The sequence below is a fragment of the Sylvia atricapilla genome, chromosome 1 (assembly GCF_009819655.1).
Source record: "Sylvia atricapilla isolate bSylAtr1 chromosome 1, bSylAtr1.pri, whole genome shotgun sequence".
Taxonomy (NCBI): Eukaryota; Metazoa; Chordata; class Aves; order Passeriformes; family Sylviidae; genus Sylvia; species Sylvia atricapilla.
The window spans coordinates 58,017,350-58,292,371 of NC_089140.1; the positions used below are offsets into that span (position 1 = coordinate 58,017,350).

At 39.3% G+C, this 275,022-nt stretch overlaps 3 protein-coding genes across 3 annotated transcripts; all 3 read left to right on the forward strand.

The window, feature by feature from the left end:
- Positions 1–32,015: 32,015 nt before the first annotated feature.
- On the forward strand, positions 32,016–144,605 carry COL15A1 (collagen type XV alpha 1 chain). Its single transcript, XM_066323519.1, has 42 exons — positions 32,016–32,158; positions 32,267–32,349; positions 65,413–65,960; positions 68,816–68,890; positions 69,303–69,395; positions 71,723–71,849; positions 73,122–73,240; positions 76,052–76,180; positions 79,266–79,328; positions 82,984–83,061; positions 84,700–84,768; positions 86,528–86,653; positions 90,392–90,454; positions 92,455–92,490; positions 93,588–93,740; positions 97,576–97,644; positions 99,998–100,042; positions 102,401–102,436; positions 105,041–105,103; positions 106,115–106,150; positions 106,244–106,327; positions 112,281–112,346; positions 114,275–114,310; positions 116,831–116,893; positions 118,904–118,981; positions 119,098–119,133; positions 123,040–123,093; positions 123,174–123,233; positions 125,033–125,101; positions 125,461–125,502; positions 127,870–127,915; positions 128,426–128,515; positions 131,405–131,454; positions 133,224–133,334; positions 134,702–134,846; positions 138,298–138,362; positions 139,374–139,502; positions 139,672–139,731; positions 140,850–140,909; positions 141,817–142,002; positions 142,998–143,113; positions 143,453–144,605. The coding sequence occupies exons 1-42, from the start codon at positions 32,148–32,150 to the stop codon at positions 143,667–143,669; spliced, it is 3,885 nt and encodes a 1,294-aa protein (XP_066179616.1). The 5' UTR covers positions 32,016–32,147; the 3' UTR covers positions 143,670–144,605.
- Positions 144,606–162,018: 17,413 nt separating this feature from the next.
- Positions 162,019–195,070, forward strand: TGFBR1 (transforming growth factor beta receptor 1). The gene is made up of 9 exons (XM_066323414.1): positions 162,019–162,209; positions 169,350–169,601; positions 169,995–170,237; positions 175,831–176,061; positions 180,971–181,138; positions 181,636–181,792; positions 188,514–188,638; positions 189,270–189,400; positions 190,752–195,070. Exons 1-9 carry the CDS (start codon positions 162,131–162,133, stop codon positions 190,875–190,877), a joined length of 1,512 nt encoding a protein of 503 aa, XP_066179511.1. The 5' UTR covers positions 162,019–162,130; the 3' UTR covers positions 190,878–195,070.
- A 25,312-nt stretch (positions 195,071–220,382) lies between these two features.
- On the forward strand, positions 220,383–267,613 carry RECK (reversion inducing cysteine rich protein with kazal motifs). Its single transcript, XM_066323531.1, is given in 24 exon segments — positions 220,383–220,523; positions 222,732–222,790; positions 226,734–226,808; positions 228,815–228,851; positions 235,796–235,881; positions 237,511–237,558; positions 246,553–246,586; positions 247,408–247,605; positions 247,978–248,245; positions 249,577–249,756; positions 250,737–250,906; positions 250,909–250,948; positions 251,723–251,859; positions 252,347–252,379; positions 252,382–252,486; positions 254,405–254,593; positions 258,006–258,128; positions 258,597–258,768; positions 260,535–260,590; positions 260,593–260,726; positions 262,026–262,239; positions 263,509–263,582; positions 265,236–265,391; positions 266,374–267,613. Coding segments are annotated over 24 exon segments (2,886 nt in total). The 5' UTR covers positions 220,383–220,444; the 3' UTR covers positions 266,593–267,613.
- The last annotated feature ends 7,409 nt before the right edge of the window (positions 267,614–275,022 follow it).

Consider the following 275,022-nt stretch of genomic DNA (forward strand, 5'->3'; position numbering starts at 1 on the left):
TCTGCCTCCCAAAAAAAGCAAACCAAATCAAAAACAAAATAAAAAAAACAAAGCAACCAACCAACTGAACAAAACTACACACATACCAAAAAAATGTACTGAAGTACTGACAGTGATTTCTATATCATGGTGAGCATGATCCATCCCTCTCAGGATGTCCTGTTAATACTGAGGGCCAAAGAATGTAGGAACATAAATATTGGAATGACAAACGAGTCTTACTCTAGACAAGCATTCTCATTAGTTCCATACAAGAAGTTTGTTAAAATTATTTTTCCTAAAATGCTAAACATCTTTATGTAGGCACTCCTAGACCTGTTTAAGTCTGGTTTGTATTTGACAGTGTAATGAACTTGCAACTGAGACAGCCGCAAACCACTCTTTTAAAATATTTTAGTTTGAGTGACTGCAGGCACTGCTTATGCTACATTCAAACTATGTGTTGGTGCAGGAAGCCTGGACCAGACATCGTCTACAGAGGAAGCTGCATTTCTGGCACAGCCATGTAATGCCACAACCAGCCTCCATCTCATAATTTTAGCCTTTGACACCTGTCAACCATGCCTTATGAAATGTGCTTTAAGCTGGAGTGGAGGTAGTCACTGCCCAATAGCTGTGTGGGACTCATTATTGAGATTGATAAAGGGAAGAACTAAGGGTGGAGGTAGGTGGGGCAATTGCAACAGTTTGGGAAGGAACAACCATGGGAAAATAGCTGGATAAGGAGAAAAAAGGGACTGGTCATGTGTAAACAGATGTCTGGTCTGTCTGTTTTCCTGGTCGTGCCTTTCTCCTGATTAGTGGAGTCAATCTGTGTGGATGAGAGTGTCTGGAGGTTTAGGTGATAGGAAATGGGCTGGAGACTGTTAAGCCTGAGCTGGATGCTGGAGAGACCAGAGGGTGTGAGTTGGCTCCTGGAGTGAGCAGAAGATGGGGCTGGGGATTGGTTGCTGGCAGGGCCTCAGGACTGGACCAGCTGTCGGAGAGAATTATTTGCATGTGTATGTCCCTATGCGAGAGGCAGCTGAAAGACCGGAGGATGAAGGGAACAGCAGCTGGACAGGCTGCATATTAGGGTGGTCTTTCATCCTAATCAGTCACAGGAAAGTGCCCTTTGGGAGTGCTTTGTGTTCTGTCTGTGTTGGTCTGTGTGGCCAGCCAGGTGTACTCCGAGATCATGTATGTTTGTGTGCCTCTGGGAATACCTGCTCAGCCTCACCATAGGCAGGACCCAGGCAAATGGCTTTTTTGCCTCTCTTGGGCTACTTGATTTGGCAACCCCTGGAGGACATTGTATTAAACCCTCAAAACGGTCATACTGCGAAGTGTTTTTTTCTCAGTCACTTTTGAAGGAATAGATAGGAGTCTGGGATTCAGGACTCCAGTTAGTATTTTCAAGGGAAAAAAATGGTAATATAAAAATTGCTTAATGTAAAATGTTTTCATTTTAGAATTTCATAAAATCAGGGCTTGGTTAAACTATTTTTAACATAAGCAGAATTAGTGATTCCTGACTGTGTTTTACTCCACCTGAATTTCCCCAAAGTTGACATTTCTCTAAAATATCCTAACATACACATTTTTAAAATTTCTTGGCACATTTTCAGCTAGTGCTAATGGAGATACAATTGTGATAAAATAGCACAGGTTTTTGGAGTCAAGGTAGTAACAGAGATAGGAGCAGAGATAGCTACATCTGCAACACAGCCCAGAGACTGAAACCCCCTGATTTTTGATAGAGCTCCTGGTACAGTGAGAGCAGAAGTCCCTAATGAAGCTCTTAGAACAATTAATGCCTATTGGTTCACTTAAGGCTTTGACCATCTATAATGTTTTTCCATCAAAGCAAAGGGAAAGTTTGTAATTAAAAGGATAACTTGAATGCTAAAGAACTTGGCAGTGCTGCTTTCTCATCCATATTCACATTATCAGAAGCCATGTGCTCATGTTGTGAGCAAAAATAATTGATCTGAGAACCTAATGCCTTAGATTATTGAAAAAAAATCTGAGAAAGCACATTTATATACATTTGTTACTAAGTGTAAACCTTGTCCTTGTCATTTGGTTTATTTCTACTGTTCCATCTCTCTAATTTTCTTATGTAATAATTTGGTTTATTTTGACTTAATAAATTACTCATTACCACTATCATCTCCACTATCAGAAATGATAAAACAAAAGTAGAAATTATTGTTTGTACTTAAATAATTTCACTATTGCATTTACTTTTACATAAAGTTACTATTTTCTTGTAGTTCTTTCTGTGTTTAGCTTGATTTGTCACCATTTTGGGTTTTCACTGTCACATTAAAGGAATGAGCAATTCAAGGGCAGACTAACAAAGGGACAATAAATCCCTGAGAAAATGTTACTGAGGAGAGGAAGTTCATCTAACACAGCTGCCAAGAATGAGGCAAATGAACATCTGCATTGGATTATACTTCTTCAGGAAAGCTAAAATGAGTCTGTGCTAAAAGAACCTTCTGTTAATCTTACTTGTTTTTTCCATTTCTCCTTTGTTTACGCTTTCTTGGAGCCAAGGAAACACAAGTTTCTTTATCAGTGCAAACAAGTCCTTGTAAAATCCCTTTTTAATATGTGGTAACATTATAGCCAGTTACAAAAATGAAACAATGCAAAAGTTCAGGTGTTTTTTGACAAGTCACCTCCACAAACAAACTTTTCTTGAAAGATCCCCATGCCTTGCAGCAGCTGCTGCTCTGGCCAGGAATCAATTGACTCAGTGCCCTCTCTCCTGCTGTTTGTAACACTTCTAAAGAGAAGAAAGAGAATTCCTTAGCAACAGAGCAGAAGCTCTGTGACCAAAACAGTCTTGATCAGTGTAAGGGCTTTATAAACCTGCACAGGCTCTCTTTCAATTTCATATTGGTTGCACCTTACTAAATGCATTCAGTTTTAGATTAAAAATTTAGGTTTTCCTGCTATTTGCATGTTCACCTGTGTGCCAAAAATCCAACCAAGGTTTTTTCCTTACTGATTTATTGCCAGCTATCAAAATTGTCTCAAATTAAAGTCTTAACTACTTTTGTAAGTTCCCACTTCTAGTCTGGGCATTTCCCGCACTGCCTTTGCAGGTGTAGCTGGTTAATACATACTGCTCCATTTTTTTGGGCAATACTCAAGAAAACATAGAAGCTGGGCATGGAGGACAGAAGACTGAAAGTCTGGAAAACTAGCAGTTTGTGGTTGTTAAGTAAGTCTTCTGCTTTTGTTGTTTGTCTTGTTTTGTTCTCTTCCAAGAAGCAGAATTACAAATAACTGCCATGCTTCATTTTTGGAAAATCCAAAATCTAAGAGCTGCTTCTCCCTGTATCTCTTACAACTATTATTTAGAAAATTATCTTCAGCTCCTTTAAAAAACAAGTGTCTTCCTTGTTTTGTTTGATTGATTGTTACATATATCAGCATTTAAACTGCTGTTTATTTTTAAAAAGGTTGAGACTACCTTCAGTCTTGGAAGAGAAAAAGAAATATATCTTTCTCTATTGCTGCACAGTGCAGCTATCTCATGTGTGATCCTGACTGATGCAAATGTAATGTGTGCAAAAATACCTTTTTCCTTCTTTGACTTTCTCTTTGCAAAGCATACAATCAGAAGGCTTTTCCTTTCCTTTTGTTGGTGTTTTTGTGTAACCAGCACACCAAAAAAGTGGGTTTTATGTAGTCATTGAGGAACACCAGGGGTTTATGGCTGCTCCAGCTGGGCAAAGCAGTAGAAGAAAACTCTGAAACCTAAGGAGAAGGCCTACACATACCCTTTGGGGATGATAAAAATGGAAGTGTTGTCAGCTATTTTGGCTCGACAACAACATGAGCAGGTTAGCTTATCCTTACAGGCCAGGAATTAATGTTTGATGTCTTGAGGAGTGACTGACATCGTTAATATATTAACAGCCAATTTATACAAGAGTAGGAGGTGTCACAGTGTGGCACAAGGACGACACTGTCAGGTGTGTCTCAGGGGTATCTCAGGCCTGTTTGAGGTGTTCTGTTAATTTAGTCCTATCACATAAACACAAGCAGAAACTTGAAGCATGTTAATTTAAAACTTAAAAAAGAAACCACTGAAAGGGATTGATAATGACTTTTCCCCCCATTTGAGAGCTGACTAGACTTCTAGAAGGGCTTGAGGGATTTACTCTGTGTGTGATGCAGAGAAGTGCAGGTTTGTGCACTCAGCATTCACAGTATTGGCTCATGTCCTTAAATTATTTATATTTGTTCAGCTTTGTTTAATTAACTACTACTATTTCCTACCAGGCTGTCCTCCCTAGGTTCTGTTATACAGAAAGCTTAAATAATTCCAAGTCTGATAAAAAAAGTGGTTGAAAGGAATGAAGTGGGATAGAAACTGGGCTTACAGCTTATGAAAACATGGAGAAACAGGCAGGGACTGGGAGCTGAAAGAAAAACATGCTTATAATTAGGTGATACAGTGATGGAGTGGGAAAGGCGGGTGAGGCTCAGGACTGTGGGAGATTGGTACATGCTTGTCTTCACTCTCAGCTGGTTTCTGAAGCAATGAGGTGCGAACACAGGCGATTCAGAATAGAGTTACTGTTCATGTAATTGGTGTTCAGGCATTACAAGACTCTCTCTTAGCTGGGGATAAAATACAGGATGTGTTAGCATATCCTAATTCGTGTGTTAAGCAAGGAAGAAAATAATGATAAAGTACTTTGTAGATAACAGCCATCATAAGAAGAACCAAAAAGCCAGAGAATATTTGCACAGCATTATTTAATATGCTATTGCTAAGCAATTTTTTAGAGTTTATTATTTAGGAAGCAAACAATGCATCTGGCAAAAAGAATTTGTATCATCAAAATGCAAACTAATCTTTTAAAATTGTTTGTTTTTAACCCATGAACAAAGTGAATCTCATTGCATGTCAGCAGCAAAGGGAGAAAAAAGAAAATTATCTTCTAAGCTGATTCAACAACAGCAACCACCGCAATTAGCAGAAGTAGGAGTCTTGATGCACAGGCAAAACAATTTAGATCTGCATGGTTAATGTCAGCCAAAATTAGAAGAGTAGAGTTGTCAAAGATAGAAATTTCCTATCCCCATAGTTGTTCTCATGGCTTTTGTGGAAATGAGGGTCTCCATCCCACTAGGCTGGTGCTCCTACTGCTATGAATGCTGCAGAACTGCACTTGGTGTCCCTTCTGAACACAGGTAGGCCCATCAGTGCACCAATACTGCTCAGAGAGCTGCTGCAGCACAGCAGACCAGGCAGAAGGTGTTCCGGGAAGCAGCATGTGCAGGATCTGAGTTGGTCAGAGGATATATGATGCAAATCTCTAGGAAATCAGGAAACATACTCTGCATCTCTCTGAAGACATTAAGGTAAATAGCTGTATTCTTATTTATCCCAAAATGTATGAGGGACTACATTCTTTACCTGGCTCAAGCACAGAACTGCTTTGTCACTGGTAATTTCTTCTTCTTCATCTGTGATTAAACCTTTGGACAATGAAATTTCATTTCAAGAGGTGTGGGAATACACAAGTCTGAGAGTAAGACAGACTTAATTAGCATAACTAGTCTGGTGACTAGAATGCCGTGGCAAGGGCAAACAGAACTTTGAGCTTATGAGAAGATGGGATTAAAACCTGTTTAAGGGAAAAGATTCAATCAACCCCCTACCATAAAGATGTTGTATAATGCATGAGTTGCTTGTATTATGTTCTAACCTAATTATTGTATTAGAAATTATTAACCTCACTGAAATGGTATATAAGACTTGGAAAACCTGAGTAAAATCGAATTCTGATCATGAATCAGTCTTCCCGTCTCTCCATCAATCGCCGATAATTGGTGCCCTGTGTGAGAAGAAGAACTGTCTATCTGACAGCAATCAGCAATGCCCCTGGAACTGATCGTGACGGTGAAAGAACTGTGTTTGGACCCACAATCCCTGTACCTTGCAACGTGACAGGTGAGCCAGGGGAACTAAAAATATGGGACAGGGAATGTCCACTGAGAGAGACATCTATGAAACCATGCTACGCCTCCTAAGCAAGCATGGATCCCCCATCCCTAAGAGAGACCTTAAGTCACTTCTACGATGAGTGTCACGCATATTTCCTGATACCACCGCTTCCTCTATTTTTACTCTCTGCTACTGGGACAAGGTTGGAGTAAAACTCTACGACCTGGCTACGCTGCCTGGCCATGAGCCAGAGCTTCGCCTGCTCCCTGCTTGGAGGGCGGTCATGGACATGATTAAAAAAGAGGGAGGAGGCGAGGTGACCTGTGAGGCAACCGCAGAGACGGTCCCTGCAGCCGTGGTTAACCCTGATCGGCCCAGGTCCCACGCTCCCGCTCCTGCCCTCACCCCCTCCTCGACAAAAGCCAGGGATAGAGCACAGACGCCACCTGTAGCCTTGCCGCTATCCCACCAGTGACTGCAGAGCCGCCAAATGTTAATTGATTATGTGGATAGTGACTCTAGTAGCAACGGAGAGCCTTTCGACCCCGGCCCCGAAAAAGATCTAGACCTATTCCCTCCAAATATGCATAGCAATTGGTTACGGATAAAAAAAAAAGCCCTTAAGGACAGAGACTTTGAAACTGCGGCAGAAATCTTTGTAGCCCCCGTGCAACTTGGCCTGAGGGAGGGGAATCCACGATGGGAGCCCTTAGGCCACTCAGAAATTAAGGAACTGCACTGTACAGCGACAGAATACGTTTTGGGATCTCCTTACTTCAGTAATTTACTAAGAGCAACCTTCACTACCCGTCTGATGACTCCTCATGACGTTAAGTTCTTGGCAAACCTTTTGCTCACCCCAACGCAATATGCAATATTCATGGCAGAGTGGAAAAAAAGACTGGAAAACTTAATTTTAACATATGCAGGACATGCAACCCAAGCCCTGGCTGCCTTAACTGTTGACCAATTGGTTGGCAAGTGAGAAAAATGGGCCAGGAGACCTGCTCCCTTAGAAAGGCCTTTATTGAATTTTCAGCTCTTTAAGGGGAGTCTCGAGGGGTCGCCTGCGCCGCCGCTGCTCCCTAGCTCTCGGGTCGCCGCTGAGGAGGAGGTCCGAAACGAATCTGCTGCCCACGCTGCAGAGTCGGGATTCCTGCCTCACGGGAGTACCCAGGAAGTCCCTTGGCTCGCGTCGTCTAGAGGTGTTACTTTTGTCCTTCGCTCTTTAGGTCATGGCGAGGAGGTAAAGACTGCGCTAGGCATCATGGTAGTCTTCTGATTGGTAGTCTTCTGATTTCCATATTAGGCGGGGGCAACAGTGTGACGAGCAGGCAGGGGAGCATTAGGCGTGGTCAGCAGTTTGACGAGCAGGCAGGGGAGCATTAGGCGTGGTCAGCAGTTTGACGAGCAGGCAGGGGAGCAGCGGAGGCCTAGCCCGACGGAAAGACAGGAAGGATTCGGGAAAAGGGGTATGTAACTTGGAATACAAGACTGAGGGACTTACAAACTGGGAAAAACAGGGTGTTGGGAAAAATGGGGGGGACAAACATTCTTAACAGCTGTTACAATTCCTTCAAATAACAGGTTTAGCATGGCTTTAACATATTAACTTATGCGTAACAACAACCCAACAGGAGTTTTCTGGATTTTGTTTATCTCAGTCCCCCCTCTATTTCTTTGATCGGGCCTTCGCCCGCATCAATTTGTTGTTTCTGGTTCTTGGGAGTATATTTTCCTCAATTTTTGATATTGGTTGTATATTCTTTTTGCTTCATTTAGTTCTTCAGTTTGGTGTTCTACTCTCATTATATTGGTGGGTCTCTGGGAGTTTATCTCAGGAAGTTGAAGACTTGCTTGGACTGTGGCAGTTACTGCTCGAATTAAGCAGGGAAGTATACAAGGGAGGAGTAAAAGGCTAGCCAGGGCACTGATTGCAATGAACACTATCTTTTCCACCAGGCTCCTTTTAGTGACCAGAAATTGTCCCACCAGTCTGTGGAAATCAGGGGTTTCCACTCTTGGGTGCCTACATAAGCCACTTTCCTAATTTCTTTTGAGATGTTCCTGATCACTTCACTTTTATCGTCAATTTCTAGGCAGCATTCTGACGAATTAAATTTTCCACAAATGCCACCTTCATTGGCTAGTAGATAATCAACAGCTAATCGAATTTGATAAACCACTGCTCTGGTTTGAGCCAATTGATCGCTTATATGGTCCAGTGCCAGGGCTGTTTTGTTTGAGATGACTTCTAGTACGGCTTGTAGCCGAATGATCCTATTGAGCATATAGATGGGAGTTCTATATCCCCAAGATCCGTCTTGTGCCCAGGTCGCTGGCCCATAAGTTTTTATAATTTGTTCTGGGGTCCAAATTGTTCCCTTCCAATTTTGGTTGCTGCCTAGATCTATGATAGTTCTTCTTCTTCGAATGGTCTTTTTCAGATTATCATATAAAGGCACACCAAGGTGGTTCCCTGATTCCCGGGGGAGCAGAAAGAAAGCCGGTTTTATTACTCCAATGGTACAGCTCCCAGCCCAATCTCCTGGCAGGTGGGTGTAAGCGGTATCCCCACAAATCCAAAACAGATGTTCAGGGGCTTTCCATGAGTCGTCCCCGAGGTCAAAGGGGCACTCCCAATACTTAGATATCCCTCTTACTCCCCAAAAGGGGTTTATGCCCTTTTCTGCACACTCATACAAGTTATACCCTTCGTGGTGGATACACCCTGTTTGTTTCTTTCCCATAGACCAGTATCTATTTGGGTCCTGGGGAACCCACTTTTGTTGTAAGTCCTTTATAATTAGGTACCTTTTACAGGCCATTTTTCCAACAAAGGTTTGATACCGTTTCCCTGTTCTCTGTATGCACTCCTCCCCAATTACTTTAGATTTTAATTCCCATTGCTCCTTTCTTCTCTCCTGACGGTTAGGAGGCTCCTGTTTCATTAATTTCCATCTTAAAATGTCTAATGGTGCTAAGCTTGTCCCCTCCCAGGGCCACACGTCTGACATCTGCGTACTTCCACATATCCAGCAATTTGTTATATTCAGTTCTTGACTGATCTTTTCTATCAAGTCAATATATAAGTTTTTATTAAGGGGTTCATCTATTTCATTCTTTTTCATCACCAATGTTCTTTCCTTTATCAAATCCGCAACTCCCTCTGGGTTATCCAAGTTTTCAAAACAGAACCATTCTCTGATAGGACATTCTCCAGTCAGACGTTGCCTAAAATTGGCAGTGCTCCTGGCAATCCAATACCTCTTCCCATCCTCTTGACAAGAGGAGACCTGGGATTTGTCATAACAGGTGGGTTTCACATGGGTATGGACCTGTACGAGAGATTGTAGGTTCTCCCCATCGTAGACTGGCTGATAGCATTTGGAACATGCTCCTTCAGCGACCTTGCTGATTATCAGGACTGTCACCAGTCCTCCCAAGAGTCCGGTATGAACCATCTCGGTCTCACCCGGTCTTGCCTCTTGGGGTAGGGGAGTTATTTGGTGGTATTAATCCGGTCCCCCAATGTGTCTTCACCTTTTCTCCTAACTTTTGGATCGTCTTTCAGGGTTATGTCCTATGAGAGATATTTTCTCCTTATACTAATTTTCACAAGAATGGTTCAATCATATAACCTTAGAAACCTTTTTAACAACACAACACTAGAAACTCCTCAACAACGATGGGAACTTTTCACGACAAAGTGTAGTCTGGTGAGATCTCAGTCTGCTTTTGGCTGTTTTCTAAGAGTCACTTTGATCGTGTCGGGATGTGGGATCACAGTCCATTGAGAAGGAGGATTAGGGTGCACACTGGATGGATCGCTTGCAGGTGCTACAGGTCCTTTTATCCTCGATACATGAGTCCAGCCTTTTTCCTGGGTCAGCACGGCAGTGTGGGTGGTGAGCAGGACCTGAAAGGGACCTTCAAACTTAGGGGTCAATGGGGTGGTATTCCAGGACTTAATCAGTACCCAGTCCCCTGACTTTATTTGATGTATGTCTGTGTCCAAGGGAGAGGTTTGAGGAAGATACCCTTTTTGTTTAAGATTTGTCAATGTTTTGCCAATTGTTCTTATGTATTCTTTGGTCGCTGCCTCCCCTTCTAAATAATTACCGGTGCTATATGGTGTTAGCAAGAAGGGGAGTCCAAATATCATCTCATATGGTGATGCCCCTATATCTGATCGTGGTCGGGTCCGAATTCGTAATAGAGCCAGGGGCAGACACCTTAGCCAATTAAGTCCAGTTTCAGCGATCAATTTGGTTAATACATTTTTCAGGGTTTTATTCATCCTCTCAACTCTCCCTGAACTCTGGGGGTGCCAGGGTGTGTGTAGCCGCCACTTAATTCCCAGGGCCTTGACAACATCTTGTAGCACTTGGGCTACAAAATGAGGTCCCCGATCTGAATCAATGTTATTTACTAAGCCATACCTGGGAATAATTTGCTCCAGCAATATCTTTACTACTGTTTGAGCCGTCTCGGTTTTTGTTGGGAAAGCCTCTACCCAGTGGGTCAGGTGGTCAACAATTACTAGCACATGTTTGTACCCTTGAACCGAAGGCATCTCAGTAAAATCTACTTGAATGTTTTGGAAGGGTCTCAGGGCTAGTGGTCTTCCCCCTGGTGTAGGTTTCCTCATTACTTTTTGGTTGACTTTTTGGCATAGTAAACAGCCTTCTGTTATTGATTTTGCCAAACTATATATTCCCAGACAGACATGTTCTTTCAAAAAGTGGTCGGCTAATCCTTGGGTACCCCAGTGGGTCAAATGGTGTATTTCTTCTAACATTTGTCGTGCAAGGGCCTTATTCAAAAATTTCCTTCCATCTGGGGTTAACCATTCCCCTTGTTTTCCCTGCTGCAACCCTAGCTTCTTTATTTCTTTTAATTCATCTTTGGTGTATATAGGTTTCGCTCCTTCTTGGGCTGGTACCTCATGTATAGCAAAGACTCTTATTGGATCTTTGGTGTTTTGGGCAGCTGCTTTGGCAGCCTGGTCTGCCAAGTGGTTACCTCTCTTTTCAACATTGTCCCCCTTTTGATGTCCTTTTATATGTACCACCGCAATTTCTTGAGGTTTCATAAGTGATTCCAATACTAATTTGATCAGTTCTTTATGCACCAAATCTTTTCCTTTAGAATTTAGATATCCCCTCTCCTCCCAGATCTTTCCGAAGGTATGGACTATCCCAAATGCATACTTAGAGTCGGTATAGATGGTTCCTTGGTCCGACTCTAACAGATCTAATCCTCTTTTAAGAGCATAGATCTCACAGCATTGGGCTGACCAATTTGGGGGTAACCTCCCTTTTTCCGTTACCTCTAAGTTGCTCACCCCGGTCTTTTCAATCACAGCATAGCCTGAGACTCTTTTCCCTTCCACCACCCGGGATGACCCATCAATAAACAATACTCTCCCATATGGCAAGGGTATATCTTCGAGGTCTTCCCTCATTTTTGTTTGCAAATCTATAATTTCCAAACAATTGTGTTCCAAATCAGGCATAGGTTCCCCTGAGAGAAACTGTGCAGGATTTAAGCTTTTTGAGGTGGTTAACTCTAGGTCACTGGTTTCTGTCAGAATTACTTCATATTTCAAGATTCTGGAATCTGTTAACCATTGTTGGGCCTTTTGACTTAATACTGTCCTTAGATCATGGGGTGTATGTGCAACGATTTTTCCTTGCAATGTTAGCTTTTGGGCTTCCTCCACCAGGACTGCTGTGGCTGCTACAGCTTGGAGACAAGCTGGCCATCCCCTTGCGACTGGGTCTAGAAGCTTGGAAAGATATGCAACAGGTTTCCTATGCCCTCCCCACTCCTGGGTTAATACACCATAAGCAATTCCCTCTTCGGTATTGATAAATAAGTCAAATTTCTTCTTAAGGTTTGGGAGGCTTAAAACTGGGGCTGTAGATAATTTGGTCTTTAAAGTCTCCAATTGTTCCTCATCTGTAGCAGTCCATTTCACAGGTTCAGGTTGGACTAGTTTCTCATACAAAAATTTAACACTTTGTGAATACCTTTCTATCCACAATTTGCAGTAGCCAAATAGCCCTAATAATTTCCTTATATCTCTTTTTGTCGCTGGTGCTGGGATTGAGAGAATACCTGAAATTCTTTCTGGGCTCAATTTCTTGCACCCTTCCCCAATGAGGTGTCCAAGATAGGTGACTTGTGATTCTACAAATTGCAGTTTATTTTTTGACACCTTGAGGCCTTTTTCTCCTAGGAAATTTAGGAGGTCAATACTGGCTTTTCTCACTTCATCCTGCTCTTCTCCTGATATTAGGAGGTCATCTACATACTGCAGGATTTGCACCTCGCCTCTATGAATGAATTGTTTTAATAATTCTTCTAAAGCTTGTCCAAAAATGTTTGGACTCTCTGTAAACCCTTGGGGAAGGCGCGTCCATCTTAATTGCTGTTTCCTCTTTGTTTCGGGACATTCCCACTCAAAAGCAAACCAGTCCCGGCTCTGTTCAGCCAAAGGACAGGCCCAGAAAGCATCTTTCAGGTCTATTACAGTAAACCAGGAATGTTCCCTAGGGATCCTGCTTAGAAGAGTGTAGGGATTTTGTACCACAGGGTATCTAGTAATTGTTCTCTTATTTATTTCCCTGAGGTCTTGCACTAGCCTAAATTTATTCTCGGTTTTCTTTATTGCCAAAATGGGAGTGTTATGCGGGGACATACAAGGCTCTAATATTCCCTCTGATAGTAGATGTTTTATGATTGGTGCTAACCCTTTCTTACCCTCGATGGAAAGAGGATATTGCCTGACTCTTATAGGGGGTGTCTTTTCTTGCATTTTTATCTCTATAGGCGGGATATCTAAATATCCATATTTCCCTTCTTCAGCCCACACCCCCGGCCTTATCTCGTTAAGGTCCTGTATTGTCAATGTCATTATTTGTACTACCATCCTTCCTTCCTTTGGGAGGATTCCTACTCCCAGTTGGACCTGTAGATCCCTTCCCAATAGGTTGCTATCTATTTTGGGTAGATAGATAAGATCCACTATACATCTCTTTGAATTTCCTTTTATTTCTACCTTTGGTATAATGGAAGCTTTGAAGGGTCTTCCCTCTGCTCCTAAAATTTCACATGTTTGTTCCCCAATTGTTATTCCTAGGGGGAGTTTGCTGATGCACGACCGGTCTGCACCGGTGTCAACTAAAAATTCAAATTCCTCATGATGGGGACCCACTTCAAAATTTACTATGGGCCCTTCTTGATGTTTCATTGGGTCCCCTACTGGATAGAGCCCATGACACCCCTAATCCTCATTGTTTTCCCCCTTCAGTAACCTCTCCAATGCTTCCTGCTCTTTCACGATGGCTTCATCAAATGATATCTTTTTGCAATGTTTCTTTAAGTGGCCTGCTTCCCCACAATAATAACACGTTCGGGTCTCTCTTGGCATTTGAGGAGTACTCCAAGGTGGTAGACTTCTCCTTCTTCCCTTTCCCGGTAAAGGGTTAGTATTCTTCCCATCTGGGGAGTTGGTATTATTTTTGAGGTCTTTCACACTTTCTCTGGCCACTGCCACCATAATTTTGGTTTTGGCCTTTGTTTTCTCTTCTTCTCTTCTGAGATATACTCTCAGGGCTTCCCTTAATAGCTCATTCATTTCCCTCTCTTGCCAATCCTCTATCTTTTCAATCTTTCTTCTAATATCTGGCCAGGCTTTGGTGACAAACTGCATTTTTAATAGCATCTGGCCCTCATGACTATCTGGATCCACACTAGAATATTGTTGGAAATTTTCTCTGAGCCGGTTTAACCAGGCTGCAGGGGTTTCGTCTTTCTCTTGGGCTCTATCAAACGCTAATTTAGTGTTTGTACTCCTGGGCACAGCTTCCTTTATGCCCCTTACCACCAGACTTCTATAGTCTTCCATATTTCTCCTCCCCTCTGCCCTATTCGGATCCCACCCTGGATCTACTATGGGCAGTTTTTGGTCACCGGGAGGACCCATTCGATTTTCTCTTTCCCAAACTCTCATCCCTGCAGTCCTGATCAACCGCACTTCCTCAGGGTTGAACAAGATATTCAATATAGAGTGTAATTCTCCCCAGGTGTAGATGTTAGGACCCAGGAACTGATCCAGTTGGTCAGCAACCTTAACCGGGTTTTCTATCAGGTTTCCTAGCTCCTTCTTAAAACTTCTTACTTCTGTGGCCGTTAAGGGGGCATTCACAAAACCTATTCCTCCAGCTACCCCACCCATCGGGACCTCTCTTAAGGGAAAAAGCCTCGCTTTTGATCTTGTATTATAGTGGGGTCTCTCTGGGGCTTCTACCATCTGGGATGACTCAGGAAGTGGTGAATCCAACTCCCAATTGGGTGGAGGGGCAGGAACTATAGATGGTGAGGGGGAAGAAACTAGGCCATCATTAGTGGGCCTTGGAGAGTAAAAGGGGTTACCCTTCGAGATATCCGTGTTAGTTTGGGGTGTAGTCGTCGAGGATGGTGTAGGACAGGCTGGAAACGGATTTATGGGTAGAGTTGAGGAGTTAGTAGGAATGGGTCTAGGGACCTCGGGATAAACTGGGGGAGGAGGTAGGTGATCTAAGGGATCCCACTTACGGTGGGTTTCTTTTGGGGTTTCTTTTTCTTGCTCTTTGTTCTGCTCTTTTCCCTGGAGCTTACAAATTTTTGCTGTTTCTGTTTTGGCTGATGGTTTAAGCCAGCATGCGGCATATGGCAGCTGTTCTGCGTTCCCTTGGGCTCTGAGGTGTTGGTTTAGTTGCGAACACATCCACCGGTCACTAGTACCGCACCATGGCCATCTTTCAGGGAGAGCTAAAGTTGGCCAAACCTCTATACAATAATGGATCATTCTAACTTGATCCAATTCTTTTGTTCTTCCGTCTACATCCCATTTTTCTAACATTTGTCCTAGTGGACTTTCTGATGGGATATTCTTTATCTCGGTCTTTCCTTTCTCACCTGGTCTAGGTTTGCTTAAACACGAACCCATCTTGGGTCAGGAAACTGACTACCACCCCAAAAACTGCTCAAAAATTAGTTTCCTCTTTAAAAATTGGTTTTCTCAAAAATTGGGTCTACTCTTTCACTCTCACTCTCGCTGGGTCTTAACTAAAAAGGCATAAGGTGCTCTTACCCAAACAGAAACTTTAAGACAGAGCAACACAAATTTATAAACCTTCGACCCTTATCTTAAATTAAATCTCCTTAATGTGCCCCTACTCGAACTCAAATTTAACAGACGGGCTACTCAAAATTTAAAGCCACACGCGCTCCGGTACCCCGAAAGTAGCTTAGGCCCCGAAGGTAGTCTGGGCCTCAGCCACTACCCCAGCCAGCCCTCACTACTTCAGCCAGTACCCTCACTCACAAGCCCCGTAAGTAGCCCGGGCAACCCGCCCTCAGGGTTCCGGCCACTACTACAGCCAGCTCTCACCCACTCCCTGCATGCCACAAGCCCCCGAAAGTAGCCTGGGCAGCCCGCCCTCAGGGCTCCAGCCACTACCACAGCCAGCACTTGGACATACAGTGCACAGCTCACTCTCTCCCCCCCTATCCACAGATCTCCTGTGCTCTGAGACCTTTCCTGACTCTCACTCCCTGCACCCTGACAGCTACTCCGGACTATAGCCTCAGCCAATGCAGCCCTTCTATTCCAGCACCCCGACAGCTACTCCAGCCAGTGCAGCACCCCGAAAGCAGCCTTACAAGCCCCGAAAGTATCCTGGGCAACCCGCCCTTAGGGTTCCAGCCAATACTTCAGCCAGCTTTGCTACCCCAGCCAGTACCTGGACACCCCGGACTGTAGCCTCAGCCAGTGCCCTCTTACTCTCCCCACACCCCGGTCCGGTACCCCGAAAGTAGCTTAGGCCCCGAAGGTAGTCTGGGCCTCAGCCACTACCCCAGCCAGCCCTCACTACTTCAGCCAGTACCCTCCAGCCAGTGTGGTACGTGCTTCACACAGCTCAAGCCTCTCCGCACGTTTTGATTGGCTTGAGCAGCCTACCCCCGTTGGTGTTTAGAATGGGGAGGCCTATACTCTCATCCACCCTAAGACGTGCCACTCACTCCCTAGCTTTCCTCCGCACGTCCGGAGGGGGGCCCACTACGCCCCTGGAGGCGCCTCACTCGCTCAGTGGTCACTTGCTCACTCGCTCGGGGTGGTCTGGGCTGCCAGCCCCCCCCCCTCATTCACTCCACACTCGTCCGCCTCCACTCCCGCCACCGGTTGCTCACCGATGCTCCCTAGTGGCGTCCCTCGATGCTAGCGGGCGCTGCCTTCTGGGTCCGGATGGCCAGCGGTCCCGGAGGTCCGAGGTCGGGTGGCGCCTTCCCGTCCCGGAGTCCTCTTCTGGGCGTGGCTTCTCCCGGACGAGCCCCCAGCTGAGAAAAATGGGCCAGGAGACCTGCTCCCTTAGAAAGGCCTTTATTGAATTTTCAGCTCTTTAAGGGGAGTCTCGAGGGGTCGCCTGCGCCGCCGCTGCTCCCTAGCTCTCGGGTCGCCGCTGAGGAGGAGGTCCGAAACGAATCTGCTGCCCACGCTGCAGAGTCGGGATTCCTGCCTCACGGGAGTACCCAGGAAGTCCCTTGGCTCGCGTCGTCTAGAGGTGTTACTTTTGTCCTTCGCTCTTTAGGTCATGGCGAGGAGGTAAAGACTGCGCTAGGCATCATGGTAGTCTTCTGATTGGTAGTCTTCTGATTTCCATATTAGGCGGGGGCAACAGTGTGACGAGCAGGCAGGGGAGCATTAGGCGTGGTCAGCAGTTTGACGAGCAGGCAGGGGAGCATTAGGCGTGGTCAGCAGTTTGACGAGCAGGCAGGGGAGCAGCGGAGGCCTAGCCCGACGGAAAGACAGGAAGGATTCGGGAAAAGGGGTATGTAACTTGGAATACAAGACTGAGGGACTTACAAACTGGGAAAAACAGGGTGTTGGGAAAAATGGGGGGACAAACATTCTTAACAGCTGTTACAATTCCTTCAAATAACAGGTTTAGCATGGCTTTAACATATTAACTTATGCGTAACAACAACCCAACAGGAGTTTTCTGGATTTTGTTTATCTCAGCAAGGGGGTGCATACCGATCCTAATGGCCAGGCTGTCTTACCAAGGGAAGCCCTGGAAGGAATCACTGAGGCAGCCAGGCATGCATTTCTGAAAGTGCCTGATGCCAAAACCCCACAACAATCCTTCATAAATATTAAGCAAGCTCAACAAGAACCCTATATGCAGTTTGTGGACAGACTGAAACAAACGCTGGAAAGACAAATTGATAATGATCAAGCCAGGGAAGTTGTACTACTAAAACTTTCTGTTGAAAATGCTAATGAGAATTGCAAACGTCTTTTAAAAACTTTGCCTCCAGAACCAGAGCCCATGTTGCTACAAATGAATAGGGCTTGCAATCACCTGGGGACATTGCAGCAGACAACAGCAGTTACTTACCAAGCCGTGGAGCAAGATATAGCTGATGCCTTTGCCGCTTTAAAAATATTGCCTGGAAAGCAGTCGGTTTATTTCAGCTGCGGGGAGCCCGGGCACATTAAAAAAGACTGCCGAAAGGCGCAAAAAGCAAAAACACCGAATGTGTGCCCTCGCTGCCAGAAGGGCCCTCACTTTGCTAATTCCTGTCACTCTAAATTTCACAAAAATGGGCAGTCTTTGCAGGGAAACTCATCTCGCAACGCAGGATGGCGACACGTGAAGACACAAGTTCCACAGCCTCCCCAGGCACAGCTGCCAGAACCAACCTTCAGCTTCCAGCCAGCCCAGCCCCCGCCACACGGACCATCGCAGAACTACGGGCAGCCACTCCAGGAAGCGCCGGGTTGGACATATCAACCAGAAACACAGTGACGTTAACCAACAGCTCTGTATTTTGTCTCCCCACGGGAATTGGTGGTTCTTTGCCGCAGGCCTACCATGCTTTGCTCTTAAGTAGATCTTCTACCTCAGTAACAGGTCTATTTGTTTTGCCAGGAGTCATTGACTCTGATGCAGTTGGGGAAATAAAAATTATGGCTTGGACTCCACAGCCCTCCTGCGTGATCCCTGCAGGCAGCAAAATTGCTCAGCTTGTACTTCTCCTGACAGCCCCGTTGTCCGCACCCCCGATAGTTACACAGGAGGGGGGCGGGTTTGGTTCCACAGGGGTGCCACAGATTTTCTGGACACAACATATCACTTCTCAACGTCCCACATGCCAATGCAAAGTGTCTCTGAAAGGCAAGGAGTTAATTTTAACCGGACTTATTGATACCGGTGCAGTCATTAGTCTTATCTCTCAAAGTCAATGGCCTAATGATTGGCTGATTCCCCAAGTCCCTTCAGGGGTGGGTGAGAACAGTCAAAGCTATCAGAGCCAATACTTGGTGCAAATTACAGGACCTGAGAGGAGAGTAGCTACTGTCAGACCCTTTGTGGTTTCAGCTCCCCTGATCTTGTGGGGGAGAGATGTTTTATCACAATGGGGAATTTTTATGCAATCAAATTTTGCATAAGAGTCATTGGTGCGCGCAACACCCCCAAACTAACCTGGAAAACCTCCAATCCCGTTTGGGTGGATCAATGGCCTGTGTCATTAGAAAAACTGCGCGTATTAAAGAAACTTGTACAAGAACAACTAAAAAGGGACATATAATCCCACCAAATAGTCCCTAGAATTCACTCATGATCATAATTAAAAAGCAGTCCAGGGGTGGAGGCTGTTGCATGACTTGAGGAAAATAAATGAGGCAGTTGACTGAATGGGGCCTCTACAACCGGGGCTCCCTTCTCCTTCTATAATCCCTAGAAATTGGCATCTAATAGTGATTGATTTAAAGGATTGCTTTTTTAATATATCGCTGCATCCAGATGATGCACCCAAATTTAGCTTTTCTGTGCCAAGCATTAATATGGAGGCACCGCTTGATCGATATCATTGGTTAGTACTGCCTCAAGAACTGAGAGACAGCCCAACCATATGCCAATGGTATGTGGCAAAAATTTTGAGTCCAGTACGGGAAAAAAATGCCTGATATTTTGTTCTATCATTATATAGATGATATCTTCATCTCTGCAGAAACTGTGGTTCCTGTGGAGGAAGCAATGCGAGCGGTCTGCCAGGCTGTTACATCAGCGGGCCTGACCATTGCTTCTGAAAAGGCTCAAAAGACATCCCCCTGGAAATATTTGGGCTGGCAAATAAGCATGCATTCTATTTCAGCACAACCCTTGCAAATTTCAACTGAAATCAAAACTTTACATGATGCACAGAAACTGCTGGGAACGATAAATTGAGTTTGTCCCCTGCTTGGGATTTCAAATGCAGATTTAGAGCCATTGTTTGCCCTCTTGGGAGGAGAGCCCGACCTTTTATCACCTAGGCATTTAAACAAAGAAGCACAGATTGCGCTTCAGAAAGTGGCTGATGCTATCTCTCAAAGACAATCAGCCCATTGGGTTCCTGAATTACCATTGTGGTTAATCGTTCTGAACCCCAGCAAGCAACCCCATGTTTTAATATTTCAATGGGACTCAGAAAAAGCAGACCCTTTACTAGTCACTGAATGGATCTTTTTGCCTAATAATACGCCCAGACTATTTCCATGCAGGATGAACTTATGGCCAAGTTAATTATCAAGGCTCGTCAAAAGCTGATCTCCTTGGCTGGAAAAGATTTTGACTATATCTTTCTGCCTCCCACTATGGTTTATTTGAATTGGTTGCTACAGATGTCTGAAAAATTGCAAATTGCTTTAGCAAATTACCCATGACAGATATCTACCCATCCACCTAAACACAAATTGTTAAGTTCTTGCTTTAACTTACTCCCTAAGCCAAAAAGAAGTGAGACTCCTTTGCAAGCTATGACAATATTCACAGATGGTTCTGGGAAAACCCATAAATCAGTGATTGCATGGAAAGATTCTGAAACTGGAACCTGGCAATCTGATATTGCTGTTGTTGAAGGGTCTCCACAAATAGTGCAATTAGCCGCTGTGGTCAGAGTGTTTCAGAAGTTCAGTACACCCTTTAGTCTGGTTACTGACTCTGCATATGTTTCAGCTACTGTTCAAAGAGCAGAAAATTCTGTTTTGAAAAATGTTAAACATGACACTCTTTTTTTCCTGGTTGAAACTGCTGGTTACTCTGTTAGACAAGAGGACGGCTCCTTACTTTTTTATGCATATTGGGTCACATTCCAACCTCCCAGGTTATCTCACTGAAGGTAACACCCAAGCAGACTTGCTAGCATTATCAGTGCAGCATGTTTTACCAAAAAAATAGAGCAAGTAACACTGAGTCATGTTTTCTTTCATCAAAATACTGGAGCCTTAATAAGACTTTTTGATTTAACTGCAGCTCAGGCCTCTAGTATCATCGCCACATGTCCCGACTGTCAGTGTTGCACCTTTCCTAATGTAAATACAGGAGTCAACCCAAGAGGTTTACAAAGCTTACAGATTTGGCAAACAGATGTAACACACTTTCCTGAATTCGGCCACTTGAAATTTGTGCATGCTTCCATTGACACATATTCAGGTGCTCTGTTTGCCTCAGCTCACACAAGAAAGACAGCGGAAGATGTCATTCGTCACTTTTCTGCTGCCTTTGCCTCACTAGGAATCCCTCAACAGATTAAGACAGACAATGGACCTATATACATTTCCCGTAGAGTTGCAGATTTTTTTCTCCTTATGGGGTATCACCCACAAAAGAAGCATACCACACTCACCCACAAGACAGTCCATTATAGAGTGTGCCCATGGCACCCTCAAACACCTTCTGGTACAACAAAAGGGGGGAGCTGGAGACACCCCTGCTGAAAGGCTATGCAAAGCCCTATACGCTTTTAATTTCCTAAACTGTTCAATGACAAACTTGAATCCTCCCATGACTAGGCATTTTGCATCATCGACATCACTTTCCTGCAAGGAAAAACCACCAGTACTAATCTGTGACCCAGAATCTGGTAAAATCCTGGGCCCTTACCCCTTAATCACTTGGGGAAGGGGTTTTGCTTGTATCTCCTCAGAAAGAGGACATCGCTGGATTCCTGCAAAGAATGTGAAGCCTTTCCGAGAACCTCTACCGGTAGCCAACACCACCAAGTCCACAGGAGAGGAGAAAGAGGAGGAACCCCACCCGGACTGCAGCTGATGTTCTTTTGTCCTGTCTAGGAAACTGTGAACTTTGAGTTTTGTGTCAGTATAAAGGGTGTGAAAACTAGAGATATTACAGAGTCCTTTTGGTGTAATTCAGGCAAACAGCCATTGAAATTTTAATTATACAAGGGCACAAGAAAAGGATAGTCCTCACCTCCCTACTCTCAGGAGGCAAGTATTGAGGAAATGCAAAAATAGCCATATTTGCAAACTGGAATCCAGACAAAACAATTAAGTGAGTGCCTTATATTTGACTCATCTTTTGAAAAGGAAATACACTAAAAGGAATCTTTTTCTCTCTACAACATAGATCAAAACAAACAAGCAAAAACCTATGGGATTGAATCAGATGCTATGCTTATTTATGAAGCTTTCTGATCACTCAGAATCTATCCATAAAAGCATTCAGCTGCTGAAGGATAGTGTGTTTAAACTAAAGGTAGAATCTGGATCCTGGCTAGATAGCTTGTTTAGTGGCTGGGGTTTGACACCTCGGCTAAAAGATTTTCTTAGAATAGGAATGCATGTTATGATTTTAATAGTAATTACGTTAGTTATGATACCTTGTTCGCTTCAATGTGTGCAGAGACTGATTGATAAGGCTGTTAAAGGAGTGTTTTTGGTTAATGTTATAAATGCCTATTATAAAGTTGGCTTTTCGCAAGATGTGTGCTATACAATTAATAACTTTGTGGTAAGAATATAAGTTTTTATTTCTGCTGTTAGTAAAGAAAATTAAGCATAGTGGTAGTAGTTGATATAGTACTTGCTTAAACTGTCTTTGGCTGGGATAACATCCTGTGAACACGTAAAGAAGACTCTGCTATTGATACACCAGCTATCAGCATCTACCATCTGAAGAAAGCATGGACCAAGACCCAATCTGGAGGTGATAATGAAGACACAGCCAAGAAACACGCATGCTCTAAAAAGGCGGACCCAAGGAGGGGCCATGCAAAACAGTCCCTGGAATACGGAAACTAGTTTATGGAAAAGTATGAAGATTCAACAGATTGATACAACAGCAAGGGTATTTAAAGAAAGCCTGTGAAATAGCAATTTGTGGACTTGGCTAAATGCCAAGTCACCCGGCCGGCCGTACTTTGCTTTTTTTCTTTATCTCTTAATTGTCTTATCTTTTATTAAAACCTATTTCTTAAAATCTACCAAAAAGTGAATCTCATTTTTCACAGTTAATACAGAAGGGGGAGATGTGGGAATACACAAGTCTGAGAGTAAGACAGACTTAATTAGCATAACTAGTCTGGTGACTAGAATGCCATGGCAAGGGCAAACAGAACTTTGAGCTTATGAGAAGATGAGATTAAAACCTGTTTAAGGGAAAAGATTCAATCAACCCCCTACGATAAAGATGTTGTATAATGCATAAGTTGCTTGTATGATCTTCTAACCTAATTATTGTACTAGAAATTATTAACCTCACTGAAATGGTATATAAGACTTGGAAAACCTGAGTAAAATCGAATTCTGATCATGAATCAGTCTTCCCGTCTCTCCATCAATCACCCATAAAGAGGTAGTAGGTGAAAATAATCTTTTCATTTTAAATTTGGTGGTGATAGCTTAGAGTCTGTTTTGACAAAGATCCTTAGGAGAGATGCACATATACCATTATATGAAGCACTGCACATAGATATAGCCAGGCTTCTCTGCTCCCTGGTCTCTTCCTGCTACCCTTCAGAACCCTGTTGTTACCAGTGCATGGCTGATAGTTGTTTAGTGAGGACTACATCTTGTCATAAACCTTGTCTGTGTGAATACTTCTGGCAATGTTGAACAATCCTTAATTCTGCGTCTGAAGTCATCTATTTGTTTAACTTGTGGAAGAGATTATCTTTTTACTTTTGAGTAGTTTTATGTGAACCATTGTTGGGTATGTTTGTGTGCTAAACATCTCCTTCTGTAACAGAAACAATGAAAAAAAGTTAGACTTACATTATGACAATCATGTTGTTGCTCAAAGCTAATTTTGCCCATATCATATTTTTTAAGATTCATAAATAGCTGCATTTTAAATTGTGGTAAAAGAGTCAAGCACATGTGTGGGTAATGTGTTTATTTCTGTCTCGTAAGTGTGGGTGGTAGCTATCCTGTAACAGTCACACACGGCATAAACACACTTTCTGTCCTACTGAAGTGACATGTGTTTCCTTTTGTGGTACTTAAATGACTAGCTTTTTTCTCCCCTGCTCCCTTAATTAGCAATCTAACTACCTGTGGGCAAATTTCAGTTTTAACCTCTGCTGCCTTCCCTTGATCATTCATTCCAGAGGTCTTACACAGAAAGTGATCAGAAGAAAAATCTCAATTGGTAATGGCAGGATCGGCAATATGGAAGGCAGAATTTACTGTATTTTGACAAAAAATACAGTAGAGAGAACAGTTCACAAAATTGCATGAAAATAATCTGCCACTTGAAATGCATTTTCCAAAAATACATGGATTAAGCAGAAACAGGCATACTTGGATAAAAGAATTAATTTATCTCTAAAATTTGATGCCAGATTAGTCATATACTGTCCTTAAAGTTCTTTGACAGATGAATGTCTCAAATAACGCTATTCTTGTAGGAAAACAATTTCATTCTCTAAACTGAAAAGTAAAACTTAAGACATAAAAATTGACATTTCCATTTAAATTATGCTTTGCTTTGAACATTTTTAATGTCCCTTATGGACTTTCTAAACATTTTTTAAAAATCATTTGCCAACAAGATTATTTAAAGAGTATTTGAAAATGTTTTGATATATCTGCTTTTGAGTATAATTAGTTCTCCTAATCCTTACAAATGTCTTCAAATTTTAAGGTAGTTAGATACCTTAATTTTCTCCAGGTAATATAATGGCAGCTAAACTATTGGATAAAGGAGATTGAAGAGGGAAGAGAAATTATTTTCAAAGATCTTTGTGGCAATACTATGCAGTGTTGGCAAATAAAGCTACCCTCCTGTAACATGGAGCATTGTCACTTTGAAAGTGAAATTTTGTGTTCATCAGAAATATGTTTTCTAGACACAAATATGATTAGATCATCCTGCCAGCAAATGTAGCTCTCATATTGTGAGCACCATACACAGTGGCATTGACTCGCGTTTTTCCTCTGATCGCTGGTGAGAACGGCACCTGTTAAACTTAATGAAATCTGGAACTCCTATTCTGACACCTCTATTATTCAGACATTTCATCTCAATATGGGGTGGATTTTTTTTCTGAATAGATCTTAGTTTCAATTTATAACTGAGTTACACTTAGTATCTTATTTTTGTCTTTTATGTCCTGAATTTTACTTACAATTTCTAAAATGTCCTAAATTCAAAGCAAACGTATATTAGGTTGGAGGAAGAAGAAGCAATCAGCACAAATACAGTATTCCCTCCAGTAAAGGACTCCAGATGTTGAGAACTTGCTCTAAGACCTTGTCTCTGTGATGAACACCAGAGTGAAACCACCAAGACTAGGACCCAGAGAAACAGTGAAAGGATGAGCATAACATCAGAAAAGGGTTAGAAGCTAAGAAAATTGTTTGTGTTCAATTTTTAATGGAATTGTTCCAATTGCTGCATCTTTTCCTGTATGTTAGTAATCTAGCTTCTTTATATTTCATTATTTTTCTGCAATAATTAATGGTGATCCTTCAATTAGACTCTTAAAGATTCCATTATATAAACAATCCCAAAAGCACACATGGTTGAGGGGGGAAGGTGTTGTGGTTTGAAAACAAACCAAGTGAGAGGCTCTAAGTCAGAAAATACAATTTAATGAGAAGAAAAGGAAAAATAAAATAAAATAAAATAAAAATAAAATAAAATTTTAAAAATTAAAAAAATTAAAAAAATTAAAAAAATTTAAAAAAAAAATAAATAAAATAAAATAAAATAAAATAAAATAATAAAATAAATGCAACAATACAAAAAGAAAAACCACTGACAGAGTCAGAACACAACCTGATCAGGGTGATGGAAGCAGTCCAGACAAAGTGGTCTTCCTGAAGCAGTGACCTCATAGAAAGGTCTGGTAGCTCCGGTCCTCTGGGAATCCAGTGGGTGAGGGCTGCCTCCCAAATCCCAGCTTATATCCAGGTGAGAATGCTTGGCTCCTCCCCGTGGGCGGAGCATCTCACAATGGGATGATGAGTCATCCAGGAGGTCCTTGATGGCCCATTAAAGAGAGATAACTCCCGGAGGGAGTTATCTATGAGTCATGCACAAGGCATTGATGAGCCATTAACTGAAGATGGTGATAGAATATATCCTAAACTACAACCCAGGACAGAAGGGATCTGGGAAGGAATTGGTTCCTTCAGTCCCTTCACTGTGATTGCAACAAGATTGTAGCCCTGCAGATGCACATAGATCTCATCATGTTTATTCCCTGTGCTATGGACATGCACTTCAGAGAGGTATTCTAGAATCCTTGTAAACCTAAGGGCCTGGATTTTCCCAGTGATGTTGCTTTGCTTACAGGCAAATTCTGGAGGTGCCCTTATTTAAGTCTTGTTTTCTGCTTTTGTGACAACATCACCCCATGCCTTTTGCTAATCAGTCCTATCCACCCCACTCTCACAGGACTGCTGCTAATGGTCCCTCCATTGTCATTCCTAGTTTGAATCCTTGAGAGTGCACTTGATCCCACTGTCCATGTCACTGGCCTAGGTGTTGAACAGCTCCAGTCCCAACATCGATCCCTGAGGAATGCTACTTGTCACTGGTCTCCACCTGGACACTGAACCGCTGACCACAGCTCTTTGAGTGTGGCCATCTAGCCAGTTCCTCATCCACTGACCCATCAAATCCATGTGTCTCCAGTTTAGAGACTTGGACGTATGCAGGACAGGGTCAGATGCTCTGCAGAAGTGCAAGGTGATGACATCATTTGCTCTTCACTTATCCTGTCCATGTTATTGTGATGATTTGCAAAGCAGAAATTTGAGAAAATAATCTAAAGTGAGTAAAGATTTGTCATTTGCATCACCTTGTGGTTTGCTTAAAAAGTAGGATTTTGCTTTCTTTAAAACCCTACTTCATCTAAACCCATGGGAAAAGAGGTTTCTCCCACTATAGAAGAGCAGGCTTTTTACAGCTTTATCTCAAGGCAGTGTAAAAGGTAATCACTAAGGTCACTCACTGAGTCAAGCTCAGTAAGTATTTTTACAAGAAAAATATTTGAGTCAAGTTAGCTTGCACAGAAGCAGAGGGGGATTCTGGTGAAGGTTTTACTTTCTTCACCCTGTGACAGGGTGTGTGCACATGTATCTGGAGGAGAAAATGTTTCTTCAGCTCAGCTGCACATGGAGACAGACAGAAAAAGTGCTGCATATAATTCTTTCTGAGTTTATTCATATGAAAGGAATGTGTGACATTTAGTCTGAATGGAGCCTTTCATTGCAATGCATGTACTTAACATGGTTAAGACTTATTTTTTTAAATATGCTTTAAAACTATGTACCCTTCAGCTCATGATAAATTAATTTAGTATACTAATAGGATCAGTGTTGCCATTTATATGAGTTTAGATTACAAGCAGAACATCTATTCATGCTTGGTTTTACAGTTGTCCCACATGGTCTATTGAATAATTTCAATTGCTTGTATGGTTTCTAAACACTGACTTAGTGTCTCATGCCAATACCATAAACTTCACCAGAAACAATTCCGCCATTTCTGGAAAGGATAGTTTTTGTGAGTCTGTCAAATAATTGGTTAATAGTTTCAATTTTTTTATTTTAGGACACAAACTCAGAAATTGATAGGGGCATACTGACATTTGCAAGAGCCACCAGAAGTACTGAAATATCCTTTTTCATGGCATAAACTGCTTAGAGTGTTGAACAAGTCATACTTTGCCTGTAGGTTTCATGGATGCTTGCTTTAACAGAGATATCACAGAGTTTTCTCTCTTCTTGTCATGCTGCCTGGCAAAAAAACTGAGTCAGAGTTTATAGAGGAGAAATATACATGCCTAAACATTTATTATTAATGTATTTGCTACCTAGTGTCAGGTAACATACCAACACATCCCTTTCCTTCTGCTCCCTTACTGGCTTCCAGTCTTGTTAGCTTTGTCCTCACCTCTTCATAACTTGTTATCCCAGGCTTTTCACTCAGTATTACTTTCCTTTATTTCCCTGTATTATTTATCCACTTTCTTACCCACCTGTGTGCCCAACAGGCCTTGTCTCTTCCCTTTCAAAAATGATGTCCCAATGTAAGTATTGATGGGAGATTCCTTCCTTTCTAGGATTTCCACTGCAAGCTTCAGGTCCCTGATTCTTCTTTGCCTCCTTTGCTAATAAGCCTCAGGTATGTGAAAGATTTTAAATTTTTTTTCCAGTGCTTTTTATAATACTATGAGGGAGGGATAGAGTAGGCAGAAAATCAAATTAATTGAAATTGAGTACTAAAAAGCCAGAAAATGACAGAATTCTTTTGCTGTGTGACCTTTATTTGTACTCCTCTGTAGGGTTTACTACAGCCCTGTCTCCAGGTACATAAGTGCACCCTGTTATTCCTTTGTAAGTATATTTTAAAATACACATTTATAGATTTGTTTTCCTAAGGTGTTCTGTTTAAAGGAGAAAATGCAGAAAAACAGATACTGAATCTGTTGTGCTTCTGAAAGTGTATTACCAAACCACTGTGAAATTAGCTGTTTAGCAGCAATCATATTCAAAGCCAAAATGTAATTTAGAGTTTTCTGGATAAATTGATACACCCTGAAGTAATCCATCACCTAAATGAGTACTCAGAATGTTTTGCTTTTCACGAAGCCAAGACACAAGAAATGAGTCTGTGAGTGAACAACTGGTTAAAAGAGAAGCAAAATGTCAGGAATGTACATGCAGCCGTTGTAGTAGAGATTTGTCACCACTAAAATTCTACAGATGATGTACTGCTGCCATATCATAGAACCAGAGAGTGGTTTGGGCTGGAAGAGGCCCTAAAGACCATCTCGTTCCACCCCCCTGCCATGTGCAGGGACAACTCTCAGACCTTCATCCAACCTGGCCTTGAACACTTCCAGGGATGGGGCATCCACAGCTTCTCTGAACAACCTGTTCTCACTATTCTCACTATTCTCAATGTAGCCTCACTACCCTCACCTTTTTTACAGAAAGAAAAGACTTTCTTTCTAATATCTAAAGGTACTCTCTGTCAGTGTGAAACCATTCCTCCCCGTTCTGTCACTAAATGCAATTGTAGTGCCTCTCCATTTTTCTTATGGGATTAAGTGAGGGCAGGCAGTTATGTGAGTGCTGTGCAGTGAACTTTGCTGATGAGGGTTTTTTTAATAAGGATGGGACAGATTGTAAAGAATTCCAAATGGATCTTCTAAGAGGGAATAACTGGAGAATTAAATGGTAGACTACATTAATTTCTACCATTTGTTATAAATTTATTCAGATGGAGGAGAAATCCTAATTACACATAAAAATAGCCCTTAGGCATGAATTATTGAGCTTACAAGAGTTCTATGAAGACGTCATCTTGGCTGCAGTCAAGAAAGCACATCAATTGTCTTCCTCGCCAGGGAAAGGACAGAGTACATTACTATGTCACTCAAGAAATCTTGAGATTACCTGCATCATGCGCAGTTACGATTCTCCTGAATCCACCAGAGATCCAAAATTATGTTCTAGAACACAGAAACTTTGATAAAGACTCAAAAGATAACTAGAGGTGTGGGATGGCTGCAGTACAAGACACAACCAAGTAAGTTCACTTAGTACAGAAAGAAAAGTGGAAAGGATATAAAAAAGATGCTTCTTAAGTCATGAAGGGCACGGAGAAAAAAGAGTAGGCACTGATTTAGTGAACCCTATTCAGTACAAGAACTCAGCAACATCAAAGAACATCAGCAGGATCTAAGCTAAAAGCAAAGAAGCAGAGAATTCTTTTTGAAATGCATAACTAAATCACGGACCTCCTTGTCAGAGGATATGGTAAATGCCAGATATTTTTACATGCTCAGGAGAGGTATAGGCAAAAGATAAATTTATTCTTTTCTAGTGTGATTCTTAACTCACTCACTCAGGCCACTTGTCCAGACTGCTTCTCTAACACTAACTTTGCACAAGAATATTTCTATGAGCTTTATACCCTACAATTATAGAGGATAGAAATGTGCAGCTAATAAATTTGTGTTGCAGTCAGCAGGAAAGAAAAAAACCTGCTTGTGATGAGAAATATAACGACAGCCAGCCAGACCAACTGAGTCAATGGATAAAAGTCAACAGCAGGATTGTGGCCTGCCATTTGGAGTCTCAAGGAGTGTGATCAGTTGACAGAGCCAGAGGAAGTAAACAAAACTTCTGCCTGGAAAATGCAGATTTTTAACAAAAAGAAAAACTCCAGTTTAGTTGAAGGCAGCTGGACACAGTACTGAGGGAAAGCACATATGTCCTAATTCAAAGGAATCCTGCTGTGTTTGAAGACGAGACAAACATCAAGGTTAAAGCTCCGTGGATGTGTAGGAATGTCACTGCCCTTGTGGGGAGTAAGAGATTCACAGATAGATGGATACAGCAGACATAAAGAGCCTGTACTTCAGTAATTCTTGGGTCTACAAATGATCACTAGAAACTCAAGAAATCCCAACGACCTACAGGAGGGGGGGTAATAAACTGTGTTTAAGGATTCATCCACAGCCATCCATTCAAAACTAATGAACTGCAGAGGTCAAGGACATGCTCTGTCTTGTTTTCCTTCATCCAGTATTGGATAAAAAATGTTGAGCATTGGCCAGATATCCATGTTAAAACACCCAGCAGAAACAAAAGGCACTGTCAGCAACATTTCATGTAGATCATCTGCATTACTTCCTTCATTTCCATGGGTTTTCTAAAATTGGAGGAAAAATCCATCCAATAATTCAGTCTTTGCTCTGTATACTGTAAAAAATTCATTACAAGTTTTATAAATCTGGAGGCTGCTTCTACATTTGTCTCTTAAATATGTTTATCCACTATAAGATACCAAAGCAGACATATGTTTTGATCATATATACTCAATAAAAACTTCATTGCAACAATAAGGATATGCAGGTATCCACTGATATTTTGTACATAAAGAGACAGAAAGTTTCTTCTTTCCTAGCAAAGGAAGGAGCTGAGTTTAAAAATAGTTCAACAGGACTAATAGTGCCTCTTGGTAGCTATTGCTAAATATTTAACCTGAAAAAATATTTGAAAAGTGAGCCAGGCTGTATATAAATACATTTTCTATGAATGCTTGAAAACTCAGTATTTTCTCTTAGGGTAGCATATATATAATGTGCAAGACAAAGTCATAAAGTGTGATTTATGTAACAAACACTGTTCCTGTAAGCAGTGCGGCTGGTAGTGACAATGGAGAAATTTCAGGGAGAGAGAAAGCAAATAGTTTACGGCCTCAGGTAGAAAACGTGAATGATGAAACCTTTTTTCAGCCATGATATAGTACTATGGGATTGAAAAAGGGAAGTTCTTGATCCTCTGAAGAAGATAAAACTGTGAGTGTTTATAATAAGATAATTTGATCTCTTTGTTCCTTGTCATTATGGAGAAGGTAGATAGCAAATAATACTGGTCTGGGGCTTAGTTAAACATTTACCTGGAGAGACCTGACCTGTTATGGTTTCTAACCAAAAAGGGGAGTCTGGGGTAGAATCAAGATTCTAGATTTTAAAACTCTTAACCTCTGTATTTCCTAATTTAATAAAATGTAAATAAATAAACTAGCAATCAAAAAACCCCAAAAACAGCAACAACAAAAAGCAACTAAAATAACCTAGTAGCAAACCTCCCCCCAAAATAGCCAACTAAACATCATCACCACCAGCCCCAAACCCAAGCATTTTATTCAGAGTAAAATGAATTTTTCCCTAATTTTGTTTATTGATTGGGATTGTTCTTTCATTACTGTAAAAAACTTTACTCCTGTCTGTCTTCCACTTCCCATCCTAGCTAAATCCGTTTTTAGTTTTGACTCTTCTAAGGTGATCTTCAGGACTTTTCAGCCTAGATCTACCAAAAGCCCGCTAGTCTCTTTCCATATGCAGTGGTTTCCAAGCTCTCTCCTGCCCCAGTCAAAAAGTGACAATTGAGCCCTTTGTTAAACATCTCATGACTTAAAAATTGTCTGATTAATTTCAAGCATATGCTTGCAGAATTCTTTCCTTGGGCAAGTACTAGCTTTGAAGACCTACCGGTGGAAAAAAGTGCTTTTCACTGAGTTAGGAGGGAGGGGTGAAATAACACTTTTAATGGAAACTATTAGAAATGCTCAGCTACAGGATCTCCATAGCAGACACGTATGTACAGCTGCTGAGGTAGAGACACATTCTCAAACTACGTGCAGGGTGTAAATCTCTGTAAATATGAGTATTAAACTTAGAGAGCTTGTCAGAGAAAAAGGCGTACCTCAAAATGTCTCTATAGATGACAGAGAAACTGTAAGACAGTGCAGGTGTGGATCTCAGGCATTTGTTGCCATTTGACTGCTGTTCTGTCCTGTTCATATCTTCAAACTTGTTTCTGATAAAGTTTGGTTAAAATGGCAGGAGGAATGTCCATTCCGTATAAAAATTTGTACCACTGCCTGTGTAAGGCTGGATGGAAGAATTCTGGAGATCATGTTTTATTGGAGGTTGTGGGCAGTGGGAGCGGCGGGAGAGGCGGGAGAGGAAGCTGGAGGAGCTGTGCTGCTGCCTGTCAGGGTACACAGCAGTTAAAGACAGGGCTGGATAACGACAGTGCTGGGATGGTGTGCAGCAGTAACGGTTTCCATCCATAAATACAGTAGGAAGTTTTCTGCAGTCGTCTGACAAGAAAGTCTACACGGAGTCAGATTTCAGAGCTGGAGCAGTGAATTGCAGTGAGTCACACAGAGAGCCTGAGTGCTGCCTTTGTTCCACTTGTGTATGAACGTTGGAGGAGAAACAGCAGGCTCCAGTTTTTATTAACTTCTTATTTTCATGAGCATAAAACTCATATGCACTGCACTTTTTCCTCACTTAAGTTCTTTCAACTGACTTTCAGAAAATGCTCTCATGGTAAGAATTCCTGCTTCTAAATTTTGCTTTTTTTCCCCCCATGTGTTTCTGTGTTACACTCTTTGGTCTGATTCTTTCCCCATTCTTTATTTTGGCAACCTCCTCCAGGCACACCTGGTGGACCTGGGAATTGTCGCTACTGCTCTTTGGCTTGTCAATCCATGCTGGTGCAGCAGCTCAGATCATAGAAGGTAAGGCTTCTCCAAATCAAGTTTATAAATTGAGAGTAAGTGAGAATTTTAAGATTTTCTTCCCTAATATGGAAAGAGAATCTACAATTTCAGATCTTCATTTTCTCTTCTTTTTATTGTTCATCATTTCATATAGGAAAGCTGCTGTGAGTTAGGAGCTTAAATTCCCATTCATTCTGAATGAGGGTAAATAAATGCATTGGTTCTCCAGCTCTAAGGCAGCCCATCATGACTGCTTTCTCAATATATCTTCAGAGTGCAATAATTAACAGAAAGTACTTTAAAGAAATTCAGAATACTGAATGTTTTTACATTTACAACAGATATATGTGTCACTGTGGGCATTTTAGGAATGTGCCAGGCATTGTGTGAGTGCAAAGACAGAGATGTAATCCTTGTTCCAGTGCATAAAGATTTCTCCTGGTAGGAGTCTGAACAAATTGAGATTTTCTAATCTCTTGAATGAAATGTTTAGTTTTACCAGTCCAGTCTTCATGGACTTTCCGTGAAAAGTCTTTTTGTAATTTCAGATCATACGTTCTTGTAGCAGAGCCAAATTCCTCAGCATGTCTGGAAGGCGGAGCCTTACATTTAACTAGTGAGAGAGAACACTGATTTAAAAGTTTGCATGTAATTTTGAGAACAGTGAAAAAGCTTCACATATTATTTTGCCATTAGGAATGACGATATCTACACCAAAAAGCTTTTGTAACTTTCTTGCAAAAATAGTTGGATTTTGGTATGTAAACAACCTCTAGATAAATGTGTGATATGAGCAGTAGAAAATATTGATGGGAAGTAGATACCACACATGAAGACTTTAATGTTACTCAGATTGGTTTTTGCCTTTTTAATTGGCACTGTCATAGATCACTGACACTTTGGCATCTAAAAGCCCCAGGTAGTTATTTCAGCAGGAGAAAAAGCCACAGGTTAGTTATCACCAAAAAAATGCTATAGGTACAGGTGAGAAATATGTAATGCTGTATATTAGATGTAATCAATTAAGGAAACAAGATTAAAACAGCTTTTAGAATTAAGAAATACATGTCTGAATGGTGACTGGTATATAATACGTTGTCTATCCACTGGAGGCAGATCTGCATCAGGTGAAAATGTTTTTCTTGAGGTGATGAATGAGAGCACATGAGAGAGATCTGAACAGGAGAGCACCAAATTTTGGCTCACATGAGTTTATAAACAGAAGATTATTAGAACTGCAAGTAAAGTGACAAAAACTTCAAATACTTATTTGACACACAACTTCTTTTTTGGTGGATCTATGCTTGCTTCTATTACCTGGAGATCTAGGGTTTTTTTAATATCCTACCTGTGAAAGTCAGATCATCTGTCAGAAATAGGTAAAATAGTCCCTATTGTTTCTGGACAGTTTCTTCCAGTGCAGAATTTTACTGCTGCTGGAAAGACTCCTAACCTTACCATGAATGAAGATCAAATGAAATTATGGAAGTGTCCTAAGATCACTGGAGATTGCCCTGGGAATATGTTCTTTCCTTCATGATCGTCTTGGCCAAATATTCCCTACTAATTTGTCTGTTAATACACAAGTTCCTGTTCCCAAATATTTACTAAATTTTTTCACATCTGATTTTAAAGTGTTTGACATTGGGGATAGTGAACATTGGGTCTCATGCTTTCCATTACACCACGTATTTTCCTGATGCTTGGTTTAAATTATTTCATCTTCTGAAATCAGGTGTTGAACACCAGAGACAAGAATAATATTCTTTTCCTTCTGGTGCTGCAAATACATGACTAATAAAAATTCTACTTGCAACTGAAGAGAAGAGTTCCATACTTGAAATCTTTCAATAGTCTAACTATTAATGAAATAACCTCATTTTCTTTTCTCACAGTTTCTTTTAGCAGCAGAGTGCACAGTAATAAACTGTGTATTTAAGATGAAAATGTTTGGAGACAGAGTGATGAATTTGCCCTCTGGTATTCAGGGCTTTTGCTGCTAAACATATGCTTTATCCAGTGTCCTTTTTGTCACTGTCTCCTTCTAGGTTACTGCTTTCCAGGATTCTCCAGCCCCTTGAATAATAATGAACTGCTTTTCTGAGCCTAGCTCTACTCTGTCTACCCATAGCACAGATTCGTAGCTCTAAATTCTTTTGAATGAAAGAGAAACTGTGAATGAGTAAATGTGGTTTTAGAGGAACAGTGCAGGTGCATTCTGCTGTACCATTTTGCTGGCTACATGCAAAAGGGAAAAATACCTTGAGATGTTCTTGAGTTGATTAAATAATCGCAAGAAAATTGTTCAGGGATTGGACTACTCACTGAGGGATGGGGAAGGGCTGGCTTATTTTTTACAAATCTGAAAACAAAGCAGTGACCCTCAGAGTTTGCCATCTTTGCCTTTACCATCTTTGTCTTTTGTTTTCCCCAAAGGAGCACTGTACTGTGTGGCAGGGTTGAGAGTGCTGAATGAAACAAAAATGTCAGCAGACCTCTAGCAGAGGGCTTGAGCTCTTTCATGACTTTGTAAGAGATACTAGAAAAACTAGTCAGAAAATATAAATTGGTTTCCTATCAGGAAACATGTTTTGACCAAGTCTTGTTTTTCTTGAGGAAATTGTCCAGTTATGATTATTTCCTACACAGAAAAAGGGGATATAAAAAAGATTGATGGGAAGTTGTAGGGGAAAAATTCAGATTACAGTCTTTGAAATTGTTTGAGAATTTCTGGGCTCTGCTTTAACATTTTAGCAGACTTGTGAAATATTGGGTCTTTTCTTTTGGTAGAAGAGTTGCTTTCATCTCCAAGTCCTAGAATGTCTGGCTACTGCTTTCATGGTAGAGTAAAACAGAAAATAAAAACAATGAAAGTATATAAAAATATATTTAAAGTAATGAACTAGTTGTAAAACAAACAGGAATTCTGAAATCTCGGCAGTTTCTGTGAGTTAGAGTGATGCATTTTACTATCTCTGTTGAAAGGTTTTAGTCCATTTAACTGCAGCTAGCATTGCACATGTACAAATAGGCAAGGACTGAAATGTTTTCTTTCTCTTCACCCAAATGTAGTGTCACTTGAACCATGGAGAGCTTTTGCAGTTTTTCTCCTGTGTTCACAAAAATTATGCAAATGCAATACCCTATTCTTCTTGGTTTTGTGCGGGAGGACTGAATATATGTTGGTGTCTTAATGAATTACTTCACCACTTCTCTCTTGTTCTATTGACAATTAAGCATGTATCTATCTGCTCATAAAAGCGTGGTCTGCCTTATCTTATCTGGCACTGCCTTGCAGTGCATGTACTTGGCCCTTAATTATAATTGGCCTGATAATGTATCTTGGCTTACACTGATTACCCTGGCTGCTTTTAACATGTTTTGCTTCTTCAACAACAAATTAAGTTAGTGAACAGAAGGCACTCAGAGCACAGCCCTGAACAGGCTGGCACCCAAACTTTAGACAGAACTAAAGTTAGAAAATCTCAGTGCTAACCCCACTGAAGTTTGAATCCTCTGTATGACTTGCTCTAGCTTCTTGCAGAAGTGACATTTATTCTTTTAGGCTGTCTAGGTAGTTATCAGTGTTCCTCAGTTCTTTACAGTCAAATCAGTGGCTGCATTAAAAAAAATATAGGAAAAAGATGTTTAAATGTGTGTGGTTCTGCAGTTTATGTTACGTTTATGAGCTCTAAAAGAAGCTTCACAAATTTTTCATTGGCATCTGGGTTTTATTATTAGCCAAGCTGAACAGCTCTTTCTTGGCCTAAGTAACATGCTTAGCAATAGTTTACATAAAGTAAATATTTGTCTCTTTCATTGGCCCTCTGTACACAGAAAGGCTGTCATTAGGCTGTTGACATAAACTTTGCACTCCTGACCTGCTGAGTTTAATGGAGGAATCCTGAATTATTGACTTTCATTGGCTGATGATCAACTGGTGTGATTCTTACAAGCAGCAAACCAGAACTTCTTTTCACAGTGAGCTGACATAACGAGTGTAAACAAGCCTGTCTGTACATCTCAGATCTTGCTTCTACCAAGTTATTGCTGTATGTGCTCTGAGTGTCAAACATGCGATCACGCACGTGTGGTAGGGATGGCTCAGGCCATTCTTTCCAAAGACAGGATACAATTACTGCAATAATAAAGCACAGTCCTCCTTAAAGAGAACTCAGATGGCATTGCAATCCTCTTGTACCAGACTGAGCATTTGGACATCATCAAACTGCAATTGAGTTTAAACTGAATTAGCCACTGTTATCCTTCAAGCACGTCTTCAAGCTGTTTCCAGCTGTTGTGCATATTTTTTATGTGGAGCCAAGCCTGATTTCATAGTTGATAAAAGGCTTTTCCATGCAAAACATAGTAATTAACATTAGAAAATCAGTTGGTTTCAGTTTGGGTCATCTCTTTCAGTAGCTGAAAAGATTGATAATACCAGTAGAACAAACCTGACTTAGAAAATTTGTTCCATTCTGTTACTTTCCTCAATGGATTGTTTTTCTGTGTAACACTCTCTACATCTTAATCCTGTTGGACAATAAACTACATGCTTCCTGAGTGACTCTACCAGACAACAGAAGATGGTTTTTAGGTTGTTTTGTTGTTGTTGTTTTTAGGGGGTTTTGTTTTGTTTTGTTTTTTTTAAGGCCTCAGAAGAGGAAACCAACTAGAGTGGATATGGTGTTATAATAACTGTCTTCATTTCCTCATTGGAGGCGTCCTTGGCCTCATTGGAAGTCTGGAGTAAGCAGTTGTTTCCATGATCTTGAATAGAACTCAAAATCACATTTGTGCTTGCATTTGCCACTTGCATTTGGATTTGAAGGATCATTTCAATAAATGAGCCTCAGGAGGAAAGATTTGACTGCATTGCTTATGTTTGGTATATTCAAAGGACACATTTCTTATTCTAACATGTCCCAAAGAACATATTTCTTTATTCTAACATGTTAATTATGAGATCAAATGCTTGGTTTAGGGTCTGCCTGTCCCTTTGCCTGTGACTTCTTCTCTTTTCCTTTGCTGTGTTAGCCATGGATCAGTTTGGTTTTTCTTGTAGTCGTATCTCACATTTGACCAAACTCATGTAGTAGCTTTGCCAATTTATGCAAGTGTGCCTTGGCTAGACAGTAAATTTTACAGTTTAGTAAAATCTGATTGTTTTATTTAGACTGTCATTAATGGTAACTATTTAAGAGAGTATGCTTCTTTGTCATCATTAAGTCTTCAAACAATCTTTTCCCATTTGGCCAACCCACATGATTACTGCAGGTTCATAAAACAACAAAATCAACCAGCAATTTAGACTGTGGTAAATTCTCATCATGAAACCTTCCCAACTCTAGTAGCTCCTACTCCCAAACCTAAAATCTCACAGATGTTGCAGAGAGTCAGATGCAGATAGAATTCTCCCTAAGAATGAGTAAAATGAGCAAACCTCTGTTTTAATGTATTTGCATATGAGCAGCATGAAATGACAGATGTATTATTCATTATACTTTCTGGTCAGAAAGCCTTGGGAAAATTTTTCCCAAGGCTTGGGAAAGCTTGGGCAGAGTTGAATGTGTCCTGAAAAAGAATTGCAGTATTTAAAATAATTTCTGGATGTCTTACAGCCCAGTCTGAGAAGAACTGGGATCTGGATCAAGTTTTCCTGAAGGGTTCTGAGAAGAACCAGGATTTTCTGGAGGCACTCAAATGTGTTTTATTCCAAACATTCAATCGCCGGAAGCCTAAATCTGGTAATAGTGATTCAGCAATGAGATTTGAATATCAGCTGCCCCATCACTCCTGGTCTCTTGCTTCATCTTTAGTACAGAAGAGAAAATATTGACACGTAATGGCTTCAGCCAGTTCATTTTATATTTGGGAACCTCTTGTGTCATGACTCTGGGTCTACCTCCTCTGCTGCCACTGGATCCACTTCTTGCTGTGAAGAGTTACTGCAGTAACTTGTAACTGCTCAGGTAGGATTAAACTTCCAGTCCTATTTGTGACTATCTTCCTCTGTACTGTTAAATCAGAGTTCCATACAGAGTCATGATGTCTGTCTCTGTTTCTTTGGAAAGCTGAATATAACCTTTGATTTTCTCTGTACTTTTTCAATGGTTGGTGACTAAGACAGCGTTATAGCATCTGTCATTACTCATTGCATTTTATAATCACTGCCCTTCTTACAAGTGATAACTCAAAGAGGACAGAACCCATCTAGAAATAATTTAAATTTTTTGCTGCCTGCTAAAGAGTAAGTTGATGACTCTTGAGAGAAAAGAATAGTACTCCAAGACATGCCTCAAAATTTCCAATAAGCTGAGGATATTTTGAATAGCCTGTAATTGGGGTTTGCTGAAGAACAGTTTCAGAACTTAAACCTGTGTGACATCAAAGCGTGGATTCATCTCTGGTGATGTTTCATATAAGCGAACTCAAATTTGAAAAAATGAAACATATGAGAGTTGGAAAAATTCTCATGGCAAAAGTATAGAGACACTGTCTGAGAGTATGGGTAGGAGCTCAGAAAAGTCAAAACCTATTTGGAATTACATTTAGCAAGGGAAGAGAAGAGCAACAAGAAAGGCATTTACAGGTATACCAGCAGCAAAAAGATTATTAGAGGAAATGTCGATGGGTGGCAAAATGAAATGGGGAAAATCTGATGACAGGGCATGGAAAGAGCCCAGGTACTCAATGCCTTCTTTGCCTCACTTTTTACTGGTAAGATTTTCCTCTAGGAAACTGAGCCCCTGAACCCACTGGAAAAGTGTGAAGGCATGAACAGTTGTCAATTGAGACAAACTGAGAGAAGGGACATTGAAATCAGATGAATATCTGCAAGTTCACAAGACCTCCATGAGACACATCCATGAGGGCTCATCAAACTGGCTGATATCATTGAGACAGAATTTTGGAAAACAATCTTTGAAAGATTGTGGTGATCAGAAGATCCTATGGATGGAAAAAAATCCAATGTCACTCCTATATTCAAGAAGAGCAAGGAGCAGGACCTGGAGGTCCGCAGGCTGAGCAGCTGACCTCAGTTCCTGGGAAAGTGTGGGAGCACATAATTGTGGAAGTGATTCTAGTAAGAAAGAGGTGATTAGGAGTAGTCAGCACATAAGTGAGAAAGAGAAAATCTTCCTGGGAGTCATGTAGCCTTCAGCAATGAAATACCCAGCTCAGTGTGTGAGGAAAATACAGCTGATATTTGTGGTCTGTTTTTGGCACTGTCTCCTGTAATATCCATATAGATAAACTTTGGAAGTAAGGACAAGATGAGTGGACAGTGATGTGTGTTGACAACACTCTGACCTACATGTGCTTGAAGGGATGTGACCAGTGGTACTGAATGCCGTTACTGGGTGCCAGCTATCGCTCCATTAGTGTACTACCCTGTGGTGCACACTGAGACCAACACTCAACATCTTCATGCACAACATGGATGATATAGTAGACTGAACCCTGAACATCTCAGGTAGAATCTAGTCCCATGACTAAGAGCAAACTCTCCAAAAATTTTACAACTTGAGCTGTGAGCCATGCTCATGGGAAAAACAGGCAACTAGAATGAGCAGATCTGTTTGAGGTTGGAGAAGAATTGTGTTGCTTTTCTAAATTTATCATTTTCTCTTCTTTGATGGTACCAAGGAAACTGAACTGGGTGACAGTATGCATCAAGCCCTTTTTTCCCCACCATTATGCATATACACTCTATCATAGTATGTTTGATGTCTTAATTTGATAACTAACAGCTGTCAAGAATACACTGCAGGTGCAACATTTCTTGAAATAAATTAATTTAGAGTTGTTGCTGCTTGTCCCTGTGTTTCTTTCTTTCCCACAGAAAACTTCTGGCTCAGCACTGTCATGTTGCATGAGAAGGTAAATCTTCAGCTGTAAAAGAGTTGTGGATAATTGAAACAAATGTGCTGGTAGCTTGAGTAATCAGTAGGCATTCATGTGTACATTGTGGTCTACAAAGCAAACTGAGGGGAAAATTATGCAAGACCTAAGGCTTTTCTAGGAATCTTCTCATATTTGGAATTCCTAACACCAAAATATCCATTGATCAGGAGTCCTTCTTGCCAGTGCATTGGCTGCCTCATGGCAGGAGGTGTGAGGGAGCATTGTCTCCACCATCTCCCTTTGGTTAGCTACAGACTTACTTAATACACTGCATCACTTCTGTGAATGTGACGGTTTATTTACTCTCAGAGGGCCAAAGTCTTAGCTTTTCTTAGTCTTCAACTTTCCAAAGGCTGTTCCAGTTCCCTCTGTTTCAACACTCTGCCAAACCAGCACAGCTCTTGACTTGGTAAGGGGGAACCACTCATCTGTAATGAATGCTCTACAGTAGTGCTGCCACTTTGTGGTGCTTGTGGGTGTGGGTATACGTGACTCGAACCCTTTCATGCTTTTCACAGTAAAAAACAAGCAAACATTTCATCCTGTTCAGGCTGGCCATGAATGTGGCTTAGCACACATGGCTTGAATTTTTTTAGCTTCTGTCTTTAGTTTCTTTCACATGCAATTACAAGAAAGGTATAAAACATGTTAAAGTTCTGAAAGTTTTCTCAGCTGAAAAAATCCTGCTCTTTATCAAAATAAGCTTTTAGTTGTAGTGAAATGGTATTAATGTAAAAACACATATCTGAAAGAGTTTTAGTTTTTAGTGTTCTATAAAGTATGCCATCTTAGTGCATAGCTCCATTTGTTTTTACCAAACAATACTTGTCTGAACTCAGAGTACTGCGTAAGGTGGCCTTATATCATAATCTAAGCTTTGACTCTACATGTGTATACTTTGTGGGGTTTTTTGCAGGTTTTCACAGGAGAATGTTGGGAGTGTAAGGGTTTTTTCTGATGCTCTTATAGTGAAACTTATATTTATCATGAGATGCGAATCTGACAAATGAGTACCACATGGCAACTTCCTGGTGCTGAGATATGATGAGTTGGGGAATGGGGGTGGTGTTCAAATATTCATAAAATTTCAAGGATGCTTTCTCAGTGGAAAAATAAACAAACCACTGGTGCCTTGAAGTATTGTAGCTCCTTTTTTACACTTCTCTTACAGAATTTCAAAGGACAGAATGTACTGTGGCATTTGCGAAATGCTTTGCTCACATGAGCTTTGACTTGTTCAACAAAGAAGTTTTCATTCAGAAAAGAAGTGGAGATAAAACTGCTGCTCCAACTGGGAGTATATGCAGACAGCCCCGAGTATTTACAGCATGTGTGTCAAATGAATAATTGTTTACAAGCCCTCTGATATACTGAAGCTACTTATATTTTAAGTGTCCTATTCCAAGACATTGTTTCCAGACACACTGTAGAATTTCCATAAAGAGCATTCAAAAGAAGCTACAGTCTCATTTAGCCCCTAATCAGTCAGCAGAACAAAACTTCAGAGTAAATACATTATATGGTAAATATGCCTAGAACAACTATGGGGAAAGCAAGACTATCTACATGAATACCTTGTCTTGTCCTGTGTTTTGTGTGTAATTACAATACCATGGCCATACATTGAAGTATTTTGGAAATATTAACTATACCAGTGTGATATATTTCTCTGATATGAACAAAAGGTTTTCTTGTGTCTGAATACTTAGCTCTGTTGTGCTTTCTTCATGAATTGCACTAAATCAGTGCAACACAAACAATGAAGACTGAAATCATGAAGGAAAATTCATGTGGAACTGTCTGTTAGAATGACACCATCATCAAACTTGTTGACAAGTAGTGTTTATTTCCTTACTGAGGAAGCTGTGACAACTGTGTGCCTCCACCTTCTTTTGGCCTTTCCATTTTTGATTCACAGTATGTAGAAGGAGCAAACTTTGTATTGTGAAACCAGAAGAGGCAGGGAGACAGCACTTGTCTCCACATCCTGTTGCAATCTGCACAAGGATTGGAGAGGAACTTGGTCATAATGCCTGTATTTGTCCTGAAATGCAAGTGGAACAGTTTGACAGGCTATAGATGGTTCTCTACCTCTGTAATGGTCATGAAACAAAGGGCTCTCAACCACCAGTTTACCTAAAATACTTCTCATAAGTTGTAGAGAAAGCCTTAAGATTGATGGTCACATTCCAATTACCTCGATTTTCCAAACTGAACTTGTCTTGCTGCAGTTTAGAAACTTAAAGGCATTCTTCACCTGAAGCTGAAACTTTTGTTAAGCAGCTAGAATAGCCTGCAGTGTACAGCATTTATTTTTGACATCCTTTCTCTCTCTCTCTGTCTTTACTGGTATGTCACCATTTTATCAGCAATTCCTGTTCAATATTCTATTATTGTTGACTTGTAGATCCTAGGTATCTCTCTTAACAACTTCAGCCACCTTGTACCTCAGAAAGTTTCCACTCCTGGGTAAGGTGATGACATGGTCCTCATCATTGCTATTTGAATGGTGGTAGAGACAATAGAGACAGACTATTTTTATAGAATGCAACAGAGGAAAACGATAAGAAGCAGTCAAAAGATGCAACAAAGGAAATTTTGATTGAGCAAGTGAGGGAAAAAATCTTCACCATGACAGCAGTTAAGCTCTGGAAGAAGTTGGTGAGAGGGTTTGTGGAATCTCCATTCTAACAAGTATTCTCAACTTGAATAGATAGAGCTCTTGGCAGCCTTATTCCTCAGGATAGCCCTGTACTGAGCAGCAGATTGGATTAGATGGCTTTTGCAGAACTCTTGTAAAAGATTTTTTTTTGGTGATTTTCAAAAAAGAATCTTAAAATTGGGCATTGTGTAATTATTTTGTTTCTGAGCCTCATTCTCAGTGATGTGATCACATAAAACTGGTGTGATCAAAGACAAGGAAAGTGAATACAGTTAATACTAACTATTTAGTAGGATTGTGCTTGGCTGTCTTAATCCCTTACTGCTTGTGAGACCTTAGAATAATCAGGGAGCCAATAGGCTGTTAATTTTAACACCCGCTATCCATATCCACTTTATGTGCTTGTCCAAAATTAGGTCCAAGCATATTCCCTTTTCATTTTCTATTTTTCGCTTTTTCCCTTTTTTCTCTTTTTTCCTCTTTTCTTATTTTCCCTCTTCTCTTTTCCCTTTCACCTTTCTCCATTTTTGTTTCTCCATTTCCCCCTTTCTCCTCCCTTTCAATTTCCACTTCTGTTTCTCATTTTGTTTTGTTTTGAAGTTCTGTTTTGGGAAAATAATCTTGGAGGAGAATACAGGAATATGTTACTGTGACCTATGATGTCTCATCTTTCCTCATGGTCTTGCTGATCAGAAGGCTCTTTAAGAAATGCTCTTGTCCTCCCTTTCCAAGAGAGTGGAGATGAAAGGTTTTTAAAATTTAAGTGCCTTCTTGCTCTCTGACCTTTCAGGGCCTCATGACCAGGCAGGCTACACTGACCACAAACCCTGTGGTCCTTCCCTTTCTGCAGCTGTTTGTTCCAGTCTCAGGAGGACACTGTGACTATAGTCACAAACTTCTGCTGTTTGGGACAGAGGCAGACTGTACCTCTGCATTAATAAAACAAACCTGTTACTGTTGTGAGTGTGATGGCATTTGCTTCTGAATTATTGTCCTCCTGCTAATGAACAAGATAAACTCTCAGTAAAAAAAGGGGGAAGTCTCTGATTTCAAGAAGTACTTCTCAAATCAAAAAAGACCTGAGCATGGACACATGTCTAAAGACAGAAAATGAAAAGCTGTCATATTAACGATATGACTAGCAAGATCATTATAGTACATAGGACCAATTGCATTTTTTTATGTTCTGTTTATGTACATTTTCATTTTTGCAATACAGAAGAGTATGGAGGAGAATTTCCCCTCTGTCTAACTCCAAGACATAATTTGTTACTTGGAGTTAGCTATTTTAAACAACTATCCTATTCTATCTGATAGGCTTGCCTCAAATAAAAAATAAAAATTAAAAAAAGAAAATTAGGCCCAGAAGACTGTCCTAAATGGGCCAGAGTCCTAAAATATCAGTGAGTCTGTGAGCTGTGATTTACTGTTCTGATTCTCTTATTCCTGCTGTATGCATGTCTCACATATTAATTTAGTGTAATCACTGTACATTATGAAAAGTGTCCACCTGCAATATTAATGTCTATTTTAAACTTAAAACCAATGAGTCCTTGCTAAAACTGGGGCTTTATTCAGCTCCTAAAAGCTAATCTCAGCCCTCTAGGATCAAGGCTTGAATAAAAAAAAGACAGTATGCTGCAAGATCAAGAAAACAAACATGTTACTTCCCTTAGAGGCCAAAAATTCATGAAACACAATAAAACCTAGCACAATTGTATAATCCTTATCCATACTGCTTTCTCCTAATTTTAACTCAGGAACAAATACATATATTCTTCCCTAACTGGAAATAATTCTGCTGGAAGACTTGGGCCTGGATTAGTTGTGATATATATCACTATTAAAGTCTTATGTGTATTTCTCATTATATAAAGTTTTACAGACATGTGACCTTACAAAGAACTAGTTGACAGAATTCTGTCTTTGAAGACTACAAATTACTACACTCAAAAAGTTCTTTGTTTCTTATTAATCCAATTACACATTGCATGCTTCTCTAGATACAAGAAAGTTTTGACACTCTATTACATGAATATTTTTTTTTCATTCATAGTTTTTCTTCATTTTGAAGCCATATCATGAATATATATGCTCTAAATATATTCATTGGGAAGATGTTACTGTAGTTTTCATTTTCTCAATAGCAGCTGTAGACTATCAGGGAGCACCAAAGGCAGGCTGCTCTGCAATGGTCAGGGAGCAAGAAGCCAAACATCTGAGCAAGTGACCTCACCAGCAAGGATGCAGTTCCACAGAAAGAAGGCAAAATGATCTGAGTATGTTTGTTGATGGCAGCCATGTTCAGCCAAGTGTCTGTATCATTGCGCAAGTCCACAGAGATGAGGAAGCCAGAAAGCCAAGCCAGGAATACAAGTTTTTTGGGTAAGGGTCTGGGTCTGAGCCAGCAGGACCATTGCAGAGAAGCAATGGTGCCAGCAGCAATTCTTGTCAGATAAAAATGCCAGAATGGTCAAATCAAAGCCGTAACAGGTCGTCCTATGAGATATCCCTGAAACATTTTGAACTTTGTACTTCGTAAACTTTGTATCAGCTGGGGTATGGAGGAAGGTTTGAGAGGGTCTGTGGTGCAGGGCAGAGCCCCAAGTATAACACAGGCATAGTATGTTTTGGAGATTGAAAAGCTTAGAGGTTCCTCTATGCAAAATACCCTCTTTTTCACAGCTGGAAGATACTCTGTCACTGGTGATGATGATGATACGAAATCTTTCTGGGCACTGGGATTCCCTGCTCCATCATACTTTTACAGGTCTATTTTTTCTGTAAATAGAAAAATATGCTTGCACACTGAGAAAAAATATGCCTATTGGCCAAAGCAGAGAACCAGATATTTTCTGAATTTGCAATGCCATTTTAAGTATTAAAATTAATTATGAATGTGTAATTAATATAATAACTTCCAACAAGAAAACCTAGAGAGACCTATCTTCAGCTCATAATGATTTTCGTGTACCATAGCTTACCCTTAGATGTGTGATATTTTGTCCAGAGAAAACCATGTTTCCCTCTTATTAACAATAATTTGGTTTTAGTTTTGCTGGCTCATGTCTGTTATTTTAATATGGCAAAAAATAGGAATGTAAGAGATGCAATGGCATGTGCTCCTTGAGAACCTCCTTTCTTGGCAGACAAGAAAAGAAAAGATGGTTTGAAGTTTTCTTTACTCTGTCTGACAAAATTCAGTGGCCTTGTAACTGCAAAACCTGATGTATTTCAGAGATCAGTTTTGTCTGTGTTCATGGTGTCTTTTTTTCGTGCCAAGGGTGCTGACCAAATCTGTTGTAACTGCCATTTATTAAACTGTACATTCGGAATAGCATATTCCTCTCACTGTTCAGAGAGGAATTGCTATTTATAACTCTTCCAGCCTGCTCTTTCTCTGCATTAAAGCATTTTATGCTACAGCCAACTATTCAAACATATAGTTCCGTGTATGTAGAACATGAACACTTTGAAGTCTGGATCATTTCAGAAGAAATTGTCCTTTGATTTCTGAATTCAGTATTGTTACTGGCTTCTTTTTCCCCTGATTATTTTGAATTTCAGCCAAGTGAAGGCAGTTTTACAGTAGTTGAATGTGGCTCTTCTCCAGAAAAGTTGATTTCAATGTATTGTGTAGAGAAAGTAATTTTATTTTCTTAACCATTTCTGTAATGCCTCTGACCCCTGGCCATAAACCAGCACATTTGTGTGGGGAGGTGCTCCATGTACCCAGAGTAAAGATACACAAGTCTGACACAGAGGGCAGCCATTCATCTACAGAGATTAATGAGGGAACAGTGCCTTTGGATGTCTGTCAACTTCTAATAATTTTTGGTTGCAGCAGATGGTCTCCTGTTAGCACTAAAGAAAATGAACATTAAGTTGAATTAACTAGATGCTAAAATTCATGCAAGAGTATGACTGTTTTTAAAGGGATTTTTTTTAAAAACAAGGACTTTCTTTAAAAAACGTGGAAGGAGTACAGCTCTTGTTCCTCCAGGAACGAGCTGACCAGTAAAAAGATGCAAGGATTTTGCAAGATTTGAAGGAATAATTTTCCCAGTGGGCAGTCTATTCCATAATTACTCATTCTCTTTCGGACACTGATTTGGGCACCAACCACCACTGAAGACTGAAGCAAACAGATGTCTTGTGAGGTAGTAAGAGGGTGCCCTCTTTTTTGCTGACAGAGTATGGCTCACAGTGTGCAGAAAAACCTCTGGCACCTGCTAAGGCTGTGGTAGGGATTTTATTTACCTCTTTTACTCCCACTGTAGACCAAATTTGGTCCTCCTGGATATATTCTTGCATGTGAAACTATGCCAAGGCCAAAGGAAATGTGCTGTGATTAAACATAATAAGATATTTTAGCATGTACCTTTGCCTTCCTTAAAAAGGTTTATGCTTTCCCCACTTGAAAGTTTCACTACAGAAAAACTGCAGAAATGAGCCTGAGCTGCAGAATCTGCTTTTTATAGATTTAGCTCTAGATAAAGTCAAGATTTGCTTTTCTTAGGAATTTCTGACACTCTTGAAATGACAATAGCAATAATAATTAGTGTTTCTTTTTAATGTAAAGTGAAGCTTTGACATTTTCTCAACAATTTTCCCCCACCTACTCTGTAAGATATGAAATATTACTAACCCTTGGAAACGTGTTCTAGCATCTTCCAGTTAATTTGTGGTTCCAGAGAGTCCAGGTCCTAACACTCTCAGTCACAAAATGGGGATTTCTGTATTATGGAACTGTTCTAATGCCTTGAACTATAGATATCCATGTGAATTGAAAAAATCAGTTACAATTTTAAATTTGGTATCTGATTTTACATAGTATGCCAGACTCGTCAAAAGCAGCATGATTGTATTTTGGCAGAAGTTCATTGGCACTAACATATTTTCTAAGAATGTTTAATCAGTAGGCTTTTTAAAAAACTCACTTAATTATGAAAATCCTCCTCAGATCAATTAGGAAAAAGAAATCAGAGCTATGGACCTGAATAACAGGAGTAATCTATGTGGTATTTACTGTTGGAGATGAAAATTCAGGCAAGCTAGATGATTAAATGAATACAAAAACAATAGGAAACGGGAGCCAGAAGAATTGAAATCTTTCCTGTTCTCTCCAAGCTTGGATCCTAAACCAGCACATGGTGTGATAAAGCCAAAGCAGCATCATGAAGACCCAGCACTGCCTTGAAAACAGAAACTGCACAAAGAAAAGAGTAAGGGCAGATGGGATTTACTGAATGCTGCCATTTTTATTCCAACTTTGTCAATTAGTACCTGGAATATAACCAAACTGTTTCAATATATGACTAATGAGTGGTTCAGTCATTCTGTGTTTGAGCCAGCAATGCTCAGTAGACACTGGAATGGTGTCAACAAAATTTGTGTCAAGACTTTTTGGAAGATGGCTTCATTGCACAGAAATTAGTGATTTTCTAGCACAGTTCTGAGTGTTTTATAAAAAATGTTATTAATTCCATAGATGATTCTGGATTTCCTGCTGTATCAAACACATGCTAATTTTTGAGCACAGACAACACTTTTTTAAATGACTGGGAACCTTATGAAAACTGTTAGGATCAGAATGACTTTCATAAATGATCTAAATCAGAGAAAGCATTTTTAACCATCTAAATGGAGAGACTGTGAATTTGTTGCAAAATTTTTTTTGCAGAAGTTCTGATAAAAGTTTGAGCCTTGAGGAAGAAAGGATAAAAAATTGTCTTAAATGAAAATTTTATAAATATCCGAGAGGAGTTTTATTTGACTGGTCTTGAATTTTCCTATCTCTACAATCTACAATGAAAAACTTTGTGTTTTTTTACTAATAAGCATAAAGATAACCAAAAGTCTGTAAGATGTCATTATCTTTCTCCCTTAGCTGACTTATATGGGAAATGTGAAATAACTGGAAGAAATAATAGTTGATTTGGCTTTCTACATTATGTAAGAAATTGTACAATTTTAATTGTGTTCAAATTAGATAAATGTGCCATGTACTGCAAATTACAAATCTTTTTTTCTTTAGCACTATAATGGCCATAGGGCTTGATTCAGAAAGCCTGAATATTGTTACTGCTGTCTTTGTTAAAAGCAGGTAATCAAAGGGAAAACATTCCTACGATGACTAAAAAGTAGACAAAAAATACACAGACCAAAAGCGTGCCACCGTCAGTGTCCCAGTTATTTCATCAAGTCTACAGTCAACCAGAATAAAAAAATAGAAAACTGAGCATGACAAAGACATAGACCTTCTTGAGTGTGTCCTGGAGAGGGCGATGAAGGTGATCAGAGGGATGGAGGACTTCTGTGAGGACTGACTCAGAGAACTGAGGCTGTTCAGCCTGGAAAAGAGAGAAGCTTTTATGGTACCTTCCAGTACCTTAAGGGGGCTTATAAGAGACTTTGAGAGTGTTTTTTTACAAATGAACTTTGTTTAAGGACATGAGGGAATGGCTTTAAGCTACAAGAGGATAGGTTTAGATTACATATCAGGAAGAAACTCTTCTCTGTGGGGGTGGTGAGGCCCTGGCATAGGTTGCCCATAGATGCTGTGGATGCCCCATCCGTGGCAGTGTTCAAGGCCAGGTTGGATAGAGCTTTGAGCAGCCTGGTCTAGTGGAAGGAGTACCTGTCCATGGCAGGAAGTTTGGAACTAGATGATCTTTAAGGTTCCCTCCAGACCAAATCATTCTATGGCTTTATTATTGTATTATGATATTCCGCCTCTGAGCTCTATAAAATTAAATTTTTAAGAAATCATACCATAATCAGACATTGAGACATCTCACAGAGCCCCAGTCTCTCCCTTGCAATATGTCAAGCTTCACAGTAAATCCTAGTAGCTCAGGGGTGGGTGCTGACATGCAGTCTGGTTTACCTCAAGAAGGTAAATTCTTGCCAAGTAGTCTTGCTAGACTCACTGCTGGCTTTTAAAAATGACAATATATGCTTAAAATGCAAAAGTAGTCAGAGTATTGTAATGTCAAGACTTGCTTGGAAAAATACTTTGCAATATTTTCAGTAAGATTCTGCAGGACTTCTGGGAGTTGCTAGTATAAGGACTTGTATTTATTTCTGTTAACTTTGCCTCATTTGTATAATTTTCTTCATCCACATTCTCCATGTGCTTTCTTTAATCCTGTTTCAAGGATTCAGACATTTATAGTTCTTTTAAAAAGTATTTACTTGGTCATCTGCTCATTTTTATTTTACTTGTTACAGGTGATAGATGGGTATCTATGTCAAGGATTTTGAGATCATATTTTTCGCAGATTATTTCTTGTATACCAGCAAAAATGCCATATCACTTAATAAATCTAACATTGACAAGTTGCTTGATAGACATGTTCCTCTTAACAAGATAACAGAAAAATTTTACTCCACAGTCCTTCTAAAATAATAATATTTGTGAAAGGAAAGCTAACATAAATGCTATTAAAGTCTGTCATGATGTGCTTCTGCAGAATGTTCTGGACTATATCACTTAGAGTGCTGTTAGTATATACAGCCATATCAAGCATGTTAATTATAAAAAGCCCTCCCTCTTTTAAAAAGCTTCATGGAAAATATTTTCCATTATATGATCCATTCCACAGTGTGATGAATAATGAAGTGGAAGCCTGATTTCCTACTGGTTGCAGTCAGATTAAAGAATTACACAACGATAAATCAGTTCTGCAAGAAGCACAGTACCAACTAGATCCTCTATTGCCCAGTATCACGGAGCTGGACAACCTGTCTAAGAAACAGCTGTTTTAATAATTCTTCACACTAAAGTACTTTTGTTATCCATTTTAAGCAAAAAAATCCTTTTGTCATTAGTTTTACTTTTGAAGGAGTTACTACTGCCTATCAGCAGGATGTCTGTTAACTTTTCATAGTAATGATATTGAATAGAATTCTTTTGCTGTAGCTATGAGAAGCTTCAGTGAGATGTGAATTTAGCATAAATTTAGCCAGAAAATACAAAACTGTGTTTTCAGGAACAGTGAGGATATCACCAGATAACAGAGGAAAACCTTATCTTTTTAAGAGCACCAAGATGCTCAGTCTTTTAAATACAACATTAGTTTTGATTGTCAGAGATTTGTTTTGGAAATTTCACATTACTTTTCTAGTAATGAGATGATCATGAATAAGAAGACAGCGCAGCCACAGCTAAGGAGAGTATTTGAGTATGTCCCTGCTTTTAGAAACATCAGTACTCACATCTGTGGGGTGATGTCCCAAAAGGCACATCCCTAAGTGCCATTCTGAACCAGCCCTCCTGCAGCCTACTGATACCTTGAGCAGAGGCTTGAAAATGTCCAGTATCTTCTGAAACTGATAGAAGCAGATCTTGGGAAGCTACTCTTCTACACTTTCCAGGATTGTGTTCATATAAAGTATTAGGAGGGAAAATACCTAGCAAGCAGAGCCATACGAATGTCTAGCTGTTCGCAGCCTTGGCATTTGCTATGCATGGGTTTTCACAGCACTCCAGGAGATTGGGACATCTTCCAAGTTTCCTTTTTACTGCAATCCCTATTCACCTGATTTCCTAGCATTTGCTGCTTATAGCTCCCTCTCACCACCACGTGCTTCTCTATAAACCTTTTTGCAAGGTTTCTTCAAAAAACCTTTTTGCAAAGGTTCCTTCAAAAGAAATGTGTCTACCACTCTTCTGCTCCACCAAGATTTTCTAAAGTCTTGGTACTTCCTTAGCAAATCAGTAGAGCAGGTTCAAGTGCATGCATGAAAGTTTGTGCAATATGGTCTCAGCACTCTCATAGTGGAATTGTTGCCTCCAAGTCTTCTTTAAAATCCCAGTAATATTCACAGTGACTTATCAGTGAGTAATGACAGCTACAAAAGATTATTTTCTACCTGTAAAACAAAATAATGGAAATAGAGGTTGGAAGGAAAGAAACTCTGAAGATCATTGATTCCAACTTTCCATTCAAATTATGATCAAACCAATGGATGAGGGTAGCACTTTCTCCAAAAGCGTTTATGAAGACAAGGAAAAGTCATAACAGGAAGGACAATGGTGAAAATATCTATACTTTTATAGCTATATATATTATGTTGCCATTCAAATATAGCACTACTTCCTAAGTAGATTGTTACTAGCAGATCTGCCATTAACTGTGTTTCTAAGTAGATATTACTTCTTGTAATTAATAGCAGTTACTATTAATCACCGAAAATTGCCAAGTAAGATGGATATAATACTTGGCAGTATTGCTGGTTCTTCTTTTGAGCATTGTTTCTCCTGCTAATCAGAATGTGTGTCTTTCTGTTTGTTCCCTTCATTTTGGCACAAAACCTCTAGTGGGACACAATTCTAGATATCTACTAAGTGGTTTTCAAAACCTGTCTTTATTTTCTGGCCTACCAGAGTTCACTAGGTTACTTCAGGTCACTGCAAATGTTCAGATTCCAAATATGAGAGTGTAGCCAAATACATTAATATCTGTGTGACTTTGGCAATGTGGTCATGTAACAGAATCCCAAAATTTCAGCTGTAGAAAGAGACATCCTGTCAGATCCGAGATAAACCTCTTGCCCTGTTGAGTCTGAAGTGCTGTAGTTACATTCTGTAAGCCAAAATAATTTTGTGATTAAGCCAAAATAATTTTGTGATTCTTTCCCTTACTTTAAAATAACAGAAAAGCCCCTACATATGACCTCACAGGCTATATCAGCTAGTTCCTTTGTGTTACTCCAAAACAATCAATGCAGCTGCCAGACAGACCACTGGGAACAGACCTGGCTCACCAAGAAATTAATCCATGTGGAAAAGTTCTTGGGGATGGATACTGTCAATCTCTGTATTGCAAATTTCAATGTTCTCTTTATACCCTCTGCATTCAGTTGCTGTGATCATGTCAAATTGTAATTTATATTTCTCTGTAACATATTTATCATTTAAACAAGAGGGTGATGATTAAATTTTAAAGTGATGAAATAACTGATGCACACAAGTTTAGGTTTGCCATCAACCATATGTTTCCACATTTGCAACCTGAATTTGGGTGTTGAGAGTAGCTGCTGTATTATATAAAATTGTTATTCCTGTACTAAAAGCAACAGAATTACCATCATTCACCCCATGTGAAAATTCCTTACACTTCTTTGGTTTTTCTGACTGTATGTCCAGAGCTCCTGCGAATCAAAAAATCTATTTAACAGCAATGTTTTCTCCTCAGTTTTCATAACTGTTTCAGGTTTAACTTACTACATCATGATTCTGCTGTTCCTTGAGTCGTTTTTATTATTGCTATATTTAGTGCATAGAGTAGCATGTACAGAGAAGGTCAAAGCTCTCTGAATGTCCTAATGAAGCCCTAGTGTTCAGCTTCCAGGGGATGAACCTGGACATAGTGAGCTTTATGTCAGCAGGATTTGTGACTTATGGATGCCAGAGGAACAGGTTGTCTTTATGATAGTCATGATAATTGCTGCATGCCCAGAAAAGTCTACATTGGTGTTACTATTCATTGACCAGATTACCTTGTAAAAAAAAAACCGTAAATGAAACCATATAAGATTAATATTCTTTCCAAAGACTGATAAAAGAGGGCAAATAGTTTAATGCTCTTCACCTTAAATTTTCTTGATAAGTCTGCAAGTGTAAGTAGGGAATGGGAGAGAGAAAGGAGAGGCTTGCAAGGTTACTGTGACATTTTTGTTGACAAGAATGTTGACACACTCAGAAGAGACTGAAGACTTTGGTGCTTGTTGGTTTGTACAAGCTCATTACTGCTCACAGATCTGGCAGCATGTGCAGAATATGCCAGGGAACAAGATTAAGCTGTGGTACATTCTCAGGGAAAAGGGCTACAGCACTGCCTATAACATTTGTCATAAAGCCTGCAGTTAGAAAAATGCCTCCTGGAGCTGCAGCTCAGCACAATGGATGCCATGTCTTTGTCCAGTGTTTTTGGCAAGAAGCTGCTAAACAAAGAACAAAGATGAGGTGGTATTTGACTGTATATGGAATGTTGGAGGAGGAAGGTGATTCCAGATGACGGTGAAAGTAAAAGGAGGTGAGAGCAGACAGCTGAATGATTGGAGACCTCAGTCCTCAGAACATGGAAAACACAGCCTTAAGGCTGCATGGTACTATAATTTCCACTACCTGGAGACTTCTGTTGGAGTCTGGAGAGTTCTGTTGAATTAAAGGGCAAGCTTTAATTCAGATTTAATTAAAATTTTGTGCAACATAGTTGTCTTATGACTAACACACAGCTGTGCTGATCATGAGTGAAGCTGGTGAAACCAGTGTCTTAAAATACAAATGGGGCTGCAGACAGTGACAATAAAGAGCAAAGCATATAGTCAAAGCCAAAAAATGCCAATGACCTTGTGGATTGTTGCTGATTTATGTGAGTTTCTTTTATTGACTTTCTGAATCTTCAGTTCAAATGAGCATTAAGAAAAACACAATAAATTCTAAGGACATCACTCTTTCTGATTCTTGTCACAACACAAATGGCCTTGAGAAAGTAACCTTTGAAATTTAAGCAAAAAGAACAATATTTTCTGACAACCAACTTTCTAAAAGCAGAAGGCCAATATGCCAACACATTTTAAATGGATTTATAAATATTGGATGCAGATGTATATCAGCTGTATTCTCCAAGTTAGGGACTTGTAGACTTCTCTGGGAAAGACTTTCAACTGTATATCAGATATCAGGACCTGAGAATTACTGCTGTATGCTGCTTTTATCTTTTTCTCTATTTTCTTGTCTCGTCTCAAATAACATTTGAGTGAACTAAAAACCGAATATTGACCAAAAATAAGACTTCATCTATTCTCTACATACTCTAGAGGAAATGAAATTATTTTGGGCCATGCACATGTAAAACATAATATATTCTGTGTGTGATTTTAAAAAAAGTTCATTTTTTCCCCTATGGTCATACAGCTTCAAATCCTGAATAAAATATAAGAGATGTTTCAGTTATTCTAGTCAGAAGCTATTGATTAATTCACATAGTATACAAGCAGTGGAGAACTGCTTATGAGGGCAATAAGCTGCACAGACATCGGAATTAGTTCAATAATTCTGCACAATAGTAGAACTCTTAAAATTAATGTCACCAAGCTGGAAAATATATTATCTTCTACTTCACTTTGGTCAGTGTTCTTATGGTTAATTATGTTCTACCTGGCAATCTGGTCTCTGATTTAGCCACCAGGCAGTGATCAATGATGTCACAGCTAGATCACTCAAGCTTTGGTAAATGTATGTGTACATAGAAGAACTTATTTACATGCTAAAACCTAATTCAAACAGTGAGCTGCATTGCAGAAATGTCTGATCCATGGGGTTGTTCCAATATTGCCACACTGCTCCTGCCATATTTCCTTGTAAATAGCACAAGAGAAATGCAGCTTTGAATCAGGATGAAATGGTATTTCATCTCTCTCAAGTTTCTCAAACCTCTGGCTGAGACTGCGTTTTGGGTCATGTGATAGTAAGTAGACAAGGATGGAGTGAAAAGGGGACATACATGCCTGAAAATGCAGCTACACTATGAGGAAAGGCTTCTGGTCATCATCTGCATAGAATAATACATTTCAAAGCATGGTCACTTTCTGCATGATGCCTTTTTGGAAAAAAATCACCAGTTTATTGGTGCTCCATGGTAGTATATCAGTGAAAATAAACAAATATGATAAATCTTGTTTGTAGAACTGTTAAAGTTTTTGAACTATCTGACAGAGAGAGCAGTGAGTATGTCTATATCTGAGGATTTTTTCTGAACTTCTAGCATTTCTGGTTGTGAAGGAAGTTCCAAAAACACGGATTTGAAGCCAGGTGTAAGTAAAGCCACTCCACAGCAATCTCCATCTGTATGAATGGAGTGAAATACCTATATCCAGCACCTCATTTTACTTCGTCTTCTGAAGAAAACTTCTATATTCTTCTTAATGAACATGGCAATTCCTCTAAAAGATACTTAGCAAAATATTTCTTTATGAAGTCAGGTAGCTGAAACCAGATTTGTTTAGTTTACTCTTGCACAGGACCACGTGTGGGAAATCTAATTTCCCACCCTAGTGGGAAATCTGTGGTTTATAAGTAGTAAGAGTAGTTTCTCCACTGAGCTGAAAAAAAGAGAACCTGTTATATTGGCATTTAAGAGGATATCTGTAGGCAGAGATTACAGTGCTCCTTTGAGTCTCACTCGGTTTCACTAGGAAATAATGCATATATTATTGCAGCACGTGTCTGTGCAATGATTTCTGAGTCTGCTTTGAGTCCGAATTTCTGCGCACCAAATATCACAAGGACACAGAGGCCTGATGGCATTAAATACTTACAAACCTCAGGGATCAGGAGCAGAGAAAGGGTGGGAAACATACTTGTGTCTCCACTTTGAGAGGAACTGTTTGGAGAAACAACATATTTGCATAAGATGTCTTAAAAGCTGGAAAAGTTTCAGCGAGTGCTTACCCCGCTCCTGGCTACAGAATCCAATCATAACACAAAATTCTAGGAATTTACATCAAGTAATGATTTTTAAACCAGAAGGTCTTTCACTTAGGACTTTAGCCAGGATTTCAACCTAGAGCTTTTTTACTAGAGATAACATTTTTATGACATCTTCTTTAAAATCAATCAACTTTTTTCAAAATTCAGTGAATTCACTGGGGAAATGCAAAAAAAACCAGGAGCATAATAAAAGCATATGTGATTTATACTAAGATATAAAAGTACTGTAGCAGAGCTCTTGGGAAATTAAATTCTTGGGAAAAAGGAAGATGGAAAAAGAAGTACTATGTTGGCTGGATTTTATTTCTGCATTTTTACTGGTGCATTCATGCTGTAAAAGCATTTAGCTGTCAGAAATGTTAATGTTCAACAAAATACATACTTTTAGTATTTACTGTTTCCATATCCCTACCTCACAATCTTTTTTCAAGTTTTCTGAATCCTGGCCATTTATAAATCAAATCTATTAGCTACTAAATCCAATAGTGTAAAGAACACATGAGAGTACACTTAGAAAGATAAAAAGTAATGATAAATATCAGGTGCATAAATTTAGGAACATTTATGAAAGCAATGCTCCTGGAAGACAATAGAAGTCCTCTTAAGGACTTGAAAATGAGACATTTGTAACAAAGTATTGACTTCTACTGCTTAACAGAAAAGGATGAATAGCTTAGTCACCTGAGAGAGGCACACTCTCTGCCAGGTTTCAAAGTGCTGTGGAAGAGTCAAGGATGCATAAAAAATCCTCTCATTTTTGTTACATTACTGGGTTTATAACCCTTAATTAAAAAAATAAGTTTAAAAAAATAACAAAACCTTAAAACAACAAAGACCAAAACAAGAAGTCCAGAACATAACCTAAGTTATTGCATTTTTTTTTTCTTTTCTCATCTAGTCTGAACTGGAATGAAGTGATTTTCTACTCTCAGCTTAGCTGTGTGAGGAAGGTCTTAAAATGCTTTGCCTAAAGCTCTGATGATGTGTTAGAAATGTATAAATGTATCAGCCTCCATCACGCAGAGACCATGACAGACTGTAGAAGCTACAAAAATATCAATCAGCACTTTGTTTCTTTCATCTTCCACTCAAAAACTGCCTGCAGGCATCCTTTCCAGCCGTATTGGAGGTAATGCTTGTCCTTGGGTGTTCTTGGGCAGGATCTCCTTGCAAGATCAAACTGCACAGCATACAAAGTTGGCCTGAAGGCTCACTGAACAGACAGACTTCTACTGCTGTGATGAAACAGATGTTCTGAAAGTGGTGTGAGCAGGGAGCATGACATCTGTCTTCTTACACAGGCACTGACTATGCACAATGATGGTCAGGAGCAGGACTTCCTGACAGGAGAGTTTTCTGGGTCACTCACAGTGTCAGAGGAAAACAGGAAGGCGTGATACTCATGGGAAACAGGGAGAAGATAGTGTTCAGGTCATTCAGGTGTGAGGAGCAAAAAAGCCTTTCTGGCCGAAGGTTTCTAATTTTCATTGAGCAAATTTTTACTCACAAATCCTGCCTGTCCATATCCTTCTTATACCCCTATTCTATGACAGAATCTTGTAGTGGAGACAGGATCTGGCAAAGACAGCAGGAGCAACTGCAGGAGCTGCTGATTGAGTGTTCTCTATCCTTGCTTCCCATTCAACCTCTTTATATGGGATGAGAATTTATATTCAGGTCAGCGTGCCAGACTATGTCAGTGCCTGTTTTTCCACATTTGGGCAGAGACTTTTGCTGGCATGTACAACTGTTAAATCTATGAGCCTCTGCTGCCTCTGCCAGTATTTTAAAAGTGAACTGTCTTCATCATCTTAGAAATGAGCATTTTTGGGGGGAATTTTTTTCAATGACAGTGTTGATAATTTTCTCCCTTAAAATTCAGGATAAAAAAAGAGGCAGGGAAAGAGAAAACAAGAAGAGCAATATATTTCTTGGCACCCTCCCTGCCAAGAAAGTATACAGAAGACAATGTACTTTGCCTGATTTTCAAGGTCATTGTGAAGGGTAGGGTGATAATTCGCATCTGCTTTGTTATAGACATAATGGAAATTAAAACATCCTAGCTTAGATGTTGTAAAAGAGCTTGCACAGCAGGCACTGACACTGGTGATTCAAAAGCAGTGTTCTCTTCTCAGCCAAAGCTCCCATCTGGTTTATGAAGTGCTGTGTTGCTTTCTAGTGGTGAAACGCAAAAGCTCCTGCTCTCCTGCAGTCATTAAAGGCTATTTGTCTCTCTAGCTGGCAATCAGACTGCACATATCAGTTACATATGTGCACCACACACAGATTTTATTCCATAAAGTCAGTGTCCAACCTGGCCATAGGTGCCTGCAGTTGAACAGCTGCAATATTCGATGCAGACTCTGTAATTCTTACACAGGTTAGCTTTGCAGACTTACCTTTAGGAGTCTGGACATCCCAGCGAGTCTGGAAATCTTTTATCCATGAAGGGCATATGCGTGATTTCCCTTTGCTTTTTCCACTAATGCATATGGAATATATATAGAATATATGCAATTGTAAAGAAAAATGTCTTGAAATTGATGGGCTTGGTACATCCCTAAAAGATTAGCATGAGAAAAAGGATCCCTTTCACAAAGTAATTAAATGGCTCTAAAGGCCTCATAAGCAGAGTGTGAACCTGGTACAGTAGGAGTAGAGAAATTCCAGAGATGTGTCATGGGGCTGCAACCTCAGAAAGAGAAACAGGACTCTGAGTTTCCAGATAGTTTCAGTCTCGACCTGATTACAGCTCAGTTAGCTTTGCCTCACTACTGGAGTTGAATTGCTAAGTATTTCCTACTTTTTCCTCCCATTTTGTGAGAAAAGAAGGACAATGAATATTTAGTGTCTATGCTGTATTTTGTATTATCTACTGCTGTGGCTCAAAGAAACCAGGGTGTTTGAAACATAGATTGGCTCAAAGAAACCAGGGTGTTTGAAACATAGATTTTTGTCATTGTAGTAGAATGGTTCATTGGGTACATATTAAAAAGCTTTGGGTTTATGCACAAAAAAAAAAGGTGCCCAAAAATATATGGAAGATCTTTTAGTGAACAACTGACAAAACAAAAAGAAAATAATCCAGTATTGGGTAGGAAAAAAAAAAAAAACCACCACACACACGCACACACAAAAAACCCGCAGAAAAACAGATTGTATGGAAGATGGCATTTTGCATTTCGATGCTGGTTAGTTTGAAAGCATTTTAATGAAAACTAGTTTCTCGAACAAGATAAAACGGGGGGTGGGGGGAACTCTCAAACAGTATTTTGTGCAAAATAGATGGCTGTAGATTTGACTATATTTAATCACTTTCGCCCAGTAGAGGGCAGGATGACAATGACGTAAATTCAGGAGCTGGCAGAAAGAGTTGAAAAGTGGTTTTCTCAAGGAAATGCTGGCCCTGCTCTGGCGCGTCAGTGTGTATCCCAACTCCTGCTGGCTGCAGCCTGACTTCCAGGCGTGCAACACCACTGGAAAGCGCTTCTGAGGTTTCCTGAGGCATCTGAAAAGAAATGCTGCCTTTAATACCAACAGATTTCACGTTTTCCAACAGTGAATTATGGCAGCTAAAAACCTGCTCAGGCAGAGCCAATGCTGTTTTTCCTGGTAGCACCAATGATGCTGGCCTCTTCCATTTCATGCAGCACATCTGGGACTGTCTTACAATATTCCTCTTCTTTTTCTCTCTGCAGTACTTGATTAAATTTTATTTGGTAGATGTGGAAATCCTTCTCTTCTTAGTGGTATTGCTGTAAATATTTCTTGTTAAATCAAGATAAAACTGCTTTGGCAGCAGGGTAGAAATAATTTTCTTACTGCACCTCATAACTGCACTCAGTACAAAAGAATGTTCTATTACAGTTACAGCATCTCTTTGAATGCAGAGTAGAGACAGCAGAGGCACTGCACCATTGAGACAGAGATGGTTTATTTATGCTGCTGGAAAGGGAGCTTACAACCTGGAGTTATGATTATTTGGACTGGAAGAGGACAGAGCAACAAGGTCAGCTTGGCTTAAGTTTGAGACAGAGAAGTGCCTGATCTTGGCTGCTCTGAGCCATCTTTGGTTATGAAAGCCTTCACAGAACATTGCTTTTATGTCATTTCCTTAAACGAGCATGAGAAGGAGCTGCCAGCAAGGCTCATGTAGCAGTGGACAGCAGCAAAATGAGATGTTCTTGCACAGGATGAGAGTCAACGACCATGGAGTGAATGGACTTTTACAGGCATGGGCCAGGAGCAGCTCCAGTAAAAGTGTCTGAAGAGGAACAGGGGGAAACACTAGGTAAAGTTAAGCTAAAAATAAAGCGAAAATAATAATTTCTTTCAAACACCAGCACCCATCCCACTCCCATCTGTGGGGAGCCATCCAAGACCTCCCTTGAGTGAGTTAAAACCAGCTGTCATAGTCTCAGTGCTTGACTTCTTATATTTAGCAAATAGCAACCACTTGAGCATGTTATTCTGACCCTTATGTACCCATCATGGTTCATTAGCAGAATTGGGCTAAATGTGACAGCTGATTTACCTGAATCATTGTTAGCAGGCATTTCTACCTAAAGACATGATAGGAAACATAAATGATAGGAAAAATAAATCCTTAAAATATCAGCTGAATGAATATTACTGCTAATGTGTACATGGTTAGGGCCAAATAAGACAAACATTTGTGACTTCAGTCTTTGCATTGATGTAGTTGAGATAGTCCAGCTCAAGCATCTTCTCGCAGCATGGAAGACAACAGCAGTGTGTTTATCTTGCAGTAATGGCACTTGGGTTGGTCTCACCATGCCAGTACCAATCATGTTCTTGTGTTCAAAGGACTTGTCAATATTTCTTTTCTTTTTTTTCTTTTTTTTTTTTTTCAGATTTGGAACACTAGAAATGTGTGTTTTAAAATGAGGCTGAAATGGGTAATTTTGTCTGTGTCAGGGGTGCAGGCCTTGCCTTTGAACTCTGCTTCTGTTATATTTTCTAGTGGTGAAACCATGGATGAAAGTAGACTGACAAAGAGTGTCCCTATCTGTAACCCTGTAGTCTTTGTTGCAGTAGTTTCCCATAGACTGTGTGATAGTATGCTTCATACCACTTTTGAAGTTAGGTTGTGTTGAAGTGTGGTGTATCAGCTATAAACAAGGACTGTGGGCATTCCAAGTTTTATATGAGCTCTTGTAGACAGCAGGAAATACAAATACTCTACTCCCAGTGAATAATCTCATGTTTTAAATTACTATTTGTAAGAAAATTCTGGATTCTAGTGGAATTCCCAAAGTAGTTTTTAATATAGCATCCTGATAACATCTTCTCTGGAGAAGAGAAAGTTTTCAGGACACTTTATAGCAAGTTCCAGTACCTAAAAGGGCTTAAAAGAGGGCTGGGGAGGGACTTTTTACAAGGGCACATAGTGGTCAGACACTTAAACTGAGGGGTAGGTTTAGACTAGATGTTAGGAAGATGTTCCTTACTTACAAGGGTGGTAAGGCACAGGCTGCCCAGAGGAGCTGTAGGTGCCCCATCCCTGGCAGTGCTCAAGGCCAGGTTGGATGGGGCCCTGAACAGCCTGGGCCAGTGAAAGGTGTCCCTGCCCATGGCAGGGAGGCTGGAACTGCTTGACTTTTAAGGTCCCTTCCAACCTAAAGAATTCTATGACTCTATTATGCAGCTTGATCATCCTAGGGTTTTAGATCTGGCCTAGCACTGGGACTACCCTGCTCCAGGAGAGAAACCATGAGGAGGAGGCAACCAGGATGAGGTGACACGTGCACAGTCCAGAGACACTGTGTACAGTCCAGAGTGCTGCGGGTGTTAGGAACTGCATTTGAAAGGACGTTTCTAACTAAAACGTCACAGTGCAATAAGTTAAATCATATGAATGTGGACCTTTCTCTGCCTCCATTCCCTTTTATAACATACAAATACTGTGTTTGAGCCTTAACATCTAAAACAAATGTATTAGGCCTCCAAGCAGGTAGGTTTTTTCTTTCTTCTGTGCTTTCTTTTCATCTTTCTTTTCTTTCCTCTTCCTTTCTTTTCATCCTTTGTTAGCAGTGAAAAAACATTTTGGATCCCACAAATTTGAAATTCCACCCTGTCTAAGTAACTACATCAAAAAACTGGAATAAAAGAAAAAACCACCAATCTAACCCCTACTATTGTTATCTGCAGTCTTGAAACACTCCATGTATCAACTTACAGGATGACTTTTATAAAACACTGGTGCTTCTCAAATGGTCTCTGAAGCTACTCAGTGGGAATAGCCAGCTATCAGCGAATTCTGTAGCAATTCCAACTATAACATACAGTAACAATAGTAATAAATGCAAAGTACAGCACAGCTCATAGCTCTAAACTATAAAAATACTGTCCCAATTTGTGGGGTTATGCTTGTTGAGATAAAATAAAGTCAATATAAAAGCTGCTTCTGTACTACAACTTCCAGTGCCCCAGGTCTAGGAAACATGGATATAAATGGGATGAATTCTGGATGCTCCCCAATATCCAGTGCCTTAGTACTGTTTGAAACAAAATCATTCTGATGCAACATAGTTCTCTGCTGGCTTACAGGTACTTAAAATAGAATAGCATTTACCTATTTATGTAAGGGAATAAGAAAATATTTTTATTGTAACATAACTGCATTAAGGAGACATTATTTTGTCAGAGACAATTGAAAACATATGGTTGTAGGTCTATATTCTGCTTTTAACTGTGTCTAGGTCCTCATAAATCCATTAAGAGCTGGGCATGAGCTGTAAGTACAGAATTTGGCTAGACGCTTCTTGTTTCATTTTCTGCAGCGGATGCAAGCTTCTGCCCTAGCCTCCCTAAAATTCATACTCTTCCTGAGCCTTCTGACTTATTTTACTCACATGCAAATCCTGACTCTTTGCTGTTTTATGCTGCCATTTTTTGTGAACATTTTTTGTTTGTTTCAGGGGCTAAAAGAGCTTGTATTTAGGGCTATGTGTGTTACTGTTGGGTAAGTGACTGGGAAACTACAACTAGACTGCAGCTCCACACATTGTGTGGGGAGAATGAACGGGGTCTTTTCCAGTCACGAAATTTCCCCTTGAGAATGGGAAATATGAAACTACTGCTGTATTTGGTAATCTCACTCCAAGGATGCATCCTACTATCCTGATGGCTGAACATCTTAGAAATTGTCCATTTCCTTTCTTGGTCACTTTACCATGACTGTTTGGATGTAGCTTTGGTATTTATGTACAGTTCCTATGTTATCCTTCAAGATCACGATTTTCCTTACCTTCTTACCCTTGTGTAATGGCTTATGTATTTTGTTTGTAGTGCAGGGTCCTTTATGTGTTTGTATGTGTGAATGGAAAACATGACCCAATATTAGATTTACAATCAAGATATTGTTAGCTGTGTTTGGCCAGAAAAGAAGTATTTAAAGCTATTGAGAAGGGAGAAAAAAAAATCTCTGGCAAACCATTTAAAAATATCAAAGGGATTTGGTTTCTGGATGAGAAGCTAGTTTTTCTAAATAAAACATCTATACTTTCAAAAATATTTCAGGGCAATTGTTTCTGTATGAAGCATGTCAGCCTTTCTTTTCAGTTAATGACTTCCCCCTGGCAGTGTTCAAAAGGTGTGTGGATGTGTCAGCTGGGGACATGGTTTAGTGGTGAACATGGTGGAGCCGGCTGCATTAACATTTGGGCTCCATGATCTTGGAGGTCTTTTCCAGCTTTTATGATTCTATGATGATAGAGTACAGAGAAGAAGATAGATTAGGATTTATTTCTACTAGTAGTACAACATCTTTGGCACAGGAAGAACACTTTACAACTTCTTTGCAAAGCCGCTAGTACAATGGAAGACACTTTGCCATGTATATTCCAGGTTGGTACTGCATATGAGCAATGAATAACAGAAGCACATTGCAGCTAAATATACTCTCTAGCACTTCATCAAAACCAGCTTGTCAGTTTACAGAGCAAAGAGTAAGATTCTTTTATTTTGCCTGATTTTAATCAGGTGTTTTAAGCAAAGTTTTTCAGTTCATTTTGGTTGTGGCATTCAGATGGGCTATCATATCTTTTCCATTACTACTCCATTTGGATTTTTTTAAGCCTACATAGCCATTATAGTCACAGGTAACTGAACAAGTTTAAAAATTGAAAGAGGATTTCTGTATAGCATCAGATCTGAATGTGTCATTATGATTAAAAATGTTATCCTTTCTTGCTTGCTTTTACTTCTTAGAAGAAGAAAATTGGTAGTTGTCTTTCTGGTTTGCTGTTAGAGTGTGCCTCCCCAAGGTTCTAGTTAAAATTGGGTGCAGATACTTAGATGTTGTCATTGTTCCTTCATTACCTGGTAGGAGTTGTCTCTCTGGGCATGTTTGGCAGAGATACATAATTCTGCACGTTTGCCAAAATGTAAGTATTCTCCTTTCAAAACTGTGTTTTGATTGCTGAACAGTATTTGTTATGTATGCAGCGCAATTAAGGAGATAAATGTGAAAATAGGGCATAAATAAAATCTAACCTCTGTTGTAGACACAGGTAACTGGAAGGGCTAAAGCAAGCCCACTGTAAATTTCACCCTGTTTTGCAAAACTGTGCCATGCTGTTTGTTGAGAACTATTGCTGTCTTTGTGAGAAAAAAGGATCTCAATATATTTAAGGTGTTGCTCATTTTTCCACTGAATCCACTATGCAAGCACATTCAGAAGTTTTTTCCAGTTTATGGACAGCTGAAGTTGCACATGTTGCAGGAAATACTTGTTGCCATTCAATTGAACCAAATTGAACATGTGCCTTCCTTTAGCATGTGAGTAACTTCCATGAGTCAAAGGACAAAAAATTACATGTGTACATAGCTAGATGTGTTTAAGCACCACCTGGACTGTGGTCTGAAGTATAAGTATGTTCCTGGTCTTATAACACTGCATTTCAGTTTTTCAGGCCTTTCTTAAATCATGTAAATCCAATGGGCTGTGTACCTCAAGGATAAGTAACATCCTTTTTCTCATGCACAGAACGAGGCTCAAAAGGACACCTTGACCTCACAGAGTTAATAGGAGTCCCTCTTCCTCCTTCAATCTACTTTGTCACGGGCTACGGAGGGTTCCCAGCTTACAGCTTTGGTCCAGATTCCAACATCGGCCGGCTGACCAGTGTTATAATACCATCACCTTTCTTCCGGGATTTCGCTGTGGTGGTAACCGTAAAGCCCAACAGTGATCGTGGGGGAGTGCTCTTTGCAATAACAGATGCCTTCCAGAAAACCATCTACCTGGGGCTGAGGATTTCACCAGTCGATGACAGCACCCAGAGAATAATCATGTACTACACAGAGTCTGGATCCCATGTCTCCCGAGAGGCTGCTTCCTTTAAAGTGCCAGTGATGACTAACAGGTGGAATAAATTCACAGTGACTGTTGAGGGAAGTGATATTGCTTTGTTCATGGACTGTGAAGAATATCAGAGGCTTCAGTTTCAAAGGTCTGCTCGAACCTTGGTATTTGAATCTGGCTCTGGGATATTTGTGGGTAATGCAGGAGCCACAGGACTGGAAAAGTTCACAGTAAGTGCTCTCTGATAAATTCACATGCCTCAGTGTTTAATGCACGTACTCTCTACACAAGAAACCCTGCTTACAGAGGTTATATCCCAAGTGAGGGTCAAATCATATGGCTTATTTTCCATACCTAGATAGGGTTTGGACAGTGAAGTTATATAATCTCTGGTTTAATATACAAATGTTCTGGGAGCCTCAGAATTTTATTAATTGTCCAGATATTAAGCCAAATCTTCAGTTTGAATATTAGAAATTTCGAAGTAAATATGTCACATAAATTTTTATGGCCCTTCTAAGAAAGGAAGATTTCAGAGAATTCATTTTCCTAATTTCTGAGAATACCTTATTATTTAGCCAATGTTTAAAATGCTTATTAGTTAGGTATTCACATTCAACATCGGAAGGAGAATGATGTCATCAAAGGTAAAGATAGTTGGAAGATAAGCGTGTATTTTTACAATTTATATGTTATTTGAATCTTATCAGGTGCTTTAGGAAATAGAATGCACCAAAACCACTACTAAGAAGCCTTCTTAGCTTGAGTGCAAGCATCCTTCCTGCTGCATCCTGACTGAAATTCTCAGCCACTGAGAGCACCCAGCATCTGTGAGATCAACTTGTTGTCAAATGGAAAGGAAAATGTCACACTTTATCTGTCTTATTTTTGTATTTCCTGTACTTCAGAACTTGTATTGTGTTTTGTGAGATTAATATCTCTTCTAAATTAGTCAAGCAGCAGCACAAAACAGCAGATTCTTTTCTGTAGAGAATAAAGATGTTCTTTCCAAAGTGCAGGCATACTGGCAGGTTGTGGGTTCCACCTGTTAAGCAGCAAGTTTAATGTACTTTTATAATTTGTCTGACTAGTCTAAGTACCTAGAATCATAGAACTATATGGATTAGCAAGAAATGAAGGGTGAAAAGTGATATGTAGGAAAACTGCGTGTTGATGGTACCTTTCTCAGGCAAATAGGACTGGAGTATTGTGAATACCTGATCACTAAGAAGGATTGACAAACACTCAAGAAAAGGAAAATGCTTTGGTGTCCCATCTGGAGAACACATGCGATAATCACTTGCTGAGATTATCACCAACAAATCTGTAAATATGATGACAGAAATGCATGATGGGTGACACTGTAATGCATTTTCACTGAAACAGGCTGTTCTGTCTGCTACATTGAGTACATACATTTCAGCCAATACTTTGAGTGCTTCATTAGCACTGTTTGTGACTTGTACTCTAGGTTCCTGTGCCTTTACTTCTTCATGCATCATATGTCACAATTGCTTTTGAGTAGAAAAACTAAATGCTTGAACCTCACTCAAACTCTGTTTCTATGCCAAGAACTGTTTACATTAATTGCCCAAAACAGAAACAAATCATAGCAGATTGTGCAAATGAATAGACGTCAGATGCTGGTTTGCTCTGGCTAATGGGAGTTCATGTGTATAAGGCTCTGATTGTCAGACACAAAAGGACATAACTATCATCCGATTTATTGAAACCAAAGGAAAATCTGGCCGTGATGCTTGCAAACAACAACCAAGTATAGCTGAATTAGTGATGATGCCAGATGCTGCAAATTAGTTTTTACAGGGAAGGCAGCAGCAGCCATAAGACCCAGAGAGGGAGTTAAATATTGCATACCTACCATCCCTATTATGCAGATTGGTCCATGACTTTCCTATCTGGAGAAATTGAGGAATTGGCAGGCAGTAACACTTGGGAAACATTAGAGCTCTCCATTTTGCTTTCTTTACTGTTGGGGCCACAGATTAAAACGAGAGAAGTAAAATGTATATTCCAAATGTGATTCACTTGTACTGTGAAAAAAAGATCACTTCCAGGAGACTGCTTAATTGGTTGTACCTCCTTTCATGTATGATTTTTCAGTGAACTATTCAGTCAGTCTGACAGCATTCAATATCTGAGTTGCCCATTCAGTTTTGAGAGAAACAGGATGCTGAGATTACTGAGCTGTTGCCTCAGAAGGCTGGCAAACTCAGGAGGCAAAAGTGTTTTATCATCTTGAAAGGTAGATAAATTAGAGGATTTTTAAAGATAGAATCACAAATTTGATTCCTTTCTAAAATATTCTAGGTGATGTGTTACGTGTGAGCAGGTTCTTGACTTGAATACCTATCTTTGTGTCCTATCGTGCATCACATCTAACTGTGAGATCTTGTAACAAGGAAACATCCCCCACATTTCTTAAACACTTTGAGTATTTGCAGAAACAATTGTTAAATGTTTTAAATGAAATTGTTACAGCTCCTTCAGCATGTCAGACTGAGAAGTAGAGTTTGTGACTCTGTAAAAAGAAATTGAATTTTCTGATTGTTTTCAGAAAATCCGTCTCCTTTATTTCCTCTCTGGAAAGTTTTAAATTGGTTTCTTCCTGACTCACTTCATCACTTATTGGTATTCCCATCCCATCCTTAGTCTCCATTTTTAGGGTTTTCACATGCCAGGGTTTTCTGGAGCTGCAATGCACTTCTTAACTAAAAAAAGCAGTGTTTTACAGAGTGTGTGGCATAATCCAGGACTAGATCCTTCAGCTGGGGCACTAACAATGCAGTGTGGTGACCATAGTGTTATTGCGACATGACAGTCACTATATTCTGCCAGCTTCCTTTTGCTCTACATTTTGCAAAAGGAAAATTTGTGAACATATTTATATCTTTAAATTTGGATTATTATAATGAAATTTTATACTTCAGAATATTTTCCAAGTAAATCAGAACACAGTTTGAGGTATTTTGGTGCTTTGTTTATTTCCCACCCCTCCAGCCTCACTCCCTTCACACATGCTGCTTAAAATATTACTTCCTTGAAATGTTTTTGATGTTCCATGCAGGGCTCGATTCAACAACTGACAATCAAACCTGACCCAAGGGCTACTGAAGATCATTGTGAAGATGATGACCCTTATGTAAGTATTCTTACACAGTATTCCTCAATGCCTCGGAGATTTCAAAGTAAATTTCCATTTGACAACTTCCATAACATTAGATGTAGTTTTTTTTCTTAGAAATATTGTATCATACTTCAAAATGTAGGAGGCAGATCTTTTTTTCCTGTACAACCCCTAAACCTTTTTTTTTTCCAAAAGTATAATTTTATTTTGTCTAAAACACCTTTCAGGAAATGAACTATGGCTTTTATTTTTCTGAAGGTTCATTTTCATGGAAAGCTGTAAGTACTGAAATAAGTTAACATCATAATGATACTGAGGCTTTGCCAGCCAAAAGAAGGGGCATTTTCCTGCATTTAAAGGCCAATTCCTTGGAGGTCATGCTTTTTTTCCCTGACTTTTATGAACTTAATAACTGGATTTTGCGCAGGCTTCAGGGGACAGCAGTGGCAATGGCAGCATTCAAGATTATGACACTTCTGAGGCACAAGAAGCTCTTGCACCTTCTCGTCTTCCCATGAGGGTAAATTTATTTGATGTATTTACTTTAAAATTCTGATTTAATATTACTCTTCTAAAGGGCGGGGTCTGGATTTGATTGGTAGCTTTCATATTTGGCAATTTCCAAGGGCTCCCAGGAGAATAACCCATCCATGAGAATGATGGCACAGTGCCAAATAAAAAATCTGGAATATTTGACAACAATCAGCAACCAGATATTGGGAAGAGATTACAAGAATACAAGATTGGGAAACTATATATGACACTTCCTGGGAACACTCTTTTACTCTGCATCAGTTTTTATCTCAGGAAATTCTTGAGTCAAGAGTGTATGTGGTTAGTGGAACTTAGCTGAGTTATTCATCCTTTAATTTCTTGTTTTGTTGTTTGGGATTTTATTAACACATGAGAATTTTACCACCCTCTGATTCCTGCTGCAGAATTCCTTGTCTAATTTAATGACTTGTTTAGTGAACGACTTGGACCTTTTTCTTGCCCTTCTGAACATGCAAACTGTGGCTCTCATCTAGTGGTTCATGGGCTGGATGACAGAGTAAACCAGCTGTTTCTTACTATATTTAGAGATTTCTAACACATCGTGTCCTCCTCACTTTTTGTACCAGTCTTAATTATTCCAGTCCACTCCTCAAAATTAAGCTTTCCATGCTGCTTGTGTCAAACATTCTTTTTTTTAAATACAAGTTCTCATTGGTTCCTTTAGAGAAAATCAGTAGGTTTCTGAGAAATAACTTCACAGAAATCATTCTCACATTTGTCTGATATTGTACATAATTCAGCTATTTCACTGTTGAATCTTACAGAACCCATGGGCAGATACTTTTTTGGTTGTGATGTCCTGTCATTCAATTACTGTGTTTCTTACCCTTTTCATACCAAGACTTCAGTTGTAGTCATATCCACTGCTGAGTTTCCCAAGAATATTTTTCTTCAGGAATTTTAACTCTTCCAGGGTCAACATGAATGGAAGAAAACCTTCTCTTTTTCTATTGTAGCCTTTAAAGTCTCTGATAGTTCATTTTATAACTTTATTAAGTATTGACACACTCTCTTGCTCCTGTTTTGAATAAATTTTTATTAATTTTTTTGCCTTTTACATATGAGCTCATTAAACTCATTTTGGCCTGCCTTGTGCTTTGCACAGAATCACAAACTAGTTGAATTTGAAAGGGACTTTTGAAAATTGTCCTGTCCTATTCCCTTTTCAAAGCAGAGCCGAATACAGCTGGTTGTTCAGTGAGCAGGTTGTTCAGTGCCAGTTGGTTTTGGATTTCCTCAAGAATGGAGACTCCACAGCTTCTCAGTATCAATGCAGGTTTTTTCTGACATAGAGCCTGAATTTCTTGTATGTTAATGTGTGTCTATTGTCTCTTTTCCCTTCACTGGCTACAGCCAGTGAGAAGGATCTGGTTCTGTGTCTTTTTTACTCCTTCTTACCAGGATATTCTACACATTGATAAGACTGTTCTGAGCCTTCTTGAGGCAGTCCTTGCTCTCTCATCTTTCTCTAAGTGATCAAAAGACAGGCAGCTGGCCCCAGCTGGTACTGCTGCATGGGGTAATTCCTCACTGGATGCAGTATTTGCACTTCACTTTTCCTGAATTTCTGCAGCCAGGTGGGGTCTTTCCAAATAGCAGAAAAATCACCTAGGGCTTGATGACTTCCCTGCATTTTACAGCAGACCACAAAATTTAGTCCATGAAATCTTACTGTGCCTTGACTTTTTCTCATTTGGATAAAACTGTAGCTAATTCAGGAAAGATGTCTAGCTTCTCTATCCAGAAAAATGTCAATTCTTTTAGCTGTTGTTTTTAGCTTCTGTTTAATAATCTTCATAATTACTGAATGGTTCAAAATTACACACAGTAATAGTATAATTTTTTGCTTATATTCCTCCTTCTGGAAGATGTGATTTAATCCCAGCTGGCCACTAAGCACCACACAGCCACTCCCTCATTGTCCCACAAGTGAGATGGGCAGAGAATTGGAAGTCAGAAAACTCATGGGTTGAGATAAAGATACTTTAATAGGTAAAGCAATGCTGAGCTGGAATGAAACAAGCCAAAGGTGTTTCTTGGAAATGCAGTCTCTGACAAGTGTACGATGCTTGTGGTTTCCTCCCTCTCTCTGGGTCTGTCAAGTGTACATCCCTTGCTTTGGAGAAATGGAGTCCAAAGGTACTACACTGGTTTTTCTCAGAATTCTGGTTTGCTTCATAGATATGGTAGTTCTGATTGCTGTGCTTTGAGGAAGGTAATCGAGTGGTTCTTCCCTTAAAACGTGTGATAAGCCTTTACCCTAAACCATTCTTTGGGATTTTTTTTTTTTAGCATGAAGATACGTTGGCTGAGCCAGTGGAAGCCCCCCCAACCATATTGTCTTATTTGGAAGAGAATGATTTCTCTGGAAATCCCAGACCAGAAGAAACCTCAGAAGCAGCTAAATTTAAAGAACAAGGCACTGCCTCGGGTTTTGGGGTTTTTTGGGGGGGATGGGGTAATTTACATTCTCTGGTTTTTAGTCTGTCATTTCCCTGTGTGTGGAAATATTTTGGGTGCAGCCAGGGAAGGAAAATCCTATAGTTTTGGACATCCTGTGTGCTAGAAAAGAATTGGCACGTCAAACATTTGGTCTTTGAAAGCACAGTCTGTTAAACTACAATTCATTGATAGCAGCAAGGGCAAGTGGTAGCAACTAGAGCCACTAGTCAACACAACTCTCACTTCTCCCTCTGTATAGGGTCTTCTCTCAGACTCATTGTTGTTAAACATGCCAAGAATAGATTTACCCTTCTATAGTGTGGAAGTTTCAGTTACAGAATTGTAGTCCATATTTTAATTTTTTTTTAACAAATACTTGGATAAAACTAAGAAACTGACCTGAGGAGCTGCTGCTGTGACAATCTACAACACTCCAGTGAAAGTGCAAGTGTTAGACAAAAGGAATGAAAGGAGAAAAATCCTCTTCATTCTGCTCAGGTCGCTGAGAAGCCTGGCACCCCTCGAGTCATACACCTCTGCAAACACTCCTGCTGGCTCTAAAGCCACATTGCTCCTTTAAAAGGGATTTAAGATGTTATTTATTTGATGACCTGGTACAGTAAAGCTGTATCTGCATCATGCCTTTCATGTAAAACTGAATCCTACCACAGAATAAACAACAATTTACTACTTATTGCCTCCAAAGGATATGAATGTACCTAGTACACCAGTGGGGTATTTTGGGTGCAAGTGTAAGCAGCAAAGCAAAGACAGAAAGGCATAATGCAGTGAGGAATCCAGTTCCCCACTGCTAGGACAACTTCAGGGCACTCCTAGAAAACAAAGAAAAGCTAGATATATTAATAAGGCCAAAGACAATGTTGCTCCACATTTTGACTCCGCACATACTTCAGATAGTATCTGTTGTAATTAATTCGTTTTTTTCTTGTGTTACATGGATGACAAATAGGCAATCATTAGACTAGATCTCGAGGAAAACATGATATAGCAATATAGTCCTTGACCTTAAAATAGACATGTTTTGTAATTTTACTCTCCCCTTTCTCTTTTTTTCTTTTCTTTTAAAATTTTCAGAGTTGTAAAATGATTAATATTAATCTTTGGAATGTATTTTAGTCATAATCTGGGTAATTTCTTTTTTGATCCAACTTGCAGCATCTGTCTCTGATAAATACCTCTGCCCAAGTTTTGTTTTGCTCTCTTATTAATAAGTGATAATCTTATTTAGATGTAGCTGTCACAGAAACTGGACAAGGCAACAGTGAGTCTAATGCAGTCACACAGAAAATATTAAGAGAAGAAGATGGCTCTGCTGCTGGTGTTTTGCCAGGAGAAAGCAGAGAGGAGGTCTGTATAACGAGTTTATCACTTGCTTAATCTTTTAGTCCCAAGAACAGGAAAATGTGGACTTTGAAACACATTGCATTTGTAAGGTAGCATAAACCTTAATTCTGTATGATTCTACAAATTAGAATTGCATAGGTCACCCAACTAGAATCCTGCAAGCTACTGGAATACTTGCCCTAATTGTTGGTATATTTCAAAATAGTCATCTGCCAGTACATTTTTTCATTGATTAACATTCCTACTGAAACAGCCACCACAGATTTTTCTAAGCAAAAATAAATAATGATCTTTCCTTCCTATTGCCTTGAAAATCCTACACCAAAAGCTCATTCTTCTTACTGCTTGAGACTACAGTCAGTCATGACAGCTTCTTTTTGCCAGAAAACACACTGTGTCACCAATGACAGAAATTTAGAATAAAATCTCCACATTGTGTGTGTTTAGTTCAGGTGTTTAAGGTCGCTCCTTGTAGGGTCTTCTTGCATCTTGTGTTTACTGTGGTAAAATATAGCAAGTGGTGAAACATTAAGTTAAGGATCATCCATGAGAGCTGACATACAAGAAGTTCTAATATTTGTTGGAAAAATCCAAATATAATTCCTCTAACATTTTCATGTATTCACATCTTTTTAAAGCAGCAATTCTAATATTATTTTATATAAATAAATAGATAAACTAAATATCAGATAAACTCTTACCATCTTTTTTTTTTTTGTGCCATATTTCTTGAATAAAAATTCAGTCTTTATTTAGGAAGGGTAACACATTAAGCTTAAATCTATTTTGACAAGTGGTTTTCCTACTCATTTATCTTGACAAATTTTCCTTACTTTATTTCAATTTCTACGTGTTTTTCACTACTCAGATACCCAAGATGATTATATATTATAATAATGATCAATCATTTAGAAATTAATAATTTTAAAGAGTTGTTACTGCCACTTCTCCTTCAGGTTTTGCTTAAACCTGGTGTTACTCCTGCCTAGGTACAGAATCTGGAAATTTTTCTTGTTTAGTTTCATGCTATTAATCACTGCCCAAATGCTCCAGGCTACCCAGAACCCTCTGCAAGCCCTTTCCTTCAGGAAAGTCTGCAGCACCTCCCTATTTGGAATCATTAGCAAACTTGCTCCCCGTGAATTCAACTCCTGCACCCAGATCAGTGAGAGATCTACTGAACAGAACTGGCCCCAGGATTGATCCCTGAGGAGCACTGCTGCTGACCAGTCACCAGTCAGATGTGACCTATTCACTGCAACCCTTGAGCTCTGCCCCTTCAGGCACATCTTCACCCAGTATACCACAAACCCACTCATCCCACAGCTGGAAAATTTGTCCCAAAGGATGCTGGAATGAGCAGTATCAAAAACCTTAAAAAACCCTGGGAAGTTACATCCACCTCCGTCTCTTCATCCTTCATGTGGGTGACTTCACCACAGAAAGATACCAAATTAGTTAAACAGGACTTTCTCTTTGTGAACCCAAGCTGAGCACTCCTGATAAGCGCAGTGTTCTTTAAATGCTTTTCAATTGTACTCAGTATGATCATCTCCTTAACTTTCCCAGAGCTGAGGTTAGGCTAACAAATCTGTAGCTATGCATCTTCCACCCTTTTTGTAGACTGAAATAACACTGATTATCTTCCAGTCAACTTGAACCTACCCAGACTCTCAAGATCTTGGGCAGATGATTGAAAGGGGTCCTGCCCTATCATCTGCTACCTCCTTCAATACTCTATCCTGTTACCACATCCAGGCTATGATCTCTACCCACAGTTTAACTAAATAGATTATCTTCTAATGATTTTACAGATGGGAAAAAATCCTGCAATGAGTCCAGATTTAAACAAACAAACAAACAAACAAAAAACCAAAAAACCAAAAAAAAAAAAAAAAAAACAAAAAAAACAAAAAAAAAACAAAAAAACACCTTGCTGGTCTTTGGTCTTTGGGACCTCTTTTTTTTTTTTTTTTTTTTTTTTTTCAAAATCCAGAAAGGTCTTTCAAAAAACCAGCTTACATTTCTTTGCTGAAAGCTGTCATCCTCTTAACTTTAAAATGCTTTGAGAGTTATTGTATTTCATCCCTCCTAGTTTCATTAGCTGATAATGGAACTCAAATTATTTCATTGGTGCTTTAAAATTGTGAGTAAATTCTAGTGTTTATTTCAAAATTCAATACTGACTTGCCTGTTTTGTTCTGTATATTGTTTTTTAATTTAAATATGTATTAATGTCCAAGCTTCATTCCTGGAAGGTTTTATTTTGTTCCTGGAATATTTAAATTATTCCTTTTGTTATTATTACTTTCTCTTGGCCAAATGCTAATGTTTAGGAATATTATAGCCTTGCTGTTTTCCATTTTTATTTTTTGTTATCATTTAATCTTCTGTCACTTTTTACCAATGTGTAACCCTCCTTTGTTAGAGTCATGGATCTTGGGGAACTTGGATAAAACACTCCTAAATGTATCTATCTTAACTCTCACAATTTTTTCCCTGACAGACTGAATATGTGAAAATTATATTTTTCAAATCTACACTATTGACTTAGACTGTGCAGATTTACGTGGATATGAAATAAAATCATGGTCATTTGCATCTAAGTAACCAGCTCTGAAAGCAACTTATCTGTAGCTGCATGAATGATCTTTAATTTGATGAATGGATTATACTGTTTGTGTGGTGCCTGTCAGCTTCTGACTGCATTGAACAAAGCAAGGGTTGTAGGAGAAAGAGAGACGAGGGGGGAAGTGAGAAAAATGCGAAAAGTAATACAACCTACTTTTCCTATTTCACATTTTAATTACTCAGGGCCAGAAAGGTCAGGAAGTAGAGGATGGGTCCACAGAGTCTCTAGGAGGCTCAGGAATAGAAGATATGGAAAATAAAGATCAAGGACCTCCTGGATCTCCAGGGAAACTTGGGCAACTTGGTCAGCCTGTAAGTATTTTCTCTGTTGAAAGAAAAAATGTATTTTAGAAAGGGTAATCCATCACACATACATGGAGACCTGGAACTGCACAACCTTGCCCCCTGTCACCAGTTACACTTCTACGAGGTGGGTTTTAGCCCAGCAGCTCAGGAGGACCCTGCCTGCACTGCACAAGTGTCAGAGGCAGGGGCCTGGTGAGTGACAACCATCAGAAAGCAAAGGCAAGCAGCTGCTGTGACAACATACAAATGCTCTCAGAGCAGCAATTCCACCAGCTCCTTGGGCAGTGCTGCAGCACCCTCCCAGCTGTCAAGTTTGAATATGGACAAAGGCGCAGAACTCACAGGCCTCTTCCAATGACTTCTCTTCAGTGACTTCACTTCAAATCTTTGTGAACCATCAGCAGAAGATGAATGAGATTAAAGAAAGATGCAAAATATCCCACTGTGACACAGTGTTTGATATAGTTCTGGTTTGTCGTTTTGTTACTGCACAGCACATACCAATTTAATTAATTGCCTTTCTCTTCTGTTACTTCTATGTTACAGTGTTTTATTTATCTTTCTAAAAAACATGTTCTATTTTAGGGCATTCCTGGTGAAAATGGATTACCTGTAAGTACTCTTTTATACATGTTTTGGTTAACTGAATTGAGAAAAACACAACATTTTTATGAGGCTCTGCTACATTGAGGCCTAAGCAGCAGTGCTTTCTTCATCTCCTTGCATTAGAAAACAGTTCTGGTGCTGTAGTTGACATCCTCAGGTTGTCAAGACAGCAAAATCCAGGTTTCTAAGAGAAATTTATGATTTCCCAGTTATAAAGAAAGAAAGAGGCATGGCATGGTGTAAGCAGCTGTACCAAGAATTCAGCTGTGCAGAGGCTGGCTTTTTTGCAGATGGGAATTTCAAAAAGGGGTCATACTCAGACCCCTTCTAGAGGGGTGCTTCATTGACTCTCCCTAGACACATTCTTCCATGTTGCCTGCTCCTAACCTCAGCTGCAATTAACTTTGTAGTTAATTGAGAGTACTTTGGAGTTAATTAAGATGTACCTCTCACCCCTTTACTCTTGTGCAGTAATTCAACTACATCTTCTGCCTTATCATTCCTGCTTTGCTTTCTCCGAGTTCCTCTACTTTACCCTTTTCTGCCACATTTGCTGTCCTCTTCCTGAGATGTTCCTTCCCAGCTTCTCCAGGTAACTCCCACTCCGGGGTCAGTCCACCACAAGCAGCTGATAACCTGCACATGCGTCCTCTAGGTGAGGTATTGCCCAGCAAAGCACACAATGACAAACCCTTCACTGTCATATTCCCTACACATCTCAGCTGCTGTTCTGTATCTGTCCTCAACTGATGTTCTGCTGCCTGGCTTCCTTGTTTCCTTTCTCATTTGTTTCCTGCTGCCACCTTGTGCATCTTTCCCCTCTCCAGGACCTTACCACCTGTCACCATTCCCATGCCCTCTCCTCTTTTTCCATACTAATATGTGCCACTGCTGGGAGCTTCCTGAGTCTTCCTGCTCCCTGCAACTGAACCTCAAATGAAACCGGTATGTTTCAAGATATTAAAAAAATAATTCAGTGGTCATTCACAGGGTGCATTATTGAGCTCCTTTCTGAATGCTGCCTTCAGACACTGGTACCTTCAAAGAAATGTAGCTAGATTTGCAAATATTTAGCCAAAACTCAGGTTATGTGTCATTAAGGTGTTTTTTGGACTAGAAGTTTATATTGTATGTATTAATAAAAGCCTGTGCACCTTCATGCAGCGTATCTTCAAAGAAAATTCTATGAAATCAATATGTCTTAGAGAAAATTCTTCAAATGTAGTTCAAATGCTTCAAAACCAATTGTCTTGTCCTTGTGAAAACAATCCTATTTTCTATCATGAGCATCTTGTGACAATGTCTTGTACTTTTTGTAGTTACTCTTTGGTCCATGTACATCTGGTTTCCAATCTTACATACACCCATGCAATTCACTATTGTTTTTATGGAGTTTCACTCAGCAATGAAATTAGTATATCATTAGAATATATAGCTTTTATATATATATATATAGCATATATAGCATATATATATAGCATATCATAAGCAATTATATGTTCTATATTTATGTTGGTCATGTATTTGCTACTTTTCTATGAACCTGCTACCAGTAACTCTACAGGAAAAATCACCATAGGGAAAAAACCCATCGTCCAGTCTTAGAGACATATTTTTCTCCCTAATGACTTTATATAGCCCATCTTTAAATTTAGGGCAGTCCTAAAACTTGTCCAGTAGAGTCCATAACCTCAGCTGTCCAGATTCCCAAAATGCCAGTAGAAAAATACAATTTATTTGCCTTCTGAATATTTTCTTGAGTGTCCTAACTGAATTTATAAGCAGCCCCATTTTATAATAGCACTGACTTTAAAGCTGGTGAGACTACTTTCTAGCCCATGAACAAGCCTCTATAGGAAGAGCATATGCATATCGTATGTAGGTAATATGAAGATGTCAAGAAGGATAATTTGGGATTCATTTGACTGGTGAAGTTTAGAATGGAAAACGGGGTGAAATGCTATCTAGTATTCCACATTCCCTGTCCGAGGTATGTCCTCAGGAAGGATCCTAGTTGGTAGAAACTGAATAGATTCAAATTGGTTAGGACAAATAATGTTTTACTAGATGGTGGGAGCAGGCTTAAGTTAATGGTATGATTTTGTGCACTCAGAGCAGCAGCTGGCAATAGTGTATTACAAATACCACAGCTTTAAAAATCCTTACCATCAGTGCTGTGGCTGTTGGCACTCTGCCAAATCCAGATGCAGCCTGCAGGTGTTTCCATCTGTATCCCCCAAACCTTCTCTGCCATTCTATCCCCCAAAGCCTTGTCTGCCACTTTGCTGTAGGAAGAGTGGATGTGGTGAGAGGCCCGTTTTGGGCACTGCCAGGGACATTCTATGGCAAGTCCCATACTTCCTCCCACTGTACAAACCAAGAGTTAGAACCTAGCATCCCTACATCCAGCCTCTGCTGCTAAGTGTACAGCCTGTTCAACCTACGTGAAAGAGAATGTCTAATCGAAACACTTATTTCTTTTTAGGGTAAAAATGGACTTCAGGAGTTGCCAGGACTGAAAGGAAAAGCTGGCCCAAAAGGTGAAAAGGTATGTGTCCTCTTAATATCCAACAATCAATCAGATAATATTTATTCTTGGACATGTATGAATTTGGTACACTCTGAGAGAGACATAAAAATGTGCAATCACAGGAAGAATTTAAATATCCTACTGTTCATCCATGAATGGCTGGATGCCACCATACTAGAATCATAAGCATTCTTCAAGGCTGTGAATAACCTTCAGCAGTAGAAAAAGTAGGGTTTTCACAGAAGAGCTAAGGAAGAGGTATTGAACACTTAATAAAGAAAAGTCAATTGTATGTAACTGCTCTGGGCAACTTACTCTACTAGCTAAGTGATTTAACAGAGGCAGTATAATCATATTACCTTTAGGAAATGAACATAATTGAAATAAGAGCCAATCCATCTGAAGTAACAGCTTGTATCTCTTCTGAGATGAAGTGAGATGTAATGGATTAATCTATTATTAAAGTACATGTTGTACACAAAATTGACATACAGATAGTAGCTCCAAGTGTCAAATTAATAATCCCTTTCATCTGTTTAACAAAACAATACAGACTTCATAAATTCACAAACATGACCCATATAAATCTCATCTATTCAGATTCATTTGAAATGATCCAGAATCATTTCAAAGGTAAAATTAGTCTCCAGTACAGGAATCAGGTCACGAGATTGTATGTCAACCCCCCATCTCTATGTCCACCTGTAATGAAAGATATGTTGAGCAGAGGGTTCTCATAAAGTGTAGAGAAGTGAAAGCATGTGGGGCAGTCAGGGAGCATCTCAGGTACATTACAATGGGGACACTCTTGCTCTCCTCTGGGACCTGTCTCAGGTATATGTTCACAGACCCAGGCAGCATGGGAGATAAACAGGAGGATTTACAAGTCCATGCACAGTCACAGGGCTTCACCTCTCAGAGGTTACAGACATGGTGGGATTGCTCACAACTGGACTGCTACAGCGTATGAATACAGGCCCTTCAGGAAAGACAGGCTGGGAAGGCAGATTATCAGAAAAATGCTTTATCAGTTGTCAACAGATATTACAGGCATGTAAATGTCCTTTGACAATTAGCTTTTTAGGTTTCTTGCAAATCTGCTTTGGTTCTTCTTGCGACCAGAGTTATTTCTAGGGTACTTGGTACATATGTAAATAATTTATGTGTAGGAAACCATAAAATCAGTCTGGATTCTTTTAATGAAAACAAGGTAAATGGAAAATATGTCAAGATTATGCCCGTTGCCATTTCTTCTATTTATAAGCAAAGTGCAAATCAGCAAAAGCATTTTATTTTGCAGCTGCTACAGCTGCCGCTCCTGTTAGGTGACCATTCCAATCTTCAGCAACAAGTGCTACACCTACATACCAAATGGAGCACTCCCAGGAACTGACTGATTCGCTGATGGTTCAGACTGCAGGCATGGTCTCTGGCAATGTTTTGGCCTGTATCAAATAGACCTCATTCAGACAATGCCTCAGGGGCAACATCAGTTGCTAACTGCTCCCAGTATGCTGCAAGATGAGACTGAGCAGAGGTTGGCTCTGTACTCCTCCAGCTTTTTGCTTTCAAATACACATGCTGATAGATTTCAATATATGTCTAAAATTATTTCATGCAAAATGCACAAAAAGAAAATGTACTCAAAATGCTAGCTCTAAACATGCATGGCTAAAAGGAGCCTCAGAGTCAAGTACCTAAGGATTGTGGGCCCATCCAGTCTGTTCTAGCTGACCTTACAGCCAAAGTCCATCAGGCCTTAGTTTATTGATCAGAATCGACATTAGGAGAACATTCTAGCAGCAGGAGAATCAGCTTAGCTGTAGAGAGCAAAAGTTATATTGGAAAGGAAAATACTCCAGTAGTCTATTCCTGATTACTTTTATGTCTCCTTTAGTAGACATTTTAAGCTAAGTTTTTCATTTAAAATTGGACTAATATTTTCAAGGGACATTTCAAAGAGAGACTGTGAAGTTCATAAAAGAGTGCTAAGAATCCTAATAATAGGTTCAAAAACACTGAGGAAAGCTAACAGCTTCATATGCAGAGCTTTGTCTTGGCAATACTTTAAAGAGACAACTCCTGCAGTAGAAACAGGACAAACAAGAAGACACTGTTCTGATCCTCATTTACATGTGAATTATTTCAAAGTTATCAGTTGTTCAGAAAATTGCTTCAATATCCTAGTCAGTATGATTTCCTAGGCCTGGCTGTATTGGTAGAGTGACCAAAGCTTAAAGAACACACTAAAATTCAAAACTGTTATGGTGTCTAAAGATAGCACTTTTCCAGTACAACAATATCTAAATTTCAGGAACAGTAGTAGGATCCACCTTCCTCTTTCTGATTCTTCTGGTTGAAAACAGAAAGCCAATAGTGGATGGGGTACTACAAATCAGTGGAGGGTGGGGAGCTGGCTGTCACTTTTCCACCATGGTCCATGTTGTGCGCAGAGATACAGCCATGAGATGCTCCTTGGGAATGGATACAGTCAGGCTTCCTCAAAATTACTGTGACCCAAATGTGAGACATGGGGGTTTTGTCTTCCTTGCAGTGAATACAAAGTGGAAGGAATTGCATGAAAACAAGCACCAAACACTGCCAGGAACTAATGTAATAGTCATTGGAAAAAAGCGAGGATGTGTTAAAATGAATGAAGAGCATCTGTAAATGAACATGCTGGCAGACAGTGAAAATAGCCCCAAATTAATTAAACACATTCTCTGTGGATATGACTGAAGTATCACTATAGGAACCATTTGACAAAGCCACAGGGAACAAAGAACTGAATGAATACATTTATCTAATGAACTCTCAAGCATAAAAAGCAAGTGACCAAGAGGGAGTTAAAAGGTGGTGTTTCCTGCCATGTAACCAAATATGTGAATTTATAGAACACGATTAAGATGCTCATAAGCCCAGATAGCAAATTGGGAAGTTAGAGGGTAAAGCACAGATCAGTGGAGACAAAATCTTATCTCTTGACTTGAGTGAAAAATTCTGCATTTGAGCAGAAAAATTAAGTCACAAACATCTTAAGCTGAAGCAGTTCAAAGTAACCTCAGCAAAATGTTACTTCAGAGGTGAAGTAAGAAAGACAAATTATAAAATTGGTAGTAATTATAAGAGAAAATGGCACATATTTCAACAGGGTCTTTCATTGTGTTGGCGGTAGATAAAGGTCAACACACAGAAGAAAAATCATGTCATGGTGGTATTGAAAAAAGCATAACAGAGAGTAGCAATAAATCAAGAAATTTACAGATTCAGTACCATGCTGTGATCACACTGACTACATTTATTTTTTGTTTTGGTTTAGTTTGGGTTGGGATTTTTGAGGTGGGCTGAGGGTTCATATATAATATACCCTAAAAACACAAAATCCATGATTAAACCTTGTTATGGAAAGACATATGAGCTGCTTAATGCTGTTAATGCTTCTTGTACAGCTGCAAATTCATTGCAGAAGTTAGAAAAAGAAGAGTTCTTTCTACCATTGCCAATGCAAAGATCATGTTCTATGGGAGCTTGTCTTAGAAATGAACGAAGTCCAACCCTGCTCATAGCATCTAAGCAGCCACTCTCATGACTGGAAATCCACACAGATTGTAGCTAGTGCTTGTAGTACTTATATGGTTAAATCCTTGCTGATTTATCTTAATTCCCATTTCAGGGTGATCCTGGTGAGGGATTGCCAGGACCTCCTGGACTACCAGGAGCCCCAGGACCATCTGCTCCTTCCAGAGGATTAGTGAGTATTTGGGGTCCCCTGTCAATGAGCTCAGCTTGCCACAGAGGAATCCAGAACTAAATAGGAGGTTTTCTCTGGGAAAGTAGCTTGACCGCCACAGAGATAATCGTGTTTTCTAAAACATTCATGCAGAAATGCAAATAAATGTCTGACTGAAGTGTGTGAATACTGTAAGATACATAAACACCCAGTATTCACATTTTAAAATGTCAGGGGATGTGTGTGCTCTCCTATGCAAAAGCAACATGATATGGGAGAACATGAAACAAGAATTTCCACAAAAAGGGGTTCTAAACCTAAATTATTAATTTCTTCCTGCTATTGAACAGAGAAATGGTTTGACAGTCAGTTATGTCATTAAATACTAGAACACATACCAGCATGATGACAGTGTTTGTACTTTAAATGCTCAGTGCTCAGGCAATGTTGGAGAATAAGTTTCAGATCCATCTTACTGCTGTACTTGGACTTTTCCCCTATGTCTGTGAGGATACATGTGCACACAGCTAAAGAGGGAATCTGGCCTGATTCAGTACATGGTGTGAGAGCTGATTTTACGCTTAGACAGAGTTCACCATGGACACCAGTGCCAATCCTGGGGTGGACTTTTAAACAAAACCATCTGTCACACTGGGCATTGTGACTATTTAACAGAATAGTTTGAAACATATTCCACTGGCCAAAATGGATTATATGCTCCCCTGATTCTGGGTCTGCTAAATTATGGCAATATATTTCTGGGGCATAAAAACAGATTAACAGTGTTCTGCTGCACTGTTGAGCCTGCACTGATGCTGACTTCCAGAGACCAGCAAGGCAGCTCCAGATCCCTAGGACAAGGTGCTCCAGGCCAACAGTTTTACCTAGTCAAAGACCACTTGTATAAATGCAGCAGGGAGCACCAAGTCCTGCACCATCATTACATTCTTGTTCTCTGTGACAGCAAGTTTCAAGGCCTTTTATTCTGTACTGAAGTGGGAGAAGTCTCAGTGCAGCCAGTGAATGCATCCTTAACTCCCAAGTACTTGAAACATCAGCTTTGGTACTATGATAACTTATTCAGGTAGTGCTTCTCTCTGTTTTCCTTTGTAGTCTGCAAAATGTACACAGCTATGAAACTCACCAAAGACTAAACACTAAGGTGTTTTTTCAACAGAATGCTTTAGAAAATTCATGGATACTGATTTCTCTTTATAGAAGTCATCCTTTTGATTCCAGTTTTAAGTTGTAAGAATCTCAGAATTTGGCTTTTTTAATGAGGGGCACATTGTAGGAAACTAGGGTTAATTGTAAGATCTGCATTTTAGGATATTCTTAATGTTGACAGAAACCTCTCTGAAGTTAAATTTTGTCTGGGACATAACTTCAGTTGACTTAAACAGTCACATGGCCTGCAGGATAATTATCACCATGCTCATGGAGCACCTTCAGGTAAATACACTGCCCAATGATTACAAAAGAAGATGGTGTGAAACAACAGAAACATAAGTGAAATGTTTTTGCTGAATTCTAATTTATTTTATTGGTGACAGACTCTTGTAAGGATATTGAAAGCTGTATTTCCAGTAAATGTCAAGTGATATTTGCATTTGCCATCTTCAGAAGCAATAATTTAAAATGGATTTTTCCTGATTTCAGAATAGACTGGAAACTGAAGAATCAGCTTCTGGAGATATTGAGAGCATCAGAGAGACTGAGATTTTAAGAGTAAGTATCTATTGATATTTCTCATAATAAGGAGCTTTATTTTACTGATGCAGGTTGCAGAATATCAATTTCATAATGCAAGTTTTATACGTGCTTAATTTACAGCATCCAGAAAGGATTTGTAGGATTTCATTTCAAGGTCAGAAAGGTCTAAGTGCTTGTGAGTGGGGAAGAAGCATGAGGCAGAAGGCGGCTAAAAAAGAAATAATGGCAAGAGGACTTTTTAAAAAGAGAATATGCTTTTAATCTGACTGTGAGAAGACAGTAAGTAGCAGAGGAATGGGAATCATATATTCATAGAATCATAAAAAAGACCTTAAATCTCACCTTGTTCCAGCCCCCCTGCCATGGGCAGGGAAACTTTCCACTAGACCAGGTTGCTCAGAGCCCCATCCAACCTGGACTTGAGCACTTCCAGGGGTGCAGAATCCACAGCTTCTCTGGGAAACCTGTTCTAGTGCCTGATCAACCTCACAGTAAAGAATTTCCTCTTAATATCTAATGTAAACCTACTCTGTCAGACTGAAGCCATTGCCCCTTATCCTGTTACTACATACTCTTGTAAACAGCCCCTCTCCTGCTCTCTTGTAAGCCCCTTTTAGTCAGTGGAAGGTGCTATATGACCCTCGCCTTTGGTTTTTTTCAACTTGGAGTACTTATTCTAAAAAAATAAGTGTGTCTGTATGAAGTACTTTATGGTGCAGCTTTCTGGTGAACTGAACATCAGTAACACTGCAGTTTATTATGATTCCTATGAACTACAGAATGATATAGCACACTGGAGGCCTCTGCTTTGCAACACAATTAGCAATATTTTTCATTCTTTCACACTGGTTTCTGCCCCAAGACTCCTGTTTCTTTCTTTTTCCTCCAAAGTGCTTAATACCTTATTCTCAAAGCCCTTCAGTAGTCAATTGCCACATGCTGAAAGTTAGCTACCTTGCCTAATATAGGAGCCTCGATGCCCTTTGTAGGTAATAAGACAGGTGAGTGCCCTGCAGAAGGCTCTGTTTACTGTACTGAAAATCCATGGCCCTGTTCCAGACAGAACCTTGTACACGGCCCTAAGTCAGAATTAAAGATTTTCTGACCTAGACTGCCATGGCCCAAAACTTCAAGCTTTCCCATCTCCGCCTACTAATTTAGCCAGTAACACGGATGGACTTGGACATGAGAGAGCATATTTGCAAATGTACTGTTTCTCCTAAAATAACATTTCACTCATTTCATTCAATTTATTCAATTTAAATACCTCTGCTCATGTCCATGCAGGATAGATATTTAGAGCAGAGGCCAGATTTAAGCGGGTCTTGACCATGAGCAGAGATTCTCAGTGCTCCAGCAGTAACATGGAGAAACCCTATGAAATTGGAGAGGAGAAAAAAACAACTACTTCCCTCTGTACAATGATCCCTTGGTTTCATTATGGTTAGGTCTCTTACCATTAGGTCGATCCTTGGGATATGTTTGAGATCTGTACTGGGTTACAGGGAACTGACATGAAATATTTTGGTTCTCAACGTCCTGATGGCCAATGCATGCTATGAAGTGGCACAGTTCAGAGAGCATCGCTGAGGGAGTTCAGTGTGACCCCATGTAAGGGTGTAACAAAAATTGGCTCTTGGTGAAGCAGAAGTGGGGTAGAAACCCCAGCTGAGTTTTATAAGCCTGAGCAGTATATGTGAGCTTTATCCGGTTCCCTGTATATAGAAATGAACCTGGCCAGGATAATTTCTAACAGTCCTGCTGATTTATACAGGGTCTTCCAGGGCCACCAGGTCCTCCAGGGCTGCCTGGTCTTCCAGGAAAGCCAGCACCTGATTCAGGTGTAGGACTTTCTCGGTCACCAGGAGAAGATGGAGCTTCTGGGGAACCAGGCCCTGAAGTGAGTACCTTTTGTGAACAAACATTGATGTTGTTTCTGTCCTGCAACACTAAGTTCTAAGACATACAGTCTGTAAAATTCTTAATAAAATTGCAGAATATTTTTAATTTAAGAGCTTGAGCTTGAATCTTAGCAAATTTGTTAAAAAAAAAAAAGTCTTGTTAACTAAAGCAGTAATGTGCATTTGAAAGACAGACACTGGTGAATCTGGATCAGAATAAATAAAAATTAAGAATGCTTTTACCAACACTGATAAGACTAAGTATCAGTTTTCCTGTGGTAGTTTCAGGAAAATGAAGTTTGCTAAATCACTTATATAAGCTTCAGAGAGTTTGTAGAATAAACTGAATTTTCCTCTTTCCTCTTCCGTCCTTTTTTTCAGCTAGGTAGAAACACTTATTCCTCTGGACACGTGAAATATAATTCTACTGTAAAAAATATCGCTAAAGTCTGACTTGCAAATAATTCCTCAGTAAAGTTTTCTTCAGTGAAGAAAATCATTTTTTTTAGCACTGAAGAGCTCTGAGAATATTCTCTGGAACTATGAGATTAGCTCAGCTGGTTGGAGCATGATACTAAATAAAGCCAAGGTTGTGGGCCTGATCTCTGTGCAGGCCGTTCATCTAAGTGAACTCAGTGATCCTTTCCAATTCAGAATAATCTCCGATTCCATATATTTACTAATTTGGTTCTCTTATTCCCTATCAACTATCTTCCAGCAGCAGCTGTTCTCAGGACAAGACTTGTCCTGTGCATCACATGACCCTCAAAGGGCGTCACCATTTCAGTTCTTGACAAGGTGTCATTGGCATATATCAAGGAAGAGTATGGGTGACAGGTGTTGAAAAGGAGATCTCACCATATCTCAGCTGTCTTGGAGGGGCTTTTTTTGAGGATAACCAAGTCGGGAGTTGATACAAAATCTTGAAAGTGTTTGGCCATCCAGGTGGAAAGCAGCGTCTTTTGTGCAGAAAGAAGTTAGGCACCTGAAAGTCATTAATATGGGATTAAAGAGTCGAGTGCATGGGAAGCCAAGGAAATCCATTATTCTCTGCATCTACTGATCATAATATGGATGGCAGTATAAAATAAAAAAGTCAGAAATGCTGAAGAGATTTCATCTAATTGCTCAACACCCAACTTTTTCTTTCCTGAATCCAAGACAGATCAAATTGTATTGAAGATTACAAATATAATTAAGGAAAGTCTTATAGAAAAGATAGTTACTCTAATGTTTTATTTATTGCATTTGATAGAGTGCAGTGTTAGATTAGAAGGTTCTCTATAATAGCTTCTTTGCAATTCAAAATGTACCTTCAGCTTTCCTGATAGTGGCTGGTTCTATATCTTTAGAATATAAAGTAATTCAAATTATCTAGGATATGGTACTGAAATTTCCCATAAAAGAATAATGTAGAAAAGAGTTAAAAGAAAATGGAGAAATAAGTATTGATTAATCTTTTATTTTAAAGATGAGTGTATTTCCTCTTGTGTAGTTTGGGATTTCACAGCCAGTAACATGAACTACTTATAGACAGCCAATTTTCTGACACAACAGAAAATATTGTTTCAGGGTAGTTCCTGGGAAACATATTAGTTTAAAAAATAGAAGTTAAATGTTAATAAAACTACTAAAGAACATTCTCAGAAAGAATCAGTCCGGGGGAAATCTGCAGGCTGCTGAAAGAAAACTCCAGCTACTAAGAATACAGACTCATGCATTCCCACAATTTCAGATGACCTAAGAAACTGTTATCCTGCTTTCCAAAGTTTTGTACACATTTGCCCACTCTGGACAAATGAAGTGAGATCAATTCCTAGAAGAATTTTTTTGGTTGGGAATCCTCTTTAAGCACCACATTAACATGTTTGTGTTACAAAGGATTTACAGCTGTGAATTCTAATTCCAGAAGACCAGAGAATCCCCTGAAGTTGGGGACAGGTTTAAGTCCTTGCTAGATCAAGGAGTTTGTGATGTAGCACCTCTTCTCTTGGCAAATATGTCTTGGAAATGTTTGAGTAAAGGCTGCATTTTGTAATGAGAAATAGTCCTGCACAAATTGCTTCTCAGTGCATCTCATATGGTAATGATCTGATGAAATACTTTTTCTAAATGCTACATGAAATAAAATTGACTCATAGCATTGTATAGGGGTATTTCTATCATAATTTTTTGTTTGAGGTAGCTCATAAATGCATTAATATACCCTGATGAGAATAACAAATGTCCCAGTGTTTGCGGGCTAGCTGCATAAGAGAGACTATTTCAAAGCTCTAAAGGAAATTAGAAATTTTGGCACCATGAAGCCTAAAACTGCTAAGCAGTTCAGTGGAAGTAATCAGTAAACTTTAGAACAGTTTGGGTTTTTTTTATCTCAACCTCTTTTCTTATTCTCTTCTGTCTATGTAATCATGCCAAAGTACAATATGAAAGTGTTTGAAACGTACTGAAAATATTTCTGATTATTCTCAATATTCAAAAACCATTTGTTACTCTATGACTTGTAGTGCATCCAAAAAGCAAACTGGGGGGGGGGGGGGGGGGGGGGGTGTTGGGAAGAGAGCTAGAAAAATGAGGCTTCGTGATAATTCTGAAAACATCAGAGGGAAACAATGTTTTCTATCTCGTTTGCTAGACATTTATATACTTCCCCAAAATAGATGAATTAAAAAATATTATTAAAGATCTCCAGAGGCCACAATACACCCTTGTAAATGTAGTTAAAGGCTTTCAGAGCCCAGTTTTAAAAATGTAGGCTGTGCAATATGCCTGTTACCTTACCTTACCTTCTGGGCTGGACTTCGGTAGCTGTCCTGATCTATTGGTTGACCCTACGAGGCCAGTGTTTCTCAGCCTGCCTCTCAATCAAATGCATGAAGGATACAACAAGTCACAGATACAACACCAGAAATTGGGTGGAGAACTTAATATACATTTTTCAAGGCAAAATTACAATGAGATGTCATGAACGTTGTGAACAACCAAAGCGAAGTGGCGGGGCCTTTTCTTCCACAGAACGACCCTTCAGGAGTACTGCTCCTGAAAGTGTAGGAATGCACCTCCAGGCTCAGCTACCCAGGGACACCTGGCACAGAGAGTCTGAATAAGCCAAGCGCTGCCCCACATGGGGAGCTTAGACCCAGCCTCATTGTTCCCACGTGAGGACACTGGGGTTTTATGAATCAAGACCTCTGTCAACCTACTGGCTTTTCTGTTTGCAGTGACAACGCACAAGTCTCTTGTTTGACACCATTCCCTCCATATCACAACTGCTTTTAGTGATTCTACCCCACAGGAAACCTGGCCACAGATACTGTCAATACCAAGGTTTTCTCAGCTGGGCTCATCTAGCACTGACATTGCCAAAAGTGTGGGTAACTGAGGTGCCTGGGGACTTCAACCCCATCATGTCTTTTACAGTGTTGTCAAAACCTACTTGGGTAGCACCATAATCTCTTATGCTAAGGTTATATTTACAATATATTGGGGTTTATTTTTGCTTATTATTCTATGATTATTGTCTACAGCTTTCTATTAAAATATATTTAAATACTAGTTTGATACAAAGCCAAACTCTCGGAAGACAAGAAATAGAAGTGTTAAAACTTAGTGGTTGGAGGTGCTATACATTGGTCTTTCATAATGCTACATCACCAGTTGGTTCCTAATATTTAAACACATGTTCTAGAAATCGAGCTCTCAAGTGGCATCTGCTTTAGATTTACTGTCATCTACAGGGCCCTCAAGGTCCTCCTGGCTGTGATGGAGCTGTTGGCCCACCAGGATGGAAAGGAGAAAAGGTGCGTTAAATGTCTGTCTTGCTTCTACTTCAGTGGAAAATCTTTGTCAATTCTAGGCTGTGAAAATCATAAGCAGTTGACCCTGCAACACAATAGCATCTGGTTTCAGAATTTTTTAATGGAATCCAGATATTAATGACTTATTAGAACACATCTCAAAAGGCATATTCAGAAATGCAGAGTTTTCTACTGGATACTGTCTCATTTTCTGTAGCATGCAATATTTGATATGCAGTATGTAGTAGTTACTCCATTGTGATTTGCCACTCAAAAGCCAGTCGTGACCATGCTCAGACAGGTGAGTCTCCAGGGGGAAAGAGAGAACTTCATTTAGCCCAGCCTGGCACAGGGTGACAGCACATTGTATGACAGGGGAGAAGAGTCTGAAGGAGCACAAACCATTTAAATTGGCAAGCAAGAGACAAAGTCATGGCCTACACTGGCTGGACACCAGGTGCCCACCAATGAAAAGCTGATGGGTCAAGATAAGGACAGAAAGATCACTCAGCAATTACTGTCACAAGCAAAACAGACTTGATATAGGGAAATTAATATAATCTATTGCTAATCAAAACATCATTTAAGCGCCACTTTTTAACACCCCACTTCAAGAAGGATGTGAAGAAAACAAAGACAAAGACTACAGGACAATTCCATCCTCTAGTGAGCTTCAGCAAGACATCTTACACACAAGAACTTGAAAGTAAATTCCCAAGTGTACACTGTAAGCTCACACACTGTAGGGGAAATGAAAAGGCAAGTCTTAAATAGCCAGAACATTGATTTATTTTTGTCTCTGGAGACTGAAGGTTCTGAGTTGTGATATCAAAAGCCTGAGGCTGGTCAAAGTGCAGCACACATATGGGAACCAGCAGCCAGCCAGAAAGTGCAGTATGTATGCTACAAAGCAGGCACCTGAAACCCATGTCCATTGTATCCAGTGGTGTGTGTTTTACATGAGTGAGCCAAAGAAGAGAAACAAGTCTAGCTGAAGTAAATTGAATCTCATACTATAGGAGGAGATTGATGGAGAAAAAATAAGCAATTAAAAAGGAATTACTTTTTAAAAAAAATCATAATCCTCAAAAGAAAAGCAGTGCAATATTTTGCCTTACTGAGTCTGTTTGCTGCATCATGTATATTTGATAAAGGTTCAATTAGAATTGAAGCACTATGCAGCTTCACCTCTTCAATACAAGTAAGAGTGTTTTTCAATTTTTACTATTTTTTTCTGGAAACCTTTGTACATTATTCCAAATTAATCCAGAGAAGATAACAGGAAGAAACAACAGGATGCACTGAAAGCGAATTCAGTCTGTTCATTGGAGTGACATATGACATGAAATTTAGCCATTGATTTTAGAAAAAAACATTATCATTTTACTCCTGGTGCTTAATAATTTTTTTTCAGATTTTACTCAAGAAATATTTCTACTGAGTGAGTAAGGGCAGGAGCTTGCCAACATAAAAAGTATTCCACTAGAGTCAGAGCAATTTAGAAAATAATTACTTGTGTGCATTATTTGCTTTCTGTCTATTCCATGAAATAGAAATGGAAATGACCAGTATGCAAGTAAAGTGTACAAAAGCAAATATTGATAAAATCTCGATTGCTGCAGAGGAACCTTAAAATCTTCCTAGTCATCACATCCCATGTTTGGAAGGGTGCCCTAGACAACTTCAGTGGGACCAGTTTCCAGTTCTGTTATATCCCATAAGAATTTTGATATTTATGTTCAGAAGCATGAGGACTGTGACTTGCAATGCTTAAATCTGTGTGCTCCAAACCCTTAAAATCTGCAGCAATAATTTAAATACAAGATTGAGTCCAGTCAGCATACTAGACCAGAGCTATTAATGTGTTATTGTAACTCCTGAATTACAGATTGCTTTCTTTTTAACTGAGAGGTCTGATGTTTCAAATGAAAAAAATACCCTAAATGTGTTTTTGTTGCCTAATCGTCTTATTCTAAGTACTTAGAATTCATTTTCTTTTACAGGGTGATCAAGGTCTACCTGGTTCTGCTGGTGTAAAGGTAACAAAAAAGACAGCATCATGATAGAATGGCAGGATCACTGTGATACAGCACATTACTAAAAACGGCTGAGAAATCTTAAAGATTATTATTGTGCAACCAAACAAAATGGACAAACCTGGTTTCTCAGTTGGCCAGCATGCTTCTTTATGAAATGTGGTGTAGTCAAGTAACCTTGGCTGGATGCCACTCTATCACTCCCTTTCCAATCAAGACTGGGGAAAGAGATGGTAAGATGGGAAAGAACTTGTAGAATGAGATAAGGCAGTGTTTACTAAAGCAAAAAGAAAATGAAAGTTTGCCTTCGTATAAAGAAAGAGAAAAAAAATTAATCTCTACTTCCCATCAGTGAGTAATGTTCAGCCACGTCCCAGGAAGCAGTTGCTCTGAAGGCAAATACTATAAGATGACAAATGTCCCCTGTTCCTCCTCCCTTCCTTAGCTTCTATATCTGAGCTGACACATCATATGGTATGGAATACCCCTTTGGTTAATTTGCATCAGCTGTTTTAGCCTAGTTGTGTCCTCTCCCAGGATATTGCCCACTCTCAGCCCACTTGATGGGAGGAGGGGAAGAGAGAATTGTTAAAGAGACAGTGCTGATGGTGTGCCAGTGCTGCTCAGCAGCAGACAAAACACTGGTGTGTTATCACCACCTTTCTTGCTACAAATGCAAAGCACAGCACCATGAGGGCTGCTATGGGGAAAACAAGCTCCAGCTCATCTAGAATCAATACACGTGACCAGCAGGTGGAGAGAGGTGATGCTCCCTCTCTACTCTGTCCTCATGATAGCCCACCTGGAGAGCTGTGTCCAGCTCTTGGAGCCCTGGCACAAGAAAGGCATGTGCCTATTGGAACAAGTCCAGGGGAGGACTATGAGCATGATTGGTTGATGACCTTTTCTGGAAATGTTCAAGGCCAGGTTAGACATGGTTTTGAGCTGCCTGGTCTAGTGGAAGGTATCCCTGCTCATGACAGAGGGATTGAAACTTTGATGAGCTTTCCAACCCAAACCGTTCAGTGATCTTATAAAGCTTCTTACTTGCCTCTACTTATGCATATTCAGTGCATCAATAAACTGAATTCTTATTTTAGGGTGATACTGGAGTCACTGGCTCCAAAGGAGAAGCTGGCACTATTGGGTCTCCTGGAAAAACGGGACCACCAGGACCTCCTGGGCCTCCTGGGCCTCCTGGGCCCCCTGGACCTCCTGGACCACCAGGACTAAGTTACAGCTTGGGATTTGAGGTATTTTGCTCTTCTGAAGTTTGTTGTAACAATGAATATATTTCCTCCAGAGGAAGGACAACGTGATCATCTGTATATTTCATAGGTATTTAAGTCTGAATTGATGACAGGTTACTTTTTTCTAGACTGAAATTTGCCAAGGAATGTAAATGCAGAATCACACTCATTTCTGACCTCACGGTCTCTTCTACTTAGAACAAAAATGTTCTATTAAAAATATAAAATTGAAGATGTTACTTTTTCTACTACTGAGAATAGTATCTTCATCACTTAAAAATATGAGATTGGGCAAGCTCAAGATGAGTTTTGTGTATCATTTGAGAACTGCTCATTTGGGTAATGTTGTTGGAGCAGAACGTTACTTTGCAGTAAAGAAAGGCAAGGGAAGAAGACCCAGGTTCAAGAATTAGAGCTGCTGCCCTAAGGTATTTGTGAAGAGAGGTCAAGAAAGTGTCAGTATCAATACTCGTATTTGTGTCTTCTCTTTTTTTTCTCCTTTTTTCCCTATATACTTTTCAATTCTAATTTAGCTGTTTGGCTCAGGAAAGTCTTTCCAAAGTTTTTTATATCATAATAAAGTTTGCACAGAAACTCAGGGCAGTCTCATCAGAGAAGTAAGAATCTTTGACTGAAACTACTGGCCACATATAGAATAGCTCCAGTAAAGTGGTGATGTTTAAGGCACCAGTTTACCTACACATTTCTCTGAGTTTCTACACCAACTCTTTTGTATTTTTCCTTTCTTTACTCTACAGACACTTTGAGGTGTCACAGACATGACCATTAATGCTTGTTTAGAGACCTAATTTGCTTTCTGAGATCTGACTAAAGAATATTGTACTATATATAGTACTGGTTAATGATCTCACTGATGTCAGTGAATTTCGATGGACAAAATTCTCTCTAACAGTTCACAAGTTCTTAACTGCCAGCACCGAATTGTTAGCAAGGAACAGTTTGAAGTCTAAGTATACAAACAATCTTTTGCCTTGTCTTTGGTACACTACACTGGTTCACAGTCTGCCCTGAATAAATATTTACTTGTCTCAGAATGAGTTAAAGACCACCGGCAAGTCACATCCTCATCCCAGGCCTGGTCTGAATTTTAGCCTAAAATAATGGCATGTCTGAATTACAGTCATCTTCAGGGACCTGTGAGGACCTGTTATTTAAGACTTCTCCACTTGTCCCTGTCAGCACTATTTGACTAGAAGGCAACATGCCCTTATTATGTCACCGAAGAGTTCTCCTGAAATTAGGTGCTTAGGATCAAAATTTGCCACTTTTGATAGACCTAAGTCTCAGAGAAGGAAACTTCGCAGATGAGCAGGAAAGGGTGAAAACTGGGAGCCCCCACTTTTATGGATGCAAATGCAGAAGGATTTGAGCTCTAACTGCAGCAACAGTATCTTGACTGGCTTCAATTTGAACTTTCTCTAGTCCAAACAAAATTGGCATGATTGTCATTTCCCTGAGAGGAATACTACTTTAAACAGGCTTGCTAGCTGTTGCTGATCTTTTGGATGCCCACCCCTGCCATCTGTTGAGGCATGGTCTGCCAGTTTGTTAGGGTGACACTACCTTTTGGTTGGCAGTCTGTTTATTGCTGTAAGGCTGTTTCTGCAAAACACTCCTGTTAGCACTTGTTAGCATTTGTGATCAGCTATGTGCAAAAACCAAGTGGCATGGTGTTTGCTGGCACTTATGCTTGCCAAAAGAACAGTTTGAGCTGCAGAAGGTACCTGGTAAACCCATTAAAAACATGCAGATGTCAAAACAGAGGATGTGTTATATCAAGCAGGCATCAAGCACTCTCTTAAAGGGAAAAACAGACTGGCACAGTACAGTCAAGGGAAAGAGCCCAGAATCACAGTGTGGTTCACCCTAAGCAGTGAGAATTTGATTAAACAGGCCAAAGAGAATATGAGGAGATTTTCTCTTGGTGCTTGATAGACCAATTGCTGATGTAGAAGCAAAAAGTCTGAATAGCAATAATTTAATATCAGGTGAAGTTGCACTAAAGGTCTCTCCCCTTAGGCCCGCAAAAGGAAGGACCTGTTTCTAGCTGTGCATTTTTCTGCTTCTCTTACTCTTGTGGAGCTGGCAGAAAAGGTCAAAAGAAGATCTCTCTTTTTCAGTGGAGTCAGGTCAGATTATGTTTTCCACACCTTTGGTGTTAAGCTGTCATTCAGTAGTAGCTGAAGTTCATCTAATTGGTATTTCACCCCTTCCCTTACACCACCTCCTGAGTGCATCACAGCTGGGCTAAGCTGGGCCATTTCAAGTCACTATCTGGCAGAAAGCTAAGTAGGCCAGAAGTATGGGTCCTCTAAACATGGTAAGCTGACACAAGGGCTTGTTGTCACCAGGAGGTGGAGATTCTCCTTTGCTCCTGTTCCTTCTCCCATCTGCAGACATTCTTGGCACATGCCTGCCCTTCACATGCACTAACATTCAGTATTCCATCCATTCTCCCACAAGCCAATTTAATTTACTAAAATTTTAGGGAACACTTGCACCCCAAAGTTAACCTATTTTCTGCCATTTTAGTCTTCTAAAGGAATTTGAGGGGATTCAACACAAAATGCTGATGTTGCAAATGAAGGCTTTATGGCTGTGAGTAGGGAAGTGGAACAAAGAAAGACTGAGGTTTTCCCTTTTCAGAAAAAGGAAACAGTTAAGCCAGCACAGCTGCAACTAAAACTGCAGCTAAAAGCAAGTGAACAGTTCCCTGCTGGCATGGTTCATCCAAATGTTTTGAAGCACAGTCTGACAAGTTTTGACTAGACACAAGCCAAGGGATAGGAACATGACAGGTACTGGGCCTGAAACAAGTAATTCTGGCAGCCTGCAATTTTATTTCTTTGCTGCTTTGGAACTGGCAGCTCCTGCTTCTACCATGGATCTGGAATGCCATAGAGCAATAAAAGCTGGAGGGAGGTTGCTGCTTTCTGTGCAGTTTATTTTAAAACTACTAAAAAAATCTCTATGGGAAATAGTCTGCTCTCAAGGACTCCCACTACACACAGACTTCTTTCTGGAGTCAGCAGAGGGCAATGGATATGGACAGTGGGCTAGAGCAGATAGCCTATCACGAAAGTCTCGGGGAACTGAGCTTGCTTAGTCTGGAGAGCACTCAACCTTCATCTCTGGAAAATTCCAAGACCTAAACAACCTGATTGGAATTCAGTGTTGATGCTGCTTTTAACAGAAACTTGGGCCAGGCAACTTTCTGAGAACGCTTTCAACATAATTAATTCTACAATTTGATGGTGGAACTATTTTTTTCTGCTCAATTTCAGAAAGCAGTATTTTAGGCAGGAGTTCAATATTCCACTGTGAGAATTAGGAAGAACCTTTATTGATGAAAGGGATTGCTACCCTTAACAAACTGTTTGCAAGTTCTCCCTGTCATAAATCAGTTCTGGCAACCCCTACTAGTCATTAGTGTTTCCACAGCTGGGTGGCAGGTAAATGCTATACAGAAAAATACTGCTTAGAAGTGTGCTTAAACACAGTACATTCCATCTCACTTCTGCTTGATGCTCTTCAGCATGAAGGGCTGGAGCAATGGTGTCAATTTGGCAAGACAGTAAAGACCAGAGTTTCTCTAAGGAAGACCAACACATTTTTATTACATTTGAGCAAAGCCTATTTTCAGAACATAATCCATTTGTCTCAGAAAAAAAGTTAATAAGAAAGGATTAAAATATTTGTGTTCAGTATGTTTCCAGTTTTTACAGAACTTCAGAAAACAAAGCAGTTGAAAAAAAACCCCAACAAACCAAAAAAAAAAAAATTCTTAAATTCTGTAGCATTTTGTCTCTTCCATTAGGATATGGAAGGATCAGGTAGCATCGACCTGTTAAGTGAGCCAAGAATTCCTGGATCAAGGGGGCCAAAGGTGAGTGGGTGTTTTGGGGGAGGGAGTATAATATGTTGTTGGGTTGTTTGGTTTGTTTTGGGGTTTTTTTCCAAGCAGAAGTTTCCTCCATTCTGCTTTTTGCAAACATGTAGTCCCAGCCAGCTGTAGATGGAGAGTCACTACACTGAGATGGATTTACTTGCCATAGAATGCATTAAAATAATTATGTCCTCCAAAGACTCTGAATAGAATTTCTCAGATACCTCATTAGCTAATGATATTTTTATTCTGCTGTGATATATTTTTGAGATATTAAAGGGTGAAATAAGGATTTTCATGTTATCTAGCTCTCTGTATCTTTTTTTACCCTAATAGATTCCTTTCTCTCATATGAAGGTCAATCACACACATGAACATGAAACTGAAATGTTATAGTTTGACAATCAAATGTACGTAATATGACATGCCACTTTTAAACTAAAAAATTGTTCCCAGTAGCGTGGAAGCAATGTCATAGACAAAGGGATGCTTTTTTTCTCCATCGCTGTGTCTCAGGAGATTTTTTGTTAGTGTGGGCCACTTAAATCATCAAGTAGGGAATATGGAAGTATATTGTATCAGTACCGACCAGATCATTTGGATTTATTGTCTCCTTAATAATAGAAGGTGCTCCAGTGGTTTACTCTGGCAACAAAAGGAGACAAAGGCATGATCCTGTAGCTACTTAACAGTCTCTGAAGGGCAACTGCAATTATGATGAAGCCAAATTGTTCCTTGCAGTGCCAGATGGGGCAGCAAGGGACAGCGGTCACAATTTGCAGCTTGTGATGTTCAGGCTAAGCCTTAGGAGAAGGCTGTACACTAGAAGGCTGGTGCAGGCTGGGGCAATTCACTCAGGGAGGTTGCCAAAAGTCTGGTCTGGTCTTGGAGTTATGGAGACTTTCCTGGACAGAAACATGACTGACCTGATCTGAAGCTGGTGACAGTTCTGCTTCAGGAGGGTGATTGGATTAGATGGCCTCCACAGGCCTGTACAATCTTGTGCCTGTGATTCCGTGAATCATCAGGCACCAGCTGAACACTGGAGGCAGGAGTGACTCTGAGCAGCTCTTTGCTATGTTGGTTGAAAGTACTAGTAATTGTGAGTCACTGAAGTTGTAGCTGATAGCTTAGAGAATTTTGCCCCCTCTTACATCTTTTCCTAGATACTAAAAATATGACAAAAAATACAGTAACAAAAATAAGTATTGAATCTGCTAGCTGAAGCAAGAAGGTGTCCACAACCAGGACCAAAATTGTACATTCTGACCTGCCTTAGTCACAGCCTTACTCTCACATTTGGTGTTATAACAGGCATTGTTTCCAAGTCACTCAGCTATAAATATTCAAAAAATGCCTTGTTGCAGTTGAAAAAAATTTTCCTAGTACTGCTTAATTAGTTAGTAGAGAAGGAAGACGAGAAAAAGATAAGAAAAATAGGAATTCTGCTGTAGTTATGAAAATGCTTTTACATAGTTACTGGTACTGCATCATGAGCCATTTACACCTTATCACAACTCCAGAGCACCCAAGGGTGCTTAGATGAAACCAGAAAATCTGCTTCCAAGGAGGCTGCAACTCAAAACTGCTGCTAAGAATTAAATTAAATTTATTGGTGCTGTCTTTGTATCTGTTGAGGTTTCTATTAATCTTTTATCAGAAAGTAGTGGTTGTGGTTTGAAATAGAAATAGATTTTTTTTTCTGACAGCTCAGCTTTCATTTCCAGGGTTTCTATTTTTTTCTTCCACAGATCAGTGTAAAGTTTCCTTGGTGTCTTCTCATTATTTAGCATTAACATTTATTAGTGCCTTCATATTCCAGATAAAGACAATTCAATCACTTTGTTGAATTCCTTTCTCTTCTATTCACCTTTCTACAATGACCAATAATTAACTGCTGTCCATTTTACCATCTGAGAGCCATAATTGTTCTTTACAACCCGTGTCACCATACAGACATGAGATGAACTTGAATTTCCAAATGTCTTTTGAAACAAACTTTTTGGGAAACTGCCCTTAAACCTAGCAAGACTGCTGCCTCTAAACTGGTAGCATATCTTAACTTTAGCCAAAAATGCAAATTCAAAAAATTATAGGCAGTTGAAAGCAATCCATCACAACAAATGCGCTTGGATAAATTTATTTCTAATATTTTCTAAAATTATGTATAGTATGCAGTGACAGAGCTAAAGTTCCATTTGTAAGAAAAAGTACATTTTATTGCTCTCTGCTAATACTACAGGTCTCCAGCATTGTTTTTTGTAACAGTTGTTTGTGAGTTAAATTTTTTTCTGAAAAAAATTATTTTGAAGGGCCATGTGGATTTATCAGTAAATTCAGCGTATTTTTATAGGGTTCTGCAGGAAGACCTGGACAGCATGGGTCATTAGGACCAAAGGTAAAAACACCTGAAAGATAACCTATACTGCTTTGGCTTTTTTTTTTTTTTTTCCTATGTTCCCAGAATTTGCCTGAACATAGCAGCATTCATTTAAGTTTCATATGCTGATTAAGTTGAGACAAATTTTGTTCCCATTTACACTGGATATCTATGCAGAATGCGTATTATTAGAATTATTTCACAACCAAGAGGAGCAGTGAGTAAATACTAACTGGGCTATTGCATTCCATGGCATCTTTGTTAAATTTTTTTTGGACACTCGGCAATTTCTCTTCGTTGCTCATTTATATGTCACTCTGGTCTCTGAGAGGTTACATGTAAGCTGTTGAAAAAGCAATCTGCATGAGGCGGCCTTCTGATCCCAGAAGGCGATAGGAAAACCTTCTGGAAGGTGCTCAGGGAAAGAAGAGGGAAACAATGGCTACTTTGCCTTGGTTTTTTTTTTATGAGCTTAGAAGTGACTGAATTTTTCCACTCTGATGCTGCTACTGGTTGTGTAACTCATGAGGGAAAAAAAATGGAGAGATGAAAAATCACAGAAGAAAAGGGCAGATTTGCAGAATGGGTACTTAAAGAGGAAGAAGCTTTTCCTATTTCTATGTACAGCTCAAGTACCATTCAGGGTAATAGTACAGCATGACAACACCTTAAATGTGAAGTCAAAGAAATTTGAGATCTTCATTGCTCTGGGAAATAATGATAGCATTGAAAGAGCAGGAAATGGAAGATGAGATGCAGTAGTGTCCATCCTCTCCCCATGAAATTTTCCCCTGAACTTATACCCAGCACTAATCACTGACTTTGACACTGACAGCAATTCCCATTGATGGCAATAACACTAGGAATGCACCTAACTCCTAGCACAACAGCCACCAAAGATCTGGCCAGGCCCCTCTGTGTAGAGTGTGTGAAGCTCAGCTTCTAGGGCTGAAAAAGGTCCTTCCATTGGGTACTACTCTTGTTACTGCTGGAGCATGTAACTTTTGAGGGAAAAAATGGCAATTTGCACAGCATGTGTTGGTGAGTGATACTGCAGTGGACTGGCAAGAATAGATGTGCTCTCACATGATGCTGCTCTGTGCACATGAGTAGGTGCCGAGTCTTCACACTGAAAATACATTTTTTTTAAAGAACTGGTTCTCTGCCCTTAGCTAGAAATTTTGTTTCTAAGAAATGTTGTTTCACAAAGATTTCAGAAACTGAGGTAGCATGATTCCTAGAATTTATGAAATGGGCTGGAGTGGTAGAGAAAGTCATAAACCTTGGCCAGAGACTTCACTATCACCTTGGTTTAATCATGAGTCATTCACCCCCAAGATACAGGAGAAACAGAAAGGAACATGCTATTGCCTGACATCTTACAAAACCAGGTACACTAAGGCAAAATTAATATAAAGTGGCTTTAATACACTATCATTCTCATGGGAATGAATTTTACACCCACTTTTCATGATTATAAATGACTTCACTAAGCAACAGTGGCAAAATACAACAACCACCCACTTCCCAAATCCGAGAGCTAATGCATCACGAGGAGTTGAAGGTGTAGTTCTGTTTCATGCATCTTTCGTCCTTTAAATACTCCAGACGAGTACAGCTGTCAGAGAAGACCAGCTATGATCAATTTTTTTCTTTCCTATCAAGTAAGCATGGATCCAAATTCTGCTTTCAATTTTATTATTATGAAGAGCTGTTTTCATTTAAAAACAGCCTACAGTCTTCACACACTGTTGAATTTAAGAACTCCCAAAAAGCAGTAAGCACAAACATTTGAGGCAATGGCTGATTTATTCCAGTTTATATTCTCTGTCTCCGAAGAAATGTTCTCTGTCTGTTACAAAATTGAGGAACGGTGTCTACTTAGCACCAAAATCCTGCAGGATCCGTCCCAAAGGAGGAACAGTATAGTGTTCATTATTTCACTGGTGGTTTGACACAGTGCCTGGGTAGGTGGAGAGAGCAGCAGTGTGGGGGGACTGTGTCAGCTGTTTTGGAGGAAGATGGTGAGTCTTTTGTGGAGGCACGAGGTCATGGCTGCAGTGGTACATCTGGGGAATATTACCATGGGCTGATTTCAGATATCAAAATGAAGGTTCAGGCATGTGGCTTGGTCGGTGCTCAGCAAAAATAATGAGTCATGACCACAAACTCTTGAGATGTGGATGACAAGGGTGGTTAAGATCCCAGAACCAAATCACAAATGTGTGCTGAGCATCACTTTACCAAAAATATGCTGTATTTTTCTAATAATTTTCTTTAATTTGATTCCTTTGTTTTTAAGGAAAGCAGCACACGTTTAAAATCCTTGCAATTACTGCTCACTAATACTTGAGCCCTACTGTGTCTCTGTTTCAGGGAGAAAGAGGCAACATAGGTCCACCAGGTTCAAAGGTGGGAAGTTTATTTTATCTGATCTAACACCTCAGCTGTTTCTTTCCTATCTTTCCTTTCATCTCTTAATGCACTTGGGGGATAATAAACATTTCTTGTATCTGTCAGCATATTAAAGCCCAGGATGGCTTCACAAACCCCTTTCTCTGGTGAATTGTGAGTATCAGGAGCCAGTATAACCTGGTGCTTAAAATTTCTGCTTAAAATGTGGTTAAAATTGCATCTAAAAGTACATTTCTTCAAAGGCGTCTTGCAAGGCTCTTTACATTTTCACCACAACAAAGATGAAAATCAGCAAAGTTTAGACAGAAAACTAAGTTCCACTTGCCCCGTTCCTTCCTATGGTGATGTGTAGCTGTCACCCCACACCAGAGTGCCCCCACCCATGACACAGATCTGTGTCATGGCTCATGTCAATCATTATCTCTGCCTGGTCTCCTTTGAACTCCTCTTGGAGCCCGCCCCTGTTTGGGACTGCGCCGTTCCTTGCTGGTCCCTGTCTAAACTGAGTGTCATTTGCAGGCATAAGCCAGCAGAGAGCGCTGATGTGACTCATAGAAAATTAAAACAAAATGAAATGAAATGAAATGAAATTAAATTAAATTAAGTAAAATAAAATAAAATATCCTACTCCTGCTTTTGGGACAGCTCTGAAATAAAAATTTTCTCTAGGAAACAAGATAAATGCAGTTATGCTTGCTGAGTGTTTACAAGAGTATTATCACAGTCTTTTAGCAGCATCTGCTTGTTTATTTTTTAAAAATACCAACAATGTAGCAGGACTCTTCTTGCCATAAATTCCATCTGCTGTACATATTTTGAGTGTTGTCATTTCACATAGATATTTGTCAGCATGATAATTAAAGCTGATGCAGTGACACACAGGACAGTGGTTTAACTCTTGTTAATCTGTTTGAGACTATAGAATATTTTCTTTATTATTGTGACTAAATGTCCTTTCTTCTGAGGTCCTTTTTCTAGTAATTATTGTTGTTTTAAATGATAGATGCATTTGAAATGTGTGTCTATTTTAGGTGGAGTGACTACAGGGTCATTTAAAAAATAAGCAATATGTCTCTTTAAGCCTCAAACTAAAAAATATCATTTTCCTCTTATACCTGAGCAATGAGCTATATTCTTAAAATATGAAGGGAGTTAGAAATAAGGATGTCTCTGGATACATTCGTTGCAATAAAACATCTTACCTATCCTGGATCTTTGCTTCCCATTTATATTTGTTAGGAAAATTAATGGGAGAAATTATTCAGCATTTGTAATGGTAGGAAGCTTGTCCTGCAAGTACCAACGTGCCTGAAGTGACAACATTCTGTTGCAAAAATGCTGTTGGTCCAAGGTTATTTCTTCTCCCCACTTACCTTTGCTGTAGATAGATACTTATGATTTTCCATAAGCACTTGAGAGACTTACGTCCCAAGTAAGTACCAAGATTTAAGTACCATTTTTACTGCTCATGCAGACACCAAAATCCCTCTAGCTGCTTTGATGCCTAAATTCCATTAGCATTCAGACACCCTTTATCTTGTCTATAAAATTGCTTCTAAAATGAAGAAGAGAGTACTTCAGAAATCATACTTTATTCCTGACCCACATGCTTCACTGATCACTGACAAAAAAACAGAAATAGCAATGAGAATATCCTTTCTTAATGAAGCAGGCACATTAAATCTCTTATGGTGGTACTATCTACTGTTAAAACCCAAAAATATTTTCTTCAAGCAGAGAAAAAAAGTTGGAAACAAAAGGGTATTTTCCAAAACAAACAAACAAACAAACAAAAAACAAACAAACAAAAACTCTCAAAGCAAAAAAAAACCCCAAAAACCCCTCAAAAACCCCTCCAAACCAAAACAGAAACAACCAATCAACAAACAAACAAACAAACAAAACCCACATACAAAACAAAACACCCCACCACAAAAACAAGCTAATAGGAGTAATTGATCCCTTGGATGAATCATTAGGCTGCTCTGTGTCATTTCCTTTGCTCTTTCATATGATGCAGAGAAAAACAGATGCAAAAGGTATAGCTCACTGTTTATCTTGTCCTTTAAGAATTATAATCTTCTTTTATCCATTTTTCTCAGGGCAAACTGCATCATCATTACTGTTTCTGTTTTTTCCCATAGAACAGAGTAGCTGTCAGACCTCAGCAGTCGTATACAGGCCTGTATTTTTGCCCCACATACTGACTCCTGTCTACATTCAATGCCAATGTCTACATCCTTTCTCTTCCTCCAGCTTGAGAGTCATTTAACTGAAGGGTGGAAATAACTGATCAAATGTATTTTGGGGGAAAGCAATGAAATTCACCCTTTTGCTAAGCAGGGGTGGAAGCAGTGAAAAATGATTGCAGCTGCAGGAGAAAAAAAAAAAAACATAAGCCTGTTCTGGAGAGGAGGAAAGAGCAGGAGGAGTGGAGAGAGCAGATGACTAATGAGACAATGAGCCTCCATCAAACCTGCCCACCAGCCTGTTGAGAACTGTATCATGTCCCTCCCCAATGGCAGCCTCTTGCTTGTTTGATACTGAATCCAGTTTAAGGTTCAGTTCTCAGAGAGAATAACGGTATGGTTTTTGTGGCAGGGAATGCCAGGCACAGACGGAAAACCAGGCTCTCCTGGCATTGCTGGGCATCCCGGAAAAGTGGTGAGTAGGGTTATCATAATCTGTGATCACCTAAAACACACTGGCTCTCAAACCTACCTCTTAAGGACCAGTAGGATCAGTGCTTGCTAGCAGAGTGTGATGAGCTGGGGCTGTGTTTGTCCTCCTTAACCTAGAGCAGTTACCTCAGACAAAAAATGCAGTAGCAGAGTGTACTTTGTTCATGCCTCCCTCACCAGTCAGAAGAGATTCAGGCATCTCCAGAGGCTAGTTCTGATTCCTCAGTGCTCCTTCTGCTTTTAATTATTCAGAAATTAGCTCTTCCTTTAATTAGAGAAAAGTCAGCAGGCTCATAGGTGATTTTAATGTATTTCTCATGCTTAAGACCCTCAAGGATTACAATGTGCTTTGCTTTGCTTAGGAAGTCCCACAGCTTGTCTCCTGGTGCCTTCCTCTCACTTGCGCCAGACAAAGTGTCTGCATTTCCAGCACAGGGAGTTCTAAAGAGAGGCTGAACAAGCTTAGAAATAAGCTGTCTGAAAGATGACAGTTTAGCTCCCTGTCTTCTCCTATCTGGTCCCCTTGGAAATCCCAGACATAACTGATGTGGTTGATGCTGGAAAAGGACAGCACAGCCAGGGATGGCTGATTTCAGTGCAGTGAAAGAAAGGTTCACTGGATTAATTCCCAGCTAAAGAAATGTTTTGTGCCCATTTGCTTCTAGAAGTCTATGAACTCTGTCAAAAGTTCTGGGAAATACTTTTAAACATCAAGCCCTCAGAAGATCTGAGTTGAAACTTGTGGGTCCCATGTGTGCTTTGAGAGAGCTGGGGTTTGATCATTCTCTACATGCAATTCACTGCTGTGTTTTTTGTGAAGCAAGGGAGAGCACATTTCACAATTTCCCCTTTTAAATCACTTACGCTCTTTTTGTTGTTGTGGTGTTTGTTTTTTTTTTGTTGTTGTTGTTGTTGTTGTTTTTTGTTGTTGTTGTTTGTTTGTTTCTGTTTTTGTTTTGGTTTTTTTTTTTGTTTTTTTTTTTATCACCTGCAGGGTCCAAAAGGAGAGAAGGGTGATCCAGGACCTCGGGTGAGATTGTGTGGATTTCATTCTTTTCGAAAAACCTATGTGAAATGTAGTGTTTAGTATATGGGTTTTCCACATGTGATGCTTTTAAAATAGGGGGAACCAGGACAGGATGGGAACAGTGTTGTGGGACCGCCTGGACCACCAGGACCACCGGGACCAGTCATAGCAATACCTGAGGTAAGTGTGTATGTCAAGTCAATGCTGAGGTCTGTAACTCCCCTTACAGAGAAGAGGGCAAAAATGGTTAACACACTGGAAATTCTGCTGTTCACATTCATGTCATAAGTCTACTCCTCAAAACAAAAGAATTTCAATATGTCTCTGTATCAAATGGATTTTTTTTTTAAAGATTAGGTTGGAAGAAAGTGGGTAAAGAGCTTACCTACAAGAGTTACGAAGTCATATTGAGCATCTCACAAAAACTCTTTAGGTGATTCTGCAGAAGTTTGGAACATCAAATAAAAATCTAAAGAGAAACACAAAACTGGGATATTTAACAAAGCAAAGCACCTGAGGCACAGCAGTATGTGGGGGAGGGTCACTTCCTGACAGTTGTCCACTCTACAAACCAGAGCCCTGACACTGGAAGCCTCAAAGGGTAAAATAGTAGAAGCTCATAAAAACTCTCCAGTATGCTTTAGATGCAGGTGTATTTTCAGTTAGTTTTGCTGTGTGTATCAGCCTTTGAAAAACAGGACTATTAGCAGTAATGAAGGCTGGAGATTAGGGTGAATCCCACTTGGAGCTGACAACAAAAATCTTAGTAGCTGGCTTGGTATGACATTAAGATCTGGAGAACTGTAAGTGACTGCAGAAAACTTCACCTCTGAGAGGTGGAGGTGCCTAAAACAGCCAGATGTGTCCATAGGAATGTATATAAGGGCAGTAGGAAATGTTTCGTAATTGCAAGAAGAGAAAATGCCCAGCTGAGAAATCTGCATTAAGGGGAGCTTGGCACCACCATTGTCATAAAGCTGAACTACACATAAGCTTTTTTGACTAGAACAACTGGGCTTTCACTTAGGCTTTTGCTACCAATAGGAAATGTAGCATTCATTTGCATCCCATAGGCCATATCACCCAACCCAGCAGAAGTGTTTTTTTCTTTACTGAATTTAGTGGGAATCCATGCAGAATACTAGGATGTTGGATCCCCAGTCTTGGATGAGCAGAATTATAGATCCACAGAAATGTTGGCAGTATGAGGATCTTGTTCAACATCCTGCTTATAGTGGGACTTTCAGCAGCTCTACACTTTATCACAATTCTGTTGGAGTTTCTGGGGAGCTGCTCAATAGTGTGATAGAAATGCTAATATAAAATTCATGTTCTTTCTCACAGCCTTGCCATGGTGCCACTGTGGGTCACTCTTATCAGTGATTTATCAGTGACTAAATAGCTTTGTTTACAGTAAAAATGAACCTCAATGTATTGTTCCATAGCTCATTATTACTTGAAAAAAAACAGTGTGAGACCCTCAGAGGGAGGACAGTACATACAAAGAACACAAAAAGATTATTGAAGCTGACATAAGATAATGACACTTGCTGGAGGCTGCAAGTCTTGCTACCTCCAATAGTCACAGTCCACACATCTGTCAAACATGTAGCTACATCTGAAGAAACCTAGAGTACCTCCTCTGAATCCTCCAGATCCCCTGTATGAACTACTTTTATCACGTATTACAGAAATGTATAGAGCCCGGTAGAATCTGTATTGCATTAGGTGCATTACAAATCCATACAGAAACCCATTTCCTTCTCTAGGTACTTTTGGGTATTAGAAGTATGCTTTTTTTTAAAAATTGAGAGCATTTATGGCTTTATATACATTTGTAGTATGGGTGTTCTGGGGAGGTACAGCATGAGCCATCAAATCCTCTGTACTGCTAATCAGAAGATTTCTCTGAGGACTTGGTGTACTGGATTTTGATACAGTTAATTAAGCATGTGTGGAAGTATTCATCACCTTGTATGACATTGAATTCTTCCTATCTCACAAATGTTTGTGTAAGAACAGGACATTTGTTTGCAGTAAGTTTGCTGAGATAGACATTAAATTATCCAAGTGCATTTTGTTGACTCAGTCTCTCATCTTCTGTAGTAAGCTTCAAATATGGAAAAGAACTATTGCAAGCAGACCTATCAATTGCAATTGGAATTGCAGAACTAAAACAAATAACACTGCCAGCTGTTGTAATGTGGATATTGGCTTGATGTGGGTAGAGCAGTAGAGATCAGTGATCTGGGTGAACTACAGGGTACACTCTCCAGGTCAGGGTCATTCATTTAACCATTGTGTAGCCAAGAACAATACTTCTTGGGCTACAGAAGCCCAGTGGACTGGTCCATCAGAGCTGGAAGGAAGTGTTCTTAAGAAGGGTTGCGTGGCTACACTTAAACTAACTTTATGTTGCTTGATGAAAATAAAAGCAACTAAAGAGTTAGTGCAGTTTCAGCCCTGTTGAAATATTTAGAGCTGACATAGACAGCTCTGGCTCAGGGCCAGACCTCACCAGTCTCTGGCTGATAGCACATTGATTGACCTGCACTGAAAAGTGGACCTTGGTTTCCTTCTCATTTCACCTGGTCCCTATGTGAATGGACAGAATTTGGTTCCTTCAAGAACCACTTCTCATACCATGAAAATATGCATTAGGGTAAAACTGAGGTCTGCAGTGGAACCTGTCTATTTCCAGGCTTCTGCAGCTCCCACCAGCAATGTAGGTCTCAGAGGCTTCCTGTCCTTGCTGCCTCCTCTGTTGCCTCCTGTGATTGATCAGGAAGTCTGCTCTGACCCGTGATGTTTAAAAAAATGCGTCCCTCTGTTTGGTGCTGTTTGATATTCCAAAACACTTAAATCAATATTTCTCATCCTTAATGGTTATTTCACTATTTCAGAGGATAGTTGCTGACACTCAGTGCATTTTCATTAATGGAATAGTGATAACCAGAAAACCATAATATTTGTTGCTATGATTTTATCGCACAAATTTAGTTTGGTATAGTACAAAAGTAATTTTGAATAGAGAAATGTTATTGAATTTAAATTTCAAACTTGTAAACATTTATCTTTGACTATTCACCCATAGTTTAGGTACAAGAAACAAAAATCACAAAGAAAGGTTAATGTTGAGGGTGTAAAGCAGATGTCAAAAGATTTTGTTTAGTCTGTTCTTTCTATAATTCTAACAAGGCCATATTCATGCCTTTTGGATGCAAAGCTGAAGGTTTGCTTAGAAACCAATGCAATCATCCTAAAACATAACAGTGAAGAAAATATGGATGTTGTCCTTACTATTGTAGTCAGCACTTTCTGAACTAATTCAATGTGTAGAAGAGTTATATTGCTGGATTCTTGTTATTAAAGCTGTTTACACACCTAAACCCAAAGATAAATAGTTTTATACCTGGAGAAGGTTTTAAAGAGCACAGTTTTTTCCTCTAATCATCACTCTCCTACCTTTTGTTTTCAAATCTTCTTCAGCATTATGTACAGTTTGCTGACTTCCAGCCACAATTTCCATTTCCAGATCAACTGTATGTGTAAAATATATAATGTGCCCAATTCCAAACTCAGCAAAGCCTTTGAGATTCTTTTCCCAAAGTTTGGATTGAACCCAAAAACAATGAATACTGAGTGATTCCACAGTGAAAGGGCCACGTAAACCCAGGGCTCCTGGATTACTGCCACCAGATAAAGCAGAACAATTGCAGCAGCAGGACTTTTTTATTACTGTCATTAAAGTAGCAGCCCATGTCATGTTCATTTTCTGGGCTGTATAGAACTGGAAATAGAGTGGTGCCAAGGGCATCATACTACCCTGAAGAGTGCAGCAGAGTTCATGCAGCCTGGGAGATGGAGTGCTGCCTGTAGGATCCAAACTCTATTTTTACTTGGCAATTTTTCCAGTGGTTTTTGTAGAACATGAAGACAGGGAGCAAAAAGAAGCACCCAATAGAAGCAGCAAGCTTTAGCTGTATTAGTTATTCAACATGACCTCAAAGTACAGAAAGCTGACCATACACTGCCATGCTCAGATGACATGGATAGGATAGGATAGGATAGGATAGGATAGGATAGGATAGGATAGGATAGGATAGGATAGGATAGGATAGGATAGGATAGGATAGGATAGGATAGGATAGGATAGGATAGGATAGGAAGTGTGATCTGGGTTCAAAAAATAGTATTCAGAGACTCGAAAGAATATTGGAACTGATCTCCAGAGGGCATATGGTCAAACCTTCTATTCAAAGCAGGGTAGTTTCAAACTCAATTCCTGGATACTGTATTCATAACAAATGTTGACAAATATTGTGATAGTGTTGATGTGCACATGGTTGCAGGCAGAAAAAGAGGCATTCAAATCTCGCCAAACCTCAGTGACAACATGTTTATTCATGTGCTAACTAAATCCCTGTCGCCTGAAGGAAAGCCTGGTCCTGGCCTTGTGAAATTCAGGTTTTCTTTCCCATTCAATTGAACGGGAATATGCTGCTTCACACAGAGCCTTATAAAATGGATGGCATGGCTTGCCTGCTAAACAAATGGACTGCTTCAAGCTTCCAAAGAGATTCAGGACATACTTCTGAATCCAAAACAAGGCTAAAGTGTCAAACGGGACCATTGGAATGAAAAAAATAACCAAAAACAAAAAGGAAAAAAAAAAAAAAGGTAAGGGTATCTTTTCACCTAAAACATTTATGTGGAGCAAGCACTTACATACTGTCTGTCTTTAACTGTTCTTTAAGACCATGTGATGCAATACTGGGAATATCTATTTAAACCAGGAAGTTAGCTATCTGAAACCAAAATGAAAGCCTAATTGTAACATCAGGACAAGAATCTGATGGGAAGCAGACAACATGAATTTACTAATGGCGGTTTGTTCCTGATCAAAATCACTGCTTCTTTGTGGACAAGGCATGGGCACTGAATTTGTAGACCCTGACTTTAGCAAAGCTTCTGTTGCAGTCTCTACAGCCTTGATAGCATCAAACTGATGACCTGTGAAGTGGATAAGAGAACGATAAAACAGGTGTAAAATGAGCTCTGCTGATAGACTCAGGGAGTTGTGATTGGCATTCACAAGACCACTTCTGGAGTACTATTTCCAGCTGTGAGATCCTCAGCACAAGAAAGACATTGACTTAATGAAGCAAGCCCCATCCAGAACTGCCAAGATGTTAGGGGACCAGAGCACTGAGAGAACTGGGTCTAATCAGCCTGGCTAAAAACAGGCTAAGGAGAGACTTTGTTTCTGTCTACAACTACATGATCAGACAATACAGAGAACATGGGAGCAGCCTCTTCCTGCAAGGTGTATGGAAATATTACAAGATGCAACCAGCCCAAGCTGGAGAAAGGGAAATTCCAATTGAATATAAGGTGGTTTTTTTCTATGACGATAATCAAATACTGTCCACCTTCATTATTATGATTCTTTAATTGAGTTATGCAGAAATGCCTGGGCTAATGAGGAGCTCACCAATTCCAGGATAAGAAACATGATTGCAGCAGTGAAATTACACTGTGCTGTTCAGGCACCTTGAAACTCAGAGCTGGGTAACACAGGTCCACATCACAGTTTGGGGCTCCAGTGCCATGCTCCACATCACAGTTTGGGGCTCCAAGATAGTTTCAGACACAATGGTGTGTGTGATCAGAGCTGACTTAGGAATCGTAGCATGGCACTGCATGGTGTGATGCAGACATGTCCAGAATATAATTAAAACTTCAGCTCTGCAACAGAGGATGAGTGTGTTCAGACTGATTCACCATCTTAGAATGCCAGTGGCATACTGAGCATAAAACCTCCATTTGATCTTTGTCTTGCTGAGGAGAAATGGCTTCATGCTGCAAAATTTGGCATCATAGCTTTCTAATTAAAATCATGAGTCAGGTAATTAAACTTCTGAAAGCATTCTTTACAGAAGAAATGTAAAAGAAATTCTAGGTTTTGTTATTCCAGATGTATAAAGAAAATTAGAAGTAGAGAGCCATTTCTGTGGCCCTTATTTATGTTTGGTTTTTCATACTTACAAAGAGATAATTTTTCATTTCTAAAAATGTATGTGTGCCCCAGATAAGCAACATGAAATAACCTGTTTCTTAACCCCTTTTTTAGTTACTTCTCAATGACACAAATGGAACTTTTAATTTTACTGAAATTAAAGGACTGCTTGGGCCTCCAGTGAGTATATGCTGCTTTATTAAATCTTCAGATTTGCTCTATCTTCAATGTCCCCTTTTGAGTATCAACTAGAGATGAGTTTCCTATGCTTTAGGATTGTGTTTCTGCTAACTTCAGCACCAAACTCTGTGGAAGTACTTTCAGGCAGAACTGAGTTCTGTGTGAACAAAGTACTTTTACACTTTTGTATGAAATAAAGAAATTGGCTTATCTCTTGGATAAGAATTGGATTATCAGAATTGGATTCTTAACTATATGCTCAGAATTATAGAAATGTAGAACTGTTGCAAAAATAGAGACCAAGATTTACATTTCTTCCCTTTTTTTCCTTCTTGTTTTTCAAGTCACAAAGCATTGGGATAAAAAGTATTTTTCTCAGTTCTGCTTGAGACTTCAGCTAAGCTCCTGTGTATGAGTTTAGTCTCACTCAAGGTAAAGTTGTGAATGAAAACCTACAAATTTCGTGAGGGAACAAGAGATGCAAAATTCAGGTTCTCTTCTAGCTGCAAAATAGTTCTGTCAAATACTGGAAATCCTGAATGCTTCTTGGTAATGATTTCAATTTCCTAGGACTGGATCCAAAGAGAAATCTACATTTTCCAAGCTGTGGAGTCAATTTAAACTTACCCAAAAGTGTACAATATATTGCAATTTGCAAAATCTTAACCACCATAAATTAAGCTACTTACTTTACAGCTTGTTTCATTTGTGAATTCTTGTTTGTGTATTTCATTTTATCTGTTCTCTTGTTGGTGAGCACAATGATCTCCCCAACAGTCAATCCCTGATGAAACAAGGAAAGCCAGAATGTTCATAGCCAATAGCAGAATCTCACTCTAAATAGCTTAAGTTTGCAAAAACTTTGTATCTTACTATTACAGCTGTCCCAAAACAAATATTTACTGAATCTGTCATTGACCTGGGAAGAAGGGCATTAGCTCCAGCAGCAGCTTGTAACCTTTTTCTGCTAGCCTAGCATGGCTCTTTCCCACTTGTTACACCACAGGACAACTTCATGTTATTGTGGCTGCACCCAGCCATGCTTATGGTAAAAGAGTTTTCATGGAGAGTGTTTTCATGTATTTCTCAAAGACGTGGTTCCCTAATCCCTGGACACAACAGGTTGCCGGGATAATATGAGCCACTTGCCACATTCAAACCTGAATAAAGGTAATTCAAACTTTTGTTTTGTGATAGATGTTAGAGTCACATTCCCACAAAAAAGGAAGCAGATCCTGTAGCTTGAAGAGTAGTTGCAGTGAAAAAGATCTGAACCTCAGTCTCAAAGCTCTAACCCTAGTGAGGAGAGAGGTGCAGTCTCATAGTGGGTGGGGAAATAGACATCCTGCTGATCTGAACCAGAATTAAAGTGTGTCTCTGCAGTTACCACAGCAGGGCAATCCTAAATGTGCCCAATACAAATCCCAATCTGCGATTCTATTCACAGCCTATTCTATTCTATTCTATTCTATTCTATTCTATTCTATTCTATTCTATTCTATTCTATTCTGTTCTGTTCTGTTCTGTTCTGTTCTGTTCTGTTCTGTTCTGTTCACTAGACACTCTTTTTTCTATCCAAAGACATCCAGGACCAAAATGGGAAAGGTGGGCAGCTACTGTGGTCTCTGTGCTGGTATCTGGAAAAGATTCAGAGGAGGATGAATAATGGTTGCATGCCTTTCATATGTAGAAAATGTCATCCTTTTTCATTCTTTTCTGGATCTCCATCTTACCAGTTTTTGAAAACAAATGCTAAATTAGAAGCATAGGTCATTGTGGAGGTTCACACCTTTACTGTCAACTGAAGTTCTTAATTCAGTAGCAGATGAGTTGATATTCACAAATCATACAATACATTAAAAATGCATACTTTTTAGGGGGAGTCCATAATATGTGTTTGTAAGGGTGTGACTTTTTTAATTTTGCAGGGGCCAGATGGCAAGCCAGGTCTACCAGGATTTCCTGTAAGTATTAATTGCCTAGGATTTAGAAGTATTTCTTAGGACTTTTAAGTATTTTTCAATCTAGTTTAATATTTATTAAATGTATATTGTACATAATTTGCATGAAGTCAAATAAACTTTCATACAGGATGCTGCAGGTCTTAGGAAGTTACCAACCAAGTTAGAAATGCATTCTGTTGGAAACCAAGTATGCTCTGATATGCTTATCTCAGCATCAGTTCTGTAGTTTAAATAGGGGCGTAGTTCATGGAAAACTACTACCTAAGGAAAAACCTGTGCTGTATGGGAGAAACAAATGAAACAAATTGACTTCCAAAAGTTATCTGCATATGCATATGTAACTGTGTTATTCCTCAGGCTTTTTTGTCACTGCTACAGAATACAGGAAAGCCCTATAATATGTACCCTTTTTATTTTATCCTTTAGCAAATGTTAATTATTTTTTATAATAACATTCCAAGGCTACCATGTAAGCATTTCAGAACTAGAGTATCAAAAGGTGCCTTTTGCTATGCTACCTGCCTATTGCACTCAGACTGCCATATAAATACGTATAAAAGTCTTCATTAACAACTTAGACACAGGACTTGTAGGGATATGAAGTTTGCAGATGTAAAAAAAATTGAGAAGAGCTGTTAAGTCCCCCCAAGGCAGAAAGAGCCTGCACAGAGAGCTGAAGGATCCCCACCTGTATGATGTTCAACAAGGGAAAGTGCCAGATTCTGCACCTGGGGTGGAGTCACCTGTGTATCCTGGTTGTGCATGTAGACCAGGGAAGGAGATGCTGGAGAACAGTGCCAAGGAAAGAGACCTGGGGGTCCTGGTTGGTGGCAAGTTGAATCTGAGTCAGCAGTGCTCTGGCAGCCAAGAGAGCCGACCCTGTCCTGGGGTACATCAGGCACAGCATTACCAGCTGGGCAAGGAAGGGGATTGTCTCTCTCTGCTCTATAATGGGGCAGCCTCAACTCCATTTCTGGGGGATGTTTTGGGTGCCAAAATAAAAGAAAGATATTAAACTGCTAGAAAGTGTCCAAAGGAGGGATGAGAAGATGATGAAGGGCCTTGAGGGGAAGCCATGTGAGGAGCAGCTGAAGTCACTCAGTCTGTTCAGCCTGGAGGAGACTGAGGGGAGACCTCACTGCAGTTACAGCTTCCTTGTGAGGGGAAGAAGAGGGGCAGACATCGATCTCTTCTCTGTTGTTCCCGGTGACAGGACCTGAGAGAATAGCCTGAAGCTGTGTCAGAGAAGGTCCAGGTTGGATATCAGGAAAAGGTTCTTCACCCACAGGTTTATTGGGCACTGGCACAGGCAACCCAGGGAAATGGTCACAGCAACAAAACTGACGGAGTTCAAGAAGTGTTTAGACGATACTCCCAGGCACAGGGTGTGGCTCTTGCGGTGTCATGGGCAGAGCGAAAAGTTGGACTTCGACGATCCTTGTAGGCCTCTTCCAACTCAGAATATTCTGTGACTATTTGGCTTATGACTTCAGATAGTATTGTTCTAATTATTGTATTTTTATTCTGTGTAATTATTGTATTTGTATTCTGTGTATTTGTCCATTCTGTGATGGAATTACTTTCCCTTGTTATGATTGTTCTACAGTTCAGAGCATGCATATGATCTCAGGATACTTTGTCTATTGCCTGAGAACAACTAAGGACAAAACTGGGAGAGCTGAAAATAGATGTTAACAAAATGCTGGCAAATTGCCCAAAATTTTTCAGAAGGTTGTTTGCTAAGTCCTGGGTATTGTGGACTGCATAGAAAACCAAAGAAGGGTGGAGAAAACCTCCTTAAAATATATTTCATTTGAAAAAGAGCTAATAACATTTAGAAGGTGATATAATTAATTCTTGGTCTCTGTCCTTTATAGAATTTCTACAGACATGAGAACACCATTCTTATTCTCACCTCCTGTCTTTTATTTATCTCTTGACTAATGCAGAAATTACATAGACCTGAGTTTAGGTCTTGGTGTGTAAAAAAAATGCTTCTTAATGCTCTTGGAAGATTCTAAAGTACAATTTGACCTGAGGGGAATTCTTTCCCCACAAAACAGATAAAAATAATCTTGTTTTCAAATAGATAAATTCTATTTCATATACTATATTTTTTTTATACTGTTAAAAATATACCTTCAGAAATTCTGTTGAAAATCAGTCTGGCTGAATGATCATGGGGAGAGAGAGGATCAACTACAGAAGAAATAGAGGATTTTAGGTTGAATTTCCACTCATTGTTTGCATGTTTCTCTTTGTGATTGTGTGTATCATCTACACTGTGATAAATACCAGGGACTTTTGATTTTGGTCTTTCTAAAAGATTTTCCTTATGTGATATCTGATTTAGGGAATAACTTGATTCAGAGAGCAAATTAGTCTTGTAAGAATTCTTAGATTGCAACCAGAGTGATTTAATTTGAAGTTTGCCAGTAACTGAAAATTACATTTAGTAAAATGGCCTAGCTCTATATTCTTCACAAATATCATTATAGATATGTGCCTCTCTTTGCCTAGGGCCCTCGGGGTCCAAAGGGTGACACTGGTTTGCCTGGATCACAAGGACCTAAAGGACAACAGGTATGAAAAAAATGCATAGGAGAAAGTAGATGTTGAGAAATGTGCTAGATGACAAGTACTTAGCGACATTAAAAGTTTAATGATTCTTATTTTGGTAGGAATTGTGATTTTAGTAAGTTTATGTGAAAAATGTACTAGGTGGAATGTGAAAATGCTAAATGACATCCCTTGATATAATCCCACCAAGAGCTAATCTTCCTGTCTCAGTGTTGAAATTCATCAGTGCAGTATGCACATATCAGACTAAGTCTCTTTAAACATTAAACATGTAGTGACCTCTTCTTGCCAGCTGATTTCTGTGCTGACACCCTGGGATCCTATCCAACAGCCCAAATAAAAAAAGATAAATCAATCTTTTCCTCCTTCTATGCCAGAGAGAGCTTTACCTGCAGAATGAAGACTGTGATTTTCAATTCCCAATGAAAGAATAAGACTTGAGGAGCTCTCTTCTCAGGATTCTTTCTCTTGTTTCTTCCCAAAAAAATGTGTATTTTATAGCACTGCTGAGAGGTTACTTAGGACTGACTCTGCTCTTTTGTAAATACTGCAGCTGTTCTAGTTTTACCCTCTTCTTATCCACCTTCAGGAAGCAGGGGAGAGGAACGTCCAGTATTTTGGGGATACCAAACACAAAAAACAGAAACACTTTTTGCTTATTCTTTCTAGCTGAACTCACTTTCTCATAAGCAATCGGAAGACTTGGAAATGGTTAATTATGGTTTAAATGGGGTAGCAGGTGAACAGCATTGTCATTGCTCAGAAGGAAACTTTTCAGGCCACAAATACCAGTGCCTTTTTTTCATAAAGTTTCCTGTTCTTTTACAGAGTACATTAAATGATCAAGCTCAATGTCAAAACCAGTTGGGTGATTTTTGGTTTAGGTTGTGGAGATTTATACTTTTGTGTTTTGGTTGGTGCTTTCTTTTTTTTGCTTTTGGTGTCCACACTGGCAAGAACTCAAAGCTTGGAAAGCATTTAATTTTGAACCCACCAAAAACATCCTGATGTATCTGATGGTGTCTCTGAGCTGTGAACACCAGGCTATGTTCAAGAGTGATGAAGTTTGGGAACCACAGTGAAGCTGTACAGACACCTAGGAGCATTTTACTTGAAGGATCATTAAATTCAACCTCAGGTCCATAAACTCTCACAAAAGATAAAGTCAGTGAAGTCAATCAAGCCTTAGGGAGACTCCAAAGTATCCAAAGTATCTTCAGGGAGACTTCAAAGACTCACAATGGTTTAAGAACCTGTGAGAAGAACTGAGTTACACCACTCAGAGCTCAATGAAAGGTCTATAACCTGGACTGTCATTTTAATCAGCAATGCAATTTCTAGCTTCAAGCCAGATTTCTTCCATGAGATCTTGGGAAAGATGTTGTAGCAAGTCGCCTGAGGTAGGAAGAAGAAAGTTATAGCTGAAAGATCCAGAGTGGGAACCATGCACCTAGCACTGGGAAGTGATAATTCATGATGGTGGAATAGGAGTGCTGAGGGTCACAGTTTGGATGCTGAGACTTGGCCTTCATTAAAGTTAATGAGGTTGCATCATGCCAGGCACATAGAGAGAATGACTCGTACTTTCCTGGTAGTAAAATCTGAACATACAGTGCTGTATTAAAATGGTGCATTTTCAGCAGGATTTGCTGACCATCAAGCTGATGGTAAACAAGAAGACGCCAATAACATGTCTGCCTTTGGCAGAGAACTTTTGTGAACACAGCATGTTTCACATAGCTACTGTATGGAGAGCAATTTAAGTATTTTTAAGAAAAATAAGAGCTTATTCACCTCAGGGAGATAATTTTAGTGTACTTTATTATGTGTTAAGAAATATCATCTCTTTTCTTCTGCAGAATCAAGATTCACCCTACTCATACCGATATCACTTTTTGTTTGATATCACAGTATGACTAATCTTTCATTCTTCAAAGAAAAGTAATGCTGCTTTGACTTCTTCTGATTCACTGGGAACTGCGTTGTAAACAGTAATTACTCTGATAATTGCAGGGTGAAAAGGGAGAACCAGGAGCTATCATTTCTGCAGATGGATCTTTAACTGAATTATTAGGAAGAAAAGGGGAGAAGGTGAGCTAATACTGTGTTGTGTTCCTCCAGATTTGGTGGCCATGCTACCAGCCAGCTCTTCTAGACATTGCAGGAATTGTCCTTGTGATTGCTCTCTCTGTGTTGGTCCTCAACAGGGTGAAACTGGAGTGATGGGACCAGTGGGACCAATGGTAAGATGATTCCAAAGATGGATTTTTTTTTTTTTTAATTTTGCTTTGGCCTTACAGATGTTAGTAAATGTAAAGGTAAATTGGTTTAGCTTTTCTTTCCTTCTGAGTAGGGATGATAAGGAGTATTCATGCTTCAGGGTGGTCAGTGTCCTTCAGAAAAGAATGTGTTTGTTACATATGTGGTGCTGTGAACTGCTGACTTGATGCGGAGTTTAAATTCTGGTAGAACAAATGTATCTGTTACTATCTAAACCGACAGTGAAATATCATCAGAGCTAGGAAATTTACATGACTTATGACTCTGAGTGAACTGGGTTTGTTTAGCCCTGAAGATAAAAGACTAAGAGGAGCTTTAATTGCTCCCTGCTGAGGCCTGAAAGGGAATCATAAAACAAGTCAGGTCTTTCTCAGTGATGCACAGGGAAAAGACAAGTAACAAAGATCACAAGTTCCAGCAGGGGAAATTTCACTTAGATATAAAGACAAAAATTCATGTTAAAAGTGATGAAACACAGAAATAGGTGCTCAGAGAGATGATGGATTCTGGAAAAAGGTGTTGAGTGGCATGACCTAACCTACAAGCCTAATTTACAAGTTTTGTCTTGTAAGCAAGAGGTTGTGCAAGAGGATCTCTCTCTTTCCACCTAAATTATTCTCTGTTTATATTATTTACATTAAAACAACTAATTGCATCAGCTCAATTTCTGTCATTGCCAAAAAATTGCAACTGTGTTAGATTCTGAGAAAGGTGCACACCAGTCAGTAGAGTAAGATCATGCACCAAAATCAGGATTTAGATGCCTTCTTTCAAGTACTTGGTCTAATACTTTTGACTGGACACAGAAGGTTGTAAGAAAGCACAAGAAATTAGTTACAAAATAAGAACAGTTGCCCAGACTCAGTAGAGTTAGGGTGCCAATTTTTTCTAGTCTAGTATTTCAAAAGTCAAGGACGTTCTTTGTTTCTGCTTTTGATGTAGCCAGGTCACTGTTGTGCCTCAGTGAATGTTAGTAGGTGTTGACATTTCTGCGCACCAAGGTGCGTAGGAGATTTTTACATCCGTTTCCGTTGTCTTCAAAAGAGCCTAACTGGGCGTGCTGAGTAACTTTCTTAACTACAGTATCAAAATACCCTGAGGAGGCTATCCTAACTTACCAGAAAAGATGTTCCTCTCCTCCTCCTTGTTTGACTGCAAGATGATCTACCCTTTCAACTTGACGCAGAATAACTTTGAATGAAAGTAGACTTCTGAGATGCGCCCATGCACATCACTGCTTGGAGAGGGTCTCTTTAACTCAGGAATTTGTCTGGTGAAGTTTTCAACAACTCTTAGGGAGAGATTCCACTACCTCTCTGGGCAGTACATTCCAGATATTTGACAAACTTTGGAGTAAAAAAAAAAATCCTTATATTTATTTGAAATTTCTCATGATCTGACTTGTGCACACTACTACTTGCTGTGCATCCTGCAAACATGTCCTTTTCCTCTCAGCTCCAAACTCATTGTACTGCCACAAGATGCTTCATACAGTTCCCCATGCAGACAAGGAAGTTCTTGCCAGCACTGGTGGGAATGGTTACACTTCAGGAAAGTGGAGCCTGTCTCAAGGCTTTGCTCAGCCAGTTCTCTTAGCACAGAACTCTAGTTTGATCATCGCTGCTGATGGGGTGATACAGTTTGCTGCTGTCTCATAGGAAAAAATCCCTTTGTAGTAAGCATGAGTCCTGTGCAGCAAAAATATACAGACTTCAAGTGCTGGGCCAGAGACTCTGAGACATAACTTATCAAAGGTTTTAGTGCAATGATTCTGTTCGACTTTCCTCCAAGTGAATCTCCAAGAACAACTTTGAGGTAGCAGGGGACTCTGATTGTTCCTCTCTGCTCTTAGACTCACACACAAATTTCCAGAATTTAAAATCAAATCTGTAGTCATTTCGAGACTTCAGCTGGGCAGAAGATTGGATTACAGGAGAAAGGAGCACAAGGAGCTGCAGAGGGGTAGCAGTTTGGTAGCAGATGAGAACTAGGGAGAGTCAGGACGCCAATACAATTGTTAGCAAAAGCAGAAGAGGCAGACTGGATTCAAGCTCCTGCCACAGGAGAAATGAGAATCTTTTTCAGGCTGGATCATGCTGTTCCCTGTCAGTGAAGCAGATAGCTGCGTATCACTGAAGGAGAGCACTTAGTACGAAGCTCAGTATCAGTCTGCCCAAATCTACTGTGCTGTTGTAAATGAAATTTCCTTTCGTAGTAAGCAGACTCCTGTGGCCTCCATGCTTCCTTCTTTCACTTCTGGCTGTGTCTCAGGGAGTTACTAACTCCTGACAGACTGGGCTGGCACTTACATGAAATAGTAAAGGTGGCCCCAGCTTAGTCAATGCTTGTTAATGTTTATTTGAAATCTCAGTTAAAGCATTGATCTTTATTCAAACTAAAAAAGGAGTCTGTTTCTAATCCTCTTCACTGCAGATTAAAGTTCGGATTTACATAATCTTTAAAGGCTCAGGTACCAAAGAGCAAAATAGGAAAATGCTTTTTTAGCATTTTGGAATTTTTTTTCAAACCTCATTATTGGATGTGTTATCATGGAAAGGTGGGTTGAATGTTGAAATTTTGGGGCACAATATTGAAATTCACATTCACCAGTTTGCCAGCAATCTTTTGCCTGATTGAGACACAGGCATTAACTTCGATCACATGGGCAAAAATTATCTTCAAACAGGAAATAAAATAGAAGATTAATAAAAGTTTACCATCTTCAAGCAGTTTCAGTTGACATTAGTGAGCATTAAATTCTGATTACAGTGGTAACATTATAAATGAATATGTTCATATGGTCACTGCTTACAAATTTCAGGTCTAATCCAGTCTTCAGTTTCAGTAGGATAAAAACTACAACAATTGATCCATGAATTTCAGCTAGAGAAATGATCATCAGATAAATTTTTCATGATTGTACATATCACTTTTCAGTGAAAAGATACCATGTGAAGGGTTAAACAAACCCACTGTCACACATAGGCAGTATCCGTGTGAGATCTACAGACAGATTATCTAACAAGTAATGCAAGAAAGATAATCTCAGCAGTTCAGCAGACTGAAAAAAGGAAATGAAACCAGAAAGGCTGACACGTACACAGAGAGGTTGTCTAGACCCTTGTGGTTTTCGTGAGTTTCAGGAAGCTGACAGCAGTTTAAAGTTTGTGGATCTTCAGATTTGCTGCTTTTTGTTGATCACTTGCAGGCTGCTTAGAGGCTGCATGCTTGCAAATGCCCCGTCATAGGTCATCCATAGTCCTGGACCACCTTTCCCAGGCAGCCTGCTTGTCCTCTCCTTTTGCAGTGGCTTGTATTACTTTGTGGAGCTTGGCGAGTCAGTCGAACTTGTGTACAGAAGGAATGATTCTGTTTCAACCATCAGGCCCATAAATCCACAAACCCAGGCTGGTGAGAGGCAAGTAGAAGCCTGACACTGCATGAATTCTTAGGCCAATCCACAGACATTTCCTCATTGAGCCTTATTCAAAAATAATTAGAAAAAGGAGCGGGGGGGAAGAAATAGATGAACAAAGCATACATCTCTAACTTCCTTTTCTTTTCCTAACTGGTGCATTTAATTTTTCTTCATTAGATGGTGAGTCAGTTTTGAACTGCACACCCTCCAAGGGGCTGGGAATTCTGACTATTTCAGATAGGTGGTCTTTTCCAAACCAGAGCTGACTGTTACGTGCTGTCCTCAGCTTCTGAGATCACGCAGTAGAGCAAGCAGAGAGAACGTTCTGTGCAGTCTCTACAGGCAATCACAGACTGATTTTTAATGTAGATATAAAACTATGAGTCTTATTCTAAATAATCAAATATAAGTCAACAAAACGGCTCATAATCATATTCTATTTTTTGTTCAGGGACCAATAGGACCTACTGGACCCAAAGGAGAACTTGGTTTCCCAGGACGCCCAGTATGTATTGTGCTCTCCAGTGGAATAAAGATAGAAAAGCTTGCTTCTCACACATACTAAATTACTGCTCCTTATTTCAGGGCCGTCCAGGACTGAATGGACTGAGAGGTGTGAAAGGTGATCGAGGTGAAGCATTCAATGTAAGTTTTTTGTATTTCAGTAAGTTGAAAAATAAGATCTGTTAAAATCTGAAGTCTGATTTATATTGGTTCATTTCAAATGATAATGGGACTAAAATTCTGAAATGTTCTAGAAATAACTGTTTCTGCTACTTTTTCTTGCTACTATCTAACAGCAGCCACTGAAAAGTTAACTTCTGGGTCCTTCTGGGCAGTTCTTGCAGATACACACAGTTGTGTCATCTCCCACGTGTAACAGTTATGTGTGTCATTCACTGCTACCATAGCAGCTTCAAATAGCAAAGGATTTGGAATTTCAGTTCTTTTATATATATGAACCAGGCCACCAGTGTGACCTCTCATGATGTGAAGACACTCCCACAGGCTCTGAGCTTTCTAGCCCAGGTACAAAGAGCAGTTGAGCATATCACAGGGAAGTGGTATCTACTTTACTAACAAGGAGATACTCACTAATACCTGCTGCCTCCTACAGTTACATGTATCCAAAATAGTGACTTCTGCACAGATAACAGCATATCCATGCTCACCTGCAACCTGTAATTGTGGAATGACGATGAACCAAGCTGCAAGTCTGTTCTCATGAAAATATTTCAGACAGGTTGTCTCATGACAAACATTGAGACTGGACCACACAACAGCTACCTCTGCTGAGCATAAACAATAAGCTTCACAATAGCAGAGTAATCTGTGTGGTTGTTCTGATGTCATGGGACAATCTGTGTTAGGAAAATTGGTACCCATGCCACAACAGCAGCCAATGCTATTTCATCTGCATCAGAGATAACGCTGGGAAAAAAAATACAAGGGTTTGTTAATGTTTTAGCACAAAATCAGTATCACTGTATTTCAGTAGAGCAATTTCTGTAAATGGATTCTGTTGTAGGAAGTCTCTGGTTATACTTTGTTCAAAAGAAAAAATATGGCACACAATCTGCAAGGCACAAGTGTCTTGTCTAGCTAGACAATAAATGTAAGTGGGATGATACTGCTTTATTTGAGTAGCAAGGAGACTGAGAACTGGTAAGTATCTTCACAGAATTGGCAAGTATTTAAGTATTTCCACAGCAAAAAAGACCAATTGAATGTGGCTCACACCTCTAGAAGAAGGTATAAAGAGAAATATAGTTCCTGGAAAGTGAAAAAGACAAATTAGACAAATTCTAATTGGAAGAAAATGACAGAAAAATTACTACCCACTGACAGAAAATATGAGAGTAGATTTTCCTTTCCTCCGTATCTTCAACCAATATTGAAGTTCATTTTCTGGATTGTCTGCCTTAACCACACAAAAGCTATTGTAGCAAGTATAACTAGGTGAAGTACATCAGGTGACAAGTAAAATCAAACAAGCAAACAAAAGAGGCTACATGTTCTAGTAGTCCTTCCTGGAGTGCTCAGGGAAGATAAAATCTAATGGATCTCTAATAATTGATGAGATGACATATGTCACCATACAGAAAGTTGCATTGATGTGGACTGAAAGGTGAACACAGCCTTGTGCCAAGTTTTCAGATTACACAGTAAAGAGCTGACACACATTTTTTGTAAAAGGCAGTCATGCCTCCAGTCTAGCAGAGGTCCTCAGGGCTGTTAATTAGCATGGGCATATCTGACTGGCACTTGAAAATTTGTGAATCTTAGTAGTCTTGAGAGATCTAGATCAGTGTAAAATACCTAATTTTCCTTGGATGAGAGATACACTATCTTTAATTTAGTTTCAATATGCAGTGCTCTAGGTGTTCCAGTTTGCAAGTGGGGTTTATTTTGGTCTAATATCTTCTTTCACTTTTTCTTACCAGGGTCTACCTGGCTTGCCTGGGCCCCCAGGGCCCCCTGGACCTCCTGGACGTATACTTTATATCAAAGGAGTAAGTTCAGCTGGGGATCAGTGACTGGTTTGTAGCAGAAACGTGCTGCTCTAGAAGCATTTTGCAAAAGGAAACATCAAAACAGGTTTCAGTCAACACAGTTCACTGTGGGTGACCATGCTTGTGTGCAGAGAAAAAAAGATATCTTAACCAAAGCCACTGTCATGGAAGAGTTTTGTCCCCATGGCCCCACAGAGAGGGACATGATGACAGACCTGGCACCAACTGGGCTTTCTTCTAGAGCGGTGTTGGATTTGTTTCTAGGCTTAGCCTCATCATGACTGTTAGATCTATATGGTGTGTGATATGCTGTATCATACCTATGCTCACTAAAGTAATTTCCCTCCTGTTTTCAATAGACAGTTTTCCCAGTCCCTCCCAGGCCTCATTGCAAAATGCCAGTAAGTCACACATGCAGAATCTGCTCTTAGCAGGATGCATGGCCAGGCCAGAACATAACCAAAGCAGCTGTATCCCTAAATGCCATAACCCTGCAGCTTTTCTCCCCCTGCCTTCTGCTTTGCACCAGGGATGTGTTTTACTTGCTCTTCAGGATGAAAGATTTTCAAGTGTTTAGCCATATATGAAAACTTATCCATCTATAAAATATGTAACAGAACTAGAAACAGTCGACTCTTTTACTTCAAGCACTTCTATTACTTGTTTTTTCTAACACTTTTGCCTTTCAAAGCTTGTGTTTCCATAGTTCAGGGGTTGCTTTGGGGACCTGAATGTGTATGCATACAGCTACAAGTATTTTTTTAGACATATGTATAAATAGAGTCCCCATGTTGTTACGTCTTTAGCTGTTTTTAATTTGCCTTTCCAAAATAAGATTTGTTATGTATTTCACTGTGACATGAAAGATGCATCAGAAAAGATCATGTTCTTTATTGTGCCCTCAAATGCAATCAGTTCTTATAGAATGGCAGCAGGTGAAGACCTGCCCCTCCTTTCCAAAGAATATGACAAAGCTTTCATTACCTTCAAACGACCTGCAGTTTCACACATAGTATGAAAAGAAAGGAGATGGATTTCATATTTTCAGAATGCCCTAGTGCAATTTTTGTTTAATGAATTACAGAAATTTTATCCTAGAATAAATGGTGGACATAGTTCAGTCCTGGAAGTATTTTCCCTAGAGAAATATCCTGCTGTTAAGCTGTGGGGTATGTACTTGGAAAGGATTCTGTCTTTGGGAGCCACAGGCCACTCCTGAATAGTGTAGACTGTGATTCTGCTTTTCTGTTAAACTGTACAGCTCTGAATAATACTGTGCCCTCTCCTCCAATTTGCATTCCTATTCTTTTTCACTTATTTTAGAGAAACAGCTCTTGACTTCCTCTATACTAGATGTATTGATACTCATCATCACCCTAACCTCACTGCTGAAGAAAGTTGCATCCCAACTTGTGACCTTTCTGGGAATTAATGATAAATAGTCATTACTCTACAGTAATTTGCCATTTCTACAGTTTTGGCCTATCACCTCCACTCATCTTTTTTTTTTTTTTTTTTTTTTTTTTTTACCTCTTTGAATTTCTCCCTTAAATCTGCTCACCCCCATTGTATAACACTGTTGTACATTGATAACATACATCCATAACCACATACATATTTGTCAGCCTCACCTCTGAAATCTGACTGGACAAGGTCCTGAACAACCTGCTGTAGTTGATCCTCCTTCAGGCCAGACAACCTCCAGAGATGCCTTCCAGCCTCAACTCTCCTCTGAATCTCTGTGGAATGGTTCAGACAAAACAAGCCTATTTTCTCTGAATTTCAGATAATAATAGCCACTTTTCAGGAGAGTTACAATCAGTGGAAAATAGCACTAACTTTTACATGCACAAGTAATAGAAACATATACTTGTAAACATCTCTTCATGCACCTGAGTGTGCTAGATTCGTCCTCCATTTGTGAGCAATCTCCTAAACCTATCCAAGTTTATAGATAAGAAGTCTGCTGTTCATGCCTACATAAATGAGTGTTGATAAAGAACTACAGAATTAACCCCATCAGTTTCTCTCATGGGGACTGAACTTCTGAAGTTAATGGAATTATCCATGTGAGTAAGACTTCTACAGACTAATACTATGGGATTAGCCAGATGCAGCAACTTCCATTTTTTCATAAACTTTCTTAGTTTCTTATAAATAGTACTAGAAAGTACCAAGATTTTCAGGCATTGTGCCATATTTCAGTTTCTGCATCGTCCCTGTTTTGAGGACAGGCACAGAGGTAGGTGGCATGCCCACTGTAAAGGTAGCTGATGTCAGAAGAGGATAGACTAGAATAGCTTCTGTCTCCCCATTGTGCTCTCAATGCACCTGGAGCACGGGTTAACAACAGACATAACCTAGCCCTGGTTTGATGAAAAGTATTCTAAACAAGCTGTTATCTCACAGTCAAAAATCAAATCCTGCTTCCAAACATAGTGTTTTAAATTCAGAATTCTTCTTGGAGAATGAGTTTTCTGATGCTTCACTGACACAACTGAGAGCAGGATTTGCTGATGCCTCCAAAATGCATGATGTCACTTTTTGCTGAAAGCATGTTGCATGTCAAAGAGAGCATAATCCTCATAAAAACTTGATCAGCTAATACTCAGAGTCATTAATACTAGAGTCAAACTGGAGATAATCCCAGGGTGTTGTTGTAATATTTACTAGCATGTAAACTTGCCAGACTTTTCAGTCACACTAACTAATGCATTTCCATTGCTTAATATGTATGGATAATTTTTGATTGATTCCTTTGTCTGAAGGTGAGCACTCCCTATCCTGGAAATCAAGAAGTTCCTAATGACCGTGGTGGGTAACTCTTTTCTCGAACTTTGGTTTAAATAAGTTCTCTTTTTTTGGTTGAGTTTTTCATACTTAAGAGCTTTTTGCTTTTTCTTGGCTATTGTATAATGTGAGGGGAGGGGAGGGAAAGGGGAATGGGAAGGGAATCTGGAGATAGTAGAAGATGTGGTATGCAACACTCAGTTGTAATTCAAGAACTGTTCCTGCATCTGCTGTAGTGAAATTCACAAACGAAAAAAATAGAACCAGGTTTGTTCAGAGGGTCTTAGGCTGGGTGGTTAAGGAAAGGGGAGTAAAAGATTGACTTGTGAGATAGAGATTGTCTTGCATACATGGATTGGGAAGAGAGGAGAGTTGGGCCATTCAATGATCATGAGTGAGAAGGGCATAGGGGGACAGGAGGCATGTGCCTCACATATATGGAAAAGTCTGCTCCCACTTTCAGTGGTTTGGTTGTCACTGCTACAGTCTCTGCTATTTTCAAGTTCTCATGAATTTGTGTTGCTTTTATGGCAGGCACTGAAGCAAGTAGAGATTCCTGGGGACTGCACAGTTCAGCACACTTAAAAGGAGAAAAGGGAGACAGAGGTGCTCCAGGACCACCAGGTATACTGAATCTAATATGTCATTGACATCCTGTGGAGGAATATATGCTTAACTTAAAAAGCACTTCAGTAAGATACTTGGCTAGTTATCTCTGGAGCCTTACCTTCCTGGAGATTTACCCCAGTGGTCCTTGATGAACTGACACACAGAACAGCAAAGCTCAGAATATTATCCAAAATGTCTGCTGAAAAGACAGACTGCACATTTGTGAGCATTAGGAATGTGTTAAGTACAAGAATATATATCAAAATGTAAATGGCTGGTCAGAGATTTTTTTACATTTTAGAAGGACATCATGGGCACTTCCTGAGCTATCATTTGCTGTCAGTCTTTCTGAGCCAATTGTGCTAGAATCCAGTGCTTCACATTTTGGGGTAATACACCTGTGCATTCTGAGTTCAAGGCAGTCAGTTGATGGTGACAGTCCCACTTCTAACAGGACGTGGAAACAGATTATTTCCATTTCAACCAAATTTTTAATATTTCATTATTTATTTGTGAAAATCACAAGGAGTCTGTCTGCACTGAAAATACCAATTCACTAGCAGTAGGAGCATCATAAGAATTATTCCTCACCCAAAGATTTGCTTTCTGTATCAAAAAGTTGATATACATTGCTAATTCTTACAAGTTCAAAAAGAGTTACAGAAACAAGCATCTGTTTGAAAATATTCTAATAACAAATGCTTCATTTTCTGTACATTTTTTGAAATCTCATATAATTAGATTGGTGCCAGAAATCATTTGAAATAGAAAGTGCAGTATATTTAACTAATGTTGCTATACCATATTTATAGTAATTTTCCTTTAATGCATTGATAATAACTATATTCTCCCCATATAATAACTTTATTAACCCCTCACTTTATCTGCATGGATATTTCTGTCTTTGTTCCAAAGACATAATTCTGCTGACTGAAGATGATGTTTTGGTTATTTGGAAGACAACATCTGTTTGTTTTTGTAAAATCAATTGTCCTGTCTTGTCCTCATTAATTTTTGTTCTGATCTAATATCTTAAAACAAGCAATAAGTGATTTCCAGTCATCTTGTCAAAAGAGGAAGCAAGAAGATTTCCTTTTCAAAAAAAAAAAGAAAATTTTCTCTTTTGTGCTGGCATATCCACCATGAACATGTCTGCTTCTTTTCAGGTTCTGTATTGAATGCAAATTAATGTCTAAGAAGCATTTTCTTGCCTCTATCTGATGATTTCTTGATAACGAGAAGATTATGAGAGGATTGTGCTTATGATTTTGCTGTAAAACTGCAGCTAGTAAAGAATGGCAAAACTAACATAAGGATTCTGGTCAAACTGAAAACTAAATTCTCTTTTCTCCTAAAATAACAGAGATTTATTCATTTGATCAAATACATCAACTGGCTCAAATATTTTGTTCAACATGAAGTGGAAGCATGCTAACTAAGACCAATTCTGTTGCTGCTTTAAAAAATATTCCTGTTTGGGTTTTGCTTTATGATGTAGTTGCTAAAATATTCTTTCACACAAAGCAGTTCTCTAGTTCTCACAGGTGTCCACATAACCACTGACAGGGAAAATTTACAAGCCAGTCATTGCATAATTAAAATACAGGAGTTTTTCAAAAAACCTTTTCTGATGGGAAGGTGGCTGAAACTCTTTCCACTACATTTGTTGAGTTCCAGGAACCAGAAAAGCTTTTTGAACTGTGGTATTTGTCCATGCAGTGGATTTATTTTTGCTTCTCACGAAATGTCACCTCTCTAACCTCATAAACAGGGTCTATCAATTGATAACATGCAAAAATATGAAGCCAACACAAAAAGTGTGAGAGCAAACTCAACCAACATGGACTTCTTGTACCTTACTCAGACCTAGATTCATCCTATAAAGACCTCAGATAGTGCTCAGTGTAGAGATTAATACTAAGTAACATCTGAGAAGGACACCTGCCGTTCCATTTGACCTGTCCACCCCCCTTCCCCTCACAAGGATCAAGCAGATCATTGCTGCAAGCTGTAATTGGTAAGGTTGGAATAAAATCCCAACAGGTGCCATAATGAAAATACATTTCTGCCCCACAATATCTGCTTGATTTTATTTTATCTAAGGTGGCACACAGGAAAATGAGCCCTATGGCTGGCAGAGGGTTGGGCCCAAAGATCTCAAAAATTAACCAAAACACGTTTGAAGGAAATGCATTGAACTATTATGGGAAGCTGCAAAATAGGGGTTTTCTTTCCCAAATGTACACCAAGCAGATAATACTTGAAGGCTTTTTGAACCTTTTGTGATGGACAGCTTTGGCTGACCAACAATGGCAGACAACATGGGTGGTATAACCATTGAATCTGATATTGGCTTTCATTGCAGAAAAATGTTGAGGAAGAGTTATTATACAATTGGCAGCATAGCAGTAACACTGTGTCTTGTCAGCTCTGGTACTGTCTTCGCAGGAAAGATCACACATCTACTGATGGATCACCCCACATGGTAGTTTCAAAATATGTTTCAAAACACATGAAAAGCTTCTCTTTTACCTTGGCTTTCATCAAAGGGGTTATTTGGATGCTTGTCTTTCACTCCTCTTCCCAGCTGCTATGTTTTCAGAAAACTGGGAATTTTTCATATTTGAGCCTTCTTTGCCTTTAATTTTTCTAAAATCTCAATCAGATCCTGAAGTTATTAAGGTGGAAGAGTGACAGACAAGATAGAGCACAGACAAGATAGGCTTTATAAGTCTTGCTTTGTTAGAGAACCAAACTAAAAATATCTGTTTGATATGAAGGTTAATGCCATTATTGTAAATAGTTTTCCTTTAAACTCTTAAGCCAGTAATACCAAAAGCAGGGCTTTTAAAAGGAAAATTACAGATAATTATTGTACTTTATTGTATTTTTTTCATTTTTCAGGTCCACCTCTGCCACCATCATACTTCAGCCACTTTATTAATAGCATAAAGGTAATTATATCCCATTTGTGTTTGAGTTCTGCTAAGCTTTTTTAAAAGTGTTCTTTACTATAAATTAAGCACAAATCAATGCAACATGGTGAAATACACAAATATAAGGGCTTCAGCAAATACAAATTAAATTCATTTCCTAAACTCCAGCTACATAGGCAAGTTTTTTACAAGTATAGAGATAGCAGTTGTCACAGGTCTATAAAAATTATTTTTGAAAGAAACTTTATTACTGAGGCTTTTTACCTTCCCAGTGGTATTAAAGTGAGTCATAATTCACTGTTACCTAACACATCCACCTTAAATGAATGCTTTTGTTTCCATGCCAGCTAAGGTAAAAGACATTCATTACCTAAAAGGCTTCTAGAACACTGGGTGAGGGGAAAGGGGAGTGGAAATCACTTCCATGTTATGTTATTTATCTTTTAAGCACATTGAATAAAATTAAATTATGGGAACTATTTTTCCTGGAAGCTCTTACAGCAAAGTATACTCATACCTTGATTTGTTCGGTCTCTCTCTGCTCCATTATTCTCTTGGCTGCTTCAAGTGACAAAAAATAATAAAAACATGATATTATTTTAAATGTTTGTAGGTGAATTAGACTCTTTATCACTAAAAAAGCTGATAATTTTTGAATCAAAATATTATTTAATTATGCTACCAAAAGTGTTGTGCTGACAGTCTCTTGGAAAATTCTTAGTGCTGCCTGGTTTTAGGACTTTATTTCTGCTTGGTTGAGTACACCCAAGTTATTCCTATGGCATGAAGTGTCCCATGGATGTGGCAAAGCTGATAGGGTTTTACCTTACAGTGTAGTGTCTGTAGCTTTACAGATTTAGCTGCCAAGAACCCATTTTTCATCTAGTTCTTCAACACCCCAAAACTGGCCTGGAATAAAGAAACCTTGTGAGTCATGTTTACTGGGAATCTACAAAGACTAAAAGTCAGAGGAGGAGCTATACAAGAGGAGCTACATAGCCATGTCCTCTGGCTGTCTGCAGATACCTGCCATTCTTGCTTTGCCCTTTGCTTCTTCTATCCACAGGTTTGTTTCTCAGAAACATGATAAAAATAGACAAAAAAAAATACAACTGAAGGGGAAAAAAAGCGCAGACAAACAGAAAAAAATCATGTGAAGAGGAATGTATATATGTTGTGGCTCATCTTGCACAGCGACGTAATAATGTAGTACTTAAATAATTCTTCTTACCTATTGCTCTGTTTCCCAGACTAACTGATAATCATCCATGCAGAACAGAAGACATACTATTTCAAGTGTCTGCAGTTTTGTGTGGTGTCTCCTCTGTTATCCTGGCACTCACCCCCACCCTGCTCCGTTCACTTTGTCGCATACTTTCAAATAGCTGTCCATCCAATGTCAATCTTGCTTTGCTTTTTCCCTGGTGATGGAGGAAAGCACAAAGCCAGGCATTTATGCTTCCTCCAACTTTCTCTTTGGCTCCAGCTACAGCACTGAACAAGGTTTTGCTGGGCAGAATCACAGGAAACAGCAATAGAGGCATTTTCTCTGCCTCCACCTAACCCCACCTCCCCTAGCCCTTGCCCTGAGTGAGCCTTGCAGCCTCAATAGAGAAAACATACCTTTTCGTCCCATATCACAGAAGAAGAAAGTGATGTCAAAAACATAGTTTCAAGCAGGTGCTTTCCTTTACCAAACTCAGAGATGTCATGTAAATTTAAAAGTTTAGTGCATTGTGTTCTTGTCTTACTTCAGATCAATATTTTAAAATACATTTTCTTCAAAGGGTGAAAAAGGAGACAATGGAGTCACTGGTGTAAAAGGAGAAAAAGGAGAACCCAATGGAGGGTTTTTTCTGACGGGACCTCCTGGACCACCTGGAAGACCAGGATTAATTGTAAGTCAAAGAAATTGTAGAATGGGAATATTTGTGACTACCCATTTAGAATTAATTTAGAAGGCACTAAAAAGAGATAAACATCAGGATTTCTAGGAGCTATACAAAAATTGACGTGCTAAGCATCAGATGAATAGAAGAAAATTGCATTAAGTGTAAACACAGACACTTCACTGTTGTGTGTAGAATTATTTGCTATGAAATACAGATGTAATGTTGTGCTCAGCTGTCTCATATAGCTACTCCAGTATGTAGATCATGCTATTAACAGCATTACAAATCAAAGCAGCATGGATAATTTGTGATGCTACTACTTAGACCCTCATAAATACCAAAATAGGCCATATAAAATTAGTCAGAGTCTGACTTGAAAATTATTTGCCATCTAAATAATTAATCCTATTTTCATAATAATCCAAAACTTGACTGAAAAGACCAGTATGTAGTCATCTGGACTATTTCTATAAAATTCAGCCATTGTCTACTATCTAGCTTTTAATTTTATCTTCTGGCAATTGCCTCCACAGCTGCTTTGGAATAAAATGCACCAGTTCTATGGAAACTAGTTTATCCCTGGGATCAGGCAACAAATATGTTCGTTGCATTTCTCTATTGCCATGTCTGTGTCAAGAACAAGAGTGGGCCACAGCTGAGGACGAAGTGTTAGGTTAGCAAGACCACCCTCAAAAATCTCCCATTATTCTATTCCACATTGCTGAGAACCATCTCCCTGTTTAGAAACTGTTCTACTGGCAAGAAGGAGCTGAATGGCACAGCTGAGCTCTCCTTGTCCACGGTCCAGTGTGTTCCATGTCTGCAGGATGGTGTGAGCACAGGGAGCACAAGCCCTCCTCAGTCAGGCTGAGGACACACTGCTAAACTGGAAATGAAGGGAGTTGAAGGCTTTTTATTCTGCAAGTCTGGCAGCTAGAGAGGTTAAGGGCTAACATCTGATCACAGGAGGAAGAAGACAGCACTCATCATGAGGTGTACACCCTGCATAGACAGACTTTACATTAAAGTTCTCTATAAACTCTCTGAGCCTATCAAAGGAATCAGTCTCTGTGAGCAGAGTAGAGATCCAGGACATTGAGAGCGCTGTTGAGAGTTTTGCAGGCATCAGCTGCTCAGGGATAGATATGAGAATTTTCAGAAAGCCTTCTGAAATTTAAATCCTTGACTTTATTTCAATATGTGGTTAATTTTTTTTCCCCATTATACCCATACCTCCTTGGAGAAAATTACATACAGACTCATGTCTAAATGGCAGTATGGTGGCAGGCATCTGGTAAATGTTGCCACCAGAGATGATGGCCCTGCAGCAGTGAAACCAATACATTCAAGGAAATATTTTTTATCACTGACAGGGACCAAAAGGGGACTCAGTTGTTGGACCCAGAGGACCTCCAGGGTTACCTGGCTTACCAGGCTTACCAGGTTATGGAAAAATTGGACCTCCTGGCCCACCTGGACCACCTGGACCACCAGGCCCTCCTGCAATATATGGCTCAGGTGAGCTTTTCAGTGTATATGCAAGTGTACAGCCACATGCCCACAACCCACACATGACCAGTTCTTTCATACTTGGAAGGTTGTCCCACCTGCACACCCTCTCTGCATACCTGAATCAGGTTGTTCCCTACTCTCCTCCTGCCCTCCACCAGTTTCTCCTAGGCAGGGAGTTGGAACTGAGAGCACAAAAGAGACAATTTCTTTGCAGAGAGTTTTCACTGACTAGTGCCATAGGAGTGTTACAGTGTGGAGGATCTTGCTGAGGCTGTGGCTGGGAGGACATCCGCAGAGTAGAGATAAGTTACATTGACAGCTTTGAAAAATCCGTCAAACTGAGCAGCTGGCTAAATTTGGGACAAAATGCTTTTCTTTTGGGGAAAGGAATTAAATCCAGCTGGTGGCCATCACAGAGAGTTTTTCCCAGGGCTCAGTATTGAGTCCAGACCTATCCAATATCAATTACCTGGGTTAGGGGATCAAATGCACACTTCAGGGAGCTTGTCCCCAAGCTGGGCAGGAAGGCTGATCTGCTGAAATGTTGTACAGATGGGTCTGGACAGACTGAACCAATGGGCCAAGGCTAACTCTCTGGGCCAAGTAACGCCAAGTGTCAGGCCCTGCCCTTGGCTCACAACAGTCTAAGGCAGCTCCACAGGCTGGGGCAGAGTGGCTGGAAAGCTGCCCAGCAGAAAAGGACCTGGAGGTGCTGGTTGGCAGTGGCTGAACACGAGCCAGCAGTGCCCAGGTGGCCAAGAAGTCCAATGGCCCTGGCCAGTATCAGCAACAGTGTGGCCAGCAGCAGGAGCAGGGCAGCAATCACCCGTGTCCCCAGTACTGCTGAGGCCACACCTTGCATCCTGTGCCTAGTTTTGAGCCCCACACTACAAGAACGACACTGAGGTGCTGGAAGGTGTCCAGAGAAGGGGAACAGAGCTGGGGAAGGGTCTGGAGCACCAGTCCTGTGAGGAGTAGCTGAGGGAGCTGGGGGTGTTTAGCCTGGAGCTAAGGAGGCTCAGGGGTGACTTTCTCTCTACAACTGCCTGAAAGGAGGGTGTAGCCAGGTGGGGCAGTCTCTTCTCCCAGATTACAAGCAACAGGACAAAAAGAAATGGCCCCAAGTTGTACCAGGAGAGGTTTACATTGTATATTAGGAAAACTTTTTTCACCTAAAGGATTGCCACTGGAACAGGCTGCCCAGGAAAGTGGTTGAATCATAATCTCTGGAAGCATAACCATGGCACTTAGGGACATGTTCTAGTAGTAGACTTCGCAGTTCTTGGTGTCACCAGTGGAGGTGATGATCTAAAGGGTCTTTTCCAACCCAAGTGCTCCTCTGATTTCCTGATGAAAAGGCAGTACCCACAGTAGAGTTTAGGTCTTGAATGAGACTGCTGGAGAACTGCTTCTAAAAACTAGTTGCAATGAGAATGCTGAATAGAAATGAAACTTCAGGTTGCTTACTCTGCCTTTAATGGTTTTCAACTTACTGGGTTAGAAAGGAGCAAAAAGTGCCACAAATAGTCACATCAAGAGAGGAATTTTGCAAACAAGGTGACATAAAAAAGAGTATGTGGTTAGAAATCAAATGTCGCAGTTCAAGACATTTGTGCTTTTGACTCATTTTGGGTCACAGGTTTCCTAGTGACAAGCCTCATACTGTTAATGTCAAGCCTTGGGTTGTGGTGGATGGGGTCCTGGGCTCCTCTCACATTACTTGACAGATATGCCTGAGAAAACTACTGATTCCTCCCTCTAGGATCTGTGACCAGCATGGGAAGACAGCCAGGTAAAACCAGAGCAAAGCATTCCTTAATCTCAGCTGAAGATGGTGTACCAGTAGAAATGGAGACTTTAACTGAATAGAGATGCTGTAACAGAGATCTGTTCTTCCTAAAGTTTTGACAAGTCTAGCAAATACAGGTCTCCATTGCTGAGAATTAGCAATTAGCCTGTTCTCACTTGTGCTTCCAGTGTGCTATTTTGGGGAGATGGCATATCTCTCTTCAATTTGTTCTCCCCAAGTATTTCTTGAACCTGGTCAGCCTCATTTATACAGCAGGTGAAACTTCCAATCTGTCTTCCAGTCAATGCTATCAATTTAGTGTTTATCAGAAGTATTCATCCTCTGAATAATATTTGAGAAAGAAAAAATCCTTAACATGTTCAACACTGAAACATAGGCCTTATGTGAATCAGCCCCTGATTGTCATCATACAGACAGATCTGCATCTGTGAAGCACATAAAGGTCTTCAGGCCTTTTCCTGTGTAATTTAGATTAAGCACTTCTGGATATTAGCTAAGAGATCCAGTCAGACAAAACAAATTTTTAGTAGTATTCCATCCCTATACTTTCATTTATGCTCTCTGCCATTAGTCTTCATCATCCTCCTACACATTTTCCTCTTTGCTTTGTAAAAGGGTTCTTTAGGCAGCACACATTTTACTAGATGTTCAGAATAGATGTTTATTTTCCCCTATCTTTAAGGTTCAGTTATCTCTTTTAAAGCTATTACTATCTGTAATTATGGAGTTCACATACTGAAGTACAGAGTTCACATATTGTGATATGGGGAAAGAGGAAATGATTATCTGCAAGTAACTAGCTCTAAACACCTCTAAACTGATGCCCTTCCCTTACCATTGGTATGAAGAACCTGCTCTGGAGTATCCATGCAAATGCCTCAGTGCATATTTTCTTCTTGGAAAAGGGGATTTCAAGGCTCCTCTGGGTTCACAAAACCAAACAAGTAAGGAAGGTCCTTGTGTCGAAGCTCCTTCTTACAAACAGCTTCAAAGTTCCATTATCATGCACACATTTGCACAAAATCCATGCTTTTAGTCTTCCATATCTGTGAATCTTTCCTGCCTTAAAAGAAAGAAGTTTTTACTCCAGAAACCAGGTCAAGAAGAAATTCTCTTTTGGAGTAGAGATAGATACTAGGTCCCAGGTAGCGTGAACTACAGCCTTAGAAGTCCAAGTTCATTTCCCTGAAGAATTCTTTTTTGCTTTGTAACAAAGACTGAGCTTACACACATGAATTTTTCATCTAAGGAAAAGTAAATTTTTGTTTGTCTTTACAACAAAAGATGCAATGTCTCCCTCAAAGCTTATATAGGCAGGAGCAAAAAGTCCTTACTCTTCCATGTGCACTAGCTAACAGCATTCTGGTCAATTTAAGTGAGGTTTGTTCTTCGTTTGCAGTTTCTACAACAGATTGCAATCTGTCGGCCTTAACCTCCCGAAAAACAGAGAAAAGACTGTTTTGTCATTGCTTCTAAAAAAACTCCTTAGAATGTATTTTCTGTAGTTGACTTGAGCTATTCAGGACACAGCTATTTAAAGCTTCCACTGCTCCTGGACACCATCACTAAATGCTTTCTTTGTGTCACTCACATTTTCTCTCAAAAAATATGACCTTCAGTATGTATTGTATGCTTGTTTTATTTTAGCAGCTGCAATGCCTGGGCCACCAGGTCCTCCTGGAGAGCCAGGGTCACCTGCCACCAGGAATCTGGTAAGAGAGCAAAATAAGGAATTTTGCTATAGAAAATTTTCTTCAAAACTTTTGGTGGTCACTGGTAGCACTGAAAGAAGAGTGAGAGTTACATCCTGTGTTTTTATTTAGTAGAACAGTTTTATAAATCACATAATTTTAAGATGTAAAGTGTAGATTTCCCTAGCAAATCTAAAAATCATTGTGCCAGAGAATACATGCTTTTTTTTTTTTCGTTTTCTTATATTATAAAATGAATTAAAACTGGATCCAAGGTATCCATGAACAAAAAAACCCAGCTACAGAAGTCTCAGTAATTTCTAAGTTAAGAATTCATAGTTTCTGTAAAAATAAAAAATAAAAATAAAATAATAAAAAAACCAACAACCACAAAACCTAACACCAAAAATGCCTAAGAAAACCACCTCCAAAAGCTCTATTCAAGCTAGCAGAGGGCATTCATTGCAATTCTCAGGGGAGAAACACATGTTCAAAGACTGGTGCCCCAAGACAGAAGACTGTAGTTGCAGGCTGGGAGCTACCGTCTCAGACAAAAAGTCTGACCTTCCTTAGGTCAAAATGAAGATTAAAAAAATATATATACAAATCTATAGTAGATTCTGCACTGTTTAAAAACTATTCATATGCCTTCTGACAATGAAGAAATAAGAAAAAAAAAGTGAAAGAAATTGCACTTTCCTGAAGTTTGTCCCAGTTTTAAACTACTGCAGTTCTATTCTGAGCTTTACCATTTTGACCCAGGATGCTAAACTGTAGGAGTGCAACAATCTTCACTTTGTAGAAAATTTGTACAAAATTGCTGTAGTCCTACTACAGTCCACAGAATGATGATGTTGGTATGACAAAGTAGCAAGACATTCATATTACTTTATGGATTAAATTACATAAAACTGACTTTATGAGCATTTCCTGCAGAAGAAGCCTTGATATTTATCTGTCCAAATGAGTCTGTTTAACTTGCAAAATATTTTGTGTGTCTGATGAATTATATTTCATTTTCATATTTGACAGGTTACAACATTCCAAAACATTGAGGCCATGTTGGAAAAAGTTCATTATGTAGCAGAAGGTACACTAATCTATCTGAGGGAAACCAGTGAGGTTTTTATCCGTGTTCGAAGAGGATGGAGAAAATTGCAGGTACTATTGCACTGCACCCTAAACTTGTCCAACTCCCTTCCTCACAATGAAGGTGAGGAGGATATTTTTACAGAGGAAGAGAAGTGTGGGTGCAAAGAATCCTTTTTTTTTTAATTCAGAAGCTCCTGGTAATATGTTTTTGTTCTACTCTTCTTTTTGGTTCTTTCAGCTTGGTGAGTTAATTCCTATCCCTGCTGACAACTTTCCTCCTCCAGCCATATCAAGCCATGTAAGTACAAGATATTGGACTGTGAAAAACTGAGTCTAGATGTGTGATACACTTGCCAGAAGTTGCATGCAGATCCCTGCACAACGTGATTTCCCACCTAGATTTGCCAGTTCAAAATAAGCATCCTACCACTACATAAGTTGCAGATTGATTTGCTTGGATAGTCATCTGTTTCCAGTATCTTCTGAGATTCTAAACACTACAGAGACAAAGCAACATTTACAAAAAGCAGAATAAAGTAAGATGCTAAAAAAAAAAAAAAAAAAAAAAAAAAAAAAAAAAAAATAAAAAAAAAAAAAAAAACAACCACACAAAATTCTGTTTCATAAGCCTGGAATCAGTCATACCAAGCCCTGATCCCCTTCAAGTAAGGTCAGAAAAGGATTTCTGAAAAGCAGATTTTCTTTGAAAGGTTATGGTCTTGCATTCAGTTTACCATAATCACCACCTGAATATAGCTTACCCCAGAGTGTGCAGAGGGTGTACTCTAAAGCCTCAATTGTTAGTTTGGACCTAAACTCACTCTGCAGTTATTGTAAAAACCTGCACTGAACATGCTCTCTGTCCAAAAAATTTTTGGGAGGATGAAAACCAAGAAATTATGAAGAGAATAGAGAAGGTTTTTTGATGACTGGTTAATTGGTCTGCTGAGAAAATGAAAGGGCAAGAGAGAGATAGGAAGGAGCATTGAGAAGGAAAATGGCCAGAAACAAATAAAAAAGATTAGGGTAGATCAGGGCGAAGTTCACCTAGCACACTGGGAAAATGTCTAGACCTCAAGTTAGAAGAAATTTTCTGCAGCCTCCAGTTGACACCACCTGAGTTTCCCATCTGCTACAGCCAGTGGCTTGTTACTCATACTTCCCATAACTAGAGAAGAAAACTTTGCTGTTCCTGAAACAATTAACAGGGTTGAGAAATGTTTCCACCCATTACATTTTCTGTTTTCACATCCTCCTTACCCTTTTAGTTTTGATTTTCCTCAACTGCTCTTCTGCTTCTACTGAGAGCAGGCTGCTTTCATGCAGGACTTTAGGTGTGATTAAACTTTTATTTAAAAAATTACTGAGTGTCTAAAATTCCGATTTTATTTTTTTTTGCTTGTGTTCATATAACAGGGATTTCAGTCTATTCCAGCACTGAGACCAATATCAAATATGAACAATGGAAAACCAGCAGTAAGTACGAGTTCTGTATTGCAGCTGCAGAGCTGTGCTTTGTAATGTGACAATTTGAGCCTGAGGGACAGTTGTGATATTTGCTCTTCAAACTCAAAGATTTTACTTCAGAAATTGACAAATACATTTCTTTAACTTGCTCAGACATCCCAGACACAACTTGAAATTGCTCTCCCTAAATCTATTTTCATCATTCCAGCCCATTTCCCATCGCAAAGTAAAGAAACTCTGAGTTAGGAATAACTCTTCACTTAGTGATTGCACCTGCAGTACAGAGTAACTTCTAGGCAAACAATAGGGTAACAATCAAATAATTAAAATATTCGTTACAATATTTAAAATCTTCTTGCTGTTGCTTGGCTTAGATTGACACTTTAAAACTAAAGCCTTTATTTAAAAGACTTTAAAATATTTAGATAAAGAAAGCAAGGTAACTGGCATACCTAAAAAATGAAGCCAGAAAGAAAAAAATAGCAAGAATGTGGATTAGTTATTGCATCTGTGCTGTTTGACTTAAGCATGCTACTTCTTGTATTTTAAATGGTATCTAGTCACATCTTACTACTTTTTTCCAGGTTTTTAGGATTTGGGATTTTGTTCATGTGAAAACTCAAAGGTTTCCAATTGAAAATATTAGCTGCTTCTAAAAGATTTTTGTTTTTAGGAGTATATAATCTTCATAGTCTCCTTAATGTTAAAAGATAAATTAATATTTCTGCTAAAGGTCTTGTGGCTCTGAGAAATGTAATGTTATGGCAACAAATAACTTTCATACCTGTTATGAGGGGTACATGTTCTGTGCTGGCAGGATGAGGGGGCTGTTCGGTTTCCAACATGTATCTTCCTTGTATCATAAACGTTTTCTTTTTTTTTTTTAATGGTTCCTTTTCTTCTTTTTTTCTTCCAGTTGCATCTGGTGGCTTTGAACTTCCCACTGTCTGGTGACATGCGGGCAGATTTTCAGTGTTTTCGGCAGGCCCAGCTTGCCGGTTTGACATCCACCTATAGAGCCTTCCTCTCATCACACTTGCAAGATCTGGCCACAGTTGTCAGAAAAACAGACCGACACCATTTGCCAATAGTCAATCTTCAGGTAAAAATGGGTACTTAGTTTGGGTTTTTTTAGGATAGGCTGTAGGTTCCCCAAAAATCTCAGAAAATAGCAAAAGCACTAAGTTTCAGCTCAAACTGCTTTTTTTAAAGAAGCAGCTTTGCTTCGTATTTCATGGCCAGATTCAAGAAACAAAAAAAGCAGTGATGAAAAAGAAGACTACTGAGTTATGATGTTCTACCTTTTAGTGTGATCATAGGGTAAAATGCCCGTTTTTCTTATTTCTAAGAAAAATGCAAATTCTGTGCTTAAGAATGATGTTGGATGCACCCCAATGAAATGGAGAGTCTAGAGGATGAGTCATTTTGTGGTCTCACATAAACAGACATACTCTAAAACTGAAGAAAACAAACCATGTCTTTGTAGCATTGGCTGGCTCCCAGGACAAGTGGCCAAAGAAACCTATAGAAATAACACATGTTGCTTGGAACATGTTGAACGGATGCTGCTCTGAAGTGCATGCAAACATAGAGCCCTGAGAGAAATTTGTGAAGACAATATTGTTTCAACTTTGATTGGAAAAAATCAAAAGCAGTTTTAGAGGAAGCCAAGTGCAAAGGTTTTGCTCTGAATGTTTGCAACATTTTCACAAAACTGTGACCTTAACAGAAGTTCCAGTACAAGTTATATTTATATTTTCTCTACTGCTCCAGCAGTTTTAAGTAATTTTTCAAACAATGCCTTAGGAGTAAAAGGACAGGGATGATCAAGCTGAATTTTTAGAGTGACAACAGAACAGAAAGATAACTTTGAGGCAAAGGCATGCTATTTGCTACCAGACAGCTATTTGCAAAGAGATGACAGATGAGACAAGTTTGTTGAGGAACATTATGCAGAAACTGATGTGAAAGATGAAATCACAAGTGTCCTTAAATTCAGATAAAATTTTCAATTTACAGATAAGTCTATAAAGGTAGACTTGGGATTTGATGTAGATTCGGGATTTGTTTGTAAAAGTGGCTTTGAAATATTAACAGGGAGAAACCCTTTTCAATAACTGGGAATCTATATTTGATGGAAATGGTGGACAATTCAACATTCATGTTCCAATATATTCCTTTGATGGGAGGAATGTCATTACTGATTCATCTTGGTGAGTTGACATTACCATTTATGTTTTATATGTCATATGTAAGGGGGGTTTTTCTACTTTTACCAGATAGTAATAGAAATAGTAGCAGTATCTGGGGCTGCTAGATGTGTGATAAAAATTTCTCACTTTCTTTATGCCATTTTTCTTTGTCTTTCTGATAGTCTAGAAATGGGATATCACATTATGTTCACCTTTCTTTCTCTCCTTTCTGTCTTTATATTTACCAAAGCACTCTTTGCTTCAAGCACAAGGAGTGCAGATCACTACACATACAGGTGTGCAGCTGAATAAAGCAAAAGAGACTTTTCCAGTAAATAACTTCTTAATGTTACCTTTCAGGCCTCAAAAAATAATATGGCATGGTTCAACTGCAAATGGGATTCGACTGGTTAGCAACTATTGTGAAGCCTGGCACACAGATGATATGGGAGCTATGGGACAAGCATCGCCTCTGAACACAGGGAAAGTTCTTGACCAGAAAGTATATAGCTGCAACAATCTGTTTATTGTTCTCTGTATTGAAAACAGTTTTGTATCTGATCTCCAAGGAAAATAATTCACCTGCTGCATGTAGGAATATTCCATTTGACAACAGAAAAAGCTGACACTGAAATTTCATTTGTAATGATATAAATATTTTAATTTTTGTAATTGCACATTTCAGGAAAAAATAGACAAAGAAAACATACCTCAACACAAACCATACTGCAGTTAGGTGGAACATCCAGTGCACACTGGATACTGGCATAGAGCCCTTCTTTCCGCTTGAACCCGATGTGGTTCGAAGCCTGCCAGCATTCAACTCCTGCTCTTCTGCCTGAGCTGGAGATCCCTAAGGGCATGAGCCAAGTGTCATGGGTGAGGAAGACCAGCAGCCTGCCTCGTAAGCAGAATGGGTCAGCAAGGCTGCTGCTGCTTCACAGCTGAGAAGCTGCATGCTTCGTGCTCTCATTTTCACTCGCATATGTTTTGGATACGCAAGGCAGCGTTCATATATATTCATATATACAGCGAATACTGGGAGGTTCTAACGCCCTACAAAGCTCGCATTTGCAAAACAAAGCTTAAAGTACAAAGGTACTCACATCCTCTGAGTTTCAGTGGAGGCCAAGTACCTGACTCCCGTAAGTTTGTACGGATCTCAAGCTGGTGCTTACACAGATATATAGCAGCTCCCACATCTTATTTCAGCTTTTCTCTTTGCAGATTCTAGGCATAGGACTTTATGCAGGATGAGTGAATTTCACATTGACAGAATCTGGTCTTTATTTTGGTGCTATTGTTACCAGGAAACCTGAAAGCAATGTTAATAGAAAACATCCTGTTCAACTGGTAGAACTGAACAAAGCAAACGCAGACAAATGAACCATCTGACCTTTATTTATTTCATTGCATATTAGAGGAAGTCATTTCCTTTTGTGTCAGACTGACAAATGAAATATGTCTGTCATGGTTTCTTTAAAATAGGTTCTACACATTGTTATCCCACTAAGTTATATGTAAAGTGATTTTCCTTTTTGTGAATTTACTCTTCTGGCATTCACATAATTAAAAAAATATCTTTAATATAAAATAACTCCAACAATTATAGGAATGATCAGGAAATGGTAATATTTTTCTATTTTAATATATTTTTTACTATCAGTATCACCATAATATCTGGAGTCATTCGCTGATATATCTGTCTACTGCATACTTTAAACAACATATTTACTTATGTTTTATCAGACAGTGACTATGGAGGTTGAACTCCACATCCTCATTTTTTTAAGATTTAAACAAGAATCCGTGTTGGAAATACATGTTTATTTGCTGACAAATAGAATATTAAATAACTAGACAGATTTTGTCAACAGACAAAAGCACATTGCACTTACAACACTAAAATGATATAATTATACAACTAAATATTTTGAAACCCTGCTTTATTTTTCCAATTGATTACAAAAGCTTACAATTCGGGTCAGCTGAATGATATCTACATTTTTGTTTTTCTGGAAAAGCAAAAAATGTAAATTACTCCATTATTACAAAATGTTAATAAGGCAGAAGCCATTTGTATTATGTTTTAAATGTATGCATAACAATTCACTGCACTCATTTATAGTTGATTTTCCTAAAATTCTGAGCCACTCTTTTGCCAGATTCCTCTAGTTCACAAAGCTGGAAGAGTTATTTATGTACAGCATGGTTACGCTCTGAGAAGGATCAAGGGGGAAAATAAAGTGCTTTTACCTGCTTCAAGCAGGAACCATCTACTTTTAATCCTTTACAGGCCAGTGGGTCTCTGCTTGCAGCCACTCATCCACATCACTTCCCACTCTTCATCTCCTGAGCTCGAGCAGCTCTCAAGGAGCTGGCTGTGCCTTTGCCTGGAACTGCAGTGACAGGAGGTGGCAGGGTCATGGGATCACACAGAAGAGCTCTGTGAAGAGGGACAAGAGAAGTCTAATAAAAACATGCAGGTTTTAGGAGATACTGAACTAGAGTTTAAGTTGGGTCCAGCAAAATGCATGCAGAGATCTTTGTGCCAGTCCTTTTACAGAGCTAACCCATCTCTGTATCCTGAACAGAGCTTAGCAGGGAACTGAAATGGCTGAGCACCATCAATAAATTGCTAAAAATCTCACCGTGTTTGCTTCCCACCTTTAACAATTATCTGCAGGCTACAGCAATTTATTGTACACCCTTTAACTGAAGACAGAGCACAAACTGTGCACCACATGGGCTGCCACGGTGCTGACCTCACAGGCTTGCTCACACACTGAGGGAGACACCTTTATCAGAGAATGGCACAAGAGACCTGTTAGAAAGATGATGTTTCCCTTGGGGAAAACACTAACAACAGCAACAACAATACAGACCTTTTTTCAAAGCCAGTGAGGTTCTTTACATTCTCTAGTATAAATGAAAAGAAAAAATAGTATTCATCAAGGATATGACAGAGAAAAAAATTAGTCCAGTACTTAAGAATAAATTAGCTTTCTATGTCAAAGGAAAACACTTTTTTCACCACTGTTCCAGCATGAAGGTCATCTGCACTTGGGGCAGAATGTTTGCTAATTCAGGTTAGAAACTGTGTATAAGGCAAGGTAATCACCAAGAGATTACTAGTGCAAGGTTGAAAACAGTAACTGCACAAGAAATCGATGTACAAGTCCAAATTGTACTGAATTGTGATTACTCCAATATCCTGATGTAGCCTGCTGGTTTTGTCAGCAGTAGGTAACCAGCAGGTCTTTGCCCCTGCTCAGTTCAGGGAGCTTTTCTCTGGGCAATCATAAACCATGCCATGGTACCATCTATCAGTAGTGTGCTGCTCTGCTCAGAAGAACTGCAGTGAGAGGAGCAGTTTCTCCTCCCATTGCTGCTATAATCAAGCCAAACCTGTGAGTTTCTACAGTGCAGCATACATATCTCAAAGGACTGACAATCAACAAAATTCCTTTTGGTGTGACCAAAGACTGCCAGCCTTGCTTCTGAGCTGTGCAGTGAGAGAAGAAAGAACAACTTGCAGTATGTCCTGCCTGGAAGATTCCACAGTTCCTCTTCTTTGGCATTGAGATTCAGGTATTACTTCTGCATTAATACTCCCAAGTCCTGTTTTCACTCCACTACCATCCTGGAGAAGAGAGCCTGTCTTCTAGATTTTTAAAAAAATTACATGCTAGAATTGCAATTTCGTTTTGGTGTTCGAGTACTGGGATTAATGCCATGCATGCATCTTAAAAAAGCACCTGGTTGGCGTTTGGCTTTTATTTGCTGGTCATGATACACAGTTTCAGCCTGCACTCTAACAGTTCCTCCTTGCTGTGTCTCCTTAATGCTTCAACGGTAGCTGCCCAGAGATAGAAATATTTCTAGATGAACATCTACTTGACTACTTTGATACTTTAACACAAACCTGGCCCGCCTTTTTTAACCAGTCAGAGGGCTGCTATTTGCTGCATCTTAAAAGGCCTTTTCTGCACCTTGGTGCAATTTCCCTTACCAGCTGATCTAAAATTTTTCCTACCATACTCCCTTCCACTGTATCCATATTGAAAAACAAAAACACCATAAGGCCACCCTGTTCTTCTGATGTTCCTAATTAATGGTTTTATGTACACACAGCCTAACTTGCAGGTGCACCCAGAGTGCATGTCTCAGCTCCAGCAGTAGATTTTGCATGGGGGAGAGGAACACAAAATCAAAACATCTCTTCATCCGACGTGGGCAAAAGAGAGGAACGGAATTACAGACAGCACAGGCTGTGGGAATTTCTACATTGTGCCACTTTGCCTGGGGTAGAGTTCCTTTTCTTCACAGTAGCTGGTATGGGGCTGTGCTTTGGCTGTGTACTGACAGCGGGGTTGTTAACACACAGATGTTTTCATTCTTGCTGATCAGGGCTTACATAGAGCCAAGGCCTTTTCTGCCTCTCACCAGCGAGGCAGCTGGGGGTGCACAGGGAATTGAGAGTGGATGCAGCTGGGACAGCTCACCCCAGGAATATCCCACATCAGATGGCATCATGCTCAGCACATAAAATGGGGGGAAGAAGCAGGAAGGGAGAATAATTCCAGTGCTGGCATTTGTCATCCCAAGTCACCATTCCATTCCAGCCCTGCTCTCCTGGGTATGGCTTAACATGCCTGAAAATGGGAGAAACAGTGAATTAATTCTTTGTTTTGGTTTGCTTGTGTGTGGTTTTTGTTTTACCTATCAAACCTAACCCGTGAGTTTTCTCAGCTTTACTCTTCCAGTTCTCCCTCTCATGCCACCCTGAGGAAAGTAAACAAACAGCTGTGTGGGGCTGAGTTGTCAGTCAGGGTTAAGCCACAACACGCACATAAAATCAATTCAGCATCACGCCCTGGTGTAACTTATAACCTTCCCTCATCCTGTCTCAGGGATACTGGTAATGCTTCAGCAGAAAAGGGGGTGACAGCCTGGTTGAACCTTACAAGAAGTACCTAAGAACACATAGATCACATTCAAATTCAAGCCAGGACAATGATGACATGGCCTCTGCAGGAAAGATGATTTGTATCGTGCACTTTGAGTATATTCACATGAATAGCAGTATAATAGCAGTATAATAACTGTGTTTTCCACAGATCAGTACCAATACCACCTCACAGGTGTTTTGTTTGACTTTCCTTGGTTCCAGGCATACTTGTTGAGGTCCTAGCCATAATGATGGTTTGTAATTGAAAAGACACTATCTCCTCACTGAGTTATACAGGTTGGTTTTAACATCCAAAAAATTATTTGCCAGTATTTAGCTTTGCTTTACAGTTATATATTTTCACATTGCAGGCCTCAAGGTTTCAGGTGAGGTTAGTCTCATCCCCAAGGCTACCACTACACTAGAAAATTATCACAGTCAAGGCAGAGCTATTAGCAGAAGTATCACATCTGACTGACAGCCAAACTGTTCCCTGACACAGTTCTGGTCAGTGATGTTTGTAACCCTTCCAGCCACTTTAGGGGATGATTTGCACTGGCAGCATGTGCCAAGAACTACTATTGTGGATAGTTTGAAGGAGCCACCCTATTTTGGAGCAGAAAGATTTAATTGTACTCACAGGTGCTTAAGCATTTTGCCTGGTCTCAAGGCTAACTGGAGTTATCAGTCATCCCACTGAAAGCCTGTAGAGGGACTGCAGGACATCCATGTCTGGTGCCCACAGAACACATATCAATGGTTCTTTATATCTTTTTGTCAAACTTAATAATATACATTCCTCCTGGAAACATTCTCCACTCATGCAAACCCCATGTCCAGACTGCCTTCATTCAGAGTACCCCCCAAGGCATCATTGTCCTACACAAACTGTATATAGATATATTGTGCCATTCAAAGCCATATTGATAGATATATAGAGAGACAGATAGATAGATATAGAGATAGATAGATCTATATAGAGATAGATAGATCTAATACATATATTAGATGTATCTGTATCTGATATATAGATATATTGTTATCTATATATCAATATACATATATTGTGCCATATCCTCACCTCTTTCAACACTGATGAGCACATTGGCTAGAGCATGGATTGACTGTTCACAAAGAATTTGCAGACTGTTCATCTGAGAATTAAAGGGTACTGGTATAGTCATCGTGTACAACTGATAACTACTATCATGATGTTTTCATTAGCAAACAGGGCAACACAAGACATTTATTTGAGAGCTTTACCCTAGCTGGTGGATCAGCCATCATGTTGGTGTGTACAGCCTGCCTGTTAGGAGTACAGAACAGCTTCCCATTCTAGGGTCAGCAGAATCCCCTCAGGGAGTTTTCAGTGCCTAGAGGTCTGCTTAGGTTCTCCTGAGACACCAAACATCACTTCCTAAAATCATCCCACCACCCTTTCAGCCAATCTCTGAGAAGCCTCCTTCATACTTTGAAATGTGAGACTGCATCCATCCCTTGACCCTACACCATATTAGGGTAGAGTGAGTGGTGTGTTTGAACTCCCGTGCTGATCAAATTCTTATTGTAATGTTGACCAAAACCAAGCCCCAAGTCATATTACATTTCCTTTTTCCAGCTGAGTGAATCAGGAATTGTTCATCAGCTTCATCAAAGCAATTTCCTGTTTGTTGATGCCATTATTTTGAAGTCCATGTCTCCTTCCAAGAACTTATAATGAAGTGGGCTCTGAGCCTTCACAAGGGTACTTGGGTTCGGGAAATCCCTAGGGTACATCTGTGAACAGGTTATTTCAGAAGTATTCACTGCTGTACTTCATCAGCTCTGCCTACAGAGTAAGAAACTGACTTGCTCCAGCAGATTTTTCCCACACTATTACTTGACAAAATTTATCTATCATTATAGCAAATCTGTTCTTAAACCACAAATTTATCTCAGACATTTTTCTTGATCTCAAACATCCAGGATTTGGAGGTAATCTATATCAGGAAGACACATCAATTTTGGCATCATACACTCACAAGTAAAGGTCTTTTAAGCATATCCTGAAACTGTTTGCCTCTTTTGCTGAGAACCAAAAACAAGGTACAGAAGCTAATTGGCTCAAGAGTTTGGAAGAGCACGCTAAAATTTGCTATGGCAGAGATGATCTGAGTAATTTAAACATATACCACTGACACAGCTTAAGCTTTGGGAGGATTATCTAAAAGGGTTTTCATCATGCAGAACTCCCAAGTCAATCTCCATTTTCATCCAAATAAAGCTTACAGAAGTTCAAAAGAGCAGACATAGGACTGTTATTTGTGCAAAGGTTTAGAATCCAGCCAAAACTGATGCTATGCATTAATCCACCTGAATCAGAAATGGACATACATACAGCTATTTAAAAGTTAAAAAAAAAAAAGAAAACAACACCACAACAAAAACAACAACACCCAACCCTTATTAAAATCCAGAATTCATCAAGATTCGGAGTTAAATGTTTATTCACTATCTCTCTCTTAGAATAGTAGAATAATTTGGATTGGAAGCAGTCTCAGGTCATCTAATCCAACTCCCTGCTCAAAGTACAGCTAAGGTAACTTCAAAGCTTGATCTTCTCAAATTGTAGGCAAACAAACTGAAGCTGCAGCAGTGTGCTCAGATGTCTACACCTCCATTTTAAGAAGGCAAGAAATTGGTATTATGTGCCATGATTCTTTTCTGTTAGGTCAGGCAAGTGTCCAGCTGATGGATAGAGGTAATTGCCACCAAAGTCAGAATAAAATCTGTGGCCTGGGTTTCCCAAAATTTATCTTCTGATGGAAGATCTCTGTTCTGACAAAGAAAAGGTTGGGGGAGAGAAGCAAGGTAAGTTGCAGCATCTAACTCAGTCACCTCCTAATATGCATGCTTTTTTTTGAGAAAGTCAACTCTCCCAGCCTAGCTATTGATGATATTTCAGAGGACACTGAAAGCCTTGGGCTCACATGGGCAAAGTCCTGTTCTCAACTGAGTAATATATAAGGACAGGTAAGAAGCTACTCATTCCCTCAAAGTTACTGAATTACAATATCTTTCTTACAAAACCCCGATTCCTCACCACCAGGAGAAAAGCTCAGGAAAACTGATGAGTAATCTAGAGGAGGGATCAAAATAGTCACAGCTGTGTCCTGTTGTACACTTCAGTAAGACATAAGGTGGGAAGGGGTCAAGGTAAGACAAGTCAAAAAGACCAAGGAGGAGGAATAGTAACATTCTGAAGTTGTGGTGAACTCTATGAATGAGAAGCTAGAACGAGATATAGATTTATCAGCTCTGTAGAGGTTCTGTTAAAGCAAATCTGAAGGCATTAAACAACACTGGCTACAGTCAGAGCTACAAAAGGGAGAGTGAACAAGATGGTTGTGAAGGGCAGCCCAGTTGAATCTGATAGATGTCAAACACAATGATGAAAAGGATTTATGTATCCATATCCAAGATTCATGGTCCTCTAATTTCTCCTTGGCCACAGGTAAGACATCCATGGGAAACTGTGCTGCCATTGACACTTTAGGCTATTAAAGAGCAAGAATCTTTCTGCAGTTCACGAATAGGAATCCAGAGCTGTTGAAGTAGCTCCAGTAGGAAAGACCCTGAGTAGCACCCCAAATATCCTTAGTCTTGCAAATAACCACAAACCACTTGGGCATTAAACCTGTATTTTGCATTAGAATAATACGTTGTGGTGGTTTAAATTGGTTGTAATTGACAGGTTGGCTGACGAATGGGAGTGTTTCTACGTCTCTGGAAACACAGCCTTAAATCCGAACTTTTCAGATGACTCTGCCTCTTTCCTTTTCCAGTCATCGAGAAGGTAACATCACTCATGGGTCTGGTTGGGCTGGTCCCCTGGGGCCAGACCTGCCGGGCCTCGGGGGGGGCCCTGCCTGTGGGACAGTGGGTGAGACTGGCCGTGTCCCCTCTGTCCCCTCTTGGCTCCTCCGATGGGGAGAGGAGGAGAAGGACTGCAGACCAGCAGTCTGACCCTGCGCCAGGACCACGGTGGCCCTGCTCTGGGCCTTGGTTGCCAGAACCGCTGGTCCAAAGGAGGAGAGACTTTTAAGAACTTTTTCTCTGGAGCCCTAGGAAGCTGATCTGAGTTTAAATCGCTTGAAGTCTGACCAGGGGTGGAAAAGATTTCATCTATCAATGTTCTTGAGCCTGCGTTTTCCCTTCCTCTCTCCTGACCACCATCTGTGGCCTTGAGTCTGCTGAAGAAGAAAAACTCTAAGCAAAGACTTTAACTCTTTTCCCTCCTCCGTGGAAGACATTTGAAATGTATAGAGAGAGAGCATTGAGAAAAAGTCAGTGAAAGAACTGAGAAAGATTATTTTGAAGGTGGGATAGAGGAAGTGGACATTTCTGACCGGACTTCTCTAGATGTGAATTATGGGGAAATGGATTGTTTTTGTAATATCCTAATGTTGCTTGGGGGAATGCAAGTTCTAGCCAAAGGGTTGTGTGTATTGATATACATGGGTTTTAATTAAGAGTTTTGATTAGAATTTATCCCCGGCTCCTGGGAAATAAAATAAGGAGGTTTCTATTTCTTTTGAGAGAGAAGTGAATTTAGAAATGGAAGAGAATCCCTGTTTTGTACTAGAAAAGCATTCTTAAAATGATACCCAAAACACGTGGAAGCCCATGAACAGCGTGAAAAGCTGTTATATAGGTGAGACTGCACAGAATCTGCAAAATTCTGGGCGATTGCAGGTCTCTGAAAGCCACTCGATTTTTATTTCTTGTGGCGTGTTCCCCATAACCCTAGAGAGGGTCCCTTCCAGAGTGATATAGAATCGTGTTTAAATAGTGAAAACTGACTGAAAATCATAGTTTTCTCTCTGTAGTGTGTGAAAAAGTAAACAACTGGAAGGGGTGGGCTGGGGGGGGGAGGTGTTTGTATGTCTCAGCGGGTCTCATTTTTTGCCTTTCCTCTTTTTTTAGTGTGTATTAATAAAATCTATCTGTTCTTACTTTTAAGTTGTGCCTGTTTTGCCTTTTTCTCCCAAAAATCCTATCTCCCAGCTGATAAACAAAATTTGATGAATGTCAAACCACGACATACGTTAAAATGTAACCGCTTCCAGGAATACTTTTGCAGGAATACCCTAGTTCTAGATAGAATCTATTAACTATGTGGAGAGATTGAAGTTTAGGTAACCTTGCTTCACAACATTCTCTCAAATTTTAGGTATCTGTACATTGTGCAGAGAACTTAAGCACTCAACTGTAAAAAAGCTACAGTGAAAAGATTTTAGCTGCTTACATCTAAGCTAAGTTACTTCTGAACTACCAAAACCTATTTTAATCAAAGGCTGGTCGAGATAAGAAGTAGAGCAGTGACTTTTGTCTTACAAAATTAGAGCCTGCTTCAAAGTTAATCTTAGTTCCTAAGCAAGAGAAGAATGGGGTAACAGCTCACCTATTCCACGACTTCTGGGAAAACATGTCAGTGTCTTTCATGATTATGAGTAAAGCCCAGCGGCAGCTGTGACTGTCCCAAGCCAACTTGGAAGCATACAAAGAAGTTGACTACAGGACAAAGTTAGAACAGTACAGAACAGAACAGGAATCTGATGAGACCAAATTACTCCTTTACAGTTTTTGATAGCAATGTTCAAATATATACTGCATTTCAGGCTCAAGTGGTTTATGGCAGTTTCCTTTTCACAGGGTTTCTTCATCTTTTTGCTCCAGAGAACTAGGATTACTCATCAAGGCATGACTAAGGCATGGTGTGGCCCAGGAGAAAGGATGATCTCATGCTTGTGGCAACAGAACTGTGCCCAAAGGAATGCAATTCTGTCCCTGATTCACTCATGGAGGAAAAGCTCCACATAAATGGGTCCCTTTTAGAGTAGGTGACAGAGAATGTGGAGTAGATCAACATGCAGTACCAGGCTAAAATAGACTAAAGACAGTACAACCAGCCACAAACACCTTTGTGTTCCATGTCCTGCATTCTTTCTTATGCCAACGCTCAAAATCATGAAACCCCACAGAGAGTACAGTTTATCAAAAACACCCTGCAAAATAAAAGATACTTGTTCATTTCTGATTTTGCTCTTTGATTTGGTTCCTGTGGATAAGATATGAGCAAGCATCAGCAGAAGTGAGGGCAGAATCGCATAGCCTCTCAGGCTTGGAGAGCAGTTATCCCACAAATGCTAGAAGGCATCTCTTCTTAGAACTAATTCTCGTTTGCCTGTGGGTTGAGCCATTTCTGAGAGTTGATTCAAGTGGAAACTAAAACTGCATTAAAAAAGAGCCCCAACCAGTCTCCAAAATGTAATATTTACACTGCCCTTTGACCTTCAGCAAAATTCTGAGCAAATATGTATCCTGGAAAAAGACAACGCATTCAGCTTCTCAAGAAAATCTGGACTTGTCATGGCTTCAGCCACAGCTACAAAAGGAGTAACCTCCTCTATAAAACTAAACTGCAACAGAATGATGCAAAGATATACTCTAGTCTTTTTGCCTTACTGAATTTTGAACATTATTTGGACTCTTCATTTTGTCTTGTAATATAATCATTAATTTTGGCAAATTAGTTCCCATGACCAGTTAGCTGAACTGAAAATGTCTCCTCACTAAAGAGGGCTTTCCTTTTCCCATTTTTTACTCTTCTTTAGATAAAATAAATATATATACTTATTAGCATCATTTCCAATATTTTGTTGGCAGAACAACCCAGCGTCCTGAGGGACATGTTCCTAATCTTCATTTAAAATGTTTTTTTTTTTTTTTTTTGTTTGTTTGTTTTTTTTTCCCCCTTCATATTATCCTGTCTTGAAATTAGGAATGCAATTCTCTTGTTCTCTTGGCAATGGTTGCCTTTAAATACCACTGACAACAGGAAGGTATGTTGTGCAGATGTGATGAATGTATTTTTGCCACTACTATTGCAGGAGTTCTAGGATATTAATTTATCTAGAATCTTAATCTAACATTCTTAAATTCTCAAGAGAGACAGTTTCTTCAGCGATCTAGTATCCAGACTACTAAGACTTCTTGGGTAAAAGTCAGTCATTACACTCAAGGGATATGGCTGATGGAAAATGACTGCTGTAATAGAGAAACCAAATTCTCAGAAACAAAATGAAGTAAGTGATGGTTATTTGCAACCAGAAAAATGTTGTTCAGGAGAATTCCCATGCTAATTCAGACCTGAAAAGAGCATGAATTATTATTTTTATATAGGCCCAGTGTCAAAAGTCTTCCCTCTTAATAATGTCACTTGGAAATGCAGAAATAACCAAAGACTTACACAATCTCAAAACTACATATTCTTGGAGAAAAGGTAGAAACCTAACAGCTCAAGAACTGGTAAAGGATTAAGTTCTTCAAAGTATTTCCATAATCTTTCTCATGACTCCATAATTTGTCATTTTATTCAAATAGATCTTTAGCCTGTTCTTCTCTTCTCCAGTTTTTATTCCTGAGTAGGTACAAATTCCATTACCTGATTTAAAGGTAGAAGTGCCCTTTTAGAATACATTACAAAACAACTTTCTTGAAACTTCTCAAGCTACAGCACCTTTAAAGTGAACCCTCTCTATTGATTGTAAATGAACCAGTGGAAACTTACAGAAAATACTGCTTAGAGAGACTATAGCAACATGATTTTGAAATAACCTTGTATAATCTAAACTGTGATATAAGGTTTAATACTATCACCTCAAGCAACCTACAGCCACATGCACTGAAGAATGAGAGTGGGTGGGGAATACGTATCAAGTCTAAAAAAGCTGCAGCAAAGCAAGCAGTTCCTGTAGTGCACAGCAGAAGAACTTCTCTCTTCTCTCATTTACAGTTTGCAGGGTTAATAAATCAATGTCAGGAGTCAAATATTATTTTATTAATTTTCATTAATTTATTAATTTTTTTGTCTTCCTTATTATTTTATTTTTATTGGGAGTTTATAATCTACTGAACAAAATGTTGCTTTAACAACAAAGTGAAAGTTATATTAAAAAACTTGATTTTTTTTTTTTTAAGGATAACTGATATTTAATGCAAGTTGTGATCTAGATCCCCAAATCTAATTTTGAGGTCTTAGCAACTTGTCACCAGAATTCCCACTTCCTACTCTAGGAAATTTCTTGTCTGCTATGAGCCTTTATTCCATGGAAGAAGAATCAAGCTTGTCAAGCCCACAGGATGCCTGTCTGCTAACGGGTACACAGAGGATTACAATAGGAAAATCTCATTATATGTGCACTGCCAGAAAGACATTAACTTCTGCTAGGTTACACAAGCTGCTTCTTCCCCACTCCAGGCAAAACTGAGTCCAGCCTCTGGAGGAAAATTTCTTTCTTTGATAAGCGAAATGATACAGATTATTACTTGCACCGTCAAGTTGGAATGAGTAGTGTCCAATCGGGTAAAAGCTGTACCTCCCCAGGAAAAGAAAGATCTTTTTTTAATTAGAGGCAAGCTACTTTCACTCATGTATCCATTGCTGTAGCTGTAGGTGAGATGCCCCTGCCACTTTAGAGCTACCACATTAACAGTGTAACAGAGTTATATACAGCAATGTAAGGCCTTCAAACGTAATGACAAACAGTCTAAAGTAATTTCTGGACGGGTGAAGTCAGCTTTCTGCTTCTGGCAACCACTCCCTAAGATACCCAGTCTTCCTAGTCACTGCTGTGTTTAGCAGCATGTCTTGGACTATGCACTTCTTCCCTACTTTCAGCATGAGGCCTCTCTGTAAGGAGACTTGCAGTCAGCACCGCTCTCTTCGAATAGTTCATACCTGATTTCAAGCAAAGTTAGATCAGGACACATACAGTAAACAAGCACAGCAGCTGATGGACTCTATAAGCTGGAATGAAACACGAGGTTTAAGGAGTTTGATTGTCATCACTGAGATCTGCTTAAAGAGCTTAGGACACTATGACATGTCCACAAACCCATTACCTGTGAAATAAGGTGGGAGTTAGCTGCAGGGATCAAGAAGCTGTGTACTAATGTGGTACATTGCTGGGCTGCTCAGCTTATAACTCTTGGATATAAAGTGTTCCACAGTGAATTAAAAGCAAAAAGGGCTTCATATATCTTAAGCTTTAACTGGCCTTCAGCTAAAGGAGATGATTAACTGGGTGTTCAATAACTAAAATCTCAGAGTATTTAGTTTTGGAAACATTGATGAGTCAAATCAGGCAATGTTTATAAGGGTTATAAAATGAGTAATTCTGAGTGTTTTATAAAGCACTGACTTCAAAAAAGTGATCCCTTTTGCTTGTCTATGATTTAGAAAGATCACAGATCTTTGTGAAACTTTCTGGTTTGTGTACTTACAGAAACTGCACACTAATAAGCACTTTGATATTTTCTGTCACAGTTTGAGTAAAGTTGTTTGGAAAAATCAAGGACTAGGTGGGGAGGGCAATGCTGTGTTTTTTTCAATAACTTATTCTATTTTTGTAAATGTTACACATTCAGTACTTTTCCTCTTGCTGAGTTCCTTGGTGAAAGTAATTTGTAAATGTCATGATACACTGAATAGTTCTTCCAAACAAACAAACATAACATTTAGCTACTTATCATGGACAGGAAACTGTAAAAAAAAAATGAAGTTTTACAACAGCTTTATTTTTTATTGCTTTAGCACTAATGGTGCACACAATGTTGGTGAGAGAGAGATTCTTTATCACCCTGATGCAGTACCTCTTACACTGAAAGACTAATAAAACTTCTATTCATTGCCATTAATACTATTTCCTATCACATTTGCATATATTTTTACTTTAAAACCTGAAAAACCCCAAATTTACTAGTGCCCATTTTTGGAACTAAATCAGCCTATAATACAAGAACATTCATATTCTTGAGTTTTCTCAAAGGCTAACCTACAGAACAAATTGGTTTGTATAATTGTACATTGTTGTAATAGGACACGAAATAAAGATGCTTGACTCCAGTCAGAGGGCAGTAGAAATCAGAAGGCTTTATTTACAATTCATTCAGCCCCTTTATAACATGCTGCACTAAGAAGACATGTTACTGGTCCATAGAACTGAGACCTCTCCCATTGGCTAAGTAACAGAAATAGCAAACACCTGTTGTTATGGGAAAGGAATATTGTTTACACAAGGTTGTTCTAGGAAAAAGAAAACTGTTGAAAAGTTTCCCTTGGGAAGAGCCAGCAACTCTCAGGCTCAGAAAATATCAATCCCACAGTATCTCTCACTACTCATCCCTTTCCAAAATGTCTTTTATTTCAATGCCCTGTGTAGTTTCCTACTTTGGGGAGGTTTTGCAGTACAGAGAACATTTGAATCTTTCACGCAGTTGTAATTATTTTGTTTTCCATCTTCCAGAAAAGAAAAGCATAAGTAGTGTTCATGCACTGACAATAATTCTTGCAAAAAATAAAAGTAGCACTAGGTAAAGATTAATTATTTCATTCTCTCTCCCTGTGGGTGCTACACATGTGTATGACTGTCACATTCTAGCACAGAAGAAAGAAATTAATCAGTGTTTAAATTACAGCTATTCCCTGTATAATAACCTGATTAACTCAATCTAAACAGCAAGGATTTTTCAAATCTGCCCAACCAAATTGATAATATAAACGAATCTCATAAATCCAGATCATTTGGGTTTTCTGCATCACCTTGCTTTGTGTTCTACCTTGCATCAAAAATAATGATGATTTTGTTGCTTATTTCTATAATTGGAATATAATTATGTCATAAATTCATTAGCTTATTAGAAAAAATAGGCTACGCAAAATGGGAGGTTTGACTTCTCTTCTAAATTTATGTCCACTGATGACATTATTTCCATCGTCAGTAAGTATTGAGGATTGCAGTAGGTAAGAAGTGGTTTTAAGGATTCCTTTACAGGAAATACTGAAAAATTATATTTAATCCATCCAGTTAAAATGTCACAACCATACAACAGTCATGCACTTTTTTTCTATTGAACTTTTCAAATTTGTACAGTGAAATTGTTTTTTCATTCTATTTTGACAGGAAAAGGCCAAGTAATTGTTGTAATTTTGAAGAATCTGTGATCACAGAATTGTAATTTTCTTCTTAAACAAAATGTCGCTTTACAGAAAGGCATATCTTGGAAACTGTTTTACTGACTGTGTCATTGTCTGACTTAGCCTCACTTGACTAACTAGCATGTTTAAGGATGAAAATAATTAGATGCAGGCATCAAGATCTCCTCATTTTCTTTGGATTGGCATTCAATTTGTTTGAAGACATAGAAAGAAACAAATTATTTAAATCTTTTCAGGCCATCATTTTTATTTTGTAATTTTTATTCAACTGCTCCATTTTGCTTAGCAACAACAAAGGCAGACTTTATTGTTACCAGAGGACATGTAACATGAACTACTTTTCATCTCAACCAGTGAATCTAAGTACCTCTCCTATAGCCCTCCTAAAGATGCCAGGTACTGCCCAGTTGAGCAAAACCCCTGCTGCACCAAAAGCAGTCATGAAGCTCATAAGAAAGAAGGGGAGGACCTAAATGTTGGAAAAGGGGAATTGACAGCAGAAGTAAAAGTGGAAGGAAGATGATGGAAAAACATCAGGATGAGTCTTACAGTAATAAGGGGGAACTGATGGGGGAAGGTGCCAACAAGAACAAGGCCCAAATGTCTACCAAAGCTCATTGAATATCAAGAGTATATATCATAATCAGAAATTCTTAGACTCCACCTTAATTGAGACCAAAAGCTGTAGTCTTAAGAATCTGGACGCGTGGAAGCATACCAAGAAAAGGGGAGACTCCGGACATGCAGAACCCATTTTGACAGCTCTGCTTCTGGCCCATGTGTACTTTGGCTTTTAAATCTAACATACACAAGATTAGAGAGAGGTTCCCAGGGATCAGGACAGCGGATGACATAATTTTAGGTCTGTCTTCTGTAGTGGTCTCTACCTCATGCGTGACACCAAAGAAAAGTGAGGTCTGGCAAAAAAATATTTCCCTTGTAGTGACACTACTTGGAAATGACCTGAATCCATCTTAGCTAGTGAGCTGCTACCTGCAAGTTATTGATTTATTTTAATTTTTCTGTGTCTATCAGCCAAATGTCACTTGGGATGTTAATTCAAAATGTACTGCACAGGACTGAACTTGGAGCCCTGAGGAAAAAATCCTTCACCCTCTCTGCCTACTGCTCCTGCCTTCCTTCAGATACAGTCTCTGCCCCATCCTTAGACCCAGGAGATCTGCAATGGGGAAATGAATAGTGGACTTTTTTTTTTTTTTCCCTGAGCATCTAGCTTTCTTAACTTACGGCTTCAATGCTCTACATTAATTTAAAAGGTATCTCAGGATTTGAGCAATTTAACTGAGTGCTTCATTGTTTCTTTCTGATGCTAATATATTTATATGAGGATTAGCCCTCTAAGTATTTCTACGTAGGGATAACTAAGAACATGTTTGCCTAGTGTTGTCAGCTTCAGTAAGTAGTTCATTACAGCATGGATCTATATCAAATCCAGACATTCGGTTTAACATCTGTCATGAAGTGCACATCATTAAAATGTTGTTTTGTGAGAGAAAGTATAACTACGATGTGTTTATGTATGGCATTGATCATTGCTCAGAGAGAAAGGGAAAGAGAATGACTTCATAAATATTTACCTCACTTAGAACTATTATATTATCAAGATTCTTAACCAGGTGAAGGGTACTGTAGGAGAAACAAGACTTTTTGTTAAAGCAGTGTTGGCTGAACAACTGCTAGTAAAAGGCAGGAGACCAGTGTGCCATGGCAGTGAACGTCGTCCTGTGCAGAGTGTGGAGGGTCTGTCCTGAACACCGTCACCGGGAAAGGCACCATCTGGCAGAGACATTGCACGGGGCTTGCAAGAGCGACTGCAAGTAACGTGGAAAAACACCTGTTGATCTTCGTGACTTGGGCTGTCATTGGAGGGTCACACTGCATGCAAAACAAGCAACAAAGGGAGTATAAAAGCATATCCTGAGAGACTCTGAACCGATTCAGGATCAGGACACAACAGTCAGATATTGGAGCTGGGAGGGTGGGTGGATGGATTCCCAGAGCAAGCAGATAACAGCTGGGAGTGGTAACCTGATCGCAGAGGCAAGAGGAGAGCCTTTCCTCCTGCTCTGCCACCCATGAAAATCTAATAAAGCTGTGGACAGAAGTAACAACCTCAGTCACGGTCATTTTCTTCGCGAGGTGCATCCTAGCTGCCCCAGGTTTTAATACTCAAGGTGTATCTCAGACGGGTATTTGGACTGCGCGGGCTGGCTTCCGATTCCCCAGCGAACTCCTGAAGTTAGCACAGACTGTGCAGTGAGCTGGCAGCTACACCTGATGCCCGGCACCGCTCTTCTCCCGCACGGGGACAAAGCCTGTCGGCTCAGCGCTGTGGCTCCCGCTGCTGCGGGAGGGCAAACCCTCCGCTCCGGGGTGGCGACGGGAGCGCCGGCCTGTCCCGTGCCACCGGGAGCTGGCAGCTGAGGGGGGACGGAGTGCCGCCGTCCCTTCTCTGCGGCCCCGCAGGGACCGGCCCGGGGCTCCGCACGTCCCCCTCAGGGCCGCCCGAGAAGGGCGGCTCCTCAGCTACTGCTCTTGTCCTCCGCTCCGAAGGGCTGCCCTCCTTCGGCACCGGTGCCCCCGGGCTCCGTACCGCAGTGCCGCCAGCGGGTGCCTCCCCGCCGCGGGCAGCACCTCAGCCGCTCGCCCGAGCGCAGGGAAGCTCCAGAGCCGCCACCTGAGTCCCTTGGGGACCCGCGCGCAGGGGACGGAGCCGCCGCTCTCCCGCCGGGACGCCCCCGGCCCCGCCCCGCCGGGAGGGGGCGCCGCCGCCCCGCCCCGTGCTCGCGTGGGTCGCGCCCCGCTCGCGCCGCCTGTTGTTGTCGGGGCTGCCCGCGGCCGCCGGGGGGCGGGGCCGGGGCGCGGCGACCAATCAGGCGGCGCCGCCGCCGCCGCGTCGGTGGCAGTCGCGGCCGGAGCGGGCCGGGAGGGCGCACGCAGCGCGAGTGCCGCGCCGGTCCCTGGGCGGACGGAGCGGGCGCGCGTCGCGAGGCGGGTCCCGGCTCCAGGGACTTGCGGCCGGGACATGGCGGCGGCCGCTCGGCGGCGTCCCTGGGCCCTGCTGTGCTTGGCTGCGGCCGCGCTGCTTTGCCCCGCGGCGGGCGGTGAGTGCGCGCGGGTCGGCGGAGCGCGGGAGCGGAGGGAGTCAGCGAGCGCGGCGGTGGCGCCGGGGCGGGGGTGTGGGGGTGGGCGAGAAGAGCGGCGGGTCCCCGCCGGTTCCTTTCAACAACATGGCGGAGGGGCCGGCTGGGGCGGAGTCACCTCCCCCCCACCCCCGGTGTCCGAGCCCGGCGGGGACCGCTCGGCCCTTTGTTGGCGGAGAGCGGCGGCGGCTCCGCGGGAGAGGCGGCGGGGAGAGCTCCCCCCGGCCCCCGCCGCTACTTCCTCGCCCCCGCCGAGCAGCGCTTCGGCTGATGTCTGCCCCGGGTAACTTTGTCTCTCGATGTCTGCCCGGGTGGGTGCGTGTGGCCTTGGCCCGCGAAAGCAGCTTAGTGCTGCCGGGCCTCCGCCGTCCGTCCGCCCGTCCGCCGCTCCCTGGTGCCCCGAGAGCCCTCGGCTCCCGGCGGGTGCAGCGGCGGCAGCCCCCGGGCCGGGCAGGGCGCTGGCAGCGCTGTTCGGGCAGAGCGGCCGAGGCAGAGACGTGTTGAACTGAATGTCCCGTGTCGCGGAGGTGACAAGGGGCTGCCCCCGCTCTGCTGCACGCCGCAGCACCGTGTGCTGCCGGCGCGGTGGTGGGAGACCGGTGAACTTTTGGCTTGGCTCGAACTGAGCTGTGTGGAAATTTAATATTTGGGTGAATATCGTACAGCGGAATGGTTTTGTTCCTCCAGCCTCTGGTACCTGTGCTTGTTTTGCGAGAGAGATTTGATATCAGAGCTGTGCTGTTGCAGAGCTAATGCATGAAACAGGAGTGCTTAACAGGATTCATAAATGCAAGATTTGGGTAGTTTCTTTTTTCCTTTTTTTTTTTTTTTTTTTTTTTTTTTTTTTTTTTTTTTAAACATGCGTGTTATTCTGCAGTTAGCAGTTTGGGACGTATGGCCTAACGGTGCATACAGGTGTTACGCTATGCGAACTGATGAGGGCTTCATTTTCATCTAGACTAAGTTATGATGAAATCTGCGTTTTATAATTAGTTCACTTCTTAAATTCTCTTGTAGTTGAATTGTATATTGCTTTGGGTTTTAAAGAGGAAGTGGAGAAGCACCATAACTTCTTCAGTTACAGCTTTGAGACATCTCTCAGTCTGGATCTGTATCATGCTGTTCATAATTCAATCTAAAATGGTACTCATGCTGAAAAGAAAAAAGTTACTTAAAGCATAACTTTCTATACTAAAACATATTATTAATCTCCCATATTTTTACTGAAAGTAATGCAAGATATCTGATGTGGAAACAGTGAAACAAGCTTAAGTTACCCATGGGTTGTTCTTGTGCTCTTGAAAAGGTGCAGCTGGCTTGAATAATTTAAAGCTTTCTTACATAATGCTTTTAATTTATATGTTGAAGGAAATTTAGCTTAATTTGAGCTTTGAACTTTTTCCCTTTTAATGCCTCCCATCAATCAGCAGTTTTCCCTTAATCTGAGGCATGAAATTAAAGTCTAAAAGCTTTGTGTGAAAACAAGACAACAGATTTTCATACAAAACCTTATGTGTGGAAGTGGTGGTGTGCTAACTTTTGTTTAAAAAGATAAATTCTCTCTGTTCAATGGAATTGGGAGGAATCCAGGCCTCCTGATCCATAACTCACCCAGAGGCCCTGGTATGGGAAAGGTAGTTAATTTGCCTGGATATTGTGGTCTAAGTTGATGAAGTAGTCAAGGTACGATTTGGCTACTGGTACTTCGAGTTCTTACTGGGCATTTTCTGATTGCATCTGCTGAGGCTGTTCTGCGATGTGCTGATGTTACTGTGTGGATGAATCGTCTTGAAAAATGGTTTATATGGGGATCCCAGCAGCTAGCTGAACAGTAGAACAGCCTTAATTTTTAGGACAGTGTCTGAAAATATGCTGTCTGGTTTTCACTCTGTAGACCATACTCTTCAGTCTTCCAAAGTTCTGGGAAGTTACCACTTGGAAACTTGTATTCAGGCAATTGCTTCTAATTGCAAATAAAGATAGCAATCTGCCTAGTATGGTGGAATGAATTTAGAAGTACAAGTAAAGATCTTTCTGTTTTCATAATGCTTGTAAAATTATTATCTGGGCTTTTAATTTTATCTTTCTTCAGTTAGATTTTGTTTGCCCTTTTTTTTTTCTTTTTTTTTTCTTTCTTTTTTTTTTTTTTTTTTTTAGCATATTCTTCTACCAAAGATAAGGTAACAAATTATTACTGTATCATGCTGTAGGAGGCATGAACAGATCTCTGGGTAGTGTTTTGGATAGAGGGCAAGAAAACTGGAAGTGCCATTCAGCACCTACACTGCAGAGAATATAGTGTCACTTGTTTGAAGTTGGGATTTTACACAAGGTTTTATCATTGCTTGGAGGTTGTGTGTAGGGCCTTAATAAAGTAGTTTGTCTGTTTTCTTGAGTACATCACTTTGCTTGACAAGACCTGCTGTTTGCACTGGAAGTTTTGCTTAACAGCGATGGATGAAATATATGTGAAAGTTTTCATAAAAACTTAATACCCAGTGCTGTTGCTTTACAAAAGTGAAACTTAATTCAAGTCTTTGTGAGAAGAATGTGTTAGTGAAGGTCATGAACTATTGTGGTTGTAAAAACTGTACCTATGTCCCAGATATTTTACGACCTAAACCTTTTTGTGTCTTGAACTAAAAGAGTTCAGAGATGAGTCAGGTGTATTGTTTGAGAGGATTGTCTGAATTACAGACTCAGAAGCTGACATTTGCAGTGTTATGTATTATGCTTTTTTTTTCCTTTGGCAAGCTTTATTGGACAGGGAAAAAACTACCAGTGAGCATTAAAGTCCTCTTGCTCATAGCCCTAAAAATCTGTTAATGTCTCTTGCACATCATAGCCTTGTTCCTTTATCCCTAGAACCTCTGCATCTTGTGGAACCAAGAATAGTGATTGGTCTTCTGATGAAGTTCTACTTTCTGGTGAAATTTTTGTTTCAAAAATTGTATTTTCTATGGACAAAGAGTTACAATATCACAAGAGAAGTGACTTTTTCAGCAAAATATTGCTTTTGGGAGGCTGAGACTGTGTGCCTTTTTTAAATTTGTAAAGCAAAGATATGTTATTAAATAAAGTACTAATAATGTGAAGTTGTTAACTGTTGTTAACAACAAGTAGTTGTTTGTAATAAGATGTGAGTCTGAGGTTTTTTAGAGCACCTCACGAGTTTTAACTTCTGTACTGCTCCTTGTTAGCGTCTTTTGGACGATGATGTCTTAACTTACAATCTCTAACTGAAACGTCTGGCTGAAGGTGAAGTTCTGTGCTAAACTGTCTGGTTGAAGTAGTGATGCAGGATGTAAACAAATGTTATGTAGTGATTCACAGGGTTTTATGTAACTAAAAAATCCAGTCTTTCTGCAATTTTCTTTCCTCAGAAAGATAGCAGATAAAAAGAGACTATATCAAAACCAGACTGTTACCTACTGAAACAGACTTGTAAAAGTTAAGTGGCTAGAGTGTACTTTATTCTCTGTTTGCATTTTGAACATAGTGTTAATATCTGAGCTCCTGGGAGCCAGCTAATTCTAAGTCTTGTCCAGCTGCATCATTTCAGGCTTTCATTTGTGCTACCAGCTTGCTTTACCCTCACTGGGGGCTTTCCAGGCTGCAACATTCATGCAAGAGAGACTTGGTAAAGGGAAGACAAAAACTGTCAAATTCAGAGCCTGAACAGTTACACAAGTAATGGTATTCAATATGAGAAGTTAATCTTGTGGTATGAGATATGAGAAATACGCTGTTGATAACTTGTGTGACATGATAATGTCATAATGCACACACTGTTTCTTTTGGGGTGGTCAGTCTCAAAGAGCAGGAATGACTATGTAGAATGGTAATGGTGCAGTGACAAAATGCAATGCACAAGGAACTAAACTGCTATGTTGACCCAATTTCTGCTCTTGGCTATGTCCCTGCTTGTCTGTATGACTTTCAGTTCATTTGTTTAGCTGTTTGTACTGTCATTTCCCCAGCCTTGTATCACTTAAACAGACATGAACTTTCACTAGTTGATAGTGGAGCTTCATGCTAGTGGTTCCATCCAAAACCTGTTGTAGTAATTAAAAAAAAAAAAAATTCTTTTCTATTGGCAGACTTGACTGAAAACTTTTTTCCTCTTCTTCAGTAGTTTTGAAAGTGCTTTTTGTAGTAGTAGATTTAAACAGTGTTTACCACAAAGGCATTGAAATGCATTTTACCTGAAAGATTACTGGCTCTGGAAGGTTACTTTACATCAGAGTTGTCAATTTCTCATCCCTTTCTGTTGTCAATCCGTACTAGAAATGTACGTGTTCATTGAAGTGAACTTGGAGATCTGACTGGTTTCTGTCTGAACTTTTAATATTACCCTAACACTTCTATGAGAAGAACAGAGACTACTTGGAGAAACGGCAAAAAGTTCCATCTCCAAGAGGACAACAGCATGGGGGATTTTTTTGTTTTGGTTTGGTGGGCTTTTTTGTTTTTTTGGTGTTTTGTGTGTGTGTGTGTCTTTTCTGTCAGTTATAAGTGAAAACGCTTCCTTATAGGAATGAAGGGATTTAACTATAGCTGGTCTGACATCTCCTCATGCTGATGTTAAATCTCATCTGTGATGTGTTCATGTAGTTTATGTTTGTTATGCACGGATAACTGGAGAACGTGACATGGGCAAGGATATTCCATATTCTCGCCTCCTGGTATGAATTGTTGCTGAAGCTGGTGAATTAGTTTACCCGTTAGTAAAACACGGAAATTCTGCTGTTACCTGCTTGAGTTGGAAGGCATGAAGAACTGCTAAGTGGCCAGAGTAGGAAGGGGGATGAAGCTTTTTTAGAGGTTTGGGGGTTTTTTTAAGTGTCCACTAGAGAGCAGCAAAACCTTCTATTCCTAGAGGCTTTGCTGTTCAGCTGATAAGAGGTTTTCCCCTCTTATGGGAGGGAGAGAGTAGCTTCAGAAGGAAGTAGTGATTTATTTGTGCCGAGGAAATCATTCTGTTGTGTGTGAAAGTCAATTGTGTTTGGCAGGACAGGAAAAGACAATGGCATCAAACCTGAACAAAAGTGTAAATTGTATCGAATTGCACTAAGTGGGAATTCTGTAGCAAAAGAGAGATGGGAACAAAGTGAATGAAGAAGATAGGGCACAAAATGGTTTATTTAGTCATGGTTGAAACAGTGTCACAGTGAAACAGCTTCACAACAGCAGGAAGATGAATAAGTGTGACAACGACAACCCAAACGTAATTATTCACTTCAAGTAACTTGGCCTCTGTACAGTGACTGGATGTAAATATATTTCACTGAATATCCGTCTCTTGCTGTAGGCATTCAGATGCACGTGCAGTTGTGATGAGCCACAATTGGTGTTTAAATAGAGAAAAGTAACGGATGAAGCAAGTGAGATAAAGGTGTCCTCACTTTAAAAATTGAAAGAAATTGTGTGTGTAAATATTTTAGGAAACTTTTTATGGTTTCGATAGATTAAAAAATATTTGTTCAGGCAAAGGGACAGCAACCAGAAAATAAATGTTAGATTTTCTTGTAGTTAAACTCTGAATAATAAGACTTTCCTTACTTCCCTGATGAGGCAGGGAAAGATGTGCAAAAAGTGATGCTGTGAAGATTTACCTTCCTGAATGCCAATTCTCATTTCATCTACTTTCTAATTATTTTTTTCAATAATTTTCAGAATAAAAAATAGTTTTGTAATCCCATTTGTAGGGTTTTCTGCCTCCCTTTTGCTGACTGATCTGTGTGCTGGTGATTCTCTCTGAAACAACATTGTCTTTCTATAATGGGTCCTAAGAATTTGATCAAGTCTCTTCAGTGATAGCAGAAGATGATTGGCAATGATTTGGTTTGATTCAAAATCTTGGGGGAAGGGGATGTTTTAAGAGAATGTTTCTCAGGATTCAAACTTTGAGATGACATGCGTATATATTCGAGATCAGATTGCCACTTAAGGCCATGATATCCAGTGACAGAGAGGGGTGTAAATTCCAAGGCAATCCATGTGATTATAGTAAACTTGAATTTAAGTGAAACACCAGGTTTCTCATTTGGGGAACCGTTTGATTACCACATGTTAATCCTCATCCTTTTGGTGTGAGTCTTTGTATGTAACCTTGAAAGAGGCTATTTTTATGGCTCAGGACGATTTTTGTGTTTTGATCATAAGTGTCTAAGATTTTAAATTTGTCTAAGTTTCTGTATTTTAATGTTTCTGTGTACATGTCTACAAGTTCCTGGCAAACTTTTACTCTTCCCAGTTGAACAAGTGGACTCAAGACGCATTGATACTTTTATTGTTGCTCCTGCACCATTTTCTGCATGGCTTTGGTGCTGTAAAAGCAGGAAGGAGAACAGAAAGAAACTAGAAGTAGTAGTTTTCCTTCTCCATGAACTTCTGCAATGTAAAGAACAAAACCTGATCATCTCAGGGACAATTAGCCTGTCATTCCTGCTTCCTTCCTCATGCCCTCTCCTTTACTACTGCAATCGATAGCTTTATTAAATCACCACCTTGAGTAATGTAAGACAATGTTTTCCTGTGGCTTCATAAATAACAAGGCTAAACCACATTCTGATTTTGTGAAAGGATCATGCAGGGTTTGGTTTTTAATGCAGTATTTGCCCTTTGGCAGAAAATGGAAACCATCAAATAATGCATAATATGTTAATCTTGGATAACCAACAGCATCCGATTTGTCACTTACTCAAGCTATACCTGTGGTTATTGTTGAAAAAAATGGCATTCTTTTTATTTGGTTTGAAAAAAAACAGACTTTGTGCCATGTTGTTTAGAAGTCTTTTGTAGGAGTAACTGTAGTGGTGCTTCTTTATCTGGAGGAACAGCTAGAATTTTAGCCTTTGTCTTTTAATACTTAACTGTTTAAGGAGAGATTACTTCAGATCTAAATTTTACTTTGTTCTAATCTCCCAATTTTTTGTCCCACTAAAAAGCCTTGTAGTGTTTTTTTAGTGTTGCTGGTCTGTGTTGATGTAACCAAAAAGGCCTCATAGCATTTAGAATTTTAGTGTTTCTTTAGTCATTCAAATTGTTTCTCAACTCAGAAAATATACTGATACTAACATTAATTTTTTCTCAATACAGAATTAGAGTGTTACTGCCAGCTCTGTACAAAAGACAACTTTACATGTGTGACAGATGGAGTATGTTTTGCCTCAGTAACACGAACTGCAGACAAAATAATGCGCAATAGTATGTGTATAGCAGAAATTGATCTGATTCCCCGAGACAGGCCATTTGTTTGCTCCCCCTCCACCAGAGATGGAGTCCATACTGTGTTTCATTGCTGTAACACACCTCTCTGCAACAAAGTAGAACTTCCAATTCCAACACCAGGTAAGGGGCTTGGGATTTTTTGCTCTTTTGTTTGATGATTTTTATTTTTTTCATTTTTTCAAACAAAATTCTGTAGGAGTAGAAGTTGTAGGTAAATTTGAAGGCCTAAAGTAGACCTTAGATTCTGTAAAGATAGTTTCATGATATTTGAACAAGAGTTGTAATCTTCAGGATAGGGATGTTAGGAACAGTTTTGGAGACTTAAATGAAAAGTGTAAATAAGCATGCTGCTTTTGTCCTTTGTAGTACTTTGATCCTCAGAAAAGTTACTGTGGAAAAGTTTTAGCAAATGCATTAAAATAATTTAATGAATTTGAATATCGCTGTGGTATACTATAAGTTTAGTAGAATAAAAGGAAATTAATGATTTTACCATTTTATTTTAACTCTCAGGTCCTACTCCAGGAAAACCAGCATCTAACCTAGGACCTGTAGAGCTGGCTGCTGTCATTGCTGGACCTGTCTGCTTTGTCTGCATTTCACTGATGTTGATTCTGTATCTTTGTCATAATCGTACTGTAATTCACCATCGTGTGCCAAGTGAAGAAGACCCTTCATTGGATCGTCCCTTTATATCAGAAGGAACCACTTTAAAGGATTTAATTTATGATATGACAACTTCAGGATCTGGGTCAGGTAATGTAGCACTTCTAGTAGCAATTACTCTGTGCTTAAGAGCCTTGTAAGACATCTATTGTTTTTAATATTGTCAAATCTACTTAAACTTACAATTAACTGAAGAGAATATTAGAAAATCAACTTCTGTGTATGTTCAGTCAACATCAGTGAACATCATTGTATGGAAATAAGTGAAATAAAAGAAACACTGAATTGTTGCTGCCGTTCCTCAAAGTAGCCTGATTTATATAAATTGTATAATGCAGGGAGTATCACAGTCATCTGTTGTAAATGTTTTGTATTCTGTAAGGCTGTCATTTACCTTTTTGTTCTGTACAGCCTATCTAAAAAACCATCTTCTGTGTTTTCTAGGTAATTTTATGATGGGTGTTTTTTAGCTTTAAATTTAAACTTAATTTATAGATGTAGCTATTGGTGTATGAAGACTATTCTGAGTTAATGTTTTAGCCAGTTCTTTTCTTACAGAAGATATTTTTCAGTTGCAAATAGCCATTTCTGTGTATAGAATGGAAGCAGTATGCAGACCATGTCTGATGAATGTCTGTCCCTTTTTTGTGCATTTTTTTTGTTTTAATTGTGACTTGAAGAAGTGTTGCTCTGGGAAGATGAGGCATTAGTCTGTTCACTGCATAATATAGTCTCTGCTATTGTAACTCTGACCATTAATTATAGGATTATGGTGGTCTGTGTCATGGAAATGTAGCTTAATACATGTTGTTAGGGGATGATGTGCCAGGTAAATCATTGCATAAATTAATTGACCTTTGGTCCCTTTTAAGGAGGGAGACATCAAATTGCGTACTGCAACCTTTTACCAACCTCCTACTGTATAAAATTTAAATAATTTAATACTGAAAATTTTTCCTACTACTTAAAAACATATGTGTTGGAACATCCATGTTCTTTAAGAACACTTTCTATAAAGAAGTACTGATGTTTGATTCTCAATTACCATATCTTTTATTTTTCCAGAACTGGAAAAAATCAAAACAACAAAACCCAAGCATCTAAGTTGTGTTTCTTTTCCAAGGGCAGTAACTAGTAAAACTGTTTAGAGTCCATTGCTTTGTCGAATAAAATTAATGTAACTTGCTGAACATGTTTAAGATCTAAATCAAAAATTAATTTTAGTCATATCCTCCCTAAAGAAGGTGAGCTTGCACTAGGTGTGTAGGTTGTTATGTTTCAGCTGAGAAAGCTTTTGTATGTCCAATAAGATTTGACCCTGATAAGGGTAAGTTCTGTGGTTAGAATTGGAGTTTTAGTAATTTGCGTTCATCTCAATTTTCTCATTTACTAACAGAAGTAACTAAGTCAGATCATGAAAATGATTAATGGAACTTCTAATATATTGGGCTAGAGCTTGATAAATGCAAATGCTGGACTTAGGCCTCCAGTTATGTTTGTTCTAGGAGCAGTATGCAGTAGTCAAAGATTTACATATCTTGGAATGCAAAAAGATTTAGTATATATAATTGTTACACTGTTAGAAGTGTAAAACTCTACTTAATGTCTGCAAATCTAGACTGTTCCTAAGGAAGCCTGAACAAAAAAATTCTAAGTAAAATTCAAAATTAATTGTCAATCGCTCTTTTCATTCATTATCAGGACTATTCCTTCATTTTTTCTTATGGCCTTCTTACCTGTGGTGATTCTGAACCTTTCTTTTTGTTTGAAAACTCTGGGAGCAGTCCTTCAAAATAAGCTCTTGAATGGCAGAGAATCCAAGTTAGAAGAAACTTACAATCCTTCCTCTGGGGCACATGGCTAGAAACTACTGACGCTTCCCTTGCCTATTTGCAAATTACTCTTTAAGTAAAGGGAGCATGCTAGGGAATTGCTAAGCTTTCACAGCTGAATTCAGGGCACTCAGGCTGGTCTAGACTCCCAGAGCACCTGACCTACTATGGTATTTGAGCATTGGCTACTGGTGAATGCATCCAAGTAACAAAACCAACAAATGTGGTTGAGTTGGACTTATCCCTGAGGAAGCCTCTTCACTAATTTGCTTTTATGCTTGAAAGGCAGTAAAACAAGGCTGATTGTTTCCTTAAAAGCGATCTTTTAACTTCAGCTGCAGTGAGCTCCATGTTGTTGAGCTGTTTGTAAGACAAGTATTAGCCTTATTTAATGTTGTCTACTTCACTTTGATTATGACAGTGAAATAGGAGATGCTTGAGATACTTCCTTTCTTACTGTTGGCAGTATGTGTATTTGAAATGACTTGTGTCACTTTGTCTCAAAATTAGTAAATCAATGACTACAAATTCACAGTGCCCTGGTACTTGAATTGACAACTTTTCTGTATCCTGAAGTATGCCTGCAACATTTGAATCTCATTGAAATGTGCGTTTTAATCCAGACTTTGGGTACAGCATGTTAAAGTGGAGAAGACTCTACCTTCATGGAATAAATTGGGGATAGAGAAAAGGGTCTCCAAAGGGAGAAAAGTCAGAGCTGCTAGTTAAAACAGTGCTTAACCCTGCCAGAAACTGAACTGTCTGAAAGGAATGGTGCTGGGACAAGAGGTTGCCAAAGCACAACAGAAATGTAAAGAAGAGGCAAAATAATCCAGACCCAAGAGGCACAGCTAAGGAAGTGTTTAAGTTGGTGACCCAAAAGTCGTGTTCTCCCCTTAAATTCATGCTGAGAGATCAGAAGAAATCATAGTAAAATGAAAAGGATTCTACTGGTTTTGTTAATTCAGTATTCTCTGATGAGAAGTGTATAAAACAGAAATAATCAGAACTCTAAAAATGAGGTTCCTATTGAGACCAAAAGGGAGTAGGATTTATTTGCTGCAATGAGTAGTAAGCTGCTATTAATTATTCAGCCTTGACTTACGTTACCATCTTGTTCCATGACGAACGAGACCTGAAATAAGGAGGTACTCCATGAAAGGAATTAATGAAACATCTAAACTAGTTCCTTCTGGTGAAGCTACAGCTTCTAAGGGAAGGATTTCAATGTCTCTTGGAACTGAGAATGATTTTCAGATCATGATGCAGATCTCTAAATATCAACTACATATTGTATAAACAGATGGGGACGCCCATCTGTTACTGTCTTAACTCACAAATGACGAAGTCACTTAGTTACAAGGGAGTAGGAAGAATTGCCTACAACGGGGGAGAAGCTTTGGATGGTATTGGTAGGCGACTTCTAGCAAGAACTTAAGCTATTTAGAAATCTGAAGGGTCACAGGAATCCATGCAAAGTTGAGTCAGTTGAAGTGAATGTAAAGCTCCTTAAAAACCATTTTGCAATTCATACCAGCTTGAAGGAAATAATATTTTTCACAGTTCATGGAATGTTGGAGTTTTTTATTACTCATCAGAGGAAATCTTCTGGCCAGGGACTTATGAACAAGAATGCAATTCTAGCAGCTGCTTTTGTTGACTACCTGTAATGCTCTAGAAATTAATTCTTGAATTATCCAATTTACTTATAAACTCCTTATGCATTGGAAAGTCACTAAACTAAGCAGAGTACACTTAAGATATGGAAAAGAAAATTAACTTTCTTTTTTATTAGACTTTCAGAAAGCTTGAGGATACAAGGAAATTGCACAGTTGCAACAGAAAGTCTGTAATGAATTGCTGTGAATGCAAGATACTGCTGCTTCCAATCTTCTGGAAGCAGCAGTAGTAAGAGAAAGATTAGTTTCAGACACAGAAGCAAGTTGAATCGTGTAAAAAGATTGTTATATATTGTAAAAATAAATGTAGGAGTAAGTGGATAGATCACAGTAGGATTTTTATCCTACAGTGATATGTTAATGTGATGAACGTGAAATTGAAATGTTTTCTGTCTAGAACGTTTGGCGGTTAGTATATGTTTAGCAGATAGCTGACATCCTGACATACATTTTAAACAAGGAGAGATGTCTAAAAAGGGTGCCGCAAGTTGAGAGCAGTGCGTCTGAAAGTGAGAGTATACAGTTTTCTGATTCAACTATATGGCCTAACATCCGTTTCAGGTACACAAAATCAGCTTGTATTTGACATTTGCTTATACATTTTGCAGTAGTGCATAAATTCGAAGTAAAAAACTTTCTCTGACCAGTGATGTAAAATCTTACATTTTCAGGGTTGAATTTGGTCCTGTGGTTGCTGTGATCTGGCCTCTTCTGCATTTCAAAAGTCTGTTTATAAAGAATGAGGGTTAGGCTTCAAGAAGAGCCTCTATAGTTTGCGCATGCAGCACAATTCACCTGAGGACTATTACAGCAAAAGGTTTAACTTCCTCAGTAGAAATTATTGCTGTACCCAACAATGATTAAATGGCCGATATGGTGTACGCTGCTTTTTTTTTTCCTTCCTGTCTTCATGTAGGTATGTTGTCAGCATAGACAATGCCGAAAATTCCTGTAGGTCTAGAATTTTTGTGGAGCTCCTCTGAATACTGCAGTGTTTTAATTTGCTCTTACCAGACTGAGACACAAGCATAGCAATGCTCCCAACAAGATCAGATGTCCTTCTAGTGCTGCTGTTAGCAAAGGATGTCCAGAGGTGGACAAGAATTAATTATCTGAGCTATTAGTTGGGGTTTATTTCCTATAACACAAGGAAATGCAGGTGTTCTGTCGGCTATTGGAACAGTGATTATGGAATAATAGATTACTTTGTAAAGTGTTTGGTTTAAGTGAAATAATCCTCTACCAAAAGAGCTTATCATAAGCAGATAACCTGGCTGATGCTTTCATCCTCCAGTGTAGTATCAGTGTGGAATCCAGTGACAAGCCCTGCAGTTACAATAGAAAAGATGTAAAATTAACAAAACCCTAGCCTGCTTATGGGATGCCAGTGCTGCTTGTTGGATAAAATTACTGAAGTGTACAGAAGAGGTGCTCTGTGTTGAAAGCATATAAATGTTCCAAAGCTATAAAACTTTGATGAATGTAAACATTTTTCTCAATTATAATTACAATGAGGTGCACAAGAATGCCCTGTAAAGCAAGAAGCTTACATTACAAGGATGTTTTCCTATTTTGCAGTGACTCAGGATTATTAAGAGGCTATTGGCACACTTCAGCATGAGTGTGGATTTTCAGCAGTCAGTGTTGCTGATAAGTGTGGTTTAACTAACTTAGAAATGGACTATCTAGTGATAAGCCAAGTAAATAAATTAGTAGTGAAAGTGCTCTTAAACTGCTTTTACAAGAGAGTTATGGGGAGATCCTTTTTCCAAAAATAAAGAAAAAACTCACATTCATCACTAACGAGCAACCAAAAAAGCCCTAAATCTGGTCCTGACTGCCTCATAATTGCTTCTTTTTTCATTTAAATAAAACTTTATGGATCAGCAAGTAACAACATTCCTAAGTGAAAGGAAGTTTGTGTTGTGCTTTTAACAACCATAGAAGTAGTTTAATAATCTCCTTGAGTGCTTGTTAGGCTGACTTTTTAAGGGTGAAGGCAAAATCTTACCTATGTGCTTGCTAGCAGTTCTCAACAAGCAGTTAAAATCTTAGAGTATGTGCATTCTAAGAGAAATACCCTAACAGAAATAGGATCTCATATTCAGTATGTGGGATATGTGCTAATTCTGTAGAGTGATATTTAACGTTAAGGTAAAATCTTCTTTTTAGGTTTACCTTTACTTGTGCAGAGAACGATTGCAAGAACTATAGTACTTCAAGAAAGCATTGGTAAGGGTCGCTTTGGAGAAGTCTGGCGAGGGAAGTGGAGAGGAGAAGAAGTTGCTGTGAAGATATTCTCTTCAAGAGAGGAACGGTCATGGTTTCGAGAAGCAGAAATCTATCAGACAGTCATGCTACGCCATGAAAACATTCTTGGATTTATAGCTGCAGACAACAAAGGTTGGTGGCACTATGAATTCATTTTGCTAATTCTGCGCCTGGTTAGAATAGACAGTACATGAAGGGGAAAAAAAGTTGAGGATCCATTTAAGAGTAGCAAAAAAGTTGTTACTGGAGCAGTTCAGGGTTTGGTATGCATTTCATAGGTTTAATGAAGGGAAAAGTGCATTGTCTTTTTTTTCTGAAGAATATGCTTTGTTTAAATTTGTTTAAAATGCTTTGGTATCAAAAAGGACATGCCTTATCCCATGAGCCCATACAGCTGCTGAATACTTGTACCTGTGATTACCTCATAGCTTAATAATAAAGATGTGTGAGACTGAAAGAGATCATGTCTAATCCTGTTGTCCTGATATAAATGAGGAGGTAGCAGATTTATTCTTAAGGCTGAATTATGAGGTGTCACTCTTTTAGAAAAGCTAGAAAGTATATTGCAAAAATGGAATTAGTTTCTTTCTAGCAGTAAAGCTATGCCTGCTTCCTGACACTCTCCTGATAAGCCTTTAATCATCCAGTAAGAGGAACCATTTTTTCAACTTTGATTTGTTGTGATTTTGGTATGGCTAAAGTTTCTTGGATTTTCCTGCAACTCCAGAAAAGATGCAAGAAGCTGACAAAACCAAGTTTTGAATTTCTTTCATTAAGGGGAGCTAAGATATTAAGATGCTATTTCTTTCAGTTATTTTCATCTGAAGTTACATGTTTCACTACAACTGGCATTTGACATTTTTGTGAAGAAAGCATTAACAAAAAATTCTGTTGCATTAGGAAGGAGTCAATAATTCACACACACACTGAATTATTAAAGGACTCTCAACTTTGTGGGAAATTCTTAAATGGTTTTAGTGAGCATCAAATATATGTGTAAAGTTCTTTTTAACTACCATTAGGTGAATTTTAAGTTTCTATATAAATATGTAGAACTGGAACAGAATGCAGATTTGTGCAGAACACTTCTCCTAAGTGTTTCCTAAGAAAGGGTTGTCTTAAGTTAACTTCCTTCAAACAGATGTTTGTACAACTTGTTATCCTCCAAGAGCTTGCAGATCAACACCATACCAGACAGCTTGTTCCTGCAGCTTACTATGCTTGCCATTAGAAACTGTTTTATTTTCATAAGAATTGTGTTTGGTATTACCAGCACCTACAAGCACTTGAGTTTGCTCTGGGTGGCCATGGGGAGTATCTAGAGCCCAGGTTTAAGATTAGATCCGCTGCATTAAAGCCATCGATGGACAACCATCTCTGCTGAAACTTTCTTCTATTTCTCATTTGAAAGCATAAGGGATATATTGCAATATCTTGGTTGTAACTTTTCACAAAATCCATCTGTGGTTAAGTATTCCAATGTCTCATTTTGCCTGAAACCTCCAGGTAGTTTGTCCCAAAAATGCATTTGACTGCTGTGAAGAGGAGGGTATGAGGAAGTTTTCCTAAATGGGTGGATTTTTAAAATAATTTCTTGCTTGCTAGTTTGTGTTGCAGATGCTATAGCATTTGACTTGGTCATCTTTAGTTTCCTTGTAGTATAATATAATGTGATATGAAATTATTTCTGGTTTTTCTGTTAATATGCTTTACATACAAAGGAATATTCAACTAATAGGTCACAGCATTGGTTTAGCTCTTCAGAGTAAGGCTCTTCTACTTTATTGAGAACTAGTTGGTGTCTGGTTTTTGAAAAATAGATAAAAATGTATTTTGAAAATGCCACTATTCTTGACTGTTCTCTAACAGCATTGCTGTCTGAGCAGATGTAGATTTTTAACCCATCAACGCAGAATTAATTTGTAGTATAACCTACATTCTCTGAGTGAGGAAATATGTACACACTATTCACTCCCTGAGCTAAGAAATTCAGTCCTGAATATTGAAGGGGGTTAATACTTCAATTCTTGTTTGGAATACTTCAGGCCACTTGAATCCCATTAAATGGGAAAGCATAGAGTGACCATTATAGGAGTAGTTCTCCTAGTGTAGCAGGTGCGCTGTGATAGTACTCTGAAAGGAGGTGGTGTATCACAGCATGTCTTTAGAGACCAGTGGCTTAAGAACACCTAAGTGTTCCAATGGCTTAAGGAACAGCCCTTCATTGTAGGTGCTGGTGCTAACTGATGAATGTGTGGTGCCAGGTGCAAGATTATATATTCATTCACAGCAGCAATATCTGGGGGGGGGTTTGCATCCATTTCTCTGTAGGGATGACTTTTGAATGTATTCAGGAGTTACTACAGCCTAGCTGGAATGCACAAAGGTATTAGACTGCAAGAATCTCTGTGTCTGAGGTACTGCAAACATGACTGCAGAGATGCAGGAGTACTAGTAATTTTAAAATTAGCAAAGGACTAGTAAAAGAGCTATAGAACCAAGGCAGGCATGCTTCAGTTCCTGCTGCTGCTGAGGTCATTAATAAGGTCTTTCCTCTTGCTGCAGCTGCAGTTTTTCACAACTGCTGAGGAACATCTGGCTGGCTATTTTGTGTAAAATTGGTGGAAGGGGGTCCTTTGGGTAAGAGGGTGTGTATTTAGATTAGAGCTTGTGACTGAATTGCTGTCTTCACTCCTTTTTCTACTGCACTGTTCAAGACAGTCTGTGTGCATAAATGGCATGTTCTTCTCTTCTACTTCCACAGACCTCTATCATGTTCAGAAGGCTGCAGGAGCTAGTCCAATCTGTCTGCTTCCCATCCTGTAATCTACTGGGAAATAGGTGCTGCAGTTAAGGCAGCTTGAGGGCTGAGAAGAAATGAATGATTTTAACTGCAGTTGCAGTATGCCTGACAACAGGCAGACTACTTTTGTAGTCTGGGTAGCTCTTTGCATAGCAGCTATGTGGTAACTTCCAAAAACTGCTAGGTCAGGGAAGTTGCTTTCAGGGCCATGTGTTTTCCTGTTTTGAACCATCTAAACACACACTTCGTTTTATGCATGTTTTTTTGTTTTGTTCTCTCTAACCCAGTTACATGAAGGTAAAGTGTATCAGGGACTACTTACCTGTAATATTCTAGTAACAAAAGAGTAATGTCAGCAGCTGCAGTTTACAGTACTAAAGGTACTAAAGTAGAGTACTAAAGTTTTCTCTGCATTAGCTGGCTGTAATCATAAGCAAATTAAAATAGGGTGAAGTCTTGCACTGCACACTTCCAGATAACTTTATGCACTAAAAATACCTTGACTTCTCCATTCCTTTCCCTTAACTGAAAGCTACACTTCTCTATCTGATAATTTGGTTCAGTCAGAATACATTTCATGGTAAGTAGATTCCCAAGACTGAAGTTAAACAATAAGCTGCAAAGAAATGAGCAGAATTCCTGCCTCTTGAGAAGTAATATTTCAGCCACTTATTCTTTTTGAAGCTCTGGCTTTAGGCTGAGAAGAAGGAATCTGCACAGCTCAAGTGCTTTTCATCATTTAGTCAGATGACTGTGTCAATGTGATGGAGTCAAGCTGTTATGCTGACAAGACACCAGTCATCGTCCAGTCACTGACAAAAGTGCCATCTCCCTGAATATCTCATTTGTAAGAGATTTCTACTTGTAGATCCCACCTGAATCTTGATACTTTTACTGCTTTTCCTGGTGTGGGTTTTTTGGTTTTGGTGTTTTTTTTCTAATATTACATTATTTGCATGCCAAAAAAGACTCAATCTGTGCTTTGAAACACTTTGCTACATAACACCGCAGGAAGCATTTTTGTTTTGCTAGTGTTGATGTGAAAAAAACCCTTGTCATTTAAGTGATTCCACTCAATTGAATTTAAATTGAAATTTGATTACATATTTAATATAGCAATTGTATAAATTCCTTTCTTCACAAATCAGCTTTAAGACTGATTTTGCTTGAACATCGGTAATGTTTTTCCCAAACTGTAGTCAGTCTCCTGACAACAAATCTGAAAACTTATTTTCTCAGAATTTCAATGTTTTTTAGAGTTAAAAATGAGCATCTTTTACTTCTGTGTGATCTTGGTGGTATAAAATGCTTTCAGGTCTCTTGAAATAGCTGAAATAACCATAATTAATCTCTTAAATATATTTCCAATAACATGTATATTTCCAATAAACACATTTTTTGTAATTTTTTTTAGTATTCTGAAATTGTTTGAAATTACTGATCATTTTGTGTATATAAACAAAATTAGATTACCTAATCATGAAAAGCTGGACTACTGTATGTAATTACTATTGAGTGTAGTTACTTTTTCCTACCCGACAATGAAGATCCTGTGATTGAAAGCTTCATGGCAGATGCTGTTTACCATGCAGCCAAAAATACTCAGTGTCAAGTTAATTATTACTTGGTAATAATCAAGGACTGTCAATAGACTAAGAGCTACATTTATCTTAACGTGTTCTGCTTGGAGTGCTAAACAAATGTATAGCTTGTGAAATATAGCAAGGCAAGGAAAACCTAGTAGGTCCCAACTGATAGCTGGACACTGGACCTATTGCTGCGTTTCAGATTGTCTGTAATTAATATTATTCATATAGGTTTGAATGTAGCACTGTGTCTTCTTAAAATCTGGTTGAAGGGTCATAAATATGGCATAAAATAGGAAAGTATCATGGTTCTTCTCAGACTGGATAGTAAGCCCAGCTTATATTCCTTCTTTGGAAGGAAGATAGAGCTTGAATATTAAAACTTGCAGGTTTGTGTTTGTGTTTTAGTTTAAATACAAGAATACTCACTAAGCTTTTCAGAAACTCTCCCATGGTATTACCAGCCCTTGCAGAGGCATTTAAATGTTACAGGAATAGAATAATCTGAGAGTCTAATAATGAGAGTCTAATTTACAGAGGTTACTTGCAGGCCATAATTTGTGCTTCATAAGCATTGTATAAAAGTGGAACATACTGTTTATTTGTCGTTTGTGTGTGTATGTGAAGTATTCATGCCAGTTTTATTTTGCAGACAATGGTACATGGACTCAGCTGTGGTTAGTGTCAGACTATCATGAGCATGGATCACTCTTTGATTACCTGAACAGGTATACAGTAACAGTGGAAGGAATGATAAAATTAGCTTTGTCCACTGCCAGTGGTCTTGCTCATCTGCACATGGAAATTGTTGGCACACAAGGTAATCTTACGATTATTCTGTGTATCATGGATAATACTGGTTGGTTTTTTAGTTTTTCTAATGACACATAAGTAGCTCGTTCTACTCTGTGATGATTTCCAAATTAATAGAATTTCTTAATTTGGAAAGTTTATTGCCTTCCTTTCTCTGGTATTTTGATGTAACATTCCTTCCTGCAAAACACCTGTTAAAAGGCACCAAGTAATGGTGAATGTAGCATCTTCTTAACTTTGAGTTGAGACAGTTTGAGTGGAACGTATGTGCAATAAATACTTGCAGGAAGAGGGAAAGGAGCAAGAGTGGTGTAATATAGTAAACATGAAAGACACTTTCCTAAACAGACAGACAATCTACAATGAATGATTTCAGGAGATACCCTGGTGCACATTAAGTGTCAGAACTGGAAGGGATTCTGTAACTTCAAACAAAATTTTGCTTAGAATAAAAGCAGGTTGGTTGGGGTTTTTTTTACAACTTCTATTTTTTTCCCCTCACAGGAAAACCAGCGATTGCCCACAGAGATTTAAAATCAAAAAACATACTGGTGAAAAAGAATGGAACATGCTGCATTGCAGACTTGGGATTGGCAGTTAGGCATGATTCAGCTACAGACACAATTGACATTGCCCCAAATCACAGGGTGGGAACAAAAAGGTAAAATTATTTATGTGATGCATTAGGCAACTTTTATAATAAAATGCTTTGATTTTTCTTGTCCCATATAAATTTGTGTTGATAAAAATATAAGCAGCAAGAAAATGTAATGCAGATAGAGTTTTTGGGCACTTTCTTGGCAGCTGGTATTTTAGTTAGATGGTAGGCACTTAAAAAGCATATTTAATGCTGACATGTGTAAAATAATGAAAACTTCCTAAGCATTGTAGGGCACAAATATGTATTAAAACAATTAAGAGACTTCATGACTACTGATGATTTTAGAGACTTCAGAGCTCTTTCTTTCTTCTGCTTGTCATGTGTTGCATGGAAATGTTATTTACTTGCCCAATCAGGAGTGGAAGACAAGATATTGATAGGGACAGTGAAAGGCTGTAGTTTTCAGTGTGAGGCCTGTGTAGTAGAAGGTGCAGAATCTTGGACACAGGCTGTCTTGGAATCACATTTTTGAGAGAAATGCAAGAAGTTAAAGCAGTAATCTTTGTCATCGAAGGCATAAAAGGAATCTTCAGTGGATGAGTCAATATAATCTGTCTTAAAAGCTTTTTCTGGATTTAGAAATACAGGTTTTTCTTGCCCTCAGAAGAATTCAGAGCTGTTTAACTCAGCACAAGTGCAGTAAAACTTACTGTCAGTAACTTATCATTGGTGAACCTTCAGGTAATAATCACTGGAAGCTATAAATAAATTTCCCTTAGTAATCCCTGCAACTATACAGGGTACAGAGATAGCAGCACTAACAGTGAACCACAGCAAGCATTTTGGATGTGGGCAACTTTTCATTCTTCTGATGCCTATAGGTTCAGTGCTATGTCAAACTGGAGTTTGGACAACTGCTCACAGAGAAATGTGTGACAGCCAGGCCCATGCAGCTTAGCAGTGTTGGAGAAAATTGTGTTGATGTTGTCCAATCTCCAGTTTATAAATCAAAAATACTTTTTTATATATCCCTGTAGTAAGCGATATTGCAGGATGGAGTGTTGACTGGGATTTTACAGTGAACTAGGATGCCCCTTGAGCTGTGTCTTTTTGGAAGGGAAAAAACCCTTAAACATTATTTTAAGGCTGAGTTAACTGAAGCTTTTAGAATAAGTACTGAAAATCTGTTTTACTGACACTTATACTGTTGAAGTTATTTTGTTCTAAAGGTCTGCTGTACTATTCCTTTGCCAATTTTAAAAATACCACACAAATGGTCAGATAAGAATTACTTTCTGAATTACTCCTAGATTATAAGGTACTGAGTATTATAACTTCTCCACGTTTCCAGTAAACAGCAGGCTTACTTGGGAATTTGTCATTGCAAATTTAGCTGCGTGCAGGGCGCATGCCACATGTGATTTTGAATTTTCTACTACACCTATGTGCAAAGAAAAATGATGTACAAATCAGTTATTTTCTGTAGTCATTGGAGAAAGCATCCTTTCAGCTGTGTTTGCAGAACCCACTTACCAGATCTTTTCTTGCATAGGCATTATTAAATTGCTTGTTCATCTGCCTTATGCTTCTTCACAAGGGTAAAGCTGTAGCAACTCTTGCTGCAGTGGGCAGCAGGAGGGTTGAATCTGTTTCCCCTTTTAAAGACATTAGTTATTTCTATCTCTCTGAAAATTGCTCATTCTTGTAAGAGGCTTCAACCCTTCTTCCTCTTGAGCATTTTTAGGTAAGTAGCTCTAATTTTTCATAGTACAGTTCAAGTCTTACCTGTTTAGTGACAGGTTTGACTCCTACTGATTGTCACTGCTGGTAAATCTTCTGCACATGGAAGCTCTGTGTACAAGTTCAGGGAGATTTGACAAAGTCTGTATTTTTCTAATGATTGTTGTAAAAGTGTACATCTAGGGAGTAAGCAGACTTACTTTTGTGTGAGTGATCAAGGTGTTGAGTCAAACCGATGATCCCTCTTTCTGACTGGATTTTCTGACTTTATTTCTTTTCTGTTCAGAGGCTTAGCTTTACCAGAGGGGTGAACTGTGTGCTTTCACAGCTCAGCCTGCAACATAAGCAGGGCATGTGAGCTTTAAACTGAGGAGATAGAACCCCTCTCTCATTCCCTTCATTAAGCAAGTAATGAGGCAAGTAAAAAAAAAAACAACCTCATTGTTCTTTTTTTTTTTTTAGATGTGTCCCCTAGCTGTTACTTTTGATAGTTCAAATAGGTTGTGTTTTAAGAGAAGTTTGGCAGCAAATTCTTACCATGACTGTTTCTCTGAAGTTTACCTAAACAAAATATGGGCAGAATTCTACCTTGTAGAGTATAGGCTTGATATGAAGGGAGATGCTACACAGCATGTTATATATGGGTCTGTTTGATGACACAAAGCTCCCTCTATGTTGTACAAGAAATTTAGACAACTAGTACTGAGTTTTTGGACTAAAAGAGTTAGGAGGAAGAGGTCAACAGGCACCCAGAGTTTGTCCAGACCATGCTCAGCATAATTTGTATCCTCCTTTGTAGACCTTTTTTTTTTTTCTTGGATGATATTGAGCTGCAGACCTTGCTCAGAAGGTCAGAGTTACTCTGTGTAATAGAGTTGCTCTCTCTAGAACCCAAGATACTGCTTCTGCCAAGCAATACACCATGTAGGCTGACAAGGAGATGCATGTTTCTCTGTTGTCCAACAGCCATGAAATGGCTGAGCTGCTGACTTCACTACACGACCTCCTTGCCTTTCTGCTTTTGTTCCAGCAATAATCTCTCAGCAGTCATTCACCATTCTATGTCATAGAAGCCAGAGCCAATATAAATGCATTGATGGAGAATGATGGTGAGAGGTCAGTTTGCCAATGGAACTCACATGGGGGGAGAGGGGATTTTTTGCCATATTCAGGCCTCTTATGGTCTTTCCTGTTAAAAGGCTTGTTTTTTGTCTTAACTTCTGTGAACCATCCAATCTCCTTTAGTGCTTGTTTAATGTTTCTGGCTGACATTTCGCACCATGGTTGGGGTTTCTAGTTTGTTGGTTTTTTGGGTCCATCACTCTTTGCATCCTCATGTCATCTTAAGATAGATCAAATATTCTTTCTGCTGGGCTCAAAGAAGAATCATTTAAAGTGTCAAGCACATGAAGTACCATATCCAATAATGCAGAATCCTTGGAGAGCATTAAAATATCAAAAATTGCAACAATACTTAATGCTCCGCTTCCATTCAATAAATACTGTCAAAGTAAACCTTACACTCAACTTAGACATCTGTCCTCTGCTTATGCTGTGTTTATTACTTGTGAGGAATTTGTATGCCTTAGAACTCTCATCTCAGCTAACTTAGTTGAAGTTCCGGGTAGTTCAGAACAAATGCGACTATTGGTTGCATTTTTTAACTTACCTTGATAGCCCTTGCTTCCTTATATCTATGTAATTTCTGTAAGACACAGTAGTGCTTAGGGAGCTCGGAAAGTCGTGATAGTCCTGAAATTTCTTTTAAGTAGTGTGTCTTGTATTCTGCTGACCATCCCTGGTACCAGGAAAAAAAATCTTACTACACTATTGATTAAAGGAAACTGTCTAGGCTTCTGTGGCTGTTCCAGAGGTAGACCTATTGCCTGGCACTGTATTCCACTCCAGTAATCTGCACATGTTCCCTTTTTACCAGTCAACACTGCTCTTCAAAGCCCAGATGCCACTGTTGGCCTGCTTCATTGACTTGTCAGCTTAAGACTGCTGGGGTAGCAATGTGGAGAAACACACTGAACTCTGCTAAACATCACATACTGGATTTAGCTGCCAGAACTCTACCAGAATGAGAGAGCAGTGCTACCACTGATCATGACTTGATGCAGCGAATAACATTCATTCTTTCCAGCAGCCAGTGGGGATGCTGCTGTCAGTAGCTCTTGCAGTAAGTCCACACTTACACTTTGCTTGATGTTCCCGTGTCAGGCTTACTAAACAAGGTAACAACCACTTGGATGCCATTACCAGTTTTGAGGCCTTGATTCTTAGGGAAAAGTTTGTTACAAATTTTTCTCCTTGCGTAAAATGTGGGTAAACCAAATTTGTGAGCACCGTTGTTAATTTATAATCAACATAGGATTCACTAATTTTTAAAAACGCATGGTTTAGGGTGGGACTTGCAGACTATATGATGAAGAATCAGGTACTACAATGATAGTGGGCCTTTGTTCTCAAGAAATTTTTAATAGCAGTGGTTTCTTAAGCAGCACTTCTTGTTTATTCTTCCTTTAGGCTTTTTAGGGGATGTTTTAAGTGGCTGATATAATTTGTCAGATTACTGGAGTTGGGCCTTCCTCTTGTCTGACCTCTAGAGCCCAGCTGGTGTGTTCCAAAGAGCCGGGGCTCTCGCTTCATCTCAGGCTGCTGCTTTCTTCCTTGGGATCCAACCAGTCATACACAGACACATAGAGTACTGACAGGGCTGATTATACAGATTGCTATACACCATGTGTTGTCTTCAACACCCACATAAAACACTGTCAGAACTTGTATAAAACATAACTGTAGACAGCCAAGTCTCCTTCCTTCTCTTCAGTTGATCAGGATTGAACTTCATTAGTGAAAGTACATACTCCCTTCTGCAGCCTCACAACTCCATGCACATTTATGAGCCCCTCAACCATCCGTCCAAAGCTTGCTGTGTCTAATGCCCTTTCCTGTGCTCCATGGATCTTGTATTCCCCAGCTGGGTTAATGCCCAGCAGCAAACAGCTGATGTATCCATATGCACACTTCTGTGCATGGATTCCCTCAAATACCAGCATGGGCCCTTGCCCTGGCAAATATCCCTGCTTGGGCTGCCTGGGTGCTGGCTAGACCAGCTTGAAGGTTGCTAGTTGTCTTGGTTTGGAAAGACAGGTATCTGCCAGGGAAAGCTGGAGTTTCCCTTGGAATGGAGAATGTAAACCACCACCACCCTGCTCTTTTTTCCAATTATAAATTTGCAGTTGGAGGTTTTCAGGCAAAGATTTGGGGATAGGAATAGCAGTTCTTTACTAGAACGTATAACAAAGCAAACAAAAACAACAATTACAACATTAATAACAAAACAGAACCTTGTTTTGAACCTTGAGAGTTTTGCTTTACAAAAACCCAGGGCAGTTTGGTGTCAGTGCCCCTGCAGAACCCTCAGAGCAGCAGGCTGCAACAGTGGAGAGTCCCAGGCTGGTAACTGGGATTGGCAGGATGTTCTGGCAGGGCAGAGGGGTGCAGGGTCACACTGTAGCAAGAAGAGCAGTGCCGAAGAAACCACGATGGCAAGGCAGGGCTGGCCCACCTCCAGCAGGGCAGGCAGAGGAGCTCAGAATTCCAGGGCACACAAGCAGATTATGGTAGATTTCCCAGGGCTGAACTTTATGGTGACAGTGAACTCGTCCTGCAGCAAGCAGCAGCCTGGCCTTGTCCTCTCTCTGAATGCCAAAAACCAGAGAGACAAGCTGCCTCCAGCTCTGTCCTTTTCCTCCCCCAAATCTCCCCCTCTGAGCTTTGGTCACCTCTTTGTTTTGGTCAAGCACCCTTAAGCACCCAATACTTAATCTCCTTAGTAAGTTAAGTGGAAAAAATTCTATAGTGTAAAAAAGGAACAAACCTAACCCCCAAAACTAGTGAATTACCATCCTGCACACCAGCTGTGTTGTTTCCCCCACCAAAGTTGGGGGAATGCAAACCTTCTGGCCCAGTCCAGCAGCTGGCACCCAGGCACACAGACTTTACAACCTGTGACTCCCACTCCTGTTGCTGGTACTGAGAGACCCTTACTCTGTTCTTCCCATCCCCTTTCTTCCCTGTAGCTGCTACATGTAAGGTGTGACCATGAAGCCTGTGATTCATGGTCTTATTTCAGTAGCTGAAGCAGACCCACTTATTTGCTCCAGTTGTTGGCACCAGGGTTTCTTTCACCTTCTGTCAGACTACAGAAGGTGAATTCTGTTGATGGCCCAGAATTCACTCATAGAATGACCACTGTTGGTCCCCCCACAGTAGCTCCAGATATGTGCTCTTAGCACCTGCAGACATGCTCCTAGGACCTGTAGTTCTCCTTCCAGCTACTGATGTTGAGCCCCTCCTTCTCTCTAGTGTCAGATTCATCCCTTGTGCTAGACCTGAACGGACTCACGCCTGCCTCCAGTTGCTGACGTACAGTTCTTAGAGAAAATGTGCACGTGGGCTTGAGAGTGAGATTGCACAGAATAGTTAGGATTTAATAAAATAGGATACACTGGTGAGCATGTGCAGACTAACAACCTCTTATGCAACTGGTCCTTTTGCTACCCTTTTCTATCTGTTGCTGCACTTCTGTTCTCTTTCTCCTGAACATTCCTTGATGAGTGTTACGTAGTTGCACAGGCCTTCTTTCAATATTCTCTTGTAGTTTCCCACTTATAAACAGTCAAAATGTCCAGACTGCATGTGCCTCTATAAAGTTATGCCTGGAGGTTCTTAATAGCCTGTCAATGAGGACTTTTGGTTTTAGTCACTGTCTCAGTTGCGCCTTATCAGGTTTATGGCTCTAAGTTGTTTTTTTGTTTCACAATTTACTTATTCCCCCTATTTCTCTTCTTGTATCTCTCAGTTTACTTATCCCTGTTCATTGAATTGTCTCTGATTGGACAACTTTAATGAAGGAGATTTTTCTTTATCTTTTTTTTAAAAAAAATACATTTTTCTTGTATTTGAGCTGGTCAGTAGTGCTGAACTTTTTCTACGCTTAAGTGTTTATGAAGTTAATTTTTTTTTCACACAGGTACATGGCTCCTGAAGTTCTAGATGATTCCATAAATATGAAACATTTTGAGTCATTCAAACGGGCAGACATCTATGCAATGGGATTAGTGTTTTGGGAAATAGCTCGGCGGTGTTCAATTGGTGGTACGTGGCAATCTACAAATGGGGCATGCTGACGAATTATAAGTGACGTAAACTTATTCAGGTTCTGGAAACAGTTTGCTCAAAAAACAGTGCAAAGTAATAGCCAGTCTATCTCAGACTTTCTAATTGTTAATCCTGTAAATAAGTGGTCTAGTCAGCCTCCTACTAGATTGACAAAACATACTTGTTGAAGAAAATAGAAAATATTCTTGTCTATTTTTTTCTAAATATTTACATAGAGGGAAGAAAAGGGTAAAATTTAATACTCTTGTGAGCAAGGGGCAAACACCACAAGACCTAGCTGTAATGTCTTCAGATAAATCTATACCTTATTTAAAATGAAGCACTTTATAAATCACGTGCTCTGAAGAAGCATGTTTTTAGTATAGCATATGAAAGATTTGATGTAGCTTATATCTCTTCCGAATTTATAAATTTTAGATCTTTCATGGCTAATGAAAACACTCCTAAGGTATGGTTAAAGGATTTTTGCTTGTTTGTCAGTCATTGTGATGTGATTTTTAGAAATGAAAACAAAAAACTGGTAGGGTATTGATAAGGAACACAGTAAAAAGGGAAGAATATATAATCTAGTGTTAGCTGAAATAAAGCTATTTTCTACCTGTTACAGGAATCCATGAAGATTACCAGTTGCCATACTATGACCTTGTTCCTTCAGACCCTTCTGTTGAAGAAATGAGGAAAGTTGTGTGTGAACAGAAGTTAAGGCCCAATATTCCAAACAGATGGCAGAGCTGTGAGGTACAAACTAACCTTGCTAAAGCTGCTTTAATGGACACTAGAGCTTTTAGTGATTTCAGTGGCTTAAAAATCATTGCTTATTGTTGAAGGGAGAAGAGCTGCTTTTAGGAGAACTTAATTTCATTCTAATCATTATGGTTTTATTAAAAGTGTTGTTCCTTGGTTATATATATAAATATTTAAATGTAGTTTCATAGATGTTAATAGCTAACTCTGCATGCAGGATTCTAGGATCCCTTCCTGCGAAGCCTAGATGATGCTAATATAAATTAGAGCCAGTCTGAATTACATTATGCAGGAAGCATCATTGCAAACAAATTGTACTGTGTCTGGCAGGGATTCAGTCAACGTCTTTCCTAATAAGCTGCACAATGCTGTGTTTTGGATTTGTGACCAGAACAGTCTGATAGTACACTGATGGTTTAGCTGTTGCTGGACAGTGCTTGCACAGCTTCAAGGCATTCTCAATTTCTCACGTAGGTTGGGGGTAGACAAGAGCATGAGAGGGAGCAGACCTGGGACAGCTGACCCAAACAGCATTGCTCTGGGTGCCCAGCAAGGGCTACAACCAGAGCATTCTGACTCACAGCCTGGGGGAACCGCTGCAGTGGGCTGCAGGAGCACTGAGACACTGAAAAGGATGAGATGCTTTGGATAGAGGAGGGAACCTGGGTTGTGGCATTTGTGGAACGAATGCATGGCTGAGATAAGAGTTGGGCAAGAGTGCACAGGAAGGAGAGAAAGGTGATGAATGCACCAACAAAATGTGAGACAGGAAGTTACCAGGATTGAGATGACTAATGTAATATAGCTTTTGTGGTATTTTGGAATGTAGAGCTGTTACTTTATTTTGTCTGCCATTTTTTTATTTGCTTGGCTACAAACAGTACATAGAAGCACTCAGATTTCAAAGAATGACTGTTTGAAGGATTAAAAAACTTCAGAAATTTTTAGAATCCTTGCAGAACTTCAATTTGAGGAAGACAGCTCATGAACTTAATTGCTATCCATTGAAGTAACTCTTTAACTGCAAATAAAATTAAAAGAATGTATTTTTGTCTGATGTGAAAATTCAGAAAACAGTTATATACAAGCTACTATTTTTTCTTTAAAATACTTTTTTCATGGGCCAAAAGTCTACTGAAAAATATCAAGTTTGCTCTACAGTGTTTAGAGCTTTACTTTTCTGCAAATAAAGTAAGATTTTTTCTTTTTAAACAGCACGCTCTCCCATGCAGAGGTAGTGCTAGTAGTGGACTTCAGAAATGCCTGAAGAGGTTAAGGCCAAGCAGCAGTTACATGGGCTGCACTGGAACAGCAGTGCACACAGTGACTTGTTTTTCCTTTGCAGGCATTACGAGTGATGGCAAAAATTATGCGGGAATGCTGGTATGCCAATGGAGCTGCACGGCTGACAGCTTTGCGCATTAAGAAAACATTATCGCAACTCAGTCAACAGGAGGGGATCAAGATGTAATCTGGATTTGTATCGAAGAACACTTGTCAAAATCCCTATCTGCACCAGAGTGGCGTGTTAAGAAGGTTAATTGTTCTACCTCACTGGGGGAACAGAAGGATATTGCTGCCTTTTAATACTTCATAGGAACGTCACTTATTAGGATTTTTGTGGATGTGCTAAACAATTGTGTTGGGTCTTTCTGTGCACTATGAACCTGTTTCCCAGGTTACTTACAAAACATCATGTACTCTAGTTTCATTAATCTATAATTTTTTGTTTGGGAAGTTGATAGCTGGTCCTTGCTAGTTAACTGTGCTAAAAGTAGGAGGTCATTTCTGAAATGAAACTGGTTCACTATATTGTTCTACAGTGCATTGATGGCTCTTACAACAACTTTATTCCTGCCTGGTACATTGACTACTCTGAACCACTGTCTCGATTCCTTGATTCAGATTGTGAATGTACTGCTGGAGTATACCTTGCTAGTTATTGAATAGTGCATCTTCTGGACACTCACCTTGACTTACAAATTGACCTCATTCAGTTGTGGGAACATAACTTATGCAGCTATACTTTATACATGATTACTGATTTTTTTCCACTTTTTCAGAACATTACATTGCCTTCAAAATAGATTGTATTACACCAGTAAGTGCCACTTTTGAGTCTTTTAATGCAAAATAGTAGGGTTGTACAAAGCCTATGGTACTTTTGGTTTCAAAAATACAAGTTAAAAGTTGTTCCTTTGCCTAGCTAAGATCTAAATCTCACCCATTGCAACAGTGAGTACATAACTGATAGAATATCTTCAATTTTACAAAATCTGACTCTTGAAACCACTGTAGGAGTTTTAAGTAGTGTAAGCTAGTAAATTCACTGTCATATTTTGTAATTGTCAAGTTATGAGTCATAATTATGTAGAAGATTTTTTTATCAAGTGGTACTTCTAAAATGCTTGAAGTACATATCTACTTCAGAAAAGTAGCAAGAAAATTAAAATGTTAAGGTAGATTTTGCTTCATTAAATAAGTATGAAATGCATATTTTCTGTGCAGTTCTGCTGAGTCTTAAGGCTCGAAGAACAATATTTGCAATTACACAAGGATTAAATGCACCTGTCGTTAGAGAAAAGTTATATAGGCTGTTGTACTAGACAGTTCAAAGCTGCTTATAAATTTTATGTGCATGTATGTTGTGTGTGCCTCATACACAAAGTGGTGAGCTAGAGAAGGTGGTGAGCTGCAGGTCTTTGGATACAAAATCAGGGGATTCCAGCAATCCTCTTCATTGTTAGAAGAACAAAGCTTATGGTGACTTGTGTTGTCATAAGAACACAGAAGAATATGTATTGCTTTAGTCAAGATTTCCCTGAGTTTTTATGAGTATCATAATATTTTTACAAACCTGTTTAGAAATCAAATTGCTTCCTGCCCAAATGTTCAACAAAAACTTGCTGTTACTGGGTTATTTTTTTAATTGCTATTTTAGGAAGAGTCTGTTTGACCTTTGGTTTCATCAATGTCCAAATCAATAGTATTTCAGTATGCAAATCTGCCTGGTAATTAAAATGCTGCCTAACCTGCCACTCTTCAGAACATAGTACACATCCCATTATGCAACACACATGGCAACCTTTAACTTGGCTTCCTTTTCATCCCTCAGTATAGAGCCCACTGGAAGTTTGTTATCAAGATAGTGGCAGGGTGGTTGCTGGCAGCAGCACAGTTGAGGTTCTGTGCCATGGTCTGTGATGTGTGGCAGCTGAAGCAGGAAGAGGAAAGAGGCCCAGGAAGTAGAGGCTACATAGGTGACACGAGCCTTACCCAAGAAACGCCTTAACACTTAATTTTTGTTTATTTCTGTATTCTTATTGCTTGCTTGGAGATAAGTTTAAATGGTGTCAGAATTACAGATTTTCAAAGGTTCAACTGCAAATAATGGAATGCTTTTGTCAACAATAAAATGGATGAGTTTATTCATCCTGGAAGACAATATCCAGGAGAAAAAGGAAAAATAAGAGAAGTTCTTAGAAAACAATTAGGCTTAAACATACGTACAGCTGTCATGCTTGTGTTTGTTTGGCATTATCTGACAAGTCAGATAATGACTTGTCAGATAATGACAAGTCAGTGCTTCAGGTCTCCATCAATCAAAGCTGGATTAAAAGTTACTTCATGTAGGTATTTTAAATAAACTATGCCTTTGTGCACGTGGACAGGTGTGCACTACAGAGTTTTCAATTGACTGTTCAAAAAAAAAGTTTGAATATAACGTAACTCCCAAGCTCATCTACTTGTCAGCCTCTGTAGCCAGTCCTCTGTATCTGTACAGATACTTAAAGAAAACAGGTCATCGTGAAAATAGGTGAGGCTCTCCATGCTAATTTCAAGTTTCCATAGGTGTCCTGGGATCCTTACCATAGAAACAAATGGAACAGCTCCTACTTCAGAAATATCAGGCTACGGGATTGCCCTCAGATCTCTCTAGTAATTTTGGTGGTAACAGGAGAGCTTGCAGTATAATTCACCAAATTATTTTTAGTGCCTTTTTAGTGGCTTTTTTTGCACCCACAAAACCTTATCAGCATAACATTTAATTTCCTCAAATACACAGATCAGTTCTGTTGCATTTTAAAGAGGATGTACAGCAGCTGAACAGCATCATGGCTTGCAAAGGATTATGTCAGAAATGTAACTGTGTTATTTTGTCTCTGTCACCTGCAAATCTTCATTCTCCTGGATTGCTAGCAACTGTTCTTCGTTCAAAATTTAGCTTTGTAATACAAGCTGGCAAAAACAAAGCACAGAAGGATGCTTGACACAGTGTATGACATAAGGAACAATATTTCAGAACAACATTATAATTCCTATTGGGCTGCAGAACAGGAAAATTCTGAATAGAGCTACATGTATTCTCAGTTCTGACACCATAACTTCAAGCTTTGTTCTTCTTTTCCATTTTATGAACTGAACACCTTTTACAAAGGCTGTGTCTGTATATATTATGTAACTTTAAATGTTACCTGTGTAAGATCATATCTTATATATATGGACGCAGGTACACATAAGTATTTTTTAAATTAAGATTGTAATATCATCAGATCTGCTCTTGGAAATCCAGGGGGACCAAAATATTTTAGCATTCAAAATATTAATTTTGTATCATTTCAAGTATATACCAAAACAGTTTCTGATTAATGCTGATGCAAATATTTATTGTAAATATTACATACATTATACATTCACTTAAGTTTTGTGGATTTAATCAACTTTACATTTTAGTAGCATTGAAGCCTCAGTTTGGTTTACAGACTTGTGACCAGATGAATATGGACAAGGAGAACAAGGAGCATTGGAAATGCTCCATTGAAATGCTGGAATTCTTCAGGGACCTTCCAACCTTAAAAGCTGGAATTCTGAGATGTTTCTCAAGCAGACTCTCCAAGTATGACACACTGTCACCCTCCAGCGGTTCTGCTTATAATCCTAAGAAAGATTTTGTATATAAGTAAAGACATTGGGATTGACTGTATGGGGACATGAAGGTGTCAAATGAAGAGGCTATTTTGTTTTATTAGTAATGGCTCTGAGTGTGATTGCCATGAAATTCACCTTTTAGATAGTTCCTTGTTTATATTGTGCCATTGAAATAATTGCAAGTTGTTAATCATTTTGTGTTTAAAAAACAAGCAAACAAAAAACCCCTTCACCATATCTGTTGCTTTAAACTCAAATTACCTCTTAAAAGACCAAGGTACATTTACCTCGTGTATATAATGTTTAATATTTTTCAGAATGTTCTCCAGGTTTGCAGTTACATGTTTCTAGAAATATGGGTATTACTAAATTTACAACTTCAGTGGTACTAAGTGTAATATCTGGTGCCCCAAAACACTTTGTTTTCTGTATTTTATTGTATTAGCAAGTTTGCTGCTTTGTCACTGTAGCACCTGCCCTTATATAGCTGTGTGGATACTGCCTTGTAAATTTTACTTTTTGGATGATTTGAGGATCCTGTACAGATGCGTGTCACTTTTTTAAACCTTACCAAATTGTGCATTTCCCTTATGTTTCTGGAAATATGTATTGTATTTGTAGAGTATACATTTCAATGGATTGTAAATAGGACAGTAGAGAAGTGGATGCTTATGTTAAATGCTAACACTACAGTAGAGAGATTAAAGCAGTGAAAATAAATAACTTTTTTCAAAATGCATGAGTTGTCTTTCAGAACAAGAACTTGCAGGTAGATACAGGTTTGTGTGTGATGTTCCTACCTGCTAAAATATGGGTTTACTGTTACTTCCTTTCCTCATAAGGGGTTTCTTCTACTACAAAAATGCTAAAAGGATTTGCTACTGCCGAGGAAATCCACCTAATCTCCACTATGTACATAATGATAAAGTGCCTGCTCTTCCTTGCCTCCTACAGTAGTGTTGATATAAGAACATTGCTGCTGTCTCTCATCTCCTGAACAAAATTAGTAATGACAAATTGTTCCCTCTCCACATTTATGTTTGCACAGAAATAGCATTTAGTCTATTTTAGTCTGTTTAAGCAGCTCAGCACCTCAGTGCATCCCAGAACTGAAAGTAAAATCAGCTTGTGTTGGAGTGGGTTGTTTTTGTGCAAAACTTAGCTTCAGGCTGGTGTTGCATTTCTGAAGGAAGGTGGAGATTTTTAGACACAACAAAAATAGGACATCTTGCCCTCACTTAAGTTCAGGTTCATCCTTCAGTTTTGGCTCAGACAGAATTACCAAAAATTATTTCTTCCAGCAAACTTCCTCCACACTGGGAAGCCACAAGGTGGTCAGAGAAAGCCCATGGCAATGTCAAAATACTGCATTCCTTTCAAATACTTTTAGAGGAGCTATGATTATTTGGGTGAGAACAAATCCCTGCCAAAGGAAAGCCTTTGCTACCCCTGCAAGCAACCAAAACTCAGGAAAATCCTGAATCCCTCTATTGCATTTACTAGTAGAGGAAAGGCATGTCCTGGAACTAGCATAACAATGTTGCTGTCTACCGAACTTAGTTTTCATTAGGTAGTTTTCTCTGTTTCATGCTTTGAGGGTCTGAGCCTAACAACAAAATACATAAATAACAAACAATCACCACAAGTAACCTAAATGTGAGGATGTTTTAGAATCATTTTTAGAGGAGACACTGCATGCTCTTTTGGATTGCAGGTCAGCATAAAGAGTGGCAGATTTTCAGCTGGCTTCTTTGCCCAGCATAATTATTTTTAAAGTGTGGGACTGTTGAAAGGGATTCTTTTTAATACCCACTGCAGCCAAGCAATGAATATTTTCTGTAGATTCAGCATAGCTAAATAGTATATAAACAAACCACTTCTATGCAGCACAAAGTAATTGCTGCAATTTTCCTTTTATCAGTTTTTGTGACGTTGCTAACTAATGTACAGTGATGTATCCAGTAATGGTAGTATAGCATAAGGGTGGTCCTGGGAGAAAATAGATTCCTTGTAAATAGGAAATCAGAAATTCTGAATCTCTCACTCAGTGCTCTTTCTAGCTATCTTTATCCAGCCAAGCCACAATGTTTTAACTGGAACTAAAAGTGTTCATTGTTTTGCTGATGAAGGGTTACTGGAACCTCACACTGCAAACCTCCTTACTGACATAGTCTCATAGTTATATCTTAGAGTGGCTGGAGTTGTTCCCAAGTCTTCTAGGTTGGAAAACAAGAAATGTTGGTACAGAATTTCCTATTTCAACTTGCCTGGGCTGCAAATAAAATCTCGTACCACTTGAGAAACCTACACCCTTAAGTCTTCCTCAGAATTTCTTGAAAATAAGATATAAATCCCCAGTCTCTGAGGTGAAATGGTACCTGAAATCATTGCCTCTCTTTTGAGAAGAAAAAACAAAGTCAGAGCAAACCATACTTCTAGGATATGTTCCTTATGCAAGATTGCAGTGTTTATTTGTATTGAGTTTTCACTGGAGATGAAGAGTCAACATCCTCAAGATGTGTTTCTAATTAGCTAAATTGGGAAGATGAGAAGAGTTCTCCCACCCGCCAGTAGCAGAAAGTCTGTGTAAGCAGTTGAAGAATTTGGCACATGATGCTTACTCAGTTTTATATAATATCAAATATATTTATGTATGTTTTTGAATGAGGGTTGAAGGAGTTAGGAATATGCCTTTAAACCAAGCAGGCTGCTGGACTTATGGGATGCATACTGAAGGAACAAAAGGACAGGCAAAGGGAGAGGTTTAGGTGACCTGGAGAGAGAGGAGTGAGCATGGGAAAAGAGGAATAAGGAGACAAAAAGGGTGGGTCATCTATAAATAGCAGACCAGTTAGTGTGGCAGTCTGTCTGTGCCCAGCACAGCTTCTTCCTTTATTTTAAAATCCCTTCTTGCCTGAGGGACTCAGTTCTAGGGATGCAGGGATGTCTGAGCAGAGCAGCTGGGACTAGACCACAAGGGGTAGGTTCTGTGAGTCTGTGGTGAAGCAGTGGGAAAGATGAGAAAGAGCAGACCCAAGTGTCAGCAGCTGCAGTGTGGCTGTGGGTCACGGGTGCCAACGTGTCCATAGTGCTGGTGGCCAGAGTGTGGGTCCAGGCACCAGTGGCTGGAGTGGGACTGCAGCTGCTGTGCTGCAGTGGGACTGCCGTTCCCATGAGACTGCAGCTCCAGTACCAGCAGCCAGTGAGACTGGCACTGGGGCAGCTGCTTGCAGGGTGTACATCTGTGCCTCTGAAGATGTCGGGATCCTTAGTGTTGGCTGTTCTGATCTATCCTTCTGTCCTGGTGGCTCTGTGTTACCCTGCTAACGGGGACATACAGTTCCTTGTTTTTCTTGAAGATTTGTGGCCCAGTGCAGTTGCTGATATTGCTTGCCTGGTTCCTGTAGCTTGGGCAATAGAAGCTTGTACATCCAGAACTGGGCGTCACTGTTTTGATTCTTGACATTGGTCATTTACCCATAGGGACTAGAAAACATCTACGTTATTGTGGCATTAAATTAAATACCTAAAAACTTAGAATGCAAACGCAATAAGAAACAGTGTTAAGAAAAGATGTTGTAAAATGAGAGTTGGTGATTAATTCCAAGTTGACTCTGTGTTGTAATAGCTTACCTATTGCTCGGGACATCCCTAGATACTAATTTGCATTCAATCAATTTTCCCATTCCCTTCTATGCTATGGGCATGGGAAACACTTGTGTATAGTCCCACTGTTCAAACTCTTAATTAGTACAGGAATGGGGTAAAGAATGGTAAGAATTCTGTGATACCACAGTTGCTGTCTAATTCTTATGTGTTTACAAAGAGTGGAATCAAGCCGTGCTTTCTTTCATTATTGCCCTCCTGTGGCTTGGACTTTCTGACCTACACCTCCTTCCATAAAGAGAGTTTTGTTGTTGCTCTTTAACAGAAGGGTCAGTGAGATTCAGTTCCTGAGTCTTTTGCAACAATTCTTCCTGAAAGTGAGTTACTTTTTTCTTACCTTTGTTCAGGAAACTGTTTTGCATATGCTTTTTCTGCCAAGGTAACTCTTTCCCACGTAGATGATAGACAGCTTTAAACTTTTGTATTGGGAGACCTGAGCCCTTACAGAGATCTTCATTTCCATCTATCCAGGTATGAAAGGTCCATGGAGTGTTGGTCTCTTCACTGCAGTAGTATTGTCAAATTGCTAATTTCCATCTCTTGCAGAGCCTCCTTGTGCTGAGACTCACATGATGGCAGGCATGCAGCCTCCTAAGCCACTTATCATTGCTGGTAGAGCAGGTAAGCATGGCCCTTTCTCAAAACCCTCTGAACAGTACTGAACTTCTCCCTCGCTGGAGACAATCAAAACCCACCTGGACACATTCCTGTGTAACCTGCTCTAGGTGACCCTGCCTTGGCAGGAGGGGTTGGACTAGGAGGTCTTCAGAGGTCCCTTTCAACCCGCACAATTCTGTGATTCTGTGGACTTCAAGAAGGAGAAGGGAATATTGCAAAGAAAAACATATTGCAACATTTCTTTTTTTTAACTTCTTCAGGCTGTGTTATGTTCACAGCCTCTCTCCTGAAGTCCAGCTCTTCTGGTTCTTCAAGTAAGAGGATGCTTGAGAAGGAGAAGTGGATGCTTTGCTGCCTTTACTGTTGCTGCAATTGCAGGGGGTTTGAAGTACAATACTGAGGAAGCTCATGGTAAAATTTACCCGAGAGCTTGCAGACAGATAATCTCAGTGTAACTCTACAAACAGATAAGACATTTTATAGAAAAGTTCCAGGAAAATAATCTGTCTCTGTTCATTGTTTTGCTAGTCTTTGAGTTCTAGCACAAAAACAATATTACATGCTTTAGGCCCTTGATGATCTCTCGCTTCAAAAAGATGTGTTGCTGCAGACACATTTTTGCATCATGCCACTCATTTTTAGAAGTTGAATGCTTGGGTTTTTTTTTTTCGTCCAGTGGATCTTCTCTGTTGGGAATAATTATCTTGGTATGTCTGTGTTGCATTTTGTGTGTATTTAGTGTTGTAGTATGGAGAAAGACAATTCCAGCACTTATCTTGCTCACTTGCTTATTTCACCCCTCTGTTTTAGCTAATGCAAAATTCTTTCTACTATCATGTGTGGTGAGTCACTGCCACTCAGTTCTCCCTGTCTCCCCACAGTTCCATTTCCTACTCCATGTCAGAATGCCACTTGGAAAGCTGAAGGCAGTTGGTTTGGTTTAGTTAATTTGAAAAGGTTCTTTTTCTCTGCAGTTTCTCAAGGTTTTCTTGCCTTTTGTACAACCTGGCTCTTGGAGACTTTCCTGAGGAATTTTATCTAGCAGTGGGTCTCCCCCTCCTTGAAGTCCTACCATTATTGTGGATGAGGGGAGAAGAATTCTTACAGATCATTCTTGACATAAGCTCCCTTACTTGTGCACCCCTGCACACAAAATACTTCACACGTGGTTGTTTTGCTTTTGCTTTGGCCCCTTACTCCTCCAGATTTACAGGGTGAAACGTCTCAGTTGTGTGCTTGAAATTTGTAGAATAAAACATATCTATTGATATAGACTGTGACTCCAGCATCCTTAATGTTCAAAACCTCTCCTAGATTTTCACACATAAAGCAGTTCTAAATTGTACTGTAAAATACAGCAAACTGTAATGCTCTATTTCTTCTGTATTATTTTCTGTTTGAAATAAGTTGTGATTGCAGGATTCATGGGGTGACTTACAGAAGTAGACCTCTGTATTGGTCTATGATACCATCCTGGAAAACATCTGAACTCAAGCTAGATAAAATTCCTTTAATGAAATTGCTTATGTGGAGAAGGAAGAAGGGAGAAGACTAGAGATCATTCAGTGTTATCTGGGGTGGAAGTATCATTACCATGTTATCTTTTTACAGTTAAGTTATATCTTAACTGTAAAAAGATAGAAAGCTGTTCTGGTTGGAATTCTTAAATCTACACTTTAAAGAATTCTTTGTTTACAACAGCCCTTAGGAAAACCAAAAAGGTAGAGGTAAAAATAGAATCACATCAAATGACCAGTGATGTCATTTTGAAGCTCATTAGCTTCAATATATACCAACATGTTTCCTTCAGTCTATCTGTTAGACACTAGTATTAAGGCAGATAAACTCTGGGATAAATGTAAAACTTATGAGAAGTTCTAATAGTTATAGATCTGAATTGGTTTGAATTTCTCATTTAGAGGTTAATACAGTCCTGGGTTATGACAGTACTTACACATGGTGACTGAGCTCCTGAACATTCATATTTGATCAGGAAGTGAAGAGATACAGAAGAAATTTGAAGAGGTTTTTTTTCAGCGCTCCTGAGGATTTTTGTTGCAGACACATGCCTTATCTAAGTGGTGTTGGAAAAATCAGATGGTCTGCTCAAGGCAAAGACATACTTCTGGAGCAGAAGTGGTGTTCAAGGCACTCTGTGTGACTGATTCCTGAGGCAGATCTGCTCTGGCAGGGTCGCTGGGGAGCCATGTGTTTTCATGCAGTTGTTTTTCCTTAAAGCCTTGAGCACAATTGGAGGTGGTGAATATAGGCCAAAGTTCAGGAAGGTGTCATCTCTCCAGTGACATGTTTACTATGTCTAAGCTGGAGTACAGGAACTTTATAAATTATTACAGATGTTTTACTCATGAGTGACTCATTAGGTTATGAATCAATCCCTCAAATACAAACCAGTGTGCTTTTTCTGGATCCCTGTCAGCCTCTTTCGAACTGTCTCCCTAGATGAAGCTTGACATTTGGGAAGTAGGAGCTATAAGTCCTTGCAGAGTATGGGATTGTGGGCCTGAAAAATGTGGTCAGGCTGAAGGGACATTGTTCATTTCAGTTTCCTCAAAGTTTTCTCAAACTTTGCAGAATTGAGGGAAGAAACCAAGGCTGATTCTTAAGCAAAGATTTTCATGTCAGGCCATTCTCAAAGAAATGCATAGGAAAATTTCCTAAAAAGCAAGGAAGTCAGAGGTGATCACAGAGAAGTTAGGGGTGAGATAGTTTTCCATCACTTGATGCTACTTAGGCACAATTTAGTATGGATTGATGGTTTTTACCAGGTCAAGTCCTTCTACTCAGGTAGATAAATATCCATCTATTCACAGATGAGACAGTGAAATACCCACCCTGAGAAAAGGACTTATCTACCTTCCTTAAGGAAGGCTTGGGAGTCATGACAAGCTAAAAATAATTACAGAGAGGAAATCATCATAGCAAGGAACATAAGAGTGGTATTTTTATAGGTCTAGTAAAGAAATGGCTGTGCAAACACACAAACACAATCTGATGCAATAAAAATTGAAATGACATGAATATGACAAATCAAGGATGAAAATTCAAGGCTGAGAAAGTGAGAAAGAAAGAAACAAAGCTGTATCACTACACTTCTCATGCCATCTGTGCATACGAGGAGGTGCTAGACAGAATTTTGCTGACACATGCTATTTTGAAAGCAATGCTGAAGATAACACAAGTAGTGCATTGTCTGTACTATAATTTTGGTCTTTCATACAGAAAACCAACCCAGAATCAGTCTGTTTTCATATGGGCTTTGAACTACAGCAACAAAACCATGCAAAAACACGGCTTCTTGTAATCTGGACAGTTGGAACACTGAGATACAGAGAAAGTACATCAGAGATAACTCTCCTCCGGGAGTTATCTCTCTCTTTAATGGGCCATCAAGGCCCTCTTCCATGACTCATCATCCCATTGGGAGATGCTCCGCCCATGGGGAAGAGCCAAGCATTCTCACCTGGATATAAGCTGGGATTTGGGACAGTAGAAGCAGCCCTCACCCACTGGATTCCCAGAGGACCGGAGCTACCAAACCTTTCTACAAGATTTCTGTTTCAGGAAGACCACCTCGTCTGGACTGTTTCCATCACCCTGATCAGGTTGTATTCTGACTCTGTCAGTGGTTTTTCTTTTTGTATTTATTTTATTTTATTTTATTCTATTTTATTTTCCTTTTCTTCTCATTAAATTTTATTTCTGACTTAGAGCCTCTTACTTGGTTTGTTTTCAAAACCACAACAATCTGGTACCAAGTAATGCTGGGCAGCTTTAACCTTTCTGTCTGCAGACACAGCCCATGTTTTAGCCTCCCACTGCACAGTCTGATTAGCCCTGCAGTTACTCAGGAAAGGATCACACTAATTCATGTGGGAGAAATGCACAGTGAAAGCCTAGCCAAGTAGTGTATCAGGTAATGTGAAGACCCTCTCTGTATGTAGGACAAAGATTTGCTGTAGTCAGGAAAATTCCAGCATTGCTAATGATTCCAGAAGCCCCACTGCAACATTTGTTCATTTGTGTGTTCCTGGCTGGAAAAAGTGGGTTTCCATTCAGGTATGTTTTTGTGCATGCACAGTCATGTCATGGCTGCAATTAGCAAAGCTGCAGTTGGATCTCTTGGGAAGGGGAAGCTTGTTCTGCCAGGTCTCCTACTACTGGTGTTTTCCCTGGGTTTACAGCACAGTCCTCTCCTGTCTTGTTCCAGGAGTCCAGTGGAGAAATGATGTGCAGGACTGCATACTCCACAGAGAATTCTCCACAGGTTGTTGCATTTTATTACAGCCACCACCATAATTGGAAGAACAGTGAACAGCTCCTATTTTCAAGGTACAGGTGTTTTAATTTCTATTATTCTTGTTAATGTAATTAATACACAAACTAATAAATATGAAACCACTTTCCATATGTTTGTAATGTAATTACAAATCTGTCTGGATACAGCAAGCATTTTGGCATGGCTGCCATACGATTTGTTGTCTTCATGTTCTTGAGGTTTTTTGGTATTTCAATTCTGGTTTTATTACAAAAGACTATGCTATTTAAATCTAAATGGCCTATCTCCTTACCAAAAAATCCCCTTATCTACAAAGACAGAGCATCATTCTGTGCAGGTGATAACAAGCATTCATTTCTTGTAAAATATTTTTATTAGTCTCCGTCCAGTTCTTCATTGCACTATACAAGCTTGAAGTTTGGCACCTCCCACACTTTGTTTTGTATATGTCTTATTTACTGATAAATTAAAAAGTTTATAGAGAAGGAGGAGTCACTGATCAGATCAAGAAATCAGATTACAGCTAATTGTTTTCCTTTTTTTTTCAATGCCTTTATTCTCCTGGCTGCAATACCTGGAATTTTCTGTCAATGTATGTAGTAAAAGACTGGCACAATTTACATTTTCTTCTTTCACTACCATGTTCAGGCAATGTTTATTTGTTGCCTCTGTCCTCATTTTTTCTGTTTCCTTAGTTTCAAAGTCATGAGCTTGACAGTCATGTAGGTAGATTCTTCCAGGTACCTGAAAAAAAAAGAACAGGCTGCTCTGTAATGATGTCTGTCTCTGTTTTACATGGCTGCTTCATGGTAAGCTGCAACCAGAAGCAATTGATTTCTTTGCAGTAAATCCTCAAGCTTCTACAAACTTCAATACTTCAATGGACCTGGAGGAAATTTAAGTTAGATGAAGTAAAAGCAGATATGGAAATGGACCATATGCTTTATTTTATTGCTGTGTGTGATACAATACAATCCTCTACTGATACTTTTCTTTTTTGTCATAGGCCCTATTTTCACACTGCTAATTCTGTCATTTTTGGCTGTCAAAGCCTGTCACAGCATGGATCAAACTCAAATGCATCAATTATATGTACACGTTAATGCTGAACATCTAAAATAAGGTATTTCTTTTCAAAATATTGCATTAATACTCACTGCTAAATCTAGTTGATTTTTGGAAAATAATATTTTATTAATACTGAGAGGGGAGGAGAGGGAAATTTTAAGAGCTGCCAGTCAAGACTTTTTAAAGGCTGCACCTTATTTGAATGGTTTCTTTGTTTTAACTGGAGGAAAATAATCTTGCCCCACATTTAGGAATTGTAGGATTGTCTTTGCACCTCAGGAAGTGGCTCAGCACTGCTATTTTTACTGCAAAACACTAGTAGATGTGGGTAGGTTGAGAGTTAATCATGTCTTACAAAAAAATGTAAAAGCATCAAATCAAAACACTTTGTCAAATCTTACATTATACTTCTGAAGCATTCACACCTGAATTTATAAATTTTACAAATCTTGTTACGTGAGATCATTCTGCCTTTAAGTACTTTGATACTTTTACTCTGCTGAAAGGAAGATTGGATTTGATAGTTTCTCAGCTGTTTTTAGTGATTTGCCTATGCAATGTGCCAAAACAACCATGCTGGTACACACAGATATGCAGTAGTAGTTAGAGTCAGAATGGGTTGGGCTGGGTTGGAAGGAACCTTAAGGATCACCTTGTTCCAACCCCTGGCATGGGCAGGGAGACCTTGCACTAGACCAAGTTGCTCAGAACACCACCCTGCCTGGCCTTGAAGACTTCCAGGGATGGAGCATCCTGGACAAGCTTCTCTGGACAACCTGTCCCAGTGCCTCACCACCCTCACAGGAAGTATTTTCTTCCCAATACCTGAACAAAACCTGTTCTCTTGATCTTTAAAGCCATCCCCCAATTTGCCCTGTCACTACATGCCCTTGTAAAAAGTCCCTCTCTAAGGAGGGACTCTCTTGCAGGCTCCCTTCAGGTAGTGGAAGATGCTGTAAGGTCTCCTGTCTTCCATACTGCCTGCATCTATAGCACAGGTGATGTACAATTGCAGTTCAGCATTAGAATCTATCTCAGTTTCTCAAGTCATCTCTAATTTTCAAGTATTCAGCAGTGTATTGTTGTCAACAGCCTAGAGGGGATTACTGAACATAATTGTGTTATTGTTGAGTTATTGACTGAGTTGTACTTAATTCATGGAGGTAGAAGGTGACCCTAGTCTAACACTGTGCTTTACACAAAAGAATGAAAGATTTTTTTTGTTGGACTTTCAAATTCTTTGCTTGCTTTTCTCAATAACAAACACCACATTTCATTTTTTTCATTCTTATGAATCAGCTTAGGGAACTACTCAGCTCTTTGTGCTTCCCATTCAGACCTATAAAAATAGTATTTCCTGCAACTTTAATTAATTATTCTGCTGCAATTGAATTAAATATTTTGGATAAGATCAGCACTGTTGGAAGAAAGAGAATGAGAAAAAGCAGTTGCCAGCTCTACTTTCCATGCTGAAGATCAAATATGCCAGATAGCAATAAATCTTTTAACTGAGAGTGTAGGGGCACCCATGGACAGCAGGGACAAAGGAACTCTGCAGACCTGAGATATTCTAGAAACACGTGGTTCTATTGCAAGGGTCGTGGGTAAAGAGGGCCTGCTTTCAGCCACCAGCCTCAGCTGAAGGGAAGCCCCAAAGAGAGAGGAGGTATGAGGTAAGGGAGGTAAGAAGAGTGCCGGGGTCAGGGCGGTAGGAGAGAGGGAGGTAGAAGAAGCAGAGGGAGAGAGCGAGCAAGAGAAAGGGCAAAGAGGCAAGAAAGCAAAAGCTAAGAGCTAAGAAGTAAGAGGAGTAAGAGAGAAGAGCAGGGAAAAGAGAGCAAGGACCTTGTTCCAACACATTATATCTATTTTTGTGTTGAATATTCTAATTTATAGTGACCAACCAGCGCAAGACACAAAACCTACAAACTTTGCATGTAACCTATGAGAGCTACTAAATTTCCATATCATCCTATATTCTAAACTCTAAAGACTGCTCTTCTTATCTACTTTTTCCTTGATGCCTTGGCAGGGTGGAGATGGACTGCATTCTTGGGTCCTTTTGTTTTCTGTCCTTCAACCTATCTCCAGCTAATCACTGTCTTCCTGCCTGCCATGCCTCCATCTCAAAGCTGGCCTTCATTTCTATTTCACTCACAGGTTTTACATCTCCAGTATTTCTTACCAGACAATCAAATCCATAAGCCCTTCCTGTCCCATCTTTCTCATGATGAGAGTGAAATGAGTCTTATTCTTCCCCAAAACTAAATATTTTTGCTTTAGGCATCAGAGAGACATTGTTTCTTCAGAACTGAACAGCAGTGAATTTGCTTACAAAAACCCATTGCAATTCTGCAGCCAGATGATCTCCTGTCCAGAACACTCACTGAAAACAATCCTGAAAATATCTCCTTGTTATAAATGCCTAATCTTGTTATAAATGCTAAAAAACTGTAGACAATAATAACTGAAGTCCTTAATACACATCTACTTGTGGTAAATGTAACTGATAAATTCATGTATCAAAGGTTTGATCTGTTAAAAAGCTACTCCAGGGCATCTCCGAGATTCCAAGACCTGTGGTGCAAGCTCTGAAACCACGACATTTGCAACAGAAATTGCCTGGCCAAACTGGAGATGGCCCATTCATCAATGATGGGCCTCCACTTCACTGCTTGACATCTGATATCAATCTTGATAGGGGATCCAGAGGATGATCAAATCGGCACCCCAAAGACGAGATCCGGGAAGACTCCTAATCATCTTTTCATACTTACGGGAACTCCTTGTAAGATCTCGCTGAGAATTAAAGAAATACATAAATATTTGGACTTTCAATGGACTTAGCCTCAGGACAAATAAACTGTATAAAAACTGTGCACTGAGCCCCAGTGTGTGTGGTTGAGGTTGGATGGTACCGCTGTTACTGTCACTCTGCCCACCCAGCATTCGATCGATGATGTCCAAATTTATTGTGGCTTTTTAATTTGGTTTTGGAAATTTGCTAAATAAATTCTGTTATTTTGAGTTGGCTTCTAATCATTTATAACATACTTAAAGGGTGCCCAGGCCTGAAAAGAATGTTGCTGTGAGATTCTTTTCTACAAGAGATTCAAAAATTCATAATTTAAAGAAGCTGGTATTTTTAGTGCCACACTACTTCAACATGAGTGTATCCTGGTATCATTGGTTCCAAGCTTAAAGGGCTGATTTTTCAAATATTTATCTCCCAATGAGAAAATCTTAGTCATGTTCTTTTAAAGTTCTTTCTGGGGAGAAAAACAGTAAGTTGTACCTCATTTTTGTTCAGGTTTATAATTCACTTGAAATTCTTTCATAGAGAAAAGAACTTTTGAAGTATCTGAATTATATGGCTTTGAAACATTTTTTTCTTACAAGCCTGTAACTTTTCATCTCTGGTTTTGCTTGCCGTTGCTTAAAGAGAGGTTAGAAAAGAACATGTGATATGATACAGAGGATTTTAATTCCTTTTTTTCAAATTAAAACAACAAGAATTTAGGTTACCTTATATTTTACAGAACTGGAGAACAGTGCCCATTACAAATCTGTCTAATATTATTTACATAGTTTATACATTCATTAAAATCACAATCAAATCCAATTTTACTTAATAAGTTGTGCTGGTTTTGGCTGTGATAGAGTTCATTTTCTTCACAGTAGCTGGTATGTGGCTATTTTGGATTTTTGCTGAGCACAGAGTTGACAGTTTAGCGATATTTTTGTTGTTGCTGAGCAGAGATTGCACAGAGCCAAGGCCCTTTCTGCTTTCCATACCGCCACACTGGCAAGGAATATGAGGCTGGGAGGAGACACAGCCAGGACAGATGACCCCAACTGACCAGAGGGATATTCCAGCCCACATGACATCACGGTCAGTAAATAAAGTGGAGGGAGGAAGGAGGGCACATGTGGAGTGAAGGTGTTTGTATTCCCAACTTGTTCCATGTGATGGGGCCCTGCTCTCCTGGGGATGGCTGAACACCTGCCTGCCCATGGGAAGGAGTGACTCGATTCCTTGTTTCGTTCGCTTGTGTGCATGGCTTTTACCTTTCCTATTAAACTGTCTTCGTTTCAACCCACGAGTTTTCCAGCCCTTACCCTTCCAAGTCTCTCCCCAGATCTGGGGCCGGGGGAGTGACAAAGCGGCTGCGTGGGGCGTGGTTGCTGGCTGGGGTGAAACCAAGACAGCTGGTGAAACAGAAAAGTGCTCATTACAGTAACACCCAGAAGGAACTGATTTCATAGAATACAACTCTTACTGACCAGTGAGTTCATAGTCATTGGTACAAAACGGATCATTTGACAAGGCACAAGGAATATGTTTTGATTCTTTTTTCTTAAAAAAAAAACACTGGAGTGAGTTAGTAGCTCTACTGATAGACTTACTGATCCACTCCTGCTATATCAAATTCTTTTCAAATGCAAGCATAATAACATAAGTTAATGAGAAGGATTTCTTTTTCTTTTAGGTTTCGTTGCATCAGACATGACATCAAGAAATTGCAGTAGAAATTCAGCCTTACTACAACAAAAACGAGTCACTGTTTAACTACATGCATAATAATAAAAATAATTTATAGCTGTTTAAATTTTTTACCTTTTGTTGCAAGAGGTCTTGTATATCCACATATTAAAATATTTGGATCAAAGGGTAAACCAGTAACAGCACATGGGTATTAAAAAATAAATATATCTTTGTTAATTTTGTCACTGCATTGCTGATCTCAGTGACGAATGTTCATTATTTGAAAAATAATCCCTTTAATGACAAATTTAAAAATAACCTGTTCTTCTCGAAGTTAATAAATCTGCTGTGAGGAATATATAGCATTTATTAGATATCTCATGTTGGGTACAAAACACTATATGGTATTTAGTTTCAGGAACAGAGCAAGCTCATCAGAAGTCTTACTACCTTAAATCTAATACATGACAATTGATAAGTCATGGCTTATGATTCAATCACTTGTACATAAAGAACACTAAACAGGATAAAAAGACTGTGATGAAATCCTTAATATCTGTTCTGTTGCATTGTACTTCCCAAAAGAATGTAGGGGTTTTAATTAGAAGTGCTGATGGCTGAGGTGATTATAAAAACTGTGATGCAGAAACAATGCAGAAACCTACTAAGGATAACTTCTCAGTAAATTATAAATATTACTAGAAAAGTTTCTTAATCTAAACTGCCTTTACTCATAATGCTTTTATAAAACGTTCCTGGTTTTCCCCTCTTGAGATTTAAAATTACATAATATAATAATTGAACAATCACTTTAAGAATAATTTAAATTGTTTCAAAAGTATATTAATTATTTGATTTAAACAATTTAATAGTTGTTTAAAGTAATAAATATAAGTTGTTAATAGAATATTATTTAATTTGGTAATATCCTACATAAAACCACATAAACTACTGCGTAAGTGTGGAAAGCTAATTATATTACATTTTTGGGGGACTGAGGTAATTCTATTTAGCTATGTATTTTCTGCTCTGTGCTTTCTCAGACCCCTGTTATATGTTCTTCTGAAGAAAAGTTATATAACTATACTTTAATCGGAGCACAAATTTTGCCAAGATTTGCTGGCATCAGTCTCAAGTATCTGCAGTAGCAACCAAGAAAGGAAGGGATATATAACTAATTTTCTTGGAATTAATTCTACACTGTTTTTTCTCACTTCTTTCATAGTATCTCTAATTCCTCTGGATCTGAATACCAGAACAGACTGTTTTCATTAGCTCTTCTTGAGAAAAGCCCTTATGGAGCAGAGTGGTGGTGTCAGAAGGTTGCTGTAGTGGTTGTGGATACAGCACTGAAGCATAAGAGGAGACTGCCCAAGGCAAGAGCAAACAGAATTTTCTCCTGAAAATATGTGGTAAGTGAAGTAAAAAACATCCTCAATTTCTGTCTCCTTGGAAGTATTTGAGGGCATAACACCTATGACATGCAATCCCAGTTTGTTTCTACTATATCTTAAAATAAAATAAGCTGTCACACAGAAAATTGGATAGGCAATAAAGAGTTTGAACTTTGTGCTAGAAAGGGATGAAAATGAGGAGGTTTTGAATGTGGAAGATGAGTCTTGACTTTTAGAAAATGTTCTCAAATGAAAACCATTTCCTAGAGATGAAACAGTTTTGTTTGTGCTGTCTTTTGAGGTGATCATGTCTTTTTTTCTAAGTTTGAAAATGAAACTTTTGTGTTTTGACCCCCAGAAAGGCTGAAAAATCTCAGTAGCTCCATTTGTTACGTTTCTCTTCCAGCGCACATTTACAAGTGGTCACTGGCAAAGGACCAGCCAGAAGAAGCGGGCTTCCAGCTGCTCCAGGTGTGCCCACGAGCACTTCAGATGCCCAAAAAAGACCCTCACAGCATCTCTGCCCTGTTTGTGAAGGCCCCATCTAAAGGCTGTAGGAGTGTGTGCAGATTCAGAGGGGAAAAGGCCTGAAAAAAATTCTGGAAATCATCAAAGCTTTCATGCTCCTCCCAAGGGAGATAACCTATATCCTTCACGTGCCTGGTAAACATTTGCAGACTATTTTTGAAAGATTTGCTAGAAGGTTTCTAGTGGATATTCTACAACTTTCCTAGGCAATACATTCCAGTACTTCACTACCCTTATCTTTAGAAAGGTTTTTTTTATGTCCAACCCAATTTTCCTTGCCTCTGTTCCTGTGAAGGAAAATAACCTATGTTTATCACAACCTGTCTGCAACAAAATACTTGGTGACTTTTGCTTGCTGTCATGGTGGCACTCAAAAATTATGTCAGATGACTCATTTGGCGTGGATATTTTTCCCCAAAACAATCAAAATAAAATGATTGGAATAAAAATTCTTACTTCTTTCCTTTGCTCCTCTTCAAAAGAATTGCTTTCCACTATCCTAATCTTTTGGTACATTCCCAACCCACCACAAGCTGCCAAAATAACACCAAGTCCCAACTGCTTCAGGTGCTTTTTTTAATTCCTGCACCTTGAACTAATCTGAAGGCAATATTCTACTTCTCTCACCTTTTCTCACTCAGTGATGTAGTCAGATAGCTATCAACTTCTAGAAGTTTGGAATTAATTACTTTCAACAGGTTGGAATTAATTATTTCTAGTAATTTTGGAGTTAGAGCTAGATAATCCTCATAGTCCTTTTCAGCCCAAGCCATTCTGTGATAATGTCAAGGTTTAATTAACACAGATGAAAAAAGCTGCCACTTCTTGTGACAGCATTTCTGCTTTGCTGAAAGCACTTCAGCCTTTGTATGTCCCTGATTTGGTATTAAATAGATAATATTGATCAATTGAATGTGATAATGCTAACTTCAACTCTATATGAATTAAACTTTCATTTTGAAGTACCCTTACCTTAATTTTAGGTCTTGCATTTACACATTCCTGGACAAAGGACTGATCAAATGTTGGAAACAATCCTAGACTTGACACAAAATGGTACATGGCAAATGTTCTGGACAACTAAATTTTGGCTGATGGCTTTGATGCACATGAGCACATTGACACATAAGCATTTGCTCTTATTCTATGAGCAAAAGAACATTTCATAAGGGTGAGTCAAAAAGAAAAGGAAAATCAGAGATGTTCTAAATCTGTAAGTAGAACTAGGGATGGCTTGGCAATGAGTCAGTGCTCTAGTGACTAACTAGCAATACTAGAATTGCACTACTGTCCTGGGTTTCATTGTAGGATGTGCACAAAGTATTTATTCTATCACCATCCTCATGAGCTGTTGAAACCAGGTGGGGCAGTGTTTTCCCAGGCTCCCTCCCTCCGGACTACCTTCTGTTAATGGCCCGTCAATGCCTTGCCCATGACTCTCAGGTAACTCCCCCCACCCCGGGAGCTTTCCCTCTTTAATGGGCCATCAAGGACCCACTGCATGACTCACAGAAAGATATCATCCCGTTGTGAGATGCTCCGCCCAGGGGGAGAAGCCAACCATTCCCACCTGGATATAATCTGGGATTTGGCACAGTACAGGCAGCCTTTATCCACTGGATTCCCAGAGGACCAGAGCTACCAGACCTTTCTACGGGATCACTGCTTCAGAAAGACCACCTCACCTGGACTGCTTCCACCATCTTGATCAGGTTGTATTCTGACTCTGTTAGTGGTCTTTTGTATTATTGCATTTATCTTATTTTACTTCTTTTTTCCTTCCTATTAAATTGTATTTCTGACTTGGAGTCTCTCACTGGTTTTGCTTTCAAACCACTACAACTACTAATACAAAAACCATTTTGTCACAATAATAAACAGGATAAAAATAACAAACATTAACATCACCATCCAGAAAATCCATGTGCCTGAGTGCTCTGTTCTGTTATCTGCACTGCACCTGGAAGCACGCCCTTGGTGCCTTCTGGAAAGAATGAGTTTGCTTTGTTTGCTGCTTTTGCATATTTTCAGGAGCAAGATGGAGTCTTTAAGCCTTTTGTAGAAATAGTACCTTCAAAATCTCACACTGTTCTTTAACGCATCATGTTTTGCTCATAGGTAAGATATTCAGAAGCTGCATGTGCTTCACAGGAATACACGGCTGATAATATGCTCCTTAGAGAAAAATTCAGGGAATGCAAGAGGAAGGTTAAGGAATGCAAAATCCCTGCAAGTGTACCAGTTCTAGACATGTGGTCTGCTTTCAGCTGTTGGGTTTCTTCTGCTCATTGGGGGTCTTCTTAACTTGTTTTCTTTCATTGTTGCATATGTCCTTCAAGCAGCTTTTAATAGTTATGATAATTTTTTTTCCCCCCATTTTGGTTTCCTAGCATAACTATAAAATCCTCCATGTCCTTTACAAAGAAGAGGACCTCAGCCTGTTTACCACAAGGCTGGTGAACCAAAGGCAGCTACCTGGTTATGTGTCCTGGTTTTCTTGGGCCTGCAGGTAACACACTGAGAGATCAAAAAGTCGATTACATTATTTGGTTCAATGTTGGCTGATGTGAGGAACAGTTCATCCCCACAAATACAAGAAGCACAGAGGCACGATGGGGAATCCCTGGAGCCCAGTAAGAGGAATGAAGCCCTTGTCCCAAAGCTGCCCTGGGAATGCCATCAGCCTTGCTGTCCAGCTGTGAGTCCCAGCTGATGATCCTGCTGCTGAAGAGGCTCTCTGCATCTGGCCTCTGGCTGGACTTGCCACAGCACATTTAGGGGAGGAACCAAAGATGGAGAAAGGGAGGAAGGGAAGGAACAAGCATAGGAAAAGAGACAGGAAAGGGGATAAGAGGGACTACTTGTGTGCAAAGTGGCTGCCACTGCACTTTAAGTCATTGTGCTTCGGTTATTGCATTAAGGCTGCACCCTCTGCTGCACTTGCACATTCTGTTCTGGTCCATCATGAAACTCCAATTCTAACTACTATAAATATGCTTTCATTTAAAGACAGCTTTTTCTTTAGGGATCACAGAAGAATTTAAAGTACCACTTAGGATTGTTTCACTATTTTCCCCATATCTTTGAATCTAGGAGGTATAGAACAGCAAAAAAACACACCAGAAGGCTTGAAAGCCTGAAAGGCAAGAAGACCCTGAAAGTTGTTTTAAAGATAAAATTTTGGTTCTGCTTTTGAAAATGCTCTGGCACTTCTAAATGTACAAGATGTAAGTACAGCTTGATAAAGCACACTTAACAACACTCCCTCTTCTCCAGGTTTCATTTAATTTATGTGTCTTCCATATGTGCTGCCTACTGAATTAAAATGACAGATAGTGCATGTAAGGTATGCAAGCATGCATAAAGAACATCACCTATTTAATTTGTGACAACAGTAAATTACTACTTGATTTTCCTTTTTGGCACTAGTAAGAACACTTTTAAACCAAGCTAGTCTTTAATTTTGTCCTTTTGAGATGCTATGTGATGGGTTTCATTCTATTTTTGAGAGCTTGCTTATTTTCAGGCTTGCCATGAGAAGAGTGTGGCCACACAGAAGGGAACGGGCTCACAGCTTTTGTCTGGGATGTTGATACTCTCATCTGCCTCTGTTCCACTGGAGAAGCTGAGCTTTGGAGGATGGCCCAGCTAAGGACGTAGGAAGAAGTGTCTGGTGAAGGAACTCGGGCAGCAGAAGCATGAAGTGTATGCAGTGCCTCCAAGCAGTCAATTTTAATTTTATGTTACTTTATACAGCTCTTGCTCTCACTACACCACTGCCTTGTTCCCATGCACGACTCCCTCTCTCCATTCTTCTCAGACACATGTGGTTTCTCCTTTCCTAGCAAAGACATCAGACTTCTCGAAATAATTTCCTTCACTCTTAATATGCAAATTATGCATATCTATACGTATTTTTATTATAAACAGCTACATAAGTTGGGATAAATAAGGCATCTTTCAACATCTTTATTAAAGCTTTTTGAGAAGTATTCAGGATTAATGCATACTACCAAAGTTCTACCCTAATTCATTCATGTCACCCAAACATAGGTACAAATGGGAATAGGTACTGATCTGTAATTCATGTAATTATAATGTCACATTGATGGAACTTGATAGCTAATTTATGGAATAGTAAGAGTAAAACAATTTCATTGTATCTAAACTGATTAGTTTTAGCAAGTTCAGCTAAGACTGATTTAAATAGTATGACACAAATTGGTTGCAAAAAAATGGAATTTTATGCCTTCCCTTCCTTTTTTATTTAACCTGCCAATCTACATAGATTTTTTTTTCTGATTAAAAGTAGAAGCGATTGCACAACTGTCAATGAGCAGCACAAATGATTTCATACAGCCCACAACCCTTTCTGCAAAATTTGCAGACTGTGTTCATACGGAAATAAATGTATAGCAGTGAATGAATTACATACAGCCCTTCAAAGATTACTAATTGAGAGAGAATTATAGCTGCTAAAGCATGGAAGGAAATGAATAAGGCTCTTTGGATTCTTTAAAATATCTCACTGTAGGTGCAGGTTATGATGTAATTTTGAACACAGTTCCATAGTATAGAAAAACATAAAAATAACCTTTGGAACACATTCTAGCAGCAATTTGGTCCTTAAACACAATATGGAGTAGTAACTAATCCTATACACAACTAGATGATTCAGTGGGATAATCCACAGAAGAATTTCCATATGGCATTCTCAGTGTTCTTCAACACATCCTTTTCTATCTCCAGCCCATGCTTATGAAATGCTGGCAGATGCACAGCTGCTACAGAAGCCTGAGTTAAAAAGCAAAATGAATATCCATTTTATCTGTATCCTAAGACACACATGACACGTGGATGTGTCATCACCAGCTAAATGCTGTTATTTCTCCTCTTGGATGGTGAACCAAGGGCAGCAAGAAGGTAGCATTTCAACTGCCATACGCACAGCCCATCTCTGCTATGGTACAGGTGTGCCAGGCTTGAGCTTAGATTCAGATTTAGATCATTAGGATGGTTGAAGGATTTGACTGGACTAAACATGATTCTGTTTGAAACACTCTTTTCCCACATTCCCAAACTCCAGGACCTGCCAGTGTAATTTCCCTCACTTCCAACTTCTCAAAGAGAAATCAAACTCAAACTGAAAATCAACTTTTTATCTTCTTTTTTTCTTCTTTTTTTTTTTTCTTTTTTTTTTCTTTCTATAAATCCCTCAATGTTATTCTAGAAATAATTTTGAAATTATCTGTCCAATTAGAGGATCTTTTACATGAAGGTACTCCAGCCACTTTCTAGCAACTCTGGCCCTCATGCAGTGCTCTTGAAGGCAGCAAATTTATACAGATCTATTAATATATATTTTCATTATACAGAGTACACAGCACCCTTTATAACTCACAACACCGAGACTGCAGAGCATACAAAGCAGCATAGAGAGCAAGAAGCATCTGGCCAAATAGCAGACATGTATCTTAGTAATTTCTTTGGGCATTATTTTAGCACCACCTTCTTCAGCATGGAAGGACATAGTAATTACACTTCACCAATGAAGTTCTTCTATGTCAAAGAGAATGAATAGTCTCAATGCTCCCATCAGTGCACAGCAACCTGGTTTTAAATTATCCATTTCATAAGTTCTGTTACCAAGAAGTGTATTTACTTCACTCAGCATTCTCATTTGAAGAGAAGCAGATATGGCTCTACCCCTGTAACTGATTTCAGGAGCTTAAAATTTAGACTGACAGGTAAGTTTAGTGTCAGGTGGTTTGCTCTGCTGAGAAGAGTTATACAATACAGATTTCTTATAGTAGTTTTATGAACATCAAAACTGTCTCTAAGCAAACATGAGATTGATTTCAAATTCCTTTCTAAAACAATTGAACAGTTTCTTAACTTATGCTCACTGATGATGACAGTATCTTACTTACTTCTTTATTACCTTCACAGCAAATTAATTATATATTATTCAACAATTTAATCACTTTCAATTGGCTGTCCTTCCAGACTTGATGTATGCAACATTAATTATTTGCCTATGGCAGAATTTCATGAACTCTAATATGCACCACATGTTCAACCTGCTCAAAATTAATTGCAGACATCATATTTGGCATAAATGTGCATCTTTAATTTGCTCTAATTTCACATCCGTGTTGCTTTATATACAGCATTCTTTATCAGCATAAATGCAAACTGCTTCTGATGTGTGTAACAGCAGCCACCAAACCCACCTTTTGTATTAACATTTTTTCCTTTTAACATAAATCTAGTTTTCTGGGTTTAAAAAAAATAAGATAAAGAAGTAATTTGAAAATAATCTTTCTTATTCACATTAATTATTTGTAAAGTCAGGTGGAAAATGGTGGCTGAGATCTAACAGAGAAAATATAAAGTCATTAAGCTTTGCCTGAACAAGAAGTTTTGCCTGTTTAAGAAAAAAAATCTCTTTCAAAGAGGCTTTATTGTGGAAATCCATGCTTAGCCCGAAGAAACAGGCAACAGCCTCACTTACCAGCTAGCAGCTCGTAAGGGAGAGCCCCGGGACTGGTGCCGCAGCTCCTCTCAGTTTGCCCAGAGACACACCTGAGGCAGCTGGAAAGCCCTACTTTGGTTCCAACCTGCAGATGAAACCGAACAAGCCCCAGCACAGGAAAACGATTCAACTCACACTAGGAATCTGGCACTGGCTTATCATGCAGGTATCTAGTTGTTGATACACAGATTAGGCAAATTAATGCTAATCAGGGTAAGTTCACAAGGTGTTGTAAGCACCTCTCCAGTTGCAAGATGTAGATATCCTGAGAATTACAGCAACGCAACACTGCACATCTCCGATGAGATGCAATGTGTAACTGCCAAACACAGGACACTCTTTTCGGTCCACAAAGTACTCGCTGAGACACACAGAGCATTTGCCACATTGACAATTTGGATTCAAGAAAAATGTGGCATCACTTCACTTTCTGAAAGGATCACGATCGTGTCAGATCTCTTTCAGTAGAATGTGGTTTTGGAACAGTAACTCAGACAGCAATTCTATCAGAATCTTCACCTATTGCTCAGGGAGACCTCCACAATAACTATGGAGTAATAGCAATTTTTGGCATAAGCAGGCAGGATCAAATGCTACTCAGCACAAAATATAATAAACTAATTATTCAAGGTAATACAAAAAGTGTAGCTGAATGAGAAGACATTATTATATTCTAGGCAACAGGAAGTACAGCATACAGAATAAAGTATTCCTTTTCCTTTAAGCAGGTGACAGGAGCAGCAAAAAACAACATAACACTTGAAGAACAGTTTCTGTGTTACCACCAGACTATAAAATTATGCTGTCAGGATATTTGTAGCAAACTGCTTTACACTGAGGCATTTAATTATTCCAAATCCCAGAATTCCACTTCTCATTCTTAAATATTTTGTAGGAATCAATTCCAAGCAGATGCTGCTTTGAAAAGCCCAATATACATGGTTTAACTGGAAAACAGTAGCCTGCAGATTCAGCATCCAAACTCCCAAGGACAAAAAATTTTTGCTTTCTAGAACAATTAGTTTATACTTCATACCACCCTTAAAAAGGCCAAATTTTAGAGGCTGATATTTCAAAGTTCACTTTGCTGCTTTAAAGCAAAGGAAGTACTTTTGGTGGTCTCAAATATTTCATCTGGAACTGAAAAGGTGGCTTAGAGTGACAATGAATGACCTTTGAGTTGTCAGACTTACACTTTTTTTTCCTTGCCTGTTTGCTCAGGGGACAAATTAAATTACTGCTACTAATGACTCGGCACATAAGCGGCACTCAGGGGAAGGGGGATGCACAGCAGTTCACCCTCATCCAAAATCAAGCCAGATTAAACAATTTAGCTTGGGGGGGGGGGGGTGGAAATGCATCTAAACTGTTCAGGACGCCGGTATTTTCAGAGAAACTAAACCAGCCCACAAATCCAGCCATCCGGCTGATTTTCCTTTGGGATCTGCTGCCGCCTTCTGGGCTCGTCGTGAATTTTAAGTCCCAAGATAAATTAGCAGAAAACCTTGGGTTGCGGGGTTAGATATTTAACTGACATCTAACCTTACTTACATACCAGCATCATTTCTGTCCCAGTTTGAAAAGATTTTTGTGTAAGCAGGTTACAGTTGAGACTTTTCACTTTCTTGAATTCACAATTATAGCAATAAAAGGCTTCAAATTAAAATATTACTGATGTACTGTTATTGTTTATGTCATTGGTCAACAAAGAAATAATACACCTTAATTACTCTATACTGGTGTAGAGTGAGAGAGAAAACGCTCTTTTTCAAATTATTGGAGTGTTCTCCTGTATCGCCTTTTTTTGTTTGTTTGGGGTTTTTTAGATTAGTTTTTTTACCATTTATAACTTGCTATTGGACTTAAAGGGTTTCTACAGATTCTCCAGGCTATATAAGACCATGGAGGCATTAATAGCTTGTCTTTGGAGAAGGAGGTCGCTGGGATATTAGATTGGAAAAATGAAAAGCAGTTTGTGAGACACTGAATTCCATGGGTTTTTGAAAATTTTCCTGTTTTACTATTGCTGGAAAATCTGATAGTGGGTGCTAAGGTCCTCATCCAAAAAGCCTGGAGTGGTCAGAAGCTGACCATTCACCTTGGAACGACCAAGGCAAAACGGTCACATGAGCAGTATGAAATGAGCAGTAACTTAAGTTCATTTTAGCTTAATTGGATAGCCTACATTTTAATTCTTAAAAAAAAAAAAAAAAAAAAAAAAAAAAAAAAAAAAAAAAAAAAAAAAAAAAAAAAAAGGAGGGCAGCTTGATCTCTACGTGGAAAATAAATTCCAGTGGTAGCCCTACTGTAGAGAGGTTTCTTGGTTTCTTCAGTTGCAGATTCTTTAATTGTACACCCTGTGGACTGAATCTGACACCGATGATGGATGAGCATCAAGGTCCAGCCATGACAGCCTCCTCATCTCTGTCCTCCCAGCCCAAGGGTCACTCCCCTTTGTAGCTCAGGCTTGGGGCCAGGGAGGCCACTTCTTCCTCAGTGTCTCTGCATACACAAAGTAACTTCAAGCTAAAAACATTGCTATAAAGTTGCCTTACAATCACAGAAATCACAGAACGGTTTGGGTCGGAAAGGACCTTAAAGACCGTCTTGCTTCAAATCCCCTGTCACAGGGGATTGGACAACTTTCAGCAGACCGGGTCGCTCAGAGCCCCATCCAACCTGGTCTTGAGCACTGTCAGGGATAGGACATCCACAGCTCTTCTGGGCAACCTCTCCCAGTATTGCACCGCCCTCTGAGTAAAGAATTTCTACCGAATATCTAATCTAAATATCTCCTCTTCCAGTTAAAAACTATTCCCCTTTGTCCTGTCACTATTTGCCTGGACAAGAAGTCACTGTCCCTTCTCTTCATAACCCCACTTTAAGTATTGGAAGGATGCAACCAATGCTCTAAAAGGCATGTCTAGAAATATGTTAATAATTCAAATACTATACATAAATAGAAATAAACTAATTCAACCGAGCCTGTGCCCCCCCTCCTCTCCTTACTCCTCTTCTCAGACCGAGCCCGAGTCCTCCCTCCGGGCATGGCGCTGTCGCTCCATGGGCCGGAGAGAAAGCAGGCTGAGCGGTCCTTGGCGGCACCGAAGGGGTGCCCGCGGGCAGCCCGCCGCCAGGCCGAGGAGGAGGAGGAGGAGGAGGAGGAGGAGGAGGAGGAGGAGGCGGCGGAGAAAGAGCAGCAGGAACCCAGCCCAACGTCCCCCCCCTCGGCTCCCGCTGGAATGTCCGCGGTGGCTGAGGGGCGGGGCCTGGCGGGGCGGCTCAGCCAATGGGGCGGGCCTGGCGGGGCGGCTCAGCCAATGGGCGCGGCGGGCGGGGCGGCTCAGACAATGGGGCGGGGCCTGGCGGGGCGGCTCAGCCAATGGGCGCGGCGGGCGGCGCCTCGGGGCCGGCGGGAGGGGGTGCCGCCAGGGGCAGATCCCGCCCGTCCGTCCGTCCGTCTGTCAGTGCGGCGGGCGGGGGTCGCGGGGCGGGGTCGGCGCGGGTTCGAGACCCGGCCATGGGGGCGGTGGCCGCCCGGTGGCCCTGGGCCCTGCTGTGCCTGGCGGCGGCCTCGCTGCTGTGCCCCGCGGCGGCCGGTGAGTAGCGACTGCGGGGGAAGGGGTGGGGGGAGGCGGCCCCGCGGGTCCCTCTCGACAATATGGCGCAGGGGCGGTGTCCCCCGAGGGGCTGCGGCGCCGCGGGACTCTCCTGTCCCGCCGCAGTCGGGGCGGGATGCCGGAGCCGGGGGAGAGGGATGGCGCCGCCCCGCACCTGCCCCGCGCCTGGTGCCTGCGCTGGCTCCCCGGTGAGGGAGAGCGCCCGCCGGAATCGCTCCGGCCGGGACCGGAGCGGCGGAGAGGCACTTCCATAACCTGCGCAGCGGCCGGATCTCCGACATCCCGCCCGGCAGCGTGACGGGCACAGACCTCTCTGCCCCAGCGGGCTCCGTGCCTCGGGGCTGGGATGTGTGCCTTCGGCTGTCACGCTGCCTGCGGATGAATTCCCAGGATTATGGCTTGAAATGGTCCAAGTGGGTAAAAGCTTGGGTCGCCATATGCAGTGTCAGAACAGGCTGTGTGTTCCAGGGCTCGTACTCCTTGCTTTCGGTGGAAGAATGGTATAACAAGCTACGATCGAACAAGGGCCAGATATTTAATAACGAGAAGGATAGCGGTGAAATAGCTCCTCGGGGATGTCTTGGCAATGTGTGCTCACAGCCCAGAGTGCCAGTCATGCCCACGCTTCCCAGAGCATGAATGCTGCATTCCTGGATGCGTTCAAACCAGGCTGGATGGGGCTCTAAGCAGTCTGGTCTAGTGTCCCTACCCATGGCAGGGGGCTTGGAGCTAGATGATCTTTAAGGTCTCTTCCAACCTAAACCATTCTAGGAATCTATGTGTCTGTAACTTCCTGACAGGACCAAAAAAAGCAGTGGAAAAAGAATGAGACAGATATTGGAAACATGAGACAGATATTGGAAAACACCTTTTAGTACACAGATGACATTGTTGTCGTAGGAATGGAGAATACAGAACATGTAATACTTTAAAGCAGAAGACTACAGTCAGGCATTTATGGATATTTCATTTTTCTATAGTTTTGGTTTCTAGTGAGGCTTAGTTTTAGGAGGGAGGCAGTAAAAAGCTAATGGAATGAAATATGACATACTCTGTCCCAGCTTTCCGTTGATAAACCTGCTAATATTGCAAGGAATTCGTGCCCAAGTTCCTGCTTGATGGTTCAGTCAAAATCTGTTTAGTAAGATGATGTGAAAAAGACTTTTTTTGTTGTTGTAGCAGTGTGATAGTTCAGATGCACCTCAGCAGAAATCTGTAATCATTAAATGATCCTGTGTGTGAAGATGTGTGTAGAAGTAAAAGCTTTGAAGGACGCCTCTGTCTTTTTCTAAAAAAACTGATCCAAACAGAGGAAAGTGAGGATGAAAATGTTAAGGCACTGTTCAATTCTTTTTATATTTGCCAGGGTTAACCATGAATGAACAAAATATTTGAATGGTAGGGGGTACAAAGCACAGCAGAATATTATACTAAAAATGCTGCTTTGAGCTTCAGTGTTTCATGACTTCTTAGTGCTCCAGTTCTTGTTCTTTTTTTTGTTGGGTTTTCTTTTGTTTGTTTGTTTGTTTGTTTAAGTCTTGATGTGTTCATATATGTGTTTGCTCTATGACTCCCTTCCACTCAGGCAAATCCAGTCTTAATCGTCCATCGCTAGTGAAACAGTTTATGGTTTTGTTCCAAGGTTTTTAGAACACAGTTTGATGAGCAGCTATATGAAAAGAGGCTCCTGCACTGACTTCCTTCACCACCTGTTTCTTACTGATTCTTCCACTTTCCAGATTCTGTGAGATAATTCAATTTACAAAGACATATGTTATCTACAGAGATTTTTTGGCCTTTTTTTTGTTTGTTTGTTTGGTTTTTTATATTTATTATTTTTTAAGTTTCCCCTGAGTTAATAAATTGCATTGTCCCATGAAGGAATTTGCCATGTGCCAAGCTAGTGCAAGTTAAATAGCAGAAATGTGACTAGAGGGAGAAAGGAAGTGAGATCTCATTTTGGCGGTAGTGAGTGTTCAGGGGTATCTGTGAGACTTCTTGTAAAGATCTTCATCATTTTCAGAACAAAACTTTCTCTTGTTCCTTTTGGGAAGGAAAGTTTCTCACAGTCATCTGTGGCCATAAAATTGTCCTGATAGAACATCAAGTGTGCTCTTGTGTTCAGAAGTGATGGTTAAGTGTTTCAAATCTTTTAAATATTCTTTCACCTCTCCCCTTTTTCCATAGGCTTGTCTTGTTGTTACCATGCAAAGGATAATTTAATGTGCCGTGATGTCTGTGAACAGGTAAGCTTGTTTTAAATTTAACTCCATCAGAGTTGAAATTGTGCCTTTAGACAATGATGTAGCAACATAAAGTTTGTAAGCTAATGATCCTCTGTCTAGAGGCTATATGTGAATTGTGAGATGCAGTGGTATCGAAATGAGAACTTAGAAGTTTTAAAACTATAGTCCTCTTTCTTTTTGTAGTGGAAAATTGGTTCTGCTGAAGTTAAGGAGAAATACAAATACGAACTTGAGGCTGCAATTTGGTCAAGAAGTGATAAGCACATTGGGAAATGAGAGGGGTGAAGGTATTTTACAGAATTTATGAATCATGTATTTCTAAATTCTGAGGACTTCAAACTGAAGGACAAGATGTTGGTATTATTCTTTCTTCCTTCCAGTTCTTGTTTGTCCCTAAGCATGTCATTATGATAAATGGCTTTGTGAAATGCAGCAAAAATCTGCTCACTTGCTCTATTCATAAGGCTGTTTGTTCTGAATTCAACCTCGGAAAGTATTTTTCCATAACTTATGTTTAGATTTGTACCTGTGGGTAGTAATTTGTACAGCTTTGTGCATGTGTGTAGTTATATTTATTTATCTACATAGGAATTTTACATCAGTAAAACTTATATAGATGTAGACACAGCTTTTTAAATGTAGGTTGTGTTCTTAGATCATACCCGTCCTCTTTTCTTGTTTTCATTGCTCACTTTGGGGCTGTTTGAGCAATTAACCTAGTTATGATTAAGTTTATATTTATCTCTGTAATAACAAAACCTTCACTTTAAGTTGCACTTTTCCCTCCCTGATATATCTAAAGAGTACAGCCAAATCTTCTTTCAGCTTTCATATTGTTAGACCAAACAAGGAAAAGTCTTACGTTCCCTTTGCATAAGATACTCTCTCCATTCCTATAATAATTCTTGCAGCCCTTCCAGCATAAGTTTATCTCTTTGAATACAGGTATGCAAAATTATACATGGCATTATAAAAAAAACCTGTGGCATTCAGTCTTAAAAATTATGTTCAAACTTGGATATAAGAGAAAGATACCCATTCCTGTATATAGTTAAAAATGCTAAATTTAGTAGCTGCATTGATATGGTATTTGGAATCATCTGTCTATTTCTTTCTTGTGTTTCACTGGTTTGAAGTTTCCAGCTTATCATATTGTTGAATTCTTGTTGGCTGTTCATGAAAGGCCTCCAGCTTTTTACTGTCAAATTCCATCCCAATTCTGCTATACTGGTTCTAATTATTAGTTTCCTGTAGGGTTTGTAAGATACTCTGATCTGGCCTCATCTGGACAATTTCTCTCCACTCGAATAATCAGCATATCCAGAATCTTAGTGGTGAGAGGTCTAGAACAAGTCTGAAGCAGGACTAGTGCCCCTCAAGGTATTCTATAAGGAGCTGGCTTAGCTACCTCACATCAAGCTGGTGGCATCATTTTCTGCGTGACCCTTTGATGTAGTCCAACAGGCTGAAGGAGCTGTCTGCTGTTATTTTACTGATTTTCATCTTCTGTAACTAAACTGCTTTGTGCAGCAGACAGAAGGAAGAAGTTCCTTGGCCTATCTTTGGAGATAGGTGATAGGAGATCTTTGGAGATATCACTTGCAGATTAGATTTGGGGCCTTAGAGCAGATAAGGAGGAAGGAGGTTTGTTGAGAAGCCATCTTGGCCTAACCAGCCGATTGTGAACAATACCACCTGCAGAAACACTTTTTTCTGCAGGGCATGGGGACACTCATCTGCAGATGAGACTTTCTGGCTAAGATAATTTGGTTTTCAGGGACTCAGATCTAGGATGCTGCAGGAATGACAAGGTATTTTTGACCCTCAGACTTTCACCCTCGAACTAGGGTGAAAGACGCAGGACATCCAGTTGTGTTGCCCTGGATCCTGCCAGGTAAGGAAAAAGGCTTGATTAAGGGTAGGGAATTTTACTAATCAGTAAATCAGCTACTGTGAGACCTTTGAAAAAGAGAAAGTGGATTACACATTTATATGTCAACTAAGATTCAAACACCTAATTTTTTGCATTCTTAGTAGTATTACTGCACTTTTAGCTTTAGTATCATCTCCTTTTCATGATTATTTGATTAAGCATGTCAGATACTGTAGCAAGGAATAAACAGGCCCCTCTTTCTTCATTTGACTTTTTTTCCTAAATTTGTTTCTGAGCAGTTTCATATTGATAAGTTTCCTGGTAGCATTCATCTGTATACCATTCCAGAGGACTCTGTCCATATCCTGCTCCAAGCATAAGGACAGTCTGTCCCTGCTCCCAGGAAAACACCTTGGCATTCCAAGAATCTGATTCTGATAAACAGAGAAGTCATGAACAAGCTTTGGTGTGGAAAAGATATGGTATAGAGGGTGTAAAAGCAGGGAAATGTTTTACGAGAGGAATTTAGACCTTTTGCCAAGGCAAGTAAGGTTATATAGGGAAAGACAAAGCTCAGCTGGAATTGAGACTTGTAGAAGATGTCATGGGCAACAAGACATTTTATGGCAATAGTTAAAGGCTGAAGAAGGAAAAATATGAAACTGTTGCTGAAGGCAGTGTGTGATTTAATGTCAGCAGATCGTTCCTGGCCAACCTGGTTTGATAAAAAGGGTGGATTTCTGGATGAGGGGAAAGACATGGATGTCATTTATGTTGTCTGTAGCAAGTTTTTAAACATTAATTCCCTAAATGTATTTGTTTCCATTTTAGGATCATTGGGGTTTGAGGAATGGACAGTTAGTTGAGTAAAAAACCGGTTTTAAAATCTCAGGCTCAGAGATAGAGGTTGGTGGGTCTTACTTTGCCTGTAGACAAATAAGAAGTGGAATACCAAAGAGATCTGCCTGGGACCTGTCCTGTTTAAGATCTTTGTCAACGACCTGGATGAAGCAACTGTCATTGAGTCTTCAGGCTATCTGAAGCTGAAATGAAGTGTTGATAATCTTAATGGCAGGACTGTCATCTAGAGGGACCTCGACAGTGGAAAGAATAAGCAGATGGACACCATGGTCTGGTCTCATATTTGACCCTTCTTTGAGCAGAAGGTTGAAATAAATGATCTTCTGAGATCCCTTCCTACCTGAATTATTTTATTATTCTATGACCTCAGAAATGTCAAAATACTAATACAGTTCTTTTTTTGCTCTCATTTTTAAAATGTGTGCTGTTGTTCTCTTGATTTTCTTTCAATAAATTTATCATGTTAGAATAAAGAGTAGAACAGATTTAGGATAGAACAGTAATGTACTTTTCCTTCTGAAATTCCTCTGTTTCAGTTATATAATTTCCAGTTTCATATCATGCATCCATGGGTCTGTTTCCATTCCTCTTGTTGACCAGTTTCTTGTTTTAATTTAGAAATAAAATTTTATTAGACTGCTAAAGGAGCAACATACTTAACATCCTCAGTTGTATTCCATCCAGTCTAGCAAGCTCCTGGGTGTTCAGTTTGCCTGTGGGTACTATGCATTCCCCTGTTAGTTTTGACTGTCACTTTAACTAGTCTCTGTTTTGTTCTACCTTGTTCCACAGAAATTGTTTCAGGGTTTTTTTGAAGTTCAATTGCTTAAGGTCATGTAACATGTAGCAGAAGGTTAAATAAGTAAAGAGAGTTGTATAGTATTTTGCTATGTGCAGCAGAAATCCTCTAGTTAACACTGCCCTTCCACATTCAGTGGAAACTTTCTGATTGAAATGTTTGAGGAGGAAATTCTCATTCTATTCTAAATAGAAAAAAAAATGGTTCTCTATATAAAAAGTGAAACATATTTGAAAAACTACAAATACATAAAAAGAAATCTTAAATTTGAATTCTGTACATACTAACCATTAGGCAAAGTTGTCAAGGAGTAGATATTAGAGAAACTAAAAACAGTGAAATCAAATGAAAAAAGTACTTTATGTTCCAGTACATTCTCTGTGGTTTAAGATGTGTTTTGTTTCTAACAGATCTTGTCTTCTAAGAGTGACTCCCGTTTGAAGCACTTACTGCAGCGAGCACCCGAGTATTGTCCACAATCAATGGTAAGACTTGCTAGAAAAGCTCTTCAAATGAGATTTGAACCTCAAAGTAGGATTTTTTTTTTTGTAAAGCCATCTTAAAATTGTTATTTGCAATAAGGTGGCATGTATAATCTATAAAAAGCAATGAAAATCTTATCTATGTTGTAAAAACCTGTGCTGGGTGATTGGCATTTGGATGTTGATGACAGTGACTTAAATTAGATCATTCCAATGTGTATGGCACAAAGCCATGAGGTCTTAGGCTAAGACAGGAAGGCCTTGATAGCTGCACCAAATTGATTATGGCCTTATCTGAGAAACTGAAGTAATGCTTTTATTGGATAAATAAGATTATAGTTTCCTAAAAGTTCTGTACTGTCACTAAAGTTCTTTAGTTGCATTTAAGAGCGTAATCTGCTCCCTCTTCTACGGGCAATCTAATCAGGGAATAGATAAGTATGGTCATTCAGATTGTAAATTTTAGAGTCTTATCTCTTGGCACCCTTTTGCACTCAGAAAAGCCTGTTTTATTCTGGTAATTTCTGTTACTTCTGAACAGTATCAAGACTTTTTGCAGCAAGCCTAAAACATATGCTGAGCTCAAATGGGCAATGAGTAGGAGTAGTAAATCTGCAAATAACATTGAATAAGTAACAAGACTGTGTTTGCTTATAGATTCTTTCCTTCTGTGTGTCAAAGTTCCTTCAGCTTTTTGTTTCTGTGAGTCAATAGCTGTAAGGTCTCAGAAAGTTATGGACAGCTCCTTGTATGAGTAAAATCTGTCATGAAAACCTGTTAAAGTGATGAGTAGCATTTGGTTTGGTACTGGTTTTCTTTATCTTTCATTCTCTGATAAGGCAAATAGAATCTTATCTGTATAGTAGAGAAGTGCTTCTGGTAAGACAGGACTGGAGATTATCTGGAAAGGGGAAAATGACACCATGATTTTTATAACTCTTTATAAATGACAAGTCATCTGTCTGGTGTAGATCTTAAATTAGTATCGCTGAACTGGTAATATGTAGATATATAAAATAGCTAACCATTCTACCCAATACCATATTTGCTGTTCTCAGATACCTCTTGTCATGTTGGACAGGTGTTTTGGTGCCATTTCACAGATGAGCAGATAGGTTTAAATTAATCAGATGGTCAGTATTCTTTAGCACTGGTTACAGACATTGTGTTGTGTGTATTCCTTCAAGTAATATGATAGAAAGGGTATCACCTGGTATTAATTTAAAAAGTAACTGTCAACACGAGATTGTAATTTTTTTCTTAGAATCACAGATGCATTTAGGTTGGAAAAGACCCTAAAGATCATTGAGTCCAATGATTAACCTCCTCATGAAATAAAGGAAGTCAGCTGAATAAAAGGGATGGGACTCAGAAGTAGCAGCTCTTTACCATCTTCTTTTGATCTTGCTTTGGCTCTTGTCTAAGGAGAAAACTTCCGCAGATACTGAGGAGGGTGGTGTTAAATCATTAAATACAGTTCCATTGCAACTTTGGAAAGTCATTGATTGCTGTGATTGCTCTGCTATAGATATATGTGTCATTGTGTGACATGGGTTGCTGTGTCAGTGTGATTGAAACTCTTTTTTTAATTTGTTTTCTGTGTGTTCAGGGTATTTTTAAGCTGGTGGGAAGGAATGTTACGGCAATAAGCTTCTCTATAGGTCTTAGTCCTAGACAAATCTTGTTCTTTGTCTAAGTTGCACTTTAGTTCTGTGAATACTGATGGAAAGAGTTGACTAGCTTGTGTATTCTATATAATTACATTATGTTCTGGATCTGCAAAAATGCTGCTATTGATTCCATAGTCTGTGCACAGCAGCCCTCTTACTGAAGGAAATGGTACTCAAATTCTATCATAGCACTTCTTTAAAAGATGTTCAAACATAAGAATTCTTCCCATCAGATATTTTAAAACCTGTGAAAAAATGCTGAAATTGCTAGTATGAGTCTGCTAGAAACTCTCTCATTCTGTAGACTTGCTTTTGCTTAACTGTATTTTTACTTTTCAGAGAGAAGTGTGGGGTTGTATAAATTCTTCTTTGCCAGGTAAGAAATACCAGTTGGGTATTGAATCATGCTGCTTTTTCACCCTCTGTGTGTTTTGATACTGTGTCTGCCCCCTGCACCTACAGATTTCATGATAATTTAACTTCCATTATGCATCTAATATAAACTATGTGGTGTGTAGTTTCCTCTAGTATATAAGGTGCATTTTATTAATAGCTTTCTTTTCCTAGGTAAAAAATATTTAGTATGTTTATATAATTAAACATGTTCTTCTGTGACAAATCCAGGAAATATCAGCATTTCTTTCTTCTCAAGATTTTTTGGGTTTTTTGGTTTTGTTGCATCTTAGCCTGATATATAAAATGGTTGATAATTATGACTTTATTCTAGATGCAGCATGATTTGAACAAAAACTGCACAACAGGGAGATTAGGCAAACAGTTTAAGTGCAGGGGCTCAGATCATGAACCAAACTTCTTGGTACAGGTGGATTTAGAAAGTGTGACAGGTTGAAGCTGGCCAAGTGCCAGTGCATCCACAAGAAATCATTTATTCATTTTCCTATGCTATAGTTGAGCAGGGGGGGAAAAAGAAACTCCTGGGTTGAAATAAGGATTAGGAGGAAACACTTAAAGAGGAAAGCCAGCTCAAAACTTTAAAAGGTATGAAGAAAGAAAAATATAAACAGAATTAAAAGAGGGTAATGAGAAATAAAATAAACCTTTACAACATCTTTCCCCCCTACCCCAGCCTTTTTTCCATCCCACTGACAGTGCAGAGAGACAAAACATGGGATTTTTAGTCAGTTGGTCACTTCTAAAATCTTTCTTCAGTTCAGTTAAGGAGAGGAGTCTCTTTTGCTATTCCATGGGGTCTTTCCTATGGGAAACAGTTCTCTGTGAACTTTTCCAGTGTGGTTTTAATTTTAATGGCTAACAGTCTGCCCAAAACCTGCTTGCAATGTGAAGTCCCGCCCATGGCTTGCTTTTAGCTTATGGGGTACAGTTTTTAAGGATGAGCCGTTCTAGTATAAAAGCAAGAGTCCTCTTCCTCTGTCTTTGGAAGCAAGGATTCTCTCTATCTCTGTTCAAGCCTTTCACTGAATCACAGCTTTTGGCAGTCACACACTCCAGCACAAGTCCCTTTTTCTCACGGGCTGTGGGTGAATGCTTCATCCCCCATGCACTTCATGAATTAGAGAAAAACAGTTTGTTGTATTATAGTTTTCATCACAGGTTGTGGAAGAATCTCAGCTCTGATGCCCGGAGCACCTCCTTCTCCCCCTCCCTCCTTTGCACTGACCTTAGTGTCACCATGTTGTTCTCCTCACGTGTCCTCACTTTTTCCTTTTCTCTGACTCAGGAGAGAATTGGTGTATGTAGGTTCATTTGTTCCCAAGTTCTGTTAATTGAAAAGATTTTTTACTAGAGTTCTGCAGCACTGAAAAGTTGATTTCATCCAGGCTTTGCATAGCTTTGCTTGCTGTTCCTCTCACTGTTGGTCATATGGCGCACTGGTGCTTGTGGTGCTGGGACACTGCCCTGGCAGCAGGATCCTGGCAGCTGCTGGGAAGGGCCTGGCCACCCCTCCAAGGGCAGAAAGAGAGTTTCTCATGGTTTCTTCTTTCTTAAAAATGTTATCATAGAGGCATTACTAGCCTCTCTAGTTGGCTTAGTAGTGTGTCAGTTCTCGGAGCCAGCCAGTAGCTGGTGGTGCCAGGCACAGAGGAAGCTGCTAGTGGCTCCTCACAGAGAATTACATCCGTGGCTGACTCTTTTGCTCCTCACCAAAAGTCAATTAATGCAAACCAGCATAGAAAGTGAAAGCATAAATCACAAGATAGGGCTGTAATGTTAAAAGGAGGGGTCAAAAATAGAGGAAATCAAGTTTAAATAGTCCGTCGTATCACGTGTAATTTCTAAAAGATGTTAAAATTACAGAATTAAAATGTTTTGAAATTAGAATGCTGTAGTTGAAAAAGTGGGACTGAGGAAAGAGGGGGCTGTAACAGTTTTACAGCATCTGCTCAGACTCCCCCCCTCCTCCTTGTCCCCCCACCAGGCCTCCAAGGCAAACTGTTGATTCCAGTGCTTGTAAACAGACTTTCTGTCTTATTGGTTAGAAACCCGCATGCAGTTACCAGCTTCCATCCTATTGGAGTCACAGAGACACTGCAGGAGGGCTCCCACAGCAGGTGTGCTGTGAGGGACAGGTACACGAAGGTGAGGAGCAGGAGTTGCTCTTTTTGTGAGAGTGTTAACTGGGTTGCATGGAGCTCTGCCTGGAATGGATGCAGAGCCAGCTGAGAACAGCCTGTGGGCACTGGAGTGCACAGTACTGAGAGCCTGACATGGGTGATGATGTGGGTGGCTGTTGCACACTGCCTCATCAGGCTGAAGTAGTAAATGAGGTCTTCTTTCTCCAGCTGGAAGAAGTCTTGTGTTCACAGGACTGGTGTTTATGGACAGCTTTGATCACTCTGGTACGTTTTGAAGAGAAAACAGATGAAGGCACAGGCAATCTGTTTGGTAGAATTCCATGGCTGTGGACCTGGAGAAAATGAGGGTCCAAGAGAGCTACTTGGCTTTCAAGGATCACCTTATCCAAGCTCCTACTTAATGCATGGTGGGTTTAGAAAAGCCAGAGCATATCAAGAGTTGATCCTGGTGAATTATGTGATGGGCAGCCAGAAAGCTTCTTGAACTACATCAGCAGAAAAGGAGGACAGGTGAAAATGAGAGCCTGCTGCTGAATGAGGCAGGAAACCTGGTGACAAGTGACACTAAATAGCCTGTGGTCTTCTTTGCTTCGGTCTTTTCTGGTAAGATGAACCTGCAGGAATGCCAGGTCCCTGAGATCAGTTGTTAAGTCCAGAGCAAGGCTTGCACTTGATGGAGGAGGATTGGCTTAGGTATTGAGAGGGGACGCTGGGAACTGTGGAGAAGGGGAGAAAGCAAGTTCACTCCTGCCTGTAGAAAGAGCAGGGAGGACCTGAGGAACTCTAGGCTTGGACAGTTTCACCTCAGACCTTGGGAAGATAAGAGAGTAGATCTTCTGCAAACAATTTCCAGACGTATTGAGAACAAGAAGGTGATAGTTTATAGTCAGCATGGATATATGAAAGGGAATCTGTGCTTAACCAACCTGATAACCCTCTATCATGAGATGACTGCCTTTTCTGATGAGGGGAAAGCAGTGCATGTTGTCTATTTCAGCTTCAGTAAGGATTTTGTCACTATTTTTTTTGACTTGCTTATAGACAAACTGATGAAGCGTGAGGTGGATAAGTGAGCAGTGGAGGTGAAGTGAAAAGTGGCCAAATTGCCATGCCAGAAGGTTTGATCAGCATCACAGGGTGCAGCTGTAGGCCAGTATCCCAAGGGTTGGTGCTGGGTCTAGTCCTATTTAATGTCTTCATTAATGATGGGACAGAGTTCACCTTCAGTGTATTTGCCAGTGGTGCGAAAGTGAAAGGAGAGGTTGCTAGACCAGATGGTTTTGGTGCTGTTCACAGGGATGCTGATTAACCAAAGGAATAGGCAGGCAGGAAGCTCATGAAATTGCAGAAGAGGAAATGTAAAGTCCTGCGCCTGGGAAAGGCCCCATGTTCCACAGTGCACAGGAGGCTGGCCAGCTGGAAAGCAGTTTGGTAGAAATGTACCTGGTAATCCTGGTGACCAGCAAGTTTAACATGATAGCAGTGTGCCCTTGTGACAAAGACCAACAGCATCCAGACTGCATCAGTGAATATGTTGCTGGCAGATCAAGGGAGCTGATCCTTCCCCTCTTCTCAGAACTGGTGAGACTACATCAGGGATACTGTATCGAGTTCTGAGTATTTTGGACAATAAAACTATGAACACTCTGGAGCAAGTTCAGCAAAGAGCCACTGTAAGGTGATTAAGGAGCTGGAACATACATGAGGCAGGATGAGAGTTTGTGTTAGGGAACTTGATGGTTTGTTACGGCTCAGGAATCTGTATTGTACAGATGAACTTGATGAATTACCATAACTGTGGACTTCAGTCAATTAATTGTGCACTGAAGGTGTATTTTCATCTGGAAATGTACACAATTACCTTGATGACAAAATTAATTTACATGTTACTGTATTAAGATTGAAGTTCAGTGTTTCTTGAGAGTGTGACCAGTTTATTCACGAGCTTGTCTGCTGGATGGATATAACCTGAAGAGATGGCTACTTGACAAGAAAATATTAGCAACAGCTGAAAATTATCAGCCTTCTTAATTTGGCATGTATTTGTAGCTTGCTTCATTTTTTTTTATCACTGTTTAGTTTAGTTCCAGTATGTCTGAAACCACAGGCCCTGTATTGCATAAAATATGGATGCCTGATTACTCAATGGTGACTTCTCAGTGGTGACACTGCCCCTGAAGCTGTCCAGCTGTCCATGTGTTTCTCCTGGATACAGCTAGTTATTGCAACAGAGATTTTTGGAAACCTTTTTTTCATATTGCACATGATTTTTCTTTGATGTTTTTTAGATTGCTTATGCCTTGCATTATCAATCCTCCCAATAAATGTAAACATTACTGTTTGATTGAAAGGAATCCCCACATAGGCATTTATGCAGAAATGACTGGTGTGCTATTTTATGCATAGTGAGTGGCTGATTTGGCAATTAGCTGTACATATGTAGTGAAACCTGAATTCCAGATTCTAGAACACTGACTGTAGGCTACTGATGTGTGAACAACAGTGATCTCTTGGACCCTGGCAAAGATGCTCAACCTCTGAAAAACTAATTCTGCACTGCAATTGTGGAAGTGAAAGGTGAGCTGTACTTGCAGTTGTTAATGACCTTCACAGCTGCTTTGAAATAGTGTGAATTGGAAAGCTGAAGGCAGTACTTTGAATAGATGTCAAAAGGATTTTGAGAGTCTCCAGAAGGACCTGTGGATCACTGATCTGCAGTACCTGCAGGGGGTCTGAACAATTCAGGTGGTCAAAATGACAGAATACTGGCTACACCCAGAAGCTGTAGTGCACATTTGGCCCTCTACTCCCTCCACCTACTGAGCAATTACTTGTTACCACCTGCCGCTACCTTCCTTGTGTCAAGAATTCAGCTTTTAATTTGCATTTTTATAACTGTTATGCGTCTTTTAATTTCCATAGGGAATGTGTTAATTTTGCTTTGTGAAGATTTTGCCCCTCCTTTATAAATCTGCCATTAGTGCATTTTCTTAATTTACCTATTGGAATGAGTGTCATGAAAGACAGATGCTGGCAAGACTTTCTACGCCACCTGTGTTTGTAAAGCTGACCAAGTGCTTTAAAGGCAGCCTTCTTCATGATAAATACCAGTTGGCCATTGTTTTCCATTGATTGCAATTATTTTTTGTTATTTTTTTCCAAGTGTTTTCTTAGCGTTTAAATTTAAGATTTTACAACTAGCTCTTTCACTTCCCTTTTTTAAAGCTGGACATCCCATGTGGCTCTTCCAAATAGGCATTTCCACTAGGCTTAAGAGCATTTTTAAAAATTAAGTTGTTGATTCTTCTGCTTTTTTATTTCTACATAAAGAATATACTTTATGTAATAAAGTACTGCTTTAATTTTTAAATATTTGTTACAAAAATGAGTGATTCATTTGAGTTAAATAATTCTACCTCTTGTCATAAGTAAAAGAATGTAACAAGTTTGTCAGAGCTGCTGGGCAGCTGCATGGATCAAACTTGCCCATTATTTCTGTCTTTAAAGTTACATGAGAAATAGATACAGGAATGCATTCTTTTATTTTAATTCTGGTGTTTGGAAAACGTTAGAAAATCGGTATTTATTATTAAATTAAGAGGATGAAACAACTTCTGGCAGCAATTTGCTTCTTACCGTATTTTGATGTAATTTTAGGGTAAGAAATTAGGATAATGCAAACAGTGAAATAAATGGATTAAGAGAGACAGGGAGATGGGAAACTTCTATTTGAGATAGTTCTGGCTATAAAACCATGTTGGGGAGATAAATGACAGAGGAAGTGTTGTGGATTAACCCCAGTAGGCTGCTAATTACCACACTGTGTTTGCTCATTCTCCCAATCAGTGGGACAAAGTGGAGAATCAGAGGGCAACAGTAAGAAAACCCATGGCTTGGGATAAAGACAATTTATAATTTAAAAATGAAAGGAAAAACAAGAAAGAAAGGAGGAAAAAACCCAAACCCAAGAAAAAACAAGTGATGTAAAAGAAAATAATTGCTCACCACCAACCGATGCCCCGCCAGTCATCAAGCAGGGGCAGCCCTGTCATCCTCAACCCGCAGCTTTTATGGCTGAGCATGATGCCATGTGATGTGGAATGTTACTGGGGTCAGCTGTCCTGGCAGTGTTCCCTGCAGACCTGCTTGTGAGTCCCTATGGAAAAAAGCCCTGGATGCTGCCTGTGTTTGCAGTAACATCCCTATGGTATCGACACTGTTTTGGACGTCTGGGAAACTTGGACTTCTGGGAAAACCCCATGCCAGCTCAGTTGAAGAACTTGAACTGCATCCAGACCAAAAACGCCACAGGAAGTTTGGAGAAAGAACATGGAACATTTTTTACATTGGCAAAGTTGGTAGAGAAATGTGCTGTTGAAACGAACAACAGAATGTATCTCTAAGAGATTATGATCTCAGTTCTAATGAGATTTTTTCCTGATGTTTTTTCTTGGTTTATATTTCAGATTAGATACATTATTAAAATCGTATATTTCCATTGAACATATAAAGCAGTTTGCATAAAGCATCTTTAACCTCAGTGTATGGAAGGTACTTCATTGATTGCTAGTTTTGCCATTTATGAAAACACAGACTTGTGTTTTTTGCTTCAGGTTTGTTGGTTTGGAATTCCAATAAAAATGTAATCTGTACGTAGGCTTCTTGAAGGAGAACAGGATTATCAAATTTGAAAAGTAGAGGGAAGGGAAAATGGTGGCACAGTTTCACTCTCTATTCTAATGAGTCTATCCTCTTCTTTCCCAAGGAGTTTTGAAGAAGTCTGACGGGTGGGTTGGTTTAGGCTGCTGTGAGCTGGCTATTGCTGTGGAGTGCCGGCAAGTGTGTAAGCAGGTAAGGCTTTCACCCTGCTGGCTGCATCCGGACTGATCCTGCAGCTCTCTTTGGTTATGCTAAACTTAATTTTGACTTTCTTTGTCACAGTCTCTACATAAAAGTTGTTACATTAAAATGCTGTTGAGTGAATGGAAACGTGTGGCTGATCCTAAGCTCTTTTGTTTGTAGTATCCTGTTTAGTGATAACAACATTGTGGTTACTGCCGCAAACAGATTTTTATGCCTCTTCAAAGAGGTTTTTGTTCATCAGATGGAAGAAAGGGGTTTTTTTTGGTGTTAATAGAGCCAGTGTTGTAGTCAAGTAATGCTTTCAAGCATAATTCATAAATTTAGCAATGACCTTTTTATTAAAAATCTGTGAAGCATTTTGTGATTTTTTTCCCCCAAATATGCGTTTGTGGCTTTAAAAACATCTTTGAAATTTAGGAGCATATTTGTGTTTATCATAATCATCCTTGTAATTCATTTGTGGCACACAGATGTACTTAATATACATACTTGTGAATGTTACCTATGTAGTCTTAATCTGGACCAAGCAACCTACTGCAAACTGCTGTCATAATAAAAAAAATTCTACTTTCACCCAAAAGCACAGAGTTTAAACTATGTGGCAAGAGATGAGCAGTGAGTACAGAGTAGTGTGGGAGAGAGATGAGGAGTGAGTAAACAAGCTGGGGATACCTTTGATCTTCAGAAAAGAAATGCATGTTTATTCTCAAATGCATTTTTTAGCCATGTTTTCAAGTATGTCCTAATGCTTAAGTGTCTTCCAGACTTGATAAAGACATTTCTGTTTATTATAGTCTTACTAAATGCTATTAATTTAATCTTATGATTGTTACACCATTTCTCATTATTCTCTAAATCAGATGTTGTATTGTTTGATTGCAGACTGTTGTTTCAGAATCTTAGCTATATTTTGTACTTTAGCAGACTCTGGTTAAAACATTTCCTATTTTTTGAAATTTATACTAAAATCTAAATACCTTGAAACTTGAGGGGATTTTGGAATCATTTTGAAGGCAGTGATATAATAGGTTTGAGGTCAGACTTTACCCAAGTGTTTTAAATTACTGGAAGGGGAAGTAACATGTTAGTAGTTATTATAGTTTTGAATATCTGTCATATGAAAAAGGAGCACGAGATTTTGTATAGAGCAAAGGGATCTGCAGTTTGAGGGGAGAATTTCTGCAACTCGGTTTGACAATAGGAACCATAGAACTGAACATACAAGAGGGAGGAGAGTGGAAAGCTACACACGAGTGATAAATTAGTAGGGAAAAGGGGGAGATCTTTGTGCTCAAGCTCCTCCATTTCTTAAATGCTTCCTGTATTTTGCAATCTGGCAAACCTTTCACAAAATCAGAGTTACTCTGTGTGCTTCCACTATCAACTAACTTAGTGCAAAAATACAAGGGTTTGGGTTTTCATAAATGTCATATTAACGGTCATGGTGTCTGCTTTTTTTTTCTTAAAGCTTTACATGGATTCTTTAGGTTCTTAAAGGAACATTTTAATAGATCATGAATCCATTGTTATTGCAGTTAATTTAAAAGTACAACTGTGTTTATTTCACAACGTGACTTTATTTTCTACTACAAATGGAGAAATGTATCTGTCTTTCAGGCTTCAGCAAAAAATGATGTTTTAAAGGTCTGCAGGAAAGAATATGAGGTATGTTTCTATGTGTCTGAATATATCTGAAAAAAAGCAACTTTTATATAAATAGTTTATAAGTCCTGTAAAAGATATCCTGTAGAAGAGGGAAAGTTCAGTCTTTTTGTAGCAGTATTTCTGAATGTACTCATTTTCATATGAATGTAAGTTATTTCTCTACAGTTTTTATAAAAGTATAATCAACTTCTGTAAAAAAGTTTTGGATTTTTTAGACTTGCATATATCTTAATTTCAATTAAAAAGTTGCAACTTTCAAATTGGATTCCTGAAAAGTTTATTTCATAGGAGTTTTGATCAAAGTCAGCATTCGTTGTGATCATTCAGTCTGTCAGAAACCTTTCACCTTGGACAGTGAGAGTCAGCTTAAAAGTGACCTGAAGAGATAAACTTAGGAAAGAACAGCCTAAAGTATCCCACCTGAATATAAATAATTTTAAATGTATAATTTTTTGTAACATCAGTGAAACAATTGATGCTTGCAGTTATTTTTACTGTTCTGCTCACAAAATTAATTATCAGGATATTTTCAGAAATCTGCCTTTACCCGTATTCTTTTTAACACAGTGTGTAGAAATGCTATTTCTGCAACGACTCTTTTTCTTTTGATCTTCATCTTAATTAAAAGCCAGATTCCCCCTTTCATCTCATTTCCTTCTGCCCTAAGTTAGGTAGTCCTGCATCAGTTCTGCTCATAATCAACAGTTTAGCATATGAGACAATTTTCCGTTCTTTTAATTTGGGCAGAAGTGGAGCAGCTTTCTTATTTTTTCCAGGAAGCATTGAATTACTTTTTTAAGTTTTATTTTCCCTTTTGTCCTTTTTCTAAACAATCTACAGAGTATTTTCCTCGACTCTTCACTGTGGAAGTTGGCATGGGTTGAAGTTGCTGTAGCTTGTTCTCTTAAAAATGTATTTTCATTTTAAGTAGTTCTGTCTCCTTTCATGCTGTAATATGCTATACTGTCAGCATCTGCAAGCTTCTCCTCTATTATGCTGGTCTGTTTCCTTCTTTTTTTCTGGATTTCTGCATTGCTGTAGGAGGTTGGCCAGTATGGGTTGAAGGAGAACGGGAGAGGAAAGGTAAGAGAATAAAGAATGACTTCAAAATGGTCATAGTCATCTTATTTACTTCTCCAGTTTTTATCTGGAATTTTAAAAACTGGGTGTCTCACTCTTAATCAAGAGTGATCTTGCTGTTATTGTACAGAGAACCTTAATGCTTGTTATCTGTGCAAGACTAAAAGAGAAGGAGAGGTAGAAAAATCGTATTAGAGGGATTCAGTCTTCTGATTAGAGAAGAAGGCAAGAACTTTTTTTTATGAGGACTAGGTGTGGTAGATACAAATAGTTTGTCAGGGGCAGAAATTAAGTGTCTGATGTGCTAGATCTTCAGTTTCGATAGAATTTTGTATGACAATGATTTTTCATATGTATCCAGGCTTACAGGTGCTCATGGAAAATAATCCTTAAAATGCTCTTAAGAGGCTGATTGGTTGCATAAAATTCAAGGAAGTTATGCCTATTATTGAAGATTCCAAATAAAACTTTGGGAGGGAACCAGCAGTTTCCCACACCCTGTCATTATTTCTCATTAAAAAAAAAAAAAAAAATTGTTCTTGCTGCTTTGGTGTATGAGTCCTGCTCCTCCTGTAGTCTGTGAGTAGTTTCTGTGTCCTGTACATTACTTTACATTTAGTGGAGTTGACTGGGGAAACACTCAGCTGGGGAAGGAGTGGCTACTTCAAACTGAAAGAGGTGACATGAGATCAGAAATTGAATGTAAATCACACAAATACAATGTCATACATACTGTGTTTGATTTTGCATTTAAGAATTCACATTTTGCAAAAAATGAGAATCCAATTAGAAGACTAGTTTGCAGTATAGATCATAGTGCAAAATTAGTTTGTGGTATAGATCATAGAATTCTCAGGTCTACTGCTGAGGTATTTAATAATTAAGTACATGATATAAAAGTAAAAACTAGATGAATTAAGGCTGTAAAATATAATTGCTCTTTTTGTAAACAATCTCATTAACTTAGCTTACTCACATAAGGATTTCCCTGAGAATTTTCACAAGCTGCTTAGAATAGTCTGAACTGTGTGTTAGTGCACTTTGGTAATCTTTTGAGATTAGGGAAGCAACTTTGTGAGTTACCATTCAGCCTCCCACTAAGTCAGTGCGGGTGAAGAAGGAAGTAAATCTTCAGGGGTAGGGCATAGGCTTCAGAGCAATGAAAAAAAGCCGAACTCCATGTAGGAGGTGTCACCAAGTTTGAAGTCACTAAGTGGAGTCTCAGGTTGTGCAGTAACAGAATCACTTCAGCGTTGATGTGCCAGCTTTTCACAAGATTAATAGAAGATGCGTCTTCTGCTGATCATATGTTTCTGCATTATTTTACTGTAACTATTTATTTTAATTTGGAGATTTTACACATTTTAGAAAGGTACTGTATTGGAATAAGATACTAATTTTTTATCAGGGCTTTGAAGATGGTGTGTCCTGTTAAATAATTTTTATTTTCAAGTAGCACTGCATTCAGAAATTAATAAATTTAACACAACTTACGCAGTATTTTTGAGTGTTACCAAAAGGTATTTTATTTGCCTTCTTTTGAAGGTTTTATTCTAATAGTCTTTTTTTCCATCTTCTGCTTCTCAGATACTCATTTGGTCGTCTTCATTTTTCCTCTAGTTTTGTGCACCTCATTTCTTTTATCTTTCACTACTTCTTCCAGCTTTCTGCTATCCTGTTCATCTTCCTCTAAAAAGAAGGTAGGTAATAGTCAAAGGAAGAAGAAAAAAGAAGTGGAGACGGTATGGATTGTATGTAGGATTTTCTGATTTTTATATTTTTAAAACTTTCAAGTAAAGTGGGGGTTAATTTTTTAAAAGACTACATGGAATACATGCTTGGAGGAGCAACTTAAAATACTTCATTAATCTTAAAGTATGCTGTACAGGCTTTACTACTGTGTTTAAGATCCCTTTTCTTTCTTCTGTGCATGGAAAGGGTGGGACTTTCCATTAGGTTGCAGCTCTTGAGTCTGTGCACTGCATATTGTGAGTTCACCTCTCTGAATATTAAGAACTCAAATTTTTACTTCAAGACATTCAAACTACTCTAGTTAATCGGCGCTATGAGAGCTTTACTGCAGTTGAGCACTATTAACATCTCCCAAGCAGTTGAAGTGCAACTGGAGATGGCACCACTTATTAGCCTCTGCTCTGAAAAAGAATTTTGATGCACAGTAGTGAACACTTGGTGTCCGTGGACTCTTTAAAGGTAGTTTTGCTATCAGAGATTTGAGCACTCTTTAGCCTAATCTCACTAGTATTTTAGTGAGCCTTTTACTAGCCTAATCTCATTAGTATTTTACAGTTTTTAAACACAGAAACCTAAAATGCAGTGCCTGCAGCTTCAGATGCATTAATGGGGATTCAGAAAAGTATTCACTCTGCTACGGTATTGGTTTGGTTTTTTCTTCTAGGGTTATATAACCCTGCTTTTTGCTGAGATTTTAGTGACTGCTGGGTATTAATTACCCCTGCTGAAAAATGCAGTCATCCATTTTTAGCCCTTATCTAATTGTTTGTGTGGATTACTCCAAGACAATAGATAAAAACCCAAGGAACTGTTTAGGACATTGTTTAGCTAAAGGTTCCTGAACCATTTTAATGAAGGTCTAAGGCACAGGACTGTGTGTGGCCTCTGGAATTACTGCTTAATGAATTCAGGATGGACTCTGACCATAGATAATGTTATTGTCATCTGCTGGTGCTTTTTGTCTCTGTTCTCTGCTGTTCAAAGAAGGTTGGTAGAACACTCAATGATCTTGCCAAAATTTCAGTTCCAGTAATTTTCTACTACCTCACTGTGAAAGTGTTCTCAATTCTTTCCTGGTTTACATAACAGAGGAAAATCTTGACCTTACTTGTTTATTACTGCAAGTTTTAAAAGTTTTTAATAGATGTTCACCATCATTTGACACTTCAGCTGCTTCCACTTAACCTTAGTATGTTACCTTCTGACTTTTATCTTCTCTCAATAAATTCAAAGATTAAATAAAGTCAGGGAGAAATCAAGAGGGTTTTCTTTTCTGTGCTTAACTGCACAGAGTTAAGCATTTTACTATTATATTTGTTAACTGTAGGTAATACTTATAAGTTAAGGTGGCCTTAATTGGATAGGATCTAGATTCAAATATTTGTCATTGTTAGGTTGCCCAAGACAATAGTACTGAATTTATTTTTCTGATAAAGTTAATAGTATATAGACACCATGGTGATTTTTAGGGAGGAAAATAATTTTTGTGGGTTTTTTGCAAAATACTCTTAATTTCTGATGTGAAACAGCAGCTTCACTGATGCTTTTCATTCAAGACACAAGAGGCAGCCATTTAGAAAAAATGTGCTTATGATATGGACTTCCAGAAGCCCTCTGCATGCCTCACAATGCAAAGGACTTCGTCTTTCAGCAAAATGTTCTGCTCTGTTTGTGCGGGGTGCATGCATTTTTGGGTTTTGAGCCGTTACCTGCAGCTGATGAGCTCCAAAAAGAGCGAAACCAGTTAGGTCCTGCAGTACTGGCTAAAATCTTCCTTCAGGGGGTTCTGGTGAGGAAGACTGAAAAATGTTCTCTGCTGCATAAACCTCAATAGCCTTTTTCAATTTCCATAACACCAAAAAGAAATCTTTGAGAGTCTTTGCTTTAAGGTGTACGTGGTTGTGTTGTCACCTGCCGCTTTCCACTCCTTCTGCTTGTATCACACTGGCTTTAATCCCCACACTTGGAAACACCTGGCTTTAAAAAAAAAAAAAAGTCTGAGAGGTGGGGCTTGTACACAAGTAAAACAAATCATTGTGTTTGTGGTTTAGAAATTTTGATATTGCCATCTTTGTTCACTTAATTTATTATTCAACACAAGTTAAAAATGGAGTATCAGACTGTGTGTGTACCCAGTATTGCCTTTGTACTGTCATTCTCCCAAATCTTGATGGCTTAATCATTCTTTTAGAGAGATCATACGTTTCTCCCCTTTCGGTTTTTTGATTGGTTGGCTGGTTTGTTTTTATTTTCCTTACCTATATCTATCTTTTGCTTTGTTTTCTGTCTTGCTTCACTGCCAGTTTACTCCAAGATTCAGAAGGAACCTTGAGTGGACAGAAAAGCTGGTGACTTCTTAAATACCAGTGCAAGTTTAGTAGAATGGACATGAACCTTGTGTTCTGAAGAGAAGTTGCAGTTAGTCATTCAAATCAGACTCTCTAATACTGTTAACAGCTCTCTTTACAAACAGCTGATTAGACCCTTTTTTTTTTTAAGATTATCTCATATCTCTCCACCTATACCCCTCACACATGTGTGAGGGGTATGTACATACACATAAACTGAACGGTTACCAGATCTACCAAAAAAACAAGGTCAGCACCCTCACTAGCGCTGTATTCTGTGGTGGCTACAGACACTTACAGTTTGTGAAATACAGTGAGTTGCTGTAACAACTCAGTGCAGCTGAAGTTCTTCCCATGCCTTCCTGCGGCTCCCATTTTTCCACACACATTCCCTACCCCTCCTTGCCTTACTCTCCCTCTAGCATCTGGCAGGTCCTTCTGAAGAAGTGTATCTAAAAAATGTTTGTTCTGTTCTGTTCTAACGTAGTATTATACCTGTTGATAGCACTGACTTAAATCCTAGGGGATGAGAAAAATGACTTTTCATCAGGGTTAGTGAGAAAGATCAGGTCATGACAAGGTGATACAGTATAGTGTATATATATACTAATATATATATATTGGGGCATACAGAATACTATACAGCTGGGAACAGTGACAAGGTGGAAAAGAGAAGCCAGACCACCTCCTCTTAACAGAAATGTGATGATTATTACAGTGATTCAGCAGTCTGTGGAACTGTAGTTTCAAAATACAGAAAGATTTATTATTAGTTTAGGTGTCTGCCTCTATAAAATATGTGTGTGAAATAGCTGTGAGAGGATAATTTTGTCTCAATTTGAGCCCTTCTTTAGAGGAGGAATATTAGTAGATACCACAATCTTCTCAACATTCTCCTTTTTTTGTGTCCTTTGAGCAGGACAAGTGACACTGTTATTCATGAACTGCTTTACAATCACTTTTTTGTATCATTCAACTTATAAATAATGTGACAATTTTTATCTGAGTTTATTGCAGCATTAGAGTATGATTCTAAGTATCATTTGTGCTAACAGTATGGTCAAGTACTTGGTATAACCATGGCAGACAGACTTTAGACTTTCCAGCAGTCTCTGCTGTCCCAATGCATTAATGAATAAAGTTATGTTGTTCCTTCTGCCTAGCTGGTTTTCTGTGTCGCTTTCCAGTGCTCCATGCAGAGTGGCTCTGGAGAAGTCAAATTTCAGCAGCTTCTGAGGACAGTCAGTTTAGGGCAGAGTGTTATTGTGTGTGGCAAGTCCCAAAAAAACCAGGTTGGCCACATGGAAACAGGGCCTTTGTGGTAACCTCTGCCTGGCATCCACAGTGAAGGATGTATGGTGCTACAAAAATGTCACGAGCCTTTAGGCAGCATATAAATCTTCTTTACAGGTGTAGGATGGTGACACCTTTGCTGTGTTCTTTCTCCATTAATTTTCTTGTCCTTCATCTGTATTACACAGATGGCTGTGTAACAGGATTTGGTTTATGTGTAGGAAAGAAGGGAAAATCTAAAGTTAATCAAATGAAAACGTGCTGCTGGGATGAGGAATGTCACTGCAAATTCATCTTAATCTGAGAGAAATATTGTGGTACTCATGCTTTTGGGAGAAAAGATCTGAAATATTGTGCAGGATATTTTTGGCATGAAAATAAAATGTCTGAATTGCTACTTTATGAGATTTGGGGCTTTGTTTTATTTAAGGCAGATTTTTCAGTTTTTGTGTGAGGTGTACCAATAGATCTGTGCCTTTATTTGTAATCACTAGAATTATAAATAGTTGCTGTTTGTGAAAAAATACCTTACACTTTCAAGTTAGATTTCTGTTTATTCTCTTAGGGTCTTCCATTGCCACATCTGCCATGGCTTACCCAAGGTTTAAATTAATTTCTTAGCATTAACAGAACTAATTTGATGCTGTTCATTTCAGTATTGGGACTGACCTGTTTAAAAGCTTGTGTTCAGAAGAAAACAAGTAGAAAATATGAATGAAAAACAAATTCCTGCACACTAAACAATATTTAAGACAAAAGGAAAAATAAAATCAAGTTAGTTTCTAACATATTTGTATTTTCGTTTGTTTGCAGTGATATAGATCTGCACAAAAATAGCCCCAAGATTATTTGGGATACCCACTTCTCTGCAATGCAGTGAATAGCTAGTAACTAAGATAGATGAAGAATCTGGTGAACTACTGAACTTGAAATAGGTCTGCATTTTGAGCTCTCTTCCTTGTCTTAGAGATAGTAGCACATCTAGTGCTTTCCTGTATTAAAACAAGACTAATCCCACATGACTTGAGATCAGAGTCTGATGGTGTTTCTGTTTTCTTCTCTAGATGCTCTCTTCGGTGTGAAATACAAATTTGTTTAATTATAGGGGTAGTGGAAATGGAGGTCAGGATTTTTTTGAAGATGGAGATTGTGTTTTGTCACCACATTGATATATTTGATCATGTTTTATAATCTTGCGTTCTGACAATTGTAGAGTTTCAAATTCTCCTTTCTCACAATCATATAGTTTTAGTCTTTGATAACTGGCAATGACATTTTGGAGTTTCAACCTAATGAGTTCATCTTTTCATAGAGTTTCAGACAGCTTATATGCAGTATCTAATTTTTTAACGGAAAATGTGCTTATTCGGTGTGGAGAAGACTGTGGGCTTTTTGACAAGAGTTCAGTAGTGGTTAGGGAGGGAATCCTGCCTCTCTACTCTGCTCTGGTGAGATCCACGTGGAGTGCTACATCGAGGTGTGGAGTCTTCAGCACAGGGAAGATGTGGACCTGATTGGAATGAGTCCAGAGGAGAGCCACAAAGAGAGATGGAGCATGTCTCCTATGAAGACAGTCTCCTATGAGAGAGCTGGGGCTGTTCAGTCTGGAGAAGAAAAGGATCCTAGGAGACCTTATAGCACTTTCTACTGCCCAGGGGGGGCCTACAAGAAAGCTGGAAATAAACTTTTTGGCAGGGCTTGTTATGATGGGGTAAGGGTTAGTGATCCTGAACTGAAAGAGGGTAGTTTCAAACTAGATACAAAGAAGAAATTTTTTTATCACGAGGGTGGTGCGGCACAGGTTGCCCAGAGGAGCTATGGATGCCCTATCCCTGGAGGTGCTCAAGGCCAGGTTTCATGGGGCCCTGAGTAACCTGGTCTGGTGGAAGGTGTCCCTGCCCATGGCAGGGAGTTTGTGACTAGATGAGCTTTAAGGTCCCTTCCAACCCAAACCATTCCATGACTGGTCTGCAGATTAGTGACCTCGGAAACAAAGCAGCAGGATGTGTGTGTTTCCCTTCTTCTGACATTTAGGATGTATATCCCCCAGCTGTGTCTTTCAGCTCCAGTTCGAGGGAGTTGGTTGCATGCTTTAGCTTTAAAGTACATTGTCATGGAGTTATTTTGTTAAGATTTACTATTTGCATGTATCCATCTGTGATGAATTCTTTTTTTCTACATACAATTTTTAAAATTATTGTCCTTCAAAAAACAATCCCAACATTTTGGGACACCCTATTATAGCAGTTTACCCTGTTGCTCAGTTAGTCCAGGAAAATCTCCCAATTTACTTGTTTAATTGAATATTTATCTATTTTATTAGGAGTGCACACAGAACTTTGGTGACCCTTGATCTCTTAATTTCCTGGTTTCAATGTTTGTATAGTGTTTTTGTTTTAATGTGATCTAACTGAAGCAAGTAATGCCAAAGGTTTATTAGCTTGTTATAACAAATTACTGGATACTTAAATATTTATTTGAAGTCTTCTGGCTTGTAACATTGCTTTTGTTTTGATTTCAGAATGCTCTCTTTAGTTGTATTAACAGAAATGAAAGTAAGTATAAAATGAATAGTTTATTTTGTTTTGTATCATTCTTTTTTTCTCTAAACTGTAAGAGATTCTGTGGATGAACGTATACACAAACACATGGATTTCAGACCCATGTAAGCACATGAGTAAATTGTCTTATCCAAGTAATAGAGGGATTTGGCTATTTGGCTAATTAATATCAGTTTTTAGTTTGTGTATCTGTATTTGTCTTTTCTGTCATCTTTTTCTTCTGGTTGTTCCTTTGATGTGTGCTAAGTAGCAAAATCAAATGCATAATTGAAATTTTGAAGAACTATGCAAGTGTTTTGTTGCCTGGTATGTTTGTATAAAATGAAATCAGTGTCTCAGAATTAATTCTAGTAGAAGTTGTTCTCGACAACTACAATATGTATTTAACAACATAGCAAAGATGGATGAATCACCAATACCATCTGTCTGGGTCTTTTGAATGATACCACTCTCATATTTGTTTGTTTACTAGTAGTATTTTCTAATAATTCAGTTATTTGGCACGTCTGGTTACCTAACACAAGCACAAAACAGCTGAAAATGAGATTCAGCTGGCTTGCTCGTGTCTTGAACATGGGTTCAGGGTGGCCTTTGTACTGACTTTTTTATCCTGCCAGACAAACAAACGTAGTTTGGCTAGTTACAGATATTTCCAGTCATTCTGTAGACAGAGATATTTCAATAGAGCATAGACTTTCTTCCTTTTTGTTTTGTTTTGTTTCCTTGAGCATCCTTGTGTGTTGTACAGACATGCTCTTCATTTCTCTGCATAGGAACCCATAGATTTTATGTTGTTTGTGTGTTTGCTTCCCCAGTGGGGTCAGTCTGTTGCAGTTATGCGGGTCACCACACGAACTGCCGGGAATATTGCCAAGCAATTTTTCGGACAGACTCCTCTCCTGGTCCATCACAAATCAAAGCAGTTGAAAATTACTGTGCATCTATTAGCCCTCAGCTTATCCACTGCGTTAATAACTACACACAGTCATATCCAATGAGAAACCCTACAGACAGTAAGTACAAACAAATCCTTCCTCACTGAAAGTTATAGAAGATACTGAAAATGTACTTCATGGACATTTTATAAAAAATGTGTTATTGTAGATGTCTATTGTGTACATTATATTACTCTCGTTATATTAATTTATTTGATGATAACTTTTGGGTTTATGTGCATTTCTAATTTTTATTTACTTTTTGTTTTTACTTACAGGCGTTGTAGTTTTTTTCCAGAGTTGACTCTGTATCAATTTGGGAGAAGCAATGTTATTTGAGATTCTTTGGAGGAGAAGAAGGCACCTTAGAGCACTTTTATTTCTCAGGGCTGTTATGTTGTACATCTTTAATCTTGTTTTGTGCTTGACTGTTAACTGTTTTGTTAACAGGTTTGTATTGCTGTGATAGAGCAGAAGACTATGCGTGTCAGACTGCTTGTAAAAGAATTCTAATGTCAATGAAAACAGAGCTTGAAATTGTTGATGGACTTATAGAAGGCTGTAAAACCATGCCTCTCCCTCAGGACCCACTTTGGCAATGTTTTCTTGAGAGTTCAAGATCTGTTCACCCAGGAGTCACTGTGCACCCCCCGCCTTCAACAGGCCTCGATGGAGCTAAGCTCCATTGCTGTTCTAAAGCAAATTCTTCCACATGTAGGTCAGTACCTCTCTAACCTCATTTCCAGTTGTGAAAGTTCTTAGGAATTTGTCTTGTTTCTGGCCTTTGCCTGAATCTTACCATGTACATCAAATAGGAAGTTCTGGAATTCTTAGAAAAAATACAGGTTCAGGTAACCAGATAGTAATCTGTTGGGTAATTTATATACTTTGTATCTCAAAACATACTGTTTTATAAGAGGAATCAACCTTTCTCATATTTAGCACTGGTTTATTGTAGCAGGACAGAGTAAGATAATGAAACTTGTACCATACCTGTGGTCATAACAGCCAATATTGCAACCTGTGGTTAAGAGGTCTTAACGAGATGCTAAAGAAGGACAAAAGGGCAATAAACTCCGCAAACTCTCAAGTGCCTGGTTGCTTCATGTTGAAACCTTGGCAGTATTCCTTTCTAGATGCTCTTCTGGTTTTTCTCAGTGAAAAATAACTTAGGCTATGTAGTAATTAAATAAGGGAACTAACTATTCTGACATTTAGAAAAACAAAGGTTTTCAGCAAACTGTTGCATGCTTGCAAATTATTGAGGCATTTTTAGTTTAGGGTGGTTTTTCTGTCCACTTTAAAAATAGATGATTATTGCATTTTAAATGCATCAACGTGTCTGAATAAGTGGCAAACATTTTTGAGCTGTTACTACTTCTATATCAAAGTTTCCAGTAACAACATCTCATGACAATGAGTTCTAAAATGGATCCTTCTACCAAGTTTTCAATAGGCAGGAGATCTACTAGTACAGTGAAGTTCCATACCTTGGGATGGGAACAGTTCTAATTTGTTCTACATTGCCATGAACAAAGTGAACTGGGTATTGCTGACACCAGGAAACATCTCAAACAAAAGCAGCAAACAGAATCCCTGTTTCAAACATCACGGCAAAAGAAAGAATGCATTTTGCTTGACAGTCATTTCTGTTAGGAGGAGAAGGCGTGATTTTAAGCTGAAGGATGGGATTAAAGTTTTTCATTATTGTGATGTCAATTTAAGTTTATTACCAGTAAAATTAGCTGGGATAGTTTTCATCTCAAAGCTGTAAGTTCAGGTTTCCGGCTGTTACATTTTTATTGGATATTGCAGTTTTATATCCCAAAGTCTTTTGGTCTTACTAGCTTAAAGGTGTGCTAACAAGCAAAATGGGTTATTTGCTTTGAGCGCTATATTTGGGTACCCTTCCAAACTTTGTGGGCTCTAATTAATCCTCTGTGGTGAGCAGAGGCTGTTGTGAGCAGCAAAGAAGTGATGGGCTATATCTGAATGTCTGTCATTCTTTTAATTTCATTTTCTTAACCTCTGTTTCTTTTTTGTTTTCAGAGAGCTCTGCACTAAACTTTATAGCACGAGCTGGGGCAATTCACAGAGCTGGCAAGAATTTGATCGCTTTTGTGAGTATAATGCAGTTGAAGTTTCCATGTTGACCTGTTTAGCAGATGTACGAGAACCTTGTCAGCTGGGCTGTAGAAATCTTACTTACTGCACTAATTTTAATAACAGGTAGGAGAGAGACACTGAATATTTTATAAAGGAATTCCTATGCTTTGATTTCAAAAATAAAATGAAATGTTTTTAAAACTTATTTTTGAGATTGTACGTAGCTTTCTTTCTGCAAGTATGGTTTTAGTTAATTTGAAAATAAGGAGTTTTTCTTTAGAATGAACTTTTGGAAATGTATTTAGCAACAGATGTAACAAAACTTACAAGAATAAAAGTTAACCTGTTAACTTGTAAAATGTCAGTTTATTACCTCTGCATATTCCTCTGTCTTACTGCATAGACAAGCAAATCATGGTAACTGGAATGTTGTATGTTATAAATAAGGTAAAAGGGTTTGTTAAAGTTACGTTTTACTCATTTTCAAAATTCATTTTTTGCGGTGATGTTTCTATGGGTTTGTACTCTATAGGACAAAATTATTTAAAAGTGGTGTCTGAAAGTAATTGCAAGGTTGCAGTAAGAGTTTTTAAAAAAACACTAGATTTTCTTAGCTATTAGAGATCCCTGGCCTCTTTTTTTCTTTTTTTTTTTTTTTTTTTTTTTTTTTTTTTTTTTTTTTTTTTTTTTGTACCATGTAGTGGCATGAATGTTATATGAGTAGGAGAATCCCAAGCCTGGCTAAATATAAATGATAAATAACTTGCATTAGTGATATACCAAGAAATATTTTCTTAGATATTTGGGCTATCTAAGATATTTGCTCTTAAGTCAACTTCAGGTGAGAAACATTAAAGTGATATTTGATCTAAGAGATAGAGGTGAGAATGGAGTTTCAGCCTTGAATCTTAAAGACCTTGTCTTCCTTAAAGACAGATTTCAAATTGATTCTGTTCTTGCTTAACTGTGGGAGGGATTAATTGCTTGTATACCACGAAAAGCAAGTCATATGAAGAATGTAGAATTCTTACAGTGAAAAGGGAAAATATGTGATACTTTCTTTTTCTTTTATACATACTATATCTTACCCTTCTCCTTTTAAGACCAACAGAACTTTTTAGAAGCTGCAATACTCAGTCAGACCAGGGAGCTATGAATGACATGAGGCTATGGGAAAAAGGGACTATTAAGATGCCATTCATAAATATTCCTGTGCTTGATATTAAAAAATGCCAACCAGAAATGTGGAAGGCAATTGCCTGCTCCCTGCAGATTAACCTTGTCACAGCAAATCTAGAGGAAGTATTATCTGCAAGTAAGTACTGTGGGTTAAAACAAAAACCATTTTAGAGGTTTTATTAAGGATTTTAATGAAAACTAAAAAGATGTAGGACTGTATTTGCTATGTTAGGAAAACATGGCAAGGCAAACATGGAGGGAATATGAAATTGCATGGTTTCCATTGCTTAAATCTCCATTGTATGGTTGCCAGAATCTCCATCACTGTAAAATAAGCTATTTGCCTGTTAATGAGATGGATGTATATCCTTGCATTGTAAAGTGAAAGAAAAAAGAGTTATTGAAAGATTTTTTTTGGCTCTCCGTGGTATCTTCAACCTTTTTTGGTTTTGGGATCTACTGATAACTTTCAGGTGACAGAAAGGTCTGGAAAAAAAAAGACTTTTTTTCTTAAATAAATTTTGAAAGTAAGTGGTTGAGTCGAAAAAAAGAGCAGTTAATAGTGCAGGTAGTGAGGTAGAGTTCAACCCATATTAGACATTAGTAAATGAAGGAAATGGTTGGGCTTGGAAGACACATGGATATGATGCCATAGAAAATAAAGATCACCAATCCCAAAGTCAAAGAGGAGTAGTACAAGCAGTAGTTTCTGTCTTTGTGTCACAAATTTGTTCTTCCCTTCTATGTAGCATGTGTATATATATATATATTAAAAAATGCTCTGCTGTGAGGCATATTGGGCAAGTTGTGTATTCAGGGAAGGAAATAACATTAGAAAGAAATCGTTTTCATATAAGCCCTTTTTTGTTCAAGTAGTCTTCATGAAATTCTGTCTCTTTATTATCTGTAGATCAGATTGTGTGGAAATACTGAAGAAGTGTGGAGATCATAATAGATTCCCTGAAGGCCACTCAGCTGAGAGTATTTGTGAACTCTTATCTCCAACAGACGACTTGGAGAACTGTATACCCTTGGATACTTACCTGAGTAAGCACTAACATACCTGTGCAGCAAAATTAGAAACCAGGATATTTTGAATGCTTCTCATTACTTTTAATAATCTTCATTATTTATTTTAAAGAAAATGGTAATGAATTTGAGACATTTTATTTAGTGTATTAGGGAAAACTGGAATTTTCAAGTTGCCATAGTTCATTGCTTCTATTTCTTCTTGTATTGGGCATATGTGACAAGAAAATTATTGGGCAGACAAGATAAAGGAAATATATTTTGCATGTGAAGGATCATCCAGATCATCATTTGCAGGACTGAGGATTAAACTGTTGTAGTAAGTTAACTACTTGGTCATATCAAGCTTCTACATCTATAATTAAAGTCAAAAAATTGCATTTTATGATGGAATTTTACTGGACTTAAGAAATACAGTTTTACTGGACTTAAGAAATGCCATGCTTTGCTGAAGAAAGATTAACCTAATTTAAATCAGTGTAGATGATGTATATTCTGTTTTCAGGCCCAAGTTCTTTAGGCAACATTGTAGAAGATGTCAACATCCATGTAATCCAAACCCATGTGCAGCTAATCAGCTGTGTGAAGTAAATAGAAAAGGATGTCGATCTGGAGAGCTGTGTCTTCCATATTTGTGTGTGCCAGGTAAAGGTTTTTTAGGCTTCTCTTTACTGAATTTTGCTGGTAAATATGTCATTGAAATGTTGTTGAAGGTTTTAAAGTGAATTGCTGTGCCATGGGTTAACCCAGCTGGCACCTGAGTACACATACCGCCACTTGCTCACTTTCCCATCTGGCTGGAGAGGAACAGTTTAGTCACTGAAGTGAAGTTAGGAAAAATGATAGTTGTGATGGTGCTGTTAATGCAAAGTGAGATAACAAAAAGAGAGGAATACAACCCAGAGGAACCAAGAGATATACAGTGCCACAGCTCCCCTCCCACTGACCCAACACTCAGCCCTTCCCACCAAAGATGTCTGGATGTGCAGCCAATGGCGTTTCTGCTTCTGCTCCCTTCAGTGATACTTCTGATGTGGTTGCACCTCACCAGACAGACACTTATGGTCATTTGGGAACTGCTTTTTTAGAACACTTGTGTTGTCTAACCTCTGCACCATATGTAGATGTGAGCTGACTGGGCAGAGAGCCTCATGCAGAACAAGTTTCATGTCCCTAACTTTGAAATGGCACTGTTGGGTGGTGTCAGTAACAAGGATCAAACCTACAAGGAGCTGTGAGACACTGCACTGTCCAGCTTCTACAGCCCCTACATTGTTCTGCCCTAGGCACTGGTAGTGTTTGCCACAGTTTTCCCCTTTCCTTTAAAGCAGAAGCTGCCATTCAGTGGCATGAGGGGTCAGGTGTGGTTCCTGAAGCAGAGTGGAAAGTGTGCATTTGGTGACCACTTGAATACGTGTGTGACTGAGCAAGTGAGAGCAACACGGACTTTTACACTGAATTGCATGGAGCAGCCTCCTTTCTAGATGAGGTGATAGAGAACATTGCCATAGCTGTCTCACATCAGTTCCCTGAGCCTCTTTTCTTCCAGCACTTCTGTGGCTGATCAGCAGTTTCCCCAGTGGTTCCTAATTAAAAAGAGGAAAGCTGGATTTTGCTTCACTGCATACATACAAGCTGGATTTTGCATACATCTGCTCTACTTGTGCTCTTTTAAAAGCCAGGATAGATTTCAGCTCATTCTTTGTGTGAGCTTAGGGACATTGTTTTTGTTATGCTTCTATGACCCTTACTAATATTTTTGTCTTCCTGGAAAGCTTAGCCTTATTGCTATAGAGGTTGTATTGTCTTTACTTGCTGCAAAAGTCATTAAAAGTCATCTGAAAACAAGCTCACGCAGAGCTTTTGAAGAAACAGTTTGCTTCCTCTGAAGGTTGGAGAGTGACTTTTCTATTTAAATTCAGTCTTTTAATTTAATTCAGGGAGTTTGTTGCAGTTCAGCCCTTGTAGGGTTACTTCAATCTGCTATTTATTTTATTATTTTTCCTTGCAATTCTTAAAACCTTTTCCTCCCCTCCCTTCCCCTCCCCTCCGTTTTCCTGCTTTTTCTCCCTTTCTCCCCTCTTCACATCTACTTGTAAGAATTATTCAGTGTTCACTTAAAAGGTACAAGTAGAGAAGAAAGGAACAGTAAAATATGTGAGGGAGGGGAAATGACTTTGGCTTTACTTGTCAATTCAAATTTAATTCAAATTCTATATTGGAGAGAGTGAAGCATGTGTAGTATTTGTCATATAAATTTTCATACTACTGCAGAGCTGGAAAATCAAAATACTTGAGAATTATTGTAATTTCAAGTCTATTTATCAAAAGTAACATCTTTACAGGTTCTTCAGAACTTTGTCTCAAGCAACTATCTTCTATTTTTTTTCTGCTTCTATTTTTGCTGTTTATTTCCTCTGTGAAATGGGTGAATTTAAGGGCAAGAGTAAGGCTGCTCAAGCACACCTTACGTTTTTTGCAAGTCAGTGTAGTAACTAATTGCAGTAGTAGCAGTTGCCCATGTGTTTACTACTTATGAGCTCATTTTTTTCCATGTATGCAGGCTGCAAACTGGGAGAAGCCTCTGATTTTATTGTCCGCCAAGGGACACTTATCCAAGTTCCATCCTCAGCTGGTGATGTTGGGTGCTACAAGATTTGTACCTGTGGACACAGTGGATTGCTAGAGAACTGTATGGAAATGCGTTGTGTTGACCTCCAGAAGTCATGCATTGTTGGAGGACAAAGGAAAAGTAAGTAACAGAGCAGTGATGCATCCAGCACCTGCTCCTCACCTGATGAATTTTGAGCTATATGAGAAGACTCAGAGGGTCTGAATTCAGGGTTAATCAGGAAATGCAAAAGCTGATGATTGCATGCCTATATTTAATACTGGGTTAAGTCTTACATATGCTGGAGGGTTCCATTGTTGAAATGAATTCTGAACTGTGCCAGTCTCAATCAATCACAGTCCTGTGTGAAGGATGTTCTCAATACACCCTTTCTTTAGGGGTGGTTTCTTTACTAGCTCCAAATGGTTGATGGGGGGTTGTTTTGGATATGTTGGGGGTTTTTTTCCATGAACTCCCAAGGTTTGTGTTTCCACTCAGGTGGCTGGCACAAAGATTTCTTTCACTATTTATTGGTTCATCCAGCTTAAGATTTGTTAGTACTCATGCGCATATTCAGAGTAGAAAGCGCACATCTTAAAATAGTAACAATAGGATTGAATAAAAATACAGGATAGGTTGTGGTGATCAAGTGTAGGGTTCAAGAAAGGCAGAGAGTCCAGCTACCTGTCTACACTGAACCATTCCCTTTTCCCCCCTTCCCTTGCTTTCCCACACATCCTCCTGCTTCATTCATCTTATTACTCCTTTTCCTTTTCCTTGCTTCTTCAGCTAAACATCCCATAATAAGTTTTGCACAATCTCAAGATTAAATAAGAATTATAGTTAAAGATTCTTACCATGGGGCTACATATGCCTAAAAATAAACGTGTAAGCAATACATGATGATGATGAAGGTGTGTTGAACACAGGTCTTCCTCACCATGGCAGCTCTCTGTTTACAGTTTAGATTGGCATGGGTAACAAGGATTAATTGCATTCTACCTAATCTGACAGTCAAAGGAGATCAAGGAAATGTGGCAGGTGATGCTTCTTAGAAGATTATATTGATTTATTTTCAGATTTACTCTCTGCTTGAGAGCTTTAAATGTGTATTTTTGTCACGCAAACTGGAAAAAGAAAACAAAAAGAAAAGCTACTACTAGGTAGGGGAAAACTTACAAAAGATCTTGAATATAAAATAGAGTCTGTGCTGAGCTGTGACCTGTCTGAAGTTGGTGTCTTTGAATCAGAAAGCAAGAAGATTTTCTGCTAGTGAACAGTTACATATCTCAGCACTGGACATTGTTTTAGTGACTGTAAATCAGCCTTTTAAAACTACTGTCAGACTGTTGTCCAAGCAGAGCTAAAGCAAGTTAAAATATCTCATGAGTCTAAAATAACTGAGGTTGTTTTTTTTTTTACCATAGGATAAGTTATTTTCACACTAAGTAAAACTTAGGAAGCAAGGCACTTGTTGTAGTTTCATTTGTTACAGACATAATTTTCAGATTGGGAACCAATCCTAAATGATGAAAGGGCAGGAATTTGGGGATATTTCTTCCTCACAAAAGATACCAAGTCGAGGTAAATAAACAATTGTACAATTATTTTCATCACTCAGGAAAGTCTGCCTGCAGTATTCCATGGAATGGAATGGAGGATTTTGGAATCTGGTTTTTTGTTGTTTGCACAAAGAATGAAAAAGGGAAACAAACATACTTAAAACTTTTCTTTTTCTCTTTTCTTTTTTTGCCCCCAGAATTGGTACTATTTATTCATGGAAGCAGAACACTGAAAACATCTTAACATTAACAGTATATTTGATGGGCAGTTGTAGAAAGTATCTGGTGAATGTCGATACTTTTAGATGTTGTATTAACAAATAAGAGTTTTTTAATGGTGACTAACTTTTTATGGACCATTCATCCAAGGAAACTTGCAGTTTTTCAGATTATTGGTAAAAATAATCACAAAAATACCTGATGCGGTGTTTGTATTTTATGGCTGCACAGTATCCAGCTCTCACTTGTTCTGGTAACCATAACAGTATGTGTAGTGTAGGTATTCAGTAAGTGCTGACCATTTGAAAACAAGCAAACCACCACAACCCCAAGGCCAGACAGCTTCCTCTTTTGCCATGGTGACTCATGAAGTATTTCTGGTGATTAAGACTCTAGGTATTGTGTAATAAAAGATAAAATTACTAGGTTCCAAATTGTTAGGTGATGCATTAGATGTTAGAAAGCAAAGAATTAAAAGTTTATGGTCACCATGTAAATACTTTGCAGTAAATATATTTAATTGGTTTATATGTCAGTTGTAAAAAGCCAGGGTTTAGACATAAAATCTGAACTGTATTTTTTACAACCATTCTCTATAGAGAAAACAACCCTGAATGTTTTGAATGATGCTGGGTTTCTTGTGTTGTGAGTTGACTCCAGCCAATGAAATGATTACAGATCATTGCTGATCAACACAGGTTGCTGTGTGCACTCTTTGACAGTGAAAGACAATCACCCTGCTCAGTTTTCTGGTAGATCCAAGTCAGGTACTCTGAAGAATCACCTGAGATCCTGTGTTTGGCATTACCTTCTAAGCTCTTCTTCTTTCCTGCTAGCAAATTCCTTGGTCCTTTGATAGTACTGTGGTGTAAAGAGAGCGTTTGTGCTACAGAGGCATTCTGTCTCACCCTCTCTTGTTTATATCTGAGCCCCACTTCTGAATTGCTCCAGTGCTGAGGGTTTCCTTGTGCCTGTGTAATATTTTCTTAAAAGTTCTAATTCTCAATCTCAACCCTTTGAAAAGAGATTAGAGGACATTACCTTATTTTGAAAGGCACGATTACTATAATTTTCCTCAGAGCTGTGTATTTGTTGGTAGTCTTTGATAGCCAGTTTGGTTATGGATTGATCGGAGTCTGTCAGCAACATGAACTGATTTGATACAAAATATACATCACGGTGAAGGTCAGTCATATGGACACTTCAGAAAACTGAACTGGAGTTGCTAAACTGAAGAAAAATCCCTTAAGTTTCTTAGATTCAGGTGTGAAAATGTTACTGACTTATAAAATACATTCCAATCCAATTAAGGTTGGAATGAATCATTGGCAGTTTTACCTCTTGAGAAACACATACAAGTTGTGCTGTGTGTGTGAGACAAAACATTTAGGAGTATTACGTGGAATTTAATTTAGAAGAATGTGTCTTTACAAAAGCTTTACCTTTAAGAAAACATGAAACTTGCTAACCAGAATTTATTGTTCTTAGAAAAAAACAAACAGAAAACCTAACTTATACAGGCTTTGAAAGGACAAAGTGCTTGCTTCTGTGGTTACTAATTAATCAAACCACAGACTTTTCTTTTAAGTGAATAAAGCAAAACTTGAAATCTATTGAGGAAAAAAAAAAAAGGATGAAAATTTCAGGGGGGAAATATACTGAAAAGGGAAATTACAGAAATGAGATAAGAATGTAGCATCTATGTACTGCATATGAATAGGTCTTCTGGTGTGTTTGCATTAATTGCATGTATTTACTTGATTTATTTGAAGGCCATGGAACGTCCTTTAATATAGATTGCAATGTCTGCTCCTGTTTTGCTGGAAACTTGATTTGTTCCACACGTCAGTGTCTAACTGAGCACAGCTCAGAGGATGAACGTCGGAAGTTTACAGGTAACTTTCTGAACCATGGAAACTGTAAATTGAGTATTTTTAGAGCAGGGATTATCAACTAAATTTGTTCTACAGTATTAGTGGAAAACGCCTGATAATTTGTTATTACTTTGGTTTTTTAACTTTCTTTTTCGCATGTCCAAGCTGAACTGCAGGAAGAGCACATCAAAAAAGAAAATCAATCAACTGAAAAATAAAACCTCAAGTAATACATAAAAATAAGTAGAGACAGGGTGCACTAGGGAGGAGAGGTAAGGAGTTTAGGGGAAAATGGAGAAAGCTGAGTAGAAGAGGCAGGACACAAACTTCCCTTCCTGCTCGTTGTAAGTGCCTGTGTGCTCCAGCATTGCTAAATGACAGGTGGGAGGAAAGGGCTGAAGGCAGAGACGCCTCAGTGACACCTTGTGTATCTTGTGTCATGGAAGATTAGTATGCACCCAGTCCCTGTTCTGTGTGTTGCTCTTGCAGGTTTGCCCTGTAACTGTGTGGACCAGTTTGTCCCAGTGTGTGGCCAGAACGGGCGCACGTATCCCAGCGCGTGCATAGCTCGCTGCGTTGGGCTCCAGGACAACCAGTTTGAATTTGGATCGTGTATTTCCAAGGATCCTTGCAACCCAAACCCTTGTAATAAAAATCAAAGGTAAAAGCAGGACATTTTTCAGCTTTTTTTGGCTTCATCCACTCATAAAACAGATGTATGAGTTCTTTGAATGTGTTGTATATTGTAACATTCTAGTTTTGGGGCTATTCCAATAAAAATAATGTTTGAAGTAGCTGCTTTTTATTTATCGTAGTAATATTGGACTGTAATAATGCCAGTTCTTGGTTCCATTTTTGTAGTGCTGTGTCAATTAAATTCATATACAGATCTCAGTTTAGCAATAAAAGTGACTTCATGTACACATCCCAAAGTGGGAGAATCAGATTTTGTCAAAACCGGCAGTAACTGTCATTTTACTACCTTGTTTCACGGCTTCTTTTACTAGTTTACACGTCTGAATTCAAGACTTGGAGTCAGTCTTGCTTATTCAGTCAAGTAATCTGTGGTTTTTGTCTCTAAATAGGAAAATATCAATCACCCTCCTTTTTCTTAGACTGAAATCTTGTGAAAACTATGTACAGTCCTCTGGTTTTTCAGTATCAAGAAAAGCAAAATCTGCATAGACAATATATTAAAACAAAAATATGCTTTGTATTAGTGTCAGACAAAAAAATCTGACCTTTCTTACAGAGATCAAAGTATGTGGCTCACAATATTGGTCTCTGTCTTCAATTTTCTCAGTGTTGTGCAATACTGCACTCTCCTTTGAATTAGTGCATTTTTCTGTTTTGAAAGAAAGCCATCAAAATAAGTTGTGTAATATTGTGCTTTCATGAAAGCTGATTGTAGCGATTTCAGGGGTTTTTTCCTTTTTCTGCAGTTAAAATGCCATGATGCAGAAAATACTGAGGAAAACAGTAGTTACAGCCGTAATGACATTCAAAATTGGAATTTCAAGCTGCATTGTGGCTAAACATTTTTTACTTTTTATGTTTGAAATTTGGAGAGTACTGTGGATAAACATTTCTGACTTTATATGTTTGAAATCTGGAGAGTACTAGAGGCTTTTCCGGTTTTTTCAAAATACCATTATGCTTAGAACATCAACTTGTAGTTTCAGTAAAGGACAAAATACATTTTGCACGAGATGGCATTTCTCTAGCAGAGGGATGCCTTGCAGGGCCTATGCCAAAGGTTTTGCAGATAAGATCATGGAAGGTACACGTTTAATACAAAGGGGAAAGAATTTGTGCTGTTCTTCTGTCTGGATTTGTCAGTGAAGGCTGCAGAGGAATGGATGCCAAGAAAGTGTCATTATGAGATTTTTCTGCTTGTTTGCAGTCATCCTCTAGATGGATGTTGTACAATATTCTGAACCTCCAAAGCTAGAATCCAGTTAGATTTTTGTACTTGAAACCATATAATCTTATAGGTCTTGTTTTCACCCCTTTCTCAGAGCAAGGGCGAGACTAGACCTCTGCAATAGAATCTTCTTTGTCTTGCTGTTTTCATGTTTTTCTCTAGTCTCGCTGTTCTTACATATTAATTTACAAAATGAAGTATGGGAGTAGGTAGGAAGCTTATCCAAGCCTTCATCCATTGAAAACTACTTGGTAAAAGATAAAGTTAGTGGAAACTGTAGTTCTGTTGACATACATTGAGTAAAACGTTGTATGAAACTGTTCCAGGTTTGTTGAGACCTGAAATGGGCTATTGAGAGTGTTTTATCACTCCTGCAGCTCTGCTGAACCACGGTTACTATAAAGCACTGGAGAAAATTTCACTGAAAATATTTTCCTCAATATGTTGAAAATTAAAAGAAAAATTCCATGCCATGCCATGAAATTATTATGACCTTTCTGCAGGTGCATACCAAAAAAACAAGTTTGCTTGACCAGTTTTGAGAATTTCGAATGCAGCCAGCTGAATGTGTGCCAAGGCAGTTAAATTGTGACCAGACACGGGATCCTGTTTGTGACACAGACAATGTGGAATACACTAACTTGTGTACTTTGTACCAAAAAGGAAAAAGTTTGGCATACCAAGGACCATGCCAGGTAGGAAGTGGTTCTGGCAATAAGTATCAAATCTTCTTTGTTTCTTGGTGTTCAATTTAACAATGTTTTTTGGTTTTTGTTTTTTGTTTTTTTAAATATTGTTTGTTTGTTTGGGTCATTTTTGAGTATTCTTTTTGGCGTTTATCACTTATAAAATGTTCTAATAGAAAGTAGTAATTTTAAAATTTTAACTAGTATAAAAATAATATCACAATCTTCAGAATTTTGTCAAGTGTTTCTCTGCTTTAGTTAACAGTTGTCTCAGAGGCAAACAAAAGCTCTACTTAGCTTTCTTGGAGATAATACTTTTAATATTTATATCTTCCTATACATGCTAATAAGCTTGCACAGTGAGGTGTGTTTTCAGTAATTAGTGCAGTTCCTTGGTTACTTAAATGCTAATTCTTACCAATTTTAACTTGTTAAAATATAAAATAATGCCCAGCCATAGAAAGTCTTTAGCTTCTTGTGTGATTGTATCCCAGGTTTACCAAGTTCATTGCTCAGGATCTATTTACAGACGAGGCAGTCTGTAATGATTTTCTAATTAGTCTGCATTGGATTAGTCTTCATATTAATCCTTGAGAAGGATTAAAATCACACTTAGTTTTTGCATTCCAGCACTCTTTACGGTGGTGTTAGACAAGCTACTTCTGGCACCTTACAAAAACAAATACACAAATATAAGTAATATAGGTAAATAAGTGGTATATAAAATATACAATAATGTGTTAGAAATACATGTGCATGCACACTAAAGTTCAAGCACACAAAACCACGCTAAGATGAATTAATAAATTACTAATGAGTTGTTAGGAAAATTATTTTATTAATAGACTATTCTAAGATATAATGAAATTATAATTTTAATTGATTTAATAAGTTAATTTAAATATAGTCATTTTATTTAAGCATTAGCACAGAACAAAAGTTGTTGGTTTCTGAAATATGTTCTATTGTGCATTTCTCAGACTCTGTCACCTCCTTGAAGTATTTACCCTTTTCATTTATGGCCCATTCATAAACTGGCAGGTTATTTCTTACCTTTTCAAAGCCTTGGCAGCATTAGCGGTGAATTCCCATGAACTTTGGTTTTCCCCACGTTGAAACTACCGGGAAGTTTGTGCAGGAGGGCTGAGGTGACATTTTGGGGTTGCCAAGGTAACGTTCTGGGGTTGCCGAGGTGACATTTTGGGGTTGCTTAAGTGACACTTTGGGATTGCCGAGGTGACGTTTTGGGGTTGCTGAATGACGCTTTGGGGTTGCTGAAGTGATGTTTTGGGGTTGCCGTGTGCGCAGCCGTTCTGCAGGTCGGCGGAGCCCGTGTGCGGCCACGACGGACAGACGTACAGCAGCGTGTGCGCTGCCTACGCCCAGCGCGTGGCCGTGGACTACCAGGGGCACTGCCAGGCCGTGGGTGCGCTGCTCTCCCACCAGGGCCCCCACTCCGAGTGCGCCTTCGTCCAGTGTCCCCAGCTGTCGGCCACGGCCTGCCGGCCGCTGCTCGCACCAGGTGGGGCCGCTCACTCCGGGAGGCTCTGGGTGTAAATGGGGCGATACTTGAAACAAAACATGGCTTCAAAATGTTGTGTTAACAGAAAGCATAATGACTCTGCTTAGGGCTAGAACAGGCCAGTGTCGGGACAAAGCTAAGTAAACCTGAACTGGAAAGGCTGTGGCTTTAGGAGGCATGCTCCTTCAGGCTTGTAGAGACTGGCAGCTGGGATGGGTTTGGGAGAAACAAATGAGGTCTGTGGTGTCCGGGGGAGGATCCTTCTAGGAATCCAGTGAATAATTTTTCAGAAGTGGCAGTGCAGATACCACAGTGGAATCCTGAGCTGTCATCAGCACAGGGCTCCCAGAAGGATGAAGATGGTATTTAATTAGAAGACGGAGCAAAATGCCATATGTATTCACAGTACTGTGGAAGACAGCAGGAGTAGTTTTGCAGTGTGTTGGTTTGAACCAGTTTTTTATTGTTTCCACAAGTGCTTCCTTTATGAAACAGCAACTAATCACAGATAATGCATAGAGCAAGAAAAGCTCTGTTCTAAAAACAAAAGAATTTCGTTCATTTTTCTCCTTTCTTGCCCCCTTTGAAAAAGGGTCTTTGTGCTTTGTAATAACACTTAGTCCTGAAAATGTCACTCTGTGAATGTGAATTACATGTAAGCTGGAGAGTGGATTTAATACACAGGATATTGTATTGGATATTGCATGGATAGAAAGTTGAAATATTATCCCTTTGGTTTCTGACATGGTTAGGAAAAACAGGAGACATCTGATGATGTCCATCAGACAAGCACTTTTTCTCCCTTGTTATCTAAAGATTTTAAGCTCCAACATGGTTCAACTGCAGAAATTAATGCTTGCAATGTGCATAAATGCTTCTGTAATGTCCTGGCTATATCAGCTCTTGAAATCCATCATTTCTGTAGCTGATATGCATGCATCCATACAACATCTTGCCTTGTGGTACACACAGTGCCTCCAAGTTTAAGCCTGCATAATAAAGGATCTTAAAGTCAATGAAAATTCATCTTGTTTCTTCCTGCTGATAGTAGTAAATGTGTGTTGAAAGGTGACTATTTTGCACTGTAGATGTTTTAAATATTAAAAAAGTATTAGAAATGTGCAACTCTGCTGTCAAATTGAAACATTTACTTTGCTTTGGTAAATTTGCTATTTTCATTCTCTGTGAATACTCAAATTTTGACTCCTCCTTACTTGAAAGTGAAAAGACTACTTGTTTTGATTACTGAGATTCCTTTAATTCACCTAGGAGCCTGCTGTCCACTATGTGCTGGAATGCTGAGAATCTTATATGACAAAGACAAGCTGGATAATTTTGCAAGGGTAAACAGTTCAATCATGCCTAATGTTAAACGGTATATGAAAAGTCAAGTTACAGTGCACTTCCCCCTGAAAGGTTAACATGTTATTAAAGCCATTATTTTTTAGTTGTTATTTGTGATAATTGGGTGGTTTTTTCCTTATACTGTTTATACTTTCCTTTATTTCTTTATCTGAGTCATAAATTGAATTACAGTGCAAAGCAAAACATAATTAGAGTAGGCACAAACAAGCTGACTCAGGTTTGCAGTTTGTATGACTTGTAATAGTGCAGACAGATTATATAGGAACAGCATCTATAGTTCTACTGCTTTCCTGTCAGAGGTGATGTGTTTGTAGGTGCTATGTGTTTGTGTTGACCAATTTTGCTGAGCAACAGTGTCTGTTGGGTCATGACTGCATCCTGGAGTGTTGTCCAGTTGTCACCTCTAATGGTACCAGGGACACAGTGGCTATTGCAGCTTCTCAGTTCATACATACAACATGTGACTGTGAAGAGTTTTAAGTTTCTGTCAGAAGAAGGCTTTCTAGTTAAAGAAATTTATTTGTCTTCTTCAAGTAGTTGGTGATAACTCCTCTCACCTACTAAGCACCCTGATACCTGGATTATAATGTCTGCCTCCTTTAGTTCAGACAGCTGGTTCATGTGAGAAAAAACTGCTTCAAATACTAGAGAGTTCTATAAATCTAGGGCTGCTATGCCTGTTGTTTCCCAGTGTGGGAGCACAAACCACTGTAACAGATAACCATTTACATTATTTTGAGGTACCTGATAGACACACTATTTTGAGGTACCTGATAGGTACATAGACACGCTAACCATGAAGATGGAGAACACTAGGTATCAAAACCGTGGTTAATTTAAGAATTAAATATTTTCCATCTCTTTCTTTTTCTTTCTTTCTCTTTCTTTTTCTTTCTTTTTCTTTTTTTTTCTCTTTCTCTCCTTCTCTCCTTCTTTCTCTCTCTCTCTTTCTCTCTCTCCTTCTTTCTCTCTCTTTCTCTCTCTTTCTCTCTCTTTCTCTCTCTTTCTCTCTCTTTCTCTCTCTTTCTCTCTCTTTCTCTCTCTTTCTCTTTCTCTCTCTTTCTCTCTCTCCTCTTTTCCTCTCTTCTTTCTCTTCTCTTCTCTCTCTTTCTCTCTCTTTCTCTCTCTTTCTCTCTCTTTCTCTCTCTTTCTCTCTCCTTTCTCTCTCTTTCTCTCTCTTTCTCTCTCTTTCTCTCTCTTTCTCCTCTCTTCTCTCTCCTTTCTCTCTTTCTCTCTTTCTCTCTTTCTCTCTCTTCTCTCTCTCTTTCTCTCTCTTTCTCTTTCCTCTCTCTTTCTCTCTCTTTCTCTCTTTCTCTCTCTTTCTCTCTCTTTCTCTCTCTCTCTCTCTTCTCTCTCTTTTTTTCTCTCTTTCTTTCTCTCTTTTTTTTTTTTTTTTTTTTTTTTTTTTACATTTTTGGAGGGGTAGGTTTTCTTAGAATCAGTGAATCATTTCTTAGAATGATGTTTTAGAAGCATTGAATCCTTTAGGTCTTTTGCTAGCATTCAGGGTACAGTTTCGAAGTGAGTAGTTTAATGGCTGAAACACATTTTTGGGCATGATGTTACTAAAACTGAGGAGGAGAATTTTCCATAATATCACATTATCCACAGAGTTCTTTGTTTCCTTCCAGGTAACAAATAAAAGGCCAATAACAGTACTTGACATACTTGAAAAAATCCGCCTGCACGTGTCAGTGCCACAGTGTGATGTGTTTGGATACTTAAGCATAGAATCAGAAATTGTGATTCTCATCATTCCTGTGGATCAGAACCCCAAACCACTGCAGGTAGATGATGTTGCTATTGATTTACCCAGCATGGATTTGTTTCATATTTATATGTGTAGGATGGTTCTCCCTTGTTTCTCAGGCAGATACATTGTGTGTAATTTGACTGCTCGTGCCCTGTTACAAGCAACTCAGCTCCAACTTGGCTCCAGCTTCGGTCTCCTCCAGCAGAAATAGCCCAAAATGTTACCAGGACTTAGGAAGGAATGTCTTGCTGGCCTGGTCAGCTCTCACTCCATCTGCAGCAGGTGCTGTCAGATTCCTGGGGGTAGGAGGACTCTGAAATCAGAGGCCACCATTGTTTACCTCGTTGGTGGCACCTATTGCTGAGCTAGACACTCCTCAGCTTTCAAAACTTTACACCTCCAGATGTTAAGCTTGTCAAATTAAACTTCACCAGCGGCAACTTCTAATGCTTTTCAAGCGACTTAATACTAAATTCCTTTCTGGAGTGCAGTAGAAAGTGAAGTGAAAGACATTCTCCTAAGAGAAATTCATTAATATCATCATGTCAGTGGGGGAATGGAAACCTGCTGTTTCTCAGGTTCTAGTACTTCCATTCTTTCCTCCCTTTCCCATAAATGATATAAGTTTTTTTTCTGATTTGGAAGGAAAAGCCCAGGAAGGAGAAAATGTTGATTCTTCCACTGTTGCACACTTCAAGGAAATAAGTTGGTCAATCAGGAAGGAAGTCCTCAGTTTTAGAGGCCCTTTCTTTAGTGATAATTGACTGTGGGCTTTTTTGCATCAGCATTCAAAACATATAACCCCATGATAACTTGTATACAGCTTCCTTTCTTTTCCTTTTCTACTACTCAGGACTTCCACAGGAGTTTTCATAGTATCAAAGTCTGTGATGAGACCTCTGATTTGTTTTCCAAGTACTCCCCAAAATTATCTAAATCTTACGTGCTGATGGGAATATATTTGCATTGGCATTTTACGTGGTAAGAAGAGAAACAGTAACTTTCTTTTCCTCTAGATTGAAGCCTGCAATAAAGAAGCAGAAAAGATCGAGTCCCTGATTAACTCAGACAGCCCAACATTAGCATCACATGTGCCACTGTCAGCTCTAATTGCATCTCAAGTACAGGTTTCATTTAGCATTTCCTCTGCTTCTGCACAAGTGGCACCTACTCTGCACTCCTTGTTCATAAGCCTTCTACTCACCTTGTCATCAGCACTGACATGCTACATGTAACTGCTTGGGAAATGTGCATCAGCATTGTGGCATTTGTGTGGTGAAGGACATTTGGAGTTGTTGGTCACTGAACAGAAAACAAAAACCATGCAAGATTCGATGAACTTACATTTTTCAATGAAGGACTAAAGTATTTGAATAATGTGAAAAGATGATTCTCTTACTCATAACTAGTCAGATGACTGTTTCAGCACAATTAGATTGTTTTTCATGGATCTTGGAAACATAAATATGCTCTGGAAGGTTCTGACATTATGGATTTGTGATTTTGAGGAGAAGGGATCTTAGAGGGTTTTTTCAGCAATGAACTAAACAGTGTTTTGAGTTTACTGAAGAATGCTAATTTTATATTATTCAGATGCATATCAGCGACAACAAAAGCATGCACCTATTTTAAACATCGTTTTTGGAAGAAACAGATTGCTGCTACTTAATTACCTTACCAAAAATTTAAGAATTTATTCTCATGTAAATAGGCTTTCCTATTTTATTATGAAGAAAACTAACTAGCCCTGGGCCTATTTCTGTAGACATCTTTCCTTGGACTAGTGAAGACTTGTAGGACTTTGGGCTCACTGCTTGTAAAATGACAATCAAGCTCTATGCTAGTACCTGACTTCAGTGAAGAGATGTGTTCTTTTTATAGTTTTGTACTTTTCAGAATCTCATATCGGATGCAAAATTATAAAGAATCTCAGTATCTATATTTAAGTGCCATTTAAAATATTGCAGTATTTGCATGTTATCTAATGAAATTTATACTTTAAATGTTTATAAAAACAGTGTTTTATTACTTATTGTATTTTATGCACCTGACTTTACTCTACATGAAGTATTTTATATCAGTATTATGATAGCCAAAATTTGAAGTATATACAGAAAAACTTATTTTTGCCAAAATGCTGAACTTTGAAAGAAAGCACTGAAAACTTTTTGAACATGTATGTTGTAGCATGTTTGTAGCAATTATTTTATGCTAAATCTTTTAAATGCAAAAGCATTAAAGCTTTTTATTTTAATACACATTTGTGTCTTGTGTCCTTGTGTAGAATGCATGTAATTTTATGGATTCAGCAACAATGCATATATTTTCCTTTCTCTCTCAAAATAAGCACTTAAAACTAACTGCACTTACATACATCCATGACTCACACAGATAATGTTCCCAAATAGATGTCAAGGGGCTCTCAAGGATGAAAGTGTTCTTGCCAAATACCTTGAGGAAGACTCGTGCACATAATCATCCAAGTCTTGAAACAAAAAACTTGAATATGTTGATAATCCATCTGTTTCTGAAATCTGTTATGTGGATTCTTTAGACTTGGACACAGAAATAGCATGGGTGCATTTCTGAAAAGCTTTTTGAACTGAAATGGCTCAGATGATAACCTCAGGAAATTCAAACAATTCAGATTGTTTATTTTTTCCAAGTCATTAGCAAATATCTCTTCAATGTGTAGCCTGTTAGCCTGCCTAGCATTTAGCTGAAGCAAATCTGATGCCTACTAAAATAAAGGAATTATAAATGTCTTAAGAAAAAAAAATTATACATACATGTGTTTATGGATAGATAGATAGACACAGACAGATAGACAGACAGATAGATATGCACCACACTGGAGAACTTAGTAAAGAGCTTTAAAAACAAACTTTTGGTGAAATAGAATATACAGTGAATTTACTTTAATACATCTGAAAATTATAACAAAAAGTTGCTTTAATTTGTGCAATCAATCTAGGAGAAGCAGAATTTAAGCCCAGAGATTCTGTGATTCTGTAATTTATATGTCGGTGTCCATTGCTTGCTAGAAAAGAGTGAAGCTTTTGAGAGGTTATGCTAAATATGTACAGAACCAATGAGATTTCACAGAATCCTAAATTCTGAAATGGAAGTCCAGCATTCAGACTGTACAGGGTTTACATTCTTTTTTTCTAGATTAACAAAAGCAGTTAACTATTTTCTAGGTTTTCTCAGTACCTTGGACTACCTCAAAGGAAAGAAGAAACTATTTATCTGTGGGTTTTGAATTCAGTTGAACTGGGATAAAAAATAGAAGAAACCAAGCCCAGTCTTAATTGCAACTTAGGAAATTTGAACCTGAGGGGGAAACAACTGATACAGGTTTCAAAGGAGTTTTCCATAAAAGTGCTAATGATCTTCTGTCACCATCTGTGTGGAAATCTGGGTTCACTTAAAAGGAATGGAGACAGCACAAGAGCACTTCAAAGCAGCACAAGCCTGTTTGTTGCTTTTGTGCCAGGACCCAGATGAAACATTTACAAAACATTATTTGCTTCTCTGCCGAGAACCAGCAATGACAATAACTGGCTCCAGAGAGATGCCACCGTCCTCCTTCAGTTTGCTCAGTTTGGCTCTTGCCAGCAAGGTGGCACAGAAATGGAGATGGCACCCTCTGTACACCCCCAGGAGAGGATCAGCCACAGGGACAAATACCAGAGCAAATAAAAGCAAGAGATTTTTGGTTGAGTTCTGAGTCCAACAGGAGCTGGCATCTGAATTTCAGAGGTGAGGAACAATCAGCTCTGAGCAGGCACAAAATCACACGTGGAACTGCAGTGTCACTTCACAACCCTGCTCCTTTCCCATGCTCTACTTTTATGGTGCTTTACCCCCTATCATCACTTGGAGATTTGCACCTGTGTCTCTCAATTCAAAGGTTAAATGTTACACATCTCTACTGAGTTCATGACACTTCTCCAGCTCTTCCTTTTACATGTAACAAGGAATATTTCAAAACTTTTCCCCACCATCTCTATTCCTAGGAAGCCCTGGGAGCAAATACAAATACAGGAATGTTATGTGAGACTGTGGCCCAAGTGTTTCATTTTTGAAGTCTGGGCTAAGCTGACCCTATAGTCAAGTGTTACCAAAAGGGAACAATGAAGGGAAAAATTATTTCACTGCCAGGGTTGTGCAAGACCTGATTGAAACTTCCTGCAAGTTCTTTGAACTGGTGCTTCTATACGGTGAGATTCCAGCTGTTGCATGTGGAGCAGTAATGAAGGTGACAACTGCAGGTAACTCTGTCACCTCCTAAGAGTGGCTGCACCTACCACTGTGTCCTGGGGTGTCTATGATGTCTCTGTATCCCCAACCATCTACTCTGTGTGTGCTGTATGTTCTGTTCTGTTCCTTTAAGCCTGGTTTTGAGGGTGAGCAGGGAAAAAAGGAGCACACAGTTTGTTTTGAAAACAGCATTCACTCCTCTGCATTCTTCTTTCCCTCTTCCTCGGGACCGTGTGTTTGTCGGATACATGGACAGGAGCCAGACAGAGGGTTTTTTTTTCCTTTTAGTTAGTTTAGCTAGCTGAGGTAAGAAGCTTCCTGGATGGGTTTTTTCCCTTTTTCTTGCGATTGTCTAAATCTGCTCTGAACTGAAAACCCAGAGAAGGACCAGGATCTGGCACCCGTGGCCCACTGGGCCTGGACCTCGGCATTTTCCAGCACCGAAAACTGGGACTGTTTCCCACGACTGGGACTGATACAAGACTGAGAGAGCTGAGCTAACTCCTGGCAAGGACTTCCTCAGTTTTGCCATCTCTCTTTGGAGCAGCGAGAGATTTTTTTTTTTTCAATCCTCATGTTCATGGGCATTTTGCTTGTTAAATAAATGGGTTTTTCCACTTTTCTCTGAGGAAATTCTTTTTTTCCGAACCGACTGATGGGAGGGGCCATTTGGGTTTGCTCTCCAGAGGAACCCCATTTGGAGGTTTTCTCCCAAATTTGCCCTAAACCAGGACACACTGCTAAGGCATTCTGCCTCCCGTATAGGTGCTCAGGCACTGCTTGTTTTGTGCTCTCTCCCAGCCCTCTCTGGGCTGCAAACCTTTGCAGAGGCCGTTGCATAAGCCAAACAAACAAAAACTGTGAGAAAAATGTTTTCAAGCCACAGCAGATTGGTTTGTCTCAGGTTATCACAACTACAGTCAAAAGGATATGCTTCTGGCACTACGTAGTACATCAGCTTTTGCTAATTAATACCATGAAGCTGAAGGTTTCAGTTATATTTGAAGCTGTAATTCTATACAAATTCAATGCTACCAACATTTGCATTATGGAAGGCCACCTGTGTATAACCAATACTGAAAGCAAAGGTGCTTACTTTGAAAACTGGGGAAACATCAATCACTCAAAACCTTTCTTAATTTTAATGGACTTTGTACATGCACTGCTTGATGGAAAAAAAGTGCAAATATTTCATCTCAATATAATAAAGACTTTATTTTTTTACAATGATAACAACAAATCCCTGGAATAAACTCCCCAGGGACATTGGTGGAGTCCCGCCAACTGGAAGTTTTTAAGATAAAACTGGACATGGTTCTAAATGAACCAAAAGGTTGGACCAAATGATCTTCTCAGGCACCAGTGAAATATCTAAGTAGAAGTACTTGTAAAAGAATTTTTTTTTTGCCTTGCAGTTCCTAGGACAAAAAGGAGAATAAAAAATAAAGGACGGCCTTCCCTGAAGATGCAATAATTCCTGAAAGAGTGCAGTAATCCTACCATTACTTACATAAAGGAAGGTTGTTAACCTTACATTTTTCATTAGATTATCATAAATAGGAGAATAGTTCTCATTATAGGTGTTTTATATATATATATATATATGTATGCATGTATATATAAAACACATCTGTGAATTTATAAATTACTTTCAAACTTGCCTTAACACATACCTGTTAATTAGATCTCATGCCTTTCTTAAAACAGAATAAATCTGTTCTTCCCCCCCAGAGTATTCTCCGCTTTGCCTTCCTCAAAGCTGGATTCCTCTTCATTTGGCCAGGTCCAGTAAAGAGAGTAACCTGAGCCAAAGGGTGTAGATGCCTCTGTAATTCTGATACTCCTTCATAATTCCATAACTTCCATAGCTGTAAAGAGCCACCCCTGTGTTTTTCCAAATGCCTTCTATTGTTCTTGGCAAAGTTTCTCAATTTGCTTCTTTGTGCTCAGTTCTCAGCATGAGCTGCAATATATACAAAGGCGTTCAATGGGTTTTATCCAGTTCCAACTCTCCTTCTAAGCCAGCATTCCTCTGCAACAGCACTGAAGTTAAATGGAGTTAAATTATTCAGTCGGTGGGTTATGATATACAGCAGAACAGAACTTCTCACCAGTGCTAATGTGGCAGGTTTCAAATTAAAGCCTGCTCTCCAGCTTGGTGTTCTGCAATTCTGCACTGTTTGCTGACAGTGGAATAAGTGGATGGGTTGTTATTACTGTTTGCTGTATAAATTTACTTTTTTAGCCAAATTTTAAGCTGCAGCAGCAGGAGCAACATTCAGTAAATATAAATAAAGACATATTCATATGCACATATATGGATGTATACACACAAATATACACATATAAATATATTACAGTGTTCTGTTTCAGGCTCCATATCAGCCTTTTTCAGGAAGAGCACATTTGGCCATTGTAGAGAATTTAGCAATTTGTTTTAGTAAAGAATCAAACACTTTTAAATTTGAATTTCAAGTACAAATGGCAATCAAAGATGCAGGATGACACTGACTTATTATATAATTCATACACCAGGTTGTCTGGCTATAAGCACACAAAAAGGTTAAAAAGGTAACTTTGGATGGTTTCATTCTCAAGTGCACTCAGCTGCAGTAGTTCATCTTCCTCTGAGTTCCCTCTGGTCTTTTCACTCTGGTCCCTCCTGCTCAGGGCAGTAAGAGCAGCATCCAAGTACCAGTGAAATTGCTGGCATGAGTCAGGAGCAGCTGTCAACCCCCAACCACTGCATCACGTTCAGGGCCTCTGGTATAACAAAGTTTAAATATTTGCAGCCATTAATTCCATGCAGCAACTGAGCTGCTGTCAGCAAGGCTGTGGCTGTATTGTCATTAGCAGTGGCAATGGGCACCACCAGCTTCATCCTGATCAGAAGCAGGGACATGTCTTGGCCAGAAAACAAGATACAACATGCAGGTCTGGCTTTCATGCTGGAAAACAAATGCTTTCAATACACACATTCCCTGTGCGTGTCTTTAATATGGCAGGTTGTGCATTCTTCTTTAACAGGCTTGCAGTGGCAATGTAAACTCTCTATCAGCATCTTACGGCTCAGTACTTTCTGAAGTGCTGCTCATATCCATAATGCAGGACTTAGTGTGTGCATGCACCACAGCTTTAAGACCTCACTCAAGGCCCAGATGAGTCAAAGGAGATGTGAGAAATGCAAATAAACACTCCCAAAGTAGAAAAAAATTAAGTCTATTGTATTTTCTTTTCTGGCTTTAGAAGGTTTCAACAGGAGAAACTGTACAGGCAGAAAAAGTTAGAGGAATGAAATAGAATGCTTATCATAGAGACTAACAGAAAAGAGAGATGGAAACTATTTCCATCCAAAAGTGATGTAAAAAGGATGTAGCATCACAAACAACCTCAACACAGACTTCCCAGCCCTGCTCTGGGAGATGGCAAAGCCAGGCAGTGCTGGTCAGTGACCACAGCTTGGGAACAGAGCAGGCACAGTTGTGGCCTGTGGAGGGGAGCTGAGTTACCCCTTTCCCAGGTCAGTCAGTCGTGATGGCAAAGCAGCTAACACAGTCCAGATTGTAACAACAACAATACATGGAACGGAGATGCTTTTCATTATTCTGAGAAGGGTTTTTAGTCAAGTTTAAGCACACTCAAAAATATGCAAAGGCTTGATTACAATCTGGTAACAAGCATCTGTTATGTTCATGTGGAGAAGTTTCTCTTGGCAACCCTTTAAAAAACTTCAGAGACAAACAGGGGTGTGAGCAAGGGTCAGAGCCTCGGAAACACTCTTTGAACTTCTCACATCATTGTTGCTGCATTAAGGGCAGGTGCAGTACAGAAACACAGAATGTTAACCATTACTGTGTCACCCATGATCCATCACACCTTGTGTTCATTTTCTGTTACTTAGAAGCAGCACATTCCCACTCAAGTGAGTAAATAAATAGCACTCAAGGAGTAAATAAATAGCGAATACACACAATTGTAAGCAGACTGAGTTAAACATCACTGGACCACACTCTGCAATAATAAAATTGTCCTTGTTCTCAGTGCCAAGCTTCCCAAACTGAACAGTTCACTCAAGTTCTCTTTGTACAGCAGTGCTGTCCATCAGCCATGAACTGATCCAGGTAAAGATAAAGGCACTGGCAGTGTGAATGTAGCAACTGTGCCATCCTTTGATGCTGCTTTTTAACAGCAGAGGAGAAGTTTCCTACCAGAACAGAGCAGGAAATTTTATTCTTAGTAAATAGATGTGCAGCTGCAGATGATCTTCCATACATTTTTACTGCCTGCTGCAGCAGACTTTTAACTACTTTACTGGCAGATGCGCTTTTCCAAGGATTCATTCGTTATCTGGAAGTGTTAGGAAAGGCAGACCCCACTGGCAGGAAAAGAGGCAGTGGACACAAATGAGAAACCTCAAACTTCATCTGAACATCACTTTTACTCTGTGAGATTGGTTAAAACAGAGCTTGGCACAGGTTGCTCAGAGAGGCCAAAGGTATTTTCTATCGTTGAAGATATTCAACACATGATGGGACACAGCCCTGGGCTCTAGGTGGCTTCTTCCCACATCAACAATGCTGTCATTCTGTAATAAAGCTCTGAGCAGCTGAGAAGTACCACATGCTAACCATTTTGCTGGTCTCCTCGCTTACCTTGCATTTTTAAAATGTGGTCATTTCCAGTATTTGAATTTGAATTCCATTATGTATTTTCTCTCTACAAGTTAATTCCGGATCAACAATTCCATTGCAGCAATGCATTATCACAGAATACCAGGTTGGAAGGAACCTCAGGCATCATCTGGTCCATCCTTACTTGGCAAAAGCACAATGTAAAGATGGCCCAGAAGCCAGTCCAGCTCAACCTTGAAAGTGTCCAGTCTTGGGAAATCCATAACTTTCTTCCCTGGAGAGATTATTCCAAAGCCTGTTTGTTCTCACTGAGAAAAAAAAAATTCCTCTTGTATCTACTCATAATAAATATAAAATTTTTTTGAAGTGGTTTACTTTGTGCACCCAGCCCACCTGCAGCCACCCCACAGTGCTGTGCTGCATCCACCAGGCAGGTACATGACACCCTTGAAGAAAAATGGCACCCACCGAGCAAGAGGGTTGAATTCATACAGTCCTTCCCAATCAGGATAAAACATCCAGCAGCCCTCCTGGCTTGAATGAGAACTCTGTGCTTTACTTGGGCAATTCAACCCACAATTTAGTGACAACAGTTCTGTGTTTGAAAAGAATCAAGTGAGTTGAAAATCACATTCCATACATTATTACTTATTCCTGAAGAGTACATATCTTCTCTCCTATATTATGGCCTTTTCTGTGTTGTGAACTAAAAGGTCAAGCCCAAAATATAGAGGTTAGTAAAAGACTCATAGCCATAATCCAGATATTTCT

What these genes read in the sequence shown, in the direction of transcription:
- COL15A1 (XM_066323519.1), top strand. An exon ending in CTGGAAGACCAGGATTAATT is followed by an intron (nt 133,335 to 134,701) that starts GTAAGTCAAAGA and finishes TATCACTGACAG; the next exon opens with GGACCAAAAGGGGACTCAGT. An exon ending in TGCCAATAGTCAATCTTCAG is followed by an intron (nt 142,003 to 142,997) that starts GTAAAAATGGGT and finishes AAATATTAACAG; the next exon opens with GGAGAAACCCTTTTCAATAA.
- TGFBR1 (XM_066323414.1), top strand. Translation starts at nt 162,131, where the DNA reads ATGGCGGCGGCCGCTCGGCGGCGTCCCTGGGCCCTGCTGTGCTTGGCT. An exon ending in ACTTCCAATTCCAACACCAG is followed by an intron (nt 169,602 to 169,994) that starts GTAAGGGGCTTG and finishes TTTAACTCTCAG; the next exon opens with GTCCTACTCCAGGAAAACCA. An exon ending in GGAAATTGTTGGCACACAAG is followed by an intron (nt 181,139 to 181,635) that starts GTAATCTTACGA and finishes TTCCCCTCACAG; the next exon opens with GAAAACCAGCGATTGCCCAC.